This window comes from Vidua macroura, chromosome 6 (genome assembly GCF_024509145.1).
Source record: "Vidua macroura isolate BioBank_ID:100142 chromosome 6, ASM2450914v1, whole genome shotgun sequence".
Lineage (NCBI taxonomy): Eukaryota > Metazoa > Chordata > Aves > Passeriformes > Viduidae > Vidua > Vidua macroura.
In genome coordinates this window covers 6,858,405-7,064,659 of record NC_071576.1, presented here as the reverse complement: position 1 = coordinate 7,064,659, position 206,255 = coordinate 6,858,405, and the positions used below count along the sequence as shown (strand labels likewise).

Here is a 206,255-nt window from a genome sequence, read left to right as displayed (position 1 = left end):
AAGAACTGAGTATCACGTCAGCAACTGCCTATTACTTCTTGGCACAAAGGTCTGCATGGACATTTGTGACAACCTGGCAATGAAATAATGGTTAGAGTTGCCTCACTTCTACAGAGGAAGAAACTTAAATGAGCTCCATCTTAAAGTAATTGCTTTGACAAGATCAAATAATGATTGCAGAGGGAGAGAGGATAGTGTGTGTGGCTGTGTGCAGCGAGGGGTGAGGGGGATCCATCTCTGGATACAGCCCCAGTGTGAGAGCTGTTGGTGCTGGAGCACAAGTCTGGCACCTCAACACAGCTTATGAGTTTAATTTAATGTCCTGGAAATAAACCACAGTGGGTTTGCCACCATGGCTGGGAAAAAGCTGTTCTCTGAACATCAGAACAAAGCAGTTTGCTTCATAAAGCCCCCCTGCCAGAAGATGGGGAATCAGCAACCACCAGTGGTGACAAGTGCAGAAGGGGTGGGAGAACTCTCACAGGCTAATCAGAGACCTTATTTTCTATGGGTAAGCACTGCAGAAAGTGGCTAATTCCTGGGTCACTTTCACTGCCACACACAAAAAGCAATTGACCAAAGCCCTTACTGCTGCACTGAGCTCTCCCTTACATGCATTTCCTCACTCCAGCACTCCCACTGGGAGCACTCCAGCACTACATACAAAGTAAGTTCCAGAGTGGGAAATAGTTCAGCATTTCAAACTAGTAATAAGCATGAATTGGTTCAACTTCATGTTCTTCCTCCAGGAAAGCAGTTGCAAAGGAAAGGATCTGTGCCATGGAACAGAGGTCCCACTGCTGGATTTGTGATCTCTTGCTCTCAACACGCAAGGGAGTGGTTGTGCTTCTTCCAGCACCACTCCTTTAGCAGGCAAAGAAACTGACTCTTCCAGGAGTGGAAGGGGCAGCACTGCTGGAACATGAAGCTGGTCCCCCACCACTAGACACACCCACAGTCCTGCAGACATTGGCAAAATTTTAATGACAGTACTCAAACTGTACAACAGTGGAGCAATGGCAATGCTGACTATACACAGTGTTTCTCCAGCCACTGCCCACACGCCAGTTTCATTTTAAAAACAAAGCTTATAAAAATGCACAATTCTCTCCCAAGATACTGTACACTATTCAGCAGGTTAAAAACTGAAAAAAAAACTTTCATTAAAAAAGTCATTGCACTATTTGTATACATCAGGGATAGTCTACATAATCATGTTCATCTAGAAAATATGTGCATTATAAACCATTTCCATGCAATGCAGCAATTCCTTATTTCAAAGGTGGTATAAAAAGACAACACAGCAGTCCTAACTACTAGAACACTTTATGTCAAACAAAACAAATGTGCATCATGATATTGAACGTGTTAGATGAATAAAATACAACAACAAAGATTCAAAAATATGCATTTTTTTTTGTTTCCACCAAGTGACTACAGTACCAAAAGATACAAGTAACGTGAAGTGTGTGTGCAGAAATCATATTAAGTCCCTCTTCACCTGCTTGTTTGTTGTGCTCACCCAAGACAGACTGCTATGTTTAAGATTACTGTGATGTCATTTCTGCATCTAAGAACTCTGTATCCAAACCCCTTGCAAGCTTAAGAGCATTGCTCCTATAAAATAGTGTATCTATTGCATCAAAGTATAAAGTGTGTTGCTTACAGTTTAAAAAAAAAAAAAAAATCTATAGAAAAAGTTTTGTTTCCCGTACAAAAATGCTGAAATTCTGTCAAGATATACATTTTGAGATGTGAAACTCGCTGCTTGATTGATGCTAGAGCAGCATGGGAGAAAGAAGCACCACCCAAGAGTGTTTTTGGTGTGAGTGCAGAGTGTCCTAGGTCGGGGGGGGCCCGTTGGTGTAGCGCAGCATGGGGTAGAAGGAGCGGGCGAAGTTGTTGGCCTGGGTGCAGCTGTAGTCTTCCTCAGAGGAGGGGATCATGCAAGCCAGGAGCAAAAGCAGCAGGAAGAACAACTGGAGAGGTAAAGCTGCTCGTAACACTCGGTAGAAGAAAGAGGGAGACCGAGGGTTTGCCTGCACAGCTTGTGAATGGCTTTCACTCCTGAAAAGGAGAAACGAAGAACAACAGGCACTTCAGGGTTTGAGTTAAACAAGTTGCTTTTACCCTGTTTTCAGATGCAAACTTAACTTTTCCCAGAAGGCAAAGAGACCATTCCAAATAGCTGTTGAAGCACAAAGGAAAGACATCATTTACACTGATGAAGCTCTTCTCTGCCCTGGATACTGAGATCTACCCTTTGAACAGGCCCCAGTGGACTGGGGGTTAAGTTCTCCCTTTGTCCTTCACAGTCTGTTTGTACCAAGTGGCTCTCAGGGGCAGGTTTCTTTTTCCAGGCATGCTGGTGGAATTAAAGGAGGATTTAAACCTAAAATATCCCCTACTTGGCAGAAAAAAATATTTTCTCAAGCCAGGGTTGCAACATCACTGCAGAGGTCCTGGAGCAGGAGTGCTAAAAGGAAACCATTCCCTAAGGAGCAGCCCAGAGCTGGTAGGTAGAGGGGACTCTACAGGTAGGCAGAAATCATCTCCACCCATGTGTCCACCTACAAGGAACAGCTGCCCATGTTTCTGCTGGCACACAGCTCATCTCTGCCATATTCACTGTTTATCAAGAGATCAGGCATATATAAAATATTACCTTATGCTGCTGCCATTCCTGCCATCAGCAGTTCTCCTGAGAGCCATCTGTTGAGAGAAATAGCTTTTAGTATCCAGGTTTCATAAAATACAAGGAATTTCTCTGACAAGACAGCTGTAGACTTTAAAGTCTGACTGTGAATGCTGTAGTAAGGTACATGGACCTAAAAGGTAAAATGATTATACTTGAGGAACTTCCACTCTAAACATGTCAAAATACACTATATGCTGATAGCAAAATAATAGAAAAAAAAAAAAACTTGCCTTCTTCACAGCAGGGCTGGATTTCTCTTCTTCTGGATTACAGACTCCTGAGTCCAAGTCATCTGGACTTAGCAGGAATGTTTTGGTATCCTGAAAGATAACACCACCTTCCTCTTTAAAATGCACATTCAAAACTGACAATAAATGAAGTGCAAAGAACCACCTTTCACTGCCCTCTGTAGGTGCACAGCCCACTGCCCCTTTACATGAGAATAACCAGTTCCCCAGAATAAAGAAATGTTTTACAGTGCCCAGCCTAAAGGAATTACAATGGAATGGGTGCATAGAGGAATTAACTTGGAAATATCTCTGACAGGCCTCAGGATAAGCAGTGGGTTCACTATTATGACCTTCAACTCCTATGTGTTCATTACACACTCCTAGCCTGATACTGGTTTGGATCACGCAAATTCAGGTTGGAAGGGACTTCAGGAAGTCCATCTAGTCCAATCTCTTGCCCAAAGACCTGACCAAAAGCCTTACTCAGAGCTTTATGCTCTCTGCTCTTCAAGCCCCTTGAGGACAGAGGCAGCACAACCCCTCTGTTATAATACTGTACTAGCCTACAGCCAGAACTGTTATTTTTTCAGCTTATCAAGGTGGAAGTACTTAAGTCAGTTTTTTTATAAATACCTTCACTCTTAATATGCTCTTTATTTTCAGTAAGGAAGATCCATGAATGAGTATTTAAATTCCAACTCACCATATTTCCTTGTATTGTTTTTAAGTCATGAGAGACTTGTTCAATCAGCTGTTTCAGTTTCGTTCCAATTACATGGACCTTCTCTTCCTCTTCAATGTAATCACCATCTGATTTCAGCAGCAGGTAAGCAGTGAGCTCTTGGAGGGAGTTTACATTAAGCTGTTGCTCCAGCAGCTCTTTCTCCAGTTGCTGAGAATAAACAAAAACCAGCAAACCAGAATGTTACCCTCAACTTTATGGATATTTTCCCAAAAGGAGGAACTCTGAAAGGCTTTAAAGAACAACACAACCTGCCTGAGAATCCACAAAGCACAGGAATGGTTATTACAGCTGCATAGGAAATGAAGTTCTCTTGAAGAGACTGGTTGTGCCTGTTTGAACTAACATTTCAAAATAGTTCTAGCAGCAGGTAATTCATATAGAGAAGTCATTAAATTTTGGAAATTGGAAGTCTTGCTCCAGCATAAAGACTGCTCATAAACAACTTTATTATGATGTGTAATTATGGACAAGTGCCTTGTAGATGCAGCAATATCTTGGTCCACTTCAAAAACTACCCACATGCCTGAGTACAGCAGGTCTGAGGACAGGCTGCAGATACTGTGAGACAAACATCCTGCTCTTCAGTGTGTGCTGAAAGCTGAGGTGCTGCAGTTAAGGCTACACTCACCATTAGCTCCTTCTGGCATTCCAGTATTGTATTTAGATCAGCATTAGGATCTGTGATTTGTGCTTCATTCCTCCGGCTTTCAGCACTTGCTAACCACAAGATTAGCTTTTGGCTCTGGTCATGGAAATCCTAGAGAAACAAAAAGATTGGCCCATAAGAGGAAAAACACCTTTGCAGTGCCTTCACCTACAAACAAAATGCCCATCCCAGATTAGACAGAGCCACCACAAATTGACAATTAGTGAGAGTACAGAAACCTATGTAGTAAAAGGGCATTATCCACTTGAAAGGTATTTTTACCAAACCGTTTCAATCCATCAGAGGCAACTTTATCAGGAAACAAAGCATCTTGGATTGTGAGTGACCATTCCACTGATGTGCAGGAAGTATCCTTCTGCCCTCTCCTCAACAGAATCCCAAAGAGTTTTCCCTTACAAGCTGGCATGTGGTATGTACCTGGCAGTGCAGTAAGGCTTGTTGTAAACCCTTCCTCCAGTTGTCCAGTGCACGAGTTGCTTTCTCCCAGTGCAAGTTGACCTTCCGAAGCCTGTTCTGCAGCTCCTTGAACTCTGTGCTGTCTGCTTTTTGGAATTCTTTGCTGCTCAGGTTAGCAGAAAGCAAGACTGCTTTGTAGCTGTCAAATGCTTTAAGCATGTCCTGGTAGAAAAGGAGGATTAGAAGTCTTTATGAATGATGAAAAACATGTTTATTTACAATAAAACCACACACTCAAAAGTATTACAGGTGTTGGAGAAGGATGTTTGAATCTGGTGGCTTTTCAATACTTCTAAGAAACATATTGAGGCAGGTTTATGTTTGGGGTTTTTTTAAAGCCAAAACCTTCACTTTGAAGAAAATAAGTGTGACTGGGCTTGTGCTTCTCCCTAAGTCACAGGCATTATGGCTTAATCCACATCTGCCTTTCAATTCCACTGAGCTGTCTCTTTCCCTGACATTTGGAGAAATACTCCCATTGATCATCACATGGTATTTTCTCCTAACTGATAAAGGTCTTGTCACCCCAGAATCCTAGAATAATGCTGACAGGGACATCTAGAGGTCTGTACTCCGTTCTCCTATTTCATATAGGACCAAATTCAAACTCAAAGGAGGATGCTCAGAGCCTCATCCATTTCAATTTTCAGTATCTCACAGGATGGAGGATTCCCCACCCCCTCTGGGCCCCTGGTCCCACACCAGACTGTGTTTGGAGGTTTGTTTTTTTCACAAACAGGACAGGACTGTTGGAGTACATTCCTTGAGCTTTTATTTCCACATCTTCATTACATGGTTGAGACAATAGAAAGATGGCAAAGCTCATGTACACCCAAAGACGTCTTTGCTACAGAACATTTTACAAACTTTTTAGTTATCAGTATATTGTTAAAGCTTACAGACAGTTGTTCTAGCCAATTACTAAAAGTACATGTACACCTGCTTCACACAACGCTTGCTTGTCTTATAAAAAGTCATTATAACTTTTTCTACTTTCAGACTTTGCAGCTGCAGCTAGCTCTGAGTTTTCTCTGCTCTTTCTGTTTCTAAGGCCTGCTTTTCCCAGCCTTCTGAATATCTCCTTACCTTTACAATTTCCCACACCAGACCACCCTATTGTGAGAAATTATTTTTCTTCTCTCTGGTCTCAGTTTCTGTCAGCCCATTTCTCTGACTTCTCAAGGACCCCCCAGAAGGCAGTCCTGCCTGCTTTCCTCCTCTCCTTTATAATTGCAGGGGGAATAATATGGAATTTGCAGTCATGGTCATATCATCTAACCACCTTTATGTTAACACTGACCCTATATTTCTGAAGGTTTTTTAAAAAAAAGAATGCCAAACAATACCTTCCTTGTACCCTCCAGTTTACAGTTTGAATCAAGGGTACTCATCTTTTCCAAGCTGCTCTTGCAGTAGGGAAGTTAGAGCTGCAGGATGAATCCCACAAACCATGAATCTCAGATTGCTTTTCCCAGCAGCCTTTCTATCCAAGAGTGTCAATCTCAAGATCTGAGTTCCACTTGTAGAAAACTGCTGGTCTAAATTACTTTTTTTCACCCATCAAAGGATCCTGTCCCCTTCTCCTCCAGGCAATAAAGTTTCCTTTAATATCAGACAAAGCAAACAGACTTCTGAACAGCAGTTAGCCACTCTGCAGGCAGACTGACTTTATCCTTATCCCAGGCAATTGGGATGTCCTGTCACCTCATGAAATTCACTTCTTAGAGCACACTGGCTCTTTTAACACCCCTCTAAAGCCAAACTGTCTGAAAATGGGATTTAAAGCCAGCTGGACTCCTCTTAAGCAGATGCAGAAGAGAGAAGAAGTGAAGCTCTGCTCCTTGAGGAAGTCAGACACCCAACTCCAGGCTGAAGGGAAACACCTCCCTCCACCTGGGAGGCACCATCAAACCTTTCCTGGGGCTTGGTGCCTAATCCAGACTGGCTGAAGGAATCAGAGTTAATCTTGCTGGAGTGCAGAGTCATTGGCCCTGGCCTAATAACTACTCCATGACATGTAGGCTTTCTCAGCATGCCTAGAAAATCCCTCTTCCCTTCTGCAGTGTCCTGTTTGTGAGCATCACCCCAAGGGTGACACCAGACTGACCAGCAGCCTCAGGGTGACTCCACACGGGGCAGCTGATGAGCACACAGGGATTTTGCACTTCCACAGATTTTAGGAACACTTGCTCTCTCAGACTTCAACCTGAGGCATTTCACTGCCTAAGGACCAGGGCCCCAGCGCTTACATGTGCCCTGCTAACCTGCTGGCTCATCTTGCAGAAACCACAGCTTTAGAGCAGATCTTTGTCAGTCTCCTGCTGGAATTACACCCTGCCCTTAATTAAATGAAAAAAAAAAAAAAAAAAAAAAAAAAGCAGCCTAAACTTTGCAGCCTGTAGACCTGGCTAATTTTCAATCTGTTTCTGATTTGCATAGAGGGGAATGGCACAAGGAGAAGATGTCGATATCACTGTGCAAGAAAACAGAAAGGGAGAAGTGGAGAGGTTTTTACTTCTGCCTGCCAATCTCTGTATATGAAGCCAGAAGCACCTTGCCTAAGACCCTCTTTAGCCCTCTTAGCTGAGAGCAGTTCAGTTCCCCTGTGGCACAGGAATTGCTATTGGCATCCATGCTGCCAACTGATCCTAGGAGAACACAGTGATTAAAAAATATCAGCATCTTGAAATCCCTCTTCTCAGTAAGCCATAACTTACTTTCAATTTCTTGACCTTTTGTTCCAATGCTTGCATGCTGGTTGGAAGCTTCACCTTTTGCAGCTCTTCCAGCTCTTGCTCAGTTTTATCAAGCCAAGCAGAGATGTCACTGAGGTCTGAGTCCAGCTGCTGCCACTGCTGCAATTTCTGTTTCATCCTAAGTTTATTTCTGAGGTCTTGAGCTTGGATGAGCTCCCACCTATCAATAATGCCTGCAAATCAGAGAAAAAAAACCCCAAACATTTAAATCTTCAGTAAAGGAAGGAGTGCATAAAACAGATGCAAGAAGTTTTGCAAGAAAATTATTCTCCATGCTACTTGAGACCAATTAACTGTTGTAATGTACTAGCTACTTGAGACCAATTAACTGCTGTAATGTATTACTGTTGTTCAACAACATCTTTTCTTGAGCTTCTGCAGTGTCTAAATTTCATATTGCTGGTCAAGTTATCCACATAGCAGTGTTACACAGAATTTTAATAACATTAATTGGAGATGTTTTAATTCACTTGGAAGAACAGACCAAAACTAAGGAGACAGAATTCAATGAGCCCAGCTGCGATTTGGTGAACACCAAAATTCAACATGGGACAAATATGGTCCAGCAATTAGGACCTGGGTTTGTGTTTTATGTATATGTGGAGCTGCTGGGGAGAGCCCAGAGGAAGCCACAAAAGTGATGAAAGGGCTGGAGTATCTCTCCTGTAAAGACAGGCTGAGAGAGTTGGGGCTGTTCAGCCTGGAGAACAGAAGGCTCCAGGGAGACCTTAGAGCCCCTTCCAGTGCCTATAGGGGCTCCAAGAGAGCTGAAGAGGCACTTTTGACAAGGGCATGGAGTGTTAAGACCAGGGATAATGGCTTTAAACTGCTGGAGGGCAGGTTTAGATTAGATATTAGGAAGAAATTCTTTACTGTGGCCATGTTGAGGCCCTGGCCCAGGTTGCCCAGAGCAGCTGTGGCTGCCCCATCCCTGGGAGTGTTCAAGGCCAGGCTGGATGGTGCTCTGAGCAAGCTGTTCTGCTGGAAGGTGTCCCTGCTCATGGGAGGGGGGTTGGATCTAGATAAGTTTAAGGTCTCTTCCAACCCAAGCCATTATAATGACTCTTAATGACTATTTCATCAATTCAGTGCTAAAGGACATGGAGATGCCACCTGTGTGATCAGTGACACTTTCTGAAAGCACATCTAAACCATTCTCAGGTTATTCCTATTCATCCCACATATGGGACACGACCTTGGACTATTTGTGAGACCAGAGAAACAAAGTAAGTGAGCTGCTGCATGTAGCTGCAGCCTTCTTTTTATCACATGATTTGCTTTTGTGACTGCAGTACAATGTGTTGTTACAATCTCAAGCACCTGAAACCAGGAATGAGGTCCTAAAAGGTCAAGAGAAACCAGCTCGCTGGTCTGTTTGCATGAAAGGACCACTGTAAAGATACTGAAGAACAGAATGCATTACCAGCTTTGAACAAACATTTCTGCAAATGGGAGCTGTAGCATCTTGTTATAGGGAGTACCAGTAACTCCACATAGCAATCTTACTTTAGACAGAACCTTTGGTTTGAAATCTGATTAGAAGTCCCTGAAGTGTTCAGTATCAGAGAAAAGTGAAATTGTTCCCATTTAGTACAAGCAGCAAAGAGACAGAAGTATGTTATGAAAGAAAAATCTCAATTCTGGCAGAAAATGTGAAAGCTCTGAACAGCACCCATGGGTTGGACAGAACCAGATGAGAAGGGAGCTTATTGAAACTTGGAAATTTGGCAAAATACATTATTTTTTTTTATTCCCAAATATGCTGCCTTTGTGCCATCTCTGCTTTTGTCTTCCCAGAGTCATAGGACAAACATCACAGCCCCAAAGCCACTCCTAATGCTCTGTACCTGACTGCTTCTCTGCTGCTGCTATATTCACAAGTTCTTGGTCATCTTGGGGCTCCTCATCGCTCATGCTGGCAGATGGAATTTTCTCCTTGCTGCTGCTGCTGCTTGCAGAGCTGAGCTGCTTCACCTGGAATGACATTTTGGTGGGTAAGCCCTGCAGGTTAACAGGATGTCAAAGTTCCAACATAATCTGTGCTACTCTGGGGTGGCTGGGCTGCTGCTGAGCTCTTACATATAAGATTTAGCACTGGGCTTCTGCAGCTTTGCTACCAGCTTACACTGGCTCTCTTTGCCTTTCCAGTAAACAAACACACACCATGGTGATGCCAATAACTACAAGAATGGACATGGCAAATTAATTGCTTTTGCACTACATGTACCAGACAATGTACAGTTGCTGGTGTTCTTTGTTGGATTGTGGGTCTTGGCAATATCGACTCTAAGACTGGATTAATGATCACAAAAGCAGCCAGATACCAGTACCACCCTGCCAGGAAGAGTGCTGACAATGGGTCCAGATCCACTGAGCCTGGCAGCTGCTGGTGAAGCCATGGCTGGCAAACAGCCACCAAGGCTGAGGCACCAATGGACAATAAGCCATTTTGGCACATTTTTCAGAGCCTAGAAGCAGATTAAATGGTGTGTTGCATATTAAGACTCTTCAAATTTGCTTAGGAAAGGGAAATATGTCCATAAGTATCAAGAGATTCACACCCTATCCTTTGCGGGGGTTAAATTCTCCTAGACTTGTCTTATGACAATAGAGGAAGGAAGTTCCTCCAGACCCTGACTGACCACGAGTCCAACCTGAGCCACCAGAGTAATGTCTAAGTTTGTGTGAAGTGAAAATTCTCCACCTCAACTATACTTTTCTTTGATGCTGGAGAAGAGAAGAGGGTGGAGTTAAACAGAACAACAAACAGACTCCGTAGTACAGGTTCAGTGCCCACAGAGCCTCCAACTCACATATTCTGGTTTATAGGGAGTACTTGTCTCTGGTCCAGACAACACATTTCCAGCCATCTCTGCCTGGTTATATCTGTGTTTCCTGCAGACTGGGCTACCCGGAGAATGCCAAGGATGAGCTTCTGAAACAGACTTTCCTGAAACAAATAAAACCAAAACCACACACCATGAGTGCAAGATCCCACCTCCACAAGGTAGCTGTTGCTTTGTATTAAGTTAGAAAGCGCTTTGAATAAAATGGCATCAAGTTATGGCATAAAAATGACAGTTTTGCAGCTTTCCTTGCAAAGCATGCACATTTGCAAAACATCAACAGTGTTTCAAAGGTAATGAGATGAGAGCCATGCAGTTATGGGACATTCTGTTTTCTTCTGGAAAATGCTTGAATACAGGTTAGAGTATTCAAAAAAAACCAAAAGACAAGGCTGCACCATGGTTTTGTAAAGTTTGCATCCCAACAATAACTATCACACATCTTCAACATGTCAGAGGGAACAAGTTAGACATGTCCTGGTTTGGAGAATGTTTGTTCTGGATTTAACAGACAGGACACACATAGTTCTGTCATGCACAAACCACAAAAAAATACTCGCAGAGTAGGAGCTACTGCCTTCAGTAGCTATACAACCAAAATTAGAAACAACCAAAAATTGATACTACCCAGAGCAAACCACCAAGAAAGAACCAAAAGACTTTGGATCAGTACAATGAAATGCACGTTAACCACCTTGGCATTTACCAGGCAAAAATCTAAATGGTGTGTTCTTGACTGCTTTTAATGTCCATGTGGATACTGCAGCGTAAGAACACCATGACAAGATGAGACATGGTGTCCACACAAGGCAGGAAGTCAGACATTACGTATGAGAGAGGTTGAGGAATATAGCGTGCAGCACAGGGAGATTGCCATGTTCAGACACATGCATTAGCAGGTGCCTACCAGAAGATGCTTTCAAAGTTTTTGTGGTCATTTTAAGATATGCCTCAGGGTTTTCAGTGATTTCTACATCTGAAAAAAGAATAATGTCATTTTCCTCACTATTCAGTATCTTCCAACTATTAAAAACAACGGAAACAATGAAGGACAGCAAAGACAAAGAACAAAGTAAGTGGTTGGTATCATTTTCTAACGCTCTTATAAGGCTTCTAAAACCTTCTTATGTTTCTAAAAACAAAAGCTTGGTTTAGACAGTACCATTTCCTTCATCTAAAAGATGAGTCTGCTCACATCTATAAATGGTACTTGAAAACCAACCAACAATGTGGGAGCAAGACTTCAATCCCCCTCCCTTCCCACAAAGGGACATCCTCCAGCTGCTCCACATCAAACCAAACTGCTGGGCACTGGTTCTCACCTGACAGTGCACTGTAATATGTTGCTTCTTCATCATCTTCATGAGAGGAAGAACCTCCCACATCACCTGTGTGATCCCACTCAAGTGGGATGGAGTCAACGCTGACAGGGGTCTCACAGCCTGATCTCTCATGGCCCTGAGTTGGGGGCATAAGGTGGCAAAGGGACTGTGCCGATGAGGGTCCCTCGGTGATGGCTTTCTTATGCCAGGGATCAGTCTGGATTTCTCTGGAGTCTTCTTGATCTGTCTCATTTTCAGAGTTATCTTTTTCATCATCCAATCCCTACAAATAAGTAATTAGTGCATATTAATAAGATTTACAAGAGATCTTAATGAGATAATGATTGAACCACACTGTACTACTGAAGACAGTTTTGTGATCAGCTGCAGCAACCATGTACCTAAAATTAAAGGGAGACATAATTTCTGCCTTCTTCCTTTTTTGCCAAAACCAATCCTCACATCAGCAGCTACCTCTCCTCTTTCAAGGCACTCCACCAGCACCATAGCATCTCTCCAGTTTGCAGGAGGAATATCCAGTTCCAAATGGACTTTAAAAGGTCAGGAGTGAACAGCTACTTGTTCATGTTTCTTCCTCTACCTGGCTTTCTAACAGACATTCTTTATTTTTGAGGCCAAGCAAACTGAGAATCACTTGAAAGTTCCCAGGGAAAAGCGAAGTGCATGCTGTTCCCTATTTAGGGCTCTCACAACAAAGTGGACAGATGGAGTGGACAAACAAATACATGAAGAGGTATTCTAAGCACATTATTGATGGTAAGGAAAACAAAGTGATATTAAAAACACCAAAAAAGGTTCTGAAGCCTTCAAGCCACAGCTATATAGTTCTGAACCTTACGAACAACCTCCACACTATTATCCAGATTCTGCAGATGGAGAGGCATGAAAGGATTGACAACAAAGATTTAGCAAGACTTGGGACATCTACTGCAGAGCTCCTGAGCCCTTGGAGCTCAAAACACTCAGTCAAGCTGCTAGGAATAAGCAATTGCAATTCAAAAACCAAAATAAGCATTGCAATTCAAACACCAAAATATTGTCAAAACATTGAAACAACTGTTGCTCCTTACAGGATCCCTTGAAGTCAGTCTTTGATGGAATCGGGCAACTCGCCCAAACACCTCCTGACAGTATCGATGAAGCTCTTCCAATTCATCTTCAATCAGGATGGCATCCAAAGGTTCACTCTTCTGAATCAACTGCTCCCCAAAAACGATTAGCTGATCAATCTTATTGGTGTTTAACGTTATTTCCTGTTGGAAACCCTATTTGGAACATACAAGAAAAATAATTACTTCTCCATTGGCCCTTTCTAACCTGAGGTTTGTCCCTGTTTTCTAGCTCATTGCAGTGAAAGACAAGCAACAACTGACATTGTTGTCTAATTTAATTTGGCAAATATCTTTTTATTCAAGAGGTCCAAAGGTTCATTTTATGAGCAGAATTACAGTTCTAAATGAAGTGGCATTCTCCACCCATGTGTACATCAGTATGGCTGCAGTGTCCTGAACCTGCAGGGGATCATGATACAAGAATTCAGCTAATCAGAGATTATTCTTCTGTTGGTACACACAATATTTTTCTCAGTAGCCAAGAAGTTGGTTTGGTTGCTTGGACCTCCAGCCTACACAACAGTAAATCTACATCCCAAATCACTAACAGTGCAAGAAGAAAGGATAAATGAGCATATAGTGTAGGAAAGAACTAGTATATTCCTTAGAATTACTGCACATTCCTGATGTCTGATTTCTATTGAAATCCCACTACAGACATCAGTTCTGAGGAGAGATTGTACTGTAATGCCAATTCAAAAAAAGATTTGCACCAGAAAATAATGCCTGAATTTAGGAATGTAGCTCTTACTGCTATGCAGTATCTGCTGCTTTCCAGGCCAGATACCACTGTCACTGACACGTGTTGTCAGGAGAAAATGGCAGGACAGAACTGAGACTGAACACTGAGCCTGAATCTGAATTAATAATGCACAGCTTAATCTTGATTCAGACACTATGTCTTAACAATTACTGCTGTCTTCAAACAAATATAGTCCTACAGAGATGTGGTGGCTATTGTGAAGTTACAGAAAATGAATGATTCTTTCAGGCAAGGGCAGCCCAACAGGATCACTGGGCTATAGTAAACAACTGCTTCAGAAGGATACGTACATTTAACTGGCGCATTTTGTCATCAAAGTTACTTTTTGAGAAGTGTTCCACGTTTGTCAGCTGTAGGTCCATTTCTGTGAGCCAGACAAGGATGCTTTCCCTTGTCGCCTCAAACTCATCTCTCCGATTGGTGAAGTGCTGGATGCAAAAAAGGAGCCAGTGTTACATGACTTCAGCTACTAAAAGAGACAAGTCACAGGAGCTCTCTGAAATCAGTGTTTTATTTCAAAACTCCTGTTCACCTTAAAGGCCATCAGGACACAAACAGCAGCATGCCATGTATAAAACCTGTCCTCTTCCTGTACGGATGCTAGAACAGTGCCCTGTATTAGCACACTATTTGTACAGAACAGGGAGTAAAATTTTAGCAGTTCAAGATGCTTCTATAAAATTACATCTTTGAGTCCACACATTCCATCTCCCACATCATTATACCAGCAACAGTTACTTGGACTGAGGCTTAACACCTACTTTGTTCTAAACTTAAAACAGAGATAAACAAAGGAAGCAACCCTCATCTCTAATTAAAGTAATTAAAAGTATGAGATTAAAATCAGTTTTTACTGATTTTACAATGCAGAGGCTGGATCATGTATTAATTACACCACGCCAGTGTAATTAATGCACTGTGTGGCATGGCATGTCCCACAGAAGCTGCTAACAGACATGCAGCTTGCTTGTTCTCATGGGTGGATTTACTTTTCAGAAAGGGGATCATGTAACAGCCCAAATATGACAACTTGTAGCTGCACAGATCAAACCCCATCACTGCTCTCACTGCCTCATCCACTGATTTTGGGGAGCTAACAGTTTTTCCTGTCAGTTGCTTGCAGCACTGCTATATTTAACAATCTGGCAGTGACAAGTTTCCCCCAGGGCACAGCACAGAGTATCTACCCAGAGATCAGTTTAATTGATGAGCAGGATACTTCTTTGAAATACATGCTTCAACAACATTCCTCATCAGGCAGGCAGCACAGCAGGAGCTGCTTTCTATCACACCTCCATCTTTAATGCCTTGTTGGTGAATCACAACTTGGCACAAAGTAGAGTTGAGTTGGAAACTCCAAACCATATTGGCACTTGGGGCCCTTTTGTCTCTCTGTCTCTTATCTATAGAAAGGTGCAAGTGCATGAACACATCCACCCATTACAAGTGGGAAAGAGGAGCAGTGAGTATTGCAACTGATCTCTCAAAATCTGCACTCTTTCTTTTTTTAAGCTTTTCTTCAGCTACTAAAAATCAATCTAGCAAGGTGAGGTTTATGCCATGTACTCAGTGACCCTTCCAGAGCTGCCCTGCTATGCCAGTAGCTCAGGACAGAGAGAGTTGCTCTGATGTAGGCCTTGCTCATGGGTAATTCCTGCAGAACCCTGCTGTTGGAACCCTGGATGACGAGAATTTTAAACTTTCTGTGCTGAAAGGCACAGACCCACAAGAGAATACTACATTTGACCTGAGGCTGTGGAGAAGGCTTCCAAAATGGATTAACAGCACTGGGATTACAGCTGTGTAGTTTGATTAAAAGTGTGTAATGTCACTAAGTAGAAAACTTAAGAGTTTAAAGTTTTAGAATATAGTAATATATATAGAGAGCAAGATAGAAGTTTTAGAGCAGAGGCTAGTCCTTGTTCTTAATGAGTTTGGGAAGTATTTTGTAATTGGACAAAATAGTCTGCATTGCAGACTTCCAGTGATTAGTTATTGAGTTAAAACTGAAAATAATTTAAGTGTGATTTCTTAATTAAATAGTTTAGCCTTAAAAGACCTTATAAGGAAAGACAGTTAGCCATTTTGTAGCTTGTTAGTAGAATGCAGTAAAGCTCACCACTTGTAATATAAATGAAAATAATAAACATCTAAGTCTGAACATGAAATACCATTTCCAGCACTTCAACCCCGACCTTGACAGAAGCAAAAAAAAAAAGAAGCTGAAAACCAGCCCCCTGCAAGCGCTCCTCACTCCCTCACCCCACCCTGCCACTACCTTGAGCCTCCTGAGAATGGAAGCAACTCTTTTCTGGAGGTTATCCCAGCGCTGGTTCCCCTCGTGCACCATCTGTTTGAGCTTGCTGGCCGAGTCGGTGCGGTTCTCGCGGGCCAGGCGCCGGTACTGCTTATTGATCAGCTCCAGCTGCGTCAGGCGCTCGTGGATCTGCCGCTGGAACGCCTGCAAGGCAAAGCGAGGAGCTCATTCCCTGGTAACAGTCAGGAAGTGGATATTATCCACCAAGAGAGATGTTGCCCTCCCCCTTAAAAACAGACCTTCCAACTGCAAAACTAAATCCAGATTTTAAGACCCATATTTTAAACCATCTGCTCAAACTTAGCTCACTAGGAGAAGAAAGAGAAGAATAAATATCACGCTACAAAAGTCTCTTGCCTATAAAAAGCAAGGCTTTAAACTTTTAAGTGTCTATTCAGAGCATTGTATTCTCCACATTAAAAAAAATTCTGGAGACAAACAGACATCTAGCAGCTGCACACTCACCAAATTATTTATGTTCCCTATACTACCAATGCCAAACCAGTGTTTTCCAGAGACTAAGGCATTTTGCACAAACAATATGTACTCAGCAGCCTGATGCCGAGCATAAAAAAGGCAGTTAAAAAATTCACCTCAAATTTCTTCAGCTCCTCTTTTGCATGTGTGTACAAGACCTCTGAAGAATTAGGCCTAGCTGCTATATTTTCAGATGCTTTTAGCCAATCTTCAAAGCGAGAATAGTCATCCAAAAACCTCTGCCACAGACGCCAGGTTTCCTCGATTCTGAGAGAGCAAAAACAGAAAGGTTTTATCACAAGCTAACTATCAACTCTGGATTCTTTATTCCTCCTCCAAATTCAGCTTGTGGCAAAAGCTACAGCATTTCCTCAAAACGCTGCCACAGGTTTCTGCAGGATAAGAATAGGAGACATACTTCATTCGCCTTTCCATGGACATGGCACAGATATTTCTCCACCGTCTGTCCAAGCTCCTGGTGGTTTGCTGGATGGAGTCACACTCTGTCTCATTAGCACACGCATCTGAGTCGTGTAGCAGGACGTCACAGATGTTAAACACGGACTCCACGCCCGCTGTGTGCTGCTCTATGTCTCTCTGCAGGTCCTGCCAGTGGCAAAAGAATAGCGTCAGTGGAAGGAAACATACAGTGTCAGTGGAAGGAAACATACAGTGTCAGTGGAAGGAAACATACAGTGTCAGTGGAAGGAAACATACAGTGTCAGTGGAAGGAAACATACAGTGTCAGTGGAAGGAAACATGCCCGGCTACATCTCACCCATGCCCTTTCAAAATGCTGCAGAGGATGGGGAAAGAGTAAATCCCGTGTCAGGAAAAGCTGATGTAGCTTTAAAAAAAGACTTGCAGGATGAGGTGTGCATCTGACACAGGCAAGGAGAGAACCAAAAGGGGTTGTCCACCTTTGGTGTCTCAGTCTAAACTCAATCTTCTCATTAACAGTCTGGACAATTTAAATGTGCATTCAAAATCCAAACCTTATCTATACCATAAATAAATTCTTCTTAATTTTGACAGCACAAGATGATTGTCTCATATCAGGTTACTACACTGAAAGACTTGTCAGAGAACTCCTAGTGCATTTTAGTGACTGATCACAGGCTGCAGCATGAAACACAAACACAGTACACAAGTACCTGGTGTTACATTACTTTTCTTAATCCCTCTTGTAGGGCTCCTGTTCTGACAGACTGTTTTAAAGGATCTGGCAAAGACCTTTTGTCTAATCCACACTACAGGTTTCTTTTCCAGAGCCTGCACCACCATGACAGTCTGGCCTTTCAACCTGTACCCATCACTATGCCTGAAGTCAGTGCAATTGAAAGACAAAAAAAGCCTTATCTAAATATTTCTTATTGAAAAGGTAGATCTGTACCATGCGACCAGCTTTAAATATTAATAAAATGACAATAGCCACTACAATGCCATTTTTCAACCCATTTCTGGCTTTTCTAATGAAGGATACAGAGACTTTTGCTTGAATAACACTAGACCAACAAACACAAATGAGTATTTTCCTAACAAAAGTGAACTGGAGGTCCCATTAAATGGTAGTTACTGATTTCAGTCAACAGATGAAGCAGAATTGGTTTTGCTCTAGACTTCACAAAAAACCCAAACAAAATAAAATAAATAAATCCCTCCGAAATAGACACAGCTTGTAGTAAATACAAAATGAGTTGAAGGAAGATTTTTCCCAGAAGTCAACAAGCTGCAAGGAGTTGAGGATCACTCAGTGGGTACATAGGTACCTGAATCAAGGGCTGAGCCATAAAATACAGCTTTTGGGATTTGTAGTAATGAACAGCTTTAAGGAACGTAGAAGTGAAATTCCTTACATAGATGAGACTGCCAGGAGGAGACCCAACAGAATTTTTTACAGGTTACTAAGGATTCACATATTTACTGAGCAAGATGCATCAGTGTCTTTTCAACACAGGCTCCACAGCTGGGAGCAGGCTCTGCCACACTACTGGTACCTGGGGAGTGTCTTCTGAATTCATGAAATTCCACTGGATTTACAGGTGTATTAGTGAAAATGAGACTTCTGATCACAGACTACAAATTAATTCTAACTTGCACTACGATAATGTTGCTGACACGACCTCATTGCTTCAGGCCATGCCTGGGTTCATGGAAGAGCCTAGACAGAATCCTTGCTGTTTTCCAAATGACCTGACTGCATTAAGTGAGACAAACATAACAAACTAAGGGAGAGGGTGAGGAACATACATGGAGCCCCAAGAGGTTCCATTCCTTCAACTCTGCATAGCATCGCCCAAAGAGCTTTAACAGACTACACACTACTAGATTTTGGCATTAGTGAAACACCTTTGCAATCTTAAAATTAATATTATTCATGTTGTAATCTTCATCCTTTAATTGAACAAACATGCCATAAAACACCTCTGTGGATACACAAGGCTTTTAAATTTCATTATTCAAGACTGCACAGGTAAAGCTTTTCCAGTCATGGATGTCAAATAAAAAAAGCCTGTAGGGCATATTTCTCACCATTCTTTGCTCTTGCTGAAATAATTGTTCAGCTAAAACCAGGAAAGATCTTTTTACTTGTCTCATTAAGACAAATGTTTCACTAATGCAGAACAACAGCAGCTTTTCTTTTTACTGTGGTCTTTTTAGTCAGCATAGTCTTCTCATACTCAGCCTGCTAAAAAGCTACTGTAGACAGACTCTAGAGGTGCCTAGAGGTCTGTATTTAAAAAAAATAACATCCAAAAAAATTAAGCAGTTAGTAGCTCTGAGCAGCAAATGATGGATCTTGCAGCCAGCTGTAGCTTGAATGTTCATAATAAAAATAAATTAGTTTGGATACAATTCCTTTGTGCTCCATGCTCTGCTCTGCCTGGCAATTTATCACAGCCTTTGAGAATGCAGAAGGTTTGAATGAGAAGAAAATATTTCTTTGTTGTTTACATGACCATTCACAATGCAGATGAAACCATGAGAGGTGCTGGGCCAAGGCTTCTGGTGTTTGACCAGCTCCTGCAGAGCAGTCAGTGGGAGCCACCTCCAATCCTGTCACAGAGGAGCTGGCCCTTCCTGTGATATTTGGGACACGAGTAAAAGGACAGCCATACCAACCAGAGAACAGAGTCCCCAGGTCTGGGTCACTCAGGGATCCTTAGACACAAAAGCAGAAGCCAGAGAGAGACGATGGAAAGGATGGGAAGGATACCAGTAAGTGTTCCTAAAGGCAGATGCCATAAAGCTTCCAAGCTTCAAAACTTGACAGACTTATTCTTGATCTTTAGTTTTTGGGCAAGTATTGCTGTTTAATACAAAAGCCAGATGACAGCCAAACACTTAGAACCTGGTCAGACTTACAGCACAGCCCTGAGCAAAGGATGACTCCACCTGCAAGTCTGTACTTTTCCTTGCCTGGCTGTTGGCTAGAGAAATTTACTCCAGGACTATCCAACTCCTAAGATCCCCTGGTAAGCCACTGCCTTGGATGAATGCCCACCAACACCCAGCAGTGTGAGGTTGGTTCACACTTGTTGTCTCAGCAGGATTCACGCGCCAGCTCCCCAGCCCTGAGGGCTCTTCAGAGCCTGCCTCTGATCAAACCTCAGCCAAAGGTGTGTCCGCACAAATCCACCTTCCAAAGCCCAAGCATCCTGCTCTGCCAAGCTTGCTCTGCTATCTGCAAGGAAGGGACAAGAACTAGAGCCAGTGAGGGCAATGCATCAAATCCCATCTCTTTGCAGAGAGCAGCATTCATGCCTTGTCAGTCGAAGTCATCCTCATGTACTCTGCCCACTGTCTGTGCCCTGCCTAGTCCTCAGGAACTGCTGTATTTTGCATGTTTTCTTGGGTCAAGGGGGGCAGAGAGACATGGGGGCAATTCAACACAATACTGCAATTACTGCAAGCAAATAAAACTTTTCCATGTAATGCATCTTGGCAGGAACGCACCATGCAAAGCAAACAGCCAGAAGGGCTCGCTAGAGAAAAGAAACAGGTGATTTTATACCAGGACCAATCAGCAGCATTTTAGCTCATTTACTCTGGCTGCTGCTATTTCCCACCTGCTGTTCTGCCAGTCTCTTCTGGATTTCTTGGTCATCACAGATGTCATAAACAACAGGCTTGGAAAGCTCAGACTCAATCCGGGCCAACCAGGTGCGAAGGTTACTCATGTTTTTGTCCAATAGTTGTATAAAAGCAAATGTTTCCTTCAGTTTCTTCACCCTAAGTAAACCAGGAAGAACATTTTGTTACAAAGATGGTCAATCAGTGGAAAGGATGTTGGCAGGAGGTGATGACAGGCATGGCTTTATGAAGCCATGTCACATCAAACTGCTGCCTGTAAATCAGAGCTGTGTTTTAGTCAAGATCTACCTAAATTGGCTCAGCAGACCCCTGCTCTACAACTGCAAACAGGTCTTAGGTTAAGGCTTTAATGAAACTGTATAAGCAAGGTGAATTTTCATCTGCTACGGAACACTGGACGTTCTTCTAAGTGGAAAACTGTACCATTATTTGACACAGTTAAACTGAAGTGGGTATCTATGGTTTGATTTTCCTGCTGTGGATTTTGCTCAGTGTCATCTTTAGCAACCAACCGGCTCACACTAATCAACAGGGAACCACTCTGCAAAGAGAGGCAGAATCTGCACAAACCACACCACAAACCAGTCCAACACCCTGGAAAAATCACAGAATCACAGAGTGGTTTGGGTTGGAAGGGCCTGAAAGATCACCTTGCTCCAACCTGCCATGGGCAGGGACACCTTCCACTATTCCAGGTTGCTCCAGGCCCCATCCAGCCTGGCCTTGAACATTTCCAGGGATGCTTCTCCAGGCAACCTCTGCCAGGGCCTCAGCACCCTCTGGATGTTGACAGGAGAGAAGAAGGCCTGAACAACAGCTACTATAGAACTGGTAGCATCACAACATTAAAGCTCATCTAAACACCACACAAATATGCAGAGATATGCCAGACTCTCCTGACAAGTGAAAAATTAAAAAAAACAAAAACAAAACAATCCTGATAGGGGAGAATATCAAAATGGCCAGGGAGACTTGTGCAGTGGACAAGCAAATAAACCATTGAGATCATTTACTTTTCTTGTAGCTGTTTGTAGCACAGCTCTCAGAGAGACTTTTTTTTACTTCCAGCCTTAGAAGCATATTTCCATGTCAAGCCCCCATATCAGCCCCTCAAATTACACAAGTAGCATGCCTTTATATTTTGGCAAATTTGTCTCCATGTGTTGGAGGAATATCTGGTGAACTACCTCATTGGTACCAATTTTTTCTTGAAATTCTCATTTACTGCAATTCCCAACAAAAATTACTAAAAAGGCAACACCAGGGTGACGCTTATCTCTTCAGACTTATTTCAGAGCTTGTCATCTAGACCTTGGTAGATAATGGAGGAAAAAAAAAATCATTAGTTGTATCAGACCTGTCTTGAACATCCAGATCACAAGATGAGATGAACTGTACCAAAAAGCATGTATTTATCCCCATGAAATGCAATGGTCTACCCTGCAGTTCTATAAATATCAACACTGCAGACTCTTAAAGTCAGATGAAATCATTCCACCCATGTCCTAGGGAGAACCCACTTCTTAGCCAGCATTGCTTCCCTGTGCTGGTCTCCTGAGCTCTAATTATGTTCTTGTGCCTTAGAATCAACTTTTGAACCTTGTATGTGATTTCTAAAATGCAAACTTACAAATTAAACCTTTAGCTACTGCCTAGTCCAACAACTATCAAGATGAGCCTCAATTGTTTAAGTCAAGTGCAGTACAAGAAGTTAAGTCTGCATTGTGGAAAGGCTGAAACATTTCCCATTCATTGGCCACAGTGCCTGGGAACTGTCACCACATAAACAAAACCAGCAGTGGGACTGCAAGGACAGCTTATACAAGGGGCTCACTGCATGTCCCCAAATGCAGGAACTGTTGAGGGGTCTGAGTTGAGCCCCAATGTACTTGGCAACACAGGTCTTGTGGAAGTTGGGACTGGGGAAGGGTGAGGGATGTGATCTCATGTAATGCAGGCAGGGATAGATTGCTCCAAGGCAGAAGTGCCCACACAGGGCACCTGGACAGTTTCCTGGCCCACTGTGCTGCCTGCTGCTGAACTATCACGGCAAGTTTTAGAGGAGAGTGGTCCAAACTGTCTGTAATGAATGGCTTTTGCAACTGCCTGATGATACAATGACAGAAGATACGCAGGACACCTAATCCATAATGAATATGCCACCCTGTAAGCAACAACTGATCTTATTAACAACCTTAAGGTAACCAAAGAGGATACACACGTCAGCCAGACACTTGATTTAAGGTAAAGCACTTATGGAGGAGATATGGGAATGATCCTGCTGGATTTGCTCAGTCGTATTGTTTACAGAGTAAGGGCAGAAAATTTAGGGTCTCATATGGATTAGCAGCATGGAAAGCCTCCCCCACCTCTTGTCCCAGAAGCACCAGGCAGTACTTTCAGTTGTTTTACAAGGAGGGCGAGAAGAACACAGTCCTACACTGAAGCTCCTGGCAGGTATTTAGCAACTCTGCACTCTCCAAAAGTAAAATTAGTATTGTCTGACTGATGTAAGCCTGCAAGCCAGTCTGAAGGATTTGGCACAAGTCCATGGTACACCTTGTTCCTGCCTTGCACCTACAAAGCTGCTGACACTGGTGCAAAGCACCTGCCTCTGCCCCTTTACATGGGCTCTGTCTTCCACTGCTGCAGCTGATTGAGAGGAAACCAGGGGATGACAAAAGTATTTAGCTGCTCTTGCTTTTCTTAACAAGCTTTTTTCCAACACTCTGGTCCCAGTTCAACCCTGTATGCAGACAGCATCTGGCTCCCAAGCAATCAGCTGCTGTATAAATCTTGCTGCTCTTGCTTATATTAAGTGGTAGTCAATGAACATGTCATTGCATTATTTTCTTATGCTGTCATGGGCTGGAAGTTATTTTACCCAGGAGAACTAATTCTTCTTCTGCCCTGTTCCCATCAGTTATTTTGGTTGGTTATGACGCTCAGCAGGGCCAGTGACTCCCAAGGCATGTGGTCCTCCAAAGGCAGGTGACTCTCCCGGGAGAGATGGACAATACAGGCTCTGTGCTGAGCACAGAATGGAAGAGTCTGAGCTAAACATCTACACTGCTGCATTATCAACTCTGCATGGCTTCAGGCCAGTCAGGAGGAAAGCAGGGCTTGATCTCTGCCCTGTCCCTGACTGTATTCTGTGGCAATTCACTTCCTGCATATCCTGTGATGCTTCCCACAACTGGTCTGGAGACATGCACATGTTGGGACCATCTGACCAGCTGAGAACACAGCTTACTGTGCTGCTCAGGATCATCTCTGCCTCCCTGGGCTCCCTTCTCTGCCTCTATCCACCTGCTTCCCATCCCTAAGCTACATTACAAGAAACTTCAGAGGGTGCTAAACATCTTTCTTCAGTCTTCATCGTGCATAGATGAACACAGCCAAGAAGTCCAAAGCAAAACCAAAGGATATTAGACTATAAATAAATGTATTTATGACTGAAAGTACATTCAAAAAAAATTTAAAAGCATCAGTTTTAGAATCCAAGTGTGGCTTTTTGCACCACCACTCCAATACTGTGTTGGCTTAGAAATCACTCTGATTTTTAAGTTATGAATGTCACCATGAGGATCTTGATCTTCTAGTGTTACCAGAAGCAACAGTCTCAAAGACAGCATCATTGTGGAACTGAGAGCTTGTATTTACCTTCTAACAATTGCCATTAGAAACACCATTGTAATTAAGTAATTGAATCTGTTATTTATTCTCGATATAATTTGGCATTTGCCAGTCATTTAAACACCCTTAATGCTCTAAGCCATTCATCTCAAACTTGAGTTAAGCAGCCAAAGAAGAACAAAAACCTAAGAGAAGTTCACACTAGTGCAGTGCATAAATGGGAAGGCAGCTTTGTCCAGACATTCACATTGGCTGACCTGCTCCTGTCAGCAGACACAGAGCCCAAGGAAAAGGGCAGGGCTCTACACTGAAACAAGAGGTAAACTGATGAAAAACGTCAGCATCCTCAGCTTGCACAGAAGTCACAGGCAACTGCCATTTCCTTGGCTACAGCTCAAAGAAAAGAGTGAAACACACTAATTAATTACATCAACAAAAGTCTTCATTTGCAACCACCATTCTCAGATGCACCCTGAAAAAACTCTTACAAATCACCTGATCTTTGCATGAAAGAAACTTCTCAAACTCTTTTGAGATGTATCCTGACCATTTCTGGGGAAACATAGCCCTTCTCGAAGCTGGGTGGGAGTGCACAGTGCAAGCCTCCAAGCCTGGGGGCAAAAACTGCCTGCCAGATCCGGGTATCAATCACCCAACATACAGCGAATTAACAGCACTGAAAGTTCAAGTGCAGCAAAGAAAACCAGCTTTTTCCTGAGGGTGGAAGGTGCCACCACTGTTGATTGAATTCTTCCTCTATGAAGTGTGATCCTCAAGTTAATTGAGATTGGTCAAACAGGAAAACCTTATTGTTTACAGGAAAAACGCCTACTTATCCATTGTTCACTTCCCACTGAGAACTCACCTGCCACAATTCAACATGCCTCCAGAAGGAAAAAGAAAAAAGATAGTAATACAAAAAAATCCATTAATCTAAAAAAACCCAACAAATTCAGATTTGTCTTGTCATTTGCAATGGGCCAAGTTAAAAAAATCCACCCTGATTAGCACTCAGACACATGCTTAAGTTGCCTGGAATAAGCCAAACAAAGCCAGATTTTAAATATTTTAATCTTTACACCACAATAGAAGTGGCAGATAAAGAACAAAAGTAGGCGATTATAACTACAAGCTGGCTGCAAAAGTGAACAGAAGGACTAACTGACTTGACTCGAGATTGGATTTGGGTCTTAATACCCACAGTGAAGTTGCCAGCAGTGGGTTACAAGAGAAAAGCATTAAAGGCTGAATCATTGCACAGCCCCAGAAATACACAGTATATTTGTGGTAACTACTCAGGAATTACCTAGCAGTAGGAGGAGCTTCCAGGTTGATTGAAACGTATTCACACAAACAAAAAGAATTCTAAAATACATTTCCTATTGCATTGCTTTAGGTGTCAAAATGCTGCAGGAAAAGGTAGGGGGGAAGCTCAAATAAGGTAAATAGCAGCATTCAAATTTTAGTGTCTGAAATAACGAAAAACGTCCTAACATCTATTCCAAACTCTCCTTCACAAAGGCAAATGTCATCAGAAAAAGCGACTCCGTGCATGTCTTTTGGAGGAGGAGGAGGGGCTGAAATGGCCCTGCCGGCTGACAGGATTGTTTACCAGCGCAAAGCAAATGAGATGCACAGCCCAGGAAACCTTTGTTCAATGAGTCGCTGGGGGAACTTAACCGTGTGAGGGACAAAAGACGCGCTTTGGAGAGGTGATGCCAAAGGCAAACCTTAGGCCTTTCTCAGGGAAGGCGAGGCCATTCTCGGGCCGTGCCAGCCGCCCCGTGCCCCTGGGCTGCGTGCGCGGAGGGAGAAGCGGAGGAGGCTTTGGGGGAGGCTTTCCTCGCGTCACCCCGCCGGCGAGCCCAAAGGTTCTTGTCAAGGCTCTCCACCGCCTCGGGTGCCAGCCCCAAACACAGCTGATCGCAAGAGGCCCGTGAGCACTGTTCCTGCTGCTAACGTGCCGCACTTCCCACTCGTGCGCTCGCCCAAGGCGAGCTGCGGCGAGGCGCTGGCGCAGCGCATCCATCGCTCCCCCCCCCGCGGCCGCCGGGTCCCGCTGCTCCGCCAGAACCCACCGGCACCGCGCACCCACACGGCACTTACGGTTCGCACGGGAAAACCATTCCTCAGCCTGCAAATCCCAAGCTGCAAGGGGGGACCGTCTGTGCGACCAGGCAGGCATGGCAGAGGAAACCCCTCCTCCACAGATGCCCTATTTATTCGCCGCTTTAGCATCCCGGCTGTGTGGGGGGGGAGGCTCGCCCGTCCTCCTCCTCCCCGACCCCGAGCTGGGGAGACACCGGAGCGCTCTCTCCCCCCCTATTTTAACCCTTAGGTTTTGCGTTGGGATTTTACCTGGCGAACGGCCGCATGCCTCCTCAGAACAAAACCACGAGAGCTTTATTCTGACACGACAGAATTACTAGCACGGGAGGAAGCGCACGCCGGGAGGCTGCCCGCGGCTGGCGACAAAAAGGCTGCGGGTTGGAGCCTCCGGCACCGAGAAAGGTGGATGCGGTGCTCATTTCTTGGGAGAAAGAGGGACTGGAGCCTCAGACCCGGATGATTTGCAGCAGAGTCAGTCTGAAGCGAACCCAAAAGAATGAGCACACGTACATCCACGCACAGGCACCACGCACAAAGATGTATCCTTACTTCCCCTGCGTTCTGCTTTCTCGCCTTTGCCATTATATCCCAGCTATTTAAGTACGAATTAAATCTCCCACACACTAACCTGTCCTCTCTTTAACCTTCCAGACCAGGCAGAAGGCCTCCACTGCAAATAGCCTGTTATGCCAGAGGGCAAAATAACTCCTAATCTTCATTTATGGTATCGTTCGTTTGTGGAAAAACACACTGTCATGATTTCTGTGTGTTATGACTGCCAGAGATCACAGGGTGGGAAAAAAAAGGCGGAAGTTGGAGAACCTTGGGTTACAAGTCAGTCCCCACCCAGCCAGTATCAGGAAAAAAACAAAGAAGTTGTGATAATCCCACCAAAAAATGCAAGGAATTATTCTGAAATCAAAGGTTTTTTTCAGTATTCAGGTAATTTTCCACAGACCTGTACTGACTTGCTGATGGCTCACATGGCAGAACACAAAGTGCCTGCGAGGACACAGCACACTGTGAAAGGGCTTTGAACATTTGCACAGGCAAATCATGTCCAGTAACCTCCACAGTTTATTGTCCAGAGTGGTTCAAAACCACATTTGAAATGGTTGACCTGAGTAAATGGGGAAACAACCCCCAGCTTTGCAGGTAGATACTGGGAGTGAAGATGGTGTGCAGAAGACAAGGACTCCCCTTGCACTGCCAGCTTCCCCTGCTCCCTTCACACATTGCATAACCAAAATAAGCCCAACCATCATGCCTGAGACAATAATGAATTCTGTCACAGCTTTTACACTGAAGAGAAGTGTAATCCTCAAAGGACAAAGAGAACACAGAAAGAAAGCAGGCACTTTGTGAGTGAGATTTCAACCATCCACATATTTTGTATACCAAAAAAAACAAACCCAAGAATGAGATTTTACAGTGGTACTGCCACAAACCAGCACAATTCTGCCAGACACTGCTGTCTTGTTTACCTGGGGAGGCCTCCCCATAGCATATTTTGCTTCCCTTCCCATGCAATATTGATCTGCAGCAATTTTGAAAGACCTTTGAACCCAGAGTGCACCCACACTGATTGTGGGCTGCCACAGGGTAGGACAGCACACCAACACATGGTGCCTGATTGTCTGCCCTGCCAAAGGGTAACCAATGTGGTGGAAAATTAAATGGAGACCAGCTGAAGGGTGTGCTGTGAACTCACTCGCTCCCCAAACCCATAACCCGGGGCCTGCTGCTGCTGGAGTGACTTTTGGGTCAACCCAGCCACAGTGAGGGTGGAAGGGAGGAGAGGAATTGGCAGCTCACTGCACTCCCCATAAAGCCTCCTAGGACCCCCAGCACAGCACAAGGTGATGTCACTGGAGAGCTTCAACTCCTTCCCATTTTTTTGCAACCTGAGAAGTTTCAGTCTGTTTGGGAATTTCAGCCCCTCCAGGGTATGCAGGAAATGAGCTGAAAACACGTTGAATCTTCCAAGTTCTATTAAGGAAGGTAAGGGCTGACTTGAGAGAGGCAGTTAAAGATTCCTGGACGATGCAATGATGCTGGCAGCTTGCAAACACAGGGAAAAGACCCAACTGCCAAGGATAGTTGCAATTAAAAGAATGAGAAGGCACATTTGACCTTGCTTGCTTCCCTGAATTTTCATGCTTGCTTTAAAGGTCACAGTCATTTGAACCCATTCCTGCTACTTACACAAAAACTTCGTTTTTTTCCCCAAGGCTGAAAACATGGACTAGACCCACCAAGTAAGAAAACACATCAGTGTGCCTGTAGTCAGAGCAGCTAAGAAATGGCATCCCCTTTACACAGCTTGGCAGCAAGTGGCAAGAGCTGCAGGATGCCCAGAGGTACAGAAATGCAACATCAGCTACTGCAGAGACTGGTCTGCAGACCCAAAACTCTGCACAGCCCCAGGCAGTGCAGACACCCTCCAGTGACACGGGGTTGCTCCTCCAACCTGGCTGCAGGCACTAAGCAAACAGCAACACAGAAGGAAAACATCCCCTTTTCACCGGGCTGTTAGAGGAGTTAGAATCAGTGCTGGATGGCCCAGGAAAGGGAACATGGCCATGCACAACACAGTTCCTTGCTAGTCCTTGCCTGTTAATGCATGACCCAGGAGGGTTGCTCCAGAGCATACTGAGGATGCAAATCCCACTCCATGGGTTTTTGGTTGTCTACCACCCTCATGCAGCCTGCGCACTCCTCCTCCTACTGCTACAGTAACAAAAGCAAGAGATTTCCGTATCCATCTTTACAATCAGCACAACACTCCCTTTCTGAATATTAGTATGTTTGTATTCCCCATCCCTCAACATAGAGATCAGCACAAACCCCTGCAGTAAGAGTGTCTTCTGAGCTGAACAGAATTCATTTGTTCTCCTTTCCTGGCATGCTAATGCCTTGATGGTTACTTTATCCCATGAAAATTAACATTTTGAGACTCCTACAAGTTTGCAGCCAGACGGTGGCTTGGTGTCACCACACAGGCTGAGCACAGGCAGATAATGAAAGTGTTAAGTCCTGCAAGTGCAGCCATATGGCAAATCTGAGCTTGTCACCATGAACTAAGAGAATCACTTCAAGGACTAAATGGGGAGCTCACCTAATTTGCCCATCTGTCCCAGGACGTTTATTGGTTTAAAAAGGTGAAATAAGCTATCAGGAGGAATTCTCTGCATTGATACATTGGCTTCCAGGCTGGTTTGGTGACATGTTGGTATCACACAGCCATACACTGCACTGCAAAGAAGATAAAATCTTAACACAGGTCGCAGGGACATCGCAGGGACATGATCATTTGGGGACATCAGCCTTGGGGACATCAGCAACCACAGAACTGAAGCTGGCAATATATCTCAATTAAATTCCTTTGTGGATACAGGTTATTTTTCACTCTCGAACCAAAGGATCAGAAAGTGCCCATCTACAAGACAGATTCAATGCCCAAAAATGAAGAATTGGCTTTGAACACACAGCTATTCAATATACATTTTCTTCTCCTACTCAGTGCCTGGCTCTGTAGTTCACCTCCTTCCCAAGTCTTGGCCTGCCATGAAAACATACTGAAATTTGGTCCTTGCCCTGCCACTGGGAGTCAGGTGCAAGTACAAATAAATGTAGCAGCTCATTGTGTGTTTAACAGAAACTGTTGGAGTTGTAATAGTTGTCAAAAGAAGAGCTTCAAGTGGTCACAGATTTGGCACCTGAAACTTCAGAAAATTTTCACTTCTATTTTACTTGCCACAGTTATTAACCTGAAAAGATAGGAGCAAAACCACCTTCTCATTTCATGGATGTGCTGTGAAAATAAGTTCCTACATGCAACATTTTTTTCAGGAGAAAGACATGGTTTTCTCTGCATCACAGTCAAAATTTGTCACTTCTCTCCAGGAGCATTCCCCTACCCTCAAACCCTCCAAGCCCCCTGGCACTCCTTCCCAGAGGCATCTCCTCCATTCCTCTTATTTTCCACAAGCAATGAAGCAGTGCCAAATAAAAAGGGCTTTGCACAGGTCTGCAGATGTGGCAGCATTTGTGCAGTGCTCCAGTCTCTTCTGCAGGGCTGCACTGGAGGCACAGCCCCTGTACCATTCCCTCCAGCCTCCAGACACTGTGAGAGGATCTCCGGACTACAATGGCTTCGTCTAGCTGGGACAACAAAATTCTGCCACTATCCTTTACATGTGTTCTTTCAACACAGCCTCAATACAAAATTTTTTAACAGTTTCTGCAAAAGCAAACTGAGAAGGAAGGAGAGAATCTGTCAGCACAGGGCATCACAACCCACACTCCCAGGTCACCTCGCCTCCAGCACAAGGCTCTTTGCTCCTCTCTGCTCTCCCTCAAAGATGCCCAATTTGTGTCACACTGGTGATGGGTTGAGCTGCTGCCTCCCCACCATCACCTGAGCTTGAGAGAGGTTACTCAAAAGCGCAGGAGGAACCTCATCTTGAGTGCCCCAAAGCACACCTCTGAGTGAGGTGGACATTTCAGTCAACTGATGTCTAATTTAATTCCTTCGGACATCAAATCTCAGTGGCAAGCCAGCACCATAGCAGCAAACTCAAAGCAGAAAGTTGGAAGGTTATAACAGGGCAAAATAAACTCTTAGGAGTTTATTCAGAGTCTGTTTTGAGTGTCTGGCCTGGTGGTTACTTATGCTGAGCAGCTGAGAGCCTGCCCCAGCAAGGTGGATTAGGTGAGGGAGGAGAGGTGCTGCAAAACACTGCCATATGCTGAACCTCTCTTAGTATTAACTCAGGGGGCACCAGCAGAGCCCACAGGGCAGCCTGATAATCTCGGGCCACCAAGGGAGCTGCTTAAAAATCACATTTTTCCAAGTGCTTTCAGATCATTACCCTGGTCCTGAGCACCAAGTTGGTGGAAATCACAAGTAGAAGCCGGCATATTACAGACATTTTGGAATTAAGAACACAATCCTAAAGCATCACATAAATTCCCCAGTAGCTGCAATATCCACTTAGATACCAAATACTGGGAGCCTTGTTATCCCAGTATTGCAATCCAAAATAATGTACCTCAAAGCATCACTGCACATTTGCCTGAAGGTAAATATTTAAGACATAACCAGGTAGACAAATCCTTGTTACAGAGTACTGGAATACAGTTGCCAAATGTCTCTCTAAATGCCCCATCAATTCTTTAGCATGTTTTCCTAAAGATTACCAGAAATGTGCCATGCCTACCTCACTTTTAAAACAGTGCATTTTAAACTGCACTTTAGAATTGCTACAATTCAAAACCAACACACCGCCGAACAAAATATGATAATAAAAAAGCTTTAAAAGTGACACATTACTATCAGATGAGAACAGAAAAAGTGCTATTAGTAAAGTGAAGCTTGCTGTCCTACACCAGATCAAAAACAGACACCTTGAGACAACCATTGCAAGTGTATCTGCAGTGTCAGATCTTAAGAAGGCAGCTTCTGCTTAATCATTCACAGCTCGTGTGTCACCATTAATTCAGATCTCATTCCTGATTAAGGCCCAGCACACTTGGCACTACATTGTCACAGCATAACCACCAGCATTATCTGTCCCAAACTTAACTGAGCAACAGAGCTGCTGAGAGCCCAGAGTGGGTGATCACAGGCAGAACAAAACCTTGGGAGAGAAGTTGAGACCAATACTAATTTGGTGTTACCCTTATTATTTCTGGATTACCAATAAACTCGGCAGGAGGCAAGACCAGCCCAGCATCCTCCTCGCAAGCTGTGGCAGAAACTCAGAGATAATAATGAAATGGGATCGTCTCAGTAAGGCTAATACTGAAATCATCATGATGTTCTTAACTCTGTCAAGTATAATAAAGATGTTTAATCCGTTAAGAGGAGGTTGTTGCCTAGACTGTGCAGGTTTTGGTTTTAATTTCAACTGATAGTATTTTCCACTTCACCATCATACAGAAAATCCTGAATTTAAAAGAAACTCATATGGTCTTTCAGTTGTTTTTAGGAGGGAGACTGAGTGAAGAAATAGCACCGGTATTAAAATGAAATTTCAAACACTTGTGAATGTAAAAAAGGAACATTATCATATAAATCTGACTGTTTACAGAGACAGAAGAGAATCTCTTCCTAAATTCTGTGCATTCAGACATACAGTGAAAGAGAGGCTTGTGTTGAAATAGGAGGCTCTCCTAAAAAGCCCAAGTGAACTCCTATCAAGCTGCCTTAAAATTAGGTTGCAATTCAACATGTAGAACGGAGAGATCACTTTGATTTCCTTTTACAAAGCTCCCATCACTAAAATTTTACTTTATATGAATTCTTACACCCTGCCCTCTACCATTGGATAAATTAAGACATTTGCTGTCATAATACAGCAATAAGTTACAAAAGAAAAGCATTCCCTTCAGCTTGACTCTCAGTAATAAATTCCAACTTAACTGGAAAGTCATGTCACTCTGTTTCTGATAGTCAAGGACACAAGCCTCTGACTTTTATCTCATATAAAACATTGAAAATAATTTTCTTACCGTGCTCCAATAACATCGAAGAGGTGCTGCCAGCGATCATTGATTTTGTTGAGTTTATCATCTATTTCTGCAACTCGGCTCTTGTTGCTAGCCTTGATTAGCTGATCACCCATTTGTTTCAAGTGAAGCTTATTTTCACTGAACAGGTTTATTTCTTCCATGCAGTCCTGATAAACATACACAAACATTGCTTTAATTACAGGGCAAAACAAAACAATGATACCCAAACAAAAGCATGTATTTCTTTTCCCACGTGTGTGATGTGAAGTCAGGTTTGGCTGAGGTTTGTACATTAGCATGTAGAGCTCTCACTGAAGACAAAAAGAAAACCTCAGTGAAGAGTCCCTCTCACAATCTACGAAAAAATAAGCAGCTTAAAGACTTGCAAGTGCCAGCCAATACTTGCAAGTATTCCTAAAAATAGCAATTGAATGTTCTAATTTTATCTGTTGTTTTCCTGATTTAACATAATTTTTCAATGAAGCTACCTCAAAAGAACCCAAATTTGAGTCTAGGATGGCTTTATTTTGCTGGTATTCTTATCCAGAGGAGATCTGGGATTAGAGGCTGAGACATTTTAGCCATGGGGAAGAACAGCAGAACAATAATGACCTTCTTTAAAATCAAGCTAATATAGAAGTATTAGAAAGCACCAACTACCATGGGGGAAGGGGCAGAACTAGGTTTTATTTTTGGTTGTGGTAACTTCTTGTCACCAGGCATAAGACCTACCCCATCCTTCAATCTTTTCTTTGCCCTCTGCTTACCAGTGGTGTGGATGATGGAGGTGGTGAGAGCACTGAGCTCTCCCACTCTGAGCAGTGCTGGCACATGTGCCCCAAAACCCCAACAGTCCAGCTCTCACCCCCACAGCTCACGCTGACTAAATGCAGTCCAGTGGCATTTCTGCTCTGCTTTAAGCTCCAAGTCTGAATATCAAGAAGAGCTAATGATAGAAAAACTCATCTCACAAAAGCCCCTGTGTGTTGGTTTTACATCATGTATCACTTCCATGAAGCAAGGAATGCATGAGGAATGGTGCCCCTGTAATGAGTTCTGACTGCAATTGAAGAAAAGTGGCATTACTACTTACCTTCTGCAATTTGTCTATCATGTCTTCAATGCTAACATCTGCAGTCTGCAACACTTTGCTTTCCATTTGGACCAGCCAGGAGCACAGCTCCTTATTCTTCTCATTGAACACGATCCAGGCATTGAGCCTATCCTCGATCTCCTGCTTCCGCAGGGACACCTATGGAAAAGCACACACAGAGTAAATTCTAGCAACCACTTTTTCAGGAAGGAAACCAGCAATTATGAGCTTTCTAATTTCTACTCTGCATTTGATCTTATTCCATTTTGCAGGAGCAGTTATAAGTATCCTACTTTCCAAAGCCATCAAGCAGATTGTTATTACGTCTTATTTTGGATAGCAGGGCAAAAAGTTGACTAGCAAATACCAGATTCTTTCCCTCAGAAGAAAGAAACTGAATGACAGCTTTATAAATAATGTGCTTATATAATAATTTAAATGTTACTCAGTGAAAACCTGAAAATGTCAAACACAGAAGGAATATAAAGTACATAATTACTATATACTGTTTAGTATGGCCCCAAGAGAAATAACACCTAGGTAAGTTCTTATTTTTCTGCCACTCTAAGAGAAACTTTGTAACTACTGACTGCAATTATTTTATCTCTATAAAAACCTTCCTCTTTTATTTCCATTTGCCCACCAGTAATTGGAGAACTTCCAAAAAATAAGCATCAAGACTCTATCCTTTTCATTGAAAACCATGGATTTCCTCCCCCCGCCCCCCCCCCCCCCATCAAAAATACATTTTCCAGGATGGATAAACAAATTGTCTAGACTGAGCAATTAAGGTCTGATACTGCCTGAAAAAGCAGAGTTATTATCATTGCTCCAAGATCTCAGAAATAAGCAGGGTCATGCTTCTAACTAGCTAATAGCACCTGTTTCTAGCCTAGGGCTCTTAAATATGTATTTATTTATTTACCTTGATGGATTCCTGTACTAAGATATATGGGACAAAGGAAGTGAAAAATGGTTCAAGCTCTGCTGAAGCAAGAGAAACGAGTAACCCCTAATTTCAACCAATAAATTTTGTCTAAAGACTGTTCATAACATTTTTCTTGGCTGTAAATGGCCACTCTAAATATCTCCCCATGGCAGGAAACACTCCCTGTTCACATCTCACACGCACTTTATACAGCATATGACTCCTCAAAATTCCATTACTGATTCTTCTAGACTAATATCTAACACTATTTTGTACCCCAGAGTGAAGTTTAAGTGTGTAGTGTGGAAGCCAAGGCCAGCTCCATGTAACAGGACCAAAACAGAAGGCACCAAGACATCTCCTATCACATTGCTTTTGTCCCTTAAATTCTGACTCGTTTCCAAGGAGGGGATGGAGAGCTGAAAGGGATTTCTGAATCCTTCATGACAATCTAATAAGCAAAGAGACGAGGATGAAAGCACTCTCTGGAGACACAGGGAAACAGTCTCCCAAGTTCTCCATAGGAAAAAGCCTGGAGATGCCAGGGACCTCAGAAAATTTCTAAGAGTGTCTCTGCTCTGGGATGCTCCCATGGACCCTCAACCTCAGAGGTCTGGAGGGTGAAACTTTCATCCTTCCTTACCACTTGCAGCATCTCCCATGTATGGAGATGAGTTGGAAGAACAGACTCTGCTTATCAGCAAAACAAGCTCTAAATGCTGCTGTGATTCTGAATCCATGTTTGCTTGCTCAGAATGGAGCAGGGCAGGATTTTAAGAGCAAGAAGCACCTTTTAGCTGGCTAAGCAATACAGGCTGAGGGTAGAAAACAGGAACAACCCAAAAAATCCCAGACAAGCTTCTAGGAACATTAATCCTTCAAGACATTGCTTTGAGCACTTTCTCCTCTGCCCAGCTGTCCTGGTACCACCCCCATTTTGCACCCACCGTGTGAGCATTGTGTGCATTCCAAAGGGAGGCTAAAATAACATCCCCATGGGATGCTGGCTAAGATGAATGGTTAAATCTGTGACCTACATGCACCTTGCAAGGGCAGCTCTGTAAATGTTAATCCCTTGAGTGCATCTGCTCCCTCTGCCTGTCTGCCCCTGCCCAGTTGAGCGCAGGCATCTGGCTGTCCCAGGGCTGTGACAGCTGCAGCTCTTTCACCTCCCTGCATTTATTCTGCACACTTTCCTCCACACAATACATCTTGACTCTACTTTGTTATCCAAAATGAAGCAGTCATGCCAACAGCAGAGCTGATAAAGTCTGCTCTCCTACCCTGTGTCCAGCACTGAGCATCACTGTGAGCTCTCCTGAGGCTCATTAGGGCTGTGCAAATATTCAGAATCTCCCTCCACTACAGCACTCAAGAGATTCCTCCCACTACAGATTCTGTGTGCCTAACACAGTTATATTATTGTCACCTCTTTCCTTCCTCCAAGACAGACTGAACTCAATGTTGCTCCCTCAGGAAATTAAAATGGAAATTTTGAATAAAATCTGAACTTAAATTACTACAGGAAATTACTATTTGGATAGACTGTAGTAGAGCAGATACAGAAAGTTTTAATTTTCAGGGCTATTCAACACAGTGGGAACAGCAGGCTTCAGTAGCTCACCGAAAAATTTAAAAACAACTAAGTTCTCTCATTTATAGGCTTAGCTACAGATTTCCTTTAGGAAAATGGTTCAGGCATTTTGATTTAAAAAATAACGGCTTGTATTTCTCAGAAGGGGAGAGGATGTCTCTGGAATTATTTTCAGAGTTCAGAAAAAACAGCAGAGAAAACACTGGTTGTAGAACAGCTGTCCAGTTTAAGAAATTAAATTCTTCTTTGTCATTGCAATGCAAAAAAAAAATTATTTCAATCAAATCAAATTAACTATTAAATCACAACACAGTTTGTGAAATAAGCACAGCTGTTCATTACTCTGGCAACATCCCCACCAAGATCGCTTGACCTTGGCCTGTGGAAGGGTTAGAAACAAAATACTGACAGGCTTCAATACTTCTTTACAAACTGTAAAATAAAAGCTATTTACTTGTCAATAAAGGGATGCAAGACTTTGGCTTGCTGGTGCGTAGAGCCCCCCCAAAGCAACTTAAGACCCTGAAGTATTTTACCTCTTCCAATCCTGTTAACAGGGCAAAGTAAACACACATACAAACTGCATAATAACCTAATGAATCAAGTCCTTGTGACTTTGCTGTAAATGTTCCCCAGCAATTTTACATGCAACACTAAATTAAGTGCAATACAGCAACAAGCCACAAAGAACACAAATGTTTCACGGCATTTTCCTACTACAAAGAAGACAAGTCAGTTCTCAATGTGTTCAAACCTAAGGAGTTCGTATTTAAACGCATTTAAGTTTCCTTTCTGCAGGCATTTTGTTTCAACTTCCCTATTCCTCTCCCTGCTCCGTGCCCTCAGGCAATTCCCGTGCTTATCCCTCCCTGCCTTTGGCAGCCTGGAACAAAGGCACCTATGCCAGAAAACAGCTGCATCTGGGCTCTGTGCAGTCCCACACTCACTCCTTACAAAGGGTTTGCAACAAAACCCTGGGCAGCCTGTCCAGGACACAAAGGGTGGACTCCATCCCGGGCCAGCGCCAGGAGCAGCCCCATTCCCACCCAGAGCTGCCAGAGGGAGCCGAGCCCAGAGAAGCCCCAGTCCTGCCGGCCCCAGGGATCCCAGCCCGCTATAAACAGCCCGGAGGAGGCGAACGCTTACCCGCAAGCACAGCTCTTCCCACTGCCTGTGCAAATGCTCCACTTGCTCCTTGAGCACCATCATGTCCTCGGTGAGGATGAGGTGTGCCAGCTCCGCCTTCATGGCCTGCAGCTCCTTCATGTCGTGGGCCCAATCTGCCAGCGACTGCTCCAGCTCCTGCATGGAAACCGCACAAGCCTTGGCACTAAGCTCCTCGGCTTTCCAAACCTGCTCGCTAATCCCCAGCCTGGCCTGTGGGGGAGGAGAGCAGGGAATGTGCAGCCGCCTGTGCTGTGATCTCCGGTGGGGCCAGGCTGGCCAGGATCCCTGGAGATCACTGGAGCCCCACTGGAAGCTCACTGGAGCCCCACTGGAAGCTCACTGGAGCCCCACTGGAGCCCTACTGGAAGCTCACTGGAGCCCCACTGGAGCCCCACTGGAAGCTCACTGGAGCCCCACTGGAAGCTCACTGGAGCCCATGGCAGTGCCCCAGCTGACCCACCGCTACCATCGCTGCATCCCAAAGCGCTGGGACGCAGCCTGGCCCCGGCAGCTCCCCATGCTCCAGGGCAGCATTTGGGCTCTCACACCCAGGCCAGCACATGGCCCATTTCTGCAGGGTTTCCTTTTTTCCTGTTATAATCACTTTGGATAAGTTGCTTTCCACCTGCATTTGCTGCATTTTCAGGTTATTTTTCTAAACGCACGAAAAATCAAATCAGTTGTCTTCTCTAATGAATGATGTCATGGGCATTTCCTCAGATTTCTGAGGAATGTGGAGCTTTTAAACTGCTTGTTCACAGAAAACAGGCTCTCTGTTCTGCTCTGCTCCCTCAACTCCCCTTTCTCTTTGTTATAAGTTACATATTTTCCTTAACATTGTTAAAATTGTCACCTAAAAGGCAGAGTGCGCAGCTGGGGAATATGACACTCTACACACAAGGTCCTAGGTCCCATTTTGCAAAAGAGCTGCTGGGAAGAGTCACTGTCTCATCCAACAACAAAAAACAAAACAAAACCAAACAAAAAAACCAAACAAAAAACCCCAAACAAACAAACAAAACCAAACCAACCAAACAAAAAAAAAAAAACCACAACAAAAAAATACCCCACAACCTCTTAGAGAGAATCCATTTTGTCTCATTTTAAAGGGGAAAAAACCCATGAGTGTTTGTGTCAGAAGTGTGCTGGGTCTAAACCCTGTGAGGATTTTCACAGATCTTAGACCTAGCTTCAACACTAGAGGAAAACACCAAACAAACCTGACTCTAAAATTTATCTGAGATCACAGTACTCTTATAGATGTGCACACATGCATTTATGTCTCCTAACAAGGGGCAAATCCAGAGCAATTACAGAGCTAACTCTGGAATTTCATGGGACTTTGCTAGCCTTATGTAAGGTTCAGAGCTGAAAGAAAAATAGCTTAATTCCAGATAGAAGTGCAAACCAGGAAGAGCATGCCAAGCCATTTTAGTCCTTTATTGTACTATGACACCTACTTGCAACACTTGCACTGGCACTGTCTGACCCTGCTGCCTCTGCAGCTGAATTTCTCTTGCTGGGATAAGAGGCAGAAGCTGTGTGCTTCCATCTCACAGATAATTCAGGGCTACAGCAAGGCTGCTGCCGTGGGAAAGGCAGCCAGCACTCCTAAAGAAGATTTCAGACAGCTGATAATGAGTTCAAAGCCTTGGCTCGTTAATAAGCTTATTTGTTCCCACTACATAGGTCAACAATTCACTTCATAAAAGGATGATGAAAGACTGACCACTCCAGACAAAATGTCTCCTATCCATTGGAAATGTTTTTCTTGCAATTTCATTTTCATGGTGCACTATGGGCTGCAAGGAATTTTGCCACTCCCTTACTCTTAATTTTCCTTCTCTTTAATTATTCCCGGATCCTGCAGGTATGTATGGTGCTTTGCAGAATTAAAAGGTGTCTTCCCTGAGGAGCTCCTTGTGCAAAACTGATTGGGAAACAAGAAGGGAGATTCAGTCACGGGGATAGCAGCCAACTGAGCTGAGAGAAGGCAGCTATTTCCCTTTTGTTTGATTAACTACTTATTTTTAAAATTCAGACTGTAAAGGGAGCAGAAACAGGAAAAAAAATCCAAGCACTACTACTACTCAATCTTCTTGGTCAGCTGGACTTTGGAGATAGGCAGCAATCAGGATGGTGTAAAGGAGAGAAATTCAGTATCACTGAAGAGGAGGTAAGAGGGAAAACTGATTTTACAGGGATGAGGTGCTGTGCAAAGACTACATCAATTTAAATACAATATGGCTGTTCATACCTTAATATGCTCCTTGGCTTTGTGGAGCTCTTCATGTTCAACAGGGAGTGGATCTTTTACTTTCTCCTTTAGCTCTTGTAGTCTGCTTTCCAGTTCCTTGGTTTGCTTTTCAAAGCGGTCGCAAGTCTGCTCAGGGAGACCCAAGGAAATATAAAAGCTGAGGATACTTTATCAGGACATATGAACCACGTGGATATGTTACAAAATAGCATCTTCAAACCACTGAAATAATCTATCCTGTGCTCTGTTTTTTTGAATTTTCTTTTTTGATACATTGTGCCACCCACAAGAATTTGGTGCTTGATTTACAAAACTTCAAGCCTCTCCTATTTAAGGTTTGCCTTAGACAACATTCCTGCTCACTTTGTTTTGTTCAACCCAAAGGGCTTTAAGCATGGTTTTTGGACTGTATTAGTGACAGTATTTAAGACACACCTAATGTTCTACCTAGCCATGAAAGCAAATTCACTGCTGTAAGGAAATAAATATGACTGGCCTTTCTATTTAGAAGTCATTGTTCAACAACATGAGGAGGAACAAGTCATGTTAACTCTAAGCTAAATTTTAGCTTCACAGCTCAAAGCAGGAGTGTGCTTCAGGCCATGAAGAGCTTGAGAACAATCAGAGCAGGAACATCCATTGTAGCAACAAATGGAACCCAACTCAATTTCCTTTGGAGAATCAGGGGACCACAGTTTTAGCATTCCCCAAGCCCTGATGACACATGACAGGCACTTCCCTCAGAGTGCCCCTGCAGTGAGCAGCAGCTGAGCCCTGGAGATGGTGGGCCAGGGAAGCATTGGGTCCTGAGACCCAATGCCAGAGCAGCAGGTGGGGAGGGCATCACCCACCTGCAGGGTGCCACTGAACTGCATCTTCTTCTTCTCCAGCAGGGCCTGGGTTTTCCCCCAGCGCTGCTGTAACTGGCTGAGCTCCTCCTGGAGAGCAGCACTGGTGTCGGGATCGGAGACAGCGCGCAACTTCTCCCCGACATCGACGACCAAGGTGTACATGGCTTGCCACCTCTGAAGGATCACTGCCTTACTCTTGAAAAGGAAAAAAAAGTTAACTTTCGAAGCTGTTCTTAGAAAGTTACAGAAGTGCTTTCCCTGTATTTCACTGGGGAAGATGACTCACAAGGTACAACTTTGTTCATAGTCATGAAAGAGTAATCAATAGATCTCCTATGTGCTTCTTTAATTTCAGAAAAATCATGTTTTCTCTGATATTTTGATTTATAAAACTCTACAAAAGCTTTCCCCAGACTACATCTGTAGGGTGAAAGTGCAGTCAAAAAAGTTGAAAATTCAGTTGTACAAGTTACTCAGACCAAAAAATACAATCGAAGTACTGTGACCATCTCTAACATAACATCTTAGGCTCATTTTTTCAGTGATAACAGCCCTGTTAATCATGGAGCCCTGTACTCAAGTGAAGTAAGCCATCAATAATAATTTGCCCACAACAAATTGATCCCTAACACAAGGGGGTATAATCAGAGTTCCTTTCTGTAGAACAGCAGCAGGAGGAGAAGGGCAATTTGGAGTAGGAGGGAGAAGACTTTCTGGCTTTTCTCACTAAGAAAAAAAAGCATGACCACTAAGTTGTAAAATCTACTGAAAATCACCTTTACACAGCAGGTAGAAACACAGATGTAATAAAAAGGGCAAGCACCAAATGGAATACTGGCAATGTGTTAATCCATCAACACTAGGTGTGTGGGGACATAATATAAATCTTGGACTGTGCAAATAGCATTCAATAGCATGATTTTAAAAGGTTTTAGATTGCCTTACGCAACCATCAAGTTCACTGCTTGTTTTTACCTTCCTACAAAACAAAGAGGTCCACAGTTAAATGCAAAACCAAAATATCCAAAATTAACAAAGGAAAAGATTTTTTTTCCATTGCATGTAAAATGCAGAACTCACTGTTCTGAAGAACTGCTCACCAGGTTTGTGTATCTTGGAGTGAAGAGATTCCCTTGCAAGTGTTTTTTCCTTTGTTTCTGGCCTCTCCTGCCCATCCCTGCACACACAGGACCTGTATGGCCTGTCTTGCCACGTAAGTGCCTTTCTTCAGGCAAAATAAAAGGCCTGAATTCAGCAGTCATGTCAGTAAGATGCACACAGACCTAGAGGTTACCTGCTGACTAGTGTGCCTGTCTCATCTGGCACCCTGAATTTCCACTTTCACATGCATAAAATTTTTAAAGCATGCAAGGCTACTAAATGGCCATGCTGATCAAGAAGTTTCTGAGTGTAATGAGCCTTATGCAATGTCACCGCTTTCTTATCTGTGCTCAGCTTTAAGGAAAAAGTATCACCAATCATTTCTCCTCCAAGAAAGCGTGTGATTTTAAAGCTTTTTACCTAACTGGACAGAAGTTGTTTCAATCTGAGGGAAAAAACCCACATATTTTAGATTTATGAGAAATAAACACAGTACCTTGAAATCATGAATTACATTTCTAAGCTGGTAAAGGCTGTAACAGTCCTGGCTCTTCACAGCTGCGAGGAAGCTGTTTGTGTCATCAAGGAATCTGCTGAGGCTCTGCAGGGAACTCCTGAAGAGCTGCCACTGGCTCACGAGTCCATCGATATCTTTCTTCCTCTGCTGAACCATCCGGATAACATTCTGCCACTGCTCTTTCAGCAGAGTGAGCTTGGAAATAAACTCTGTCCTGAAAATTATGAGGGCTGAGTGTTAATTTATTTTGATCTCAAGGCTGCATATTATAGTAATTGTGATGGATCTCCATTTGCAACATTGTTTTCCACTTATAATACCCACCAATCCAAGAAAGCTCTTCACAGCCCTAAGCTCAGCTGTATTCCATCTCTTAAGCAATCCAAACAACCTTTTACATGATACAAAAGAGGGTAAGGCAAGTCAATCTTGCACTTGTGGTATAGCAACATACATAGTACAGCAATCAGACACAATATGCACTAAACACTTCTCTGAAGAACAAAAGGGTCAATCCAAGTGAGACAAGGTCACTGATTACTCTGCAAAATTGATCTGCACAATGGAAAACTGTGTTGTTGTTGAACCCATTTAAGCATATAAGTTTAACCATTTAAGTTATTTTATCCTCTTCTTCAACGTGGTCAGATGACCCAGCTGATCTGGCTGGTTGGTTAAGGCAATCCCATCTATCAGTTCTGCTTCTCTGCAGGAGGTCACTGTCCCTGATTCACTCTCACACAAACCCCTGCCTTTGTGTGGGTAGTTCCAAACACAAAAATCCAGCAGCTCAGCTTAGTGTAGCCCTACCTTCCCTGGCAGTTTTAAGCCAAGCTATGGATTTCATACCTGGGGGAGCACACACAGTGTCCTGCCAAGTCTCTGGAAGCAGCAGGATCTGGCAGGGAAGGAAATGTGTTCACCCCAAATACCTGAGGCAGCTGAACCCCTGCTCACAAACATTACCTGCTGTTTCTCATGCTACATTGATTAAGAGAAAGGTGTAAGATCATACTGATAAAAAACAGGTTTAGGGACTATATGTTTGGGGTTTCATGGCCAGTGACTCAATGCCCTGACATGTGTGCCAGGAGCAATGTGGATAGCCCACACACCTCTGCACTCTGAGAAGCAGAGAGGTGCAGGAAAAGAGAGCATCCTTCATATGCAGCATGCTCATTATGCTCTGTGGGCAGGCAGCTTCTCAACCACAGGTATAGAACAAAAGACTCCTCTTCAGGAGCAATTATTTTTGTTTTCAGCCCAGCCTGTTACTATCCCAAATGCAGTCTGGCCAGGGCACCTGTGTTTCTTTCTCACTGCACCTTCTCATGCTTTTGCAAAATGTGACAGGTGATCATTCAAAGAGTGAACCCAGCCAGGAATTTGGATTTATGTCCTCATAAGAGCAAAGATTCAATACCAATTCCAAGGAAGACAGCATATTCTCTAAATGACCAAGATCTTAAGGAGAAAACCAAACAAAGTACCTTTTCTCTGCTTCTCCAGATTCCAAGGAGAGTAGAACTTTTTCTATGATAGAATTAAATGTCTGCTGATTTATGGAAATCTCAGTCTGCAGCATCTGAAAATACCAAGAGAACAAGTTTTAACTACTCAGTGAACAACCTTTGCTATGAAAGCTGCTTCTGCTCCTCTAGAATGACAGCATTTATTTAATAGTAAAAGCTGAAAACTCTATTATTTTCAATTCATAGTGTCAGATGCACCCTAAGATTCCACAGTTTTTGGATACCAGGAGGAATTTGCACATATGTGATAGTGGACCCCACCCTGAGATGGATGATACAGATCTGAAACCTGAAGTTTTTTGACTGTTTCTCTGCAGCAAATAGCAACTGTCTCGAAAAATGCTAGAGAAAACAGATTTTCACTAAAATCTAACAACTGGTCAAACCAGAAACATGCTGTGAAAACACTATTTTGAATGCATTTCTTCCAGAATCTGTTAAGATTGCTGCTAGGTGTCCAGCAAACTATCCAGTTAGTTGCCACAGGCTCCAGTGTTCTGGGACAGGCAGACAAGTACACCTCAGGGCTGGAGAAATTTAGGACATCTATGACACAGCACTTGAAGATGCACTCCTAAAGGTCTGACCCTTGCATAAAGGGACCTGTCCCTTTGAAAAAGGATTTTCATGTTTCTGAGTTTTTACCTTAATAGGTATTTCAAGAGTGAAATGCTCTATAAAATCCTGCCCAGACCTAATTTCAAAAGGCACAGCATTTTCTAGTGATTTCCCCCTGCCTTCATCATTCAAGATGATGCTTCCATTTTTAAGAGTTAGCTTTACCTCATATACTCTCTGTTGCTCTTGCAGTTCTTCAAACCGTCCTGGAATATCTGTTTTTAAAGCTTCTTTCATTTTTTCCAGGAATTTCATACACTTTTCACATTTCTGAAAGAATTTCTTCTCATCATTTTGGGTTCCCTCAAGCATACTGTAAAACAACATGAATAACCAGAAACTTCTGTTGGTGGATGTTTTTCTGGGTATGTTTACAGGTGCTGTAATGTGGTGGTTAATAAAATTAACATATGGGAGTTTCACTTGGCACTTTGCTCCCTTCTTCCCCTACGAACATCCAGGTTTTTGCTTCAAGTGACTTGGAATACAAATAGCCACTGAAAAATCAAGTAAACTGCAAGGGCAGAATTCCACCTGGCAAGCCCCTGAGAAAGCTGAGAACAGATTGCAAGATTCTATGCTTTAACTTGGTTTTCATTTCAATCACAGAAAAGGGAATTGTTACTAGTGATTTTTTTTTTTTTTTTTTTTGCATTTCAGACCTGCAACATTCCAGAGCAGCTGCTGTTTTCTGACTCCACTGCCGAGTCAGGCTCTGCATTTTCTTCAGGGTGAAGTCATTAAGTGGCAGCTTTATGCTTGCTTCATTCAAACTCTCTATGCTTGGAGAAAGTGCAGCAAGCTCCAGTGTCTGATTCTGGAAGTAAGGAAAAAATAAATGATTGCAAAAAAGTACTTTCTTTCTTTCTTTCATGTCAAAGAAGTATAGAAGCTTATTCTCCACAACTTGAAAACAACCAACATTTCTGTGTTAACTTCAAAAAATACAGAGGAGTAAAAAGTAGTAACTCTTTTACATGGGGCTCACTTTTCCAACAGTACTGAACGGATACTCAAGACCTGGTACCTCCACATTTACTTCATACCCTACATTGAGGGAAACAGGGTAGCTCCAGAGCAAAGCTGGGGAAAAAGATCTCCCATCAACCAACCCCAAATTTGGGTGATTTTCCTCCCTTCTGTGCAGGCGTTTGGCCTGAAATGCAGATGTAGAGTTTCTAAACTTTAATCATTGCTTTTTGTGTTTTGGTTTAATTATAGTTACTTGATATAGTGCTGCAACTGTGACATTTAGGACACAAAGAGCATCTTGAAGTGGGCAAGAGCTGAGTAGTATCTTTTTGTATTTGGGAATGCAAACATACCATGAGCAATTCTGAGTTGTCTCCTTCCTCTAGACAGAGGCTATCAAAGGTGTCTGTGCAATTCTTGACACGACCCTCCAGCGTTTCCAGGCAGTTGTTGAAATCCTCCAGTTGTAAAAGATTGAACTGGGGTGAATATTGAAAATTTACATTAGTTACTATTTATTACACTTATTCAGTAGACAAAAAGGAGTAATAAGTAATATTTTTAGGAAAACAAACAGTTGTTAAACCTAAATTCTAATGTATTTATAACTTTGAACTTTTTTCCATTTTTCAACTGGACAAGGGGAAAATTTAACCGAAAGCAGAGAGCAAGAAACAGAATCTCCAAATTCTGAGACAGCTGTAACTATGTGAAAGGAATAAGGTTTTCTGTGATACCTTTCATAGCTTTGTGCTATTTAACTTATTTTGAAATTGGAAAGTCAAAACTCAGCTTATCAGAGGGCAGAAACTTGTGAAAATGAGCTTCCTTTGAGGTACACACAAAGCCTGCTCCTATGTCCCTGCATAACCAAAGCTGTGCAGTTTGCATGAGCTCTGTGGGAAAATCAGTAGGGCTGGAATTCAACTTTCCTTTAGCAGAACAGCACTGGGAAAGCTTTTTCTCTCTGTCCAGAATTAAACTCCGCATCTCTGAGAGCACTTACACAACAACAGTTTTATAAGGGATGAATGGCAAAAACTGGTGTGTAGAGAGAGATTGCTGTGGTAATACCACAGGGTTAAACCAGAGAAAAAAACTACACAGAAATGCATTTTTCATGCAGCGAGAAGTTCACTGGGAATATGAGAAACCTGTTATCTTCACAAAGATTTCTGGCTTCTAGCCATTAACTGTGCTGGTAGAGATGGAGTCATAAAGAGCTGGCTTCAAATGTCTTGATGAATTTGGGTTTACTTTAAAACAGAACAATTCATTGAAACCAGACTTTTTTCCATAGGAACAGACCAATTCTACATCAGTAAATGTCCAGCAGTACATTTGCTTTCTCAGGAGTACCTGTGAAGAGGAGAAGTCAGTCCTTCACTACTCTGACCAGAGCTCCTGGATCCAGGTCTCTTTTCACTTGGCCTGAACAGGAATGTGAATCTGGTCCTCAGAATTACATCAAATGGTCACAGTTTTCTGTTTGGTTTTAGGTTCACTACATGAACCCTTCCCAAGGAAAACTGAAGCCCATGATTTTTTTTTTTCAAGGAAGAGCTGAGAAAGTTCACAACTTACTTCAATGTTCAAAAAAATAAAAATACATTTCCTAACCTTTAATCATCTGAGGGTCCTGGGGATAACAGGCCCACTGACAGAGGCTGTTAGAGCAGCTGTGTTGCTCTGTGTTTGAGCAACATAGGCAGGTCAGGGTGAAATCCTTCACCTGTCCCTCTGGCTTCATGTATTATTTCTTTATATAGTTTATCATCCTGCTGAGTTTTAATTAATTGAAATTTCAATTCAAGAACTATAGTGCTCTAATGAGGAATGTGGCTCACACAGGACTCTAGTGAAAAAGCTACCTCACACTGACAACTAATTTAATATTAAAAAAAAAAAAAAACAAAACCAAACCTGAAGTTCATCCAACTTCCTCTGCAACATCTTTTCCAAATAGGTTGCTCTCTGGAATGGCTGCAGCTTCTCCATCAGAATGGCTTCAGCAGCTGTCCCAGCCTGCTGTTTTATCCTGTCAGCCTGCAAATAAATCTGGGTTCGGCATCCTACCAGGTTTTGAAGGCCGTGCTGTAAATTCTGACGAGAGAAGGGGAAGGGGAAAAGAAAAGTCAGTAAATGAATCAGATCATCATTCATGTGCCACTTTCATTTGGTATCTTTTGTTGCTGTAACTAAACTCTTTTTGTTGAGCCCATCTGGGAGCCAAGCTCAGCTGTGGTGAAAGCTTCAGAGGATAATGGGAACTGCATCCATTGAGTGCAGTGCTGGGAAAGGCACAGTTCAAAGTTCAGTGGAACACCAGGGACTTCAGGCAGCGGGATACGGCTGCTCCAGAGGAAATCAGGGAGGGAAATCAGGATATCCCCTCTCTACAAGACATGTGTACACTAGAAGATGGAGGAACTGGCCCATGCTGCAAATGAGGAATGCTATTTAGTTACAACCATACCAGTACTTTGGATCCCTCAGTGGCTGAGGACTACAGGTTTCGTTTTATTCGTTCCCCTTTACTAAGAAAGATGCTATAAAATTATACTCTAAAGGCAGTACAAGAACAAAGGGAGTAATTTTAGACTCATTCAATGTACTTGATTTTTTTCCTTTTTTTTGACAAGTGAAATTTAGCCATGAAAACCCCTGAAATTTGCCACTATAAATTGTCTTTTCTGAGAATAATGAGCCAAGTCTTCTGATCAATAGCAAAGAACATACACATTTCCCTAAAAAGCAAAATGGTCCTTGCTTCCTGACCCCTTTGTTTGAAAGGATCATGTTATAAAATACCACTCCAGCCATTTAATAAATAACCCATTTTGATTTCTTATTCTCTATATAAGATTTTTTATTTTTTGTGGTGAAAAAAATCCATAAAATCATAATCTTTCCTAATATATATAGAGAAAAAAAATTGAGGTATTAAAATACAATTTTGTTATGCACATGTATATTCAAATACACATAACTCATATATCAATTCACTGATCCCCATTCTTTTAATTCACCCCTTAAAGAAACTCACAATAAATTCCACGTGTTCTACCCACACACACCAGGACAGGATCTACAGTGCTAATGGCATTCAGGTGGCCATGCCTTGCTTAGTAGGTGTTACACTCTTCCCAAAAATGTCCAGAAAAGGCAATCCCTTTTTGCTGACATATTGGTGAATTTCTGTCACAGCCATTAGTAGATTAGAAAAAAGTAAAAATATTTTGGTCTAGGTTTTGCTGCTGTCAGTTTTTTCTGATAAAGAAAGATACATGAGTGCCCTCCCCTGTAATGTAAAGTTTCTTATTGAAGGCCACATGCAAAATGGAATACTCTGGACTTCTTCCAATTCGTGGCTAGAGATTCATAAAGCACAATGAATCACTGCTCTGTCCTGACATAAGGATTATTATATTTCTTAGTAGATTATTATATTTCTTTCTTTATCATAGTCTGAAGAAACCAAAAATGTCAGAATCTAATGACAGCTTTACTGCCTGAGAGTCCAATGTACCATGTGGTTTCAGCATGAGATTTTATTTGCCTAAAGTCAAAAACATTTAGAATAATCTAATGAGCTTAGGAATCTGTGGACTCATCACACCAGAACAAAACACAGTATCAAATCCAATTAAAAACAATTTGAAGGCTGTGGAAGAGTTCAGGATGATCCTGTGCTTGGGAAAACTGCTCTTCTTTCCCTCAGCTGTTGTTCTTGTAGACATTATTCCTCCTCCCAAGCAGTGCTCCATAAGGTAAATAATTTTTCTTTCAGTGATTCCTTCCAACACAGGCCTGATCTTTTGTGTATAGCAGAAAGGGTCAGAGATGGAATATGACTCAGGTCTGCTCTTTTCTCACCATACACTAACTCTGGTTTGGTCTCTGGTCAAAGTGCTTAAAGGAAATACAAATGTTTATTCCATGGAAGAAACCCCCAGATTTTATCTTTTCTACTGACTGGATTGTTGGTATTCTTTTGCCTTGTTTCTCAAAAATAAATCTTGGTTTGTACCTGGCAGCAGAAACTTAATCATGTACCTTCATTTCCTGTATCCTCTGCTCCAGGGTTTCTATGGTGTTCTCCTCAGGCAGGTGAGCATCCAAGAGCTGAGCACATTGCTGGCTGTACTGCTGTAACTTGGCTGCTGTCTCAGTGCACAAAGCATCAAAGGGCTCCCAGAGCTGCACAGCTGCCTGTGCTGCCCGCAGCTCATCTGTGATGTCTTCATTTACTGAGTTCCACCTGCCAAAATATCAAAAGATTGTTTTCCCACTAGGTTCTCCTGCAGAATATGGTTTGGCATAGGATTCCTGTGGGAGTTGCTTTGCATCAACACCCTTGTTGCTGAAAGCCACAGTTGATGCTGTGGGACCCATCACACGACAAGCATGCAGGTAAAAGACACAAGTTCCCCATCCCTGGAAGTGTTCAAGGATGGATGGGGCTGGGAGAAACCTGGTCTGGTGGAAGGTGCCCCTTTTCATGGCAGGGGGGTTGAAACTGGATGATCTTTAAGGTCCCTTCCAACCCAAAGCATTCCATGATTCTGTGGTTCTATTCCTCACATAGATGCCCTTAGATAGGTGAGATGCATTACTATAGATTTGAAAATCTGACAGATGTTCAAGTCCTGCCTCAACAACTTGGGTTTTTTAAATACTAATAACTGGGGTCTGATTTTGCAGGCTTACCTAGTGTGTGCCTCAGTGCACTTCTGGTCAATAATCTCTGCAAAGGAGGGGGAGCAGTTCTTCTTCAGGTTACTGGCAGCAGCCTGGAGCTTGGCCCAACTTTCTTCACTGTTCTCTGATTCATCTTGAAGAGCCTGCAGAATGGATTATTACAATTAATTGTGGGGAATAAATGACTTAATTGTAACTTCCCCTACAGATTGGCAGGGATAGGGCAGCAATAATGCCATACTTCTGTAGCACAGATTAAAATTTTTGCAGAAAATGTAACACCTGTTCTTAAAAATTAGGAAGCTAAGAGAGGTGAAATGGTCCAAGTTAGGAAAAAAAAATCATTCAGGAGGTCTATTTTAAACTGAGATAATTTACTGACTTTTAAAGAAAAAGTTCATTTAGCAAGCTCACACCTCTGAACTGAATAAATGAATTTGCTAGAAACCAAGAATGCTTTTATTTTAAGCCACTGTTTCTATTGGCAGTGAAGTTGGTTTGACACCTCCTGCCCTCAGCTGCAAGTTCCCCCTCCTGATATAGGCAATTATAGCATATCTGTGAACTGCTCCAGGTTAAAAGTAAACTGGGTGATTGAAGGAAGGAGATGAGAAGGTGACCAGCTCCTTTTATTTATAACATGAGCCCAGGTGAGGGTAGAAAGCACTCGTGCAGAGTTTACTGCCAACAGTCCCATACCCAGCATTCACAGCCTCAGTCTGTCCTGCACCACTTCTGATACAACTCAAAAAAAAAAAACCAAATCAGGCCTTATTTACAGGAAAACATGGAGTGCTTGCACAGCCTTTCAACACTCATTTAAAGCCAGGAAAGGGGATTTTAGCCAGAGCTGTGAAATGCCCAGACCCAGGGCCAGCCTAACTGCCTAATCCAGATGCTCCACTTGGATTCCATAGCAGCCAAGCAGAGCAGCAGCAGGATCCAGAGCATTTATGTCTGGCATTCTGACTCATTCAGAGGCTGTGCAGGAGACTCCAGCTCCCTGGAGGGTGACAGAATAGTTGGACTGGTGCTGGAGCAAGCAGAAATGCCATCAATACAAGGCACAAGGGAGCACGAGGATTTGGTGGGCTTTCTTCTTGAACCTTGTACCTAAACTGCACTCAAGTTGAATTTATGCACTACATAAAATAGGAAGTCTAGGTGCCTCTGGAGATAAAAAAATCAGTAATATTGCACTAACTTCAGTGTCATTATAATAAAGAAAAAGTTGCTCAGATAATTTTTCGGTCTTTTTTTCAGTGGAGATTGTTTGCCTAAAGGCAAAGAAGAAAGGACAGAAATAAGACAACTTTACCTGGAGAGTTTTGACCTGTTTTTTCAAAGCTTCCAATGAAGCTTCTTCCTCAGAAGGTTTGCACTGGTCTATGCAGTACAAATATCTTGTTGTCATCAAGCTGATTTCTGCATAAATTTCATCATATGCTCTCCACTGCTCCAGTATTGACTCCATTGAGGCCTTTAGCTGTGCAACCTGCAGACAAACCGTTTTTGTTAATATTTCTTGGGTAGTGCTGACATATAAATCACCTTTAAATTGATTTAGAAATCTATAAACTCAACGCTCAATCCATGACAATCCACAAGAATTAGCCAAGTTGAAGTATTTTACTACTTGGTAAGGAATTTTGCAGGCTTCAAAAAAAGCAGTAAACCATATCTAGAGTGAAGTATAAGAATTTGCTTGGAAATCAAAGTTTCACTGGAGTTCAAGGTGGCATTATTCTGCAAGAACACCCCAGGAAGTACTGAAATAATGAACTGCTTATTCCTTCCTGCCAAAATCAACCTGAAGTGGGAGGAAGTTGAAAGCCTTAATCTTCTTAGGGAGCAGATAGTTTGATCCAGAGATCAAGTTTCCTTTCAAGGACAATTTGAACAGAAATTGGTTTGCATGGAAGAAGCCACTACTGCAATACTCTGAGAGCTGTCATCCCTCTTATGCCATTGTGCTATAATAATGCAGGCCCACTGGACCCCAGGCTAGCAAGTTCAGGATATTCATACAAAATTAAATGATTGCTACTCCCTTTATTTTCTATCCCTTTCATTAATGATGGATATCTGCTTTATTTTCTGTCCCTTTCATTATTACAGTTGTCTAATCTGCAAGGGGCAGGGATGGCTTCCATTTGCACAGGTTCCTAGACACTGCAAACACAAAAACACAGTCCTCCTTCAATCATTTTTATCCTTCTGTTTCAGGGAAGTACATAAGGCATGTCCTGGGTTAGATAAAACATTCACCTAGCTCAATACCTATTTTGAGTCATGCTTGGAGAAAAGCATGAAAACCAAGCAAACAACCATGTCTCTACGAGACCTGACAAAAGCCAGATGCCAGATTTTGGTTCTGACTACGCAGGCACAAAATGGAAGATGAAAAAATGTCCACACCATAGTTCACCCTAAATACACTGCAGAGATAATTTTATCCCAGTACCCGAGTTTCAGGCACATACAGGCTGGTGGATTAATCATCCCTATTCTCTTTTGAATCATGGTACAGGTGGGAGGAATCTCTAATTGCTTTTTGTAGCCTGTAGCTAATTACTGCCCACACGAGGAAGATGGAAAGTCATCGTTCCCGGGAAATGTCTCAGGGCCGCAGACTCACAGGCTTGAGCTCAACCCACAGACAATTTAATCAAGGTATTACATCTCCTTAGCCCTGTATTAGAAATCTCTGCCTGGCTCTGATGTGAGCAGTCACCCATGGGAAAGAACCTGCACTCACTGTTTCACTGCACACATAGACAGCTCAGCCCCAAGAACATCCTGCAGTTTGCAAGTTTGGTAGTTTAGTCACAAAATCCTCAAAATTAACATGACCTATGGTGACTGTAAGGAAAAAAGCACCAGGCTGTCAATCCTGCCAATTTCTATCCCCAGCTATACATCAGATGGAACAACTTTCATCATTTACATAAACATAAATTTTCCTGCTTTCTTGGTAAGAAACAGTCACATCCTTTCTGCTGAAACCTAAACCAAGAATCAGCAGATCAATACTGGATCAACATCTCCTGTGGAAGAGTTCAAGCAAAAGGTTTTAGGTTTCACAAAGTTCTGAGGAAAAAAAGGCAAGGAATCTGTAATAAAAAGTGTAAAGCAATCTTAACTAGAAACACAAGTCCATCATGTATAATTCTCTACAGTACATGGTTATTTATTATCACAAATTTAAATCTATAAATGTACTCATTATTATCTCTCCTGCACCTATCAATTACATCCACATAAAAAAAAAATCAGCTCCAATTATAAAGATATTATGACTATAAATACAAACTGCTGGGGAGTCAGTTTGCATGGGAAACCAATTTGCCAGACTCTCCTTGAAGCAACTGGAAACTACACAGGATTTGAGGATGGCAAAAGCCACCCTGGTGTGTGGATGAAAAAATAACTGGGAGGTGGAAAAGCTGCAGTGAGAACAGAGCCAGAGTAGGCAGCTTCCCCCAGTAGCACTACAGGGGAGAAAGAGCAGGGTATGAAAGGGAAGGAGATCAAGTAAAAGAGTTTAAGGTTTCCATTTGCAGCTTGACAGAAAAATAGTGGTGTTTTTATCTTCTTAAGCTGCAGATGGGGATCTGTTCCTCCTCCCTTTGTACTCAAACTGCTTCAAGATCAGACTAATTTTTCTCTCTCAACTTTGGAAATACATTAATTTACTTTACAGTAAGACTTAAAATGGAATTCTAGGAAGGTAAAGAGTAAGGAACACTTTGCATCTTTTTTGTACCAGCTCCTGCCATCTCACGAAGAAGATTAATGACATTGGTGGTCAGAACATGCAGTGGAGGAAACCTGAACACAAGCAAGGCTTTTACCTGGTTTACAATGCTGTCCTTCATTTCACACAGCTCAGCTATCCTCAGAGACTGAGCTTCTGGGGTTTGTTCTGCACTACCATCCGAAGCCAAACTCTGTTTGAGCTCATCAAGAGTTTTGGATTTAACTGTGAGTTGATTTTCTAGCTCCTAAGTAATGGAAAAAAAAAATATATAAGTAAGATCTTTTAATAAGACCATAGAGAAAAACTTCTGTGTGAGTAGCTTAGATTAAACCTTTCCTCTTTAAAACCAATTTTGTGCAACTTTTCAGTCATGCAAAAAAAAAAAGACAGGAATAGGCAAGTCCCTGACATCCTAAAAACTTTTAGAAAGTTATTTTCAGTTTGTCCCTTTACTCAGAGGGACTGCCATGGCAGAAATTCCAGTGAAATTAAGTGAAAACAATCTCCAATGAATGGAGATATCTGGGACTCCTTCCTCAGCATAACCAGCAAGATTATGAGAGTCTTGACATGCTGGGGAAAGCTCAGCAGGGAGCTCTTTACAATATGAGAAACTATCCATATTCACAGTGGGCCACAGCATTTTCCTATAATGCTACACTTAAAACCATGACCTATTTTCACCTCTCACTGATCAACCCGAAAACATTTTAAAATTTGGACCTCATTTTTATTGACCAAATGAATTTTAATGAAACATTTTAGCCACCTGTATCCTAGCACTGTGTGTTGCTCTAAGCAGGTGAGTGTTTAGTCCAAGCTACCTTTGCGCCTTTCTTCCCTTCTGGCCCCTCCACACATTTCAGAGATGCAACAGAGCACTCCAGACAATAAAAGCAGCCTACTACAAGAGAGAGATGTAACCATGGCAATGAAAGAACAAATATTCTTTTTTAAAAAATAGAAAGGGAACACTGTACTGAATGAGAACAGCAGATTGTCAGTAACAGGAACCAATTATTTGCTGGCTGCCACTTGTATTATTTTGAGGGATCTGATGCCTAGAAAAACAAAACAAAGGACACCCAGATCCTTGAGGCTGCTGCAGAGAGACTACACTACAGTCTAGGGCAGAAGTAGAGAGGGTTGCTATTTCTTCAAATGGGACTGAGTAGTTTCCATGACACTTCCATCACAGAGCTCTTCAAACTAATGGAATTGATAATTTCTGCCATGGCTGTGCTGAACTGAGAGCTACTTCTATTGGAAGTATCTCAGAATACAATATTGCTGCACAACACTTCAAATACCATGAAGAAACAGCAGATGCATCTTCAATTGGTGGAAAAAAAACACAGAACAGCCACTCACACTAAAAGTGGTTCTGGCTCTTTATCACCTGAATGCAACATGCTTTAATTAAAATGACACTGGAGAATTCTTCTGGGAAATGTAACTTCCTTTACATTGCTTTCTATTGAAATCTGTGCAGTTCCTTAGTCTGGATTCAGCAAAGTGTGCTAAATAGGGCTTTTACAGTAATACCACTCAAGTCATGCTTTACCTTGCAATCATCTAAGGTGTTCTGTGCAGAGGTCAGACTTGCTGGGGTCTGTAAGGATCTCAGTCGATCACTCTGAGCTTCCAGCCAGTTGTGCAGAGTCTGGGCTTTGCTCTCATTCTCGGTAATATCCTCCAAAATGTGTTCCAGGTCTTGTATCTGAAAGTTACAGAAATGTTTTAACTTACTTAAACCTACAAGTGGGCAGAAACAGGGCTTTGCCTTCCATGACAAAATCTGAGATTACAAAATCTATACTGAAAATACTCTTTAGAGAAAATATTTTGAAAGGAAAACCTAAGAAGTTTTGCAGGCTCTTTAGGATCTGATCTTTTCCTTTGGAAGAAACAAGGCAGTGTGTGTTCTGGAGCTGGGAGACCTGACTAGTTGGGGGACCCTGGGCTATGAGGACACATTCATATGGAGTCTGAAAGTCTCATTCTCAGTAAAACCCACCAACAAGGCTACTAATAAGACAGGGACCTCAAGTTTCCTATCTTCAATCTTGGCCCTGAGGATCCATTAAACCCTGGAATTGAATTTCCTGAAAATGGTTAGAAAAGATAACCTCTTCCCCAACAAAACTGAAATTTCATCATGGAAATTTTCAATTGTAAGGGAAATAAAATTTCCACTTAAAAATGTTTCTGGAAGACTTTCTGAACTAAAAAACATCGGCAATTTTTCATCTGACCAGAAGTCTTTGTCTCTGGATTCAGAATGGCCAGCTCCTCCCAAAGCTGTATAAATTGAGACACAGAGATGAAAGAGAAATGTGTTGGTAGAGGGATTCATTCCAGCAGCCTCATGGCTACATTTTGGGATTCTAAGCTTCCCCATGTCTTTTCCATATCATGAGTCACACCAGCTTTTCTGGTCATTGGGGCACATAAGCAGCAGCATCTAATTCTGGATGCATGGATTATTTCTAGCCTCACTAGAATAGAATAATTCTGAGGCATTGCCTGAAACAGATTTTCTCCAGAGAAACAAGATTATGTGCTGATAGGAAAATTCTGCATGTAGACTTGACTCTATCAGCTGCTGACCTTCAAAGAACTCCATTGGGAAAGCATAGTTAACTACTGCAGGAGGAGGCCACCAGCAGAGGAACCCATTTCAAAGGACCCAAGAGGGCTGGAGCAGGGCTGGGAACTGATCCCTGCTGTGCCTTGTCCAGAAGGCTCATGTGTCTTAATAATGACTTAATAATTGCTGTTTTCACAAATCCAACTGCTACAACAGGAAAACTGCTGGCAGCTTAATATATCCCTAATACAGAGCAGTGGCACAGGCAAAATCAGAGCTGTAAGAGAGAAAGCCATGGGAAGTCAATCCAACCTTTCTGTTGAGGGCTGCCTGCAGCCGGTGCCACCGCAGGTTCATCTCACCCAGGCACTCAGCAAACTCTGTCCTTTCATAGCGCTTGCTCTCCACGTCACAGGTGCTCATCTGCAGCAGGGACTGGTTAACAAAATCTACCATCCACTGCTTAAAGTTCATTTCCATCATGTATTCCTGATGGAAATGAACAAGAAAGAACAAAAACATAAACCAATCAGTTATGTAGTTTCAACCTGAATGGTTCCAACGATGCTTCAAGCTGTGGCAGTGGGACATTGACAGCTTTGTTTGAATCATGACCTAAAATATTCTTCTGAAAGAGACTTGTCTGTAGGAATAATTCTCAAATTTTACCATTCTGTATGTGTAGCTGTTTCCATCCACTGAAATTTCTGCAGATAATCTCTATCATTATGTGGGTAGTCAAGGTAAAAACAGAACAGAGTTGGAGCAGGGAATAAAACCCAGGGTACCAGACGCTGTACTTAATCCATTGGACAAAACCATCATACTGCCATGGGCCCAAGACCAAGGCTTTCCCACACTCCTGCAACTCACAGGCAAATGCAGCATGAGCTTCTACTCCTTTTAACAAAACATCTGTTATCAGAATAGAAGATCAGAATATCTGGGAGGAAAAAGTGTCCTCCATTATCAGCATCTCTTGCGCAGAGAGGTAAGTGAGAAACTACATGCAAAGTGAAAATATAAAGGAATGTCTTTTTATTTCAGAGGGTATTAGAAGAAAGTAGGAAAGGGCTCCATATTTATCCAGTAGTGCCCAGAAAAGTCACCAAGGAATACCACAGTAACCACAGCTGCTTCCCTCTAGGAATTTGTGACCATCATCCCAGCTTTCTTCTCAGCACACTCAGCCCCACTTTGCTGACAAGTGCAAAAGATACACCTACAAACCCACCTCTAAATATCCAACGTGTTAAGAACAGCACCTCACCTACATGTCCCAGATGCCAAACCCAACTGATACAGATCAATATGTTATATATGTGCTATACCAAGGCATTGGAAAGAAATGTTTGCATTGGCACTTGCCTTACATGCAGCACCAAAGTGGCTGCGAGCTGCAGCTGCAGACTGAGAACTGTCAGGCTCTCTGAGCCCTGAGCAGGGGCACAGCAAAACAGGGTTCTGTGGGGATTCATGCCCTGAGGCTGGGCTCCCTGGCATCTCTGGAGTACACAGCTTGAATCCTCCCTGTGGCTGGAGCAATCAGCCTCTGCCACTCGTGCTCCAACATCTGAACAGCGCCAAGAGTCTGCTGCAGCCTCTCTCTCGCAGGGATGTTAATCTTGTCCCTCTTTCCTAGCAGGTTATTTCTTTTGATGACACATAATATTCAAACCCCCTGTTCTCCAGTTAAATGGATTCAGGTTATGGAGCTCCATGAGGAGGTATTCCTTGTTAAAAATATAGACTAGAACACAGTACAAACGCAGAGTCTGTCTTCCTAAGGAAGGAAAGCTTTCCTGCTCATCACATTTTATCATCTAAATGCAAGAGCGAGAACAAATGAGACAGATGGGGCAGCATGAGAAAAGGAGATTACAGCCCAGCAGGCAGTAGCTGTATTGCAGAACAGGCAGTGGTTTGTGTGTCATGGAAGCATAAAGGTTTTATAAAGGAGGATGTTACAACACGTTTCAGACTGAGGAACCCTCTTGAGAGCAAGGGGAAGGATATGACAGTGCCTGTAGGCTGCTTCCATCCTTTTCACAGCAGGCCTGGACTCAGTCTCCCATTTACCTTGTACTTCTGAAGGAGGGTCTTGACCTGGGCAGCACTGTGTTGTGAATTTATTGGCTCCTCACGCTCCTGCTGCTGTTCTACATGGTCCAGCCAGGCCATTAGTTCAGCAATAGCTTCCCGTGATGAAATCTTTTCCATCTGAAGCTGAGGTAAAGCACATAATGAATCCTCTACACTCTACTTGTTAGAAATACCAAGGAAAATGGCATTTCTGTTTTTAGAAAGGCTCAGGCACTATAATCGCATTATTGGGGCATGAACTTGAAAGTGAGCCCGGTGCTCCAGAGGGGCAAATGACTTCAGTTCTAGAATTTATGAATCTGAAATAGAATTCTTTCTAATTTTGAGTAATTCTTTCTAATTTTAAGTAACACCCTCCCATGCCAAATCATAAAGATAATAAACATAAGTATATATGTAAATATATAGCCCAGGAGGAACACAGCAATATTTAAACTGCAGTATAATATTGAGGTTATTCTGAAAGCACGGCACAGCTAATTCAGAAAAAGTCAACTGAATCCAAGCAGCAGCATTTTAACATAATTATTTAGCTTGAACTGAGAGATGGCAGCAGAGTTTCTCACTCACCTGGTGAAGACTTTCTTGGATGACTGGGAGCTGTGTAATCAGTTCTCCCCATTTTTGCTCAAACTTTGCCAAGGATGACCTAAGTGCTGCAGTATCAGCTTGCTTCACGTGGAGGAGCTGGGTGGCAGTGCTCACCACTGATGACTTCAGGGAAGATTTTTCATCAACTTCCTTAGAAAATGTCTGGGGTGCACAGGAGAAATTTAAGAGAGGGTAAATATTTCTGTATCTCCTGAAACGAAGACAAGCCATATTTTCACAGGATGAAATGACTCAACAGAGTTTATCAAGAATGCAAACTTCAGAAAACCTAAGCTCAACATGTTCTGGCAGATAAAGCATTTTTTTGCCCATCTTGATATACAATGATGAATTTTGTTCCTACAGAGACTGGGAATATCCTGAGCCCCACTTCACACAGAGGTCCAGGGAGCAACCCCAGTCCTCAGACCTCTGGCCAGCTCAAATCTACCAGTCAGCCTTCATGATCCTTTGCTTTCCCTCTGTGCACTGTTCCCTCTGTCTGGCCTCACACTGGGGCTGATCCTCCTGGCTAGCCATCCAAGGAGAGCAGGAAAAGACATGAAATGCAATGCAGCATGTTTCTCTTTCCTTCCAAAGTTAAAGACTTTGGCTCACCACCTTCATTCTCCTGTACCCTGAGCCCACACTCCAGGTTCAGTTGTTGAGTGGCTTTGGGACACACAGCCATTCAGTGCTGTATTTATGTGGGTGGCTCAAGGGCATGGCAAACAAAAGAAACCTCTCAGAAGGGTCGTTTTCACCAGAATTCACAATGTCTAATCTAAACCTGGCAGCAGAAATGACTTACAAACAAACTGCTGATGTTGTCCCTGATGGTGGCAAGATCTTGTGACACATTGAGAGACTGCTCCTTCCAAAAATTCATTCTCTGCTGAGCAGAATCCAACCATTTCATCAATTCTTCTGAGTCTCTGTTGTAGCTACAGGAGAAACAAAACACAGAAACACATATCTAGCCGAGTCTGGGATACATTTCTCACCCTCCAAGTTGTCTTCCCTGTGAGAAGGCACGTGCTATTCTGGCACCTCTGCTGCTGCATAACCCTGCAGAAGCATGGCTTCAGCTGTCATCTATTAAAAAAATATCACAAGCTAATGTGTAGCTGATACTTCAAACTGTTTTTTTGTGTTAGACCCACCTGACCAGGAGTTTCAGTAATGTTTGAAGTCGGTGTAGCTCATGGCCAACTTTTTTGGTTAAAGACAACCACTGCTCTTCTAGCTTCCCCATCTGGCTTCTTATTTCTGGACAGTTCACAGCAGTCAGCAATTTCTTCCCTTCTTTCACCATCTGGTACAGCCTGGCATGCTTTTCATCAACACTGCTTTTGATTGTCTGTAAGAATATGGGAAGTTTGCAAAACAGTAACATTATAAAGACAGAAAGCACATATCACGTGTTCTAACTTCTTAATAATTTCCTCTGTAATGTATTTTATTTTCCAAATGAAAGGAATCTGTAATTCATTACATGCAAAAGGGACATAGGTTTCTGTGGGTTTGTTTGTTTCCTCTGTGTAGGTCGAGACAAATCTCAACATACTTTTATACAATGTCAGAATGACTGTGTTATGATTTGATGGGCTTTTCTGACACCTGAAGACTTCAGGCAATGGACAAACACTCTCTATCAGATCTGGCTACACTGTCCAAACATATGATTGCTTCCACCATAAAATTATTGTCTTCCCATGCTCCTGAAAGTTATTGTTCCTCCTTCAGGCTCTATCCTATTTTTAAAAAAAGTTACCACTGTTTTGAAGGAAAGAGCTGGGCTAATGATTGAATAATGGTGGCAGGGAGAAATGAAGAGTGGACAGTGAAGTCATTAAATAAAAAACAAAGGTATTTCTGGGGTATTTCTGGTATTTCTCTCACAGGAATTAACGCCTAGAGAATTTTATTCTGCTCTGTTTTTGAAAATGTGAAACTTCACAGTTTCACCCTGCACCAAACATCTTCTAAAGCTTTATGGCTTTGTTTCTCAAGTCTTTAAAGACAAATAAAGACTTAAGAGTGAAAAGCTAGTGAAGAATTCAAAAAGCCAAGGAAAACCAGGCAACTTCATATCAATGGCTGTTCAAATTTTGCATATCTCTTGTCTCGGGAATCACAAGCACCAGAGGGCCACTCTGACTGTAAACATCCACAGCTGATTTATTACAATGGCTTTACTATAGCTCAGATTTTTTTTCCTGGAAATGTCCAGTGATATTTTTCCTGCAGTCAACTACATTAAATCATTATATACTTTTTTCCTTTATTAAACATTCATTAATCATTTATTGAACACCCATTAATTTGCTATTATTAAACACTTATTAATTAAAAAAATTGAAACAGAGGATGTCCTCTGAAGACTGAGAAAGGTCAGACCTGTGAGGAATGCAGAGCACTCTCTGAAAATACATCACTAAGGTTACTGAAAACCTTTCTTCTTAATTTTACAAAATAACCACAAATGCTGCTTTCATATCCTTATATTTAAATGTGTTTAAAATGTGGATAAAATATTTCCAGCTGCAGCTGAGGTTGTAAATAAAGATGCAGCTGCAACCAGTGTTGCAATAAGAGTTCAAATATTTGGTATTTTCAGATATTTGAAAACACTAGGTTGATTCTCCTTTTCCATAGGTTTATACTGTGGCATGAAAATAATTTCTGAATTACAGAGAAGAGGCACTATGATCACTCCAAGGCTCTTGCTGTCCTTGGGATCCATGGAGCCTGCCCAACATCCATCTTATCCCAAATACTTTCCTTTGAAGATTGAGTTATAAAGTAGTTATAGTCATTACTCCCACTAAAATGGACTTGTAGCCCCTGGGTGAAATTAGCAGCCCAATCTTCTCCTACTTTTAGAAGTCAGTTTTGAGCTTGCATCCACACACAGCTGAGGAGATGAGGCAGTGCCCTGCACATCACCTCCTCATATACTAACTAGTATTTTTTGCCAGTTCTACTGATCCATAAAGAAAAGCAGTGACAAACACATAAATACCTCTAGAAGTGCAATCCTTTCCATTAATCTTTCTTCAGTTTCTTCAACCAAACTGACAGAAGGCAATGCAGAGGCAAGTGCTTCTAACTCCTTATTGAAAACTAGGCATTCCTCATCAAATACCATCCAATCCTAAAAAATACATTGAATTGTTAACACAGCACACATCCATTTGCATAACACACCAGACTCAAGCCTTAATGCCTTCTCTAGCATCAGCAGCTCTTGCTTTAATGAAACATAACACAAAAATAAGTGAATAATAGGTAAATATCAAAATGAGACATGATTTCACCACAGATGAAGTAATTAAGCATGCTCCAAAATCTTTAAGGATTCTTATTTTAAAGTGGTGTAGGCAATTTTTTATTCTCTAGGGATGTCCTAAGATTACTGGTTAAATTTTTTAAGTTTTATTTTAAAGTGGTGCTGATATTTTTCTGCCTTAAAGGGCTTTTCTGTCAGTCCAGACACTCAGAAATTACAGCAAGGAGTCAAAGTGTGATGTGTTGAAATGTCCACTTCCAGAGATTTTCAAGAAGAAAGTTGGTTTACTGACACACATAGAATAAGTAATAAATAGACTGTTGCTGTCCAGTGGAATCAGGAAAGGACAACTACTAGCCAAAGAATCACTGGTAGGACAAGAGCTGCCCAGATGCAACTTTTCTCCTTCCCCCCCAGGTTTTATTCTTGGGTATCTTTCGATTTATTACCTTTAGCAGGCTCTCTAAGTGTATACCATACTGGCAGGCCTTCTGCTCCAGCAATTTGACTTCATTCACCAGCTCTCTCCAGAATTCCTCTCTCTTTTGCAGGACAGAAGGACTCACTCTCTTGGAAAACGCTTCCATGTAAGCCATACGTGTCATGAGGTTGTGGAAAAAATCCTGGAAGAAACCACCAAGTTACAGCTTGCTCTTTAAGAGAGATCACACTCCCACAGCAGGAGTTCTAAGGCTTAAGTAATAGGCAGGACACAATAATCCTTTGGGATAACTGTAAGAAAAATGTGTTTTCCTTACACAGCTATGCGTTCTGAGGTAAGCAGAAATAGCAATTTATCACCAAAACTGGTACTCTTTTGGTCTACTGAAAAACTTGTCTTTGTTCTCTGCACATACACCAGTCCCTCCCCTTTGCTATGAGGCAGTCACTCTCCTCCACTACACTGGAGAGAAACCAGTCCCAGAAAACAGTGCTCCTTGCTGTGCTGACCTGAGCAGTGCTGTAATGAACACCTCATACCTTGTGATTTTTCAGGTGAGACTGCAGAGCTGCTCTGCTTTTTGTAAGGTGCTTTGGATCTTGTGCCACCTTCTCTCTTCCAATAGCTACCAGCTCTGCAAACCCACGAAGCAAGTCCTCATACTGGCTTTCACTGATGGCAGGGGAGTTCAGCTCCACATACTTTGCTTTCAGAATCCCCCACATGTCATCCAGAACATCCTACAATGCAAACACCATGCAGTGATCCATGAAGGACAGAAATGAATCCCACAAACCCACAGAATACAAAATAGCCACCAGCCTTTTGATGCTGCAAATGCATTGCTTAGAAGAATCAAACCTTGCTGAGTAAGTGGAAACTCTACTGTGCTCTTACCTCTAATTTATAAGCTTCCTGGATTAATGTGACAGGTAACTGCAATCTTTCTCCATGGCCTCTCAATTTTGCTACTTGGTTTTCAAAGTTTTGCAGTTCCACAACACAGTCACCAATTTTCTAGATAAAGGACAAAATTAACTGTTAGGAGGAGTTCCATTCCAATAAACTTTCCATTATCACTGGCAGTGCAGTGAATCCAGTGGCTGGATCTCTCCTGTGCTAGCACTTCAGAAAATTCAATGAGCTTATAAACTAAATGGACAAAACATGGCATAACTTACTGTGTACACAGCACAGCCAGGAAGGGAATTCAGGTCTTGTGTCTCAGGACAACATTCAACATGCCTTTCCATTTACCAATTCAAGAGCAGCCATTAAAAGGAATCACAGACTCAGAAAACAGTTTTTTCTTATGAATCAGAACTAGTCAGGGATTGAGACAGGATCCCTCTGAAAGAAGGAAAGCTATGTACTTCTGGCATTCCTTTTCCAGGAGTGGTTACCTAACAGAATATAGCCAGTCCTTTTTTTTATTTTATTATGCCTCTAAGCAAGGTTATGAGCCTGTAACAAGAAAGCTTCAGAACACTCTCCCTGCTTTGGTAATAAGTAGGTAAATGGCCAATGACCATTCTGGGGAGGATATGCAGTCTGTTAATTTTTAATCTTCTGCTAATCTCAATAAAGGTCAAAGAAAATAGCTTAACTGGTCAAATTCCATATGATAAAGTGCTCATAAATGCTGCAGGAGAAGATAGAAACACCAGAGACCCACAAAGAAAAGATACTTTGGCATAAGAAAAGGTATAACGTGTAGCTCTGTTTCTTCCCTGCCATAGCATGGGGGGTATTTGCTCTGGGAAGTTGAGGAGAGACTGGTTCCTCCACTCCAACCACTAAAATGTCTGGAATTACACCTGAGTATGGATTGGGGTGTAGTTAAAAAAATAAAAAAGGAAAAGGGGTGGTGGTGAATATGGCAAATACTGAACTCTCTCCTTTTCCCGTTTCAAAAACCTAAGTTAGAATCAAACTTTAGAAATTATGAAACTTCACAAATTGCAGAAGGCTGGAAATAATAGGTAATGCTGTAAAAACTCTCATTTCCTTCAAATAAAATTACCTGAAGCTGTTCAGACACATTATGTCCATGTAGTTCATTCAAGCATTGTTGCAGAGCAGCTTTTTTCTCAGTTAACTGATCATAGAGTAGCCTGGTTTGATTCTGCAAAAGAAACAAACATCAGAAATATATCACATTAACAGGAGTATAGTAATGACCAAACAAAATTACACATCAAACAAAATTATTCTCTAAGTAAATGCATTTTTTTTTTCTTAAACAAACAAACAAAAAACAAACACCAAAATAAAGCATATATATTATGGGCTTAAAGCAATAATTGGACAAAGGTAATTCTGAGTCTGTGCAGTATATAAGAAGCAGATTACTCTGTCAGAATGATTCTCTGTGACTGTAAAAATCTGGGAAACTGTTAAGAGAATCAAATTATTCTCTTCTGAAAATGGGAAAATGAGCCCATTACTGGGGACTGATGGAGCTCTATGGATTCTGCATACATAAACATTGCAAGACCAGTTCTGTGGCTGTTTGGAGACAACATCCCAGTGTTCCTCAAAAGGACTGCTTTATTATTCAGCAGTAAAGGGCCAGGATGACTTGCAGATGATGAGCACACTAGAGTTCTACTGGACATTGCAAACTGTATTTCAAAGACCAGACTCTTCCTTCCTTAGTTCAGACTAAAAAACTGATCTGAATATTTTCCAGCAAGAGTTTTAGATTTAGCCCATCACAAGAATGTAAAGAAAAGCTTCTTACAATCTGCTTTTCCATCAAAGAACAAAAGAAGGAAAATTTGTGCAACTATGGCTTCTGCGGCACAAAATCTAAAGGAACAGTGGGGTCAAATCAACCTACAACACATGGCTAAAAATAGCCCAGTGTCAGGCATGGCACCATGAAGGAGGAAGCCTGCCTCTCCTGAGGACACAGCAGCTGAAAGAATATATGAAACCCCCCTTGGCCCAGTCCCCACACACAGAAACTTGCTTCAGCCTGCAGCTCAGCCTGCATGGGATCCCAGGTCACCTCTATACTTTCTGCATGCAAATTTTCTACTGTGATCCAGGCCTCTGTGGCAGTCAGCACTGCACACAGCACTGTAACCAGCAAAATTAATCTGCTTCTTGAGAGGCCAAGACAAGTGTTTTAAGTAGCGAGAAAAGGAAAAAAAAAAAAAAAAAGTAAGCTCATTAGAGGTTGCTCATCTGTAACCCAACTGCATTAACACTGACAAGCCTAACAGATGCTGTGAAACAAGATGTGCATTTGGCAGTGGAGTACCAGGTAATTGCTATTATGATCCAGCCCAGCTTTCATGGAGCTGCTCCTCGAAGCAGTGGCAGCTTGAGTTTGTTCCAGCCGTGCCTGCAAGTTGTTAAAGCACTCGCAGAACACATCTGTGCTCCCACCAGCACAGCTGATGGACTTCAGAAGATCATCCTTTTTATCACTCAGATCAGCATGAAGTTTTTGCAGCTCCACAGACAGAGTCTAAAGGGATGAAAGAAAAACAACACGAGTGAAAATGATCTGTGCAAGGACTCTTGCCTATAAGAGGCAGCAGGACTCGAGTTGATAATTGTTAAAAGCAACAGGCCCAAATCTGTGCAATACAAAATTGTTTGGCAGCATTATTCCTGAATAATGCCAGGAGAACAGAGAGGAAATACCAGGCCATATATATTCTGCTGTAACAGAAATCCACTGGGGTTTCTCCCTCCCTGAAGGATTTGGGGCAGTTACCTCATAGAGAGCCTGCTGCACAGCTGCCTCTTCAGTGGAGAGCACAGAGGTGTTCAGCATCTCCTCCATGTTATTCAAACACCGGCTGATTGCCAGAAGCAACTCAAACAACTTTCTGTCCAAATTGGAAGAGACTTCCTCTGCCACATTATCCTGGGTAAATGCAAGCCAGTTTTCAGTACTTTCACCCAAGGCATTGCTAAGATTCATTCTCTCATATAAGGTTAGAGGTTTGCTCAGCTAATACTAAAATGGAATTAATGAAATACTGAGAGACAGACTTGGATATATGCATGTAACATTCAGAGCTGTCAAGGTCAAAGCTGAGACAATGACCCTTTGTGTACTGGACAGTGGCTGTGCTCTTACATATCTCTAATCTCAGGCACGAGCACAAGAAGTTTGTCTTGTCAGCTCCAATCCTGCAGACTCACTGAAACCATTCACAGGCTCCTTGCTTTATACAGTTTGAGGATTTTTACCCACACTAGCAAACTTTCGGACTAAGGCAGAAGTATCATAGTGGAGAACCTGGAATGTTTCCTTTCAAAATCCTCAACCTATTTCTACATTACAGTCCATACCCAACACAAAAGCTCACTACAGTGAATGCCATTTGCAATAATAGGATTACTGGCTGTTTTCCAGTGTCCAAACAGTGTCCTGTGTCTAGAATCCCTGTTTTTTTTTTTTGGTTTTTTTTTTTTTTTTTTTGCAATGCTTAGGACATGCCATTTTTACCTGTGCATGCACTACATTTGCTTCCTGGCTTAGGTCTCCCAGCTGGACAGTGTAAGTTTTCAGCTCTTCCACAGTTGGGGTTCCTGCACCTGAGAATGTGCCTCGAGGCAGCACGTTCATCTTCGTTGTGATCTAACATTTGGAAAAAGAACACTGCAATTAGAAGAACAGCTCAAATGAAGACAGGCTATGGGCAACAAAATAACACTCCTGTCAAAAAGCATTAAAATATTCAAGGCACTGATACAAAGCACCTGGATAGCAGGGCTCCCTTTTCACTGGCAGAAATTGGGCAGGCTATGGGAGCTTGACTATAAAAGGAGCCTCTGATTCCCAGCTTTATGGGCTACAGCTGTAGTTTGGGTTAAGGCAATCCTACTGCCCACTGCAGGGTAAGTCTTGCCTGAAGAAGAGCTTACATTCATCCCTTTATATATCTGATATTCTTCCACGTATTCCAGCAATTTCAGAGGACAGAAAATCTAATAATTCTAATTTAGCATGAACAAAACTGTTAATAAAAGGAATTACAGTGTTATCCAAACAGTAAAAGTCTGCAGTCTGTTCAGAACATACACACAGCTCAAACTCTGCTTTTTATGTGTGAGAATGAGAGAACACAATGGTGAATGGCAGAACAAAATTGAAGCCAGAGATTTGCTTTGACCAAAATGTTTTCACGTGTGGGAACTGAGATTTTGCCCCCATCCATGGGAATCAGCTGTGAGCTTGCTGGATAACTCCCTTAGTGCTCTTGGAAAAAGTAAGCAGGTAACACCTACTCTGAAAATTAACCACAGGGATTCACCTAAGTGCTCCTACACTGTGCTTAGCAGTCACTACTTCAGAGACATGATTTACCTCAAAGTAAAATTAAAAGACAATTATGAAAACACTCTGCTCTAACCATCTCCTCTGGAGAGCCCTTGCAGATTTCAGTTATCTGATGGAGAGCCATGCTACTATGACACAGAAAAATACACTAATTGCTCAGAGTGTTTTATGGAACTTATACAAACCTGAGGTTCCACAAGCTGGCAGAGAGGAGATTTCATCTTTGATGAGAGTTCCTGTTGTAAATATTGCCATTTATTACCCATTTGATCCTTTGGAGCTAAGGTGGCATCAGCCTGCTTGCTCTTTGAGTCAGATTCTCCATTGCTGTATTGAGAAAACATTATTAGAATGACAATTACTGAAGCAGAGTAACTAACAATAGCTTTCTTGTATAAGATTAGTTTCTCTTGCTCCTGCCTCAAAAGCAAAGTGAAACCAAGTGCACGTATGATTATTAATCCAAGCTTGATAAACTTGGACTTTCCCCTCTGCATGAAATATGCCAGGGGCCTGCTGGCAGCCTCTACCTCTGAAATGACTACGTGGGGAGCACAGTCCTGTAGGAAGTCCTGGTTGTGTGCTGGAAGGTGCCTGATCCCAATGTTCCCTTTTTCAAAGCTGCTGCCTTTACACTGGCTGGGTGTGCCTGAGCATTTGTAGAGCCATGGCTGTGAACAGAGGGACCCAACCTGCCTACAGATAGGCCTGATTTAGCTCATGGCAGGTGTCAGTCCTGCCTGTCAGTGAGATCCTGAGCTCTGGAGTCAGCTCAGTATCACAGAGGCTGTCACATAAATGAGCCTCCATTTCTCTGGAGTGTTGAAGCCCCAAGCTTCTGCCATTTTTCTTCTAAAGGCACACAGAACCAAAGAACAGAACCAGGGTTGCCACTGCAAGGCTCCAGCAGGTTTAGGCAGTTTTACATCACTGAATCTGGTAACTGATTATGTTATTCTGTACCTGGATTCTGATTTTGGAGTCACGTTGTCCTCAAGTTGTGGCTGCATTTTTTCCACGCACGACTCAATAAAGTCAATGAGGCTTTTCTGCTCAGCTGCTTTTAATTTCAGGTCCTGAGCACAGAGAATAGTATGAACAGTTATGTGAACTGTAATAATCTGAAGTGATGATTGTGCTTTTTCAATCATATTTTATGTGAAATCATTTAGGAAAGAAAAATCATTTAGCAAAGAAAGTAAGACTACATCTGTCAGAATAAAATGCAGTTTATGTATGAACATGAATCTACAGAACAAACCATTTTCTGCAAACATGCATTTTTATGGAATATATTTCTACCTGAGCTAAAGTTTTAAAAGCAAAGCCCAACCATAAACAAATTGCATATGGAAATTTGAACACCACTGACTTCAATCCTTACAAAAGAAACAGGCAAGAGAAAATAGGGATTTGCTCAAATATGAGTCTGAGTCCCATTAGTTAAAAGGAGAGTGTTGAGTGAAAAATGAGTAATTCTAGAAGCTCAAGCTGGACCATTTTCTCCAGCTCTTTTCCAATAGAATGAAAAAGGCAAAAGTTAATTTACAGTTAGCAAAATAGAAGTAATTTGCAGAGCACAGAACATTAGAAGATTTTTATATTGTGTTAACAACAACCTTAAAACTCACAGTGAGTTAGCCCATGGGAATATGTTCATAAAACTTTAGTTTCAAACTTACCTTCAAAAACAGTATCAGTGTATAGATTGAGATTTCATAATACATCAGTGTTTTAAAGCTACAACTCTTGCCTTGTTTCACAAGAATTTAGATGGCATCACCCACCCCTCCAATCTCCTAGTTTTATGATATTACTAAAACTTTTGGACAAGGGATTTTAGGGGTGAGGCCTTTCTCCATCCTGACAAACTCCCGAAATCCTGGAGGAGATGGGCAGCTGAAACCTACCCTTGACATAGCTGCTCCCACAGGGAAAACTGCAGCAGTTGTAAGAGCAGCTGTCCCCCAGCCCACAGGGGATGTGGAGCAGCCCAGCCCCTGGATGGGAGGAGAATTCATTACCTGTGGCTGCTGGAACCCCTTGTGCCAAGGCTGTTGGGCAAGGGGCAGCTGGGATGTGCTCAAACCATCGGAGTGCAGGATCTCCAGGGGCTCTGGGTCAATCCTCTCCCTGCTGGGAACCTGTAAAGAGAAACCCATTGTGGGAAGGCTTCTGGACTTGACAAGAGAGCAGAACCCCACAGGTGCAGCCTGGGGAAAGGGCAAAAGCAGAGCTGCCTTGGACTTACCACACACAGAATCAGCAGCACATGAAACACAACTGCTACTTTTGCAAACATTTTTGTCCAGTTGAATTTACTGAAAGTTTTAACATCCTAACCATTCTAACATTCTGCCAAGGTCCTAACATGTCTTCCCCAATTGTTACTTTGCTTTCTTTGCTTTTCCTGCTAGCATGGTGATACTTTCCTGCTAGCTAGGTGATATTAACCCTCCCTCCTTTTTGTTTGACCAAAATACAGGCATGCGCAATTTATGCTTATAAATTCAGTCACGCACATGGATTTTCAATCTGTCTGTGCTCACAGAAGTATTTCAACACAAACCTTTACCAGTGCTAATTCACACCAGAGGGACTGTGGCTACTCTTAAGCAAACACATCGGGTGGGCTTCTATGATCCCCCACACAACAGAGAGGGAATGAGCTCTGAAGCCAGGAGTTACCATCTCACCCACTGGAAAATTCAGCAAAGACTGTGCAGGAGAGCTGACAGAATCACTGCATTTAAGCATTCTTCAAAGAGAAAATTACTAAAAGGTCTCTCTGCTTTGATACTGTCACAGATAAAAAACAACATGGCCTTTTTGAGGCATTTAAAACCAAACCAAACCCTAAGTCCTTTTCCTTTTCCTTTTTCATAGCAAAATGCTGACCTCTGTCACCAAGCACTTAAAGCAGAAAAGATGCTCTTCAGAGACTCATTAAAAATCCACTACTTGTTGCAAACTACAAGTACTTGTTGCAAACTACAAATATAGCACTGTAAAATAGAATAAAGGCAACTCTGACATTTCTCCCTTCCTTGCTTCCCATAGTGACCTCTGTTCTTCTGCAACTATAGACCAATAAAGCACCAGGACTCTCAACTCGTGCCCTGCACAACATTCATATGCTTTACCTGCTCTTCACTGTGCTTGTCTTGAAGCATCATCTGGACATTTTCCAAATTGCACTTCACCTCCTTCAACTTCAAGGAAAGAGCCTCAGTCTTTCGTTGGTAGTCTGCACTATCTCCACAATCTTCCAGTAAAGAAAGGACCTTTTGTTCAATCTCTGATAACCTCACCTAGAAGGGACAGCAGATAATTACTTATTCTCAGAAGTGCAGCATTCCTTTTCTGACAACATTCTGAAGTCAATGCTCACACCTCCCCTGTCTGAAGAGAAACATGCAGGGAAAAAAAGAAATAGCTGCAATCCCCCTAGATTTTCTCCAATACAGTCTTTTTATCCTGGACAATTAGATGAATTTTATGCAAAGTTAGTCTTAAAACTGTTTCAAACAAGAGCATCTGCAGGAGGTTATCTTAACTCAGATATCAATAAAAGAGGAAAGCAGAAATGACAGACTCCATTTGAATGCAACCAAGAAGACAACACACCTCAGCAGGGGAGAAAGAGGCAATGCACACACAGCTCACATCACTCTTTGGGAGGAATGATTCTGAACTACAACACACAAATGTTTCCATGTGTCAGCCAGGCCATTGCAAACTGTTGGGATCTGCTTTTGATCCAAGCTGCTGTGAATCAAAGTCCATCCCTGCATACTTTAAACTCACATTCTTAAGGTGAGCATGGAGAAAAGTACCATGACTCAACTGCAAAGTAATCAACTGCAATAAATTAATTGCTTTACATCATACACCCTTATCTAGAGACTGTTTCTCTTCCATTCTGTGTGTATTTTTCTATGTAGATCTTGACTAGAGAACCCTCTTCCCCTGCCCAAGCTCATGTCCTAACATTGAGCCAGATTGTTTGAAGCTGACAGGAATTCAGCCTGCTTGTTTTCACCAGCTGGAGCTGCCTATACTGACAGGATCCAGGCACAGCCAGCCGCTTAGGAGCACTCGGGATCCTAATTCCAACAGAGTTCAGCACCTGAGCACTTGGCTGAATCACAGCCCAAACCCAGAGGCACTCCAATTAAAAACAACCACCCAAAACAACAACAAAACAGCTGGTGATATCTCCCAGTAATTTAAAATGGGGACATTTTGGTATTGTGAGTGAAATTTGTTGCTCTAGGTAGGCTCAATGCCTGAAGCAGACTGGCACCACAGGGAACCTCAGCCCTGTTTTAATCTGCACATGCTGCATGCCAGGGCTCCCTCCCACCCAGCCCCTTGTGCCAGTTCTGTTTTCCTCCTCCCATTTTCACCAACAGGTACCACCCACTCCATTTGTTCTGCTGCCATGGGGGCAAGAGGCTGCCCTAGATGCACAGCAGTAGGTCCAAACATCACCACTGCTCACTGAGGGCAGGGGGAAAGCCACTATTTTTCTGTGCTGGTAGTTTATGGAAAAAACTGAAAACTGAAAAAGTAGAACTTAGCAGTGTGGAAGGATTCTTAGACCAGTCCTTGAAATCTGACAAGCAGAAAGTGAAAATGTCAAAAGAAAAAAAAAATACTCTTTTGTTTCTAGCTGATTTATCATGATCAGGACCAATGAAAAACTCCCTTTTAATAGATGATTCAAACTCCACTCGGCCATGGTTTTGAAAATAATCCAAATCAAACCAAAGCTTTACATATACTCCAGAATTCTATCTAAATCCCCTGGAGGCAAACAGATCCCAACTCAAAAACCAGGTATTTTAACCAAACCGTGGCAGAGCTGAAGACAAGCAGTCAGTCACCTGTTCTGTGCACAGGGTGAGGGAGCTGCTGAGGTAGGAGAGAGGAGCAGGCACAGCCCAGGGAAGGGGATGGCAGCAGTGTCACCTCCTTACCTGGCAATCAGCAAGCTGCAGCTCCACCATCTGCTGCCTTTGGGGGGTCTGAGGGGCTGAGCCCAGGGACATTTTAGTGTTGGCCAGCCATTGCTCCAGCTCTGCCACCTGGGCCTGGCACAGCAGGAGGATGGATTCTGGCTCAGGCCTGCCTCCATCCAGCGCTGTCTGCGGGCCCAGGGCGGCGTTGGGCACTGGAGGCGGCCGGTGGCTCTGGAGCAAAGCACATCAAAGCAGCCTGGTGAGCCACCTGGTTTTGTCATTTCCCTCCCCTCCCCTCAGCAGTGAGAGATGATTAACTTCCACACTCACAGAGTGTGGAAACAACAAACCCCAAAACAACTCTGTCGCTGCGTTCCCAGCCTTGAGGGGGTGGGGGGGGTGAACCACAAACCAAGAAGGAAAAAAGAGAGAAAGGGAAACTCAGCAGGCAGGTGAGCCAAGATCTGGTGTAACAGGTTTCCAGGCAGCAATTTGCATCTGCAGGGATCTACCTGAGCACAGCAGCTATACCTGAGCACACAGGGAGTGATGACTCACCATTAACCTGTTCTCCCCTGAGGAGAGATGTTTTTCTGTGGGAGTTACACACAGAAGCAATGCAGTTGGAAGCTGCAAAACAAGCTCTTGGACAACGCTTACAAGCTACTTGTGTGTTCAGTTCCAACAGTTAAATATGCTTTACTCAGGCTCTAGGTGATACAGTAAAAAAAAATGGTGTCTTTTTAAGGACATCTGGTGCGATTCTTCCTAAACACAGTTCTTGAAAGAAGCAATATTGCATTGCACTTGTCCATAATGAAAGTCCAAAGTACTTGGAGATAAAGAGCAGTGACTTGGAAGGCTGCAAAGGTCTGTATATGCCTCCACACATGCAAATATTGGTACTTAGTAAGTAAATGAAGCACAACACCACAAGAACAGAACTACCTGAGTGCTCCCATGGCTCCAGAGCACACATTCAGGCAACTGAGATGGCCAGTGCTAGTGCACAAGATTCATATTAAAATGAGATTTGGCAGAAAAAAAAAAAAGAAAAAGAGAACCAAAATGCATTGTTCCAACTATCAGTGTGATAGTTGGAATGATTACAGAATGATAATAATTACAGAATGATAAAATAGTTTGGCTAGGAAGGAGCCTTTAATGGTCATCTAGTTCCAACCCCTCAAACCCTTCCATTCATGCCTGTATGAATGACAGCAGCTTCCTTGCTGAAAATACTCCATTTTTTTCCCTAGAAAATTCCACTTTCAAGGAGCAATTGAAAATTTATCACCCAGAGCACCAATAGGAAGAGGCCCACAAAGGGTTGCAGGTGTCCCACCACATCATACTGCAGCAAACTCCAGCAGCAAAACCACAATGGAGCAGTGCCTCTGCCCACTAGGTAGGTCACACACCTCACTCAGGAGGTCACCTTGCTCAGGCCTGCAAACTCACCATAGCCAGACTGCCATCGCCTGTGCCAGGACCTTCAGTGCCCTCCAAAGTTTGCAGAGATGTTTCTCCATCATGTTTACTGTGTGATTCAGTTATAACATCCTCATCCTGGAGAGAGAGAGGCAACACTGGAAATATTTCTTATTTCCATACAGATGTGCAGTAGTGGAGATGAGACACTTTGGGATGTGATTTAGTGGTGGACCTGGCAGAGTTTGGTTTATGGCTGGACTCAATCTTAAAGGTCTTTTCCAACCTAAATGACTTTCTGATTCCATGTTCCACTGCCTTGTGGTGCTAGAGAAGCCTGAAAGAGCAGCAACCACTCAACCTACTGTGGTCCTGGCCCAAGAATACTCACAGAGAGCAGTTTTGTTATGCCTGTGGCACTGATGTACAGAAACAAACAATTGCAGCTGTCACAAGATTACTGAGGCACCATGAAGAGCAGAACAGAATACACCAAAACTGTACCTGATTGGGTGTCCCACACACTGATTTTCTCATGCACAAAGAGAACCTCTTCCACAAATCAAATCACCCCCCACATTTTTAGAACCTTTTTAGGAATCAGTCAAACAAGTTGCTGCTCCTAAATGTGCATTTCTACCCTTGGGGGTTTTGCGAAGCTAAAAGGAATTAGAATCATTGAATCATTTGGATTGGAAAATACCATCAAAGTCACTGAGTCCAACCAATATGTAAAACAGAAAAAGAGAGTCTAAATGGCAAAATTTAGTGTGAGATGGAAGCTATGAATATGGCCACCTAGTCCTGCATTCTTACACTTCTCTTGCAGTGCAGGCTTCAGCAATACTTAGGACATGTGCAGATCTTTCCCACAAAGGTGAGTTCCCACCTCCAGAGAGATAAACCCGAGTGCATTACCTGAACAATGCCATCTGACAAGGTACCAGAAGACCAGGAGGTCGCACTGTCTTCCTTGAGCCTTTCATCATCCCTTTCTGAAGGCCAAAAGCTTGCATCTTTCTCTGTGGCTGTACTTCCCTTTGAAAGCAGTAAGAGCTCAGCTTTAGCTTGTGACCAGGGTGCTCAGATAGTCCTCCAGACAATGTAGAGCACTGCAAACTTCTCCTAACACTTTGCTCTATTTCTGCCTTGTTTATCTATTCATATTTGTGTTTCCCAAATCCCACCTCTCTTCTTGCTCTACAGCCCTGCTGCAAGATGAATGGCACCTGGATGACACTGATAATGTTCTCTAGAGACTGTAGAATATTCTCATTTTTTACAATATTAAAAAAACCTCAAACAAACCAACAACCCTTTCTTTCTCCTGTCCTGTCCCCAGAGAAGTCCTACATGTAAAGAAAATTGCAGCAGTGAAGGTGCAGAGTGAGAAACCCTGAAACTGAAGTGCTTGGATCAATAGTGAGGCATAAGCTCTCCAGGCTGCTTGGACTTCTTTGCACTGTCTTGCCACGGAGTTATTTTCCAAAAGCAATTAGCTTTGCTCCTTGCAGTTGCCCCAGGCATTTAGACTGCCCACAAGATTCAGAGCAACCTGTAGGGAAGTGTCTCCCAGTTCCTCCCAATCTCCCAGAAATCTCCTCCTCTATCCTAACTTCACTCCCAGTAGTCTAATCACATTCTCTTTTTCTTAAGTTCAATACAAATAAATTTTATTTTCTGTTTTGGCATTTCAGAGGCTAATTCTTTCTGAAATCCACCTCCACATGGAAACATTGGTATTTAAGGCCATATTTTGTCATTAACACTTCCACAAAGGGGGCATTACTAAATAGGCAATCCCACCAAAAGCAGGATCACATCTCACAGAACAAGGTGCTGTGTAATACTGCACTGGAATATTGGTACGTTGGCTAGAGTGCAATTCCTTTGTATCCTGGAGTGATAACAGATATTTTAAGTTGTTCTGAAATATTCCAGATTTTCACATTTTTCATAATTTCTGCTTTACCAAAATCTGCTATCTTACATACACAGCTGTATATATATAAAATACACTGGACTCACCTTGCTGTGTAAAGAACAGTCTTCTGATTCTTCATCTAAGGAAGGCAGAAGAGATATCACTCCTCTTTTTTTCAACTACAAAAACACAGAGAGAGAGACAACCCAATTAATCATGACAAGAACAGCAAAAGCCTCTTCAGTTCTGCCTGTAAACCAAAACAAATTTACCACTTGAGATCCACTTTTGGAGAAGCATTGAACATCTGGCAACCTACATTAAAGTGACTGAAAGCTGCAGGTTCTAAGCACCTCTGAAAATTGGGATTTGATGCTGTTAGGTTTCAACAGCACAGCTACAAAAGGGACAAATTTCATTTTGCCCCATGAAAATAAATTATTGAAAATCCCAGAACAACTGGTTATCAACAAAACTACACATGGAGCATTTTGCTGTTGATTGATGCAAACTTCATGTTGAAAGTAAAGGATGCTAAGAAATAACCAGAGGCACACCTCTCCTACCTTCTCCTAGACATGCCTCATGCTCAGTCCTTCTGAACACAAAGGGGAGGAGAGACAGTATTGATTCACAGGGGCAGGGGTGCTCCTCTCTCACATGCCACTCCTCCAGGAGCAGGAAGGGTTATTTACCTCCCCTCTTTGGCCCTCAGGTGAGTGATCACTTACCTGCTGAGCAGGAATATCAGTCCCAATCAGGTCACTCTGTGCTAATACAGAGGCTGGAGGTTCAGCTGCTGCTTCAGGCACTTCTTGCTGTAGGCACTGGTGAAGCTCAGACATGGAATTCTTCATCCTGGTAAGGAAATCTTCCTTTCTTTGGCACAGCTTTATGATTTCTTCTTTTACAGCTTCCATTTCTCCCTAAGGAGCAACAACATCTGTAAGCATCCATTTTTCTCATTTAACCAAACAACAATGTAACAGATGACAGCAGTGATGCATCTTACTGGTACTGGGGCTATTTCCCCCTTCTCCTTTTTCTGGGCTTTGGGACAGTTCCCCATTGTCACTGCAGGAGATGTCCAGGTACATGCAAACCAACAGCAGGAGATTCAGCTCAGGACAGCCCTTGCCACTTGGGATGCAGAAGTTGGCAGTGTGGAAGGAAACGTGGCAGGCTGGAAGGAATTCTAACTAGGTCCTGCATATCCATGAGAACACCAGCTTCCTCCAAAGGGAATGCAGATGGGTTGCATTCCTCTGTGTGTCACGGCAGGTGATGTTACTTCCAAGCACCTTCCCTGGCAGCCTGACACTGACCACCTGGGAAAGCCCTGAGGAGGGCAAAGACAGCAAATGAGGGTAGCTCAGGGCTCAGTCTTTGCTGAAGCTGGCCCCAAGGAAGCAAACCATTTGGTGGGTCTTGGGGATGTGGCCAAAATTATCCCATGTCTTTGAATGTAATACTGGGAGAAATAAATGGACCCCAACAAAGCTTAAGGAAAATATTTAATGTTCTGCAGAGACTAAACAATAACCCAAGTAACTGCACTAACAGAGGGAGAAATAAATCTGTCTTGGTCTCTTTCCTGGCCATCACTATTGCTCCAGCCAGTGTTCTTCCCTTAGAGTTTTCTCCAAGGCTTTCCTTACCACCCAGCCTCCAGGTGAACCAAGAAATCCCAGCAAATAACAGAGTAAGACAGGACATGGAATGAATTGTTCTACTCCCTCCATTACTGAAAGTGCTAAAGCTCTTTGAAGCATTGTTACTTGCTCAGAAGACTGAAACCTGGCTAAATATCCCTTGTACACTGGGCTCAGTTGATTACAGCAAGCTTTGATGCCAGGCTTGAAGAGAGAACAGCACTGGCTCCACACCATGCTCTGTCATTAGTGATGCTATGCAAGTAATAATCTGTGGCAGATGAAAGTAGTGAGACTGCTGCTCCTGTCTCCACTACAGCTTCTGTTAATAGCTCTGGGGTGGCAGCATGACAGCAAAGGTGGAGGGAAGAACTCCAGCAAATTTTCAAAGGACATGGGAACTCTGCTCTGACAATGCTTTCTTCCTTTTGTACACTCAAAACCACAAGATAAAATCATCCAAAGGTAAAGGAAAGAAAATGTTATTGAAATGAAGAAACAGACATCCATGACAATTTGGCATGTTTTTATGAATGTCCACTAGGAACAATATATCTATTTATTTCACTGCAGGAGACTTGCCAGCATAGATTTGCCAGCTACTCTTTTGCAAACTTAATTAGCCATAACCTCCTCAGAACCCAAATCTTTCTTAAAATCACTTCTTTTTCTGAAATCCTTCAGTAAGATGGGCAATTCCACTGCCCACTTCTATTCATGTAATGCTGTATCTGACAAGTTTTCTGCTAAAACAAGAACTATTAAACATAAAATCCTACACTCATAGACAAAAACAAGGAAAAATCAGGAAATTAGTCATGCTGAGCACTACATCAAGCCTCTACATCCAACCAGCTGACAGCAGAGCAGCTATGTACTTAGGAGCCTACTGAGTGATTATAGTTATTAGGCAAGTACAATCCAAGTGTATTAACTTTACTGTGAGTGACTGGAAAAAACTGAGCATTTCAAAGGCACTTTATAAATAGTTATTACATTTAATTAGTAATTTCCCGACTTCTGCAGTGCTATCCTTAAAACACATCTTATTTTTGCATTAAAAACATCAATTCATCCATTACAGAAAGCAGCTGACTGTAGAGAGGAAAGCAACACATGTTTACCAGTGATGAAAACACAATGTGGCAGTGAGGACAAAGAAAGGAGATTAATGAATCTAAACCTAACCAGAATCCCCAAAAGCAGCATTGCATGACCAGTGATCAGAAAAGGACTTGGTTCTCTCCTTAGGCACTATCCCAAGCTGCCACCTCAGGAAAATTAGCAGGATGCTGAGCACAGGTAAGCTCTCAGTGCTGCATATTGTTTCACCAAAACAGCTGCTATGAAAACAGCACCCGGTTTTTCTTCCAAGTTGATATAGGCACAAATGACATCAAAATCAGTAAGGAGTATACTGTGAAAGATATACCCAACTTGCAAAGTAATATTAATTGTAATTAATTGCATGGTCACACTATGGCATTCAACTGCCTGCTTGACTGTGGTGGAGAAGGGAACACCACTATTTCTCAGTGCTCTGCATCAGCATGATTAGCGTTAGTCAGGATAAGGAATGAAAAGAATGAAACCCACCTCTGGACAAGGAGTCTTCTGAGCCTCTGGTTGATCTTCATGTGACATTTCACCCAAATTGTTCTTTAGGAGTTGTTTCAACTTTTCGATTTCTTGCTCACATTCTTCTGTTTTCTTTACAGTTTCCTGTGAAATAGCAATCTCCATAAATAATTTTGAAATAAGGAGTACATAAACAAACAAGTCAGTAAGGAAGCAAAGTTGAACTGAAGAGTACTGAAGCCTCCTTTGTACCTGCTGTTATGTGTACCAGAAACGGTGTTTGTTCTGCTAACTTTGCACAACCCCATCCCTCACTAAGTTTATTATTCACTTGCTAAGGACAAATAAGCTGCTCTACCCACAAGCTGAAGTATGGTGGAATATTCTGTCTAGGAGCTCCAGAGCAGAACTTGGAATTTGGCTATCGAATGGAAATGGAGCAGCTTTCACCACATTCCATTACAATTTAGAAAAGGTTGTGAAAAAAGACAGAAATTAAAGGGTTTCATATCAAGTAGAAAGCCCAACTGGTTTTTACTGGTGCTCAAGTCTTTACTGCCAGCTAGTTCTGCAAAACCAAAAATGAAACTGACCAAAAATGAACTGTGCTGTACACCAGGCCAACACTGCAGCTCAGAGGATAACCCAACCACACTGTCTGACTATTTGAATACTTCCAATAAAAATGATAAGCATTCCCACCATGTGAACTACTTCTGTTTACATGGCTTATAGGAAAACATATGTTATAAACAGCAAAATTCACTTTTACTTTGAAAGTGACAGCAACATCTCATTGACCCCCCAGGCTTTGTGTTCATGCAGAAATGGGCAATCTCCCCACAGACTCATATTTGTCAGTCACAGCCTGTCATGATGTGTTAGGTCATTAAGAAATTGTCACATCTACAAGTCAGAATATCTTGTGAAAACACTGAATATGCACAGCACTTGGTGGCTCTGTGTTTCTGGACCCAGAGGCTGACAACCAAAGAACAACAAAGGGCTGTTCCTCAGGGGCCTGCAAAAGGTAATAAAGAAACAATGAAGCCACCAGGCTTGATCCTACTGTGCTGCCAGCAGCACCTGAATGACCCAACAGGTCAAAGATCTCACTGCAAAGTGCTCACAGACTCTGCCTTTCAGAGCCAAGAGTCTCTCCTGCTATCAACAGCAACAGTGCCATTTCTTTGGTCACTGTTTCATAGCAGCACTCCCTCTCAAGAAAATGCAGGCTAATAAGGTTCTAAATAACCATTATTATTTTACAGGTGTTGAAAGTGAGAAGAAACTATTTTCCTCACTGAAAAAAAGGAAAGACAATTTGAAGTGGAAGAGATGTGGCTATACTTTAGTGCCACAGGCAAAGAATCAGAGAAGAAAGAAAAGGGAATAGGTCTTCTTCTGCTCTGCTTTCATGAGAAAGTAAAAGAAGACCTCCTAAAAGGAAGATTGTCTTATTCACACCTTCAATTCGATATGAATAGAACTGTTTAGTAATAAATTGAGTCCTACCTCAAATTTCCCAGACTAACTAAAGAGTCTGAATCTTTCATATACAGACTCCAGTGTCTTCTGTCATGGACCAGTATGTGAATATAGTCACTTACCTGAAGATAATTAATTAGTTTCTGCCTTCTACTCAGGGAAAAGAAAATCTGATTCTATCCTTTATCCAATATAACATATTATGCCATATATGTGGGACTGGATTTCTTCCTACAAGTGCTGCCTTTCTTTTGAGTTACTTCCTGGTTAACAGTTGCTCTTTACTTTTCATATCGTGGTAACTCCAGAAGACCTACCCATGGAAAAGGCCACCTACCCACAGTGTATTTGTTTTGGAAGAGCTTAGTAAAAATGAGACCAGTAAATCATCAGATATGCAAATAACACCACTCTCTTGCACTGAAAACCAGTAAAAGCAGATATGGCTTCCAAATCTTCTTCCTGATGACGTTATTTAGGTGTGGAACTTAACAGACCATAATAAAAATACAGAGGGCAACATTCAACAGATAACTAAGTCATTTAAACTCCTGCCCCGGAGCATTTTCAATACCTATTACAGGCTTTGTTTCTGACTTACTGTTTCAGGTGTTACAGTGCAACTTAATTATACAAAAGTTTCTGGTATAATATTCCATTGCATCCATAGCAAAATATGGGCAAACTCATCCAAACACTAATCCCCAGAGTGGGGGGGAAATGTATATATTTGTACAGGAAGCTTGGCACCCATTTACTTTCCTCTCTAGCAGGATTCTTACCACCTTTTTAATGCAGCACTCAAAGTGCCATGGTTTAATGGCTTTATCCTTTGTTATACCTTAGCTGGTGCTACACTTGTATTGTAGTACTGCTGCTTTCCACCCATTCAACTGCACTGGAAAATCTCTTTTGCACAGTTTGACACACTAGCTGCCAAGAATTGCAATTTTTCCAATCTGTTTTCTCACAAAGAAATTTCACTCAGCTACAGATTGTTGGGTATCTACAAGATAAAGGCAAATGCTGAGCAAAAAAAGGTCACAGCTTTACAAAAAGGAGAAAAATCTAAAATTTGACCTGATACTGCACAAAAACCAGTTACAAGTGTCATTACAACAAATGATAAATGGAAAGCACCCTGTTTCTGATGCTTTTAAGTGTTTTGAAAATTCTCCATTATTTGATCTGGTAACTCTGAAAAAGGTACATTTTACTACATCCATTTCTTGGACATAAATTGTATGGACTAAAAAGAGACTGTAGGGATTATACAGATATAATATAATTATACAGATTATACAGATCTAATAGAGTCACTGCTTTTTTCTGACTCCAAGCATGCACTAGTCATGTGGCACATTTGAGTTTTTCTCTTTGTGTTCTGCTCCTAATTTCTCAAAGTGAAAATCAAAAACAGACATTCCCATTTTAGCTGTCACTTGTCTGCCTGGCCTCTGAAATGCCCAGTTAGATGTTTTAAAGCATTTTGCTTTACCCTAATAGCTTAGGAAAACCAAATCAGCAAAGATAATGTAACATTTTTCCAGTTGCTGTCAGCATCCTGCCAAGAAATAGATGGGTCACACGAGAACTTTAATTCCTCTGCTGCCGTGGGAACCTGCGTTACCAAACTCCAGACTTCCTCCAGCCTGGGCAACGGAGCATGACCAGGTCCTGAATTAAAAACTTCCCTGAGCTGCTACAACCACACTGCTCAGTGAGGTGCTGCACAGAGACTCCCTCAGGTCTGGAGCTGTTCCATAACTCTCCCTGCCCCTGAGTTAACACTCGCTGACCCGCCAGCATCGCCTCCTCCTGTTGTTGTCTCCCTTCTGTTTCCAAGCCTGGCCTGGCCAGCAGCATCTCTGGGACCCCATCACAGGCTGGCCTGCCTCAAAACAGTGAATTAACCACAACACAGCTGTTAGGGAATGCCCACTTTCCTGGCTCACTGATTTGGATTAGTACAAGACCTTCTGCTGTTAGCAATAGCTGTCTAATGGTTGTCAACAAGAATTTCCATGGTCAAGGTGAGTTTCAGGAGTTGAATGCTACAGATGTGAGCACCTGCACCTAACACTGGACTTCAGTCACCAGCAACACCAGAGCCTTCCTTCCTTCTGCAGTAAGTTGTCAACTGTGACTGAATTGGAAAACTGAAATGTATGTCAAGACTATTCAGTGTGCTTTGTTGCAGGATCAAATTAAACAGGAAAAAAGAACAACAACAAAAAAAAAATCCCCAAACCATTACACAGAAGATACAGGAGGTGTAACTATATGGCTGCAAAAGCAATAGTGTTTAAAGATTAAAATTACTTAGAAAAAAGGTGGTACAGGTGACCATAAAAAAAAAAAAATCAATTACCTCCAGGAGCTCATTTTGTTCCCTAGTAATTTTTTCTAATTTCTTCAATTCTCTAAAGAGTTGTCTTGCTCTTTGGAAGACTGAAAAAGGTTGCATTTTTAGCCCTGGCAGCTGAAGAGCATCTTCATAGGACTGTATATGAACAATAGTTTTCTGCATGGGACCAACATGCTCAAGTATAACCTGTCAGGAGAGAACAGAGATGATGGATGCAATATTGAGTTAGAAAAATTCACACCATAAATTTATACTACACTAATGAAGAGCAAAAGCCCTCTTTGGTGAGTTTCCCATTTAAGAAGGAAGAAATTTTAATCCCCATATGGGCCATTCATTTAAGAGTTGGACTCTGTGATCCTTGTGGGTCCCTTACAACTCAGAATATTCTGTGATTCTTGTTCTTGGAACAAATACATGAAAATCCATGTTGAGCTTGTCTAAAGCAAGGCAAAGATACAAGTTACATTTACAATTCTGGTTTTTCTGTGTATACCAAGTTTGCACAGTGACAAAGGATCACATTCAGATTAGTTGTTATTTACTAAGCAACTCATTTCAAAGCAGAAATTCATTGGCAGTGAAGACAATTAAAGTGGTGCAAATTCTTGGATGTCATTCTAGGCAAATTCTAGTTTTTGTCTTTTGTCCAGCCAACCAGTCATTTTATGATGGTCCTAAAACCAGTCTTATCAACAGAGGTGAGATAATGAATCAAGATGGAAGTCAGCAGAAAGCCCTGAAGATGGCTCTCCTGTCAAGGACAGCATTTCATATCACAATACTTGGAGTGAATACACAATTTACAGCCACCTAGATCGGTCTGGGATGAACAGAAATGTGCAGTTTCATAGCACAATACGTGCTTTATGGAAGACTCAGTGATCAATTTATGAAAGAACGGCAATAGCAGCTCAAACTTCTTGGTTCTCCTTAAGAAATATGAAATTCTACTGGGACACCATTCAGCAGCAAACTCCAGAAGAAAAAAATAATATAAATACAAACCACCTATAGGCCTTTAAATTACTAACATTTTTGTTAAACTCCCTCTCAAGAAGATTTTCTTTTAAAATGCCCCAGTGGAAATAGAGATGCTTATTCTTTCATTCATAAGCAGACTGTATCAGGAATTTTTTGCACTATCCAGGCTTTGAATTACAGTAAGGAGGCAGGTGAACATTATTTTCCAGAAGAAATATTACTTCAGTTTTCCCATGTAATGTAGTTATTAGAAAATTGTTCTCTGGGTAACCAAGCTGCATGGCTTTGCTATGAGAGTTACACTGCTATGAGAAGTATGATGACATTTTTATTCCTCACCTGAAACTGAACCCATGCTTTTTGTATTTTAGGCAGGTAACACTGTGGACTGTATGTGGTGTGAAATGAAAGAATCATCTGCTAAATTTTGCCTCCATTTTTGGAAAAACAAGGCCTAATTTTCTAAGTTCAGATTTCTATTTGGTGCCAAGTGGAGCGGTGTGCACCAAGTGCCTCTTGAAAATCATGCCATAAACTTCCCAAAAAATGGAGATCCTCAAATGTGGCAGCTATGCCTGACATGTGCTTCAGTCACACACTCGAGTTCTCTGTGGGCATATTCTTAATAGTGCTTTAATTTCAAGTGTTTTGTGTTCAAACCATGACTGTGCTTCTTGAAAAAGTCTCTCAATAGTCTCACCTCAGGGTTTACACTGATCAGGAAAAAAAAAAGCCTAGTAGATAGGAGTTTTCACAGACCTGTCCATGTTTAAGTTGGTCTTTAGGAGAAAATTCTAACAGATCTTCTGATGACAGGATTGTTTTCATTTCTGCAACATCCTTCTCAAACACTTTCACGTGAGATTCAATGGCATCCAACTCCTAGATTTTGGGAACAAAGAGAGTATTTATAGATAGCCCAAACACCAAAGCCAACTTGCATTTCTGTCTTTCACTTAAATTTAAAAAGAAATACTGCAAAATGAGTGCAGCATTTGCAGGCTGTGTTAATGGATGCTATTGATCAAAAGGCTAAGTCATAACTTCTAAAGGAATTAAGTATTCAAGATCATCTGGTCTGTTTTAAACCCTGAATATAGAAGTGAAATATCCTTAAAAATTCACATTAGAAATTACCATTAGTGAGAAGACAGTCTTCTAGTGGTCATAGTTATCAGAATAGAAAAGTGCTACAATTACACTGGTGCAGCTTCCAGTAGGAAGAGACTTATGCCAGATGGAAAAGGAACCCACAGGCTCAGAGTTCACAGGCTGTTTGTGAACTCTCACAGACACAATCACAGAGTAGATTAGGCTGGAAGGGACCTTGAAAAGTCTCTGCTACCCATCAAACCAGGGCACTTGGGGCCTGATCCTGTTGAGATTTGGGTATCTCTTGAGGTGGAAGTATTACCCCTGCTTGGAGCCCCTGATCTAGTGCTTGACCAATTTCACTGCAAAAAAAAAAAAAATTAAAATCCCTCCTACTATGTAGATGTAATTCCCTTTGTTACATTTGGGGTCTGTTACTGCTCATCTTTTTACTGAACACCCCAAGAAGAGCCTGGCCCAATCCTGTCTGTAACCTCCCATCACAGCAGCAAACAGCAGCAATATCAACCTCTCACCCCCAAGCTTCTCCGGGCTGAACCGAGCCAAGCTCCCAGCCTTTCCTCCTACATCCTGGGCTAATCCTGAGCTTTACAGCTTAATTAGTTACCAAATGCCTTCTGATGGTTTGTTTACAAAAAATTAATTTCCTTGCTTGGCACACCCACAACAACCAGCACTGCACCCTGTTTTCCATGCAGGTGATATAATCTGCATTTCCTAACATATGATGAAGCTCTGATAAAAGGCACTTAATGGGTCACCCAGACTTACATCAGCCACATGCAGGATTTGTGGAAGAATCTCTGCAATCTCATGCTGTAAAGCTGCTACCTGAACATCTATTTCATTCAGCTGCTGCATTACACTGGCAGTTTCAAAGATGGGTGACAGCTCCTCCAGCTCCATGAAGATACCGTGCAGAAGATTTTGCTTTTGCTCTGAGTCTTCCAAAGCCATCTGGGGACAAAATAGAAGCTTAGTTTGATACATCAGGGCTGAACATTAAAGTTACAGAGGTAAGGATTAGAAGGAACAAAATGCTCCAAAAAATATCAGGCCAGTTGTGTGTGATGTGAGGTCCCTTCCCCTGCAATGATCTGGATGAACTGCAGTGAACACTGTCATGAAGAACAGTGAGGGCTGCAAGAAATGCACATGATCCATTTATCTGGGTGCTGTGTGAAGGAAAGGACTGAATGCACATTTCCACTCTAATGCAAGCCCAGGGTGCATTTCCAAATCCACCAGTTTCACAGCCCAGGACAAACAAAACATTGCATTTCACAAACACAGGAGACAATAAGCTTTTGCCACAAGAAATGTTCATGGGTTTTGGAAATCACATTCTTCCCATTGTGGCTACATGTTTTTGTAACATATCAGCCCAGAATGGGCAGCTACTTCCTGTCAAGAGTTCTTACTAGTCTTACTACAAAAATCTGTATAGAACACCAGCTTTCTCACTTGGTCTAAGCCAAGGAGTAGATGCACAGAAAACTCGAATTTTAAGTACAAAATTGCCAGAGATTTTTTTTTTTTTTTTTTGGCACTGGCCCTGATTTTCCCTGTAATATTACAAACATTTGATTTTTGAAATTACCCATCAGAATTACCTTCAAGAAACAGCGAACACAGCCTTCCAAACCACAACTCACTTCAAAGTTTCCACCTAACACACAGATATCAGTAAACCAGCACTTTGCCTTTTTGGCTCACATACAACATAGAAAGAATCCTATATATGCAGGCAGTAAAAACTGACCATAGCCACTCGGCAGGATTACAGAAGGCAATCACACGTTTCTGGAAATTGTACAGCACTTCAGCACTTGCACAAGATAGGTGTGCTCAGCACAAAAAACACTTATTTCATGAGTCTCAACTATAACTATTTTTCACTTAAAGGATTTGCTGAAAATGGTAAATTACTTATGTCAGTAACAACTAAGAATGGAAAACTGCATCTGTGCAGAGCAACAAGTTCTAACAGAAGCATTTATCTGCATCAATTCTTACCTGGAGCTCATCAGTATGCTTGTGTAAGCTTTTTGCAGAGTCATGCTGAGCATCAGCTCTTAGCAAACTGTTGGTGCTTTCTATCCAATCTTTCACATTCTTCAAGTGCTCCTCATACTCTTCCATCTTGTTGGTGGCCTAGGAGATGACAGAATTTTACAGAAAGTCAGAAGTTAATTGCTTCATTGTATAAGATAAATGCATCTATGAACAAGATTAAAAGAAAATAGGATGCATTTGCATCACAGTCAGTTAAATTAGCATGGTGAAATAAAAAACATTTTTCTGAAACAGTTTCATGATTTCAGGCTATCCCCTCTCACCAAAGTAATTCTGGGGCTTGCATAAAGTTTACACTTCATGGGGGCATTGTCACAATTTATATGGCACTTGCACTTTAATAGACAACCCATTAGCAGAGTCTGAGAGAACCACCTCAACACCCACCCAGGGGCAAGAATTCCCCACACAAACCCCTCAACCATGGCTTGAGCCAGTCCTCTGGGGCAGCCACTCCAGAAACCCCAGCTACAACCAGCCTTGCCACAGCAGGCTAGTGACTCGACTCATTTGACAGCCTCTGATGATGTTTCATGCAAAGCCTCCCCTCTGGTTTTTCACAGGTTTGGATTTTTAAGAAGCTGTTCCATTTGCAGCTACCTTGTTGAGAATGGCAGTTCTGCGCTCAGCACGCTGTGAGACCTGCTGGTACTGCTGCAGGGGGGCCACCAGGATATCCATCAGCTCCTGTGCATGGCAGGAGTTCTGCTCCACTATATCCTGCACTTCTGCATCCAGCTCATTGAGTTTGTAATGCCAAAGGTCCAGCATATCCCAGATTTGCTGCATGTGGAGAGAAGGGAAATGAAACAGAAGGTGAGGCTCAAAGATAACAGCAGCATTATTTGTTCTGCATGTGGGACATGAATTGCAAACGTTTCAGAACTGACATGAGAACAGAACACTTTGCATCTACTGGTGTGATTCACAGCTGAAAAAAGCATGATTTTTCTGTGAGAAAGAATTGATAAATATTCACCAGTTAAATGCTTGCTTGTACTTCTCCTTTTACAGACATAAAATGAATGGAAGACCACTTTTTGCTAAACTAGGCTCTGTAAAAACAACCAAAAATCTTTTAACGCCCACAGATTATTTTTTTGGAAAGATTACCTTCTGAACTTCTTTGGCTTTCGTAATGTTTTCACTCTTCTGTTGTAACATCTTTTCAATAGCTTGAAGGCCATTGTTAATAGTTTCTGCTTTTCTTTTCAGCACATACTGAGGAGAGTTCTGCAAGATTTCAGAGCTAACCTGCCAGAGCAAAGAGAAAACAACAGGAGATTACAAAAATCTGCTTGTTTCTGTGCACCACTTTACCAAAAGTGTTCCAATTCTTTTTGTTTCTCTTGACAAGTCAGTTAAAAACACTGGAATGGAGCTACACTTGCAGGGAGAAGCATTAATTTGAGTAGGTTCAACATCTACACGTTGCTCACTAATTTCTTCTCATTAAAAAGTGCCTGGCTCAGAAAAGCAATCCCTGAGGAAAAAGCACTGAGGCACTGCAGCTCCCTGGGTGCTCTGCTTCACCCTGCTCTCATCTCTGACAGAGGCTGCTCATGCTGCAGGGTGGGAAGGGTCACATTTGGATTTATGCTGTAAGAAGGCCAGAATGACACCTTTATGTCTCAGCTGGCAGCTGTGGCTTCCATGTAACAAATAAGGGAATATCCAAGTGCATCAATGCACAGCCAATTTCACAATATCAACTTGGAGATTTGTCACCAAAATAGAAAGGTCTGAGGAACTTAATCTCACTCTGCAGGACTCCACAGAAATTAAAAACTGGTGCACTGGAGGGCCTGATTTTCTGTGGAAAGAGAAAAACTCTCAAAGCTGAAGTTGAGTAATTGCCTGAGCACAGGACTGAGCATAAGCTACCAGTTACTAGGGACTAGATGAAGTGCAGGGAGTGAGAAAAGTCCTTGATCTTGCCCAAAAGTGACATCTTTTTTTACTAGACCCTGCTGGCTGCCAGAGTCAGCCAAGCACTGGGAAATCATTAAATTGTGGTAAATTCTTTATGTGCTGCAGCCCTAGGATTTAGGGGGCAAATGCACACTGAACAGTTTCATTCTGCCTTGATTTCAAAGATTTTTAATTTAATAGTTATTTTAGTTTGAAGTTCCTAGTATTGAAATACTTTATCCTTGTTGTGGGATGAGGAATTAAGATAATTTTTAGTTAATAATTATCTACTAACTTCTTAATTTTATTAACATCATTTATAGATTCCAACACAACCTCTCTAAAAAGTACTCCCAGCTGTATTGATAAAATTTCATTAATCAGAATAAATATATACAAAAAGAACTAGAAGGCTCCTCTGAAATACTCCTGCTTATACCACAAAACCTGTGAAGTCAGTCTGTACTTAATGCCTAAGACTTTTTGGAAAAAGGAATTCAGGCTGTAACCACTGAACACTTGGCCATCACCACTATCCTGGAATATACCAAACATGGAAAATGTTTGTCTATAATTGTAGTGCCAGCTTCCAAAACAAAAGAGAATCACGTATGAGCGATGTGACACAGCTGGAAATGAGTAAACAGATCAAGCTCTGACTTCATCTATTTCTTCAGGATAAAAACACTGCATCTGTCAATGCTCTGGTCATCAGCAAAGCAGGATTTTAATTTCAATACTTCTTACTAGGATAAAATGTATTATTTATGGCATCAAATGTACAATTTATTTTCATTTTTTGGTTTGCAGATTTAGAAGAAAGCAGAATGGCATTAAAATATGACAACTTAGGTTTAACACATGCTGGAATCTCCTAATATATAACTGAACTGATCTCCAGTTCCACCATGATTTTTTTTTTGTTTCCTAAATGCATTTTGAAAAATTCCAAGGTAGTTTATATTGTTTTCCAACACCTAAATGTGAAAAGCAAACGTTATCTAGCTTCCAGGACCAGTTCTTTCACTCCAACAGGTAATGTGTGCTTCCAGATAATCTTTTATATCTCGGTAAATATATAAACAGTAAACAACAAAAAAACCCCAAAGCATAAATACTGTTTTGCTTTCCTTCTCTTCTTTCTTCCCAGTTGATGGTTCTGAAAAGATTAGTCCCATTTTGAAACAGAAACCATAAAGTTAACCAAGCTAAAACTCATAAGCTTTAGTTAATATGCTGCTTAATATTTTACGTAAGATAAAATGAGTAATTTGATAGACACTAAAAAGTAACTGAGTTTCAAAACTGTTTTATCAAATTTTATCAAATTAACTGAGACTTAACTTTAAAAATTAGGATTGAACATTATTATTTCTGAAATATGAGAACTGAAAGGGTTTTTTTTTCATTTTTAAAATAACACAAATGAGTAAGTAACAATGATGGCAATTGTATCAGGCTAAAAATTTGACCCCAAACTGAGAGTATTACTCCATTTTCGCTTAATTTTGCTTTCAGCTAACTGCTTATATCCATTGTAGATAGAATGTATTGCAAAAAACTGATGCAATGGGATTCAGTTATTTAAATTCCCTGATTTTAAAGGAAGGCAACAATGTTCTCAGAGGTGGTAAAAAGAACCATGCCATGATACCCTACAATGTGTGCAAATTACATTAAAAAAAAAATCCTGTTTCAAAGTCCTTTTTTAACCTAGTTCTGAAAATATTTTCCCATTTAAGCTATGCCATCTTTGCAATCAACTTTGGCTACTAGTTCCCAGTTTAAGAGTCAGATTAAATAGAAGACAGCATCCATATGCTATTAAAAATCATTGCTAAAGATTCTGCCATGTCTATTTTTAATTAAAAATAAAAATGTTATATTGACACTGCTTACCATCAGATTCCTCTAAAAAGAGACCTAGGCATGAGGAATGATTTATAAATTGCAAATAGACAAATATGAAAACCACATCAACAGTTACCTTCTCTTCTAGGTCGTGCAATACTTTCTTGCAGTCCTCCAACTGTGTTGCAATCTCTGCAGGGACTATTGTGTACATTTCGGAATACTTGATCCGAAGTTTCTCCATGATATCCTCCAGAGCTTGACTCTCTCTGCCAATCACACTCTGAAGCTCCTACAAAATTAAGAGTAACTTCAGCAGTTTTACCCAGTTCTTACTGAGTGCACGTGTGTATATGTACATATTTATGTGTATATACACACATACACAGTAATGCGGTTTGTACTTCCTACCATGATTATGGTTTGGAAAAATTTGGTTTGGGATATCAAACCTGATTTGATTACCTCTGCAAGCAGATAAAACTCTAAGCAATAGTGACTCATTTAATCAAATGATGCTTTTCAATCTGTAAGAATTAATTAAACCTGATACTGCCCCATGCTGGGGAAGTGACGCACTGATGTTCATTGACAGCCTCAGCAGAGGGACCATCTGAAGAGCTCCTATGATTAAACGTTAACCTTTGCGCCCTCCCTTTTGCCAAAAGTGCATTTTTCCCTTTGAAAGAGTTTAATAGCCAACGTCCATCCCTTCATTATTATAAACAACACAAAGGCCACAAAAAGCAACAGGTTTCAGGCTGAAGTGTCTGCTTTCAGGCAATTACGCAGAGCGGCACAGCAGGCTCCTCTCAAAACAGTAGTTTCCAGTTCTGCACAAAGAATGTAGGTTTTATGAGATAAAAGAAACTTGAACAACTGTCTACAGCCTGTAGCCTAGAAATAAAATCCAAGCTAAGTCCTCCTGCAGAAAGAATGAAGAAATTCATTTGTTTGGAAGGTTTTCTAGAGTTTCAAGTTGGAATGTTCTGTTTGCTGGCTTTATGGTTCCTTTCCCTCGTTCTCAGCTGTTTGAGAAACTCAAATGTTAACTCAAGTTATTGGGAAAAATTATCCAAACCTCCTAGCAGGCAATGAAAGACACTACAATTAACTGCCTTTGCTTTTTCAATCAGGAGTAATGGTAATCCACTAATTCATAGTCTTCACCTGGGAATCTTTTCCTTCACACAAATGCAACAGACAGAAGAAATATGTAAGTCACTGAGATTGATTTATTTCCTATCATCCCACAACAACTGAGTCTGGCATTAAAAAACCCAAACCCTCAAAACCATGAAACAGCTGTGTGCCTCATTCTCTCAGGGAGAAGGCTGCTGTTGTCAAATGGCCCAATTAAGATTGTGCCAATACTTATGGGAGTTCACAGATTCCCTGACCTGAACTGGAAAGAATCAGTTTCAACTCCTGTCTCCAAAACAAAGCATGTCCCTGCAAATTGGTTTCTGTGTATTACTGCATGTTCACATTTCACAGATTATTTATCTGGAAAGCTGGTACCTATCAAAAATGTCCCAATTTTTTTCCTAAGGGAAGAGACAATTACACTTCCCCCTTTTCATCTGTGTGGGTGAATTTAAAACTATTGCCAAGCTAAATCAGGTTTGTTATCTCAAAATGAAATAGATATTTCTACTCCATAGGTGCAGTGGTGTCCTGACTAGTGTTATACATTTCATAGGAACTAGATTTTCTTTGGAAGTAAGGGATGAAATTGCCCTACAGAGTTTGCCTCACTGGTGTTTGTACTATGTAAAATTAATCAATTCTTTAATCCTTTCAGCTCAGTCTTCTCAAAAGGAACAGGCCTGCAGTGACATACTGCTAAAAAGAGATTGTTTGATGGGACTGCTGGTAGCATTTGCTTGTGTCATTGCTATCAGAAACAGGAACAAGGTCTTATCTCATTTTTGGGTGAGTTTTAGGTGCTCGGAGTAGCAAAGTTTGGATGTGAGGGAAAAGAGCAGGCATAAAGCACCTGCAGTAGTAAAATTTCCTTCTGGACACAAAGTAAAAAAGCAGGCACAAATCTAGATTCTAATCCTAGATAATTTTAAATAGAAAAACAGCCCATTTTGACAAATCCAAGGTCCCACCACAGCAATGCTGGCTCATGGGTTTTCAGAACTTCCTAAACATGTAATAGACATTTCTCTCTCCTGCTAACCTCCCATCTGCCACCATGGTCTTTGGCTTCTGTATTTTTCCTAGCCCTTTGTTAGGCTGGGGACACCCAACCAGTTTTTATACAAGACTCAGCAAAGAGAGCCCAAATTTCTACTACACTTTAGTAGCCTAAAATAAATAAATTATAAATTCTATAGTTAAAAGATAATTGGATTTAATATTATTAAAAACAATATTTGATCAAGATTTTAAAATTATGCAATAATTTTGCTATAAGAAATATAAACATAGTAAGAGTAATTTGAAACAAATAATTCTAATAATAAACACATTCAGTAAGTGTTAGGAATACCATATCATAAAGTCAGGAAATGAAGAAATGTATAGACTGCTGATGGCTGCTGGTGGACACCAAGGTTTTGATCACAATTTGATTTTTCAAAATCGTTTACCAGGTTAACCCCTGATGTGGGACATCAAATCCACAGGATCAGGAGCTGCCCTGGGTAGGTAGGCAGAGGGGAAAGCAAGCAGGGTGTACCCTAAGCAGCCCTTCCTAAAAGGAATGCAGCTGGCTGTGAATTTCTCTGCAATCTGGAAATGCTTCTGTGCCTGCTTACAGATCCCCACAGGGAAAGAAAGAAACCAAGGCCATGGCAGGGCCAGTCATATTCTGCTGAGCCAGATTCATTGTCTTTAAGTCAGTGTGCAAAGACCTTGCCACCGATTTTATCTGGAGCAAGTTCAAGCATCAGCACAAACCAGGAGATATCCTGGACATCACAATAACAGAGCTGTTACCAACCTCCAGCTGTTCTGCCTTTCCTTCAGCATCCTGCAATAACACAGATGCAGCATTCTGTAATGCATTTGTCACAGCACTTATTTCTTCAGTGACCTTGTTCCTCTCTTGAATCTCAGCTTTCACAGAATCTTTATGGTCTTGAGCTTTTTTGTACAACCTGTGCAAGATTACCAGAAAGAATACATTGTTTTAGACTCACACTAAGTAGGAGCAAAGAGCATGCTTAACACAGATACTATGTAGGTATATATCAAACCACATTTGTCTGTAATTTAGGGTTTTTTTCTGTTATTAAATCTGTGAGTTTTATGTCGCTTTATCTCAGTTTCTTTAAAGTGAGTCCTCAGATAGTGCTATTTGGTAGACCAAGCCAGAGAGCAGGCATATTTAAATAGCAGAGGTCAGGTTCTCAGTCTGAAGATGCTGGCAGAGCAGATGTTGTTCACAAAGATTACCATGTCCAAAAGCAAACCCAGAGAAGGGTGAATACAATCATCAGATTTGTAAAAAAAAAATCTGGGGAGAATTTTAGACAGTGGCACTCAGAAGAAAGTTGGATTGTCGCAAAATGCACAAGGTCTGATTTTCCTAAAAGTGGAAAATCTTAAAATTCATAGCACTCAGAACCTCTAAAACTGACTACTGCTCCTTAATTCCTACTGCATCTGAAAACAAACTGCAGCCCACAAAGGATATGGCCAGGCTCAGGTCTGCTCCCTAAACAATATTCCCCACTGCTCATACTGGAGACAGCAGAAGGGTGAGATGGAGCATTGGTCTGACCCAGAAGAGCATTTATTGTCCTTTTAAGTGCATTACAGCTTTCATACAATCTTTGATACCCAGTAAAATCCTGTGCTTGTGAATAGTCCTATCTCATACCTTCAACAGAAGTTTCACACCACTTACTTTTTACAGCGCTCCTGCATTGCCTTTATCTCACACAAGGCAGGGAGGGCAGCTTCCCCCTCAGCATTTTCAGGTGTATTCAGGATGTTTCTTATCCGGTGAAGAAGCAAGAGTAAGAGGAGCTGCTGCTGGTTGATGTTCTCTTCAAATGAGTTCACAAAATCAAGCAACTCCACCAGCTCCTCTCTGGTGGCCTTTTCTTTCTCTTTAAGGCTTTCTGGCTGTTCTTCCTGGAGCTTATCGAGAATTATTGTTTCTCGTTCCAGCTAAGTAAACACCATGGCAGAGCATGAGATAAAGTGCTTTTTTTGTTCCACCATCTGAAGTTACATTATTCATTTACTCACACGGGTGACTAACTACTGGGAATTACACAGTCAGAACTTGAACCTTTGAAGTGTGACAAAAACTCTGAGTTTGCTTTAGCAAAGCACATCGGCCTGTGCAGAGCTGCTCTGGGTTCAGAGAGCTGAATAAATATGCCCACCTTTTCTGACTCTGGGTTAAAAAGGGTGGGGGTAACTGAGCAGTGGGTGGGAAATGATGTTCTGCCCAGATCTCAGCCCTTTACAGGCCACTGTACTCACAGTCCCATCTCCACACCCCAGAATTCCAGATGTTGAGCAACTCACCTCTTCATTGATGAATTTCCATTCCTGCTTTAGTTCTTCACAGGTAATTTCCAGCCCTTTGGCTGCCTCAAGCAAACCCAGCCAGTTTTCCCACAGCACTGTAACAATCCTGCCCAGGGCCCTGTCACTTCCTCTGCACAACCTCATCATCTCCCCAGAGATCTGCCTCAGCTTCACCAGATCCTCTTCAGCAGAGTCAATGCTGGAGACTAAAATCTTACAGGAAAAACAAACACATCAATAAATAAAATGCTACAGTCAGGAGTACTAATGAAGTATTCAGTATCATGATTAGGATCCTCTAGAAAAATGGAAATCACTCCACTGAGCTGGTTAAATATGGTCACAATGAGGGAGTTCTGTTGGCTAAGACTGTGGAGAAAGAGGGAGTAAATAAAATGTCTCATTTCTACAGCAGTAAGATATACTCATTTCCCATGATCTGTTATACCTGGTCTTTTAACAAGTACATAAATATATATATATAGTATATATATATAGTATATATATATAGTATATATATATATATATATATATATATATATATATATATACACTATATATATATTTTTTTCTGTGGTTTTATATATACATAAATATAGGATAAAGAATTCCACTTCTCCCTACTATGATGTCACATGGTATGCATATCTGCATTTGTTTTGCATGAGCTTTTCAAGTTCTTCAGAGCCTTTCTTACCTTGCTTTCTTCCAAATGCTCCAAAGCTTCTTTATAAGACATTGGAATCTTAGACAAAGACTGTCTAAGCATCTTTTCCAGTTTTTTAAGATTATCACATACTTTATCTTTGGTTTCTGTGTAGCTTTTCTGTTTTTCAAAATACCTGAATGAAACAATGAATGGATCAATTAAAATTTTTGTTGCTGCTCCTCTCTGCAACCATAAGGCCCAACAGAATAAAAGTTTTAAAAAACCTTATGAATTTCTAGTCCTGACTGTTTTGCAAGTTATTGTCAATTAGCATTTGTTAAGCACTTGAAGTTTGATATCTGAGGTACTGATCACTGGATCATGATCAAGCAGTTTAAAAATCCTTTACTCTCTCTCCCAGACTTTTTCTATGCATGTGTCTGAAGGCCCTCCAGATTTCTTCTGTACCTGAAGGAAGGAAGCCTGTGCCTTGTTTGGGTTTCACCTTCCCAAGCCATCAGAATAGCCTATGGAAGACATGAATTAGGGACCCTCAGAAAACTATTCTGGCCTCCACCAGCACTGCACTACAGACTAGAAACGTGCTTTCTTCTGATTCTGGCACTCCATGACCCCCACTCAAGCCCCACATTTTGGAATACATAGGAAATGATTGCACTGTAAATTAGCAGCAATATGGCTATTGTCTGGCAATTTTCCTTCCTTAACAACCACACCTGAGAACAACAGGAATGCTTACCCTTCTTGCTGCTGGAATTTCTGAATACTTGAATTTTTATCAGAGCAGAAACAACACCAGATTTATTTTCAGTCAAGTTTCTCACAATAAGGAACAAGATCTATGGAGATCTCTTAAACCCACCTCTGCTCATCAGCTTCCTTTCTTTGAGCCTTCTTCCTTAATGCCAAACTCTTTTCCACCAGTTCTCTTACAGCATTTTCCAGACATACTTTGTCTTCTGGCTTCACTAGGTTTTTCAGCTTGGAGTGCTGGCTCTCTAAGTCAGTCTTTGCAGAGTTGAACTCTTCCTCTTTCCAGTATGGAGTCTGACAGATCTCCACTGATCCACAGAGTTCTGCTGCAGCAGCCTGGGCTGGAGCTTCACAGTCCTCCAGGAACCTGGCAGCCCTCTGAAGGGCCTTGGTATAAAGCTCACCAGCCCTACATGCCTCCTCCAGAGCACTCTGAAAGCATTAAAAAGAGAAAGGAACAATAAAGTAAGGCTGCTGTGCTCCTCTGGATCACCACATGCTCTTAGAATGTTACACCTGGCTGCCTTTGAGACCAACACTCCCTGAAGTGGCCTGAGGAGGTGAGGGAGGCCATGTGGCAAACACATTTGTTACTCATGTAGTCACAGAGCAGTGCTGTAACCCATGTATTTACTGCCCTCCAAACAGGAATTATGTTCACCATTCCTGATCACATTGGTTTTAATCTTCTTGATCATTCCCAACCAGTGAAGCTTCTCTTTATAGCAGAAACAAGGTGCTTGGGTTTTTCATCATTGTCACTATGGAAAATGTTGCCTCACAAGAGGACTGCACCCAGTCTCTCTTCAGTTGACTATTTCAACACAGCCTTTTCTTTCCTCCTCTTTACCATTCTTTTCTTGTGCTAATCCCCACTGATTGATTATAATCACACTGAACACAACTTTCTTTGTATCCTTAGTTTCTGTCATGATTCCCATCCTACCCTCCAATCAGTGGATAGGTGGATGATGATCAGAGGCCAATTCAGCTGTTAGAATAAATGAGGATGTGAGTCATGAAAATAAAAATGTCACAGTCACAGACACCTAATCTAATTATTGGGGAAAAGCATATGTCAATATTTCACTTTCATTAAATATACTTACAACACGGGCAGCAATGTCTGCCTTCAGCTGGGCTTCATAGCCTTGCAGCGTCTCTAACTTTATTTCTATAGCAGCAGCAGGAGATTTCTCTTCTTGTTTTTCCCTCTCTTTTTCCATTATACATTTAAGAGCAGAAAACTTTCCTTCCATCATATTCTGGATTGCTTCCCATCGCAGCTTTTCATCCTGCATTGTATTTATGTCTATCACAAGAGGCTGCTGGAGTTCTAATTGAATATGCCTTATGATGTGGAATATATTTTCCACTTCATCCTGACTGCCTTCCTTGTTTACACTCTGCAGCCCAGAGACCAAGTTTTGAAGAAACTGCTTTAATTCTTCAACATTTTTCTCCAGGCTCTTTATTTCTTTCCTCTTAGATTCTTTGAATGATGTATCAAATACCTCATTTTTGTTTATTTGATTTGCTGCCTCCTGGGTTAAGTACAAGATTTGTTGAACTGCCTGCAACAGAATCTGTGCAGATATGACATTCTCAGCAGGAGAAGAGCTGGAGCTATCATTTAGGATATTAGCTTCTTTTCTTACAGTGGATGTCACAGTCTGGATTTCATCAAGCAATCCTTGAATCTTATCCCATTCCCTAACAATATTTTCCAAGTGTATTATTTTCTCTTTAATTTTATTTTTAATTTTAGAAAATTTAGTTTGCAATTCATCCAGCTGCAGTGAGTCCCATTTCAGACCTACACATTCAAATATTTCCTTGTACTTCATTACTTGTGACAAACCTGACTGAAAAGCTAACATTTTTTCTTTCAGTGCTTTGCATTTGTCCTTCAGTCCCTGCTTGGCACCCACTAATTCATCATCTTTCAGGTTCATTTCCCCATCCTGCAGGTCATCAAGATCCTGCTGCAATGAAGCTATTCCTTCAGCAAACTCTCTGGAGACAGCTGTCTTTTGTTCCACTTCATGAAGTTTACTTTGAATTTGCCTCTGTGTCTTGCTTGCTCTATTCTTCAGACTTCTTAACTGATCAATCAAGAAGAGTTGTTCAGACAGGCTCAGCTGCCCAGCTGTGACCTGACTCTCTTTACAGTGGGATGAGATAAGCCCTTCTATTTCCTGTATGTCCTTTAGCATCTCCTTCAGAATGGCTTGTTGGCTCACCAGCTCCGAGTATGTGCTGGTTTGGTTTGGGTCAGGCCTGGCCATCAGCTCAGCTTTGCGGAGCTGACAGTGAACTTTGTCTATTTCTGCAGTGAGTCTTTGCCTCTCCTCCAGCTGCAGCTCCAAGTGCTGCAATCTTTGAGCAGATTTTAAAACAAGAGCCTTGTATGAATTCTTCAATGTTTGTAAAAGGAAGGTCATATCAGAGACCTCCTCTGGCTCCAAGCTGGGAAGGATGTGCTGGAGCCCATAATCCAGGGATACAATCACAGGTTCTCTGTTCAGGATGTCTGTGTTCATAAGCTGACAATTTCTGATCTGTGATTTGACATCACTGGGGAAAAGTGCTGCTTTCTGATCAAGGTGGGACAGTGAGTCTTTGACCCAGGAAATATTTTCTTTCAGCCTCTTCATCATTTCATGTTTCATGAGAGCAGGACCAGTGGTCTGAATATCCTCTTGAGGAGTTTGCTGTGATGATAACGCTTCCAATTTGCCCTGCAAATCCTGTATAGAGTTCTCCAAAGCAACCTTCTCTTGATCACTCCAAATTCTTTTCATCTGCAGCTCAATCCTTCTTTTTAATAGAGAAAGACCATGTTTAATGTCCTGTAGCTCTGTGGTCCAAATGAGAGGGTCTTTGGCTTTTCCTGCAGCTGAGGAATGTGACTCTGCTTGCAAATACTGTTCTTGTATCAGCCTCTGAATATCCCGTGCTTTATTCATAAGCAGGTTAAATTCATCAATTTCTGCCACAACCTGATCATGTTTCTTCTGCACTGCTTGTTCCATGTGCTGCCACCAGTGCTCCAGCTGCCTCATTTGGCTCTGTGTCAACACTTTATCCATGCATGTCAAATGCTGAGATAAAACTTCTTGCTGACTTTGCAACTGGTTTAAGACATCTCTTTCTTTCCGTAAGGACTCTATGCATGCCTTAATTTTCTCCAGAAGAACTGTGTTGTTCATAGGACCCCTGGCAAAAACATGAGTACTGTTTAAAAATAATGAATTCTCCTTATACAGAGACTTTTTAAAAACAAATTTCACTATTTAGAGCACAGTTCACTTAACTTTATTCACTTAATCACGCGTATCTCTCAGTGTTCTCTTAGGAATTCCCTAACCACCTTTGCAGTGTCGTTACTTCTTGCTTATCTGTAGAGCACTCACTATTCACAGATATCTGTGCAGAGAAGATATATTCTCTAAAATTGCAATGTCTACTAATAGAGAATGAAGCCCTCATTTTAAAAATCAGAAATAGTGTTCTCGAAGTGAAGTAACAATATTTTATAGTAATTTCTGGTTGACAATGAAGATAAAACTTGGCTACAAAAAAATTGAGAAATTTCCATTCATCCAAGGTAAACTCTTCCAAATGAATCTACTCATATTTTATTTCCAGGAGTATTTTAAAATGCCCACCTAAAATACATTTAGCAGATAGATTTTTATTACATTTTTAAAACCTCTCTGTTGTAAATTAACAATTTCGTAAGTTTTAAATGCTTTCAAATTATTTTGCTACATTGCCATGACAAACTAGTTCTGTGTTTTGAAGACTAATTCACAAAACACAGTAAATAAGTTTTGTGCATTGGTTACCTATGAATTGCTAATGTAGGCTTACTTACTGCAATGGAATTTTTCCTATCAAGTAAAGTTAGTTTTCAAAATAAAGAGATATTTCATTCAGAAAAAAAACTAAAATTAATGAGTCCCTAAAGAAAAAGAAGTATTTCACATCTGCCACATTTTTTTAAAAATATTTTAGGATGGATTTTTATAGGTTTTTAGCCCAGCAACTACTTCTTTGTTTTGTCTAACGAATAAAGAGAGATGTTGTTTAAGGATAGCAGAGAGCCACCAGAAATTCTTCTGCTTAACTCTGTTCACAAACTTACAAACCTCTAAGACTCCTCTTGAAATGGATATAACTCCCTACTCTTGGCTGAGCGTTACTGAAGCATGTCACGAAATTCAGCGTAGAACCATATTTGTTCTGCAACCTCTTAACCAAACCCCTCCACTATACTTACATTTTTATGTTATCTTTTTCTGTTGACAAATTTTTCATGGAGGACTGTGCAGCAGAAAGATTTTTCTGGTATTCATTAATTAAACAGCACTGTTGTTGCTTCACTGCTTTAACAGCTTCCAGTTCCTGGAGCAGCCTGTCCCAGCAGGGCTCCGTGGTTTGCAGCTCTGCTCCATTTGATCCTGTTCCATTGGGAATTGCTTCTTCACCATGGCACACAGACTTTGCTTTCCACGTTTCCAGCTCTGTTTTTAAATTCTACAATCAAGCCCACCACAGAGAGAGAAGGGATTAAAGGATGATCTTAAAGACTCTCAGATTTCAACACGAAATACAGCTAAATATTGATTCACCTACAAACATATTCCTGCTCATCCACGAGCACATCATGGAAGCAACCCTTGGTGTATCAGTGCACTCTGGAAGAGCAGTACAAACTATGGGATTTACATGGGCATGCATCAAGGCATGGTGTTTGCAGACAAACTGACTAATTGTGCAGTTAAACCTCAGATAAAGCTATGGGCAATAGCTTTGGTTTGCCCAAGTGAATCACAATTCTGCAAGCGTATCACTACATTAAAAATGAGGAATGGTTTGCAGTTTCCATACCTCCAGCTCTTTTAGTTGCTCATTTATAAGCACCATATCCAGTTCAGCCACTTCATTTTTCAGCTCATTGACCTTTTGTTCCTCTTCAAAATATTCATTGTTTACTTGCACTCTGGGAAATAGCTCCTTCTGGACAACCACTTCTGCACCTGTGTCCTACAACACAAAACAAGATTCTTATTTCTGAAGAGTCTAAACCAGTAAGTTTTCTGACTGCAGCACTCTGCTTCACATGTTTAAGCCATGCTGGGGTTGTTAAATCCTGCTGTGGTTTCCCCCACAGTCTCTGTGGATCAATCAGGACCCAGAAACTGGAAGCTCCATCACTGCCCCCCACCCCTGTAGTCACCCCCTCCTGTCAGCACTGCTCAGATAGCTTTGAAATCTCTGCCCATCATTTCTAGTGAATCTCTGACATCCTCACCTTCAAATAACACCCACCTGCACCCACCTCTGCTACTGATAAATCCACAGGTCTGTTGTGCTTTCTCCCTCTCTTCCTTACATATTCATGGAACTTTATCCTCTCCTCACACCTGCATTCCTTCTGCTCAGCACCTGCCCTGACAACACTGCTGTGTCCTTCACCTCTTCAGCTCTTCTTCAAAGGGCAGCTCATGCATGAAGCAGCCTGGCTGTGACACAAAGCCATGGCTGCCACTGTCACAAGTGCTATCCAAAATCTGGGGTAAGATGAGAGCAGTAGGGAGTCATGTCTCAATCAGGGTGGGGAGGGATTAGGAGGCTCCAGAGCCAGTCCCTGCCTCTGATTCCCACGACAGAAGGACAAGTCACTTGGGCAGGGGCCAGGTTTAACATCACCTTCAGCTATTGCAGACAGCATCATAAATGAAAGGTCACAGGCTAGCTGGATCACATGGTGATCCCTTAAAAATCTTCCTGCATTTCCCTTCTCCCAGTACCTGTCTATATCTGATCTGTTCCATGTATAAAATTTATATGAGTGAATGCATACCAATACACAGATATTGCTGAAGTGTGAGCTTCTCCATGGTACTAACATCTAAAATCAGCAACAGTAAAAAAATTCTTGTCTGATAAACTTCACGTACCGGTACTTCAGACACTGTTTTACTAGAAGCAGCCAGCTATCACTGTAAGCTGGCACTGTCATCTGTCCTTTTGTGGGTCATGAGCTATGCAAAATATACCTGCTTTCAAGTGTGGGAAACATACAGCACATAGTACACATTATCAGAAAACAACAGTTCTCTTTATTTGAACTCTTGGTTTTCAGTCAAAACTGAAGAGGCCACTCATGAAGTAGTCAGTTGGAGAACTTTTCAATTTCTCTGTGTACATAACCATAACAGTTGTATCAATTCAGACATAAGATTTAATCTCAAGAGACTTTGGAGTGCCACAGAACTGAAGTAAGCATTAAAACTCAGCTAAGCTATCACACAGAAAGGAGGAAATCCACTTAACCAGATTGAAATATCAAGACATCAAAAGACACAGAGAAGTGTCCTGACTTTCAGAAAAACCTTGCTGTGTATTTGTTCTCCTTGTTTGTGTGATGTTCTCATTGCACACTGTGGCATTGCCTCCATGGATACAGACAGGGGAGGCTGCACCTCAAATTCTGTGTCCAGTTCTGGCCCCTCCCTACATGAAAGACCTTGATGTGCTGGAGTGTGTCCAGAGAAGGGCAGTGGAGCTGGGGAAGGGTCTGGAGCACAAGCCTGGATAAAAGGAGGCTCAGAGGAGACGTTATCACTCTTTACAACTCCCTGACAGGAGGCTGTAGCCAGGTGGAGTTGGTCCCTTTTCCCGGGTAACAAGCGACAGGAGAGGAAGAAATGGCCTCAAGCTGTGCCAGTGGAGGTTTAGAGTGGATTTTAGGAAAGATTCCTTCACTGAAAGGGTGGTCAGGCACTGGAACAGGCTGCCCAGGGCAGTGGTGGGTCTCCATCCCTGGGGGGAGTTAAAAGACGTGTCCCTGTGGCACTTGGGGACACGGTTTAGTGGTGAGCTTGGTGCTGGGTAAATGGTTGGACTTGATGGTCTTAGAATCACCTAAGTGACTCTATGGTGATTGCATTGTTCCTTAAATGCTTTTCAGTAGTACCCAGCATGACCTCCATAATTTTCCCAGGAACTGAGGTTAGTCTAACAAGTCTGTAGTTTACTGGATCTTCCCTCACACCCTTTTTGTAAATCGAAATAACACCGTTAGCTTCCAATCAGCAGGGACTTCTTCAGTCCCAAGACCCTTGGGAGATTTTGCAGATGTGCAAGTGCCAGGTAAGACCTGCCCATGGACAGGCCAGCTGTGGACCTGCCTATAGATTCACCAGGAAGATTAGATAGAGCCCTACCTTCAAACTAAGGATGTGGTGTCCAAGATCAGCAGTCACAGGGCACTTGTGATGTAACTCCTTTACTCTTAAAGAAGAGTAGACTTAGTAAAGTCATTCAGTAATGCAACCTGTCATTAATTCAACTTGAATTCCTTCTCCTTTCGCTACTTTATTTCATTTATTTTCTTATGCTGAATCACCCTTGAATTTCAGTTCTCTGGCCTGACTTCCTTACGATGGCAAAGCTATCAGAACTGACTGTAATAACATAATAACATAGAAAGAAGTTTGTGTTGATTAACAGTTCGAAGGGAAACTCTAAATATCATAAAGACTGACTATGATGGCTCTAAAAACTAGGGTGAACTCTCTTTTGAACAGATCTACAGAGAATTATGACGTGGCAAGCACTCTGGACGAAGTTCAAAACTATCATGGACATAAATAAAATCTATATGCAATGGTCTTGATTTTGATGTGAGTAATTGTCTCTTCTTTTAAAACAACTTCAGCTGAAGCCCACATGGAAACAAAAATGGAATAACTGGCACATTTCACTTGAAATAACAGACTGTGGGTTACCTCATGTGCAGGAACTGGGGGATTCAATCCCAGACCATCTTTCTCAGCTGCTGCAGATTCCAGGACTTGACCTTTCTGGCACAGCTTCTGGTGAACCTGCCCACCATCTTCTCTAGATGACTGATTCTCAACATCACTAGGTTCCTCCTTTTGGTGTAAGAAAAACAAAAGAAACCAGTAATCAAAAAGCTCTAATCAAACCTGTCGAGTAGTAATTACAGTGCTTGAGATGAGAAAGTTATGAAGCCCATAATTACAGGTAGATGAGGAAAACCATAATTACACCTCATAATATACTGTGAGCAAGGTTATTGCAAAGGAAACCACTTACAAGAAGCCGTGCTGTAATTTTGTTAAAAATTTTTAGACTAAATTGCAAGTGCTCTGACTGACACTGTTCATATTTCATTATTCTAAGCAGGGACCTTGAATTATGTGCTCCTGGACACAGTCTTGAATGCATTTTTTAAAGGTTTAGTTTTTTTCCTGAGGACTTGCACTGTAGACAGTGTCTAGTTAGAAACCCAGGCAGGATAGTCCTGTGGACAACATGGAGATTTGCTGGATGGAGGTTTCAGTATCTCACAGAGCTTGCTAAAACTGAAATTCTGAGAAGAGTCTGGCTCTATAACACCTCCCCTCTTCAGGGAGGGGATGAGAACAACAACACCCCTGTCAGCCTTTTCATCTCCAACAGGAATTGGGCCTCTTCCCACTGATTATGGCTCCAGCTCCTAAACACTGCTCTGGGCGTCAAAATTCCCCTTGTACCAGGGTGCACCACGCAAGGCACAGCATCTCAAATGCAGCCTCACACATGCAAAGTAAATATGTAAATAAGAAATCTAGAAAGCAAGTCGAGCACAACAACAGTATTCAAGCAAAATGGTCAGTAGATTTCACAATACATCCAGGTGACTTGGAATGCAATATCCTTTGGAATGACCCTCAGCTAACCACTAAAGAAAAAATCCTCCCACTATACTAACTTTGAATGTACAGGAAAGAATTAAGTGAGTTACCATATACTAAGTATCACCTCAGACTAAAGTAGCTCAGTATGAAATTGAGGCTTTTCTTACTAATTTCTTAGTAGTATCATCTTTACTGCAATTGGATACAAACACCCTCAAATTTGACCCCCCTGGTGTAATCTCATGTCCAGTTACCTGTGCTGGATGGGTTTTTTCCCTAGATTCATCACCTTCAATACCAACACCATCCTGATGTCTTTCCAGATCTGCTTCACCACCCAGAACTGCACTGTCCAGAACATCCTCCTGGAACCTGTCAGGTCTGTCCATATCTGGGTTCTCCTTATCAGTCTCCCCCTGATTTGAAAAATGCAAAATGTTTACAGTCAGTGAAAGTCAGAGTACAAAATTTGCTAAGAAACTTCCCACTCCACAATCTGTCTACTCTATCTTCAGTTTAGCTTAATAAATGAAGGAAAAGGCTGAGGCAACCCAGACCCAGAGAGCTGGAAGCCCCTGCTCAGATCAATTTGCCATATTGGGATCTTAACCACTCTGAAAACAGTTTCTGGACAGGGTAAACAGGAATAAGTGCTCACATGATTGTTAATATGGTTCAAGAAGTTTCAGATTAGACACATTTGGTAACTGTTGATCTTGCAACTTTTTCCAGAAATCCCAGTATGGACAGTTTCCACTGTCATATCTTGATAGTCATCTCTCCATGGTCAGGTCAATAGGGAGTACTCCAAATCATTCCCTTAGCTTTGCACACATTTACATTTACACATTTACAAGTAATTTACACTGTCAATGTCCTGAGGTCCCAAAAAAATCAGTAGTTCCAGGTTAGTGACCTCTCATTACCTGCAGTGATGAAACCTCTTAAATTCCTCATTCCTGGGAGTGTTCAAAGCCAAGCTGGATGGGGCTTTGAGCAATCTGGTCTAGTGGAAGATGTGCCTGCCCATGCCAGGGTGTTGGAACTAGATGAACTTTAACATCCTTTCCAACCCAAAGCATTTCGTGATGGATTTTATGAAATCACAGGTAGGTGATGGATTTTGAATCATGGACAAAGTGGGTCCAAGCCCTGGGGGTTTGCAGAGACCATCACTTTGATCTCCTGCACTCTTCACATAAGCAAGGCTGAGGGGATGATTTGGAGAAAACAATTTATCATTCCTTTCATCAGCTAAGGAAAACATGCCTCCATAAGCCAAGAAATTTTAAGGAATTACATATGGATTTCTAATGAACACACACACAGACATATACACAGACTTATATTAAAACACATTTGTCAGGTACCTGAACAGCCTGCCCCAATCTGTCCCTGCTGTGATGGGTATTCTGTAATGGGCTCTCTGACAGTACACTGCTTTCCTCCAAAACTGGAGCATTCTGCCTCTCTTTCTCAGACATGTTTCCATTTACATCTTGACCCTAAGAGAAACGATAGAAAAGAAAATCTGCTTGTGTTACCATAAACATTGTATTTTAACATCGAATCTCTGAATGGTAAAAATTATTCTCTCTGAAAACAAACAGGACAAACACTATGCTGCAGTTCTAAACAAGCCTCTCTGGTTTAAGAGAAGCTCTCAAAGCTCTTAGGCAGAGGTTCATCTGCAATTTTCCCATCTCTACAACTTCTCTCTGTGTCCTGGCTGACGATACTTGGTCTAGTAAGTAGCAAGAGAAAGTGACATGCATTTAAATAGAATTGCATTTAAAAGGCAAATTGCTGTTTTACATACGTTATTGGCTTGTTACAGACTTGCCACAAAAAGTTATGAGAGTTCCTTCAATTTCTTTATTTACACACTTGTATTTACAGGAGGCTTAATTTCAGTGAAATTAAGGATGCAGTACACAAAAGACATTTGAGATGTCTCTTTAGCCAGCTTTCCATTGTTGTTACTGTCAACAAATAAACTCACATCACTCATTTCCAAAGGCTCCTTCAGCCCCACTGCTGTGGGGGTCTCCTCTGCAGAGATTCGAGTATCAGAAGTGATCTGTGTCTCTCTCTTCAGCATTGTATCTGCCTTATCTTCCTTTTGGATTTCATCACCAAACTCATCTTTTAACTCAAGGGCTTCACTGAAAATGTTTTCCTTCTTTTTCTTGACATTTTCAAGTCTTTCTTCCAGTCTTTCTTTGTGCTCACTCTGAAGTGTTTCCATCTCATCCTTAATAAACTCCTGTTCTGGTGAAGAGGTGTTTTGTTTAACAGTTTCTGCTAAAACCAAACTTTTCTTTACCATGTCTTCACATCGGCTAAGAGGTCCCTGTTGTTCCTTTGAACACGAAGAAAACATTTAATTTGAAAAGTATCTTCACTCAATACACCAAATGTTAAGATCTAAAGTCAACCTCTAAAATCATAAACACTTGTTTTGAACAACAAATCGTGTTGAAAGGTACATGCAGACCTATTTGCTGCAGAAAGTCAATTACTAAGCCAATAATTTCATCAGCCATTTTTTATGCACAGAGAACACCTGAAGCTAAAAGCATTACAGTGATAAAATAATCCCACAGCATTCAGGGTGGTACATGATGATCCTTCCAAGTTCTGGACAGGTAATACCCCCCCTTGCCTCCTCTCCTATTCCTTTTTCCTTCTTAGAGGTATAGCAAGTTCTGAAGGACAGGGAATTGCAGTGATCCATATCTGAGCTATGATTTCAGCTTACAGCAGCTCTCTAGGCTCACAGCTACAAGACTGATTTCCACTCTGTCAAGGAGCAAAAGAATGCCTAGTTATGCATGAAGGACACTTCTTAAAAATGAACTTGGCTCACTGACTTTTTTTTTTAATTTTTCACACTGGCTAAATTAAAGACACATACTAATACCAAATTTAATAATCTCTTTCCTCATTATGACCCGAGAGGAAAAAACCAAAAAATCCTAACCAACCCAACTGCATGCTTGAACCTTCAGTTCAGCCAATAGTAAAGGTCCCCCCCCAGTGCATTATGAGTGGTTTGAGTCCTACAATTATCTCGATAAATGAACATTATATACTTTTTATTTCAGAAAGATTTCATAGCTTTTTGGTTTGACACCATGAGCAGTTCTCTTTCCCAAATGTGATGGGCTCCATGATGCAGAAACTGCAACATACCTGTGATTTCAACTGATTTTGCTCAGCTGATGGCTCTTCCATTGCTGGACCATCACACTCAGCAAGCTTCTCAGAGACAGTTTTCAGCTCAGTGCTCAGGCCTGTTGCCACATCCTGAACCTGCTGGTGCTCTTGAGCAGGGCTTTCCAATGTCTGCATGATGGTCTAGAAACAAGGAGTTTCTAGGATTAGTCCACCATTATCTCAAACAATCATCCACAGACGGTTACAGCTTTTCCAGGACCTGATCAGCACAACAAACTTGCTTGTTTCCCATAAAATATCTGGCTAACCACAGGTTAAACACAAAACCAACTTGCTCTCTTCCCAGCACATCATGGACTCCATCATGAACAAACTTTTTATGAATAGCAGGAAGCAGAAGGGTTGGAAATGTACTTGTAAAAAGGATGTTTTCTCTTAAAATGAATGAAACATTAGAGATAGAATGCCACACGGTACAAGTGCAATTTGTACTACATTAGGTGAAACCAAGAACAAGCAAGATGCTGGAAAAGAATCTTTCAGATGTTTTCCAAATTCATCCTTCCAAAAGGAAGAAAAGCTACTGTGGCTTGAAGAATGTAAGAGCAAATGCTTCATATTATAGCTATCCAAATCTGTTTATACAGGTGCAAAATGTTCTTCACATTTACTTTGGTCTCATTTGTTTCAGTATTTATCCCTCAGAGAGAGAGAGAGAGAGAGAGAGAGAGGGAGATACTCCCTGCCCTTTTTCAGAGGAACTTCCTCCACTCCCAGCTTTACCCAAAATCTTCCCACCTGAATGGCACCACAGCTGAACAGTGAGAACTGCAACCACCAGGAAAGGAAAGAGTGAGGTCCCAACCTGGAGCTGGCTGAGCAGATTTTCATGTTGGTGCTTTAATTCCGACCACTCTGCCTCTGTGAAGCAGGGATCGACAGTGTGGCCCTGGAGATGCTCTTTCTGGCTCTTCAATTTGCTGAACTGGGAAGTCAAGGCTTCTGTTTTCTGCAGGAGGTCAGCATAGTTTGCCAGCTGAGCTTGCTTCTCCTCCAAACCAGGCTGAAGGGCAAAAATCTCCTGTTGCTGTTTCTCCAGTTCCATTAGAGCCTGTTTGAGATCTTCTTTGCTTTGCTCATATTGCTCCCTGTTGCACTGAAGTTGCTCTTGAGGGCTAAGAAAAAAATGCTGTGTTTAATAGTGTTAAAAAAACAAAAGTATTGATTACCTAGAAAATGTCAAAGTGTGAACAAGTCAACCATTAGAATGAACTTGAGTGTACTGAATACCTTCTTCCCCAGATTTTAAATTACTGATCAGACTGCAATTTTCAAGGTGATGAAAAACACTGAAGTTATTGCAGATAAACCGGATTTAAACGCAGGACAAATAACTAACTCTCTTAAACCTTAACCTATAAACCCACAGTTTCTAGCATCTGAGATGTGATGCTCGTGCTCTGTATTCTTCTGCTCTTCATTGCAGCAGAAATTCTGTTTAAAAAACTACAATATGATTATGAATCTGCTTTCCTTGACTTCCCATGACAGCCTCCTGAAAGGGAATGTTCTGTAGAAAAAACACATCACATTCAGTTGGGCAGGGGAGCGTTTTAGAGATACAGACAACAAAACCAGCACATACAATATGGGGTATGTTAGTACAATCCAGTGATTATTTGCCTGACCTTTACATTGGATTTCTCTTTGTGTGCTTTATAAGCATGCATGCTGATCTGCTGCAGGTGAACAGGTTGCATTTGTCCACAGGAAGTATGCCATGAGACAGAAGTAACATTTGTATGCTCACATTTAGTGATGGAGCTCAGATATCCTCCAGATGGAACTTAAATGCCAATATTGAAAAATAAGATCCCACGCAAACAAATCCAAATAAACAGTCTGGATACAATTCTGTAAAGTACAGCAGGATAATCGAGGACAAAAGCAAAGTTTCATTGTTTTGGGTTCTGCCCCTCAAGATTCATATTTTTTGGCAAATAGACAAAGCACAGCCTCACATATGTGAAGAGCTCCTGCATCAAGTTCCCTGTAACAGCTCCTCACTGCTGTTGTTCCTGTGGTGCATCTGCTGTTCACAAGCCTGATCCTACAAGGTCCTGAGCATCTCTTCAGGCATGCAGAGCACCTCCTCTCCTGTCTTTAACAGTGTGAATAGCTCTGCATCCTGCTGTGCTGGATCCAACACAGCCAACGCTCCATCTTCCCGAGCGCCTCTTGTGCTGGTTTTACTGAGAGCTCAATAAGAACAGGAGGAAACAGAAGATTCTCTGGTTGTTCATGGCCATACCAGAAAGTATCTCTGGCTATTCCCCCCTGACCATTCAGGCCAAACTGTGACCTGCCCCTCCACAACTCTGCAGAAATACCTACAGAAACAGTTGTATCTCGTTCTGCTCTCAAAGAACAGAAAATTGATGGAACGGATGCAGGAAGAAGAGAAAGAAGTCAATACAGCAGTAAGTGATCTCCACTGCATCTTGGCAAATTCCACATTACCTGCTATATTCAGTGGCCAGCTGACAGATGTTTTCCCACTTTTTCTGGAGCTCAGAAATAGTTTGCTGAACCTCTGGCTTCTTATTTTTCTCATTTTTCAATACAGTGTCTCCTAGAGCCACCATGCTCTGTATTTTGGCCTCTCCTTCTTCTCTGAGACTTGTGATTGCCTGTATTAAACAAGAAGCAGAAGCAGTGCATATACAATTATTTTTGGTTACAAAATAAAAGGTACTACCATTATTTTTTCATAATTTTCACACTGCTCTTCAAGTCTTCTTCTAATGTTACATAGCTGACACATAAACAGATCATCTAATTTTCAAAGTCTGGGACAATTAAACGGATTTATTCATTATTCTCTACAAAGAAGATCCATATTGTGCTGACAGATTGAAAAAATGCTCAAATGACAAAACTAGAGGCCATGAGCAGTGACAGTATCTTTCAGGAGGTACTGATTCATCATGCATTAGCTTGAGGTGGAAGGTGAAAAAGGAATATATTTAACACAATACCTTTATCTGATTAATCCTTTCATCTGATGGCAACTCACTTCCTTGTGACCTCATTTTATTAAGAGCCTCCTCAAGCTTTTTGATCCAGCAAGAAACATCCTGGGCAAGGTCTTCAAAATGTTGTCCTTCCACTGGAAGTCTCTCAGTATTCCCTGCCATTTCACTGACACGTGTTATCAGTGCATGGTACCTGCTAATAAGGTTACTGGCTTCTGAAAGGGTTTCATATTCTGTCAGCCCAGCCTCCCCCAAGGTATTTGATAGCTGAGCCAGGGAGTCAAATGGTTTCCTGAGAAATAACAAACAAACAAAAAAAATCAACATCTGTTTGCTGTAACAACATGGAACAATCTTGTTTAGAAGACAGTTCTTCGAAAGAGACCAAAAAACCCAATACCTCTGCATTAATAGTGTTTTATAGACATCTTCAAGTTCTGTATCATCTTTATTAATCTCTTCTACTTTTTTCTCCTGAGCAGAGAGCCATTCTTCCAAGGCCATGCTGCTTTCTTCAAGGCTAAAGGAGGTACAAATAGAGACTCAGGTCAAAATAAGAGGCATCACATGGCTAAAACTTACTGGTAGCAGTGTTTTGCTGAAAAAAATACCATTAATATAGTGTCTGATCAAGCAAAATTTTAAACATAAGCCTAACTTTAACTATCTCTGTTCATGTCACTGAAATTGTCCATAGTTTCCAGACAGGTCTGCTATAAAACTGAAAAAACAACCCATATGGAACATACAACAAAACATCTGATTAAAATACATTTGATTAAAATACCATCTCTTGTAAAAACAGGGTTGCTTGCCATTCCCTATGGCTGTTTAATAATGAATCATCTGATACCACTTGTGATTAAAATGTCAGACACAAGATTAGCTCCCTACCTACTGAGCTGCTGGAGAGAGGCACCAAGCTCCTTTTCCCGTTTCTGACATTTGGAGATCAACCTCTGCAGCTCTGCCTCCTGATCTCTCACACGACTGTTGAGGTGGTTAATGCTTGCTTTGGGCAAGTAAGGCTTCACTTTATTCAGTAAAGCTTTCACCTCTTGGATGTCTCTATCTCTGCCTTCAGATGTCAGGAAGTGCTGGAAAAGCACACAAACACAAGACCCATTTGTCAGATTTGCCGTGGTGTAATAGATATTTATGTTACAAGAGTTTTCAGCTCCTGTTATATCTCCACCAGCGTTTTTTTCCCAGCAATTTCAGTTCCTGAAAAAGAATTTATGTTAATTCACAGTTTGCTGACTATTGCACATGCAAATGGAGAAGTTGCTGTTTGTAAAATAAGGAGAAAGTGGAATTGATGACTCGTTTTCTCTTCTCTACAGTACTGGTACACACAGAAACAGGCAAGCAGCATCCAAATCTAGCACTGACATCACTCTATCTCCTTCTGCTGCTTAACTGTGATTGCTTCTTGCAGATGTTGTGGCTTTTCCATCTGTTTTCTGTTCATTTTGTCTGATTTGGAGAGAAAATCTTGCTACAACAAATTATATGCAACTTTTTTCACATTTGAGTCCATTGGGGGTCAGAATTTCATGCTACTCTCTATATATTTGACTTTCTGCAGCCTTGCACACTGAAGTACTTGGTCAAGGTCCACTGAACTTCATCAACTACTGTCCTGCCTCTCACTTGCCCAAGTTGTCTGAACACTGACACTTCATTTCAATTAAGTTTTATTTTCATTGCCCTTATTTTCCTCATGCTCTAAGTTACACGAGATGTTCTTCCAGCCTCCAGTTACAAAACCACTGCAGCTGAATTCAGTCCCAAGAATAGCCTCTTAGGTGAAAAGAGCAACACTTCAAGAACAATCAGCTTTAGAAATTACAGTATTTTAATACTTTACCTTTAGCCTCTGTAGTCTTTCTTCCAGTATGGATTTTGTTTCTGAGGGCTCAAAGCAGTCCTTCAGAGACAGCTGAGTGCTGCTGAACCAGTCATTAAAATTCTTGCACTGACCTGAAAAAAAAAAGGTACATTCCAATTTTTTTTCATTAATTGCATTCTGTAGAAGAAAATCCTGTTTAACATGAAGATTTCAGACAATTTACAATTACATTGATCAGTGCTACTGTCAAAGGTTGCTTTTTACTACAGAACATGTGACTGAAAATGCTGCAGCTCTTATTTTTTTTAGCTAACATTAGCTAACACACACAGCAGTTTGGGTAAACAAGACCTGGAATAGCCTAGTGGAAACTTCTCATTTCCACACAGATTAATACAATTTAAAAAACATTTGAAGATATTAGACTATCTTTGGGCCAAATTTCCCACCTGTATAATCCTGTGTCTGCTCGAAGCAAAGAGTAATAACACCATTTATTCTTGTAACTATTTTTAAATAAAAAACTGGAAAAAATTAAAACATTGGATTTCTGTATTTTTAAATTAAATACTCTGACCTTTGTTCCTGCATTATGCTTTGCACTTTTTTTATCTATTTTTTTTAATGTAAAAATGAGAAACCAAATACTTTGATTCAGACTGAGTGTTTTTCGGGGATCAAAATCCTTTTTTCTGCAAATCTTTATCTTGCTCAGAACCCTGAGGCAGTTTGGGATATGAAAGCAGTTTCAGACACCTAACCAATTAATTGCACAACCTTTAAGTCATTGTGGTGGTCAAACCTATAAAAGTAAATAATTGGAATGTGTTCACTTACGATTCAAAACACCCATAAAGTGATCTTGAAGCACATGTTTCTTGCTATTGAATAAATCAGTGACACATTTAAGCTGCTTATTTAATTCATCCACATCAGGACAATCTGTCTCTTCCTGGAGTAATGCCACAAGGTGCTCTTGTTGCAGAATTTTCTGGTGTATCTCCTAAGGTTAAAAAAACCCAAACAACAAAGCAGGAGAAGTTTTAAAAAGTAAGTTTTGAAGGCCAAGCAGAAGTTCACTGTACAGAGCTGCTTTAGTACAAGCTAGAGTTTTACAAAAGGGTTTAGCCCTTCCTGTGTGTAAAAATAATTTCTTAAATTATGTTGGCATTTAACAAGGCCATCAGTAGGTAGGTATAAGCACTAAACTCTCCTTGAGCAGTGTGTGTACACCTGTATGCACAAACAACCCCACAGAATAAATATGTGAATACTGCCATTTTATGTTCCAGAGCATATAATACTTACAAACTATAATGCCTCAGCTGCCATAGGCATTATTCCACTCCCTAAATTCCTTATTCTGTGTGTCAAGACCCCGTGGGCTGAAAGGTGACTTAGAGGGAGCTAGAGAATTAATTAAAAACTCTGACTTTCCTCCAAAGGCTGTGATTTCACTGCCCCAAACACTAGAGACCTGACACCCACAATGCACATAATCCACTCACTGCTCCACAGGAGTTTTCAATCTTGCCAGCCTCAGCCTCCAAGCTCGAGTTTCAGCAAATATTGGGCTGAAATTGTCTACTGGGAGCTCCCCTTGCAGCCAGGCTCAGGTGGCACAAAGGCATCCTCTGTGTCTTACCCAGTCTTGAAAAACAGACAATCCAAACAAGCACTACTGCCTGAACATATCCTGGGTGGCAATATTGCTGTTGTGCCTGGATTAACAATTTCCAACAGCTGCAAGGGTTAAATATATCTGATTATTCCAGGAAAAAGAGGCTTTTCTTCCATGTTTCTGGCAGCTTAAGGAAATATTCAAGGCAGGCTCTTCACTTGAATTATTCCAGCAGTCTACAATTTACACAGGATGAACACTTACGAACACTTGACCAAGAGAGAAATTATGAACAAATGTATAAAATATAAACAATCTGTGGCATGCTACCTCTAGTTTAGTAAAGATCTCTAAGGTGTCTGAAGGAGATAAGGCTTTGAGAAGTGATTCAGTCATTCCAATCTGTGTCTTGGCCAGATCAAGGTCTCCTTTCAGCTCTGCTGTATTCACAGTGAGTTCACTGGTGCCTTGCTTGGCTGACAAGAGCTCTTTTATCAGCTCCATTTTCTGCACAACAGATGATCTGATGACCTTAAAATTGGAAATAAACACACATCAATTATAATGGATTGATTTCCCAGAATATTACAAAAATTTATGACAGACATAAAAAGAAATTAAGTGGTCTGAAGTACAGATGTTTCAATTACAGTTTGTTTTGATTCGTTTCCCTCCCACTCCAGAAACTGAAAAATGTCTAAGTACTGCTTTTCTGAGGAGGAGTGATCTCAGCTCATCTTTATTAGCAGTTTTACTGGTGCTGTTTTATTTTATTCCTCAATCTCTCCAGTGCCTACTCTGAGCTGGATAAAGGAGCTTCAGCTGCCATGAAAAAGAGGGCTGCAGCTCTCTCTGTAACACATGCCCCTGCAGTGATTCCACTGGGGGAAATTCCCCACAATGACCCAAAAAAAGGCCAGCAGAGAGGCTGGGAGCTCTGGCTCAAGACTATTCACTAAGAAGCAACAGGTCCTGAAGCTCATCCTTGACTTGCATGAGGCAGCAGCTGGGATCACGTGGGAACACCACCCCAGGGACTCGGAGCGCAGCACGCACAGCACAAGGTTGCCGAGTCCTTCCCTAAGCTCCTTAGATCAACTTACCCAGTGAAACTCCTCAGAGTTCACTGCCTGCTGAGGATAAACACAGAAATAGCTAAACAGGGTCAAGCTCAAGGTGCATCTGACAGACACGTTGAAAGGGTGATTACAAAACTGCTTCAGGAGCAAGGGAAGCTAACACGGTCTTAAATGAGAATTTGTTCTTTGCTGTGCGAAGCTAACACAGAAAGATGAAGTTTTCCTTGTGATACCCCAAAGGAAAACATCACTCTGTGCAAGAAACTCCACATTACCAAGCTACATTATCCAGGCAAAGGTAGAGTTTGAAATGGACAGTCAGTAAAGCTGAGTTCCTGGGATCCCCAAAGGGGTGACGAGGTCCATTGTGCCCTGTTGTTGACCAACAGCTAAACACCAGATATCACTGACAGCAGCCTCTTTGGGCAGGCCCAAAGGCTAAAAAGGCACAGAAGTAAGAAAGACCTTTGTGTTTAAAATGACAGGTTTGGTTCTATCAACGTTTAACAGCCTGAGAGATACAACAAATGAAATACCTCACTGGCAACAAAATGCCTCCAACTCTCCTTGAGCAGATATAAGTAAAACCAGTAACTGATTGTGACAAAGGCAATGCTAGAAGCAGGGCTATAGTAAGGAGTACTGGTGTATCAGCTGTCAAAGCTTCTCTGTACCTGTAGCTCCAATGGAGGTTCATTACTATTCAGAAGTTCTTCTATCTCAGCCACCGTGCTGTCGAATTTTTGGAGTTTCTGCTCTTGGACCCGTAAGCATGCCTAAAAGGTGGAAAAAACACATTGGTAACTGTGCTTCCCTCCAAATTAAATCTCTATGTTTATGTTAGAAAATTCTATTAAAATATTCTGATTATGCATTTTGGTAGATAGAGATGTCACCATTTGTTCACTTCATGATTTTTATTTTTGCAATTAAGCATCTTTTTTATTCGAGTCAGAAACACCCTGTTTCTTAGGCAAAGCAGCTGATAATACAAATCTAGCATATATTTAAGAATCTTAATTATTTTGCTTCAAGTGAATTTGCAGGAAAATAATTTTAATTTTGCATTTATGTCTTGCTGCTTCTACTAAAAGGGATATTTCTCAGATGTGATAGACTTCAAGTCAAAAATCGATGTGGAAGTGATAAAATACAACACAGGCTGTAACCACTTTTTCAGTGTAAATCCTTTGCATATGAAAAGACCTCCACTCATCTGAAAGTACTTTGAAACAAGTCAGTAATGTGAAGGTAAAATGCCCGTTTCAACTTATGAACAGGATAATGACATTGTCTCATATTCCCAAATCGATATTCCAAGCTCCCTGAGGACAAAGCCTTCCTTTTGTAGTCTCTGCACAAGCAATCATCAAAACCCATTCTTGTGCTGCAGCCCTTAAAAGAGTTTGCATTTGCATACAGGATACAGGGGAAAGCAGAACTTCTCTCACATTTTTTATACCAAAATTATCCTTAAATACACAGTCCAGTAATCCACTGCTCTGCTCTTTCGTGACGGGCTCCCTGAAAACACATGCACCAGTGCTCACAAACGACCCTGGGTTTCAACCCTGTGTAACATGATACACATTGCAACAGTGGGGGGTCTTTCTGGAATTAACATCAGGGCAAAGATGTTTCAGGATCAACAAAAAAAAGAGTAATAATAAAGTGATAAATGAACCTGATGCCCTCTGGACTTGGAATCATTTTACAAAAATTCAGTTTTCTCTCCTATTCCACTTTATAATAATTGCTCAGAGGAATATGGTCCTGTGTCTCTGAACCCTCTTCTCCCTCCTCTTTTGAGACTTATCTCTCACAAGAAAGCAGCAGAATAACCTTACTGTAACCACCTCCAGCACAGCCCTTTCTAAGGAGAAGAGTCACACTGGGGGCGCGTTCACATCACGCTGGACTTGAGCGGTTTCCAGGTAACAAAATGGCCCTAAAGATGCATTTTTCCAGCTGCTGCATTTTTTACTGAAGCCTCCAAGAACTGAAACTACTCCAGGAAAATCCTGACAATTCAATGGTAGAGACAACAATGATGTTACAAAATAGCCACTGCTGCACAGTGGATATGCCACTGTTTCTTAGTGCAGATCCATTCACAAAGAGCACCTTGACTTTCCACTTCTCTGCAAACTAAAACAAATGAGCAGTGCTAACAGTAGGAGGAAAGCTGCAAACAACCATAACAAAAACCAGGTCATTTGTAGCTTGTAAACACTGAGGAAAAACTGCCTGCAAATTTTCAAACAAGAGGATATGCAATGCATTTATGTCTCAATCATTCAATTTCAAGCAGGAAATTATTTTTGCTTAGTAGACATTGGTTATGACCACAACGAAGCAGCACAGCTGGTCCATTGTGGCCCTGAAGTTAGAAATGAAAATATTCACCCCTGTACATGAAGCTTTCAATGGCACAGGCCTAATGCATGTGTATTTACACCCAGCTGCACCCTGACACCAAGAATTAAGGTTATAATCTGTGCCAAAGGAGCATGGGCAGCCCAGGCTCTGCTGCTGCCTGCCCATGGGCAGCTCCTGGAGATGCTCAGCAGCCACCCTCTGTTGAGGCTGCAAAAAGTCACAGTCAGGAACACACCGGGACAGGGGGAAAATAAACCACCTCTGAAACCTCTCCTTGAGCTGTGCTTTGCCCAGCTGTCCCAGAGGCTCCAGCATCTTCACTGACAGGCCACTTCTACCTGGAAAACTAATCATTAGCCTATTTCTCTTTCTTCTCTGTGCACTGCTGCACTCCAGGCTACAGCCTTGCAGGCCTTCTCTTTGCTCCATCTTTGTACAGCATTTGCAGTGTTGCATTGACTAAAATCCATTTAATACACATATACACTATCTGTGCATTAGTTTCCAAGAGCTGTATTCCCAAATAAAGGCAACACCCTTAGTGCAACCATCCATGCAGATACAACTGCACATGTTACAACTTCCTCTGCTGGTATTTCTATGCAACATGTATGTTTATAGCCCAAAGCCCACACCCCTGTAGTATAAAGAAAAGGTAAAAAAATTCCATTTAAATTACCTTCAACTGAGTGAGGTCCTCCTCAGTCAGGCAATGGTCTTCTGCATTCTTGAGCTCTGCGTTTGCCCAGGCTTCGATTGTGCCAGATAAACTCAGGAGTTTGTCCCACAAAGCCTGAGCTCTTCCCAAATTATCACAGTAGTTTTCGGTCTTTTCATTGATCTACCATTAGATTGATAAACAGAAAACACACACAGATTTCAAAAAATTTTGAGTTATATTCCAAGAGCAAAAGCAGCACAAGAAAATCAGAGCAAGATGAAGCCACCCACAAAAACAAGAGCGGCAAAGGGGAAAAAAAAATCTCGTGTCTTCACAGTGAACTGGTCATGGAGAAGATACTTAAATCCCTGCCACACATGTCACCAAACATACCAATCACAACAGCAGCTTGCCAGTTTTAAGGCAGGTTTAGGAAGGAGCCTTGCTCATTAATGTTTATCTACTCCCAGTAAATACCATTTAATCTCGGTATTGATGCACTGCTTAGATCGACAGTGGCGAACATTTCCCACCAAAAGCACCAGCAGTGTAATTTTCCAGATTTGTCTCCCAAGTCTAAATCCATAGAAGTTGTTATGGAAGCTTACAGATTCATGCAGAAAGCACAAATGTTGCCTTTTCTGCATTTTCTAGAATTATTTACTGCCAAAGAGTACTGACAATATAAATTACCTGAGAGATCAGAAACGTTACATCCATAGATACTCTGCAAGCTTTGCTCTGGTAAACACTTGGATTTATCTCTTAAGAATCTCTGCCATATTGTACTTAATTTATTCGAAATATTACACCCACATCAGAATCAATTACTATAATGCATAACAGATAAGACCACCCTGATAATTTACTTTTTACATACATCCAGCCATCTGTCCACAATAATGTTAGCCTCATTCTCGAACGGAGGCTCCTCAAAGCTTCTCATTTTATTCAGCTGGAATTGCAGGTTTTTGCAGATCTGATTTATTTTGTCTACATCTTCAGAATGATCATTAAATTCCTCTTTTGCCTCTTCAATCTGTGAAAAAGACCACATGGATATTTGTGAGCATATTTGCTTATGATTGTTTCTTCAGCAAAATATTTTTTAACTGATTTGGTTTGTTTTTTTTTTTTCTTAGAAAAACAACAGCATTACATAAAATAATCTATTTTATATAATATGATGAGACTAGGAATGCATCCTAGTGTTGTCATATCCCTGCCATGCTGACAGGAATATTTCCCTCTTAGAAATCCATATCATTCTGTTATTGGCTGCAGAACAGCTGAGTGGGAATATGGATAATTTATTTCTAAGAGAGCCAAAACCACTGTTTGCTTTTAAAGTCCTAAGTGCAGGATGCAAGGGGACTGTACATCCACACAGAGAACCTTGATTATAGAGATAAACAATGCAGAGTGTGATAATGATCTGAGATACTATTAAAACTGCATTCTGATCCCCAGGTTTTGAACTATTTACAAAAAAAAGCTTAAATCCTACTTAAACACAGACACTGTCAAATATGTCACTGCCAGAAACTGAAAGGTCTCTTTCTCCTATTTTCTATTTAACACCAAGCTGCTTCTTTGTGTTTAAATTGGAATGTCAGTGTTTACAAACAACATGGAAGCTTCCTGGAAAAGAAACACTGACCTCTAGTGCTAGGCACCTTGATGTTAACAGCTCTCTCCTTATTTCCCACAGACATCCTGGGAAATTACATCTTCCCATACTGACCCCTCCGGGCACTGAGCTCGGGGGAGCGATGGCAGAGCTGCTCTCACAAACCAGAACAAAGCAGAGGACTTCCCCTGCTGTAATTTTGTACCATTCTATATAACAAATCATTGACAGGCTTGTACTGTGCCACAGCAGCTTCAGACCACAGCTCTGGGAGTGGGAATTGCACAGCTCAGGGTGAGGAGGGAGGGCTGCTCCCAGAGAGGGGTCTCCATACAAGCAGGGGGCTGGGATATGCCCCCCTTGCAGCAGGAGCCCAGGTGATCAAAAGGTGCCCCAAGTCTCACTGGGGGGACCAAGAACAGACCCTGCCCCAGCTAAAGGGGGCTGGCACAAGCAGACACCATCCCACTGCCTGAGGGAAACACCACTTACATTCCTTCTTAAATTTAACCAGCCCAGGCACTGCCTGAGAGCAAACACTCCTGGGTGCTATGGGTAATGCCTCACCAGAAAGCCTAAAAACAGGATCTGAACAACCAGTTATATAATCCAGAATATGTGAAACCTGTGCAGTAAAATGGTCATGATGGCCACGCTGCTGTTCACTAACCTGTTAACCATGGACAGCTATTCCAGTAGCTGTATTCATTTAGCCAAGAAGCTGGCTGTCACACTTCTGGCAGAAAAGGTGGAAAACTTTAAACTAAATGGAGTCCAGCAGTACCTGCTCATTCAGTATGAGTAGCTCATCAAGTAATGTAAAAGCTACTGTAAATGTTTAACTGCTAATACAGACAGCTTGGAGCAAAAGGACAGGACTTAATCTCATCTTCATACTAGATCCTAGCTCTTCCATGGGGTTTGTTTTAGTTTTTTTTAATCCCTCTCCATTAACAAGACTGATTCACTAAAAAAAAAAAAAAAAAAGCCTTAAATCTACTTAAAACAAAAATATGGAGTCCCTAAATGTATTTTGGAAGCCAAAGTGAAAGCAAGGCCGTAACATCTGCCCTAAAGGCTGAGGGTACAAGGGCAACCCTGCATCTGAATGCTCCCAGGAAAGGCTTTTCTTTCCTTTCCACTAAAGGTCTTGTTACTCACCTTTGCTATTAGTCTGTTCAAATTCTCCTTCCCCATGTAAGAAGTTTGCTGGGAAAGCACAACCTCCTGTTTCTGGATGATGCTGGTCAGACTCGTTTTGCAGCTTTGATACTGCTTCAGGAGCTCCAGAACCCTTGCACACTGCTCCTGGCTATTAAAAAGAGATGCATTATTTATGGCATAAGATGAACCTGCAGCCTCAACCTCCTGTCTGCTTCCTTCTCCTATATTCACACATGTGGGAAGTTTGACAACTAGGTTTGGATGAGAGAAAAGGAGAGATGAACTGTACCAGTCTTAAATCCTGCAATAATGTGTGATACCTATCCAGACAGTTCTTGGAATCAGAAATGTCCTTCACCATCATATGCCTCTGATCTACATTTAACTGTGCTGAGTAGCTGTGTTCATATGATCCTCTCCAGCCATGAGGTGAGCTCAGTCACCAGTAAACTGAAATATCACGTGCAGCAGATCTCACAGCAGCTGGGATGCTGGATACCAGCCCATCCTTCAGTGGGGTATGAGAACAGGTTCCTCCCACCTGTGCAAGCCATGAGAATTAACCAGAACTGTGCCAGTCCATGCAAAGCCTCTGGGCATCTTCAAAAACCGTATTTGAAGCACAGATGCCCTGGGCAATCACCCACAGCCTCCCCCAGTCCCCATCTCACAGTTACCAAACCAAGCTCCCTTTATTTTGCTGCATAAGAGACTGTTTTCCCAGCTGTCCTTTTCCATTTGTTTCGGTTTGTCTTTTCTTTTTCTATGTGCTAGCAGGAAATTCACAGCAAATATAGAAGACACAGCATTCCCAGCAGCAGCCAGGTTTTTCTTCTGGATGCCAATTAAGTCCAACTGCATACCTGCTAAATGATGGGACTGTGATGTTTTAAAAATATGCAAAATTTACGAACTTTGGCTGCAAACTTCCATGTGCAATTCTTGGTTTAATGACAGTTTATGTCTCCACTGTACCTTTAAGGTATAGTCTAGGGTTTGGGGTTTTTTTTTTTTATTTCATAAGCAAACTTCTTACTTGAACAATACTACTTGGAAATGCAATTTTCCTCCTTACCATTCAGCAAGCAAGAGCTTTGTATCCTCCCATAACCTCTCTGTAACTCTGCACTGCTCATTTGCTTCCTCTGCTTTCTCCTCACTGATCTGTGGGAGCTTATTAGCAATTTCTTGCATGGATTTCATTTCAGCAGCAGTACGATCCAGTTCCTTTTCCAATTCTGTTAATGATTTTATCCTTTATTAGAAAAAAAAAATGAAATACAGCCTTATATTAAAGTAAGCCTTTGATTTGGTTCACAATGTAATTATTAAGTTCCCTAGAAATTCATCCTGAGCTCCACATACTGTATTAAATTACATCATAAAAAGTCTAATTTGGTCTTCAATTCATGTAATCTGACACAGGCCCTCAGATGAGTTATGCTGACCTCAACACTGTGAGAAAATAATCCAAATTCTGAAGGTAGTTGGCTCTGTATGAACACAGTGAAATTAATTTGCATTAAAAGGCAAGTGCAGTCTGTCCATCTTACACTGCAGAGTTTCAGATCAGGTACATCAGTGCCCAGCAAGAGGACCCATCTTCCTGTTTGGCAGTTTTCTTACTGAAAACTAAGATCACAATAACCCATCTCCTATTTTTTCCTCCTCAATGCTGCTTCAAACACACACACACACACACACATATATATATACATGAGTTTGAAAGAAAAAAAAATGGAGAAGGCTTCATTTTTTAGGCTGTGATGGAACAAATAAACTCACAGCTTCTGTCAATATTCCACAGACACTTCAAATTTCAGTGCTCTCCTGCAGAGGGGACCCAAGCTGACTCTACTGAAACTATGAAATTAAAAGAGCTTTAAAAATAATTCACCTTTTCTGAATAGCTGGAATTGTTGGATCCTTCAAGCCTATTTTGTTAATTCTGTCATGTAGATCCTGAATGTTTTTAAGGAGTTCACTGCTTTTTTTGGAAAAAGTCCTGTATAAGTCTTCTTCTTCTGTAGGCACCTGCTCACTTGGGGTATCATAAATGGCATTTAGCTTTTTAGATAAAGTCTGAACAAGTTGTTCACACCAAGTCTTTCTCCCACAATCAGCATCTTCCAAACAGATATTAACACCCTTCAGGCGTTCATCCAAACATTTAGCCTCTTCTGCCATGTGAGAAACTTCTTGTGCAGCCTCCCTCAAAGCTTTTCCCTGCATGTCAGGTTGATCTGGGGGATCTGGGAGACATGTGATGGAAGACTGGATCTTCCTCAGGGAGGCCATAAAAGCTTCCAGATCTTTAAGGACTGCCTCACGCATCTGCATTTTTTGGCCCATTTCTTCAAGCTGGTTTTGACAGTTAATCACAATTTTCCTTGCAGCTTGCAGGTCTAGTGGATTAACTTCATTCCCTGCTGAACTGTCTAGGTGTTCCAATTGTTTGCACTCTTCAATCTGTCTTAATATGGATCTCTGCAGCATCTGAAATTTAGAGAATGACCAAAAGTGTGAGCAAGTGAAAGAAAACATATATCCTGCGTTCCAGCTGAACCTATGGCTGGAAAACAAATTATAATAGCAGTAAAAAAGTATGCTAAACAGGGTGGTTAAGACAGAAAACCTATTCTGGACGTCAGTGGAGGGAAGGAAAAAGAAAAAAATAATCAAATAAAATGGTATTCCACACACAGGGAATTTGATCAGCACTACAGAGAGCTCAAGACTCCTTCCTGCAATCAGACAAGAAGGAGAGAGAGATGATGATAGTCCTGGGACTGAAAGCAGCAGGCTCTCACAGCAGGACATCAGCCAGGGCACAGGCAGCCACAGAGATATTTATTACTGTGCCATCTTTTCAGTTCTTTATGCTATACTTTTGGAGCAGGCTTCCATGCATTTAAAAATCTCCAGGTGCAGCCTGCAGGCTCTTTGGTTCCAGCCCTCAAAGAGCAGCATGTCAGGGCTGTGAAAGGCCAGATGTGCAGAGAGCTGGGCAAAAATTCTGGGCCCTTTCAGCCAAAACTGGTCAGACAGAGTACACATGCTGTCTGCCCTACAGCTTGAGAGACCTAAACCCTACTTCACTGGGGAGCCAAGGGCAGACAAATGCAAACTTTCAGCTCTGGGTAGCTGTCAGTGTGCTCAGCCTGGAGGGCAAGCCAAGAATAAAACAGAATTCACCCTGCCCAATGAATCAAGGCCTGAGTATCAGATATTGACAGCAGGTGAACAATTACTGCACCCACAGTGAGCTTCCAAACCCATCCTGAGCTGTGCCCAGTTACTGCAGCAGATGTGACACAAGGTAGTTTGGCTGAGCTCATAAATCAACAGTACATTACATTCATGACTCCACAAAATGATATAAGGCCAGGTGGGAACACCACTAATCTGCATCAAAAAGAGATCCTAACCTACTGTGAAATGTTCACAACAATGGCCTTTACAGCAGAACCTACTGAGAGTCCCTGGCTTGCTCTACAGGACCAATAATGTTTAAAACACAGGGACTAAAATGCCATTACAGATTTTAGAAGGTTTGGGAAGTCTTGTCAGCAGCCCCAGCCTCCTGAGTGGAAATCTCATGAAGTTCTCTACTTCCTAGATATTAAAACCTATCCTTGCTGGGGTGTGGTCTCTGCACCTGCCCTTACCTTCAGTTCACTATCAGGAAGGTCACTGTCCATCAGACTAAACTGGTGGATGTACTTTTTCTTCAGCCATTCATCTACTAATCGACAGACAAAGATGGATTGGCTTTCTGTTTCGCAAACAATTTTCACAGCAGCCCTTAAAGAGTTCACTCTGCAAGAAAGGCAACAAAACATGAACTGGGAAAGCAAGCAAGAAAAGACACTCGATATTTTTAAGCACAAAAAGCCACCAAAAAAAAAAGTAACTGTCTAACAGATCTAATCCTCCCCCTCCCGAGGTCAGATGAGTTTTTCTCTGATGAATGAGAAAAGCAATGTGAATCATTGTGAATTTAACCAAAAGATGAAAAGAAATATCAGCAATAAATGGGAATATTGCACAGTTATGTCAAAAAATCTGTCTCTGTTCTTCTCAGGGAGACTCACACTATCTTCCATGTGTATATGAAAAAAGAAAAATTAAGAACAGCCTAATTTTTTGCAATGAAGATAAGGTTAAAAATATGCAGCTATTTTCTGCAACACACATTATTCCCTTCACAACACACACAATTAGTTTACAATTCCTTAGCTAATACAATAAAGTGTTGTTTTATACCTGATACTTAAAATATCCTGAAGTTCTTTCCACTCGCTTTGTAGCTTGTTTCTTGCCTCAGAGAGAGCAGCCTGCTGCACTTCAGACACAAGATTTTCTAAGGTAGATGAGATGCTTTCCAATTGTTTCCAACCAGAACTGATTTCAAGGTCTATCATTGCCTAGAAGACAAGCAGTTCTAATGCATTAATATGATCCTGTATTTCTCAGTGCACAGTTCACAAAACTACAGTCACAAGAGACTCTACAAGAACAGTGAAAACATCATCTGAAACTAAGAGTATCTATTGCCTTTTTTCCCCTTCAAGACCCAATTTTTAGCTGCATGCAAACCTCCAGCAACTTTTTATGGTGACAATTTCCATGTCAGATATATGCCTTGGCTACATTTTATAAAAGGGTCAATAAATAACGGGTCAGGCATTCTCATTAAAAGAATGAAAATATATCCAGCTATGTTCAGAAGAAAAACAAATGTAGAACTGAACCAGGTTCTGAGATTTTTGATAATGCTTTGTAGTCCTTTCAAAAAATGCCGTGAAAAATTGCAGTAATAAACTTCTCAACATCAACTCTGCCTTTTGCTGTCGCCTTAAGGATCTCACAAACCTAACCAAGTTATATGTCCTGGAACAGTTCCATTCTGCACAAACACCACTTGGTGGTTCAACTCTGATGACAAACAAAAAGCTCCTTTCTGCAGTTTTTTTCCCATTACACCTATTTCAGCCTGCAGACAACAAACCCAGAGCCACCAATTTCTTCTTTCAGCAGAACCTGCAAAACTCCACTGCTAGGCAGCAATGCAGTTCTGTTGAACCCTAAATACTTGATTTCACTTCTTCTAACACATATGGTTGCAAGGATGCTGCTTTTCCCTTGGCAATATATCTAACAGAGAAGTGAGTGCTCTACATGAGAAAATAACAATTTAGGCACTAGGTATATTTTTAAAAGATGAATACTTGCCTCTAGTTCAGTCACCTTGAAGTTAAGGCATGAAGTGTCTTTTATTTCATCAGTAAAGTCAGATGCTACTTTATCTCTGCTGAGTCGAAGAAGTTCCTCCAGGTTACTTCTTTGTGTGTTAAATCTAAGGAAAGATGTAAACACTTTCAGAGAGAACATTACTTTTAATTAAATGGAACATTTCAAGGTATGGGATGAACAACAGAGTACCATAAAAATAAGCACAGTCTATTGTAAATACAAATTTTATTTAAGTCCAAAATGAATGAATAATGCATAAATGAGCAACATATTGAAGAGATTGCTCATATGGCTAATCTTCAAATCTAAATGCCAGCCTGCACTCTTTAAATTTTCAGTTTAACAAATATAAAAATGTCAGTTCTCTAAAAAACTTGACACATTTTTTTATTTTAGAATATTTGAAGTTATTAGTAAGGCAGATGGAGACTTTCCTAGCCCAAGAAAAGAAGTAAAATATTCATAGCAAAAAATGTTCTTGCTACAAAATCCTAATGCTCGAAACATTTAGTTACTATAGTGCTTCCCTATCAATTACAGATCAATATTCAGTAAACTGTAGCAGAAAAAAGAACAGAGTTCTGCATAGCAGAAGAGTTTGGTACATTAAATAAATTTGTGAGCTAATTTGTCTAGCACACCTTAACAATCATGCATTTTTTCCTTTAAAAATTACCTCTCTAACAAAGCTGGTATTGCTGAATCACCATCTTCCTCCAACTCGTCTGCGCAGCTTTCTCCATTGTGATGTTTCACATCTGGTTCCAAAACTGCATCTGCAGCAGGTCTTGAGGTCTGAGTAAAAATAAAAAGGGTGACAGTGACCTCCACATCATCCTGTGTAAGACAGAGCAAAGCCCAACAACCATCTGTGAACTCCTGAAGGAAGGGATTGCTTGATGTGTCCCAGAGGAGATGAGAGACGCCATTCATGAATTCAAGAGGTGTTTAAACTCAATCACGAGCCCAAAATGCAAATTCTGGAATGCTTGCAGCCAGCTCATTCATTCTTTTCACAGATACAGGCAAATGCCTCCAACTCTTCACTACAACTCTCCCTGTCCCCTGAAAATTGTTCACTTCACTGGGACACTATGTGAGATTTTTCACTTGAACACAGCTTCCCACATGACCCTTCCACCTGAAAATGACTTTTTTGCAAAACATAATTCCAGGCTCATATCTTCCTAGGATGCCCATTGCTGCTGCTTGAATGTTAATTTTTAATATTTACTTAGTCTACATTCACAAGCACAATGGGGTTTTGATTTCTGACCAGAGGCCCAAGGTCTTATCACAATAAAAACAGTAAGAGAAATAAACACTTTTTCCTCTTGGCAATGACCTCCCTTTGACAGAGCACTGTTTTCCAACAGTAAGTCTGGGCTTCTTACCTCCTGTACCATAAGGCTGTTAGTTTCTTGAGAAGAACCAGACTCTTCTCCATTCTCAGAAGCCATAATGGAGTTCCTACAAGAACAAAATATTAAATACAAAGGGAAAAAATAAATCCTAGCTCAAGGTTTAAAACAGTGCAGCTGTGATGAAGGACAATCAAATACTGTACTTGTCAGTTTATGAAACTTAATACTAAGTGTTTAAATGCACAGCTGGCCACAGTAATGTACATAGTTATGCACTTCCAAAACACATTAGAATATCCCAGAATTTATGTGTAAAAATGATTTCTATAAAGCTACAACACCCCCTGACTCAGCCACCCACCCTTTCTGAGGGGACTGTCCTTTTCCAGCACGAGCCAGCAGTGCTGTGTAAGTGTCTGCCACCATTTGTTGAACCTTCTCTAGCCTTTTTTCACAGTCTGCAGTGAGTGTCTGTATCCCTGGGACAGTTTCTTCTGAGAGTCTTGCCAATGTTTTAAGGTCTTCCAAAGACTTGTTAAGTTCCTTCATGCTGCCTCCGTGTGAAAAAAAGGCCTAAACAAAGAAAAAACAATATAACAGCCAGTGTTAAGACATGAGGACAAACAATTATTCTCAAGTATTTTTTTTATACTTCCATTATCTTCTTGGTTCTGTGCTCCTAAAAGTCTAAGCTGTCAAACCAAGGAACACACACTTATTTTCTCTTGGTTCTTTCTAAAATAGAGCCAGAAATCAAGTTAGGATTTCTGGCAACATGTTCCCAGCTATATTCACAGGACTACACCGACTCTTGCTTGATTTAGAAATTAATTATATTCTACAATTTTTAATTTTGGTCCCAAGTCTTCTTCACCCTGACATCAGACAGAAGTGTCTTACTGACTACAGAAAAAGTAGAATATTTTTAAAATATTCCTTGTCAATTATACTTCCTACGGTGAATTCAAGATACACTAAAAATCTGAGAGAAAAAACAGAAAAAGGATACCACCTACTTAACAAGGGTCTAATTCTAAAAGTCTGCAAGAACACTAATAAGCAGTCAAAAGAAGGTAAAGAAATAATTTTGATGGCTTCTTTGCTCTGTGTTTACATAACATGGAGCACAAGGGCCCTGCTCCACAGATGATGAACCTAAAAAGGAGGAAGGAGGACAGCAAAGCATTCACAAAGAGAGGCAGAAAAGGAGTGTATCAGGTACCTCATGCTCCTTGATGAGCCCTTTGGTTTTATCCATACTTAGGAGTTTCTTCTCTTTGCCTAACTGCTTATTGATTTTTTTTAAAGTTGCATTAAATTTCTTTTTTTCCCTTTCTACTATGAGCTGGACATAGGATACGATTTCCTGACGAACTGCCTGCAAAATACAAAGCAAGTTGTTCTCATGAGATGGTGAAACAATGTTACCCAGCAAGTAAAAACATCAGAACATACTGTGCCAAGAAAAAACTGACTTTCAAAGATGCCAGGCCTAATGAGACCAGACAGTGAATTCCCATTCCTGCCTTCTCTCACCTCCCATCTCCTACGAACATCATCTTCCTCCACCAGCTTCTCATGATCAGATGAAATCTTTTTCAGCAGTTCAGCTGCTTTCAAAAACTTGTCAAGAACTTTATTGTCCAGAGCATCAAAAGCTTCCTGAAAAAAAATAAAGACATCATAATGAAAACCAAACAGAACTGAATGTAACTTACTTAACTAACAAAATTACACTGGTAGCATGTAAAACCTGTGAATAAATCAATGTACACATATGGGGTGTGTGGTTCTGCTGTGGGTGGGTACAAGGCCATTCTCCATCCCTGTTCATCTGTAAAAGGTTGCAGTATCAGTGGATGCTTTGTAGAGAAAAGCAGGTGCAGTTCTTGTAACGACTTTTAGGGGAAAATTTGGTACCAAAGACAAAAGATGAAGGTTGCTGAACTCTGCCTCTTCCCTAGGGAATACCTGAGCAGTGAAAGGTCCCCATCAGCACCATGGGACCTCCAGGATGGCCTGGAATGAGTTCTGTGACCTCCTGGCCCATGGTCACCCAGCCTCTCTCTGCCACACCAGGCAACACAGATTTTGGGCACTTCCATTTCCAACACCCCTTTAGGAGTTCCACATTTTGAGATAGGACATTTGATTTACCAACTACCCTCTGGGAAAAAGAGGAGATTCACTATTTATAATAACCTCCCCAACAATTCAGGCATGTCATTCTTGATGGGAAGCTTAATTATTGATCAGGGAAAAAAAAGAAAAAAAAAAAAAAAAAAAACCAAAGAAAAAAGGCTGTAGTTCTGAAAATTATGAGTTCTGATGGAGTGATGGAGTAATTTAGGACAGGGCACTGAATAAACTGCCATACAGATTTATTTTTCTTCATTCAAGTTGTCTGCCAAGTTAATAAAGTGCTAAATCAGAAAACTGAGCAAAGCATTAATAGGTACCAAAAAAACCCCTTGTGTTTTTCTTACTTCAGACTTTTAGAGACCACATAGCCCTCAGAAGTACACAGATTCAGCTGCTTCAGAACACAAACCCACCTCGTATCTTGAAATACATCCTTCAGGACTTAATTTCTGACTGACAAGTTGCACAGCCTTCGAAATGGAGGCCTCAAGTTCTTTCTGGGATTCTTCAAAATTGAGCAAAGCCTCCTTCTCTGAGGGTCTTTTCTCAGATTTGGACAAGATGTTGTTCAGGTCACCCATGACAGCCTTGGAAGGAAGAGACTTTTCAGAACACACCTGAGTGTCAGTAATTAGACAAAGTTATTGCTTCATAACATCACTCAAGTTTTTCAACTTGAGATACTGATCTTGGAAATGTTCTAGATTTTGCCCTGACAAGAGTCTGGGAGACTGATTCCAATAGTATTTCTATTTTACATGACTGACAAAGAGTCTTCCACATTCCATAATGCTAAAACCAAAGATATCTGTGTGTTTATAAACAAGTACCTCTACTTTGTCCCTGGCTTCTTTAATTCGTGCCTCCAGCTCAGTGGTGTGAGAATGCTGCTGAAACACCTGACTTGAAACATTCTGCCTCAGGGATTGCAAGATCTCTTCTGCTGCCACAACTTGGTCTTGGCACGAGGATCCTCTTGCAGTCAAACTCTGGTTTGAACAAAAAGCATTAGAAGCCTTTACAAGTGTTTATTTGTGTTTTTGTTTAAACAAACTGAGTGAAAAAGCCAGCCTTGATCATGGATGGTTGATACTTGGTAAAGGAAAGCCTTACATTCCAGTTATGGTCAGTGTACTGCACTGTAAAATCTCTGTGGAGAGAAAGAAATTTGCTGCCATCCACAGGGGATTCTGTTTGCTGAAGCAATTTCTTTCTGTCAGTGCAACACCTCCCATGTCCTTGCCACAGAGCCAATTAGATGTGTTTTTAAAACGTGCTCTCTCATCCAAACAGCTTCCCAAATGAAACCACACATTTGGATATGCAGCATCTGATCATGAAGTCATCCAAAAGCGAGCACACACCAAGGCTCAGATTTCCTTGTAGTATCCAGTACTGCAAGGCAGGAAAGCAGCTGGGTGCTCTGCATGCAGGAGCAGTGTGCCACGTTTGAATATTTATCATGAAAAGTCGTTATTAGAGCTGCTTCTATCTATGAATATTCAACACGTTTCTCCTGCCTGAAGCTGTCAATTAGCATTCTCCTAATCATAATCAGAGCTTTATTCTGGATCTTGACCTATTGTACTGAAGGTAACGAGTGACTTCATCTCTCCTGTCCCCAGACATGGAGATACAATGCCAGCCACATGTTTGGAGGCTGTGTTTCAGGGTGTCCTTTGTTATTTCATGTTTTTTTAACAAACGAGAGTCACACTGCAAAATGAGGCTTGTTTTATAAGCATTTGCTCATGATTACAAAAAGATCAACAGTCTCTTTTCATCTCTCACATTCCCAAATCTGTCAGGTAAATGTTGCAGTAAAAAGAGACAGGACTTTTGATTCATCCTGCAGAAAAGCTGAATTTTTATTGTATAGTTCATATTTTCATAGGAATATCAGAAAGCACTGTGTTCAATCTAATTGGTTAACAATACACTGATACTCAGTTTACTGGTTGGTAAATAGCTAGGCTGTATGTTTATTAAACGTCTCTATTTTTGGTTAGTTTACATATTTTCTTCACAGATTCTCATGGGATAGACTCTTTGTTTTTGTAGGTGTGAACAGTTCTCTTACCAGAATAGATTGTTGTGTTAACTGATTCTCATTTTTATGTTTTTTTCACATGGGAACTTACAAGCTAGCTGCTAGCTCAACTAGTGTAGTAGTTGTTTCTCCCAAATTTGGTATAAACCAGGACAAAGTACTTAAACTATATTTTTACAAAGCTTTTCTTTTTCAAGTTATTACCTGTATGCAACAGCCTAACACTCTGCAAGAAGGCACAAAGCAAGAGAAAACTAACACTGATTCTGGTACACAGTTACTGTATATGGATTAAATGAAATAAAGAGTATTTCTGTTTATTTACAGCAGTTACACAAAGGAGTTTCAATGAAACCTCCTGGTGGTCACCTTCACACTGTTAGGTTGTACAGGCCCTGTTGCAGATGTAGTAAAGGCAACATAAGACAGTGCTTCAACTTTTTCAGTGCAAAGCTTGGCTTCTTTATTCTCTCTTACCTTCACTGGCACGTGAAGAAAATAAATCAGACTTTGTATTGAAGCTGCAGAGTTATATACACAGATTTTCACCTGCCATCTGCTGGGAGCTGGGGGTAATCCCAGGCAGAGAGACATGGGAAATCATAGTGACTAGTGGAGTTTCTTGTTAGAAATTAATTTTTGCTCTTTGAGGATGTTTCTAACAACTGCCTGTAAGATGAGATTCCCAAATTACCCCATGTGCTGCTGAAAATACTTCAACTCTCCCAATTTTTGATGGGTAAGTCTTGAATACAGCCAAGGTGTCTCAAACCTCCTCCCTGCATTGGAGGGTAGATGATCAAAGTCCTGCTGTATGACCAGGGGAACAACTCAAATTGACAACTTGCAGAGGTCTAGTCTGCTCTAAGGGCTGTGCTGGACAGGAGTAATTAATATCACTCAAGAACAAGCTGCTGATCAGTGGCACCAATGGCATTTCATTGGCACCTGCTGGTCATCTGGACACACTGATGGAAGTCACAGCTCAACTGGGAGTGATCCTCAGAAGTAACAACAAGGCACAAGCACTGCCTTAACTTTTTACAAGTGTTACAGCAGAAAATCCACATGAAGTTCCACTTCCCTGATGACGCCTCATTTTACCCCAGCCACAAATCCACGCTGCAAGATGAGAATCTGAGGAACAAGTACTTTAAGCAGCATTTTCACCTGCAAATGTTCCTCCATCTCAGGTTCCACAGGCTCCTCGTGACTGATCTTGCTAAGCACATGTCCCATCTCTGCTGCCCAGCTGTCCACCCCTCCAAGGAGCTCTTCAATTTTCTCCAGGCTCCCTGGATGCTCCGTGGTCTTTTCAGCAGCATTTGTGCTCTCCTCTCCAAGCTATCAACAAAGAGCAGGGTAAGATGTTCATTCCCATCATCTCCCCACTGCCCTCCTCCAACACAGTCACCGCTGGGTCACTTCCCAGCTCGAGCACTCAACAGGGATCAAAGGAGAAATAAATATTAAACATATTGGTAAATAAACCAAGTGAGGCTCAGTTCCTCGGCCCTGAGGGCAGGTGGGACAGCAGAACCTGTGCCATACACCCTGTCCCCTTGTCCCCTCCCCTATAAGCAGCCACACTATGGTGAATGTTACTATGGAGAACAGGCTGCAGCATCCCCCAGCCCACACCAGGGAATTGTCACGAGAACAGCAGCTGGTGTTGGTCAAATCAAGATCAGAAGTGTGCTGACAGTTTAATGGTACTGACAGTCACAGGCCAGAGCTCAAGCATTTGGGCTTGCATTTTAAATAAAAAAAATAAATATAATATATATGATAGCTATAATGTCCAAAGCAATGCCACAAAAATAACTCAGGAAGTCCTTAAGACCTTAAACAGGCTTCATGCACCTTCTCTGATTCCTCAATATATTTCCTTGAAGCAGCTCTTATTAAGGGTTTTTCTAGCAAACTCTGATTTCCCTCACCCTTTGATTGCTTCCTTTGATTTTATTGCATTCTCACTAAGCTCATCTCCTACAAAAATGTAGCAGTAATTTTTTGCCACTGTTTACTGTCACAGCAGCACCTTTAATAAATGTCAATGAAAGGCTCAACTCAGAAAATTAAGAGCTCTAATATTCCCAGGCAGAGTGAAAATGTCATTCTTGTGAAAGCATTCTAGGAAATGTAATATGTATAACATTAGGCAGGCTGTATAGGGATTTACAGCAGCCTAAAAACCTGTCAAGTGAGCTGGTGAAAAGTTGCACAACCTTAGAAATATCTTTGTAGCAATAATTACTTTCTACCAGCTAAGACAGACACTAAAATTTAGCAGAGGCTAAATTGATTACTTCCACCCCTAGCACTGAATTAAGAGCTTAATTCTGCAATAAGATTTCCTTTTATAAGTGGTTTTGAGATTTCAATTTAAAATTTGAACATTTTCCATCCTGTTATAATGAGAATTTAACTGAGTCACAAAGATTAAGAATGGGATGCTGCTGTATACTCTCTGTTCCTCAAGCTTTAAAACTGGCAACCTTGAGTTGACAGAAAGATTGATCAAGTCCTGATTAGCAAGCTGGTAAGTCTGGAAAAGATGACTTTGAAGGCTGCATGGCAGAGTAATCGTAACTTGTAACTTACAAAGTGTGTCCTCTTGATGAACTTTGCCCATCTCCTGTTCAGTTTCTTCAGCTCTTTGGCAATATTTGATCCAACTTGCTCTTTGCTGACTTCAATGAGATGGTTTCCAGCTTCATTTAAGGAACCGTGAATCGAATTCCTCTTTGCCAGGATCTCAGCAGGGATCTAGACAGAGACATTGAAATAATTTTAAGCAGAACCCTGTCAAACATTTATTTCCAAAATGAAAAGCAACAACAGCAGCCACTGTGAGATTTAATGGTCTTCTTGCAGGAGGCACTGAAGTATCTCTGTCAAACAAAGAGAAATCCAACCATGTACCTCTTTTGGATCCTCATTTCTGTTTTCTTCCAGCCATGTTTTTAGTAAGTGGATGTTTTCTGTGTAATTACTCCAGGAAGACAGGACTTTCTGTAGGGTGGTGTTTACACTGGAAATATACTCTTTACATGTAGAAATCTTTGACTCCACTGTCTTCAATAGTTTGCTGATTTCATGAGGATCTCCAGCTAGGATGTGGAATAGGGATTATTGTTATATATTTGGAAACAGAGAGGTTAATTATACAGAAACACTGTTTACATGGAACAGTAGATGGAATTAAAACTGGTGGCAGCACTTTACTTCAAAATAGAGATCTTCATATCAACTTATGTGCATGAGCTTACCCAAGCCAGGACCACTTATGTTTTTCAAGTCTTCACAGATGTGAGTAGCAGTGTCTAGTTGTGTTTCAAGTTTCTTTTCTTCAATGAAATTCTGCCCAAAGTGAAAAGTAATTGATATGGGTAACACTGAATGACACAAAACTGGGTGAGAAACAGCTTGGGATGCTTTTCTTTTTTCAATATGAGCCTACAACCTACAGCTTAAACATAAACTGAGCAAAGCCCACCCAGCAACTCAGCTGCACCCTTTAGTGTGAAACAAACTTGTTCTTTTACTCTGCTTGTCTTTTACTCTGCAAAGAGTAAAGTAAATAGAGCTCTGAACACCTGAATGCCACTGCCTGAGCCACAGCCCTGCATGAGTCAGGACTGCTTGCTTCAAAAGTTACAGCCCCAGGGCAATACTGAGAAATGGCACCTAGAACAAGTCAGGCAGAATTTAGTCACGTAAGCCAAGAAAGTGATGAAAGCAAAAGGTGGGTTTCCCTGCATGCACAGAAATATTGAGGTGCCTCATTTCTGACAGATCAAAACAAACTGGGAATGGAGAGGGTGAAAGAGGAAGAACTGGGAGCAGAGGAGGAGACGTGTGTGTGCACAGGGAATGAGGGTTGATCCTCAGCCCCTCTCTGTCTGAGGTGACCTCACTCCAGCCCTCCCCACTCCTACAAATGTCCTACCAAGCAGGGTACAAAACAACCTCCCTTGTGACTGTGACAAAACTGAGCCCTAAACCCTAAACAAGCCCTAAACTCCTTGGCAAAGCTCTGCATTCTATCAGCTTGAGCAAGACCATGAGCCACAACTGTAGAAATAACATGATATCAAGTATTTATGAAACCAACTGAACCAACAAACTCAGCACAGATTAACTCTGCACGACCATCTCACCACAGGGTGAGCTTGACACTGCTCAGGAAACTGCTATTTTATACAACCTATTGTTGCCTCCTTCCACAGTAGTGAGGCTGGGGAAATTCCCACTAATTTAACTATGGATTTGCCAGTCTGAGAATCCTCTGAGAAAGTCCACTAAGATGGAGTCCACAAGGAATCCTATGAAGTCCAGATGGGGAAAAACTGGAGGCATCAGCATTTTCACCTCTGCCTCTACTCCTGATTCAATATCCTTTGTCAGTATTTGGGGTTGGGCAATCCATCCCCTCCTAAAAGCCTACATCAGTTTCATAACTTGAGTCCAGAAACTGAGCTAAGCATAAAGTGTAAGAGAACAAGACAATTCATATTCACCACGAAGCATAAGGAGGTAAAGAAGCTGGGAAGAGGCAGCAGTGTGAATAATGGTTGGTTTTGAAGAAAGCAACTATTGAACTACCCCAGAGAGGGTTCTGTGGATTGGTGCTAGGGAAGGGCTGCTACAGCTGCCTCTATAAATAATCTAGAAAGAAAGAAATCTTCACAATAAAGAATAAAAACAGGCAGACAGAAAACCACAGTCATGGCTTACGTTACTTCTCCAAACTGAATAAAGAAATCTCATTCATAGTGAAATGGAAGATGCTGGGGGCAAGGAAAGCTCCCAGGGAAGTCTACCTGCCCTTCTTTGAATAAATCTGAGATTTCACCAGTCCACTATGCTTCTGACAACTATAATATCTTCAGATGACATAGACTGAATCAAAGAGTGCTGGGAAAGAATTACCATCAGGGAGTGATACATATATCTGAAACTTACATTCCAATTTTCCAGCAGTGATTCCACAGACTCTTTTGCCCCGTATTTCACATCCCAGATATTTAGTTTTAACTTCACCTCATTGGCAATAGCTGAGCACAGTCCATAGTGGTATTCAAGAAAAGTGCTGGGGTTTGTAGAACAAATATTGCTAAATCTGCAAACAGAAAATAGTTCCAGAAGTTTATACAGAACCATTGGATCAAAAGGCATTAATGTATTACTCCATACTTCTCAAAAGACTAATCAATCCCTTTATTATACTAATTAAAAAACCTATCACTCTTACAAACAAGCATAACCAAGTAAGACCTTCCTTCTAAACACCATCACCATTAACTAATTAAAAAACTACTCTTCAGTAAACAAATTCCATAACACAGTCCACATATTCACAACAACAAGTACAACAAGTAAAAACAAAAATTATTTATCATTCTTTAATCTTCTCACAGTCTTCCCCAGGACAATGCCTGGGAAAGTTGTGGGTTGCTCTCTGTGGCCAGAGAGCTGCTGCCACAAATGTACCAGGATTTTATACTAAAAAATCAAAACTACATATATGTAAACTTTTTTTTTTGTTATGACAGGAATTAATAGATAAGATAGCAACAGTTCATTTTTTAAGCAGCAACAATTGAGCAGTCAGTGTTATCTGTTCAATGTATGAAAAACCTTAAATGCCCAAAAAAGGGGCACCTGCCACCTGTATGTCAAAGCATCTCAGGTTATGGATACAGATTCACTGGTCATTTTTTAAAATATCCTCCAACAGATATTTGGGGTAGTACAAGCTAAAGATCACAGTGATTTTTAATGGTGGAAATCAAGTTTAGAGAATTCCCACCACCAGGGAAATTTCTACATTGAAAATATTCAAGTTTCCTATCCCTGGTGGCTGTTTCCTATCCCCACTAGCAAAGGGCATCTGAAAAGGTCCTGTTAATGAGCTCTACTCTGTACACACAATTAAACATTCATTGGACCAATGAGAGATCCCTGCCTGCTCCACTTGACAGCCAGCCTGTGTTTAGGTTGAAAATGCTCTTTTTTTTTGCAAGGCATGGATAAATTATGTGGCTTTTTTTCAGAACAGCAGAGCCAGTCAACAGCAGAGCTAGAATACAACATGAAGTAGAGGGAATTTGAGCATCACAACCTTCTTTTCATTTCCTCTAATTTTTCAGGCAAGACTAGTGGCATATTCTTCTCATCTTCATTCTTAAATGACTGAAGGGTGTCCAAGTGAGAATCAAAACAATCCATCAAGCCCTGGGGAGAAAAAGACATAGTAAGCCATTCATTCTGATCTAGAGTATTTCATATTGCTGTTAGGGGAAGGACTACTAAGAACTAGTCAGCACAGGACAATCTCCCAGTGTCTTTACTCATTAAAGTGCAATATAGGTATTTACCTAAACACCTTCTGAAGTGCATATTTAGTGCAATACTACCTGATTTCTCTTATCACTGTGCATCTACTTAAATGTAAGGGCCACAGACCTTACACTACTCCTGCTATCAGTTTCTTTTCTGCACTTTCACTATCATCCTTATGAGAAAAAAGCATCATTGTAACAGCTTCAGGGTGTTAAGCTGTCCTTTGCTATCCCTTAGCAAAGACTGACAGCAAAACCTGTTGAATAAATCTATTATGTCACCTGCTCCATAGTTCATTTCACTGCTCAATAAATCTGTGTCTAACACCAGTGTATCAAATGACAGTGTATCAAATTAACCGTTCAATGGCCAGTGTCCCATGATTGGTAATATTTTACAGGCATGTGTCTCAGCACCAAATTCCCTACCTGAAAATAAAACATAATATGCATTGCACAGAAGATAAGCTTGTTTCTCATTGGCATATTAAAAAAACCTACGAGTTCATTTCTATGTCATAAAATCTGCCATAAAGCATGTTAATGAGAATGACTAAATCCTGAAACAGCCCTCAACCTCAAAACAGTGCACAGATTTTTAACACTGGATTTTGTAATTTTAACACTGTATCAGTTGGACAGTTATTAGCATTGGTGGATAATTTCCTAGATCTTAAGTAAAATTTGCATTATAAGGTACCACCTTGCCAATATGATCCCTACACACGACATACTAAAAGGGGAAAAAATTCTCAGCAGGATGTCTTATCAAGAAAGGTGGATTTAGCAGAAATCAAGCATTAATGTGTTTCCTCTTCTGAAGGAATGCCATTATTTTATCTATATGTGTAATGGGAAAAAATAAATGCCTTAAGAAATGACATCTGTCTCTATCTTATTCTTAAAAATGCTTAAGTACTTAGGTTGCACAACAAAAATCTTAGGTCAAATGGCTAAAGACTGGCAAAGCCATCTCTCATATCAGGATCTGACTAGAAACAGTACAAAAGAGTGGTATTATTAAGCCACTTGCAAGAACCTCCACTGCCCATTCCCTCAAATTCTCTTTAAGGACAATGTCACAAAATCAGCCAACTTGTTTATAAAAAACCCAAGTATGGCATTATGATCACCAGCCAGGCATCAACACATATACTCTTTCAGAACTTTCAAACTCAAAAGGATGTTTAAACTATTATCTGTGCAAATATTTGAAGATCAGAATAAATAACTTGCATGGTACAAAGGTATCAAAATATCCTTGCCTTGAATGGAACTACAGAGTGATTCAGAAAATATTTAACTTTAAACACACAACCTTCTTGAACTACTTAACTTTAAACACACAAACTTCTTGAACTCCCTGGAATGTAACCTTAAGCTCAAGTGCTTTTCTGAATAGGTATGCATTAAGCATAGATTTAAAGATAAAGATGCAATTACCCTGTGTTATTACTTAACAAACAAACAGGTTGCAGGAACCACATAAAAAAGAATAGCATAATTTACTCATTCATGGAGTACTCAAATTTAATCTCACCCCAGTGAAATGTGAAACCTGCCTTATAGACCCATGCAGTTATTTAATTAAACTCATAATTCTTCAAAGGTATGTTCAGAAGAGCTTTTCATCTTCAGAAGACAAACATATGCACACCACTTCCCAAAATGTCAAACAGCAATTCCATAACAAGTGCTTTGCCGGGTCAAACTGAAGCAGAATTTCCTTTGTGATCAGCATACCTTAAATATTACAATTATTTCTCTGAAGACAGACATTGCTTTGAATGGGTCCTGCAAATCAGGCAAATCTTCTGCCTGCAGACGTTCCACCTCCTGGAGCCAAGCCTCAATGCTATCCAGAGGGGAGGGCAACATCTGGTCCAGCTTCGCTTTCCACTCATTCATCTTTGAAAGGAAAACAAGTGGATTAAATCCCTCACTATTATTTTCTTCCCCATGTCCAAGATGCATAAGCTGGTGCTCAAGACATCCAAGGAACCCACTCCCTCATGCCTGTCACTGTTCAAAAAAAAGAGCTCTAAGTGAAGTCAGCTGAAATCAGCCCTTTTATGGCACAGAGAAGCATAAAAAATATTTTCTTTGAAAATATTCTCTACTTTGCATTTAATTTACAATTAATTCCAAGGAAAAATAAGAAAACTTAATTCCAGGCAGAAAACTATAGCAGCCTGAGAATTTTGAAATAGTTTGTAGGGGAAGTGGATTGTTTAGTATCAAGAGCAATTTGTTGCTACTGTTTCCACAGTTTTGGTAACCAGCCAGAAAGATTTTCCCTGCATTTGTTCTATGTTTACCTCAAACCCAGGTTTGCTCCCAGCCTGTAACCTCTGCAACACCACAGAGAATTAGGCATTCCTATCCTTTGCTGGTGACCATCCCAAGGCCCAGCAATTGGAAAATTTATAGTGAACTAGTTGCAAACAGGGGGGGAAATAGAGATAAACAGCTTTCTGTCTGTCATGGGGCTGACAGGGGAACATCTCCTCCAAAAACAGCAATTCCCAGCATGGCCCTACACATCCCAGTTTGAGCCAACACAGCCAACCTCACTGCAAAGCACGGACCAACCAGGCCCCACTAGATCAGTATCTGTGCTCTGAGCAACAATTGTGTCCCAAAATAACCTTTTAAGCATAAATAGACCAAAAACTTTGATCAGAAGAGTGCTCCAAGATAACCAGATGCATTTTCCAGGGATGTTTCACTCTTGAGGCTCAGGAGGCAGAAGGGTAACACACAAAAAGTCACCTTCTGCCTCCTCTTGGGCACTGCATGCCACTCAGACTGTCTGGACTTCAGGTTCAGGGTTAAACCTCTTTTATCATCCCAAATAAAGCACCATCCCCCCACCTTTCCCAGTGTGAGTTCCTGGGGCAGACTTAGGCTTCTTCACCCATTCCACATGCTCATGCTGGTAATGGGGTGAGTGAAAGAGAAAAGCCTCTGACCTGAGAGATCACTTTATCCCACTCTTCCCTCATCTGCTGCTGGCCTTCACTCAGCTCAGCTTCACCCCTTTTTGATGACAACACAGGCAGAAAGGGGATCTTCTCTTGGTTAAATGTTTCCATAAATGACATCATTTCCTAGAGATAAAATAAAAGAGTAATTCACAGAAAACATCAGATGGAAGCTCACGGAGCCAAGTCCTGCCTTTGAGCACATTGGTATGAGCTCCATTAACTTCAAAGGGTGTGATGCATGCAAAGGCAAGACAGCAAGAGGCATTCCTGTCTCCAGGCAATATTTGGGTCTGAAATTATAGGTGCCATTCCCTAAGTCTGTATTTAACATAATGTCAGTGCAGTGAGAACACAGTTCTCCCCTCCCAGCAAGAGAAAGGGAAAATTCCTCCTCTCACAGCTCCCCATGGGCCACTTTATTACAAACTCTGGCTACAGTATAAGCCAAAGGAAATTTTGCTTCAGCACAACCTGGAGCCAGCAATTCAACTACTCCTCTATAATATTAGCTGGGTAAAACCTACTGCAATTAGCACAGAAATTGCAACAGTAACTCTGTGAAGGGCCTACGTGCTTGAATCTTGTCCAAGTCTTCAACTACATCAATTAATTAAGGCACTACTTTACTCTATACAAAACCTTTGCTCAAAAATGAATATCTTTTTCATAACAGAGAGAATTTTAGCCTACCTATCCTTCAATCATATGAGGGATTTAACAATTTCATCGTCAGATTCCCAAGTTTTTTTTAAAAGCTTGTTTAACACTTCAGTTTAGGCAATGAAGATGAAAAATATTAAAAACATTCACAGAAACAGAATCTTTCTATAGAACATGAAATGCAACTTACTTTGTACTTCTGGCAGTATGTTTCATTCTCTGTTTCCACCAGCAGCTTTGCTAACTTCTTCTCCTGTTCAGCCAACCAGCCCACAGCCTCTCTTACTTTCTCCTGGTAATTAGAGCAGAAAATTTCATTTTTCCATTTTGCAAGCATTGTTTTTAATTTACATTGTGCCATAAAACAATACTCATTGAGCATATGATAAAGTCCATTCAAAGCTATTGAAAACAAATAATAATTCCTGGGGACCCTGATGAGTTTTGAGTCAGGCACTATTACATTGCATGGACAAAGTTTTAAACCTGGCACCTGGATATATGAAGACATCAAAGAAAGACCTGACTGCAGTTGTACTGAAAGGAGATTATCAGTATGTGATTAACCAATTAAACTCTCATAAGAGAATATAGAGAATAGAAAATGTGGGTTTCTGGTCAGTGTTATCTGTCAGAGGCAACTTCTGTCCACTTTACATGTCAGCTACCAAATTTAAAGCTGGTTGTTCTCTGCATCTGCACATCTGTCTGCCTCTCCTCCAAAGTTTACACAGACTTCAGAGCACACATGGAGACAACCAAGCTTGAAAATGTCCTCTGCAATAGTTAAATGAAAATGAAACAACCTGCATAGCAATTCCACCTGTACGACCAACCAAAAACCTGTAACATGGAGTTTTTTTATACCACACAGGAGCATCAGAAGGTTCCAACCAATTCAGTCCTGTCAGTAGCAGAATCCAAGGATCTGCTATGTGCTACTGACTCAGATATAAACTGGGCAAAGAACACACTCATTTGAAAATGCCTCAGTGATAACCCACACAACATACCTGCATGTCTTCTTCAGACTCAGGCAAATTCTTGGAGTATTGCAAAAACTGAGCCACATAAGTCATGATTGATTTTTCATCCGGATTCACAGTGTCAACATCTACAAGAGCCAATACAGCATTTACATAATTATGCAGCCTTCGAGGCCTGATCACATAATTACACACTATGCTGCAGTTATTAAAACACATTACCATAAACATGTTTATTTTGCAACAGCTCACTTAACGTGCCACTGACGGAAATTAATATGTCATGAACATTATTTTTTCCTTGGGAATATTTAAATGAACATGATTAAGTAATGAAAAAGTTTCTCCCATGAACAGGAAAGTTTCATATCCTTTCTTCTGCATATTGCTCCTGCAATTCTTGCCAATTCAAAAATCCTATAATCCCTAAGTACAGCTGATGTTTGTTATAAAATAAGGAACCTCAGGTTTGAGCATTACAGCCAACATCAATGTTCCATTTCAAACTTAAGCACAGTCTTATAGATCACATTAATCTCACTCCTAATAACAAAGATTTTTAAAAAGCTGATCATTTACCTTCAGGCTCCAGAAGCCGTGGGATATTCAGCTCCAGTTCTGCAATTCTGAAAGCCTCTTTCAGGTTTTCTTTATTGCTTCTGGCTTTTGCCTTCTCCAAATCAACCAGACCTGGCCTCAAAGTTTGGATGATGGCTAAAAAAGCCAGTCCACTTCGCCAGCTGGACTTGAAATCAGTGACACTGACAGAGCCATGCCTATCCCAGAAATGAGTGGAAACCAAATGTTAGGACAAATTTAGAAATAGAGTATAAATTCAGTAAAATGGAGTATGAACCAAATCCAACAGCACCCTGCCACTGAACTTCTGCACAAGTCAGACAACAACGCAGTACTACCAATCACGATTACTTATTTTTACAAGATGAGTATTTCTTTTTGTCTTCTACTGCATTCTGAAGATAAAGCCTTGCTCATCCAAATTCTCTCTAAATATCACTTTTGTGCTCAACATCTATGCATTCTATGGGGTGGAAAAGCAACAAGTAAAGCACTGCAGAATATGTATTTGTCTGTAAGGACACCAAGAACTGGCATTTTAGAAAATCCAAATCTTAAAAGTGATGTATTAGTGCAGGAAGAAGTATTTTTTTTTTTCTCTTAATTATCTTTGTGTCCTTAAATCATCGTTTATTAATGTTCACAGCCTGAATAGTGCTGTGAGGTGCCCAGCCATGCAGGCCACAGTGAATTCTGGGACAACTTTCCAAAACCAGCCTGTATGTTATGAGTATGTTACAGCATGGAAAAGATGTGGGGTTTCAGGCAATCAAATTCAGTCATAAAACAATGGGCCAAGTCTTACAAGATTTGTTTGTTTACCAAAAACTACAGGATTCACTGGCAACAAAATATTTCAACATAATGGCAGTTCAGAAATGAGACTCCAAATCAGACAGCAATGTTGCTGAAAAACAGGCAAAAGAAAGAGGAAGATTATGTGGATAAAGAGCTGTTTTTGATGTGCCAATTAATCTTCTGATAAAACACAGCTAGAAGGCAAACCTCAGTGCCATTCTACTGGCAGAAAGTGTCTGATGTGCTGATGAAGGCCTTCATCTCCCACTAATAACATGGAATATTGGTAGGATTTTATTAGAAAATAAAACAAGCCAAAAAGCTGAGGAGAAAGAGTTGACATTACTGTAAAGCATATTTGGAAGATCCTGGAGTGAAGCAGCAGCCCGTGAAGAAAATGTAAATATCTCTATCTGCTCTGGACTGTGTGCTGTGAGCAACCCCCCTGAAAGCAGCAGTGCTATCTGTACATCAAGCATAGGGAAACATCCTGTTAGAATTAAGGACTGGGACCATCAGGATTAGCATCCTTCTTTGGGATCATGCAGTGTTTTGACAGAAAAGCATGAGCTGTGGGATCACAGAAATCCTACATTTTCCATTAAAAAAATATTAAAAAATCCTTGAGACTTTGTGAATCAGTGCCAACCATGAGGATTAAAAGAAGTAAAGCATGTAAACATTCCACTAGACTTATCACACAGGAGCCCCTAAAAAAGGAAAGCCAAACAACTCAGATTACACTGTTGTGTTTAATTAGTAAGATGAGCTTCACTTTATTATATTTAAAGGGCTCATGTCAAAACATTTAGGCCCTGACTGATGCTGAAAGTACTGGTAACCACAAGTGAAAGTTAAAGAATTTTCTGCTAAGCTGTCACTAAGTCTTAAAAAACAGGAGTAAATGTCACCACATTTAGAGGAAAGCAGTGATACAAAGTGTAACATGATAATTGTAAGTCTTGGATGGAACTTACAGAGAACATTGTTCTTTTGCCCACAACAAAAGAGCCTTTGTAGCAGACATCTTCCACCTCTCCTTAATTTTAGCACTTTTTTTAGCTGATCTGTTTGCCTTTGGAGAGGAGTCAACGGCACTTGGACAATCAGGTGAAGGCTGATTGTAGGTACAGGCAAGTGTCCTGGCCAGTTCTTCAATCTGTCAGAGAAGATGGGAGACTAAATGAGGCTTCAGTGAGAGACTCCCAAGGCACCAATGGCAGAACAGCACAGAGAACCAGACAGGACTCAGCCACATGTGTAACAGTAGCTTCCCTGGCCCCCAAACTCAAACCAGGCTCTTTAATCTGCACAACCTGAACCATTTCATGCTGAATTCCCATCTTTAGGCAATTTTTGGCAGAATATATTCACCCAAAGACTTCTGTGTTATGCTGTGGGTACCAGCAATGACATCAAGGGACCTTCTCACTCAATTTCCACTCTAACCAGTGACAGCAGCCCATGGCATTGTGTTTTCTGCTGTCAGGAGTGACATGTTCTAGGCATAGTCAGAGTTTGCCTGCTCATTCAGAGTGCAGGAAAACCTACCTGATAGACCTCAGAGATCCAGAGAAGCCTGGTTTAGGTAAAAAGGTAATTGCACAGGCCATAAGCAGCACAAGACTCTTTGGCATCAAAGTACCTCTACCACAAAAAATACGGGCTAAATATTTTCTAAATAATAGAAAACTTTGTTTCTTAGCGCTCTCCTGAGCCCCAGTCACCAGTCAGTGCATCTACATTATTTCACTGCTGGGTTCTCCCTAGAAGCCAGCTTGGCTCCAGCACCCTTGCAGCCCTACACAATGATTAAATCAAGGCCCTGTGCTTTCACACCTCCCCATAACCTCATGCCATGCAAGGTGCACACTGTAATTGTATAAGAAACATGACTTTGACAGCCTTTGTGTTATTTCAGGTGCCAGTACTGAAACAAACAAACAAACCAAGAATTGTACATTGTAAGCAAAGTCAGCACAGAGGAGCGGGGCTGCCTCTGAGAGATGGATGTGCCACTTCACTATCTGCCACTATCTGCTGTTTTTGGAGTTCAATCAATACAGACCTTAGATAAACAAAATTTAGCCCATTTTTTAACTGGTTACTCAAAAAAAAAAAAAAAAACCTCAGTATCTTTTGCTCCTACCATTTGCAGCTGGATACTGTTCATCACTGCCAGCCCTGCACTGGTGCATCTCCTCCTTGAGATGTCACTTCCACATGTCAGAAAATAATCTTTTGTTCTGTACGAATTTATCTTATTTAGCAATCATGTAAGTCAACACATTTTTGTGATTTTCCCCTCTACTAAAACTCTCTTATATCATTGAAATACTTACATGAAAATGAAATATAATGGTCCAGATTAGGCCAAGCACAATGGAAGGTTTTCCTTCAATAATGTCAGCTACATGAATATTTATGAGCTTCAGCTAAGGAGGGGAAAAAAGGGATCATTGTTAACAAAGAAAATGTTCCACCAGCTAAACTGGCTTTAGTTGTGAATTTTGAAGTTAATACTCACTGATCTGCTCTTTAAAAATGTCAAAGCATTTTCTATATTACTTCTACACTGGAAGGTATTAAATCCTTTTTCCCGTGGCTGCAAAGCAAAAAAAAAAAAAAAAAAAAAAGTTATATCTTCAACTGCAAAAATTAATTTTATTCTATATTTTGAAAAGGGAAGTCCGGCAAAAATTCATAAATTACTTTGGATCAACTTACTTCAGCATGTTTCAGAGTCAATGGCATAAAAATAAGTTAGTTGGAACTACCTCTATGACTCCAGAGGGATGATTCATATGGTTGCACTTAGGCATATCCAGAAATCTTTGCTGGAGTTGACAAAGGATTGAGGTAATATTTTTATTACTCTTTCTTACCAGATGTTGACCTGAAAGCACTTCCAACAGATCCAGAAGCAAATGTCCTTGCTGTATGTCTGTGTACAGGTCTGAGACAACGTAAGGAGGGGTATGCTGCAAGATAAATTTCAATCTTTTGTCATTTTGAATTCAACACACTAAAAAACATCACAGATTACTCTGCTGTTAAATAATGTTTAGCATCCTTTATTTTTTTCATTAAGCTGCAATAAAAATCCTGCATCTAAACAGCCACATCCTGCTTCTTCTAACCCATTACTATGTTTGTGTCTTATTCCCTCTCCCTTGTCCTGCCTCTGTGTTTTATAAAGATAATTTTAGGCCTCACTTTCAAGCACTCACATTTTTCAAGGAGGTCTGGGGCAAAAGAAAAAAAAATTGAGAAAGGAAAAGCTAAACTAGGCAGTTAATTCATATTTTGAGATCTTAAGTACAAATTTGAGTATAGAGCTGCATAATTAAACCTCTTTTCACCCACACAACATAAACTTATCATGAGCTCAGCAGCTTCTGCTCAAGGAGGGACCAAAACCAAATTATTTTGTTTTCACCTGAGCAAGTCAGAGCCCCAGCACATGCTGCAGGAGCTGTTTCTGAGAGCTTAAAGAGCACTTCCACTACTGTGTGGTTTGTCTTAATACTTACCAGACACTCAGGTCATCTCATTAAACTCATGTTCTTGGATTGCATAATAGAATAACACTTACCTAATCCCATTAAAACCAACTGTAAACTCAGAAACTCGTAAAACCCTGAGACGTGCCTCAATCCACCACAAGTTTTACCACATGAGTAAGGAGAGTGACATCTACACAAAAACCACCTCATACAAATGTCATTGGACATGTCCCAATACGGTGCTGTTGCACTTACTAAACAAATGCTTCTCAAGGCTACTTTTCCCATTCAGTGCCTAAAAAAACTTGTACTAATTTTGTTTGTTCCTAAAAAATTTAATCTCTAACCAGCATATCTGAATGCAAAAGGCATGTCTTTGCTAAAGAACCCCCGTTTACCTTTGCCAATATTGAATTTATCCAACTAGTGAAGGTTTTCTTCTGTGTAAACTCTCGCTGGACTGGAAAATAAAATCAAGAAAGAAACCAGAGTTAATGGAAAAAATGATCAGGTTTTATTCTTCTTTCCCAAAAAGCCACATGGTATCCACTTCAAACCCAAGGTCTGTTCTTCGAGATATAAAGTTACTACTTAATATCAATTTTTCTCAACTCTTGTTTTATAGCTGATATTTTCTTGCTTGCTGAGTTGCAAAGACCTCTACAACCATCAAGCATAACCTACAGGATGCAGAGAATAACTAATGAAGGTTTTCTCAGAAGCTCAGCAAATACAAAGAGCAGTGTGAAAGCATAATTCTACAGAGAAGTATGTCTGCAATTGCTCTGTCCAGTCCTAAACGTTCCTTCAAGGACTCAGGGCCACCATCAGTACAAGATACATCCTGGAAGTTGGGAAAAGCCACGCATTAAGCTGGATGCAGGCTGGAGTTAGGTGATAAATGCTCATCTGTAGGTGAAGCTACACCATGAGAAATCTTTGCTGACTGAAGGGCTGGAGAGAGTTAGGAGGCTGTCATGGGGAAAGACAGCCTCTACCTGCATCCTTTCCACTGCTGGGCCCTCTCTGAGGTGTACAAATTATTAATCCAGCTGATGCCTCAGGTTTTAGCTTTTGTATTTTTCAGATTCTGTGCTGCTTTAGTGTGTAGTTCTGAGCTTCATATTAAGGGATGGTAAGCTCTCTTCACAGAGTAGGGAGACAAAACAATTCCTTCTCTAGCTGGGGACCAAGGATAAGTGATCCAAATTTCAGGCCCAAGAGCATAAACAACATGGGCTGAAGAGAGAAAAACAAGAAGGATGGGACTTCATGGGCTGGAGCTGTAATCGGACAATTAACCCCAATATTATGCAAGTGGACCAAAACTTATAAAAGTGAGAGAACCTGTGACTGGTTGTCCATTTTGTGACCATTTTGGGTTCACCTGGAGTGTAGCCCTGGCTGGGCTCTTGTGCTGCCCAAGGTGGATCCATTGAGGCCTCCTAATAAACACCTACTTTATTCTTTAGCTCTGTCTAGCCTCTGCTGTAGGTCAGCCTTGATAAGGCATCACAGCCAAAAAGGAGCACACAGGGTGTTAATACAGGCAAGAGGAAGAAGAAAGTGCTTGAACTTGTGCTGCAGCAGAAAACAGTGAAATGGACTCAAAGCATGACCCAGTGACACAGAGGAGCAGCTCTGCACCCAGGGCCCTCGTGGTGCCACACAGTGAGCAGCCACCAACCAGAGCTCTGCAGGGAGACAGGGAGCTGGTTAAGCCCATGTTTCAAAAACCAGAGTATTTGAACAGCTTCTCACACTTGCCTGTGGGCAGCAGAGATGGAGGAAAGTCCAGTTCCCCCAGAAGGTGAAGCAGAGGGTGAGCAGCAGAGTTGGAGCAGAGCAGCTCCCCAGCCCCGTCAGGGGCAGTGTATTACCTGACTTGGCAGCCCATGCTCCCTCCCAAAATATCACTCAATTTCCAAGACACACCACAAAACCCACACATCCCTAGGGGCTGGAAGTCTGAACACAGGTCTCAGGTGACAAACAGAGGTGCTGGCCCCTGAGATGATGGACTCACATTTGCCACCATCAGCCATCCCAAAGGCTCATGAGAGCCAGCCTAACACAAACTCCCTTTTAACTCCTTTTCCACTGCAGCCTTGACTGCAAGCATTGGCGCTGGCTTCCCAGAAAAGGCTTGCATGGAGAAATAAATTTGGGAGACAGGGTGGGAACAGACCATCTCTTCTGCCTCTGAAAGCGTGCTCTTGCGCAAAAGATTGAGAGAGGGCAAGCTTGACATTGTAAGGAATGTGCAAGACTTCTCAGCAATAAATATGTATGTTTTGGTAGGCTGGGCAGGATGAAGGATACCAAAAATACCATGCCCTTGGGGGAAAAAAAAAAAAAAGTTGACTGTTCTGCCCATGAAAGTGAAAATGCCACTCACAGGAAAATACCCCACGCTTTACTACACTCTAGAAATTAGCAACCACAAACCCCAGCCGTGGGGTCTTTTCATGATCCAAGACAGACCAAAGGAGTTTCTGGGCCGCTTCATCAGCTCATGAAACACAGAAATTCACTCAAGGATAACCCAGGCTCCTGCTCCTCACCCCACAGGCTGCCTTCTGCCTCGCTGGGCGGGTGAGCAGCAAGAAAAACATTCACATTACCTGTGTGGAGCACTGCTTTGCATCCTGTAGTGAAGACATCTTTCAACAGCCCTCCGCTAATCTGCAACACCACCCTCCTGTCAGAGCATGAAGCAGACAGTTTCCCCTGCTGGCTGGGTTGTTTTAGGATTCTTTCTAAGCATCACAAGATTGCCCTCAAACAGTAAGATGAGGGCAACCTTAATGGACAAAAACGACACGACAAAATTGGTTTTTTTCGGAAAACAGAAAATTCAGTGTGCACAAGGCACACAGACCAAACAACACTAAATGCTCACAGGGAGGACAAAAATAGCATGGAGATACTGGCTTCATGTTAGCACAGGAGCCAACCCCACCCTTCAGCTGAACACCACGTGGGAGCCAGTCCAATTACCCAACCAGCAATTATTGAGTCGCTGCGCTCAATTTTATCAGGCAGGCAAGGCTGGCATTGCTAGCACTGAAAAGGGACAGAGAGCAAATATTGACTGCTCTGCCTGACGCCAGTGACTCCTGCAGCTGCAGCTCTTGCCAAACACACACTGCTGCTGCTGATTTGAAGAACTTGCATTTGAGGTCAGTTACAGATGGTTAGGATGAGCCACTTGGCCTTGTTTTGGTTGACATGCATATTAAAACGCTTCATTATGCAATAGGGGCCAGATACTGCAAGTGTTGGTTCACGTGGGCAGCTCTCAGGCAAATGTCTCACCTGGTGAAAGTACAAGGTGGTTATTCCACATGTAACAGCACCTTAAACCCTTCACAAGCTACCTAACACAACCCACTGGGCTGTCCTCCAAGCAGCTGCTGCCTCTGCTGCAATGTGCCTCTTTTTTCCTACCAAAACAAATAATAATAATAATGGAATCTCTTCCCGAATTAATAGCAGAACTCCATGCTTGCCAGTATTCCCCCAGCTTGTAGTGCAGCAGTCAGGGTTTCTGTGCCACACACACTCAGTACAGATGTGCTCCTGGCACCGTGGCAGGCAGTTGTATTGCAATTTTCAAGCTGAATGTATTTTCCCTCCCAGCTCCCCCTCCAATGCTGCTGCTCAGAGGTGCTAATGATTTAATCAGGCTCTCCAATTCTTATCTCCACCACGTGGTTAATTAATACAGATTTTTATTTTTATGAGGGTGAATGGATTCTTTGTTAGGCCTTTTTGTAGGACTCTAACTGACCTTGGTTTTCTCTTGCCCTAGTTTTCAAAATGTCACTGACCTAGAATAAAAAAGCTACAAAACCCCCCAAACCCTGATCACCCTCTTTACTTTGGGTCAAAACTCACTAAGCTAAAAAGTGCATCTGAGAGAATAAGAACCTGGTAATCTGAAAATACCCAAAATCTATCACATTTCACCCTGTGTTAACAACTCTTTAGGGAGGAATAACACATACAAGCAATGTGTCACGTAGGATAGCCAAAAATCAATGCACTCTGCTGGACAATGACTGTTTTATTCAGTAATGAGCTACCAACAAGTGCTACAAATCAGGCTGATCATTAGGAGTACAGGGACACGGCAGGGACCATGTGAGTGCTGAACTCTCCCAGGAGGGAAAGGAGAGCAGCAGCACTGCCAGCCACTGCTTTACTCTCAGCCTTCCTTACACTGGGATGCAGAAAAAACAAGACTTAAAATTAGTCTACTCTCCCCTTCTGCCTTTCATGCCTGAGGTGGGGGAATGGCATCTGCAAGGAAAGCATCATCTCCTCCTTCAGCAGGGAGCTGGGGGAAGCAAATCACGGCAGAACAGATGCAGCCTGTCCATCCACAGACATCAAACAGCAAAGAGGATTTCTTCTATCACAACAACTTGTGTATCACTGCCAGTGGACAATTTACAACTGTATGGACTCTTTTAAAAAAAAAAAATAAATGTAAGCAATTACTTTAATGAGCACAAGCCTGTCTGTCATCTTCTCATCTCTGTTTCACCAGGAGGAATTATCTCTTGTGTATGATATTTTTGTATCTTCCTTTCACCACTGAGGTCTGCAGCAGTGTGCAGGGAGCTCATCAGCAACAGATGAAGAGAGCTGCTGTTCACAACACAGCGTGTTCACAACCATGTATGCAGGGACAAAGGTGGTGTTGGGCTAACTCCAGCCCCAATGCCCACAGACAGCCACAGCACCTTCCTTATTTCAGTTTCATTCAAAATAACAATTTCCACACTCCCTGACAGCACAGCAGAATCAGCCAAAGGATGGGCAGCAGGGATAATCAGGAGAGCTCCTTCAAGACAGCATTGCTGGTATGAACTAATACACCAAGCAAGTACATTTTTTAAATGACTGGAACCATCAGAAGAACAATTAAGTACTTGCAAATCCAAGGAGAGAGTGAGCAATTAACCCCCAAGCCCTTTGTAAAGTTCCTTCCCTTCCACCCAGCAACAGTTTCATGTTCTGCAGACAGGAAAGCAGGAAAAAGACTTATTTCCAGCATTTATGTTCAGCAACATGGTGTTAAGCAATTAAAAACAAACACAGAATTCTTTGTCAAGATTGAGAAGTTTACCCAAAACCCAATGAAGATGAGGAAGATACCTCTACAGGAGGAATGGGTCTTTTCAAATCCAAATATACATAAATATTAACTAAATCACTACTACCACATCAGTGAAGCAAGTGGAAACTTTCTGCACTACTCATTATAACCTCCTTTTCCTTTTGAAAACCAGTTGTTGAGTTTACCACAAGTGCTGCTACACCACAAGTGTCTTCACACCAAGCTTTGCCCTCCTGGCTGTCTTAAACCTTTTTGCTGTTCTCATCATCAGGATGCTGGAGCAGCCCTGGTCTCAATCACCACCGTCTTCCCTGCCACCACAAAGTGATGTTTAGCATTCAGGGGCATAGGCAGGTGGAGATTAAATTCTTAAACAGCACCAAGTCACATCATCTACATATCAACATACTTTTGAAGATAAACCTTCAAGTGGCTTTTCTAACATTTTCAAGAAAGTGAACAGTGAAACAGGGATCTGACTGTAGTGACCTCACAGGTGCCTCAGGAGCCATCCACTCCTTCGGCACTTTAATTCCAGTTTTTAACCAGTTGTGCACCAGATAATGCATTTAACAAATTGCAGTTTACCTAGCAGGGAACACTTTTATGCAACTATACAATCTATTTTTTATGTTAGGCGTGTGAAGCAGACAAAAATACCCATGACTGAATTTTTTCAAGGCAGTGTCATGTGTCAGTTGCCTCTCCAGTGCCATCAGCCCTGTCACATGCCACGAAGCTGTGCAGTTACAGGAACTGAGAAGCAGCTCCTCACCCAGGCAGCATAAACTGGGAATAAATTTCTGTGCAGCTCCTATGGGAGCTTTTTGTAAAAGTCACTCTTGTAAAACTGTAATAATTATTTAATGGACTTTCTTAAATCGTTCTGGTAAAGAAAAAAAAGTGTAGCTGCAGTAAGCAAGTGGCCCCATGAGAGGAGATACAGAGTTAAAACAAAAAAAAAAAAGCTGAGTAAGAACTATTCATTCACCTTACCTCTGGATGAATTAAGAGGGTCTCAAAAAGAAATACCCCTTTACTCAGAGATGAGTACAATCTTCTACAAGCCACACAACAAAACCTATCCGTACACATCTCCATAGTTTCAATTACACTTGAACAGAAATCATTCATGAAGGATTAGACATAACTGCATGAAAATAATATAATTCATGTTTTAGCACTAAACTCTCTTCAAAAACAGCTCTCTTCAAAAGCTCTCTTCAGCTGTAGCAACCACATTCCTATATTATCATGCTTTGGGTTACAGTAATAAACAGTAACACACACACAGATTAATAAGCACAGCCAAAAATTAGGACCCCTGCAGTAAATTAAACAGTGAAAGAGTAAGTACATGTCCCAAACTCCAAGAGCTAAAACACACTCTTGTGTTTGAATTAGCTCAGCAAGCATGAAAAGAGAAAACAGAGTTCTGTACAGGCTTGGTGGGAAGTGCCACACACAGGGGTCTGTTTACTATCCCAGGGAAGACAGGGAAGGATTTGTGCATGGGACAAAAAAATCAAGGCTGAATCCTCCCACAGGTAGAGATTTACATTCCAGAAGCAAGAAATAATCTGGCTTCAAGGTGCACAAACCCTGCAGAGCTCCTGCTGCAGCCACCCATCCGCGAGCAGCCACGCGTTCCCCTCGCTGCAATCCCGTAGAGCTCCATCTCCAGCAGCTCCCAAAGCTCTGCCAGGAAACCCTTCTCTTACCGAGCAGCTGACATCATCTCAAGTAGCCAAAGGCAATTTTGGATGTTGACTGTGCCCTCCTCAACTCCCAGAAGGATGAGCAGCAGGCTGACCCCTCTCTGGGGCAGCCTGTGATGCAGTGATGGGAGGGAAACACAGGAGGAGGAGACACAGGACAGGGATCCTGCTTCATTCCTCCCATGCTCATTGCCAGCCAAGCCCTGAGCTCCTGCCTGCTCCATCCTACACCAAAAGCGACTTCAGGTTTCAAACATGGCCCATGGTGCAGCAAAGCATCTCCCTGTCGAGCATCCTCTGTTCACCAAAATGTTCGCAGACTGCCTGGCAGGAGAAACCCTTCCCTTAAGTATTCCCCCACTGGACATAGCCATAATAGGTCCAGCTCCAGGCTTTGCACCTGCACTTTTACATGGCTGTGCAAGGATTACAACAAAGCAATTCTGCAGCTGCTCTAAGTTGTGCTGCATCAAAAAACTGCAAAGAAGCAGAGAGTTGCTGAAGGAAAGAGCCCAGATAATGCTGACCTTAATCTGATTAAGTTTTATTATAACATCTGGGACAGAGGGAAGGGAAAAAAAAAGAAAATAAAAGAAGCCTGCCAGTTCATGACATCATGCATTTTCATAGCAATTTCCATTTTCTTGGCAGGGAGGGAAGGGGTAAGTATTACTCTCATCTGGATATCAGTTTGAAAACTGGTAAAGGTTAAAGAGCAATACATAAATCTGAAAAGATCCATATATAAGGGTTTATATTCTTGCAGCTTTTTACTTCAGCCTCACGATTTTGTGACTATCTTTACTGTCTGGAGATGGGGGCATTAGAAAACATTCTGCTTTCATTTCTTCACTTATTTTCTTCATGCTTTTCAAGCTTCATTAAGTCTCCTTAAAGTAATTAACTGACAAGAAAGATGCACTGAGAACTAAGTTACATAATTACCTATTTTCCAGTGAATTTCTTCATGGCATCTTCTAGGCCAAACACTATTAAGGAAAGTGAATGCTCACCCTTGAACACTCTTCTACCTAAAAACCCACTAACAAGCTTTTACACTATTAACCAACTAGCCATAAATTATTAGGGATTCTATAATAATTAGGACTCATAAGTAGTAAACTCTCCACTAATTACTTAAAGGAGCTTGTTCTTTCCCTCTCTTTTCCTTCTTTTTCTTCCCAAAAGTGCTGTCCTCACAGAAGACTAACTTAAATAACAGTCAAACATACCTAAAATAACATACCTACACATGGTAGGAAAGGAAAGAAAAATAAAGCTAATGATTTTGTTACATTTTTTAGGGATAAACTTCACAGTGTTATATGACCAAACCAACTGACACATTAAGTTGATCTTGCCCTAATTAACCAAACTAGACAAGTGCTCTATCCCCATGGGATGCCTTTCAGGAATAATGGAAGACTGGATCACAAAGAATTAAAAAGTAGATTAAAATATATCTAGCCTACATCCAGACTAGATCTCACTCCTGCTTTTTCCTTTATGCACGTCTCCTGTTAGGCTCTGTATTATAATGCTGGACATATCCTTTGAAGCTATATCCCAGCAATTTGAAAAAGGAAATCATAGCAAGTTTTGCATCCACCTGCAGTCACACAAAATGTAAGCTGCTTTTCTGATAGTTATAAGCAACTATTCCTTGAATCTGAAATTTCTCTCACTGATTTAAAGCAGTCAATATCGCCAGCTGCTTCGCAAATCTCATCTCAAGATTCCTATTAATGGAAAAACCTGTTTCCTTGAGTGACCCTATTCTTCTTATTTGACCTTTGCTACCGCAGATCTGTGAGCAGAGCTGCTAATGGTCCCTATATGTCATGTCAGGGAGCGTGTCTTTGGTGCTTCCTCACAGCTGTATTGCCATTTGCTCGTCTGACCCTGAGCAGACGCTGCAGCGCCACAGCTCCATACACAAAATGTGTCAGTACCATTTGTTGTGTCTTCCATCATTACAAAAAATTGCTCCTGTCACTTCTAAGGGATATCTCTGGATGTTTTACAACAGCCAGGCACAGAGAGCTTGGGCACAAGATTTGCAGTGCATTTATTTCAGCACAATCTAAGAGCTCCATTTATTACAGCAAAGTAATAATAATACAGTCATTTCAGTTTTACTAAGCAGGGCTCCTTCAATGAGATACTGACCAAAAAACTCAATTGTTTTTCAACACAAACACCAACCTGGCTTTTCAGAAAAAAAAAAAAAAATTTGAAAGTAAATCCCTGCCCTAAAAATGGCATGTAACTTCAAATCTGCCTTCAAGCTGAAGAGTGTTTTCCAAATCTGTTTCACAACAACAGCAATCTCAGCCTTTCTACCCAAGGCTGAGTTTGACTGGCACAACAAATGTGTGTCTGACAAGCTGTGCTTGGTGCAAAAGTCAGACTAGCTCCTGTCTGCTACAAGTTTTTGCTTGTTCTCCTGAAAATGCAATAACGAAGCAAAACGGAAGAAAATTCACCATTAGAGACACTTGGCTTTGGACTGCTATTAACACTCACTCATCAAAACACATGGCTTCAACGACAGCATTAGTGCAAATATGGATCACACAAGTGACTTGGCAGAATATTCTTTTGCACCATCTGTTTTCAACATATTTGCTCTCCACGAAGCACCATGGAAATTTCATTGCAAGGGAGTTAAAAGGAAACAGCTCTGTGGAAACGGGAGTTAGTCCATCCGTTCTAGGATGGACCAGGCTCTAAACACATCAAAACCAAGTTTTTCAGCAGGGCTAGTCCTGCTGCCTGGACTTGCCCCCTTGATAGCCTCCATGAATATGTTCACAGCAAAGCCAACCTTCACAGAAAATTCTTATAGAAGAAAATTCAGCATGTAAGTTCTGAGAGGCCAGGTCAGATGCACTCATCATCATTTAACTGTCCAGGTAGATGACATTAAACTGAAATAATTAAAAATCAGCATTGAGTGCTTCCTTAACAAGTTATAAGACATGACAAGCGTTATAGACTTGACCCATAAGAAATTTGTTTAGAAGCCACAAAAATTATCCCCACTTATCCCCACTGGGATATAGTAGTTAAAAACAGAAAAACAAAAAAATAAAATAGTAGTGTAGAAAATAGCTTCATTAAGACAGCTCAATGCAACCACCTAAGTGTCAGCAAGCTGAAAACAAGGAAACTAATGAACTGGCTTGTTTTCATGCTGGTGGTTCCTTTCCAAAGAGTTTACAGCAACATGTATTCTGAGTAACAAAGCATAAGAACCAGTGAGCACATCAGTACCAAAAAAGGCAACTGATCTGAAAATATCACGAGAAAGTACTGTAAGAGCTTATCTGTCATTTCCCTGCTGAAGCCTCTCTCCTGAAACACAGAAACATCTGCAAAGAAGCACAGATATGAGCTAACTACACTCACCATTACCCCAGTTTAAACAGGTTTCTCAAAATTCCCTTCAACTTGTACACACAGCCACAGATTTTTGACAAAAATCTAAATTAAAAAGGCACAGAGAACTTCAGTGACTTACCTTGCAGCGTTAGATGCAGATCATCTATTTCAGAGGAAGCCTGCTCCTCTGTTGATGCAGATGACTGCTCTGATGCCATATTGAATTCTATGGTGATTCTTCAATCAATTTCCAAACTGAAATTATATTTAAAAAAAAAAAAAGGAAGAAAATCAGTACAGTTTTACATCAAAATTGATGATGCTCAATGATGATGTGGCACCAACATACACATTTTGTTTTGGGTTTTCCTCCCTTGGTCAGCTGTTCCCTCAGTAATACAGAATAAAGTGACAGTTCCCAGTGCAGGAACACAAGCTTTGGTCCTTTGACTCATTTCTAGCAGTGGCCAGCAACACTCCACAATACAAACCAGGATCCCAGTGGGTCTTGCCATGAAAACAAAAGCACCAGGATTAGGAAAATTCAAACACCATTACTTTCTTTGAGAAAGCCAAGGTGACAAAAGCTCACATTGCCTTCTGCAGACTGGTAGCTACCAAACCTTGTTTTTTTAATCCTTTGTACCTTTCAGTTCTCCCTTCCTGCCTGGATAATTGTAACAGAATGGAAACAATTCAGGCAGAATCTGCAAAGATTAAGATGAAATGAAAAAGCAGCAGTTACCATATGAGAATCAACACAACTGCTGTCTCTGTCTGGTACCTTTTTCACTCTTCAGACCCCATGAAGGAGTTTCTTCTTCCAACTCTTCCATTTTCCTCTCCCTGGATACCTCCCCTATCCCTAATGCAACTTTAGAAAACAATATGCTCTATCTTCCTTAAAAAACTACAAGTGATCCTTGTTCTGCAGTATTGTTCAACTTGCCCCACTGTAGGAAGAACTCAATGCTTAAGATAGAGACTTATTTTTACCAAGAACTCAGAAGTTAAACATATTCAAAAAGTAATTAAGCTGAAATTAAATTAAGGGCTCACTCTTAAACAAGCTTTGTTACCTACACAACTGTAACCTTTTCACCAGAAGCACTAGAATTTCCACACCATATATTAATAACTCATCCACCAAGTATATGTCAAAATAAAGGGCGTGAATAGATGAGTCAGGAAATACAACATTAAGGAATGCCAGAGAAATTCTTACATCCATTCCCTTGTGCACATGAATCATGGGGCAGCCTTTGTTTACTCCACTCTATACTATTTTTCCTCACTCTGTCTCCTTCACTGAGCAGAAAGGAGAACACGCATTTCACAAGGAGCTCTTCAATATTTTACTTTCCTCACTCTGAACAATGTGTGTCCCTGTGCTTTATCCAAGAGCTGACAGGATTATTGAGTCCCTCCCAAGATTTTCTATGGTACTCACCACCCCAGCACCTGAACATTTCACAAACATCAATCAATTCACATTTACAGCACCTACGTGAGACCAGGGGTTATTGCCCACATTCAGAATCACAGCACACTCTGGGCTGGAAGGGACCATCCGTCCAACCCCCCTGCCATGGGACATCACTTTACTGATGACAAGCAAAGGCCAGACAGAGAGAAAAAAAAGGCAACAAAAAAAGTCTCTGGATTTCCAGAGAAATAGGTATTAGCTGATATGGCTGAAGCACTGATTCCAGTTGCTGCAGTGACCAGGCAGCACTTCTGCAAGTCACCAACAGCATACAACTGCAACTCAAGGCACCAGATGTGAGCAAGGGGAGTCCAGCTGGGGCAGGTAAAGGTCAGACCTCTCTGGATAATCAAAAAACCCATATTCTACAAGAGTTTGGCTTGCCTAGCAAGCAAAAATAGGAGGAAAAGGACTGATTTGATCTTTGGCTGGCACAAGAACATGGTGATATAAACAAGCCAAGCCTTGAGGTTATGATGGAAATCACAAGGTATCTATCTAAATTAGCCAAGAAAGCCAACAAAATGCTGGGCAGCACAAACAAGGGCATCACCAGCAGAGACAGAGAAATCACTGTCCCACTCTGCTCAGCACTTGCTAGGACACCTGGAATACTGGGTGCAGTATTTGGGACCACACTGTACAAAATATTATGTGGACAGGCTGGAGAGAGAAGAGCACGAAGATGAGTGGGAGGCCTGTGTGGGGAAATGGCTGAGAAAACTGAGTTTGCTGAGCCTTGAGAAAAGAAGGCTAAGGGGAGAGACCTTATTACCATGTTCCAGTGTTTGAAGAGTGCCCACAGAGAGGATGGGAACTCCCTTTTGACAAGGGGTCACAAGGAAAACACAAGAGGTAGTGGGTACTGCTAGGGAGATTTTGATTAAACACAAGAGGAAATTTTTTCATAGAACTATCACTCATTGGATTCATCTCCCCAGGGAAGTGGTGGATTCCACAACATTGGCATTGTCATGATTTGACAGGGCAGGATGATGTGCCATCTTGTCTGGACCATGCTTTTAACACAAAATATTGGACAAGATGGTCCTTGAGGTCCCTTCCAACCTGGAATTCTATAAGAAATACTGGGCTCTTACAGGAACTGAGGATGGGCAATGGCTGAGCAAGAATCCAGTGCTCACAGCTATGCCCAAGGCAAGGCAATCTTTCCGGGGAAATTCCCTTCTTTTTTGTCTCAGGATTATGCAATAAAAACCCAAAGTCTGAAAACACAAAATGTCAGGTGGCCTTAATGTTTTTTGGGTATGAATAAGTCTTGAATTTGGTTTTTTGATCACCACCTTGAAGTTGATGACAAATGGCCCAAGTGGGATGTATGTAAGCAAACTCCCAAACAGTGGAAACTTCCACATCTGTTCAACTTCAAAGCATCTACATTTGAGACAGTGACATGGGCAGAGCCAATTTACATTCAAGTAACCTGCATGATGCTAAAGTCACTGGCAGCACAGTCCAGAGAAAAGGAGCAGGATTTGGCATTAAAATTCCATTATAATAACAGGAAAGTATGCAAGAGCCTGAACAACTCTGATGGACACTTCATAAACAACACAAAGTGTATTTTTAACCTTTCTGTGACCGTTCCTCCTCTGTGCCCAACCCTTGCCAGCTACAGCAATAGTGCCTCTTTTTACGTGCTTCACTGCACTTCATGTAATGGCACCCCAATCAGTTCAGTAAAGCAGTTAAAGCTAATAAAACTTCCAGGATTTCAAAGCAGAAAGCATATTAAGGTCTAAAGCAGGAATAAACTTTATTTGTTACTTAATTTATTAATTAATTAACTTAAATTACAGCACATGCTCATAAGTAAAGAAAAGCATATGCTCTTATATTCTTTTAAAGTCAATTTATACCCTCCTTCCCAAAAGGATGAGAAATTTTAAAGTGTTTTCTTTAAACACAGACATCCACTCAATGAATCCACAGTGCAGGTTATGAAGACACACAGATAATACCAGGTAAATTTATGCTGAAGCTTTCATGTCCTTCAAACCCTCAATTCACCATCCAACACAGCACATGCATTTTGCCCTGCCCCAAGAGAAGACTCCACAGCTGCTTTGAAGGGGAGACACAAACACAGTCTTGGAGGACACACCTGCAAGGATTAGTCTTCTTTAAAAGGTACAAGGTACAGATTGTCTGAGAAGGGATTATACAGGGATAATATGCCCACTTTGTCCACCTCTCTGCCCCAAATTTCATTCAAATACAACATTGTCAACTGTAACTATATCATCACAGCCTCTGAGGAGTCTAAAACAATCAAGCACTCAAGAGTCTAAAACCACCAACCAGCAATGGTTTTCATTGGCAGTAGGAAGGATCATCTTTTCTATTTCATATTTAACTCAGTTATTTTGTTTCATAACAGCTCAATGAACTGCAGAGCTAAACCAACCCTTCCCTTCCAAGAAATGCTGGAAGACTAGGAAATACATACCCACAGTGTTGAAAAATAAATCAAATGCTTTCAAACTACACTTTGTCACTGGGGATAAAGCAAAGGTGAAGGGAATGACCTTGTCTCTCCCTCTCCCTCTCCCTGGAGAATTTAGCATTAATGTAGGAAAGCATTAAGTGCTTTCACCTTGGGATAGCCTGTGAAGTATCACAAAGAGGCAGTTCCAGGCACACTGGGATCTTATTTCCAGTAGATTCATTTCCTGTGGATTAATTTATGTGAATTGCACCATTGTGCAAACTCATCTTTTCTCCAACACAGGGAAAGTCATACAAGAAAGGTGCCATTAGCAAAGTCCTGCTGGAGAAGAAAGCTTCCCGTGGTGTTCTCCATGGGGCAAATTCTTGGCCACCTGGGCTCATTCCACAGCTCAAATGGTTAAACCATCAACAAAAGCTTTCCCTGTGATGAGGGCACTCCTGAGACTCAAACCCTTCTTCCTCTACCTCTCCAGCTATTTCCACAACAAGCACCTAAAACTACTGGTGGAAATTATATCAGCACAGTTGTACCACATCAATTTTAGTGTATTTTCCCTTCCTCTACCAAATTCAGCTGATATTAGCCAGCAGATTGCAGAAAATCCTGGGCATTAACATACACACATAGGCACACTGATAAGAGAGAAACCCATGAGCAAGTAGCAGACTGCAAATCTCAAGGAACTAACCTGAAAATAATCATACCCGGGCTTTGCATTCCATTATCATAAGAACAGACAACACTGATTTAAATACCTGGTCTCTAGTGAGGCTTAAGTTCTAATGACACCTAAGAGATGCTCTTCTTAAGCAGAGTCTTTGTAAGGACATTGTCTCAGAAGAAAGGGTGAAAAAAAGTTTCAGATGGATTTAGAGGATTCATTAGAAAGGATTTCACAGCCTTAACATTAGTTCAGATCAGGGTGGTTTGCAAACCTTGGCTTTCAGCTGTTCCAAGTACCGCAGATGGCAAGATTCCATGGCATGGAAAACCCAGCAGTTACACAGCACGCTCCTTGCAGTGAAATCCCTGCCATCTTCAAAAAACAATGCCTGTAACTACAGCTAAAACAGGAAATGGCTATTTCATCAATTAATTTAAAGCCATCTCTACAAAGCAGCTGTGCACAGTATTTAGGAAGCAAGGCAAATTAGTATTTTCCACACTGTCCCAGGTAAGAACCTTTTTAGCCCCCGAGTTCACAGCTAACTTGTGCACGTCCCTGCACAGATGTACCCTCACAGCCTTCCCCAGGAGCCAGTCTTGAAAAATCATATGCCATGAAATTAGCTCAGTTTTGCACTCCTTGAAGCTGAAAGCAGCAGATACCTTGCAAACAAGCCCAGCTAGAGGTAGCTGAACATTATAACCCACTGTTAGTAAATCCCTGCTTCATTGGTTTTGCCTTTGGAGATCCATGCCCCATACTTTCCCAATTATGTTGGCTGCATGCTTTCCACTGGTGTTGCAATAGGAATTGCAGACATCTTTTCATGGCATCTCCAACTGCTTGTTTTTACTTTTCCTCCTTTGAAGTGCCACTGATTATTTATGACCCACTCAGGGACTCAAAGACCTGCCCTCCACAGAGGCCTCTCCATGTAAACTGAAGTCTGTTCCTAGCAACAGATTATTATTACTCATGCACTGAGCCAAGCCAACATCATGAACAGAAACGGCAGATTTTTATCTTTGGTGAACCAATCCAAAGGAAGTAGAGCTCCACAGTGCTGACCAACTGAAGACCCTTTCCTTTTTGGCTATTAACAAAGATCTCTGTTTATTTTAGATTCAGAAAGAAGAAGCAACATTCAGAGGTGCGAGTCTTGAGCCTTGCAAAGTGCTACTGAGCCACCTTTTTTTTGGTAAGCTATTTTTCTCTAAGTTTGACAGAGCCTCCCCTAAAGGCAAATTGTTGGCATCCAAGTCATGACCCCATGACCTAAATAATTATCACAGGAAACCCCACATCAAGTTTGTTTTGTTTCTGCTCTTTTATATTATTTTCTTTCCCCATCACTTCTTGTGTACTCACACCTCTGTTAAGCCTGAGAAGTTCACACAGCTCTTCAGTTTGATGGTCCTGCTTTCTCCTAAAGACTTCACTCACAATAGTTTCACCACATTTTCACTCAGTGGTGGGGAGAAAGGTCTGTTTAAAGGATGCATTTTCTATCACCTTTGCATTTAAACACTTCTATTTTTTTAAGATCCTACTCCAAACTGAAGTTCATCCCTTCCACCTTTAAAGCACTTGCCAACATCATTCTTCTGGGCCATCTCAGATTGTATCACACTCCCAACTGGAATGTGATCACACCGAAAACATGCTGATCCCCCCCCTCCCTTCAAAGCCAGATTCTTCAGGATGGCAAAAATCAGGACAGCATCACTGACAGATCTACCTTGACTTCCTCCCTTGAGGAATTGACAACTTCTCTGTGTCTGGCAGAAAAATAATTATTTGTCATCATCCAGTATGCAATAACGACATATTCTCTGTGCTTCCCTGGAGCAAGAAAAGTGCTTCCATTAGGTTTCCATCCCTTTGAAGGTGATGGAGAAAAGAGGCTATAGCCTCCTGATCCTGCATGACACCCAACAGCAGTCAGATGGGTATCAGCCAGTCTTTTAATAAGTGGTATTAGTGCATGTGGCATCAGAGAGACTCTGCATTGCCTGGGATGAAGTTGAAATAAGCCTGGCCTTGGGTACTCCTATGCTATCAGTAGCTGGAGATGAAGGAATCCAAAAGAGAAAAGCTTGGAAAAGACTGAACAACTCTGCTCAGGTAGAACCAAGCCAAGAGAGTATTAGATAAATCTGCAAGACCAAACCCAAAGTACCCAAGATCTTCAGGAGGTGCAGAGCTGGACATGAGGCTGCACCCCACTGCCACAGAAATTATCTTGTCTCATGTGACCTGATGCTCTGAAACCAAGCGGACAAGTAAGGACTGCTCCAAAGAAGAAGAGCTGCAAGACCAAGGCAGTTCTTATAAGTTTATTTATGACAAGCAGCAGCAGTACATTTTTGTTATACAGGGACTTCCCAGTGATCTATTTATAGGTTTTGAAAGCCAGCCAGGAGAAGCATATGAGTATACAAAAGCCACACCATTTTGAAGGCCAGCAAATGTTGCTGGTTCGTCTTTGATTTACACATCAGTAACACTTCCTGTTACAGAAGCACAATGGATCTTCTCATTGTGTTAATCAATTTTAAAACATTGTTAGCTAAGTGTCTTTCTTGACCTTTTCTCTTTTTGGTGGGGTGGTAATATATCAGTCATCCTGGTACAATTACACCATTTGAAAACTGCACTCACTCCGTGCTGATGTTAACACACACAGAGAAATGCTTTTATTAACAGAGTTAAGCCTTGTTCACACAGTCACAAAGGTTGACCCACAGAGGAGCACGATGCAATTACTTGCCCTCAGAACAAGAGCTAATCTCACATCTATCTGTTCCCAAGTGGGAAGGTAGTGCCAAAGCACACTGACTAAAATTATGGAAACAATTCAGTTTTCAACTGGTTTCCAAAATTTTCCATATTGTTAATAAATGCAAGAACTGCTCAGGACTTAAAATCACAGTTGTTAAGGTAAAAAAGAGGAGTGTTGAATGCCCGGAGGCTCAGGAAGCTGATGCCATACACCTCCATCACTCCAGGGTCCACTGCTATGCAGGAAGCCAAAAACACCACGGTGACTTCATGCCTCCATCAATGTCAAGGGCTCGGGCAACAATTCAGTCTCCAAAACACAAAGCCCATCAGCACACTCCAGCCCAAAACTACCTGTGCAATGCCCCGAAGCCTCCAATTATGTCCAAAAAGCCATTCATCTGTTGCTGTGAGGCCAGAATGGAAGAGTTTTTCCAGAGCAGGGACTGGTCTCACAGTCCCCCACCAGCCAGAGCAGCTCCAAGGCCGCTTCTCGCAGATAATGGGGCTGTGGGGAAGGGTTATCACAAAAACAACGTGAGAAACACGGGCTGGCTCCAGAGCCATGCTGTACCTGGGAACTGCATCCAGCGCGCAAACACGACCTCCTCCTACGCGCCGGGCTAACTAGGAAGGCAGGCAGCAAGATGATAATCGCTGTCATTTCACTCCCACAAGCCTCTCCTCCTTTTCCCACGACAGACAGCCCTACCTGGCCGCTTGCCCGGGCTAGCCAGGCTCAGGCTGTAGCCACGGAGTAGCCACGGCGTGCCCGGCCTCCTCCGGGAAGGGGAAAGGGCGCAGCGCGGGCGGGCAGCGCGGGCGCCGCAGGGCGCAGACAGACCTCTGACCTTTGGCTGCGCAGTTCCAGTGCCAGAGCCGCGCTCTGCTCCGCTCTCACAGCCCCTCCTCGGCCTTCCTGGACCAGACCGGGCTGTACAGTAGGGAAGGGACGGGAAGGGGGCGGGAATGGCCTGCAATCACAGAGAGTTTTAGCTCTCACGCCTGATCGGAACAAACTGGACTGCACTGCCTACGCTGACCAGGCAGGAAGCATCGCAGTAAGTTGTTCTTCTTATTTACAAGTGTTTCCCTCCCTTGGATTGCGACTGAAAGTCAGTGTTTTGATACAGACACACAGGCACACTGGAAGCACTTTACATGGTAAAGATATTTAAAATAGCAATATATAACAACTACACCTGCTTGGCATTAATGGCATGATATTCATGAGAAACAGGCTCCTAGTAATATACTGCCTTTGAAAGAATACAAATGTTTCCTTCCCACTGCCTTCCCAATTCCCTTTTTCCCCAAATAAAGGAAACAGTCAGATGGTTAACACACTCATTACTCAGTTGAGCAAAGCTCTCCTAAGCAATAAAAAGGCTTGGAGTTTCTAAATTAAATCATAACACTGTTCAGAAAGACCTTCCTGAAGAGCAGTAATCTTTTTTAGGAAGTAAGGAACAGAGAAAGCCACTAGGGATAGTGGCAATCTGAACACAGGAGTTTCCACTAAAGCAGGGACTTGCTCTGACTGAGCAGAATCCCTGGAAGCAGCAGAGCAATGTTTGCACAACAGACCTCGCAGACAGAGCCGGGAAAGGGGAGGAAAGTGAACTGCACCGTGGATTTGGGAGCCTAAAGAAAAAGGGCATGTCTGAAGCTAAACCCATCTGCTTTGGCAGTATTCCTGCAAGGATCACAAACTTGTTGTGACCACTAAATATAGCAGAGAAAAGGAATCTGCTGCAAGTAGCTCTCTCCATCAGTGCTCACTGTTCTACGCGGGCAGAAGAAAAACATAAAACAGAGATTTGTCAAGCAAATGGCAAACGAAGCTTACCAAATTTGAAGGGCAAACTACAATTTAAATGATAGGTCCTAGCCTGGCAGCTGTGAATTCATCAGCTTCTCTCTCAAGCATGCCCAATCAAGGCTACAGCAATGCAAGCTACTATGCTTCCCCAGCACACCTCTCCTCTGACTTGCGAGGGGCTGCCTCTCCAAAGAACGAGTTTTTTCATCTCCCTATAATTCTTCCAGCTGAAATTCCCTTCAAAGTGCTAGTTCAGGGTCTTGTTTGTTTGTTTTATGTCTTCTGTCCCACGTGCTTCAAGGTCTGTGGGCAGAGCAGCCTTTCTACAAGCACAGCCTGCACGCTCACATGCCTGTGCTGGTTCTGCACATACAAAGGGGCCCCTCGATGGTGGCGTCTCCCACACTGAGTGAGCAGGACCTTCTCCACTAAGAAAAGCACTTTCCTTTACCACTTAATAAAATATCATTGTCTTTGCTTTTAAAGAATTAGCTGCTTTAGGGGTAAGAAAAGAAACCCACAAAGGTATATCTCAGATTTATAGCATTGTTTCAAGCTTCTAGAGTAACTTTGTGTGTGCAGTGAAAACCTGGCCAAACACTGTTACTCCTGCCAGTGCTGATGCCAGAGAAGACCAAACAGCCAAAGGGCTCATAGACAACCCAAGAGAAAGAACTTGACGTTGCACAGTAAATTGCAAGAATATTCTTGCTATACAAATATTCTTCTTACTATACAAAATAAAAAAATAAAATACAGGTGCAATTGCAAAGCCAAGTACTCCAAATTAGAAGCAGCCCAGATTAAAGAATGCCTTACTTATATCATGCATTCCACTTCTGCACACTCAGGGTGACAAGAGTCCTCCCATCCAGGTCTGAATCACGGGGTGTCCAGGCTGCTTTCTCTGAGAATCAGGATTTCTTACAACGCAGGCAAACCAAGACAGATGCCCGTGAGCCCCGTGCATCTCCCTGGCTGAAAGGCACCAGCATTACTGACACAAAAGTTACTTGCAGACAAGTCCAGTCAAGCACCAGGGCCGTGTTGCGTAAGCAGAGCTGCTGCTCCATCCTGTCCCGGGCCAGGCAGCACGGCCGGGCCAAGCAGGTGAGGTAAGACATGAGCCAGCCCCAGCCCGAGCCAACTCCAGCCCACCGAGGCGTGTCTCTGGACAGTTTTTAGGGACACACCTCTAGGAGTCACCATCCAGAATGAAACCCCAGCAGGGAGATGGTGTGTGATCACCAACACAAGCCCTTCAACAGGATGTGCTTCAATTTCCTCACAATTCACACACTGGCTTTCAGTACAGGGAACTCTGGGACTGGCTTCTCGCAGAATTTTTGCAAGAAACACGTTCTGAGTCACCTCTGAGCTTTGCAAAGGTGATGCCTTCGCTCACCAATATTATCTGTAAAGCCATTCCAAGGCTACCTACAGCACCAGGATGGCACAATCGCTCTGCAGGAGCACTGTTTGCTCACACTAAATTGCACAGCTACCCACTTCCACCCCCTGAGGAACTCCTGAGGTGACCTGGCCATGTAATTGGGAAGAAAATCCAGACTTTTCACTTCTCTAAAACAAAGTCGGTCCTGCTCTTGATTCCCTCTTACAATAACAAGCTCTGCTTTCTCCATCCCAGGGGTATTTCGTCATCAACATTCCACCCAGTTTTGCATAAGAAACAACACTGCAAACTGTTTATCATACATTCTTTTTCTTTAAAAAAAAAAAAAAAAAAACAACAAAAAAGACTACCAAACAACTCTAAACCTGTCAGCCTTAACTGTGAAACCACTTGTTACAGGCTGAGCAGTTGAAGAAACAGGATGACAATGCCAGGAAATACCTGGAATTGATCTTCAAAGTTTATTTTTGGAGACTGGCTTTTCTCCCAGCTCTTATTTAATAATTTGCTCTTTCCCTCCTCTCCCTAGTTGTTCCCTCCGGGGTCAAATTGCAATCTGTTTCACCGCCTGGAGTTCACCCACAGACCCCCTAAGAAGAACTTTAGGAATCAAATTCTGGCTCAAACAACACGTTCTTTCTATTTCATGGCTATCATATTCTTTCTCAGGTATCAGGAAAGATAGAATAGTCTGGTATTTGTCTAGAATCAGACGTGCACAGGATCCATTTAACACTCAGTACCTGCCTGTGCTTCACATCTCTGCTACACAAGCAAATTTCTCCAGCAAAGTCTCTCCCTTGACATTTAGCTCATTTAGCAAAAGAAGTCTTTCTATTGTGAACTAGTTCTCCGCACTAGAGGAATTTTATCCTCAGCCTACCTGGTTTACCAGCTCAGATAGGCTTTTGCTACAAGACCTGGTGATTTCTTTTCCAGACTGCTAAACACCACAATGGTGGCAGCAACACCTCAGAGGTGACCAGGGTGCGGCTCCCCGAGGTTTGCATTTAGATCTATATATTGCATGCTGTGGATGTGTCTGCTTAAAGAGTTTCCACACATCACCCAACCACCAGGAACAGCCACACTTGCAGTCCTGGGCCATGACAAGACTGAACTGCTGCACATTTACCCCAAGGTTCGGGTGCTTGTGACTCAGAGCACACACAGTCACCCTCAGCAGCCTCGTGGGTGCACAATACTTCAGCATTGTGCACAATACTTCAGTGTTGTGCCTGAACTATGGATTTTTGCAAGAGAAAAGGACAGGGAAAGGAGGCTGAGCCTGTGTAATTTTGCAGAAGGTTTCCAGCCAAATGAAGTGAGTATCTGCCAGGTGCTGTCCACCACCGAGAGCCAGTGCCAGCATCACCCCCAGGAGCACAGCAGATTGCAAGGCAGCTGCGAGGAGCTCGGGCAGGGGAAGGAGCACACCCCTGGGAGCCCACAGTGCCCTCACTGCTTCCACCTCTGCCACTAACCTGATGTGTGACCTTGAAAACGCCACTCTGCAAATCCCCTTCGGCCTCTTACTTACAGCAGATTGTCAGGTCCAGCCCAAAGCTTGTCTGAGTCCAGGGACTGAGCAGGGTGAAGGGTGGATTTAAACTGGACGTTGCTGTCTGCTCCCCAGCCAAATGCCTTACACTGCACAACCAACACTGAGTCTGGTGGAAATGAGGACACTCAGAGCCCTCCAAGATGCTCTGCTGGGACATGAGACACTTTGGCCGAGATTCAGCTCTCCTGACACTTAACAGCCACAGGAGCAGTACCTCTGTAAGTGCTCTTTGTTTGAGCTCAGCAGAAACAATGGAGAGGAACACGCACTTTTAGGGCAGTTTGTCCAATGTATTTTTAGATGTCCAACTCAGTGTGGATGAATCATGGCTCAAAAGCGTGTGCTCCTCTCCAGTGACTATGAAAGGAGTCTGGAGAACTGTCTTTCGTGCAGATTGTTATGTTATATAGTTTGGCAAGATGAACTGTGGCCTTTTAAGATGGGGGAAAGGAAGGAAACAAAGCAGCAACCCCTCGGGTTACACTGAAGCACCATCCAAGTGCTCTGTGCCTCCCTCCTCCAGAAACACCTTGTAACTAGATGATACACAACCACCTTCACCCTTGGGCCTGGCTTTGCTAGAAGAATTTCATTCAGTTACTGAATTTGCATATTTCACCAAATATTCCTGCAAGCAGAGCTGCACATTGCTCACGATTCAAGAGCCACCAAGAAGCTGGACATGCTTCTTGTGAGTCAGCTTTCGTTCCTTTCCCTGCATCATTTAGGTGGTTATTAACAAAAGCCCACACAACACAGAGGTCTCTGATGGAAATTGAACAGAGTTTCTCAGTTGTCTCTACAACCGCTTCATGGATGGATGTACAGGCTGTCACAGACCAAGGGGTACTCAGTGTATTCCTTCCCCTCTCTGCTTAAACCTTTTGCTCCACCATTCATCAACTCCTGGTCTTTCTCCTGGCAACCAACAGCCCAGAAGATTCACAAAACAAAACTTTTTCCCGCAAACCCCACACTTCTGACTCCTCCCTACACTTCCACAAAAGTAATTACAAGTGCTTTATTTTCCATCTTAATTGTCATTTCCTTTGACAGAACTTGTAGCCTAAGTCTTAATGCTCAGCTAACTAATGGCATTCTTTTCTCTTCTTCCTCATCCCTGGTCACAAACAGTATTGCTTGTACCAGGGTCAGCAGTTCCTTAAAAACCTCTCGAGCCAATCTGTGCAGCTGCATTGTGCAGGGAGTTACCAGCAGGCTGCAGGAAGGTTAGAAAGCAAACATGCCTCCCTACGAGACCAAAGTTATGCCTGGAGTCAAAGCCCCGTCCTGTTTCCCCTCCTGGGGGGAGATAACAGCCTGTTCTACACCAGCTCTTTCCCTCACACAGCTTTCTGCTGTGCACACAAGCTGGACTAAACCAAAGTTCTAGCCCCACTCCCTCTTCTGTTCCTGTCCTGGTCCCTCTGCCTCTCCACAGGAGCAGATTGTTCCAACTCCTGCTGTAAATACTTGTCCATGTAGCTGATCTACAGACGTTGTCTTCTTTGTACCCTCACCAACACCAGGAGCTGTGTGTGATCCATGAAGGTGGCAGAAGTTGGTCAGTATTCAGCAGCAGTATTCAGTCTGAGATCCTTTTGCAAAAGAAAATGCTCCAAACGAGAGGGGTCTCTCCCCTCCCATCATTATCCCAAGCCAAAATACATCCATCCTTCACAGTGACTGCTTGCTACTGGCACCCTTCATGCTCTGCAGGATGCAAGTCAGTCCAGGAAGGGCAAGGCAGTCAAATTCATGTCCTATGGGATTACCATAAGCTGTATTTTATGATTCATAGTCCAGCAGCTATATGTTCTACCACAGGTATAAACTCCTGCTCCTCCTGCAGGAACTGCATGTCGGCACAAAGAGTGGGGTGAACGTTGCCTATCCCTTAACATGGATACACCACTTGTAATCCCGTACATTTACATTCCTGACCAATTCATCCATACCAGCTGAAGTAAAAAACTCCCTCTGACCCAAGTCAGGTCTTGATTCCTCCTCTAGAGAGCAAAAATAGCAAAATCAGATCAACCTGCTCTGCTAGTGTCTACATGGCCACCTCTGCCTCAGTTACAGGAGTCCCCCGCCCAAACCGTTGAGGGATGAAATTCAAGCAAGGAAAGATTAGGTGAGAGGTGTATGAAATGTCACCTTCCCTTTAATCACAGCTTATGGATCCATCCCAAAGCATTACTCATGCAGTGCTCCACACTCCACATTGTGTATAATCCCACTGCCTAATCCAACTACTTGTTCAAACAGGAACGTTGCTAGGAGTGGGTCCTTGCCACCACTGGGAGCATTCCTTCAAGACCACGTCCTCTCCCACATCTAGAAGGACCACAACAGCTCAAAAAAACCTGCAGGAAAGATAGAGCAAGCGTGGTGCACACACAGCTCATCCATTCAACACGACACAGCCCATGGCCATCCTCTCCCACGCTGCCAGATCACGTTGGGGAAACACTTCAGTTGTGGTAAGCAACAGATAAGCATCTCTGCACCGACACAGAAAAAGCATCTCAGCTGGTAGACTTTTAAAACCGGTATTTATTGTGCCTCAGGGAAGAAAATTAATTGGCTAAATGGGCTGAAAGGCACAGCTTCACTAGGAAGAGCTTGGATTGTCTCTTCGCATCTTTCGGCACAAACCCGGCCATTGAGAGCCCAGATCTAAAACAGAGCCACAGTTGCTAAGAAAACAGCGCTGCAAACAGATGTCAGGAGATGATTCATGGAGTAAGGCCATATCCCTGTACTACAGATAAACCAAAATGAATGAGGCTCTTTATACCTGATCTCCCAAGCTGGCCTTCTTCATACCCACTTTGGGACTTTTTCTTTAGTTCCTTTCTATATTCAGATGTTGAGGAAACTGAGCAGAGCTGAACTCACTGTTTATTGAATAATTACTAGTAAAGGGGTTTTACAACATGCATGATTAACTCAATAAATGGGCTAAACTGTGGCCCATTTTCCTCCTAAAACAATGCAATTTTCTCCCAAAGCATGCAAGCCATCTTTCCCAAAACATATCACAAGGAGTAACATAAAACACACAGATAAAAACTGCAAAGAAGCAAACAGTAACTGGTTGGGGTTTTTTTCCTAACTTTCTCTTTCAGCATAAAACTTAAAATTAGCAGCTAGAGAGATAAAGCATTTTCAAGCTATTAGATCATTAGCCAGCAATGCACGCTGCTCCTTGAATTACTTCATTGTGTCTCTGCTTAAAATCTTTGCCTGACAAATAAATAAAAAATAGCTGGCATACTACAGGACTGGTCAAATGCTACTGACGCCAAAAAAATTCTCAGTTACTTAACTTTTAGTCAGATTTAATAGGAGAAAGATTAGCTCCTTTCTTAGAATATCCAGAATCATGTAACATCCTGAGTTGGAAGGAACCCCCAAGGAGCATTAAAGTACAGCTCCTTTGCCCCTCTTAAACAACCATGCTCAAATCTTAGCACTGTATGATATCAGCAGCACTTAACATAGAGTTTCCTGAAGGTGTTCGTAAGGAATTGTTTAAATAAAGGAACTTTAATACATGTTTTTATAGAAAACTCAGGTTAAAAGGTAATTATCATTCATTACCATTCATTAGGAAGAAGGGAAGAATGAACATTAATTTATACACTTCTGAATAGGTGTTTGTACAGCATTTCACAAGAGGGAGGCCCAAACATTGCCACTGCACACATCAGTACATTATTGTGGTCACTGCTGCTGTTTCACCTCCAAATTCCAGTGCCACCACCCATCCCTCTCTTCAACTCATCCCCACTGCCACCACCTGCAGATGCCAGGGCTTCTCTCCCCTGCCACCTCCTGCTCACTCCACACCACCCCATCCTCTCTTGCTGCGACACGCTGCCTTCTGCCTCGGAAATCAATTATTTAGGCTGCCCTGATTTCAGCCAGAGGTGGCTGTGTGTGCAGATATTGTGAGCAGAGTTAACAGCTGCCACCCTGCTCCTTCTCAGAGCTACAAAGCCACCCCAGAAGCGGCTGAAGCCCATGACACAGCTAACCAGGCGCCAGCAGCCGCGTGTTGCTTCTGCAGGAATTGCATTTCACACAGAGATGTAAACAGACGTGCCCGCCAAGCTACGGCTCTGCTCACTTGGCCAACAGTCACAATAACGAGCCAGGACGCTGCATGCGGCACTTACATCTTTGTCCGTCTGTCTGTCCTGCAAGGGCAGATCACCCTGTGAGAGTTGAGAGGGAGAAAAACTCAGGGACGACAGAAAGAGGGGGAGAGGACAGGCGGGACACAGAGAAAGAGGAAAGCAGAGGCATGAGGAACACACCATCCCAGACATGATAAAGGCTGTGAGAAACTCTAAAACTTGCTCAGAGTTTTCGCTCTGTAGATTCCCAGTAACTTGAGGAAGGCGCACCTGCTCTACTTCCTGATGCCTCCAGCAGCTCTCGGGAGAAACAGAGAACAACGATTCAGTTTGATTCAGAACGATTCAGACTGAGCCCAGGTTTAGTTCTGGAGGTGAAAGGAGGACAAGGAGCCTTCCCTTAAATCCACAAACGCACACACAGAGCACCTGACACTAAGTCAGCACCAAGTTACAGACAGGGAGCCCCACGTGCAGCATCCCATGGGCTGGAATAACACAGATCCGTACAAACTACTCCGAGAGGAAGCCGGCAGCTGCCAGGAGCCCTAGAAAGACAGGAGGAAGGGAGGGAAGGCAGGAGGGAGGCTGGCAGCAAGGCGGGAAAGAGAAAGGAGCCCATGTGCCGCGGGAAGCACAGAGCGCTCGAGTCCTCAGCGGGCAGCGCTTCACCGGGGCAGCAGCACCCGCAATAAGACACAGCGCAGGGAGTCTCTCCTGCGGCCCTCCCAGAAGAGCAGTCGCTCCCTTTTTCCCGAGAACTTTGCCTGAGTAAGTTTGCACCATCAGTTCCCAAACACACAACCCAAGAGATACCGGCGTTCCCAGCGGTACCCACGGCTCCCCGGGGAGGCGCCGGTCACCTGCCCGCACCCCCTGCGCGCTCCCCCAACGCGGGACGAGCCGGCCCCGGGACGAGCCGGCTCCGGCCGGAGCTCCTCCGGCAGCGCGGCCCCCACTCGGGGAGGGCAGGGCAGGAGCGCGGGGGCGGGAGTTCGCTCCAAGCCCGCTCCAAGCTCGCTCCAAGCCCGCTCCAAGCTCGCTCCCGCCGCCGGCCGAGCCCGCCGCGCTCCCCCCGCGCAGCCCGGCGAACTCCCGCCGCTGCCCCGCCGCGGTGCTTTCCCCTTTTCCCCGGCTTTCGCAGCGCTGGGAGAAGGGGGGGACGCGCTCCGGGAGCGCGGTCTCTCCATCCGCGCCCCCCGCGCAGCGATGTCCCGCGGGGGGCGCGGGAGGTGCCGAAGGTGCAGCCGGCACCGAGGGAACAAAGGCGGCGGCGGCGGGGAACAAAGAGCCGCAGGTACCGGCGCGGCGGAGGGCGCGGGCAGCGGAGCGGGGCGGCGGCACCGGCGGGCCGGGGCACAGCGGCCGGGGCCGGACCGGGCGGGCAGCGCCGCCGCTCCCGCACAAAGGCGCAGCCGGGGCCGCGCCGCAACTTCCCGCGGGCGGGTCCCGGCGGGGCAGACTCACCGCGGGCGCAGTCCCGGCATCGGCGGCGGGCGCGGGTGGCGAGGGCGGGAGAGGAGGAGGAGGAGGAGGAGGAGGAGGAGGAGGAAGGACGGACCGGCCGCTCCCCGCCCCGGCCGCTGCCAGCGAACGAGCGCGCTCCCCGCCCGCGGGCCGGAGGGCGGCGCGGCCGCGGCCCCCGCAGCCCGGCCCGGCCCGGCCCGGCCCCGCCTCCCCCGCCGGGAGTGCCCCCCGCCCGAGGGACACCCCCGGCACGGCCGCGGGTCGTGGGGTGCCCGGCCGGAGGAGGGGACCGGCTCCCCGCGCCCGCCTGTGCTCACCAGCCTTGGCTCCGGCGTGCGGGGTTTCCCGGTGTTTTCCCTCCCGGCGCTTACCGGGACGGCGCTGTTCATCCCGCCCCTCGTGAACAGCCGGGCAGGGCCACAGGCGCTCTGTGTCCATGTGCTTCAGAGTAAGGACTTGTGCTGGAAGTAAGAAAACCTGTGTGTTGTAGGAAACGTTTTCTGGTCTGGGAACGTTTGAGGTTACAGGTGATAGACAAAAATAAAATACTTTGTTACAGATGTGCAGCACCCCCAAATCAAATTTACAAGATCATTGGAGACCTCTCCAGTTTCTGCACAGCCTCCACAGCCCTCCCCAAGCTGAGCTCTCCTCATCTCAGGCACAGACCCCAGGTATGACCCATCTACCTCTCTCTTCCAGACTCAGACTTTCCTCAAGTTTAGGGACAGCATCATCTGGCCATGCCCAGCCAGAACTCTGGAAGGCAGATGTGGGTCAGTTATGTAAACATAAGTTGGGGGTCTTTTTTTAGAACTCAGAGGAGGGTTTGTGGAGGAGGAAAAGGAAGGAATTCCTTATATTTGTCCCATTTGATACTGGATATCTTTTGGCTGTAGACTTCACAAAGTGAGAAGATACAAATATTGGGATTAAGCTGTGCTTAACACACCCAGAGGTCAGCCAGCTATTCAGAGGAAATGTAACTTTCCAAAAGCCACTTCCTGACAGTGTTAATACATTTATACATTAATACATCTGTGACATTGGGCTTCTCCTCAATCTGTTCTGGTAAAACATCAACCACCTTAAAAGAGAGAAGCGAGTGATGTCCTGTACTTGAAGGCTACAAAACCAAATGTACCTGCTTACTCAAGCTTCTCTTTATACCCACAGATCTGCCTAAAGAAATTCTGCAAAATTTGGAGCCCTGATTTTCTGCAAGGAAATGTTTCTTTTCCAGGCAAAAGTGAATCCTGCACCTTTTCATTTTCATTTCAGCTGGAGCCTGAGAATGCACTGACTTGCAGAAGAAACAATCAAAGCTGGCTAAGACTCAACTGCCCTGCCTTGGCAAACACCTGGTCCAATTCATGCTTTGTTGCCATCCTGGCAACAAACCAACCCGTGATGGTTCTTTGTGTACTTTTTTTACTTGTTTTATTGAGGATTAAGTAGTGTTTGTATAGTGACACAGCTCTCTGGTGCTCCATGGACACAGCTGAAGGCAAAGGCCTTCGGGCTACGCTGTGGTTTCCTAATTCCGTGTTATGGCTACTGTAACGCACATCCTCGAAGTGAAACAAACATTTCTTACTGATTTATGACTTTTGACTGCCAGTTTTCTTGTGCCAGAGGAAGAAGAAGATGCAGTATCAAAACCAAGCTGCGATACTTGAAGAGTTATTTCAAGTCCCCTGTTGATCACTTGAGGCTCTTGCACATGCTATGAAATTCACCAGAAGTGATCATGGAGCCTTGATCTTTTATGCCTTGGAGAACACCATCCCACATTATCTCTGCATGTTCTTCTCACTGACTTCACCCTGCCGTGAATCACAGGGCTCCTCATCCCAGCATACACAGCACAGGTCCCAGCCCAAGGTGCTTGTTTTCACTCAAATTACACATTTCATAACTCACTTGTAAAGCACTTTGAAGATATGACACTGAGTGTTGCTAACACAAAGTGGTATTGTTGGACAGGTTTAACATGAGCAATTAAACAGTAATTCCATAAAAAAGGTGCGAGACACAAAGGTAGAATTAAGTCACATATGCCTACTTTGTATCCAAATCTTCAGGCTGTTGATTCTCTGAAAATAAGCTTTCATCTCTTTTTCCACGCAACCTTCCAGCTAGGAACTGCTAAGGCCCTGTGCTCAGACTGTAACTGCTTTGACAGATACATGGGTGCTGCCAGCAAGGATAGCAAGTGGCTGACAGGGATCAGGCTTTGTGGAAGGGGAAGATCTGGAAGCTGTGAGAGCAGGGCTCTTGCCTGCTGTCTGAAAATTAGCTGCCTGGATGGATGCACAGACCACTGGGGAAAAGCCCTACAGAACAGCACTGTCAGGCAGTGATGAATGCAACTGCAGTGGGGATGAGAAGCCCTCACAATTCCCATGAAATTCCCTCCTGAAAGAGGGTCTGATCAGTGCAGCAGTGATGCTTGCCTCACTGCCTTCCCACACCACCCAGAACAGCAAAGCCACAGAGCTGAATGTTTCTTGTATGAGGCATCCAGGCAGTGATTGTCCCCCTGTGCTGGGCACTGGTGAGGCCACACCTCAGATCCTGGGTTCAGTTTTGGGCCCCTCTCTATATGAAAGACATTGAGGGGCCTGGAGCATGTCCAGACAAGGGCAACAGAGCTGGGGAAGGGTCTGGATTACAGGTCTGATGAGGAGCAGCTGAGGGATCTGGGGATGTTTAGCCTGGAGAAAGGGAGACCCAGGAGACCTTACTGCTCTCTACAGCTCCCTGACAGGAGGCTGTAGCCAGGTGAGGGGAACAAGGGACAGGACAAGAGGAAACTGCCTTGAGTTGCACCAGGGGAAGTTTACACTGGATATCAGGAAAAATTTCTGTACTGAAAGGGTTGTGAGGCATTGGAACAGAATGCCCAGGGAAGTGGTGGAATTTCCATTCCTGAAGTGTTCAAAAGATGTGTGGATGCGGCACCTGGGGACTTGGTTTAGTGGTGAATGTCATGGTGCTGTGTTAACAGTTGGACTCAATGATCTCAGAAGTCTTTCCCAATCGTAATTGGAAGATTGGTCCATAGGTCCCGCAGGGATCAACAGCATGAGCTTCATGGTAGGACATTCTTTCCCTAATGCAGAATTTGTATGTCTAGATTCCAGCATTGGAGGAAGATCAAATGTCCCCAAATCCCAACCCCAATCTGGATAAAGTGTTAATTCTGAACGATTGTGATGGCTGTGTAAACTAATTTTGTTTGGATACTCCAAGTTATGTTTGCTCTGCAGTCTACCAGGAGAAACCTTTGGCTTAGTGACCTTCCTCTTTCCCCTGTGTGCAACCCCCTGTGCTGTGCTGGCACGGTGTGCGTGCTGGAGCTGGAGCTGGGAACCAGATGAAAGTTAGCCCTGAAGAAGAACACTTTGTTTTGATCTGGATTGCTCCCAGGGTTTGATTGTGGTGTGGACACACAAAGAGGTATATCAGCACGACAGAGGGGGCAGCAGGATCTAGCACAGGGACAGGAATGCACAGCAGAAGCTGGAGTTGGGAACAGGACACTAAGCAAGAAAACAAGGGATCAGCACTGTGCCAGAAACATCAGCTTCTGTGCCCAGCTGCTCTCTGCTCACCCCATCCCTTGTAGGAGAGAGACTTGGGAAAGGAAAAGAAGGGGTGACAGTAGAAACTCACCTTTGGACTTTCCAAAGGACCTTCCACTCTGCTGGTGTAGCAACACCAAGGAAATATGGATGCAGTTTTGCAGGCACCATTTTTGGTGGCATTGATTTGATGGACCAGTCAGGTTATGCTCCCTCTGTTGTGCTGGTGCAGCTCTTTGTGCTGTTGTGTTGTCAAACAGACCAGGAAACTGCTTTAAAAAAGCAGCACCCTCCCCTCCTCAGTTATTTTTACCCTGGCTCAGTTCCCAGACACAATTCACCTTGTCTCCACTGAGGTGCAACTGGAGGAAGAGTGCTGGAGTGGGAAAGTGTAGCCAGCAGCAATAAAACAGGGGTCTGCCTAAACCCACTGTGCCCCTCAAAAATGCCCATGGCCCAACACCTTGGGGGGAGTTTCCCTTCAGCAGTCACGGCCAGCTTGATTATCAGAATTATAGAGATCAAAAAAGAGGAAAGGAAGGTTGACTCCATGCAGGCACGTGCAACATTTGCATACTATTTTCCTCTGGAAAACATAAAAGGAAATGTGACAGTAATCATGTTAGAAATGCTCCCTGCTCCCCTCCCATTTGATCTAAGCTCTGTGTATGACACTGTCCCTGGCATGTAAGACGGCTCCAGCCGATCGCCGGGGCGCCGACGCTGCCTCCAACACCCGGCTCTTTCTGCTGAAGTCAGTGGAAACACTTCAGTGGTTACAGGTGCCCATGCCTAATTCCTCTGTTAGGTCACCAGCTAATTTTAGGATGGAGGAGCTCAGTTCCAAAAGAGAAAAATAGGTTAATAACACTTAAATCGCAGCAAATCTGTAGGAAATCTCCTGGAATAGGTCCATAATTAGCAAATCTACACTTCTTAAAGAAGAAATCCTCATCTTTTCTTCAGTTCCCTTTTTCCCTTGATTTTGCCTGTGGATTGTGGTTCCTGTGGCTAAAACAGGATGAACTGAAGGCTTCTACACTTAGAGATTAGCACCTGAACCTTATGGCAGCATCCAGGAGCCAGAACCATGCACTTACATCTTTCTATAGAGGATTGCATTAGGGAGGTGTTTACTGTCTTAAAGTAAATAGTGCTGATATGAACTCCCAGATTTTTCAGAGCTAAGGCACTGGATTCTGCTCTTACAGAGGCACATCCCAGGTTGGTCTCCTGAGGACAGGCACCTGCCATCTGAACTGTGCAGGGCTCATTTTGCTCTATATGTAACGCAGGCATCGTGTGTGAATAAAGGTTTCCACTCTGTTTTCCCACCTCCCAAAGTGCACCAGCTTCTCAGTTACAGGTGAGGAGGCTTTGTTACACAAAGAAACAGAACTTCAGGTTTCACCCTGAAAATTAAAATTCAAAGGTGATCATACCTATCCTTCAATTCCATCTTAGTGGGGATTTTTGGATTGCAAGCTGTCTTAGGTTGCAATGCAAGATGTAACCAGGAGTATGTATTCTATCACCATCTCTTGAAACCAGGTGGAGCAGTGTTCTTTATCTCTTCCATGACCCACCCCTCATAACTCCATGGGGAGATATCCTCTGTTAATGGGCCAGCTGTTAAAACCAGGTGGGGCAGTTTGCTTTATCTCTTCCAGGACCCATCCTCCCTCCAGGGAGATCTCTTCTGTTCATGGGCCATTGAGTGTCCCTGCATGGCTGATAAAATTACATCATCCCACTGGGAGATGCTCCATGCAGGGGGAGGAGCCAAACATTCCTACCTGGATACAAATTTGAGATTTGGAACACCAGGGGAGCTTGTTTCCACTGGATTTGCAGAGGAAGATGAGGCTTATCTACCTACCACCACTGGACCTTCAGAAGAAAACTACACCCTTCTAAAAGGATCACTGCTCCAACAGAACCACACCTGTCACTGCAGGAGGGCTGCAGCCACCATTTCATGGGATTGCTGCCAACACCCTGACCCACAGGTTGTCAGGTCGGATTCTGACTCTGTCAGTGGTTTTTTGTATTACCGCATTTTTATTTTAATTTTCCTAGTAAAGAGCTGTTATTCCTATTCCCATATCTTTGCCTGAGAGCCCCTTAATTTAAAATTGTAATAATTTGGAGGGCAGGGGTTTACATTTTCCATTTCAAGGCAGGCTCCTGCCTTCCTTAGCAGACACCTGTCTTTTCAAGCTGAGGCACAGGTATTTACTGAGGGTATTTACCTCTGATCTAAGTCCTGCTTCAGGTATTGAAGTGCCTTTGTGGATCCCACTTGAAAACTTACATTCCTGATTGGCTTAGTAGGCTTAGCAGACTGTGTTTTAGGAGTCTGTTGCACTCCTGATAAGATCAGGTCAAGGTTTTACAGACTTTTGGGAGCCCATAAGACCTTGACCCAACCTTATCAGTAAATTCAGGCAAGGTTTTGGATCCAGAATCCCCTTATCTTAAACCCAAACATTTATCCACTTTTTTCACTTACATTAGTCAGTCTAACAAAAAAATAATACCCCTTCTATCCTTGGACTGTCACAGCTGCAGCCCTTGTGTTTATAAGAGCACTGTAATGAGCCTGCAGTCAAGACCACACCAGTCTTGTCAGCTTTGCCCTCGTGCTCCAAGGCTGGCTGGTGCCTCCCACTCACTCTGTATCTCACCAGCAGCTTGGCATCTCACTTTTGGCTCTATTTCTCAGAAGTTGTGTGAGAGAAACCTGCCAAGAAGCACTGCTCAGCTGACCATAGCAGAAGCTTGAGAAACACAATGGTCAAATGCCAGGTCTCGATTCAGGAACCCACAGCATGGATGAGGGAATAACAGCAGCTGGACAAGCAGCTTTGTAAAAGAGCTCCAACAGCAGCTGCAAGCTCAGGTGCTTGTAAAACAAAACTGAGCAGCAGAAGGCAAGCAAGGGCTTGGGCATTTTCCTCTTGCTGGCCTCCTCTCACCCCTGAAGCACTTTCACTGAGGCTCAGAGAAGACCTGCAGGAGTTTCACTTTGAGCAGTGTTTTAATCCCCTTTTAAGCCTTTCCTTGCCACCTCCAAGACTGGAAAGGAATCTAAGAGGAAAAAAAGCCTTTCTCTGTAGTTGCAGGTATTGATAGTTCTAGGACACACCTGGGCTGAGGAGTGCACAAACCACATCAGGACATAGAAATGCTGGATGAGGCATCCTTCTCACCCCTCCATGGTCAGGGCAAAGCTCCCTTGAGCAGCTCTCAGGCAGCAGCAGTTTGCTTTGCCTCTGCTTCCCCTGCAACACTGACGTACCTTGGGTGGCTACAGCCCATTTTCAGCCATGATTCAGTGGAGAACAAAAAAGCTCTCAAGGGTAGGAAGTGAGGCTAAGGCTTCTTTGGAAGCAGGATTTAGTAATCCCAGTTGCCACCTTTAAAAATCAGTGCCCTTGGGCCCCAGCCAGCCCTCAGCTCTGTCAACATCTTTACTGCCAACTTTACTAACAGTCACACAAATGTAAATCTACTGTGAGAAGAGGATTAAGCCCATTCTGGTTTTATGGCCTATGAAATGTCTCCTGCCCTGCTGCCACTGTGCAGTGATACATAACACAGAAAAGAGGAATTCAGGCTGCTACTGTGTCCTCAGAATTTTAAAGGAAAAAAATGTAATTCCAGAAACTTTACCAGCCAGCAAAGTGCAAATACAGAAAAGGGTTTTTCTAAGGCAGAAGCTAAAGGCCTGTACCTTGCCAGATGCTGGTTGAAGTACATTTTTTTTTTCCTCAAAATAAGATTATCAACAGCAATTTTCCATGCATTCAAGTTCAGGATTTTGTCTGCAAGGGGATTAAAGCTCAGGCAAACATCAGCCTGCCTGAACACTGCCCTGCTCCATGTACTGCTCCCACTTGGGATGAGACGTGTAGGGGGGCATGTAGGAATCCCACTGAAATTATTATTTCTTCTGAGTAATGACTCAGTTGGCTGAGATTTGCAAGGAGGACTGAGGGTATCATATTTATGGTATCTAAAAAAATTTCAGTTTGTTGTGGGTTCCTCACTCCCTTGGGCTGATATTTTCATACAAAAAGGTTTTCTTTACTATAGAAGTTATTATTTAATAAATAATGGGCATATATTTTGGTTCCAGGTTTCTGTCGTCTCAGAGGATGGCTCAGACCTCTTAGCAAGATCTCAGTACCACTAAATAATTGTAATGATCACTAACAGAGTAACTCCATTGAGCTGTCAGCAGAAAACCAGCCGAGCTGAATACTTATTTCAATTAAAGATGCAGAATTATGCGTATTTATGCACAAGCCTGAAAAGCAGATGATATTTAAAATGTTCTTCAGGGCAGGAGATACAATTAATTTTTCATTACCTTCAACATTTATCCAATTTATGTCTAGCTGGAGAGTCTCATTCATTCAGTCCTTATCTGTGTCAAGTTGCTGTTGTGTAAGATCTTGTGGGTGACTGAGACTATTTTGGTCACAGGGGACAGGTAGGGACTATAATGAGATACTACACTGACCCTTGAAAGCACAACTGATGGCATTTGCCAAAATGGGAATCCATCTCCCTGGCAAGCCCTCACATACACGCACTCAAACTCTCTGCTTCATCTTTCACTCCTCCTGGTCAAAGTCTCTTGCAGCTCAGAAGGAAAAGCAGCGTGTGAAGGCAGACTGCAGTGACCTCTTCTTTGGAATGCAGTGCTGTTTGTTTTGGCATTGCAGATATATTTAGTAAACTGTCATCTGTCTTAACTCGTGTGGGGACAGAGCCCATATTTTGAGAGACGTTCACTGTCCTGCATTGCCTGGAGTCCATAAATTGCTCTGTCATTTACACACTGGTCTATTTTAAAAGAGTGTGAGTGGACACATCCTCTCCCTTATCCCACCGTGAGGACCCTGAACTCCCAAATGCTCATGCACAACACAGCAGGTTTTTAGCCAAGTGCTCTTCTCCTAAGCAAACAATCTGATATTTATTTACAAGCAGTTTTCCTGAAACCCAGGGAAATGCATGCTAAATGAGCCACTTGAGTTTCTGACTGTGTGACACACTGTCCCTTGAGGTGTGGCCTCAGCCTCCCAGGGGTATCATCCTCCCTGTGACAGACCCAGCTATTTTTGGCCACCAAGGCCCTGGTGTCAGGCGCTGTCAGGGAGATCTTCTGCTCCACAGGAGCACGTGTTCCAACAATCCCATTCCATGCAGGCAGCCACCAGGCGAGTGCTAGTCCCAGTCACAGGTTTGCTTGTTCATCCTCTGACCACAGAGCAACACCTTGATTGAATTTGCAGGAGAAAAAAAGAACCCCTCATGTTATCTTGTGTGTAGCCCAAATATCAGCAGTCACTCTCCCATGTCAAGAAAAGGGAAGGAAATGACTGCAGGAAGAGTCCATGCCAGCACAAAGCTGGGGTTAAATCACCAGGATTGCTGCAGCATTGCTGTGATTTCACCCCCCAGACTCTGCAGGGCTGAGACCCTGGTCTCCCCACACCTCCCCACAGCTTTGCAATCCTCCATCCCCATCCTGGGGATGTTGCACCCCACGTTAGGGTGAACTCACCCAGCATTAGGGCTGGAGACAAGCCTGGCTCAGAGACAGCTGCTCACACCTCCTACAGCTGGATTTGGGCTCAGCCTCAGAGGGCAGAAATAGCCCCTTTTCCCCTCTGCCAATCAGAACTTCTCCTTTCATTATCACTCCTAAATTACTCCTGATATGGGCAAGTCCCAGATGTTGCTCAGATATACACTAGAGACAGGGTCTTAGGGTACAGCAGGAAGCTGAGCTGCCCCTGCCAATTTTGGGCACCAGAGGAAGGGGCTGGGCATCTCCCCACTGCCATACAGTGAATCCCTGGCTTTTATTCTGCAGAAATAAAGTAAAAGCTTTTTCCAAATTTAAACTTCTGGAGAATATCTACTGATACATAGCCTAATGTAACACATTATCATGTATCATGTACTGCTTGCATTTGAAAAAACAAGGTCAAAGGAGAACACCAAGACACGGCAGAAATTTTGTGATGGTGGCAGTTCTTCCAGGAGTTGTTATTTTTAGGGTTTGCAGTGCCTAAAATCCAGGAGTCTCCTGTGGCAAAGGAGAAAAAGGGTAAGAGCCTGTGCACGGCCCTGGAAGTGTCAGAGGTAATGCAGTTGTGCAGAACCTCATTCCTGGCAGAGGTTGGACCTGTTCAAACCTAAGCTGGTCAAACTGGTGCTTGAGCCTCCTGGGGGTTTGGTGGGCAGGGAGCAGAATGGTCTGGGTGAGCATCTGGAGGGAGACTGGAGCTGAGGAGTCCCTGGCAGAGCTGATGCTCATGCAGATGAGGACAAGGGCAAAGAGGGGGCAGATGTGGGTGTGAAGAGCAATGGGCTCAGGTGGAGGGGCTGATGCAGGGCCTCGCTGCTGCTCCGAGATGCATTTCTGTCTTTTCCTCACCAAATCTAGCCAGGTGGCCTTCACATCTCCTCTGCATCAGACTGGCACTTGTGGGAAGCATAAATCCCAGCTTAAATGAGCTGATGGAGCTGCAGAGCAGTCTGGAAAAAGGTGTGTAATTGGTAATCAGTGGGCTGGCAGGCCATGCTGGGAGCTGAGAGTGAGGGATGGGGGAACTGGATGTGCTGGTGTTTGATGCACGGAGCTGCTCCCCAAAGCCACCTCCAGTGTGACCTTGCAGCAGGAGCTGCTGCTCCCCAGCAGATGTGCAGTGATCTGTCCCAGGATGGCCTTATGCAAGCACAGGCCTCCAGATGTGTCACCAACCCCAACAAAAAGCCAGGTCAAGGTCCCTCCAGGCCATGCAAACCAAGCTGCATGTGCACGAGCAGACTGCATTTCTATAAAACACAACTTTTTAGGACAAAACTCAGCTCTTGCTAGTGCAAGGGGAAGTAAGCTGGGTGTGGGAGAGTGTGTGCTTGCTGGAGCAATGAAACAATTCATCTCCAAGTGCCTGATGAGCCCCCAAGAAAGCCCTATGTGACACAAAAATGCTGTAATTCCACTACCACCATGGACTAAACCAAAATGTCAATCTCTCTCAAGTTCAAAGTATTACTTCATGCTGTTTCAATAACAAAGTTCACTGCATAATTTTGCTCTGTGCTCTTTATTCACCTCAGACAAGTCCAAAAATGAAATGGGAAGAGGCCAGAGCTGAAGTTGCTCATAGCTGATGTTTAGTCTGTGCCGTGAAACTTTCATTTTCGGTTCTGCTAATCCTTTATTTTCATGACAAATTTGAAGAGCCATTGTAATTACACTGTAATGAAAAAGCTGAAGCCAGAGATGTAGCTGCAGAAGGGAAATCACCTCCTGTGCTTTGTATTTAGAGGAGGTGATTAACTGTACATTTCAGGGATGGCTTGAAGTGATGAATTTGACAAAGTTCAACAATCAGCAAATCTTAATTTAAAATATCTCTCTGCTATTTTAAGTTTCTTTTTGTAATGGCTCTCTGCAGTCATTTCAATTTTTAAAGGAAGATTAAGTTTAGAGGCTGTTGGAATTAATTAGATGTGACTAAACAGGAAGGCATCTGTGGCTTTTACTTATTCCAGTAAAAGTCTGTATCTTGTATGCATTTATTCAGATTCCTAATTATATTTTAATAAAACTATTAGAAATGGTGTATACTGCTTCTTTTTTAACATGATTATTTTTCTCTTAGGTCAGGTTGGGTTGCAATTAAAAATGAGTATACAAGTGCTTTAAAATTTTATTTTACTCTACAAAGTAACTGAATACATACAGGAAATTACATATAACTTACACTTAAAAAAAAACCCAAAATGAAGTGATTCATTAAACAAAGAAGCTTTTCTTGTAATTAGACTTGGAGGGCTTTTTTTCTGGATTTCAAGAAGTGCTAGCTATCATCCTCAGCCATTTTCATTTCCTAGGCAAGAGAAAGAAAACAAGTTTTCTTCATTTTCAGTCATCAGTGAGCTTCTTGAGCTGTCCTTAGCCAGCTAACCAAATAAACTGGAAATAGAAATACTCTTTCAGCCCCAGCAGACAGGCTCTTGTCAGATCCAGAACTCGGTGCTGGCTGCTGGACCCTTGGCCCTGGCAGAGCAGCTGCGGGTCATATTTAATTACAAATAGCCCTAATTTCGGCAGAATAAATGCAATTAAACACCTCCAGTGACCAGAGGGGCTGTCTGGGGGGCAGTGCCGGGCGCTGGGGTGGGCTCCCATCCGCGGACAGATCCAGTGATGCCAAGAGCGTTTTGGGGCAAATCTCCTCCGGAAAGTGTCTGGTGCAGGTGCGTCCCCACCAGCCCGCTGGAGCCTGGCTAAATGAGGGGGCCTCATTAGAGGCTTTTAATTAACCCGCGGTGATTTGCAGGAGGGACGCTGACATCTAGCGGGGAGTCCACGTTACTGGGGCAGCCGGGGAGGCTTCGGGAGGGATTTGTGCGAGCAGGAGGCACCACCGTGGCTGGACAGGCACCAGCAATGAGCCGGGTGCAAGTCAACATCAACGATTTACGTGGCCCCCAGTTTCTGGGGCAGAGCTGATACCCGGCGCTGAGAGCAGCCCCGTGGTTTTTCAGTCTGTTTTAAGCAATACGGAGTCAAACCTTCTCAAACCAGCCTTAAAATTAAAGGGTTAAAGCAGCAGAAGGAAGGGATCTTGCTGTGGAGCTTAACTCTGTTTTGTATTACCACCTATTTTGCAGTACAGAGATCAATGCTGCCTGCTTACATAAGCACTGAGCAGGGGCTTGTGCTGGATATTGCTGCTCCAGAATAATATCTGACAATACCTATGGAAACAAGAGATATCAGAATTTTTATGTCTGTAGTCTGTGACTCTCCCTCTGCTTCTAAAGGACAATTTTGCCAACAAGTTGGATTAGAAGAGAAGTTAAAGGAGGAGGTGTTTCCCTAGAAATCTGAAAAGGCAATAGGCAGTTTCATAGCCCTGACTGATAAGAACAAAGATATTGAAGGGAATGATAAGCCTCCCACATTTTAGAAACAACTGTGAGATGAAGGTGGGAGAGACCATGATGGGCTACCTGAAAAACCTGCTACTGCAAAAGCCAGCAAGGAGAGGCTAAACAACCAGGGGACCTGTGCTTTTAAGGTTTATTTTGCTTTTTAAACTCAAAGTGGATGAAGTCTACCCATACAGACTCTGGAATATGTTATTGCATGTCAGGACAAATCCTTTAGACTGTAAAGGTTAAATTCCTCCCAGAGCTAGCTTTCCTACAGGAAACATGGAGACAGAAGCAGCTTCCAAGGGCTTCTCCAGGAGAGGGGCAGCAAGGCAGTATTGGCAGGGTTGCACAGGCCCACAAACCACAGTTTTGAGCATGAACAAGAAACATGGGAAAACTCTGCTTTTCCAGTTTTGAATTATGAGATCTGTAATTAAACATGGCATATTCTCAGGCAGTATGTAGAAGAGTATGTCTGATCTTCATTGAATCAAAGAAATTCCTTAAATGAAGGGATTCTTATGGCTGCAAAGAAGATTTACAAAACATGACCTTTTGATAAAGAAAAAAAATGTTACCAGGACCTTAAACCATGAGGTTGGTTACACAAAGAGCTAAAGCATTCCTCAGTTTAGGCTTGTTCATTGAAATCTAACACTAATAGGGAACTCTCTATTGTTCAGGATCACTGTAGTGCTCAGCCTAAATCTCAAGGTAAATACTTGACTCATATTTTCTGCTCTGGGAGTGTATTAAACAGGCAGTAGAGCTGCTCCCCAAATGAAGGGTCTTGTGTCATACAGCATCCCTTTCAGCTGCTGCAGAAATCTTGCAGACCCTGCAAGCCTGACTTGGCTGTAATAGCAGGACTTGGCTGCAGAGGGATGCTGAATCTCTCATCCACACACCAAAAATGAAACACTGGAGAGCAGGAGTGCTTTTCTGAAGTGATTTCCACTGTGGCAGCTTCTGTTAAAGCAAAGTATCTTCTCGAGCAGTTCCCAGTATCCCAAGTTATTGTGGTCATACAGCAGTATTTTACTCATTAAATTTCAGTACTTTCCCCCTGGCCCCCCCCCCCTTTTGTTTGCCTTTGCAGTTTGGAGCTTTGTTAAAGCTTTTTTGGGACCCTAAATTGAATCTCGGCAAAGCTACTCACAGACAAAGCAAAGCTGCAGCTGGAGAGAACAAACAGTAATCCCTGCCAGCACGGAGCTGTGTTTGCCCAGTGGAGAGGACTGCATGGAAACAGCGATGTGGATTGAACAGGCAATCACGTCTGCACTTGGCTGCCTGGGAGGATTCTATTCCAGCCTCCAATGCCAGATCTGGAGACTGAAAATCAATTCCCAGCAGTGCCTCTTTGGCCAGACAGTATCAGTACTACAGACCCACCATACATGCTTCTGTATTTACTTTCTCTTTTGAAACACCCAGACAAGACACGCCAGCACCAACCCGAGGGCTTGGACAGCAACGCTGTGCTCTGGCTCATGTGAGCATGGAGGTGGCAAAGCTGCTGTCACCTTACGTGTGCCAGCTCATGTCACAGCTTCCCGGGGACCTGGATGCTACTGATCCAATGCCTCCCTGTGCCCCAGCTCTTTCCTGTTAGCACACAGAGATGTCTGAACTCACTGCTGAGGCTCAGGAAACCTCCTCCAGTCTCCAATCAAGGTGATGAAGCAGCAGTGCTCCTTTTTCACTTATTTACCAACAGTGGCTTATTTTCGTGCCCACCATGGGCCCACAAAGCACAAGTCAGTGCACAAGAAGCAGAAGGCAACGGAAGCAGAAGGGTTCGTTTCCCACACCCTATCACCCTAATTAGCCTCCTTTAGCTTTAATGTTAGCTTTAATGAGCATGGAGAGCCCAGTATGAGTGTCCTGGGAGGCCTGTGTGTGCCTTCTCACACATGGGTTTCTCTTTACCTTCATCTGGAAAGCTGACCAATTTACTCCAAACTCTGTGTAATGTTTGTGCACAGGCTCGTCCTCACAATCCTACACATGGGGAACATTTCCAAAATTTCCTTCCCAGATCCCTTTTACCTTTTGCCCCAGATTTCTAATCCCCTGGTTTAGGTTTCTCTTCGCCCACACTGTGCCTGCCTCAAGGGTGCCTAAAAGGCTTACGGTGGCCAAGTACTGCAAAAAGAAGAAATTGGAGTGTTCAGAACAACACCCCAGAGCTTGGAGCAGATCTCACATGGCAGTTGCTGGGTTGGTTGTCCTTGCTCCCTACTCCCACATCCTGACCTCCCTGGCTGCCAAGCTCCATGTCCGCTGGGGCAATGCTGGTGCTTGCAGGTATTCTCCTACATGTCTTCCCTCCTCCTCTAGCTCAGCAGATGCAGTTCTGCCAGTTCACATTCCCAAATGCTGCGATTTATTTGACGCACAGATCGGCACATTCATGCATTTACGACGGGCAGGAAACCTCAGGCCTGGTGTGTATTTGCAGATGCATTTATGTAATTAAACATTTAGGGGTAATTACTCTAATTGCCTAGCTTGACTTGTTAAGCCTCCCATTCTGAAGATGAAATTCATTTACCTAAAGAGGCTTCATTTTCACAGTCCCCTTCATTCCTATCTGTCCCTTATGCAGCTGAGAGCTTTGCCATATCCCCTTTCCCCTTGGTGACAGCTGGGCAGTGACCGAGCTTGATCCTCACAGCTGGATGCACGTGTTACAGAGGGGCTGCAGTCAGGAGTGTTCTGGTGTGTGTGCTTGCACAGTCCCACAATTTCCAGCAGTTATTTAACCCAGCTGTAGCCTGGCATGGTCATCCCCCTCTCTCTCCTTCCACTCAAGCAGCAGCCCAGGCTGAAGAGCCCTGTGAGGCCTGGCTGTGCAATGTGTGTGATCCCCCGTGCCTGCAGAGCTCCCTGTCTGTGTGCTCACAGATGAATCTGCAAAGGAGAAAACACTCTGCTTTGAGCACAAAGCTGCAAAGACCTTGGCATTATAAACCCCAAACCTCAGCACACGGGCTGTGACTTTGCATTTTGACTACTTAGATAAGAACATGCTGCCTGTTCTATTACTACTTACACGGGCTCAGGTTTAATCACTGGTGTGCCAAAGGGAGATATGCCTTCATTCTTGCAATAACTCTGTGTTGCTTGTGCTGAGCTGAAGGGTCCTGAAGGAATGGAGCTGTTGTAATCATCCCCCAGCACTCTCAGCCTTTCAGAGGAGACAGACTTTCACATGTTGATCAGCCCTACCCAGCAGCCTTTTGCTAGAGGGTGAATTTTTGTTTCCCCAGATTGGATGGCTTTCCCAACTATTTTCAGCACATGTAGAAATTATTCTCAGTAAAATCACCAGTGGATCCAGAGCAGAGATCTGAATAACCAGTCCTTAGCTCTGCAAATGCACTGACTTGTTGTGCCTCAAAGCTATGACACAATGAAAATCAAAATAAAAAGTACAGATGGGTGTTGTCTTTATAACCTTTCTTCTCTTTTTTGTGCTCTGGGCAGCTGGGCTTATAGCAACTGCTACATTTATTTGGACAGGTGGAAAGAAAAATGAGGCAAACTCATTAATCCTCTTAATTCTCTGAAATAGCTCTTAATGAGATGTTTTTGTCTACACAGCACATATAAACCAGGCAATGATCCAACACAAAGTTTCATGGTGCTGTCCTTTGGAAAATTTCTCTAGTTTGCATGTGGATTTCATGCACCCACAATACACATTCCAGACTTCCATGAATAATAACAAATACCCTCTGTAGCATGCCAGGGCATGATGTCCCAGCATGATAACAAACCTTTCCTTGGAATTCAGAGGTACCTGCTCCTGCCTGGCACCATGTCCCTGTACCACTAGGTGGCTTTTCCACCCCATAGTTTGTACCTCGTTCTCCAAAGTCATTACAAGTACAGGAAATCTGCTCCTAAGCACAACCATCAAACCGGTGGAAAAGAGAAAACAAAGCTAAGGCATCCTTCAGCAGATGAACTCTTCAATTCCCATAGTTTTACAGTGAAATCTTTACCAATCCCTCATCTGTCCTTGTAATGCTTTGTTTGACTTCATTACAGCTGGCTTATTCCCAGATTTTGGGTATCATAAAGTATCTGCTCAGATACATTTCTGTGTAGCTATGGAACTTTGCAAAATAGTGCATGTGTCGAATTTTATAATAGTCATTTTTGTAATTCATTAGCATAAACCAATTAGTAACACAGAATCAGGATGTGTATTTGTTAATGTAAAGCGTTGCCTCACCATGTTCTCAGGAAGAGTAAATCCAGCTTTGTCTTCTCAGATGTTTTACTCCTTTTTTTAACTTAACCATTTTAATTACAGATCTTTACTCACACCTAAACACTGCAAATATCTGGCTATGGATAGTATCTTTTTTCAAGTAGCACTCAGTGTCTGAAGTTTTCTCCAAAAAGAAAAGCCCCGAGGGGCTCATTGACTGTGTACAGAACAAAACAGGCAGGAGAATGAGGGTTGCAAGTCCACAGCAGTGTTAAAAAATATAAATATACACCCCTCTCCCCTGAGATTTGTTTAAGTTTGGCCATGTTGAATAGAATGTATTTTATTTGAAGCACAAAGGAGCTGAGTTGGGCAGAGACAGACCTAAAAGATGTTAGAAATTTGGCAGATGAACTCAAGATTTGCATTTTTCATTCATTTCAGACTTTCCTTCCTTTCACATATATAACTGCTGTTTTCTGTTACAAAAATGGTCATATATGTGTATTCTGTTACAAAAATGGTCGCTGGAGAGAGACCATGGAGCTGTCTCCTGACAAGTGCCCTTCAGTGGTGTGAAAAGTTGCATGAACAGCTCTTTCAGGTAGAACACTTGGAATTTACATGTAAATTTCGGGGGGGGGCTAATCCTGCAACTAATTTAACACACAGGAGGGATGATCTGAAAGAGGAAAGTCAGTTATTGATGAAAAGTTTGGAGAAGGCTCCTGCTTTAGAAAACAGCAGAGTCTTGTTTGGAATACCTGTGTAAAGCTGGTTCCTCTCCAGATGTTCAGCAAAGGTGGACACAGCTGGGCAAGAGGTTGAGAAAAACACTCCTGGAGCTGCTCTGCACTGCTGCAGCAGGGTGTGCTCTTGGTTGCCATGTCCTGATTTGTGCTGCTTGGATCCAAGCCTCTGCACTGATTGTAGCAGCCAGCTTTTTACAGCAGCTGGTTTTCAATAGGCAACTTTCCCAGAGGCCCTGGATTTCTGAGAGAAGAGGAAGATTGTAGTCAAATTTATTGGAGAACACTGATACTCAGTAAAAGCTGCACCAGGGGAGGTTTGAGTTGGACATCAGGAGGAATTTCTTCACAGAAGGGGTTGTTAAGCATTGGAATGGGCTGTCCAAGGAAATGCTGGACTTGCCATCCCTGGAGGTGTTCAAGAAACCACTGGACATGGCACTTGGAGCCATGGTTTAGTTGACAAGGTCGTGTTTGGCCAAAGGTTGAAAATGAATCTGTGATTCTGCAGTAATATAACTGAATAAATAAAGCAATTAGGAGGATGTGATGCTTTTTTTCATTATACAAGCACCTTTCAAGCCCCATTTATACATCATAAGTGTCCATGGTATATTCCAGCCAAAAGCTGTGTTATCACAGTAGCCTGGTGCTGCCTCAAAGTCAATATACTCTGCTCCCAGGGGCTTTTTTTTGCTGGATCTTGGCATGGCATAGATGCAGGAACACAGCTTTTGATGGGCATAAAGCATGGGCAAGAGCCATGTGTGTTATCTCAGTGTAGGTTGCCTGTCTAAGTTGATCTTTAGGTTAGAATTATCCTAATCAAAATGAAGTTTTGATTTTTCACACTCAGACAGATGCATTGTAATCTGTGCTTTTGCTTTGGCCTGGCACAGTTTGAACCTGTGAGTGCTGGCAGTGCTTCCTGGCCAGAGAGTGCCTCAATTTGTGGCTTCACTTGCTGAAAGGCACTGGACGAGTGGTAAACCTCTGAACAGCCTCTGATCTCGTGGCTGTCCCTCAAGCTCTATTACCTCTGAAAACATGCACTTCCCTTAATCTCTATATAATCTTCTCCCAGACAGAGTAATTAAAAAACAGTTCCGTGTCTTTTCCTTAGCTTTGTCCAGCTAAGCATTTTGCAGCCTCCCCTCCTTGTGCCAACAGTCTGTAAATTTTGCCCTGTGACTTTATTTTTTCTAATCAAACTCTTCGCTCCTCTGTCAACTCTGCTCTTTATACAGAACGTTTTTCAAGTGAAACACTCTCTTTCCTCCTCCTCACCTCATGGAGATTATTCATGTGGCTGAAGAGTCCTTGTGGAAGCAAGCTCTGATCCCAGCTCTGCATTGTTTTCAAACACTCTCCTCCATGAGTGTCTGTCACCTCTTCCTATCTCCCTGTGCCCACAAGCTGAGCAGACAGCTGTGGTGCATGAGCAGTGAGAGGTGAGGTCTCTGTGCCAGAGCTGTTTCCTGACGTGCTGCAGGTCTGGATGCACAAAGGGATTTCAGCAGGGTGGCTCTCAGTGAGCACAAGCACTGGCAGAGGAGGCAGCACCCAGGTGGGGATATCAAAGTGACAGCCCAGGGCTGCTCTGGGAGGCAGCTGGACACCTCTCCCACTTGTGCCCAGCATCCAGGGCCATCTCCCGCCCAAAAGGGCCCTGCCCTTCTTCCAGTCCTTGGAAATACCCACTGCAAACCCACAGGTTATGGGAGGATGTGATTTGCTTTCCACAGGGCTGGTATTTCTGTCAGGTTCTTCAAAGCTTTTCTCTTGTCATTGTCAAGATCATAATCTTTGTTTTAAGCCTTTGTTAGTTCTGTGCTAATCATGGGACACGTGTGCTGTGCTGTGATGCTTTTACTGTTTTGCTATACTTTGGCATCCATTTTCTAGCACAACAAAGAAATATTGTTACAATCCAACATTCTCAGTTATTTTGACTGTAGTTAGACCACACAGGAAAGAATGTGAAAACAGCTTTTTCAAAGTATCAGTTTTATTTTTTCAAGGACTGTATGGGCAGTTTATACCTTATATTTTAATTGCTTGTGGTAAGGAAACATCAGTGGATTCAATGTAATAATATTTTTCTACATGATTGCCAAAGATGCTGCATCTGAAATGCTTCATGGAAATTATTCACAAAAGCAGGTTTTCATTGCATCGATACCAACTTTTTTGGTACTTTTCACCAGTTGATTTACAAAGGAAATCAGTGTCCATATTTCACTGTTACTGGTACAGAAGATTAGGCAGAAAAAGGACTTGATAAGTTTTATTCTTCCTAACAACATGATTTCTTGCAGAGGGGTTAAACACTTCTGGCTCCTCTCAATTTCATTTGGAATTAAGAGAGCCTTGGGGGCCTATTAAAAAACTATCAATGTTCACCTAAATAATTTCTTTCTATTTCAATCTACTTATTATCTTTACAGGGAGTATTTCAACACTAAGAAAGGAAGCTGCATCTTAATTCTATTAGCAGTAGGACCACAGGCTTCTCAAAATTAATTCCAGACATTTTATGACCTTGTCAAGATTCAAACATGTTCAACTTCCAGCACTGAGTGCCTTCCTTGTGACTTCAAAGGAATGTGTGAGCACGATGAATAAAGATAATCCCTTGCAGAATCACAGCACTGGTCAGTATCTTTACTGGAAATTAAACATTTCATGGTGGGGTATTACAAAGAGGTATTATTTTCTAATGACACACTTGGGAGAATAGTGTGACTGCCTTTAATTTGGAGATCACTTCATGCTGCAAACCTACACACACTGCCTTGTAAGAAATACCTCTTACAGTAAAAGGTGGTATTTTCTAAGGTCTTTGTTTAAGTGCCACCCAGGTTCTTGCATGCTGGCCTCCTCTACCTCTGTGTGAAAAGAGCAGTTATATTAGTAACTGTATGTGGTCAAAAAGCTGCTGAAACCAGAAGGCTGTAAATGACTATTTACACAAACCTTTTAAACTTCAGGTTTTAAACCATTTAAGCCAAAATATATAACTCAAGCCAGACTTGCTGAAGGCATGGCTCAAGTTCAGTGAGACAGATCATGAAACTTAGACAGGCTTACACAGAACCTGATCTGAGTTTCAGATTTGTAATTTACGCTGGTTTGAGGTTTTCTTGCAAGTACTTTGCATGCCCTAACAAATACAACTGCATTTTAGTTTTTACAGTGTCAGGGGTGTTTGAGCACCAACACTCCCTTTAACCCTGCTGCAAGGGGTTTGGTGCCGGTGTTCGGGGACAGTGCTGTAACCTGGGACAAGACTGAAGGGAAAAGAGCTGTGAGAAGTCTCCTCCAGGCTGGGATTTGCCTGGCCTTGTGCCTGATCCTGCCCTGACCTCCTTGACTTGCCTTCCTGGCTTGAGCATTGCCCTTCCTCCCTGCTGTGGCTTTGCACAGCCATCATTGGGCTGCGGCTGATTCCAGCTGGTGTCACCAGGGCTGCTTTGCTCACCTTGCTGGGGTGCTGCAAGACTGTGGCCCAACAGACACTGAGAGTCTCACTTGTGGCTTTTCCAAGCACTTGTTTCAAAAATTAAGCCACCTTGTTAAATTACAGAAAAAGATCTTACCATGTCATCATTAAAACTCTTGCAGGCAGTTGCCTTAAACAATAGGGTCTGACACTTGAGTGAAGTCCTGTTTGCCAGGATTTCACTGGACATGGTATGCAATAGCAGCATGATGATGATGACCAACCTATTGCATCATTTAGGTGTGATTTCCTTCTGGACACGGAAGTCCTGGTCCCATTTTAGTGAGGGATTTGTTGGAGGGTGGTGACTTTGTTAGGCAAAGAAGTGTTCTTATTATACCTGAAATATGTCTGTTAGTCATTGCTACACCGTGTTTGCCCTGTTCTCCACATTATTCTTTGGATATGTTGCTATTGGCATGAATGCCAAATCTTGCAGACTCAGAGGCTGGAAATTTCCCTAGGACAGAAAGGTAAGCTCTGTTTACACACTGGATAATATGCAGAAGCCTGTGATTGCATCTAGGAAGCTTTAACTTTACTCATGCTTTGTTTATGATTTGGTTTTGTAAATGATATTGGATAATTATTGTCTACTCATCCAAGGACATATGATATGTTCTCCAGTAGCCATGCCACCCTGTGTCTCCAGTTTCTTAATGAAGTCCAAGTTCTTAAGGAAAAATGAGGAAGTCCTGTCCTATGTAGGACTTACAAGCCATATTCAAGAAAGTAATTACCCTGCTAAGTAATTTTGTCTGGTGTTTATTTTTCTTCCATAACAAATCCACTTACGCTCTTGTTATTGGCATTGTCAGGAGGACTCTGTGCTTTTCTGCAGCTGGCACTTAAAGGGTGAAAAAAAAAAGAAATATAGTAACATGAGCCTGGTGCTACCATATGACCAGAAGTGTGAGCACTCCACTGGTGCTGGTAGGATTAAAGAGTAGGACAGAAGTGGTTGTAGAGCTTGTGGCTGCAGAAACTCTGCCAGACACCCTATGTACAAAAAGCCAAAGGGACTTTGAAGAGTTCTCCTGACTGCACATGTGGGTGAAGTATCAACCAAGCCAATGCAGGGGAGAGGGCAGAAAGAGCTAATGAGAATAAGGCATAATAAAAAAGGTGTATGGGCACACATATACATCATACAGAGGGGGACAGCATCACAGTCATAAGGCAAAATCAGATTCCAAAAAATGAGCACTTCCAGCCTAGAAGAGATAGGATAAAACCATCTGATTAGCCAGAGAACCTGCAAATTTTAAGACAATGTGAGTGTGACAACTCCAGCCCCTTCATTAACAGTGTTTTATCTTCCTTTGTTGTCTAGCTAAGCTGGTTTGAAGAGCCCCTTCATCAGCAGTGTGTCATTTCTAGCACAACAGAGGTGCAAAACTACACAGTCCTGAGAATGCTTAGGTCCTTAACCCAAAAATACAGTGATCAAAAAGTTACACAGTCTCTGACTGCCTCCAAAATTAGCAACTTCTTTAAAAAATGCTTCTCCTACTAGACATCGTCTTTTATTGGTTTCTTTTCAGGGGCCACAGCAGATCACGAGGGAGGTATCAGAAGACATACAGGCAAATAAACACAGAGCTGCTGCATCCTCAAGTTATGCTTCAAGCATGGTTGCTCCACAGCTCTGTGAATCAGCAGTCTTGTGTTCTTGGCCAAATTCTACCATTTACATATCCTGACTCCAAACCTACAGCTGCATGACTTCTTTGCATGACTAATTTCACTGAACTCCAAGGGCAGGACTTTGGGGGCCTCCAATTGCAGCTCCCAGTACCTGTGGGAGGTAACACCTAATCAAGAGCCTCTGCTCGCTCCTCAGCCAAAGGAGTGAAGCTCCATCAAATGTGATCTCCAACATCCCAATCACAGCGCTACTTGCAATGCTTGATCTCTTTCCATTCCTCTGACAGAGGTCTTAAAATCAGGAGGAGGGATGGAAGACACCAATGCCTTGGATTATGCCATAACCTAGTGGCTACAGCAGAATTCTGAGTCATGAGTGGGTTGAATCCCATCAGGCCAAGATGAAACTGAATTGAGATTTCCCACTCCACAGCTGACTGATTTATTAAGATAAATGGAAGGAAGCTCTGCTGCTTCTCTTCCCTTACCCTTTTCACAGAAGCCTGTGGTTTTTCTGTGAATGGCACTGGCTCAGTGCTACAAGGCTCTGAAGCAGAGTGGGCTTCTCCAGGGATCCAGGTGGATCAGTCATGCCTTTGTTGTGTCCCTGAATCAGGCTCAGGGCCTGGTTCTACTGGTCACTGACACCTGTGCAGGCATGGCAGCCCAGTTTGGTCACCTAGGGAACTGCCAGGACAGTTGGTGGTAGGAATTTTTACATACCTCTAGGCTCAAATGGCTGCCACAGCTGTTCCCTGATAGGTATCTAGAAGATAGGGAGTATTCTTGAACTTGGTCAGATGAATCCTCTTGAGTCCCACCTCTGGTGCCCAATGCAGACATTGTAGAACCTATCCATCATGACAGTGCATTTATTTAATGACTTGGATGTTTGAGGGCAAGTCACATAACCTTATGTATTTTAACTTATCACCCCAAACATCTAATTACTTACTTCATGATGATATTTTAAGGATTAATTTACATTTGAGGAAATGGCTCAGGTCCCCAGGGAAATGGTCACAGCACCAAACCTGCTGGAGTTCAAGAAGTGTTTGGACAACACTCTAGGGTACATTGTGTGGGGTGTCCTGTGCAGGGCCAGGAGCTGGACTTTGATGATTCTTGTGGGTCCCTTCCAAATCAGGATATTCTGTGATCCTGTGAATTATCACAGATACACACATAATTCTGAGCACTTTCTGTGCAATTAAAAAGAGCAGCAAATGTTACCCTGAGAACAAGAGCTGGCAGAACCACCGGCTCCATCCCAAATACTTGTCATACAGGTTCTGAATCGCCCTGGGAAGCACGGGTTGCAGTACCTGAAAAAGGGTGCAGCAGTAAGGCAGGCAAGTTGTTCTGAGCATCACCATGTGTGCTGAGCACACCTGGCCTTTTCCTGAGAACCTCCCTAGGACTGGGAGTACGTAACACTCCAAAGATGGAAGATTGATGGAGGTGGATTGCTGGCATTTTCAGCAGATTGAAAGAAAATGGCTCTTGGCGATGTCGTTGGATATTCTCAATTTGCCTGCAACAAACAGGACCACTATGACAGCAAATTAATATTGGCTATTACATTGTTAAAAGGGCTTAGAAATGTCCTTCCCTGGCAAGAGCTCTGACCACTTGGCATTTATATCAAAATTGGTTGTCCTATCCTGTAAAAAAGTGGCATCTACCCAATTATTTATAAAAGTAATCACAACTGACTACCAGCAGTGGATTCTGTATTGCATTGAATTCAAGATATCTCCCTTTTAGTCCTGCCTGAGGTGTGGGATGGAGTTTCAGAGCCATCCCCACACTTGGTTTGTTATCAGCCAACTCCAAACAACTCTCTCATCTGCCCGTAGTTCTCCTGGTCTGTCTGTCAAGGTATCTGCCTTTTCCAGTGAATGATTCCATGAATGACAAACACATTTCCCAAATTGTGGCTTCTTTTCTTCCTCTGAATAGAAAATGAATAAATGTTGTCAGAAAGGACCCTAGGGAAGCTTTCACTCCTCCTACTCAAGGGATGAGTAACTTGACACACCCTTGAACATGAATCTGCTCCATTTCATAATCTTGGCAATTTGTGATCTTCCAAGAAAAAGAGTCCAGAACTGACTAAAACACACATCTGTGAATGCAAAGGCAAATTCCCCTCAGCTGTACATCTTATACTTTGCATCCTGATTCTCTCAGAATATCAAATCTCTCTTCCCTAGGGATTTATTTGGCACATCTAAGCCTTGCCTAGTTACCTACACATGAACTTCTGAGCCTGATGGGAAGATTTGAACATGCTCCTCCCTTTCATGTCATGGGATGCCACGTGGTGAACTTTCTGTTCCTGCTCTTCAGGCTGATTCCCATGAACTCCTTCCCATTCTTATGGTGTGGTGTGCATCCCTTTGATGAGTTCAAGGAATCAGAATGGCTCTAGTTTCTTGAAAAGGAGCTTTTTTTTTGTTTTTTTCTCCCACAAATCTGGAATTCCTAGGATGTGGTCACCTTCCTAGGTGCCCTCCCAACTCTGTGATGCCCTAAGAAGAGGGTTCTTTTCATCCTTGGCCTGGGGATAAGGCCTTTGAACTGTCCCATCAGTGAGTGGGTTCTGCTCCTGGGGAACCAGAAGAGGGATCCCTGCTGCTCTCAGCATGCCTCAACAAGAATCTTCCTGCTCCCAGGAGCTCTCAGCAGCTGTTTTCCCCTGCAGCACAGTTGGCTTTCAGACACGGATGTAACTGCCACTCCTGCACACAAAATTCGGCCCAATGTGCAGGAATCACAATTCACGCGAGTCAGCATGAAAGAACATACTCCTTTCTTAAAGGACACATCTGAGGGATCTGCAGAAATTCCAGGGATAAAAAGGCTGAAAGTGTGGCATAACCACCAGAGTCCAGATGATGTGTGGAAGAGGGAACCCTCTAATTCTGGGCTCCAGGTTGATGAAGGGCTGTGCACAAGTTTTGGTTGTTTGGGGTTTTTTAATTCTACCCCTCCTCTGCTGTCTTGCTAGTAAGAAAAGAGCTATAAAATAACACAGTGATGGCACCCAAACATGTGCAGGCACAAGTTAACAAATTGCCTCTTCCATAGAAAAAAGTTATGGATAATATAGGAAAGCTTGGGAATGAAAGCACAGTCAGTTATTCTGAGTGAAAACAAGCAATTCTACAACTTAATCCCTGGTAGCCAGAGTGAAGAAACAACTTCCAGAAATTAGAGTTTCACACCCACAACTAGGTATTATTAGCTCAAACTTTAGAAAAAGCAGGAACCTAAACCTCCTCCTCTTTTTCTAATTTTTTTGGTGTGTTTCTGAAAAAGAGCAAATGTATTCTGCCCACCTACAAAGCAACCAATGTCTCCCCTGCCTCTCCAAATTTAATTATTTTCAATTCCAAATCCTGGGATGAGGAGGCAAAAAGACCAAGGGTTTATTGTTGCTTTAGGATTTGTTACTCTCTTTGAGAAACCACAGGAGAAAAAACAACATCTCCATTTTCTCACCACACAGTCAGCACATCACTGAATTAAAAATTTAAAATTACAGAAACATGGGAAAATGGAAGAAATGGAAGTATAATGAAACTGTTACCAAATCAGTATCTTTTTCCCAGTAGTAAAATTAAGGGGGTGGTAATCACATGTTCCACTCCCTCACAGAGTTGTTCTGATGTGTTGCCAATTAAGAACTGTAAGACACTGAGATAAATGTATTTTAAGATAATGTTGAAAATTGAATAATTTAATTGTTAACACAACAGAAACACTCCTTAAATAATGACACCTTATCTGAATTGTATTTGAGATGGCATGTGACTGGGTTACATCCATGGATTTAAGTTCACAGAAGAATGAATGGACTATAACAACTGCATTCCTAGAACAACTTTAGAGAGGAGACTGCATCACTGCAGTCCCTTTTATTACTTACTTTCAACTTTTTTATTCTTGTTTGCTGTAACAAATCACAGCATCGCCCACCTGGCATCTGCATACAACCACGCTGTCACTAAAATTCTGTGCCTTTCCCAGAATATGTGCCCCTACAGACATGCAGAGAAAAAAAAAGAAAAACCAACCCAAGCAGCTGGGCAGACTCTGGAATGATGGGCACACTTGGCTCTCATCTAAATGAGGCAGCAGTATTATGAGAAATGCATCTTGTGACACGAGGACATGTGCTGCTGTGCCACCCTGGGCTAAAATAGCAACACACCAAAGCCAGCTGATTCTATTCCCTGCAAAATCCAAGCTTGTACCTCTGAAGCAGAACACCATTGAAACAAAGCCTGTGCTTTCTGCTTTTGGCGCTCATGGTCCTATTGCTAAGGTAATGTTATTTGGGCCTTCATCTTTCAGTTTTTCCAGACTGCAAAGGGATCGGATTTCTGAGGTACCCAGTGACCTCCCCCTGTCGTACCCAAGCACTGCGTGTGCACACTTTAACAGATTAACAGAGTAAATAATACAGGCAAAGTGTTATAAAACACCACCACCAACAAAAAAGGTTCTCTTGCATTCAGAACGTAGAGCATTATCCTGCAGAAATAAACACATAACCAGGCTAAATGGAAATCAGGAGATTGCAGCAAGTCATTGAATTAATTTTTTATTGCAATGGTAAAATTTTTAGCATAGCAATTAGAACACCACAAAAAAAACAAACCAAAAACAAAACAAATCCCCCAAAACCCACAAGAACCAAACCTTATTCTTTCCAAACTACTGAGGATTTTTGGGGTTTTTTTTGCCCATGCAGGATGACATAGTTGTTACACCTTATCTAAAAGAAGTGCTACATTGGCTCATTCCATACATTTTTATTAAAGACAGCTAAATTCCTTAAAGTTCCATTGAATAAGCCATCCCTAAGATTCATGAGCAGTAACCTTTGCAGAGATAAGCAATATTTTAATACCTTAAATGACTTACGAAGAAAAGTGAAGAAAAGTACTGTGCAGGACTCAGCAACAACCAAGTACAGCCTAAGTGAGCTGAAAACCCTTCAGTCTGTTCTTTCTCCCACTGCTGTAATGGTACATTAGCACTTGTCCAGCTCCTTCACTTTTTTTTTTTTTTTTTTTTTTTTGCTTAGAGCAATAAGCATTAATTAGAAAAAAAATGAAAAAAATCCAGTTTCCCTTATTCTCTCATGTATTTTTCAAGACTTATAATAAACCTTATAAACTTATAATAAATATAATTCTTGCCTTCTCAAATCTGGGCACTCAACTCACCAATTTCTTTAAAAATTAATAATAAACCTGATATGGTTAGCACATTTTATTCATTGACATTCAAAAATCATCTAAAATGAAGCTTTCCTCTGACTCTAGGCACTTTAACATCATTAATAATATAACACAACCCTAGCAGCATTAGAGTAATTATTTCAATGGGAAAGCAGTTCTTCAGATCTCTATGGATACTCCTTTCCATTCTTCCTCATGCTGGGAAATAATCTTAATTCTCCTGACAAAATGCTGTCCTACATGCCTTTGGCACAAGAAGATGACTGGATTCAAGCTATTTCTGGTGATGACAGAAAACAATCCCCCAATCCTGGAGAACATCCTGACACCTGCTCCTGCAGTTTTATTAGGAAAGAAAAACAACTGGCTTCTGCTGGCCGGGATAAACTGGTCTGCAATTGTTAAAAGCTTTACAAGGCAGAACTGGTGTGTTAAATACCAGTGCTCATCTAAGTGGGTGCCAAGCAAGATGTTCTGCTTCAAAAAGGAACTCCTGGTGCTGCTCCTACTCGGGCAGGGCTGTCACAGCAGCAGCTCTAAGTGGGATGTGCTCTGCACCTCATTTGCCATCGATTCCCACAGCTGTCTTGTCAAATCCTGCCAGCCTGCAGAACACGCTGCGAGTGCACTGCTTTGCCAGTGCATCCTTGGAAATGCATGTTATGGGTGTCAGCTCAGGCAGCCCTTGTGTGCTGAGCTGAAATGGATCCAGAACAGCCTTGGGGCCATCTTCTGCAGATACTACAGAGAAACACAATTTCTGTCCAAGTTCAGTGTTAGGACACACCCCACCGCCCTCCTGGAGTGGCCACTGCAATCGTTACTTGCCTTA

General features: G+C 42.3%; 1 protein-coding gene and 1 long non-coding RNA gene across 2 annotated transcripts; one reads left to right on the top strand and one right to left on the bottom strand.

Annotated features, from left to right (window-relative positions):
- Positions 1-965: 965 nt before the first annotated feature.
- SYNE2 (spectrin repeat containing nuclear envelope protein 2) lies at positions 966-159,881 on the bottom strand. The gene is made up of 117 exons (XM_053980791.1): positions 159,803-159,881; positions 149,832-149,893; positions 148,813-148,908; positions 148,455-148,532; positions 148,270-148,362; positions 146,905-147,086; positions 145,130-145,326; positions 144,578-144,678; positions 143,755-143,856; positions 142,890-143,027; positions 141,661-141,825; positions 139,698-139,810; positions 138,539-138,695; positions 136,843-136,933; positions 136,496-136,683; positions 136,175-136,339; positions 134,741-134,914; positions 132,351-132,509; positions 131,934-132,107; positions 130,915-131,040; positions 130,601-130,756; positions 129,740-129,951; positions 129,409-129,484; positions 128,691-128,809; positions 127,994-128,117; positions 127,025-127,185; positions 126,427-126,577; positions 124,656-125,254; positions 123,834-124,013; positions 122,756-122,906; positions 120,845-121,003; positions 119,983-120,144; positions 117,599-117,700; positions 116,176-116,376; positions 115,062-115,227; positions 114,243-114,355; positions 113,267-113,469; positions 112,773-112,892; positions 112,376-112,664; positions 111,858-112,027; positions 110,203-110,512; positions 109,353-109,505; positions 108,160-108,519; positions 107,528-107,662; positions 106,412-106,573; positions 105,243-105,389; positions 102,337-102,492; positions 101,726-101,982; positions 98,550-100,659; positions 97,550-97,872; positions 96,715-96,859; positions 96,015-96,230; positions 95,383-95,648; positions 94,474-94,630; positions 91,657-91,812; positions 88,872-89,012; positions 88,359-88,541; positions 87,699-87,836; positions 86,454-86,639; positions 85,329-85,451; positions 83,589-83,771; positions 79,748-79,873; positions 77,231-77,425; positions 76,604-76,678; positions 75,494-75,613; positions 74,606-74,713; positions 73,163-73,375; positions 71,324-71,491; positions 70,205-70,324; positions 69,144-69,256; positions 68,366-68,507; positions 67,347-67,478; positions 66,606-66,758; positions 66,144-66,353; positions 64,899-65,000; positions 63,773-63,892; positions 63,415-63,615; positions 62,883-63,056; positions 62,167-62,298; positions 60,305-60,501; positions 59,953-60,085; positions 59,121-59,303; positions 58,527-58,673; positions 56,760-56,936; positions 55,422-55,577; positions 53,952-54,101; positions 51,416-51,592; positions 50,107-50,240; positions 49,453-49,657; positions 47,320-47,499; positions 45,750-45,875; positions 45,087-45,241; positions 44,590-44,737; positions 43,765-43,859; positions 42,254-42,488; positions 40,657-40,851; positions 39,806-39,931; positions 37,528-37,683; positions 33,860-34,018; positions 32,767-32,933; positions 20,481-20,643; positions 16,829-17,016; positions 16,527-16,677; positions 15,895-16,077; positions 13,907-14,044; positions 12,812-13,006; positions 11,721-12,003; positions 11,306-11,374; positions 10,366-10,502; positions 9,400-9,526; positions 7,514-7,725; positions 4,758-4,958; positions 4,302-4,430; positions 3,632-3,820; positions 2,929-3,018; positions 2,666-2,712; positions 966-2,067 (listed from the first exon to the last, which is right to left on the bottom strand). Exons 1-117 carry the CDS (start codon positions 159,879-159,881, stop codon positions 1,842-1,844), a joined length of 20,994 nt encoding a protein of 6,997 aa, XP_053836766.1. The 3' UTR covers positions 966-1,841.
- Positions 73,300-76,181, top strand: LOC128809082 (uncharacterized). The gene is made up of 3 exons (XR_008437598.1): positions 73,300-73,403; positions 74,404-74,552; positions 75,918-76,181. It is a non-coding gene; the product is annotated as an uncharacterized LOC128809082 (long non-coding RNA).
- Positions 159,882-206,255: the final 46,374 nt, after the last annotated feature.

What these genes read in the sequence shown, in the direction of transcription:
- SYNE2 (XM_053980791.1), bottom strand. Translation starts at nt 159,881, where the DNA reads ATGGCATCAGAGCAGTCATCTGCATCAACAGAGGAGCAGGCTTCCTCT. An exon ending in TTAGAGGAAATGAAAAGAAG is followed by an intron (nt 138,696 to 139,697) that starts GTTGTGATGCTC and finishes TTCTGTTTGCAG; the next exon opens with ATTTAGCAATATTTGTTCTA. An exon ending in AAAAAACCCATCCAGCACAG is followed by an intron (nt 105,390 to 106,411) that starts GTAACTGGACAT and finishes TTACACCAAAAG; the next exon opens with GAGGAACCTAGTGATGTTGA.